The sequence below is a fragment of the Hyperolius riggenbachi genome, chromosome 5 (assembly GCF_040937935.1).
Source record: "Hyperolius riggenbachi isolate aHypRig1 chromosome 5, aHypRig1.pri, whole genome shotgun sequence".
NCBI classification, from domain to species: domain Eukaryota; kingdom Metazoa; phylum Chordata; class Amphibia; order Anura; family Hyperoliidae; genus Hyperolius; species Hyperolius riggenbachi.
This window is the reverse complement of record NC_090650.1, coordinates 90017436-90305793: the sequence shown is the minus strand read 5'-3', so window position 1 is coordinate 90305793 and position 288358 is coordinate 90017436. Positions and strand designations below refer to the sequence as shown.

The window sequence follows — 288358 nt, the reverse complement described above, 5'->3', positions numbered from 1 at the left end:
GCAAGCGTTTGCGTTATTTGTCTGTCATCATTTTCTGTGTTCATTCGTTAGTTAGGGTTGGTACGTTTTGCCACTGTTGCGCTTAACGTGTGGTGGCCGTAGCGTAAACGCGCTTGTCTCTGTTGCACATATCGTGCGGGGACCGCGTTAAGCGAGTTCTTTGTTATTTTTCTTAGCGTTCAGATTGTGGTTATTTGCTGTGTCTTCTTTATTCCGTTCACGCTCTGTCTTTGCTCAGTCTTGTGTCGCTGATGGCAATCGCCTCTCTTGCGATTAGCTTTCACATTCTGGCCTGTTATGATGTGATATGTCTACCGTCGCGGGGTGGCGACTAGATTGGTAGACATTCATATTGTCTGTCTGTGTTTTTTCTTTCTTCTGATTTGTTGCTTTTGTGACTGTGGCGACTTCCATCTGCTTCAGCGCACATTACACACAGATCATTACATTAGTCGGGCAATTCCAATCTGGCATCTGTGAAAGTACAGGGGACTTGTTCCTCTGTACTCCGCAGTTCCATCTGCTGGTTGGAATTCTCCTTTGCTGTTCTATCTTGCTAATCATGCAATTCCTATCTGGCATCTGTGGCTGTGCAGAGGGTTTATTCCTCTGCACTCCACAGCTCCATCTGCCGGTTGGAATTTTCCTCTGCAAAGTTATACTGGGTGCTCTGTTTCTGTGACTGTGGCGATTTCCTGCTGGAAATCGCCCGCGAATTATTACATTTCCTTCTGCTTCAGTGCACATGGTGTGCGCTGGCTGAAAATCGCCCGCAGATCATTACACATAACTAATGCAGCCTGATTGGCTGAAGTTTATTTCACTCCTGGTTTCCCCTCCCACACTTCTGTTCCTCTCTGATTGGCCAATATTTTTTGTGCTGAGAAGCTGAGAAAGTGACTCAGCTGAAATCCGATCCATACAAATAAACCAGGTCTGCAAAGTCACACAATGATTTGTGAGGATGCACGCAGCTGCAAAGCTGTGTGGGAGTGCCTGAAGATGAGAGGGGGCATACATACATACATACACAATGTAACGATCGGTGTAACAGAGAGGATCTGATTATTGGCGATCTGCAGTATCACCAAAAATACAGATATACCCGATTATTGATGATCTGCAGTATCACCGATAATCAGATATATCACTAACCTCTGGACACCTGAGGTACGAGTGTTTGGGTGCAACAGTAATACTTTGAGGACAATACCTGAAGTACAGGTGCAAAAGCAGTAAGGAATACTGCACAAGAGAACAAGTTCCTTCCAGTGGCCAGAGACTCTCCCGAAGGGAGGAGTCAGGCTGGGGGTAGGAAGGGCCAGAGCGTGAGTGACACCAAGGAAGGTGTCACTAACTGATCTGTGAACTATCTCCTAACTGGGAGATAGTTCTCGAGGTCGGACAAGCCAGGTCGGCAACACACAGACAGATAAAGTACACAGACAGAAGGCTGGTTCGGTAATCCAAAGGAACGCAGGGTTTGGCAACAGAGTATCAGATATAGCGAAGTACCGAATCAGTGATCAGAAGAGTAGTCAGGAAAGCAGAAAGTCATAACAGATAATAAACAATGCCTAATCTTGGGTGTGAGCTCCGTGATCATCAACACCCTGGAACTAGTCTGGTATATAACAGAATGGTAACTCAGATTCCTAATCTTGGGTGTGAGGTCCTTGATTATCAACACCCTGGAACTAGTCTGAAGTATAACAGAATGGTAACACAGATTCCTAATCTTGGGTGTGAGGTCCTTGATCATCAACACCCTGGAACTAGTCTGAAGTATAACAGAATGGTAACAGATTCCTAATCTTGGGTGTGAGGTCCTTGATCATCAACACCCTGGAACTAGTCTCAAGTATAACAGAATGGTAACACAGTATCTTACAAAAAGGTCTGAGTGCTTCCACGTAGTGATCGCAACGGCAGACAACCAGAGAATGACCAGCACCCAGTATATATAGTAAAAGCGCTCTCCAGCGCCTACCCTAAGTGCTGAACCAATGGGAACTGGTTGAATCGTCAGCTGACCGGCTTGGTCAGCTGACTCCCTTCTGGCTGTCATAAAAGTTCTGCCTCTCAGCGCGCGCGCGTCCTCCTGAACCTGTGTGGACTATCAGTCCCAGCCACACCAGACATGTGTTGTAAAGCACCCGCCGCGCTGGACGCGGAACCGTCCGCACCGCTATCAGAGCATGCGGCGGTTTCTCCGCGTTCAGCCATACTAGTGGATGTAGGCCTACGCGTGCAAACCGCCGCGTTGGGACGCGGAATACACGCAGCGGCTTTTCCGCGTTTTCTCATACACAATCAGGCAGATGAGAGGAAACAGAGCAAGGGAGGAAATGACTTCAGGATTGGCTTCAGACACAGGGATTCTAACATGGAAACTCACAGAAACAGGATTCTCTTTATTAACTATATAAAACTCACTGAAATCAAAATGTGGACAGTGCAATACATATGTTATGTAAGTAGTAGAGCAAGTATTTATCTACTTATATATGTCTTTTTTCTGAGATAGTATGGCTGACAGCTCCTCTTTAAAGCTAAAAGTCTGTGCTACAACTGCATCTGAGTTGTTTCACATAAAAATCATTGTGGTAATGTACAGAACCAAAATTAGAAAAAATTGTCTCTGTCCAAATATTTATGGACCTAATTGTATTTACATAGCTTTATGTTCTTCAGTGAGAAACAGATCAATTTTTTTACTGTTTGCAAACCAGAGGAGACTGGCACAATAATTGACAGAGAGAATAGCTTAGTAATGTCAAGGCTTTTGTGACAGAGCTAGTATGCATCCTGGTCATATGGAAATAACGTTAATGAGATTACAAAGCCAACTGAAAAGTAAAGACAAGCCCCTCCTTTCTTGTAGCAGAATGTTCTAGTACGCTGACTCATTATTTGGGTCTATCACTGTTGTGCATATCTTGCTCTTTTGATTACTGTATTATAAAGCAAACAGAAAGATAGAACATACAGAATTTTTAAAGAAGAAATGCTCTTAGTACAATTCACACATATTCTACTAGCCACACAGCAGTTACAGAAAACAAATGATAGCATTACACCTTTAAAGGGACCTTGTAGTGACCACAGAATTAGTTAGCTACAGGTTGCCCCAGGCGAGGGTATGCAGTGGGGGGTACATGCAGTCTGGGAGATTCCACCCTCATTGTATTGCAGTGGTATCCCCGTGAAACCTTGAATATGAGGGCAGACTTTATAGACAAATCCTCCACACTGCAGACATTGAGAGTGCCCTATTGACCATGACAAGCAAAGGGGGCATTTGATGCCAGGATGTCTCGCAGAAGGGAAGTCCTTGACAAGCCAAACAGAAAAAAACTGGTGTAGCCAGAACAAGAAAAATGCCACAAAAAGAGAGCCTTTGTTCAAACTACTAATCAGGTTTCAGGAACGATTCTGATTGCTTGCCCCTAAGCACAGCTCATGCCCCTCCCCCCCAGCAAACCTTTGATAGGCCCCCCACCAAATGTTTACAACCCTTCCCTTGCCTCTCCTTGGTGTTCTTCACGGCCTGAGGGCCCATCTTACAAGGGTCATAAAACAAGCGTGGTCATCATGATCTTCACAGCCATAACAAGTGTAGCCACAAAAACACCTGATCTGGGGGATGGACCCCTGTATTGGAGGAAGGGATAGTTAGTAGTTGGGGTCCCCAACAGCTGTGGTGTCGCAAGGGCTGCCCCCCATAGTTATGCCCTTCAAGCAATTTCTCCATAATCCTACAGGAACTAGAGCTTGGGCACAGAAGAGAGGGAGCTAGAAGCATCTTTGCTCAGGCTCCAATCAGATGATTGAGCTTGGGAGACAGCCTACACGGCACATTGGCAAGCTCATGTTCAGTCTGGGAAAGCAGAAGGCCTCATAGTTTCTCTAAAATGTTGTAAAAGAGATCTGTTTTGCTGGTGTTTCTTACGCTTAGGCTTGGGCTCGGTGATCCTCTTTCTCATCACATCAGCACTTTATTTTACTTGTTTTCTCCTTTTTATGCACTGCACTGTGCTTAAAGGACAGCTGAAGTGAGAAGAATATTTAGAAGGACATATTCATTTCCTTTTAAACAATACCAGTTGCCTGATCTGCTGCATGCTTGTTCAGGGTCTTAGGCCAAAAGTATTGGCGGCAAAGTATCAGCAGGATAGCCAGGCAACTGGTATTGCTTACAAGGAAATACATGTGGCAGCCATATCCCTCTTGCTTTAGTTGTCCTTCAACCCATGAGTGCCTGGCACAGCAAATTTTATTCACAATACAACTTTAATTCCTTCCCATTGGTCTATTTATCACTATTGTTGCTGCCCAGCATTGCTCCTCATGCACTTTAAAGATGGGCATGCATTTGAATGTATGTGCTTAGCACTATGCACTTTATTTCGTACTACAGAAGCCAATGAGCTTGATTCACTAAGACAAATAGCACGCCTTATCAAAGTTAGCACGCCTTATCAAAATTAACATGCCTTATCAGAGTAGCATAGCAAGCGCTACGAACCCACAGGGGCTCAGGACAGGACAAGTGGAGCTCTCGTCATTGCCAAGTAGCAGGCATAAGTTCGCTATGCTACTCTGATAAGGTGTGTTAACTTTGATAAGGCATGCTAATTTTGATAAGGCATGCTATTTGTCTTAGTGAATCAAGCCCAATCTGTTCTGTATTTAGGGTTTTGACCAATGGCACAGCTGTTATTGTTTTGTTGCTTATGATGGAGTGAGGGATGTAGATTAATTTATATAGACTTTATTGATAGGTTTTATAGATGTGCATTTTTTCAATAAAGATTGATTATTCTTAAACCAGTCTGGTGCTCTATTTGGGCTAGTTTTTTAAAAAATAATTTGGAATTCTCAAGCAGGCACCAGTGCAAACCCATAAGAGGTTCTATCCCCCTTCCCCACTATAAAAATCTGGAATATACTTATTTCTCACTGGAATTTCCCTCGTATCCAGCTTAAAGAGAATCTGTATTGTTAAAATCGCTCAAAAGTAAACATACCAGTGCGTTAGGGGACATCTCCTATTACCCTCTGTCACAATTTCGCCGCTCCTCGCCGCATTAAAAGTGGTTAAAAACAGTTTTAAAAAGTTTGTTTGTAAACAAACAAAATGGCCACCAAAACAGGAAGTAGGTTGATGTACAGTTTGTCCACACATAGAAAAATACATCCATACACAAGCAGGCTGTATACAGCATTCCTTTTGAATCTCAAGAGATCATTTGTGTGTTTCTTTCCCCCATGCACTGAAGTTTCAGGCTGCTCGTTTCTTCCTGCAAACAGCTTTGCCCTTGTCTGTAATTCTTCAGTGTGTGAAAGCCCAGCCAGCTCAGAGGATGATTTATCCAGCTTGTAAAAGATAAGAGAGAAGCTGCTCTAATCTAAATAACACACAGGCAGTGTGCAGAGAGGGGCCTGGAATTGTGAGTTCATAGCAGAACCACAACACTGAAGAACTTGGCAGCCTTCCAGACACAGGCCGACAAGTCTGACAGGGGAAAGATACATTGATTTATTACAGAGACAGTGATAGTATAAAGTGCTGCAGTTAGCCAGAACACATTAGAATAGCTTTTGGAACTTGTAGGATGATAAAAAACAGGATGCAATTTTTGTTACGGAGTCTCTTTAAGGTACATACACACGTCAGATTTTTCAAAACGACCGGTCATTTGGACGTTTGAACATCCGGTCGTCTGGACGTCAAATCGGGCGTGTGTACAGTCGGCCGTTCACCTGATAAGACTGTTTTTGACGGATCCACTTGGTGGATCGTTCAAAACCAGTCTTATCAGGTGAACGACCGACCATACACACGCCCGATTTGAAGTCCAAACGACCGGATGTTCAAACGTCCAAACGACCGGTCGTTTGGAAAAATCCGACGTGTGTATGAGCCTTTATGATACTAGCAGATTAGCTCGTTATTTGACAGAATCGCTTGCTATTCACACCCATAAGCCAAAAATGTTCACATGTTGAAAATGTGAGGAATGAGCCGTTACAGAACTTTCCTCTTTAGTCACAAGTGAGGCTAAAGCTGAGAAAACTAATTAGGCTGTGTTCAGAATCCTTCCTTCCCTCCCCAATAAAGGCTGTGTTGTGATCCAGATGGAACTCACAGCTCTCAAGGCTCTTTTGTGTTCTATGAGAATGTCAAGGACTTCCCCAGCTGTAATTGCACTGCTCTTCAACAACAACAATGAAACATGCATAAAGCGCTTTTCTCCCGTAGGACCCAAAGCGCATAAGCTTGTCTCAGGTCAGTACATAGTGATGTGTACAAGGGGAAAAGTTATGTCATCATAAATACCAGGCTAAACAGGTGGCTTCTCAGTTTTGATTTAAATATGTCCAGGGTTGGAGCTGTCTTGATTAAGTGTGGCAAGGGATTCCACAGGGTAGGGGCAGCATGACAGAAAGCTCTGGCTCCAAAGGTTTTTAGTTGAATTTTGGGGGTGGTCAGGTTATTGAGTTCAAATTCTTCTTTCAGTAGTTTGACTCTTAGTAGCTTTTATCTGGTTCGGGACCATTGAAGGTTAAAACTTGTGGCTGCCTAAACCTAATGTTTTCACAGTTTTAATGCCGACGGATCCTGTGCATGAGACTCGTGTGTCCCCGCTGGCACAGAACTCAGGTGTCTTTTCATACATGGGACAGGGGGCGTTTTCATTGGCTTTTTTACTGGCTTCTGACCCCCTGATCACTGTGAGCCAATCTCAGTGCTCATGAAAAAGTGAATTGAAAAAAGGCTCTGGTCTTTAAAGTGCATCCGAGATAAACTTTTACTCATTGCATAATTGTGTTCCTTTCATATAGTTTATTGGGCATTCCTCAAGCCAAATACTTTTTTTTGCTTTTTTTTAACCCTCCTGGCGGTATAAAAAAATCCGCCAGGAGGGAGCGCAGCCGGTTTTTTTTTTTTTTTTTTTTCTATATCATGTAGCGAGCCCAGGGCTCGCTACATGATAGCCGCTGCTCAGCGGCATCCCCCCGCCCTCTTCGATCGCCTTCGGCGATCTCCGATCAGGAAATCCCTTTCAAAGAACGGGATTTCCTGGAGGGCTTCCCCCTCCGGGGGGGGGGGGCGCACCGCACCGGATAGCGGCGATCGGGCGCGCGGCGGCGGCGATCGGGGTGCTGGCGCAGCTAGCAAAGTGCTAGCTGCGTCCAGCAAAAAAAAAAATTAAACAAATCGGCCCAGCAGGGCCTGAGCGGCACCCTCCGGCGGCTTACCGCCAAGGAGGTTAATACTCCAAGGCCTCGTTCACATCATATGCGCTTCTGTGCGTATTTGGAAGTGCGTATGATGTGCTGAAACGCAGGAACGGCAGAAGGGCATAGACACCCCTTCTACAGTTCACATCTACTGCGCTGCGCAGCAGTACGATGCGCTAGGAAGCACTTGCGTACTGCTGCCTGCATTTTGCCCAGAAGCGCAGAGCTGATCTCATCACTGTCAATGGATGGGATCAGCAGCGCAGCGTGCAGGGGTGCAGATGGCGTGCGATGGTATGCGTTGCATTCGGATCGCACGGCCATCTGCGCTAGGTAGATGTGAACGAGGCCTAATTCCCTATAAACTAAACAAGCCTGGCCCACAGCTTCTCCAGAGTGCTTTGGCACTCTTGCTCTGTAGCAAGGGCTTATGGGAGCTCAGTCTGGGCAGGTGGAGGAGGAGGCTACTAGTCAGAGATTTCAGAGGCAGAGGGAGGTGGAGAGGGGAGTGAAGTTTTCACAGGCTGAGGGCTAGAGATACAGATCAGCTTGCCTGTGTGTAATGTGACAAGAACAGGAATAAATAATCATAAACTGTTCAAGCTGTTTGCAGCTAGATTTGCTGTGTAAACTATCTAAACTTTATATACGATATATAGACAAGATACTTGTTATGTTAGTTTTTCGTCTCGGATCCGCTTAAAGAGCAGGGGTAGGGAACCTATGGCTCGGGAGTCAGATGTGGCTCTTTTGATGGCTACATCTGGCTCACAGTTAGGGGTTGATTAACTAAGCTACACTGCTCAAGCAGCACAGCTTAGCGTGGCAGCGCAAGTAAAATTTTCAAAGTAGGCACGCTACTGCTGTAGCATGCACTACTAATTTACTCCCGCTCCCCCCAAAACTAACGGCCGCTTCAATTGTCCCACTCTGGACCCTGTCAGGTCCAATTACGTTGTAGGACAAGATCACTGCACTTTGATTAGCCCAATAGGCTGCCTGTCGCTTGACAGACAGCCTATTGGGCCAAAGTGCAGGGATCTCGTCCTACAAAGTGAATCAACCCCCAAGTCAGCTAGCTAATTGTACAAGCTGTTAGTCGGTATTTCTCCTGGCTGGCTCTCGGGGAAATTGCTGATGTTGCTGAAACCCAAGAGAAGCTGAAGACGTGTCTGACACTTCCGCTACCTGGAGGATCAACTGTATACACATCACAGCAACAGGGACATGAGCCCTTAGCTGCACATGCGCACTGTCCCAGTTTGAAACATACTGAATGGCTCTCACGGAAATACATTTTATAATATGCTGTGTTTATGGTTCTCTCAGTCAAAAAGGTTCCTGACATGTGGGCTAGAGCCTGCAGTCCCAAATGAGTGTTAGTATACTTTATACTTTGGGTGTGTCACCATTCACCTTCAGTTCACACTGTAGACAGGGGTGTATCTGGGTAATATGGAGCCTATGGCAAACACTGAAAATTGCCCCCCCCCCTCAAAACTGAAGGAACAGATGCAGTTGCGTAACTACAAATTCAATTTGTGTCGTCGCCCCCCCCCCCCCCCCCCAGCAAAACTTTGATGGCCCCCAATGTTCACAACCCTTCCTTTTTTTTTGCTCTTCACAGCCTGGGGGCCCATCTCACAAGAGTTATAAAACAAGTGTTGCCATCGTGATCTTTGCACCCATAACAATTGTAGACACAAAAACACCAGATCTGAAGGATAGTCCCCTGTATCTGAGGAAGGGAAGGCTGGTAGTTGGGGGGCCCCACAGCTCTGGGCTCTCCGGAAATCGCAGGAGCGGCCCCCCTCTAGTTTTGCACCTGAACAGAAATGTTCGCCGTGGACATGTGTGAGTGGATCCTATACCTAGCCTTCCAATTTCAGAAACGAACTGCTTTTAGTGACAGTGTGACCCAGCCTTAAAGAGGAACTTCAGCCTAAACAAACATACTGTCAATAAGTTACATTAGTTATGTTAATTAACCACTTAAGGACCGAGGTGATAGAGATCTACGCCCTGTTTTGATGGGCTACTGGCTGGCAGGGCGTAGATCTCTATCACCGGCGCCGCCGCTCCCCGCCGCGATCGCGCGCACCGAACCGGCTGCACTTAGCTGTCTTATGACAGCTAAGGCTTCCGGGTATCGGCAGGAGCCGTCACTGATTGGCTCCCTGCCGTGTGATCGCTGTGAGCCAATCACAGCGATCACCCTCCGAAAGGCAACATAGTTGCCGTTCCGCCTCCCTCTCCGCCTCCCTCTCCCTGTCACTGTGGATCTTGTGTGACAGGGAGAGACGCACAGCCTGCAGCCGTGACAGGCTGTGCGATTTTAGTGTAAAAATAAACTTTTTTTTATCCAGCACTCCCCCCCCCCATGTATCCCTTGATCCCCTCCCAACCACCTATATATAGATATATCTATATATATATATATATATATATATATATATATATATAGATCTATCTATATATATATAGATCTATCTATATATATATATATATATATATATAGATCTATATATATATATATATATATATATATATATATATATATATATATATATATATATAGATCTATCTATATACATATATATATATATATATATATATATATATATATATATATATATATATATATATATATATATATATATATATATATATATAGATCTATCTATATATATATATATATAGATCTATCTATATATATATATATATAGATCTATCTATATATATAGATCTATCTATCTATATATATATATATATATATATATATATATATAAATCTATCTATATATATATATAGATCTATCTATCTATAGATCTATCTAGCTATAGATCTATCTATCTATAGATCTATCTATCTATCTATCTATCTATCTATCTATCTATCTATCTATATATATATATATATATATATATATATCGATATATCTATATATATCGATATATCTATATCTATATATATATATATGTATATATATATATATATATATATATATATCTATATATATATATATCTATCTATATATATATATATATATCGATATATCTATATATATATAGATCTATATATTTTACTGCATTGTGATTTTAACCACTTGCCGACCGCCCCTACCTAGGGGCGGCGGCAAAGTGGAGCCCGCAACGACCGCAATACGCCGATCGGCGGCGGCTCGTTGCGGACTAGCTGGCCGGGGATTGCACGCTGGATGTGCCCACCCGCGACGTCAACCCGCCAGCCAATTAGCAGTGGCGGCGGGTTGTTAACCCCCGATCTGCCGCATGTAAAGCGGATAATACGCTTTGTAATGTATACAAAGCGTATTATACAGGCTGCCTCCTGCCCTGGTGGTCCCAGTGATTGAGGGACCACCAGGGCAGGTTGCAGCCCTCCTAGTAAGTACCCAAGCACACTGATCCTGCCCCCTGATCGCCCACTGCACCCATCGGACCCCCCTGCCCACCCCTCAGACACCTGTTTGCACCCAATCACCCCCCTAATCACCCATTAATCACTCCCTGTCACTATCTCAACGCTATTTTTTAGATTAGGTCCTAAACTGCCCCCTGGGGGCTCCTGAACACTCCCCCCCACACCCTCATATCCTCCCTAGAACCTGTCACTGCTACCCATCAGATCAGGCCCTAATATGCCCCCTGCGGGCTTCTGATCACCCGGCCAAACCCTCACCCGCCCCACCGCAGTGACAGAATTTTTTTGTCTGATCACTGCTGGTACGACTTAATTGCCATGTCCAGGTCACGATTTGAGAACATTCCTGCACTTCAGTGCCAATACAACCTGTCATCTAAGAAGCCACCCTGCTTATGACCGGTTCCACAAAATTCGGCCCCTCATAGACCACCTGTCATCAAAATTTGCAGATGCATATACCCCTGAACAGTCATTTTGAGGCATTTGGTTTCCAGACTACTCCTCGTGGTTTTGGGCCCCTAAAATGCCAGGGCAGTATAGGAACACCACAAGTGACCCCATTTTAGAAAGAAGACACCCCAAGGTATTCCGTTAGGTGTATGACGAGTTCATAGAAGATTTTATTTTTTGTCAAAAGTTAGCGGAAATTGATTTGTATTGTTTTTTTTCACAAAGTGTCACTTTCCACTAACTTGTGACAAAAAATAAAATCTTCTATGAACTCACCATACACCTAACGGAATACCTTGGGGTGTCTTCTTTCTAAAATGAGGTCACTTGTGGGGTTTCTATACTGCCCTGGCATTTTAGGGGCCCTAAACCGTGAGGAGTAGCCTAGAAACCAAATGCCTCAAAATGACCTGTGAATAGGACGTTGGGCCCCATAGCGCACCTAGGCTGCAAAAAAGTGTCACACATGTGATATCGCCGTACTCAGGAGAAGTAGTATAATGTGTTTTGGGGTGTATTTTTACACATACCCATGCTGGGTGGGAGAAATCTCTCTGTAAAGGGACAATTGTGTGTAAAAAAAATCAAAACATTTTAATTTACAGAGATATTTCTCCCACCCAGCATGGGTATGTGTAAAAATACACCCCAAAACACATTATACTACTTCTCCTGAGTACGGCGATACCACATGTGTGACACTTTTTTGCAACCTAGGTGCGCTAAGAGGCCCAACGTCCTATGAGTACCTTTAGAATTTCACAGGTCATTTTGAGGCATTTGGTTTCTAGACTACTCCTCACGGTTTAGGGCCCCTAAAATGCCAGGGCATTATAGGAACCCCACAAGTGACCCCATTTTAGAAAGAAGACACCCCAAGGTATTCAATTAGGTGTATGGGGAATTCATAGACGATTTTATTTTTTGTCACAAGTTAGTGGAAAATGACACTTTGTGAAAAAAACAATAAAAATCAATTTCCGCTAACTTGTGAAAAAAAAAATGAAATCTTCTATGAACTCCCCATACTACTAACGGAATACCTTGGGGTGTCTTCTTTCTAAAATGGGGTCACTTGTAGGGTTCCTATACTGTCCTGGCATTTTAGGGGCCCTAAACCGTGAGGAGTAGTCTAGAAAATAAATGCCTCAAAATGACCTGTGAAATCCTAAAGGTACTCATAGGACTTTGGGCCCCTTAGCGCAGTTAGGGTGCAAAAAAGTGTCACACATGTGGTATCGCCGTACTCAGGAGAAGTAGTATAATGTGTTTTGGGGTGTATTTTTACACATACCCATGCTGGGTGGGAGAAATATCGCTGTAAATGGACAATTGTGTGTAAAAAAAATCAAAAGAAATCTCATTTACAGAGATATTTCTCCCACCCATCATGGGTATGTGTAAAAATACACCCCAAAACACATTATACTATTTCTCCTGAGTAAGGCGATACCACATGTGTGACATTTCTTTTGCAGCCTAGGTGCGCTAAGGGGCCCAAAGTCCTATGAGCACCTTTAGGCTTTACAGGGGTGCTTACAATTTAGCACCCCCCAAAATGCCAGGACAGTAAACACACCCCACAAATGACCCCATTTTGGAAACTAGACACTTCAAGGTATTCAGAGAGGGGCATGGTGAGTCTGTGGCAGATTTCATTTTTTTTTTTTGTCACCAGTTAGCAGAAATGGAAACTTTTTTTTATTTATTTTTTTTGTCACAAAGTGTCATTTTCCGCTAACTTTTGACAAAAGATAAAATCTTCTATGAACTCACCATGCCTCTTAGTGAATACTTTGGGGTGTCTTCTTTCCAAAATGGGGTCATTTGGGGGGTATTTATACTATCCTGGAATTCTAGCACCTCATGAAACCTGACAGGTGCTCAGAAATGAGAGAGATGCTTCAAAGTGGGAAAATTCAATTTTCGCACCATAGTTTGTAAACGCTATAACTTTTACCCAAACCAATAAATATACACTGAATGTGTTTTTTTTTAATCAAAAACATGTTTGTCCACATTTTTCCAGCTGCATGTATACAGAAATTTTACTTTATTTGAAAAATGTCAGCACAGAAAGTTAAAAAAATCATTTTTTTGCCAAAATTCATGTCTTTTTTGATGAATATAATAAAAAGTAAAAATCGCAGCAGCAATCAAATAGCACCAAAAGAAAGCTGTATTAGTGACAAGAAAAGGAGGTAAAATTCATTTAGATGGTAGCTTGTATGACTGAGCAATAAACCATTAAAGCTGCAGTGGTCTGAATGGAAAATAGGCTCTGGTCCTTAAGGGGTGAAAAGACTGCGGTCCTTAAGTGGTTAAAATAGATAGGTAATATAATCTCTTATCCACCCTATTTTAAAAGGACAGGCAAATATTTGATTTCATTAAGGGCAGCCATCTTTTTGGTTGAAAGGAGGTGACAGGGAGCATGAGACACAGTTCCAACTGTCCTGTGTGCTGATCACCCCTCCCAGTTGCTAGGCAACGTGAACAACAACACAGGAAATCCCATCATGCTTTGCACAGCATCAGGGGAAAAATGCAGTTTTCCTTGATGGGGCGGATCTTCGCTTTTGTTCTGATGCTGTGAAATTATTAAAGAAACACCAAGCCTTTTCAGTGCATAGATTTTTAGTCTGGAGATTCACTTTAACACAGAGCCGAGATCAATAAAGCGAGTACATTACATTGTGAACACATTTTTAAGTTCAGTAGTGCTTTAAACATAGGGTCTTTGAAATGGAAATCAAAATTGTATTTAGTTCTGGATAGAATTCAGAAAGGTTGTAATATCTGCCAGGCTTTAATTCTGATTGTGTAACTGCCATTTAGTTTTCCCTCCCTTGCTTTCCCTGACTGAATGTACAGGCAGTCCTCGACTTACGAATGCCCGACTTACGAACGACCCGCCGATATGAATGGCATGGAATCTGTGTTTCCATGGGAAAAAGTCTAAAAAAATGTTTTAAATTGGACTTGTACTTTTTGAGAAAATCGATTTTAAAAAATTAAAAAAAAAAAATGTCTTTTAAACTTTTATAAGCAGGTACAGATTTCAGAGGTGACACAAAGAGGGACAATGGGGGCACAGAGGAGGTTCAGGGGACAAGGATGGCACAGTGTCCCGACTTAAGAACAGATTCAGCATAAACAATTACCTAATCATATTGATCACGTTTCTCCTTGAGTCCCAATAGCAACGATATACATTTTAAAACCACAATGCAGTAATAAGTTTTATTATTTCATTTATACTGTATACAAATATTCCAGGCCCAATCCCCGAATATTTTGCAGTGGTGCCATGAATCCTTCTACTGGACAAAATAGTCCCATAACCAGAGCAGTAATAAAGTAATCACCTGCATGCTAAGGCTCTCTATACAGTTATGTCTTCAGTGGTGTGGAATGATATATGTGCTACAGTCCCATCTTCAGGGACTTTATTATAGTCTGGCCCAGCAGTACTTTGGGGATTAGCTGGCGGTGCTGCTGAAGACTATCAGGCTGCAACATGCATTTAAGATACAAGTATGTAATATTTAGTTTCTATTTATAGGTCTCCTCTGACACCAGATATTTATGGAGCACTCTGCTTGATTGTGATCTGGGGGATGGGGATGGGGGACTCTGCCTAATGATTTAGTGGAGAACTCAGCTTAATTATGATTTCAAGGGAGACACTGTCTAATTATGAATTAAGGGAGCACTACCTATTTGCGATTTAGGGGGGGAGGGGGTGGGGCTTTGCATGATTTGGAGGAACTCTAAATGATATAGATAAGGGAGTACTGCCCAGTTATGATTTAGTAGGGGAGACTCTGCCTAATAATGATTTGGAGAAATGCTACCTAAGTATGACTTGGCAGGGTTTTAGAGTGGATCCCTATTTGGGGCGGGGCGACACTGCTAATTGTGTTTTTTTGATGCACATGCAGTTGAATTGTGAGTTTTAGTGGGAACAAATTGATTAATTGTTGTATGGTGAATGTGCCTGCTTTAAGTATAACTAAAGCAAGAGAAAAAATGTCTGGCTGCAGATAGGTAGGGAAAGCATTAGATAGGCCTGTGTTCTTGTTCCTCACTTGCTGTGACAGCACCCCAAACAGGCCTTTTGAGGGCTAGCACATCAGTTTCCTGTGTTTTTTTGTGTTTGAAACTACACAGCCCACTGACTCCCAGAGCTGTGTGCATACTACTACTGATGCCTCATTAAAGAGAATCTGTATTGTTAAAATCGCACAAAAGTAAACATACCAGTGTGTTAGGGGACATCTTCTATTACCCTCTGTCACAATTTCGCTGCTCCCCTCCGCATTAAAAGTGGTTAAAAACAGTTTTTAAAAGTTTGTTTATAAACAAACAAAATGGCCACCAAAACAGGAAGTAGGTTGATGTACAGTATGTCCACACATAGAAAATACATCCATACACAAGCAAGCTGTATACAGCCTTCCTTTTGAATCTCAAGAGATCATTTGTGTGTTTCTTTCCCCCTGCATCTATCTTCCACTGAAGTGTCAGGCTGTTTCTTCCTGCAGAGTGCAGACAGCTCTGCCTGTATGTAATTCCTTAGTATGTGAAAGCCCAGCCAGCTCAGAGGAGGATTTATCCAGCTTGTAAAAGATAATAGAGCAGAGAGAATCTGCACTAATCTAAATAACACACAGGCAGTGTGCAGAGAGGGGCCTGGAGGGGGTAGTGCATCACAGAACCACAACACTGAAGAACTTGGCAGCCTTCCAGACACAGGCTGACAAGTCTGACAAGAGAGAGATAAGTTGATTTATTACAGAGATGGTGATAGTAGAACGTGCTGCAGTAAGCCAGAACACATTAAAATAGATCTTGGAACTAGTAGGATGGAAGAAAACCGGATGAAATTTTTGTTACGGAGTCTCTTTAAGTTGCAGGCACAGAACCACTCCAGTGTATTAATATTTCACTGTACTCTGATAGCACTGTTGCATTTCTCTGTGTGAGACACTCCACAGCCCACTGACTCCCAGAGCTGTGTGCACATTACTGCTGTTGCCTCATTAAGTTGCAGACACAAAACCACTCCAGTGCATTATTATTTCACTGTATTCTGATAGCACTGTTGCATTTCTCTAGAGATGGCCTGAACGGTTCGCTGGCGAACGGGAACCAGCAAACTTCCGGGGTTCGCGATCGCGGAGATCCGCAAACTTTTCCGGAAGTTCGATTCGCCCCCATAGTGCATCATTAGGGTCAACTTTGACCCTCTACATCACAGTCAGCAGGCACAATGCAGCCAATCAGGCTACACTCCCTCCTGGAGCCCCACCCCCCCTTATAAAAGGCAGGCAGCGTCAGGCATCCGACTCACTCGTTTGCCCGCAGTAATTAGAGAAGGGAGAGCTGCTGCTGCTGCTGCAGAGAGAGCTATAGGGAAAGCTTAGTTAGGCTCTTGTAGGCTTGTTAGCTTGCTCCTTGCTGATTCTTATTGCTTAAAAAGCACCCCTCAACAGCTCTTCTGAGAGCTAATCTTGTTCTTGTGATCTATTTTTTTTTTTAGTGTGTGTGTGTCCCACAGACACTCGTGTTGCATAGACAGCCTTGGTAATTCCTACTGTGCCACTGCCAGGCCCAGCACATTCAGTGACTACCTGTGTGTGTGACAGGCAGCTGCACATTTGTTATCCCAATCACTGCACCTGTTCACTGTTTAGTGCACCTACCTACCTATACCTACGTGAGCACACACATTGTTAATACCGCCAGTCATTGTACCTGTTCATGGTACCTGTGTGTGTGTGTGTGTGTGACAGGCAGCTGCACATATGTAATCCCAATCACTGCACCTGTTCACTGTTCAGTGCACCTACCTACCTACGTGAGCGCACACAGTTTTATACACCACCACCAGTTGCTGCACCTGTTCACGGTACCTGTGTGTGTGACAGCTGCACATTTGTAATACCAGTCACTGCATACCTGTTATCTGCACCTGTGTAACCGCACATTGTTGTACCAGCAGTCACTGCATACTGTTCACTGCACCTCTGTGTGACTGCACGCTGTTTTATATACCAGTCCGTGCATACCTGTTAACTGCACCTGTGTAACCACACATTGTTGTACCAGCAGTCACTGCAACCTGTTCACCTGTTGGGAGCTATGCATGTCAATTCCCCTTCGTGATCGTTACCTTGCCACGGTGAAGGGGCTTGCGTATCACAATGAAGCAATGACCGACCGCTATATGAGTGTCTCGGGAGGGGGGGGGAGGGGGTGGCACACCCAAGATAATAAGGTTGTTGCTTCATTGTGGACAGACCAAATTCGATCAGCTGGACAGTCACTGTTCTGTCATTGAGCTACCTCAGCACGGCTACCATATGGGCTTGAAATCCGCCATGGCCTGCACTCTGGCCATGGTGCGCACCAGTCCAGCACGGCCGTCACTACACAAACAGCTGTTTGTGGTGCGTTACACAGTGAGTTTGGTCTGTCAGTGTGAAGCAGTACACTAATTACACTACCTGATTGATGTATGCAAGATGTTTTAAAGCACTTTAGGCCTCCAATTTTGCATGCAATGATATTTCTGCCCTTAAAACGCTGCTGTGCATCAAATCTTATATTTCCCGGGGACTTTTGCCGTGTATCCCACTCCGCTATGCCCCCTTTAGGTGTTAGAACCCTTGAAACTTCTTTTCCATCACTTTTGTGGCCAGCATAAATGTTTCTAGTTTTCAACGTTCGCCTCCCCATTGAAGTCTATTGCGGTTTACCAAAGTTCGCATGTTCGCGAACGTTTGCGGAAGTTCGCGAACGCGGTTTGCGAAACGAAAATCGGAGGTTCGGACCATCTCTACATTTCTCTGTGTGAGACACTCCACAGCCCACTGACACCCAGAGCTGCGCATAATGTGATTTCTGCCATTTAGGGATTAAAACCCAACTTTGCGTCAACTCCCAATTTTTGGTGGGACTTTTTGCATGGATCCCCCTCCGGCATGCCACAGTCCGGGTGTTAGACCCCTTGAAACAACTTTTCCATCACTTTTGTGGCCAAAGACAGTCTTTGTAGGATTTAAAATTTGCCTGCCCAGTAAGGTCTATGGCAGTTCACCAGAGTCACCTGTTTGCGAACATTTGCAGAAAATTCTATGTTCGCGACATCTCTAATGTCCTGTTTCTTAGGATATCTAGAGAAAGCTTTCTAATTGAATCTGGTAAAAAAAAAATAATACATCACAAAGTTAGAATAATAACAGGGTTTTTTTAAACAAGTACAGCACTTTATTTAAAATCGTTTAATTTTTTTATATAAATGAACTTCTCCTTTAAGATAAGCCTTATAGACTTCAAAGTTATACACTTCAGAACTATACATCTGTACAATGTCTCCTTCCTGTAGCCACATTTGGCACATGATCTAAATGCAACTTTCCTCTGAGATAAATCTCTCAACATATTTGCAGTAATATAGTCCAGAATGTCAAATACACTGAGTGTCACTATAATCATAATTAGATCTCTCCAAGATTTCATTATAGCCTGAAAGTTGTAACAGAAAAACAAGATGATGACACAAAAAGAAAATATTCAGCAAAGTTTAAAGTGGAACTTAAACCCAGGATTGAATTTCCCAATCAGATGACAATACCTTCTTTGTTTCCATCATAATCTTTACCTTTTCTTGAATAGATCATCAGTGACATCTTTATGGCTGATATGGCTTATTTCATTGTTGGAAATAACATCTATTTCCATCTGCCAGGCAAGCAGTATCTCCCTCTGTGCACTGAACTCTCAGCAAATGAACATTCCATAGAGATCATCTGGCAGGACCAAAGATGTCCATTTTCGGCCCCCGTATTTGTGTTAATAAGACATACTCTGCAGAAATAACCAAGAGGTGGCTTTTTTTTTAGTTCTAGTGTGCTCAGTAGAATTGGTACTTGTACTGACAAAGATTCACAGCAGCATTTCTAATACCCAATGTAAGCCACTACAAGACACCACTACCATCCTAGAGAGAAGGTACTCATTCAAGAAAAGGATTGACAAGAGATATTTGTGGCAGTCAGTAGAGAAAAATGACTTATTACCAATGGAGAGTAGTGTTGATGGCTCAAATTCAGCATATGGAATTCAGAACACCCGAATACTGCTGATCAGCAAACTTCAGAACAATTTCAGTACCGAACAAGCGGACAGGAGCAGGAGCAGGACCGAATTTATTCTTTCTAGTGTCCAAAGCCTGTTGTCACCAACCGCCTCCCCCCCACCCCCATACTGTCCAGCACCCTGAGCAGCGATCAATGGTTTGACGGGCTCCCTTCCGTTGTGCTGCTCTGTCCTCCGTTCAACAAAAAGCTCTGTCCACTCATGCTCCCTACAATTTTGTACTCCTGTCCAGATGTGCACAGCAGCCCACAGTATTCTGGGAATGCATACTTGAAAAATGACACGTGTGTATGAGCAGCACTTGTCAAGTATGCATACGCATAACACTCCCAGCCTCAGCTGCTGTGGGCACATCTGGAGGGACAGCAGTGAAAAATTACAAGCAGCACTAGTGGACAGAGCATAAACTGCTTCTTTGTCCTCTGTGCAATTGGCTGCAGTTGAAGCCACAAACATGGGGGCAGGGAAGCACCTTTAAGCGAAGCCCATCCAAAACATAGCGAAGCCCATCCAAAACATCCAAATCCACCTTTAAGCGAAGCCCATAAAAAAAATAGAACAGGTAAGTAGAAGGCGAATCAAGCATAGCCAGGCTCTGTGATAGGCTGTAATGTGAACTATAGCGTCACTCAGAAGGCAATTTGGGTGCCAGCAAAAGACGCAGCCCAAATTATGAAAAATACAGTGCAATTCAGCTGCCAGCAATAGCCGCCAGCTGAACTGCATCCATGGCGACCAGGAGGGGAAATAGTAATTAACACCCTGGGAAATTTGCAATAGCATGGTGAGCAGTTCTTTGGCTTCACCCTGCGCCCAAATTGACCTGCAATTTGCATGTATGCGGTAGAAGGATTCCATACTACACATGCTGGCATAGATATAGTGTCAGCTCAGGTGTCCTTTAAATAGTGACAATTTAGCACATAGGAGGTAATTTAAGACACGGCAGAAGGGGCAGATCTTACAGTGAGTCAGCAGGAAGTTTTGACACAGGAGATGATACCATTTATTGGCTAACTTAAAAGAAAAAGAGTTAGTAAGCATTTGGCTAATAAGCCTTCTTCAGACTTCCTGTATACTGATAAGATGTTAGAGCACACACAGGGCCGGTTCTAGTAACAATGGGGCCCCAGGGCAAAATGAACCCAGGGACACCCACCTTTCCCCAACCATAAAGCAGCATTAGGGGCCCTTTGTTGCAGCTATATTTCCCCACAGGACCCCTGAGCCAGCTGCACCCTTCCCCACTCACCCCCAACTTAGCTGTGCTCCCCAGGGCCCCTGCAATGTCTTTAACAGGAGTAGCAACTCGCCTGTCCCAGCAAGCATACTCCTCTGTGGTGCCCACTGGGACAGGTGAGATCCTACTCTTTCAAATATGTGGCAGGGGAGCACAGTTATGTTGGTGGGTGGACACCTTGGGGGCCCCTATTGGCTCTGGGGCCCTGAGGCAATTGCCCTCTTTGCCTCTATGGTAGCGTCGGCCCTGAGCACACAGCTTTATATACTATACATTAAACATCTGGAAGACATACATAGATTATTTTACAAATATAATTAAATGACATTCAAATGCCATCCTGTTTCAAAACGTCCTGCTTTCACTGACTGCTAACAGTACAATGATGTACTGCTACTAAAATTAGTCAGGAAAGAATTAAACTGTAGCACAGAGACTGCCATTAATGTAAGAGGTCTCAAGGCCTTTATCAGCACTGACCAGTATTAAACCGTCTGACAGCAGTGAGCTGATAATTCCTGTCAGTGAATGGGTGTGCATGAAAACTCACCAAACTCAATTCTATCTACTGTTAACCCTTGGCACTTCTCACAGCAGCTTGTATGTTCATCAGGTGACAGCAGATGCTGTGGGTCATCACACACCAGGCAGTGAGAGAGATGCAGGGATCTCTGGAATTCAGGCACCAGAGCAAAGCAGGGTGGCTGTGCTGCAGACCAGGAGAGATGATTTACTTTGACATATGACCTCTTATCTCTCCAAGTCCTGCCGTCCTTCTGCTTTTACCGCCCAAGGCCATGGCCTCTGTGGTCCTCCCAGAAATCCATCCCTGGGCATGGGGAGTTTTTTTTATTTGTACTTCACTGAGCATTTCATGTGATGCTTCCTCCTTCCAGTGCCAGTGTTCTAAATATGATATGCTGAATCCAGCACTAACACTAATAGAAAGGGGTACTGGAACAAAATATCTGCTTAGGATTTGTTTTGGATCACTGAAGCTGTGAGTTCATACTGGCCTCCGAAGATAACTCTGTAGCCTAATAATGGTATGGTAGAAATGTTGGGAAGACTGGATCTGTATCTACAGAATTTGAGTGCAAAACCAAATTAGCAAACTGCAACTAAAGAAGACGAATATCACAAAAAACATCCATTTCTTATCGTTTGTTTTCTGGAGTGTATTTATCACTTTTACATTTTTATCTTGTGTAGAATAAGCCTTTTGATGGCTGTAATATTTCCAAGCCAATAAAACTTCAAGAAATGTGCCAAAAAGGGAGCTGAAAGAGAGAAAAACATCTGGCATTGGTCAGGCTCCTGCATCTTGCCATATTTCTTTTGTTTGCTGCTAAGACAGAAGTGTAGATTTATGACTTTGATTCTTCTAGCCTGTGAAACCTCATCTTTAGAATTCTTTTGGCCTTCCTGTTTTTCTGCAGGCCATCTGTGAGTTCATTGGCTGTACAACACACAAGTCTACAGCCAAAGCTGCAGCAGGCAGGCAGCCAAGCATGTGTTTGGAACTTAGTGAAGAATTTTGCAGATACCTGGATAACCTACTTCACGACAATGCAGGGGCAGGGCGGTCATTCTGCCCCACTTTCTTTACGTGACCTCACAACTAGCCTTATACATTACGTTGTGGAGAAATTGGCTGTATGCATTACCCCATAGGCACAGACTCAAACTGTCTTATTACCACATAGGCACAGACTCAAACTGTCTTGTAATGTTGACTCCCTTTGGAGGCTAATTTGAGGCACATAGTAAGAAGTGTTTCATTTCTGGTTTCTTGCAGCCATTGCCACACTTGTAAAACTAACAGAAGTGTGATTTGTTCTTGACAAGTTTTCTTGAGTTTTTTTTTTAATCAATTTTTAATTGTTATACTGCATCCTCCAGCTAAAGATCCTTGGCTAATTTTAGGTACAACGGTTTGGACTTTGGGCTGTGTAGAATCATAATAGATTGCAAGCTGCAGTAGTCAACAAGCAGCTCCTGGGCCTCCTATAGTGGGCAAGTAGGAATTGGAACATAGGGGGAGCAGTATGTGCTGAGCTCGATCATATTCAGCAGGAACCACAAGTACTGGGGTACCTCTGCGCGGTGTAGGTGACTATGCAAGAGAATGTATTCTTTTGTACTAAATCCCAGCTTTTCACTTAGCTTTAGGGATGGCAGTGGTTCTTGGATGATTGATTTCTGTGAATGCATTTGTATGAACATTAGCATGTGAGCTGGCAAAGGGTTATTGACTATGCCATTCTTCTGGCCACGTCCACTTTAGCACTTCCCTAATAACTTATTTTAATGTCCTAACTTGAGGTGATGTGCCTGTATTTATATGTTTTAGCCTGTAATGTAAGGCTCTCTGTTAATGCTGCTAGGATCGGGTGTCAGTGGCAATAACTTACCTGCTCACACATAAATCTTGAAAGGTCTTCTGAAGCTGTGGCCCCACTCACCTGTGTTACCTCAGCCCATCCCCCCCAGCTTGGCAGCCACGGCTTAATAGATGACTGTCAAGCTGGGGGAGGGACGTGGCAGTGCTGGTGGGGTGGCCACAACTTTGGAGGACTTCGTATAAAAATGGCAGCAGTGGTCTTGCTGGTGGAGGTGGGCAGAGTTTTATCCATCTAATGATTTACAGGCGAGCGGGTGAGTTATTGCCACTGACACTCACCAATCTTCTTCCTCTGTGAGAACTAGTATAATTTGTGGAATGCATTTTTTTGCCCAGAGAACTACTGCCAATTATTTACAGTTGGTTATGCAATATAGCAATGTTATTGTAAAAAAAAAAGAAAAGAAGAGGAAATATATAGAGAGAGGGGTTATAGGTCAAAATGATCACTATTGACTTCCTCTGTATCGCTACTCCATATAGTGAAATAGGCCACCCTAATCTCATTTATGTGACCCCTGTGTCTTCCACTCACTGGGGATTGTACTCATACAGCACTGTAAGATAAAGTACTGTTAAGTCACAGCAGCTGAACCAGTGTGAAATAATTGGCAATTGCAAGTTCCTAAGCAATATCAGCAAAACTAGGTTACCGAGAAAATGTGGTACCTGGTGTAAATAGCAGAATGTATATAGCTTAAAGAGGAACTGCAATGAAAATAATGTAATAAAAAAAGTGCTTCATTTTTACAATAATTATGTATAAATGATTTAGTCAGTGTTTGCTCATTGTAAAATCTTTCCTCTCCCAGATTCACATTCTGACATGTATTACATGGTGACATTGTTACTGTGGGCAGGTTATGTAGCTGTTTCTAGCTGTTCTGGCTGTTACAGACAGCTGTAAACAGCCATTTCCTGTCTGTGAACATTGTTACATTGTGGCAGTTTGCCCAGAGTACCGCGGTACCCAGAGCTTCTTGTGGGAGGGTTTTCACCACAATATCAGTCATACAGCGCCCCTGATGGTCTGTTTGTGAAATGCAATAGATTTGTCATGTAAAAGGGGGTATCAGCTACTGATTGGGATAAAGTTAAATTCTTGGTCGGAGTTTCTCTTTAAGTGATTATATATTGTGAGATATATGGAGGCTGATATATATATATTTCCCTTTAAAATGATACTTATTGTGGGTTTTCTTGCTGATGTTTTTGGCTTCGGTGGGGCCTGAAGCACGCACCTGAAATAAGGATGGAATAAGTACAGTCAGACTTTGGTCAGAGTTGAATCTTGAGCAAAACTGAGAGAGGGAGAAAGAACCTCTTAAGCGAAATACTCACTACCCGACGGAGGAAGATGGATCCAGCGACATTTCCCTGACAATGAGCGTTCCACGTTCCATCAGCGAATGGAAAGTCAAGTGATCGCAGTCATTTGCGCTGAGTCATCAGGGACCTTAAAGATCCGTTGTGATGGTCGTTGTCGCCTGTACCCATGGCGCTAGATCACAGAAACAATCACTCGTTGCTCAAAAAAATCACTGGTCATCGGAAAAATCGCCTGGAAAATTGCGTAGTGGAGGGTGCAGGCCTTAAACATGCAGTATGTTAACCACTTTAGGACCACAAGCTTACACCCCTCTAGTGACCAGGCCATTTTTCACAATAGAGGGCAGTGCAGCTTTGTCAGCCTGCTGCACAGCCCTACAACGAAGCACACAAAAGAATTTAACCTCCTTTTCTTGTACTTAATAGGACACTCTTTAGAAGGTCTCTGATCGCTGCTGCTTTTTTTTTTTATATTAAAAAAAGGGAGGCTTTTCCCTCCCTCCTTCCTCCCTCTCCCTCCCTCCCCCCTGTGCCATCCTAAATCGCCATAGGACAGCGATCGGCACTGCTCCCCGCCTCTCATAGGCATCAGCCTATGAGAGGCCATACATCATGAGCCGCTCTGAAGGACAGCCGCGTGCAGGAGATCGCAGTGCTGTACAAATGTAAACAAAGGGAATTTCTTTCCCCTTTTGGCTCTGAACAGTCTGCTAGCCGTGATCACAGCTAGCAGGCTGATCATGGAGCGGATCTCCGTGAACCGGCAGGGAAGATCACGCATGCACGCGTTCCCTGGTAAACTGCAGCTCCAGGACTTGGCACCAATTGGCGTTCGTTAGGCGGTCCTGGGGCTGCCGCCGCGGTCACACCCATCGGCGTGATGTGGTCGTTAGTTAGTTAATATATGATATCAGTTTAGATCTGCAGCACTGATAAACTCTCATCCAAAACACTGAGTCAAAAACCAGTTGATTGACTTATAGATCGCTAACCTCAGTTGGAGCCTGTGTTCCCTTCCACTCCTGCAACACACTTCAGAGAAGAGTGAAATAAAGTAATACAAAAGGAGACATCATTGTCAATATCCACTTGATTTATTAGGAGTAACCTCTACACATAAAAACACTAACGTTACTCATGTGCAGAGTTCTAATTCACTTAGGACCAGGCAGAAACAATCACCTTCCACCCATGGTGGTACAATAATTGTTCTCACAGGTATGCCCACTCTCAACTGGTTTTGCCCTCTTGATATCATTAGGGAAATTGACTATATCGGGATTACAGCTCTCAACCAGTCGGTTGAGAGCTGTAATACCTGTCAGTACAATCATTGTACCCCCATGCAGGTGCGTAACTAGACGTCACTGGGCCCGCCTGCGAAACTTTGGATGGGGCCCCCCACCCCCCTCGCTTTCTGCACAGGAAAACTGAGGACCAATGTATTTTCCCCATGCAGATAAAAACACTTAGACTTAAAGGAAATGTCAGGCATTCTATGCTACCCCCAAGATCTATTTACCTGTGGCTTCCACCAGCCCCTTGCAGCTGACAAGGACTTGTCACAGCTCTGCTCCCAGTACATACATACACACACAGCTGTATTATTTTACTACATGAGAGCACATGCTATATGGAGCAACAACAATGACATGCTGAACATAAGATATAGTATTTACTGTAACTTTGGCAAAACATTCAGAATGTCACTGATTGATACTGTTATTACAGGATCTTGGACTCGGTATGAGACAACAAGCTCTCAATGAGGCAGCAGACAGTCAGCCATCAATCTTTCCCATTCCACTGTGTCCAGTAATCAGACATCATAAGGTCACAAGCCTGTGTGTGATAAGAATCTAGGAATCTCTTCTGAGGGAAGGTCTACAACTTTTTTTCAAACTGCGACTCCTTTGTTGGTAACATTGTACATGAAGTCATCAGAACTGCTGTAGTGTGAGACAGATGTTGTTTACAAACCCTAGGGAGCAGGGACAGTGTACAAATTCCAAAGTGTGCATCATTCCTTATCTGTGTGGTAGACACATGCAGTCAACTTAACAGTGCTTTGAGAGTAGAAAACCTTTTCTCTCCATGCCCTTAGTTGTCAGTCTCTCAAACTTTTACCCCCACAGGGCCCCCTGTGGCTTCTGGACCCCCCTGCGACGGCATCCCTTGCAGGGTCTATTGTTACGGCCCTGCCCCCATGGGTGGAAGGTGTTTATTTCTGCCGGGTCCTAAGTGGATTATGATCCTAGATGTGTGTAACACTGGTGTCTTTACTACATGTCGTCAAGTTATGGGGAACACGCACATCAGCGGGAATAGAGACATGATGACAAGACAAAGGAGGAAGCGTGCACTATTTTAGATGGCCAGAATCTGGGGGGGCCGTCTGTTGATCGGTCATAAATCTACCACCACTACCCCCACTGAACTTCCGCTGCACACCCAACCTTTAGAGCAAGATCTTTTTATCTGGAGTAATCTATAGTTTTAATCATGTTTTGCTAGAGATTGATTGAAAATACAATTGTGTGGCCATGTTGGGGCAGTGATCGAATCTGCCGGTGAAAATCTAAAAGTGTATGAGCACATTAAAGGACAACTGAAGTGACAAAAATATGGAGGCTGCCATATTTATTTCCTTTTAAGCAATACCAGTTGCCTAGCATCCTGCTGGTCTATTTGGCTGCCGTAGTGTTTGAATAACACCAGAAAAAAGCATGCAGCTAAACTTGTCAACTGGTATTGCTTCACAGGAAATAAATATGGCAGCCTCCATATCCCTCTCGCTTCAGTTGTCCTTTAAATCGGATAAAATAACAAGTAAGGCACATTTATAAAGCAAAGCCAGCACTAGCAAATATGGCTGCCCGCATGTGCATATATAATTGCAAATCACACATGAAAAACAATGTTTGTAAAACATTAACACACACTGATAAGATTATAGACATTAGGCTGATATCTTTCACATGCATATCTGAATACACTGGAATCACTAAAGTTCCACTTTAAAACGTTCAGATTATTGTTCACAAAGGAAACACATTCATAAATGTATGCTTGTCTAGTATACCCAAGGCTAACCCACTACTTAAAAACATACCGCAAAATAACCACATCCTTACATCCAGCATTTTGCATTGTTGATCGAGGTTAGTTCAGTAATAGCTACAATATTTTCCCAAAATCTCCAAAGGCTCAATATCCTCTGGCACATCTCTTCAGAATTAGTGAAGGCAGATGTGGGGAATTATGCAAGGAATTATGGGTCTCAGAGTTTAAATTTTGCTATTAAATGCGTAGGAACCAGTTGTGTAACTTCTAGGAAATTTCCTTATTTCAAAGCTGTAATATCAGCTGCTTTCCCACATGACCCGCAATAATATTTGAGTTCACTAACCTTCATCGCCCCGGTGTTCCCAGGAAAGGTGCAAATGGGGATCTTTAATCACAGGTGGCTGGATGGGCTGATGGTGGCTAAGTGGTTAGTGGTAAGCGGTCAGCATTCTCACCTTGCAGGGCTAAAATCCCAGATTCATTTTCCAGCCAGAATGCGATTTTAATAAATAGGATTCTGTCTGGTGTAAAATAGCTCATAATTCATCCAGTTATAAAGGAGTCTGTTTTGTTTACTGTTACACTTCCAAATTACTAATGTTCCAATTTTTTTTAACCCTTAGACTAACATCTATTGGTGTTCTGTGGTTTTATATCCATATGCCACAGATGTGTAAAGGCATTTTAGTATAAAACTATTTCTGCCTGCAGTGGACAGCTATAGGCATGTTTGTGTCCCCATAACTCTGTGCCACGGATGTCTAAGGGCTCGTTTCCACTTGTGCGGCGTGCGGCTCGCAGACGCACGCCGGCACTGAGCGGGTGGGAGGGATCGCAGGCGAATCCCATCTGCCGTGCCATGCACGGCTATGGGAATCGCAGCCTCCGCTGCGAATTCTGCGTGGGGTTCCGGCCAAATCGCTACCGCAAGCGATTCGGCCGGCGGCGCCGTTATACCCTATGGCAGAGTTTCCCCGCGCGATTTGCCTGCGGGGAAACTCTGCGGATTCGCGGCGGAAACCACGATGGTGGAAACCGCGATGGTGGAAACGGGCCCTAAAAGGCATTTAGTACAAAGTTTTGGCTTAGTGACAGCTTTCTACTTCACTTGAAATATGCAAATAATTCTACGTTTATTCAAAATTATGCAAACGTTACTGCAAATCTATGCAGCATTAAAATTGAACCAATCAAATGCTTTCACTGCAAGATCTAAACAGTTCATTTTGCAATAGATTTTCATAATAGTTAGTGTAATTCTGTATTATAATAATTTTTGTAATTCTCAATCATCTTAAATGTATTTGAACCTAAATAACAATTCTACTCATTAATGTGGACTTTTGTAGATGTAGATTTGGGCAAGACATTTAATAAGCACAATACAAACACTGATGGTACTTGAATGTAGCTTTAAAAAAAATAGCTGTCATTCTAAGGCCTGGAACCCACTAGAAAGCGCAAAACGCTCATTATTTCTCAGTTTCCAGCCATTATAGTTTTAAAATAAAACGTGCTACTGTGAATAAAACCTACATATTTTATTAGCCCATTTGTCCCAGTTATTACAACTTTTAAATTATGTCCCTAGTGCAATGTATAGCAACAATAGTTTATTTGGAAATAAAGATGCATTTTTTCAATTTTGCATCCGTCGTTATTACAATCCCATATATATAAATATAACAGTAATATACCCTATCATGCCATACATGTAGAAAAGCGGAGTCCCTAACGTAACAATTTTATGTATTTTTGTTTTAATGTTGTCATTTTTTTTTACAAGTGTTTTTATTTTCGTAACTTAACTTGGTTTTTGTTCAGGGAGGAGGGAAGGAGGTATTAATTTATTTTTATTTAATTTAATAAATGTAAAATGTAGTGTGAAATGTGTTTTTTAATTTTAGCATGTATTTTTTTTTGTACCACTAGATGTCCTCACACTCTCTGTCTCAGTGAGACAGAGAGGATGTTGTAAGATCAAAGCTCATTGGCTTCTTGTTGAAGCCATGGTCTTTGCTTACGTTCACTCTGATTGGTTCAGGTAAGGCTTCTTCCCTCTCCCCAATCACGGCTCTGCGGGTCCAGGCAGGGCCACGTTCGAGAATGGTAATGGCGGTGAGGGTGGACATTTTAAGACAACTGTTGGTCCGTTAACAGGGACCAACAGGATGTTTAAAACAGCGGGTGGACAGGTAATGGTTAAAGGTATAGAAGGTGAAATTGGAGAAATAGTGTATTTTTTCAAATTTTTTTCCTTGTTTTCCCTTTAAAATAAAGTAATCACTGAAAACAAGTATCAACCCCAAAAAGTCCAATTTATGTAAAAAATAAAAGATACAGATAATGTAGCAGTGTTAAAGTTATTGGCAAATGAGTGGGAGGAGCCCTGAAATGTGAAAATTGCTTGCATCTTTAAGGTGCAAACAACCCGTCGGCTTAAGTGGTTATTCTGGCCCATGGATGACTACTACCTGAGAACGAGTAGGTGTGTTTGAGTCTTCAACCACTCCAACAGTTTTCTGCCTCCACTGTAAGGCCTGAGCAATTTTGTATTTACTTCTAAGATAACAGTCTTTTACTTAAAGCAAACCTGTAACAAAAAAGAGTGAAGCCTCTGGATAATCCAAAGGATTTCCATATCCTCCACATTCAGCACTGGGACCCTCTGAACGTATCCAACAAGAGCATGTCGAAGTACAAGCCCAGCCCTAGTACACATTTTGTACATGGAGGAGAGCTCAGCCACAAAAAAGAAGAGGGTTGGGGTCGAGAAGGACGTGGAAAGCCACCAGACCATTCAGAAGCTTCCCTCTACTTAGGAAACAGTGATGGTCATGTCTAGGAGAACTCATTGGAGAAGCATGTGATCAATGTGGTCAATTACTAAATATGTAAGTCTTTGATTTGTTAGCCATGATCATGTGCTAAAGTAGGATATGATTTCAGCAAATCAGCTCATCAAACAAATCACATGCTTCTCCCTGAGTTCTCCTAGACACGATGATCACTATAGATCTTTTTTTCTCTTTTTCTATATAGATGTGCTTTAAGCTCCATAGCCTAATTAGAATCCAGCAAGAATACTTGTAAATACACTGGCCCTATAAGTACCATATATACTCCAATATGACCAGATAATTTTAAGACCTCTAAATAACATTTCATATAAAATGTACTTTTATATTTGGGTAATTTATAAAAACTGACATTTGATATAAAATGTCAGTTCAGGACATAATATACTATGGTATGCATTACTTGCCAGGGTTAGCCTTCAGCTCTAGTGTGACTCTGCCTGACTTCATTACAATAACTTAAAGAGGACCTTCATGCAAAAAATAAAAATCCGTCAGTGCTGCTGTTATGAAAAGTTATATTTACCTCTGGAGTCTTGTCACACGAAGCCGCCCCGAAGATCCCGCATCACTACACTTCTGCCGCTTGGCCCCGCCTCCCCTCTCTCCTCCAAGAAACAACGCCCGGCAATTTAATGCAGTAAATAGCTTAGCGTTTTTCGAGGAGAGAGTGAAGGCGGGGCCAAGGGACAGAAGTGTAATGATGCGGAGTCTTCGGAGTTACTTCGTGGGACAAGACTCTGGAGATAAATATAACTTTTCATAACAGCAGCACTGACGGATTTTTATTTTTTGTATGAAGGTCCTCTTTAACTACTTAGCGCTTTTTGTTTTAATAATAATCCTTGTGTTAATTATAAGCACAATTTTTTTATTATAGTCCTGGCAATCTGCATATAGTACAAAAAAGGGTATTTCTGGACAAATCAGGTAAAAAGGGCACCACGTGGCTGCCATATGCCGTAATGTGAATTACAGCTATAGCGGCACTCAGAGAGTAATTTGGGCGCCGGCAAAAGATGGAACCCAAATTGCATCTTACCCCTACTCAGGGCCAGATTTACCGTAAAGCTCTGTAGGCATGTATCTGCCGGCGCCTCATAATGGAAAGGCAGCTCACTCCACTCCCCATGTGCCTCCCTCCAGATTTACCTATGCAGTCCTGAGCGGAGTGTAAATAAGAGGTTACTCACCTGGGTCTCGACATTCCACTGACCAGATATCCCTTCAGTCGGAGGCACCTCTAGCTACCTAATACTAAGGGGCACCTGTAGCTACCTATTACGGGCAAGTGAAATAAGGGAGAAGTGACAGCTGGGCCAGCCAAGCAGCCAGCACACTTGTAGGTTCATGGAGGGCAAAGTCTAGGGTTCCAGGACATCTGTGCCTTGAGGCTCCTGCAATGTAAATCTGGGCTTGCACTGTATGGTGCCTTGGAGGGGGAATAGTAATTAATGCCACCAGTAAATCTGCCACAGCAAGGTGTGACATTTTTCGGCTTCTCCCTTAGCCCAAATTTCCTGGCGCCCTTTCTACATGTATGTATTTCTGGATACATTAGCTCATAGACAATGCCTGGTCTCATCCAAGCTAGTAAGCCAGTATTCCTTCCAAGGTAAAAGCCCTGATCTGAATGAATTATAACGGGGTATAGTGATAGTGCAGCGTACACTGTTGATAAGGAGTGGAATGTCAGTATTCAATGAAAACTCTGAGCATTAAAGCTATCCCTGGAGGAAGAAGACGGATTTCAAAAGAAAAATAGCAACACCACTTGATATTAATTTCCTGTCCTCTCGCTGTATTTGCCTTGCAATTTTCAAGGGAAATGTTTGCATTAATGTTGAGTCCAATTTTTTTTTTCCTTGAAATTCCCTTTGGCATTTTGCCTTTTTATAGGTTTATATTAAGGTTAGAAATAGTTCTTCATAAGCCAACATTATTTTCACATGAAAAATATTTTCCAGAACTTGAAGGAATAGGTCATCCAAAGCCGATGCTTCAGTTTCTATTCTGGACAGAATTTACGAAACCAGCGTCTCTGTTCAGGACTTTGATGATAAGCTCGGTTGCCTAGCTCTGCTCCCGCTGTTGTAAATTCTCAGCACTTATACGAAATGCACCATAATATAACATTAATAAAAGAAGTCAGTAGGGAGTAAGAGATCCCATTATGAGGATCGAGGTAGCTGAGTGAAGTTAAAGAGATGAGTTCAAATAACACACATCTACCGTAAGTCCCCAAAAGAATAAAGTCCCACAGATTGAAATCAAAGATTGTCATCATTGTGTACATTTAATATGTTTTATCCTCTTTGGACATACAAACATTTCATAAATATTGGACTATTAGCAGCAGATTGGTACACCCCCACTGTGTCTTTATACTTTAAACTTAAGCTTTACTTGTAGTTATTGGTGTGCTATCAAGATAGCTGGTGAGTGAGGTGACACAGGAATGGTGAACAGCAGATGTGACTGGTTGGGGCCTGGGAGGGGTCAGATCATAAGCAGGCAGGACAGTAGAGTAAGCAAGGGCAGCTGCACCAACCATTCTTGAAAGTGTCCCTGGATAATGAGACTCCAGTGGCCTGGGTGATACATAGTAAAGCAGGGCCTTGACATGGATTGTTATAGTCCTTGTTATAGTCCTTGGGATCTCATGTTGTCTCATGTTGTCTTTTGCCTCAAGGCTTCCACCGTCCTCATCCCAAACACCGTCCTAGTCATCCTCCAGGAGAGTGGACAGTGCTGTTGAATGACGCCATTAGGTAGGCTTCCTGTAAGAACACCAATTAGAAATGACAGTCCAGAAATGACAGTCCAGTCCATTTAACACCACACTGACAGTCCATTTTGCAGTCTGTTACCTCTGACCCTACCCTGCTAACCTGTCAGTTCAGTTTGCAGCCTGTTCCTCTTGATCAGGTCCCACAAGCCTGCCAGTCTAGTATGTGTCTGTTGCCTTTGACCCAATATTGCTAGCCTGTCAGTCCAGTCTCATCTTTAGCCTGTCACCTCCAGCCCTGTCCTGCCCACTGTCAGCCCTACCTCTTTTTTGCACTTTGACCTAGACCTGTAAGTTACGCATTTTCTTATTCAGATCCCAGTCTTGCCCTCTCCACACTGCATGATCTGCCATTCTATTCTCCTTATCGATATGGGGGACCATTGGTCACTTACCATAATATTCTGCTGCCCACTAGGAATAACAGCCCACAGCCCCTTGTAGGACACTCTAGTTAAAACCAGTGGCCACTTAGATTCCAGACCTCTGCAAAGTTCCACATCTTCCACCGATGCCAAGAATGTGAGGGGCAAAGATGGATATAAAGGTCCTAACTTTAGTGGATCCAGTCCCACTGTTGGAGCTCGCTCTTTGCTCATTATTTGTTACAACTTAAAGAGGTACTGCAGTGAAAGTAATGTAATGAAAAAAGTACTTAAATGTTACTATATTTATGTATAAATGATTTAGTCAGTGATTGCCCATTGTAAAATCTTTCCTCTCCCTAATTTACATTCTGAAATTTATAACATGGGTACATTTTTACTGCTGGCAAGGGATCTCTGTGGAAGGAGATGCTGCTTTTTTGGCAGTTGGAAACAGCTGTTATTTCCCAAAATGCAACAAAGCTCCCACAGTGTGATGTCAGTACCTACCGGTAGGTACTGAAATCACAGTGTGGGAGGGGTTTCCCCACAATATCAGCAATACAAAGCCCCCTGATGAGCTGTCTGAGAAAAGGTAAAGATTTCTCATGGGAAACGGGGTATCAGCTACTAATTGGGATTAAAGGGACTCCGAGCTCTAGTTAAAATCAAAATCTGAACGAACCTGGGGCTTTCTCCAGCCCACCGTAGGTCGGGAGATCCCTTGACGTCCATCTGGCTCTTCTCCCAGGGTCTGGTCAGAAGTGGCTCCCCGGCAGCTCCCAGCGACACTGGGCCCGAGTGTCAGGCTCCTCTTCCTGAAAGGTGATGCCAGTCGTCACCACGCCAGCCACCTCGCGTCATCACGGCAGGCCAGCGTGACAGTACTGCGCATACGCGGTTTAATCGTGCATGCGCCGTACTGTCACGTCGGCCGCCGTGATGATGCGAGGTGGCCGGCGTGGTGACGACTGACATCACCTTTCAGGAAGAGGAGCCCGACACTCGGGCTCATTGTCGCCGAGAGCTGCCGGGGAGCCATTTCTGACCAGGCCCTGGGAGAAGAGCCAGATGGACGTCGAGGGACCTCCCGACCTACAGTGGGCTGGAGAAAGCCCCATGTAAGTTCAAATTTTGATTTTAATTAGAGCTCGGAGTCCCTTTAAGTTCAATTTTTGGTTTCAGTTCCTCTTTGAAGTTTTATGCACAGATTGGACAACCAAATGTACTGTTGAATTGATCTAATAAAAGTAGGAAAACTTTATTATCCAATATATTCATTTAGGCTTTCATAGGCTTTCATCTTCTCTTTATAATACTTTTGTAGCTCATTGCAATTGAAAAAGTATTAAAAAGGTGAAAAAGTACTATCATAATGATTTTTAGTACTTTACTCCTTGCTGTTAGTTTAAAAGGCATTTTATTGTCAAGGTGTGTAAATACTGTATCACCTAGGAGAAATTTCAGGAGAAAAGGTTAATTGCACATGAGCTTATTTTTTATTACATTTTCCTAAAGAATTATTTATGAATTCATAAGTCTAGGCGCATAAAGCATAAGACACATGTTCTTTGCTTAACCACTTCAGCCCTCAGTCGTTTTCACTTTATGCATCCGAGCAATGTTCACCTCCCATTCATTAGCCTATAACTTTATCACTATGTGAGAAAACGTGGAAAAGCCGCCGCGTGTACTGACAGCAAGGCGTCTGGCTCCGCGTCCAGCGCGGCGGTTTGTATGCAACAGCATGCGTCTGATAATATGATAGATCGCGGAAAAGCTGCCGCATGTACTGGCAGCAAAGCGGCTGTTTCCGCGTCCAACACAGCGGTTTACACGCAGCAGTGTGTGTCTGGTGTGGCTGGCTCTGTTAGTGCACCTGGATGGAGAGCTACGCGCGCGGCCGCCAGAAGTCAGGACCTTTGTGCCAGCTGGAGATAAATCAGCTGATCAGGACGATCAGCTGATTCCTGCTGGACTCCTGGTTGGCTGAGTGGCTCGGGCGGGGCGGCAGAGTCCTACAACTATATATACAGCTTGCTTGCCAGTTGCTGGTTGTCTGCCATTGCGAACACTCACGTGGAAGCATTCAGACCATAGTCAGATCCTACAGTGTGTTAGAACCAGGAGGACCTGGGAATTCACACTGAGCCAGATTACTTTTGTTTATCATTGTATTATTATTCAGACTAGTTCCAGGGTGCTGAGACCACGGACCTTGCATCCAAGACTAGGGAACTGTATTATCATTTGTGTTATACTCCAGACTAGTTCCAGGGTGCTGAGACCACGGACCTCGCATCCAAGACTAGGGAACTGTATTATCATTTGTGTTATTCTCCAGACCCTGCTTGTGACGCCCATCTTCCAGGGGTCACTTGCCACCGGGTCTTCTTGCTATTCAGCCTGGGACTCCGCCCCCTTGGATGTCTCAGGCTGCTGCAAGATCTCTGCACTTCCAAAGGGAGGTATTTCTCATACTGCCAAGGACCACCTGCTCCTCGGGTGGTCCTCACTCAAAGTTATCACTGTTGCACCAAACACTCACACTATATAGGTGTCCAGAGGTTAGCAATATATCTGTATTATCGGTGATTCTGCAGATCGTCAATAATCAGGTATATATCTGCATTCTTGGTGATACTGCAGATCACCAATAATCAGATTCTCTCTGCGTGCTGACACCAATCGTTACACACTACTTATCACAATGAACTGATCCACATATTGTTTTTTCTGCCACCAATTAGGCTTTCTTTGGGTGGTACATTTTGCTAAGAGATACCTTACTGTAAATGCATTTTAACAGAAAGAATAAGAAAAAAACTGAACAATTCATTATTTCTCCGTTTTCGTCCATTATAGTTTTAAAATAATACATGCCTCCATAATTAAAACCTACGTATTGTATTTGCCCATTTGTCCCAGTTATTACACTGTTTAAATTATGTCCCTATCACAATGTATGGCGACAATATTTTATTGGAAATAAAAGTGAATTTTTGGGAGGGTGGGATGTAAATAGTAATTTTTTAATGTAAATATATGTTTTTTTAATGTAGATGTAGTTTTACTTTTTGGCCACAAGATGGCAACCTTAGGTTTGTTTACATGATGTCACTCTAAGCATAACATGTATGCTTAGAGGGACGTAGCGGGACGTAGGAGGCAGAAAAAGCAAGGCTTCCGAGAGAAGCTGTCGATTTTTAAGCGGGGGAGAGGCACCATGGCCCGATTCATTGATTCCTGGGCTAACAATCCGCAGCCGGGAGCGCATGTGCACGGGCGCGCTGCGGGAGCGCCCGGGAGCACACATGGCCTTTTGGACGTAGCTCTACATCCAGGAGTAGAAAGTGGTTAAATAGCTTTGCTCTCTGTTCCAAAAGATTAGCCACAGCATGGTGACCTTTATAGGCACACATTTTCCTCATTACAATTTATGGAAATCCTAAAAAACCTGAAGTTTAGAACTTGGTTTCACTGCAGGGAGCACTGAAGGGGTTAAGCCTCAGTGTTTACTGTATAGGGAGAGAATGCATTGCCTGCAGTTTAGTAATTCGATACTTTGATCTGGGTAAATAGAAGACAGAAACACAGAGCAGTGGAATAAAGAATAATGAATAAAGTCATTGTGTGCTGTGCTAGAGTTAGGTTCCGTTGCTCTAAGGACACTTGTAAACACCTTTGCCCAAGGTGGAAAGGAATGGCCACCTCAGCTGAGTTTAGTGTAGGGTAGTGTAAGGGTCAATGTTGAGATCCAACTGACGCCAGTGGTGTATATATGTGTATGCAGCCGGTGAGCTGGGCGCATGGTAAACCGAATGACGGCACACCATGCAGCCTCTCAAATCCCCGGCAACATAAAATACTATTCCCCTTTCGTGTGTGTCGTCACAATTCAGAGGGAGGTGTAATTCAGGGTCTGGTGTTCGCCAAAACACTGAATTATGCTTATGCATCCCACGCAGTATAACATTGCTGCTATGGCGGCACCTAGCTTTGGCGCCCGGCACAGAGCGCTGTATGCCGAAACCACCTGCTTCGCACCAGAAAGCATTGTGAGGGAGAGACCATGATTGAAAGGGGGGAGGTAGTATCAAAATAACTGCTATGGCGCCTAATTTATGGAGACTCCCTGTTCCCATCACTTCACTATGCCCTATATAAGTGATGACTAAGGCTGCTGGAATTTAATTAACCAGACATGATGAATAATATGAGAGTTCACTGTTTTTGTTATTACAACAGTATACTTATTTTTTACAGCTTTGGATATGCCGTCTTCTCTTGTAAGCAGCTATCAATTATTTTAGGCATAACTGGAATGACTGAATGCTAAATGGAAAATATCAAAAATTACCCAGCTTTATTTATAGCAATATACAGACTGCATTCTGAAAGCAGTGTGTCCGCTAGCCTTGGGGGGAAAAAGAACAACAGTTTCCCTCCTTCTGAGAACTAAAATTACTGTGTGCTTGGTGTGCCAAAGCCAAGCAAGCAGTCTAATACATCAGCTAACGTACAGTTTAAGGCTTATACTGTGCAACGGGGAACAGAGGCCATTATGCGACTTGACATTTTCAAGGTGCAGTTCTGAGAAATACACAAAGCTTTTTGTCACTAATACAATAAAACAGTATGTGAGAGCGATCGGAATGTTACTAGCGCATTAAGTCATATATTATCACTTCTCCCGGACAAATGAACTTTTCTTGCAGAAGTTTGAAAAACATGGACTTGTCATAACGATGGCTTCCTGATGAGAAAAAGGATCTTTTGAGGTTTTCGTCAAACATTATTTTTACCAGCAGGAATACATCTTCAAGGGATGCTGGAAATGAGGTTTGAGAACCACAGAAGTCTCCAGCGTGCGCTAGATGTATACATAGCACAGTTTCTCGTGTGTGCGCCTCGTACCGCCGCTGCCTTTACTTAACTTCTTTAGAAATATTTTTCGGTCTCGGAGATCTGGAAGTCATTGATATCTTTTCCTGTTGATAATCTGCAGCAGAGGTGTAACTGATCTTCTGGAATCTCTGGAGCCTGATGCAAGAAATAACTTATCTATGTTGTACTGTACCCACAGGCAATTCACCTCCACTGATCTCACCGATGGCCATGCTACACCATAATGCCTGTCACAGACAATTAACCAACAAATGCTACATACACACACAAAACACACCCATAACCCTAGAACAGGTAACAAGTGTGCGATTTATGAGAGGAAATAGCAGCTGACAGGGGCGTAACAATAGACCTTGCAAGGGATGCAGCTGCAGGGGGGCACAGATGCCGCAGGGGCCCCCTTGGGGGGAGAAGTTTATTTACCCTGTCCTGAGAGAATGAAAAAAAGGCACAAGGGCACAGAGAGAAAAAGCTTTCTGCACAATTATTCTAATGACTGCATCTGCTCAGCCACTGTTAAGGGATCATGCAAGTTTTGTAGACAAAGATTTGTAGACAGTCCCTATTCAGTGTGCAGCCCCCAACCTCTCTACTCCTCCCCAAGTGTTCTGTACTGATTTGATGCTGGAGGAGTCTGCAGAGCCAGTTGTGCTCCATCGGAGGAGGACAGAGTGAGTGAAATAAGCTGAGGCTGGGAGCACACTCATTTAACAATTTTCTGTATACATTTTCTGCCCACCATGTGGTTCTGCATGTGTGAAAACATGCACGTTTTATCACAGAAGCATATGTAATTAATAGAGAAAATGTGTGCAGAGGGGAGAGGAATTCCCTGTTTAAAATGCCAGCCAGGGGCGTTCCTAAAGGGTTTCCTGAGCTGCCATTGGGCAGCTCTCTCCCCCTGGCCGCGCCTCCTGCCGTTCCCCTGCCTCTCTGCTTGCTATAAGAGACAACAGTCTCTCAGTGCAGCGTCATGAACCAGGGGTCACACAAGTGAAAGTGGGCCATTGCGGCCCACAGGAGCAGAAGGGGGCGGCGGTTTTTGCGACTACCTTAACCGCTCAGCCCTGCAGATCAGGTAGCCTACTTTTTTTTTTAGCCCATTTCGGGCTCTCTTTAATGCGCCCTTAGCCCAAAAAATGGAATGGAGGATAAAAATGATCAGGTCCAATGTAAGGGCTGGGGCACACCGAGTGGCTTTTTGAGCGTTTTTGGATACGCTAGGGTAATGTATTTCAATGGGGTTGTGCACACCACAGCGGGAGGCGTTTTGCAGAAACGAATCCTCCTGGGGTGAGGCATTTTTTGGATTGCGGAGGCGTTTCTGCCTCAATGTTAAGTATAGGGAAAACGCAAACCGTTCTGAAAATGGCAGATCAGAGCGGTTTGCAAGGCGGATTTGTTACAGAAGCTGTTCAGTAACAGCTGTACTGTAACAATATATGAAATATGCTACACTGAAATCAGCAACAGCAATCCGCAAAACGCTAGCAAAACTCCTCATAAAAATAAAAAAAAACGTTTAAAAATCTGCTAGCATTTTGCGGATCTGCTAGCGGGTTTTGGTGTGCTCGGGCCTCAGAGAAGATATTTGTGGTGTTTTATTTTAATTTTTTTTTCTCGTAAAAACACGGTTACAGTTTTTGCTAAAGGTAGTATAAAGCAAAAACTGATCTATTACCTCTTATCTTTGACTGTTTTGGCTGAGTTTGTCGGCACCTGAACTTATGTTGCAGTAATAATAAAATGATTCTGGACAAGGCTGTATTGGATGATTCTTGGCAGTGACCACCCTATGTAGTTGCAGCTGAATGTGATTGTGTTTGAAATACGATGACAGTCACCTAGTGCTGCCAATTTTGCCACTCTTGTGTTTGCAAGAGCCCACAGACACTGCCTGGTGGCAGCCGAGCTGACTTCTTTCACAAAGTATGTCTGGTCAGAAAGGTCAGAGAATTTGTTCTGATCTTTACCAGTTGAAAAAACAAATGGCCCTTGATAGATGTAAGGTCCGTAGAACCTCAAACAACTGACAGAAGACATTGACAACCTTTCTAAAGTAATACGTTATCAAACTGAACCAAATACATAAGAAAATATAAGGTACAAGCTTGTGTTGGCCAATATACCCCCGTGCTTCACTGCTGAGGATCATGTCCCCATCTTCACTCAGGTAAAGAAGTCAATCTAGTAAGATCTGGTTGTTCTTAAGAGATGAGATCATGAAACATCTACAGCAGAGGTGTATTGCTGCATCTAAAGTTCAAGACTGGCTATCTGGGTATGTAAAACAATTAAATTAGATTGAAAGGTAAGGTAAGTGTTTGTGTACCTTCCAAATTATGTTACCAGTGACAACAATGATTTGTGACTATTGACAAAGGGATCCTAAACTTTAAATCAATGCTCGAGCTATCTTGAAAACTATAAATTAAAAATTTCATAACTAATTATTTACCTTTATTTTACAAAGGCTTTGCAAGGTTTTGTAGTGTCTTTTGTGTCTACATGGAAACGTTCAAAAAGATGTGTGACTTCTGAACCAACACAATCTTTTTAAGATTACCTTTAATCCCCAGAACATCTTTTGTTCTCTCTTGGTGGAATTGCAGGACCGCTCAAGATTCTATAGCACATTTTCAAAGATGACTACCAGTCCTGCTCCTCCCAATAGGTGGTTCACTAGTAAGTAAAGGGGATATCTTTGATTGGACAGTTATTCATTTTTCAATGCCATGATTGTCAGTCGTGGGAGCATGGAGACACTTCACTGTTGCTCTGAGTGAAAAGGAACCCGCAAGTAGTGATCATCGAAATGCTCTCCTGTCATACAACGTTCAACTGATCCATGAAGGGTATTAAACACTGCCAGATTCTCTAACTATTGGGTAATTAACTAGCTGCTAACTAAGTAATTAGCATTCAGCAGCTGCTGGCTTTGATAGGCTCAGTTTCTTTCCTGGATCAGTAGACATTTGAAAATGACTGGGAAGTAAGATGAGGAAGACCTGAGACCACAGGGAACGATGCAGGCTTCCTGTCAGTTTTGAAATTTCTTAGCTTGAAAGCCCATTTTTAAGAAAAAGGGACAGATTAACCCTTTAGCATCCAATTTGTTTAGAGATTTGCAAGTGCACCAGGCCAATTTATTTTAGCACATTTTTTATTTCTTATTTGTTACATTTCCTTTCTAATAATTAGTACTGCTGTAATGTATATTTATGGTCATTTGTCACTAAGGGGCAGTGTAAGACAATAAAAAAGGAATTCTGCTTTCGGCTTCTGTATTTTCTGCTAGTAAAGAGCAAAGCATTCCAAGAATTTACATCACAACGAGCTCTGCTGACTGAGCTCAAATGACATAGTTCTATTGAAGCTGCTAATAAGTTAATAACATTAATAACATTTATTTTAATATATTTTGTTAAATAAAAGTGGAATTTCCATTTAAAGAGTAACTGTCAGGCTGCAAAAGCTAATTTAAACCTCTATTCTCCTGTGTTAAACAGTTTAGAAGGAAGCTAAAAAGGCAATACTGACGTTAAAAATCTCTCTTACTGTGATGTGTGCTGAACAGCAAGACTCTATATTCCCACGCTCCTAAGGAGGCCGGCAGGACGCATAACAGATATTGCAAAGCATTCTGGGGCTGCTTCTTCTCCCCAGTGCACTCCCTTGGTCCTCCCCTTCATTTCCTTATCCCGCCCTAAGGCTGCTTTCACAGTGGGAAGTTTCAGGCTCATGTTACTGCAGCTTGTAACAGCAGCCTAACTCACAGCACATGTTCCGTTAGAGTATACTGCTTGAGTCCTGAGTCCGCTATTGTTCCTAGCCACATGGCTAATTAATATTCACTGCACAGTAGTGTTGTCCAGATCATGAACCATTAGGATCTTTGATCCTGATCTTTTTTGTGAGTCGAATCATCAGGAAGCAAGGTAAGTTGGGTGAGGCAGGGGGCACTATACTAGCTATACCGAGCACTATACTAGCTATATTTGGGCACTAAACTAGCTATACCGAGCACTATACTAGCTATACTTGGGCACTAAACTAGCTATAACGAGCACTATACTAGCTATACTTGGGCACTAAACTAGCTATACCGAGCACTATACTAGCTATACTGAGCACTATGCTAGCTATACTGAGCACTATACTAGCTATACTGGGCACTATACTAGCTATACCTGGCACTATACTACCTATACTGAGCACTATACTAGCTATACTGAGCACTATACTAGCTATACTGGGCACTATACTAGCTATACCTGGCACTATACTACCTATACTGAGCACTATACTAGCTATACTGAGCACTATACTAGCTATACTGAGCACTATACTAGCTGAGCACTATACTAGCTATACTGAGCACTGTACTAGCTATACTGAGCACTATTCTAGCTATACTGAGCACTATACTAGCTATACTTCGGCACTATACTAGCTATACCGAGCACTATACTACCTATACTAGGCACTATACTAGCTATACTGGGCACTATACTAGCTATACTTGGGCAGTATACCAGCTATACTTGGGCACTATACTAGCTATACTGGGCACTATACTAGCTATACTTGGGCACTATACTAGCTATACCGAGCACTATACTAGCTATACTGGGGCACTATACTAGCTATACCAAGCACTATACGACCTATACTGTGCACTATACTAGCTATACTGGTTACTTTACTAGCTGTACTGGGCACTATACTGGGCACTATACTAGCTGTACTGGGCACTTCACTAGCTATACTGGGCACTTCACTAGCTATACTGGGCACTACCTACCCATACTGGCCACTATACTAACTATACTGGGACACACTGGGGGGGGATCACACGGCCAGCATTTCCTACCCCCGGCTTATATAAGGGTCAATCATTTTTTCCTGTTTTTCAGGGAAACGTTGGGGGGTCGGCTTATATGCGGGTCGGCTTGCTTGCGAGTATATACGGTATAATAAAAAGGTTTCAGGGCAAGATAAACTACACTTTGGAAACTTGTAATTTGTAGACAGACAATATTACGTGTGCACAAAAGCAAATATGATAACTGTATGAGTAATAAAAAGTAGGAAAACACATTTTTATTGAATGTTATGTCAGAGTTTCAGACTACTTTAAGTTGAGTTAAACTTTAAATACATACTATATTTCACATGCGTTTGGACTGAAGACTAGACAATTGTGACTTGTTGTACAGAACTGTATAGAGGCACATTTTAATGCTGAGCAATACATCATAGAAAGAGCTGCAGCATAATGGCCCATAAAAGAGATGAATCATAAATCATCTGCCTGACCCACAGCTAAGACTGCTGAGGTGTTTATCTACTGAGCTGCCATACTGTGGTCACAGTAAGCTGATCACACTAAGGAAATAATACTCATTTATATGCAATCTCCACATGGGTAAACCTTTACTTTCATCATATGAAGACTTGGAAGGGTATGTAATATATTTTGTAACAGTGGATCTGCCATATAATAATAATAATATATCTCATAGCATTACAACACATTAATTTAGGGTACATGATGGCGGGATATCTCTGACACTGTTTTGTCCTTAGCAGGTTTGGTTGTCCATATTATTTGTTATGTATAAAATACCTGCGGTGGCCTAGTGTAAAGTCCTGCACTGGGGGCCTCAGTCGGCTCCTTAATTATTCTGCTGGAAGGGAATTTGGTGTTGGGTTGTTGGGAAGAGAGGGTTCTATAGTGGCCATTAGGTCACACATGTGAAAGGGGGATATATGTGCTGGCTACATTTGTTGTGGGAGGACATTATGTTATCTACACATGCTGTTGATGGGTGGAACGGGGGGGGGGGGGGGGGGAGGGTAGTGGTGATGGGCTTGGGAAGTGAAAAAAAGAGTTATTATGGTGCTAGGGGTAGACTGTTCTTGTGTTATTTTACTGGGCAGGTATATATATAATACTGGGCACTAAGAACATGAGATGGGGAACACAAGCCCGTCTCCACTCATGGGTTCTGGTTGTACCTGGGTTGTTGCACTTCAAAAAGGTGAACAAAAAGGAGGAAAGGAGGCTACCCAAACCTATCGCCAAGGTGTCAGGGCACTTACCTGAGCATTTTCATTCTTTTTGACTTGTGATTGACCTAATGAAGAGATGTGTACTCCACAACACGCTTAGTGGTGAATAAATAAGTATAATTTTACTTTACTTACTTTGAGGGGGATGAGAAAGTTAAGATGGTCGCACCTGTTATTAGAGTTTGCAAATCTTGGTAGGTGGCAAAGGACTAGGTTAGGGTGAGAACAGTTGTTGTGTATAATATATTGCTAGGGGTCACTATGAGAAAAATGGAGAGTGGTGGAACCTAGGAAGAGGGGCCCCATTACATTTTCTATGGAGGGCTTCCTGGTTTGTGGCTTCACTTCCGCATATAACCCTAGAAGTCCTTCGTTGGAACACTTTGTTGGTTGCATTCAACAGCAATCAAGTAGCAGTCCCTATTCATGTGAGCTTTTCCTAGCTAGTCACAGGCAGCATTACAAAACTACTAATAGCGACCAGCTGCTGCAACAGTGTCACATATGTAACATAGACGTTCTGATCCTTCAAGTTGTGTTCATGCGCATGCAGCTTAATATCAGTTTTAGTTGGGAGGTCTTAAGCAATGGAAATACACATCATTTCACAGTCTTATCATCTTATCTATCCAATCAAGCATCTTTGAGGAGGGGTAGAGAAGTGAACGTTTTTGGCCATTCTCATCTGAGAGGTCTCCTATTCCAGAGCTCCTGAGAACCACTGACAATCATCCAGCAGATCATCTAGCGCAGGCATGGGCAAACTTGGCCCTCCAGCTGTTGAGGAACTACAAGTCCCACAATGCATTGCAGGAGTCTGACAGCCACAGCCATGACTCATAAAGGCAAATGCTTTGTGGGATTTGTAGTTCCTTAGCAGCTGGAGGGCCAAGTTTGCCCATGCCTGATCTAGCGTCTAGTAACTAAAATGAAGATACAGTGTACAACCAGTATTTAAATCTAGTTTATTTTATCTTCATAAAATGCATTCCTTTCTAAATATTGCTTTATTAACAAAATGAAACAAATTAGATACATAAGGTGTGTCATTAAAGCTTATAAAATATACAATGCCTCATTCATAAATTGCAGCTATATACATTATTTGTCATTTATACACCACTTTTTTAAAATATTTTTTAAATGTATTTTGGTTTAATCATGAAATATTTATGCCATGTGATATTATCATGTAAGGAATGGTAACATTGTGGTTTATTAGTGTAAGTGTGTACTGAATTGTAGGAATGTGTATGCATGTGATGTGAGTATACGACTGAAGTGAATTATCAAATACCTAGAATGTTTCCACTTAGGTTAGAGAGGAACTAAACTAAAAATATAGTGGGGAGGGGGGAAATAAATGAATACATTGCAACGTGAGGTATTAAAAATTTAAGATAGATCAAGAAATTATTGATACCTGCTGTGTAATTTGTTCATGTTCTTTATCTACAGTCTGCCTTCAAATCATCATCTTTACTACTGGTAGACATGAAAAAAACAGACAGAACCAACTGCAACTATCTATAAACACCCCCCCCCCTCCTAAAATGTGATAGGCTAACAATATGGGATGGATTTCACCCCAATATCAGCCACACGACACCCCCCCCCCCCCCCCCCCCCCCGTTGATCTGTTTGAGAAAAGGTAAAGATTTGTAGTGGGAAAGGGGTATCGGCAACTGATTGGAAAGGGGTTCCTCTTTAAGATATCAGCCATGGCATTTTCCATCCTCTATAGTAGGGTAAATATAATTTTTATTTTTTTTAAATAGTAGATATTTGCAATAATTCAGCTTTGAGCGAGCAAGTGTGGTTTCCCATGGTGCATCACTGTCAAATATGCAAACATTCTCATTATGCCCCTGAAAGAATTTATCTAATGCAGTCTTACTGATTTTTAGTGCTAACACAAAAAAAAGACTGTGAACATGATATAAATAGTAGTGAGCTGATCTCGATAATGTTATAATTATGAGTTAAAGAGCACCTTACTTCAAGTTTTCAAGTAAGAGAGTAGATTGAATACAGAGAAGTTCAGATTAACATTAGTCAAAGTTCTGTGAAGAAGTGAATGTATGGCCACTACCAGTTTTTTTTTGTGTTACTGATAGGAGATTTAGATTATAGGCTGAGGATTCTAGGATTTAGTAAAGTATAGTGAATTCTCCCTGTTCTCTGCTTAGTGCTGACATCAACTATAAGACAACAGAAGCTATTTCTGTAAATCTCCTCTAAATTTCCTCTAGAGGTCAGTAAATCTGTTTGCAGTGCACTAGATTAACACACCATTGACCTGTTTCAACAGGTAAAATTACAGAACAATGACGAAGCCATGAGTATATAAAAGTTATACAAGTAGGTTTGCATCCTCTCAGATCAGATGATGGTTTAGATGCCTCAGTTCCATTGAAAAATACATTTCAGTTGCATTTTGCTGTGCGTACGTACCCGTATCACATTCAGGGCCAGATTTACCATAAGGCCCTGTAGGCATGTGCCTACAGGCGCCTCATGATGGAAAGGTGGCTCACTCCCCTCCCCTTCCCTATTGCCTCACTTCTTTCTTCCATGTGCAGAGTCCTGAGCAGAGTATACATGAAAGGTTACTCTCCCAGCTCTGGGAATTCCACTGACGAGATCTCCCTCCAGTCGGAGACACCACTAGCTACTTAATACTGAGGGTACCTTTGGATACCTAATGCTAAGGGACACCTGTAGTTATGCCAGGCAGGGAAAGTAGGGGAGAGATGTCAGCTGGGCTAACCAGCAAACTTGTGGTGTTGTACAGCTGGGGTTTGTAGGTTCATGGAGGGGGGAAATCTAAGGTACCAGGAAGTCTGAGCCTATAGGCTCCTGCGATGTAAATCCAGGCCTGATCACATTGTACCCAACTTTGTAAATCCCCCACTGACTATGACTGTCAATCATTGTAAATGACTGGGCCTTGTGATAGATGTTCCCTCTAGTGGCCGAAAGTCTATGAATGATGTGTTATCAAGATTCTGTGACACCCCATCCTCAAGCATATCAAATATGAGATCAAAACAGAAGGTTTTCAGAAAAATATTCCTTGCAAACTACTATATTGTAAAGTATTATTTTGATTCCTAAGTTATTAAGCTTCCGCCTAGTTAGAAAAAACATAAGTGATTTTGCAATCCTAGCCTGATTTGTAAAATAGATGAGTTTGCAAACTCTGTAGGGGTCGTATTTTATACAGATAATAGAGTGGGGACTGTTGAAAGGTTAGTGAATTAATAGTTGTACACAGTGATGCAACTACAAATCATGCCCCCCCCCCCCCCGCAAACCTTTGATGGAGCCCCCCAAGTGTGGACATCATAACCTTCACACCCATAACCAGTGTAGCCACAAAAACACCCGACCCTTTTATTGCAGGGAGTGAAGTAGTAGTCGGGTTCCCTTACAGCTATAAGCCCCTCTGTGGGCAGGGCCGGTTCTAGACTCTTTGCTGCCTGTAAGGATGCGCCCCCCTACCTCCCCTATTTGGAATGGTTGCACGGCACCCGACTATTTACTTTGCTCCATTTAATGTTCTCAGTCAGCAAGGGAGCATATGCAACAATTTGAGACATAATAACACACTGGCTGGCTGGCTGGCTGCGAGTCTGTGACAAACAAACTGCTCATCCTCAGCCGTTTTTTATTCCTCCTCAGTCAGGACAGCAGAGCCCCCCCTTTGCTGTTCAAGTCCAATGAAACACTGCTGCTCTCTTGCCTCACCCCTCCTCACTCATTGTCTGTCTTCTCACACACCACAGCAAGCTGCTTTTCCCTAATGATGACCTCTTCACCTCTTACACTTCTCCTCCTACTCTGACTGCATGCTGTAAGTGTAAACACAGTACAAACATGCTGCCCCTGTAATCTCTTCGCCTGATGCAAATGTTTCACTTTGCTTCATGAGAGAACCGGCCCTGCCTGTGGGCGCAAAGGCTGCTCCTCTCTAGTTACGCCCCTGGTTGTACAGTACACTATGACTGCAGTCAAACACTCAGATTCACAGCAACAACTTTTTCTTCATTAAATGCAGGATAAACTAAATTCAAACTATTTATTTCAATTTTAGGCCAATTACAACGCACAAAATTTGGAAATGCCAATCAGAATATGCAGCAGTTTAACGTGAAAATTGGAATACCACGGGCATTTTAGACCAATCACAAGTCTCAGACACTATTGAGTCTTGTGATTGGTCTTCAAATTTCCATGGAAAAATTCTGCAGTCTGTGATTGGTGCAATGCTTATGAGCTCTGTGAGTTGCAGTAATGTCGATTTCCGAGACTGATTTTTAAGCACACAATTGTAAACAGACCATGGTAACATTTCAGTAACTCCCACTGCTTGATGATATGACCCAGAATACAGTTGCAAACTTTTGTAAGTTAACAGTAGACAATTTCCACTAATACCAGTTCAGATTTGCTTAATCAAGTGCTCACCACCAGCTTAGGGGAACCTTAGTGAATCTGTCCCTTTGTAAAATAATGCTGAGAATGAGAACTATTTGGTCTATTATTTTGATGTTACGATAAGCCTACATAAAATATGCATAGTTCCCTTCACTTTACTATATAGCATGTCTATTGACAATTGCCTTGTGCATAACTTTCTACATCTTCTATTTCCGAAAGAATGCATATTTTAAAGTGAACCTAAACTCTTGCACAAAACAGAAGGAAAACATAGAGAGATGCACCCTGTATGTATTTAGAGAGTTTAGCCTGTCTAATTCCCCCTCATCTGTGACTTATCACCCGTGTCATTTGATCTCTTAGCTGTGTCAGTTCAGGAATGTCCTCTGCCATGGCAAAGCAGCTAATTTGTAAACACAGGACTTTAACAATACATCTGCTTCCATGAAAGGAGAAAGTAGACGCACTGCATGATTTGTATCAGCTGTAACAAAGAAATGTTTTTCTTTAAAGGTTATTATGCTGTTGTGTATCTTTTAGAGCAGAGAGGAAGTTCTGAGTTCAGGTCCCCTTTAACCTTGTGGGTAAACCTTCCATCTTGATTATGCCTCTTGGGAGATGCAGTAAGTGGATGACAAGGTGAAATATGGATACGCCGCAGAAGAATTCCGCCAGGTTGTGCTATTCTTCCTCATTCTCGTCACATAATGTCATCCGTGCAAAAGCATCGGACAGTTCTTTCTTTATACTCGTCCATTAAAAACAAGCTGTGTTCCTCCATTGCTGATGTTTTCAATGGTTTCCTGTCAAAAGAGAAGCAGAAAATGTTCACATTAATGACTCCAGAGATTGCACAGTTCTGTTAGGAATAAACAACTTTTGTCCTGATGTGGATTATTGCTGTTCCAACACTTTCTACTAGGTCAGATGTCTGGTCTGGCTGCTTGAAATCTTTCCCAGGGCAAACAAATGAAGTCAGATCTTGGCCTTCTGAAGTCCTGTAAACTTACTTAAAGCATTATTAACCACTTGGGGACCCTGGGCTTAAACCCCCCTAGTGACCAGGCCATTTTTTACAAAATAGGCCACTGCAGCTTTAAGGCCAAGCTGTAGAGCTGCACAACTCAGCACACAAGTGATCCCCCCTCCCCCTTTTCTGCCCACCAACAGAGCTCTCTGTTGGTGGGCTGTGGTCTCTAGTATGTTTATTTATTTTTTCCTATTTATTTATTAATTTTTTTAAATAATTTTTTTTAATTTTACATTTTATTTTGTAAAACAACCTACCTCCCTCCCACAGCTAACCAATTACAGCGATCACTCCTGTCTCCCCCAGGGGGAGAGCCGAGTCACACGGCTGACCCCAGTACAGCTCTGCCTTAGATCACAGTGCTGTACACTGTTATTAGATGGCGGTTTCGCCGTCTAACAGTCTCCTAGCCGCTGGGAGATTGATGGCGGAGCGGAGATCTTCTGCAAAACACGCCCCCAGGACTGCACCTCGATCAGCGTTAGGCGGTCCTAGGGCTGCTGCTGAATCCACACCAATTGGTGTGGAGCGGTTGTCTAATGGTTAATAATAGTATACCTTCACAGTGCTAGATTTCTGGAAAGGCCACAAAGGCCCGAGCCTTGGGCGGCAGCAGCTCATGGGGTCATCTGAACATAAAAGAGGAGTTTCTACATAAGAAAGATGAGGCTGAAATTGGGGAGCAACACGTGGAAATAGGAAAACTGATGCCCAATGGAGCAGGTCATGAAAGAGGGGGGAGGTACACTAACTACATGATATGGAAGACGGGCTGCACATGGAATGATAGGGTGGCTGTACCTTCATCTCTAAGGTGCAATATTTATGTTATTAATTTTATTAAAAATAATGAATCTAGAGCACAGACTTACATATAAACTAAAGTTGGTCATACATCACTTGATGTATGGCCAGATCGGCCATCAGATTTGATGAGAGCGGGATCTATTGCCTGACCACACACTGCATGGCGATTTCCAATAGATCTCACCCACCTGCAGAGAACCCCCCCTCTGACTCTTGGCCTCCTCTGGTGTCCACTGTCACTAAGTGCTTTTACAGGCTTTCGTGATGATGGCGGACACCGGAGGAGACCAAGAGTCATGCTGGCAGAGATGTAAGACTTTAAAACACAGAGCAGGGGGAGATACCAGTCAGGGGATGGTCTGGTCCAACGGTCCTTGTGATATCGAACATCGTTACCGCAGTGCATCTGATTGAGCGGTTGCGACTGACATTCCAAATCGATCCAATTGAATGATTGTGACCAGCCAAGTGGCAATGATTATCTTTCCGATTCAATAAAATTATCAAATCGGAAAGTAAATTGGTGCACAATATTGAGTTATGTATGAGCACCCTTAGTCCTTATTTACCAATGCCTTGCGCACAGCATGTGAGTTAAAGAGAGACTGAAGCGAAAAAAAATTATGATATAATGAATTGGTTGTGTAGTTCGGATAATTACTGGAACATTAGCAGCAAAGAAAATATTCTCATATTTTTATTTTCAGTTATATAGTTTTTGCAGTTTACACACTACTCAGCATTCTAAATGATTTTACAGAGCAGGCTAGTGAACTTTTGAACTGTCCTCTGCAGAGAAAAAGAAAATACATTGACAGAAACTTGTAATAATAAGCTTCAGAAGATAGAGCTCTCTGTGACATTGAAAGTCGTGGAGCTCAGTGACTCTTTTGCAGAAATAACAACTGGAGTTTCTTAACGCGTAGACTCACGTCTCTGCTCCTAATGTTTTATTTATTAGGTGTACTACACATAGGGCTTGATTCACAAAGCTGGGCGTGCTAAACAGTTACCACGTGAAGTGCCTGCCCGTGGACTTTTGCGCGTGCAAAGTGCAGCGATTGCGCAAATTGCGCAAAAAGTGCCGCAAATAACGGCCTCTGATCGCAGTCAGCGTGATCGTGTCAGCGAGCGGCACTTCACGTGCTAACTGTGTAGCAAGCCCGTGCTAAACAGTTACCACGGCTTTGTGAATCAAGCCGATACAAATCATTATATCATAAAAAAAAATTCTGATTAAGTGTCTTTTTAATATGTTTCATCAGACAAAATCTAAAATCCAATTACAATATTTATATATCTAAAAAAACAATAGAGATGGGGCCTGATTTCTTGAGGGAAACCTGCACATACTTTAAAATGGTGATCAGAACTATCTTGAATGATTGTGTCAGGTGACCATGACTGGCCTTTACTCTAAGCAGCCTCTCGGGGGATCACAATATTCTTCCTTGAAGCGGTGCTGGCAGGATGTATGAACATGTAGGTAAAAAGTCACATCAAACTTATCTGAGTATTTCTTTGCTTGCAGGGGGCTTAAAAAGTTATTTTAGGCTTTGTTCACACCTGTGTTTTCAAAAACTGGCCTTTTGCAGGAGTGATTTTTCCGCAATTTCACAAGGAAAAATCACTGAAGACTGCGGAGATTTTGCTGCGATCGCGTTTAGAGCTTCTGTAGCAGTGAAACGCGATCGCCTGAAAATCGCCTGAAAATGTTGCAGGCTACGCGTTTGTGTTTGCCGTTTTTGGCCGTTTCTGGGCGATTTGCGGGGTTTCCCGCAAATCGCTCAAATAAGAACAGGCGCATAGACTTTAATTACACTAGCGCTTTGAAAAAGCGCTAGCGTTTGAGCGTTTGCCAAAATCGCGGCAAAACGCTCTAGTGTGAATGGGGCCTTAGAGAAGATGGAAAATGATCTCCTAGGAAACAAGTTAATTGAATAGGGGCCAAAAAGAGATAAATCATCAGTGATGATTGTAATCAGCTACCGTAATTAAAACCTATGTATTTTATTTGCCCATTTGTCTCGGTTATGACACCATTTAAATTTTGTCCCTATCACAATGTATGGCGCCAATATTTTATTTGGAAATAAAGGTGCATTGTTTCCGTTTTGCGTTCATCACTATTACAAGCTTATAATTTAAAAAAAATGTTCGTAGTATACCCCCTTCAAATGCATATTTAAAAAGTTCAGACCCTTAGGTAACTATTTATGTCATTTTTTTTTTTTATTGTATTTTTTTTTTCCATTAAAAATTTTATTTGGGTAATATTTTGGTGTGGGGAATAAACAGTTCATTTTTAATGTTGTTACATGTGTAAATTGTAATGTAAAAAATATGTAGATGTAGTTTTACTATTTGGCCACAAGATGGCCATCTTAATTTTTTTTCCCTCCTTGTGCTTCTCGCTAAGCGGAAGTACAAGGGGGATGCAGAAATGTTTCCGGGCAGAAAAACTGAAGTCTCTTGTAAGTGCGCTTCGGTTTTTCTGCGGGGGACACGGACCATGTTCCCGTTCACTGATCCCAGGGCTACCGGGGAACACCACAGGGGCACGCCCGTGATCGCGCGCCGAAGCGTGGCACCGCAGCAGAGCAGCCGTCAGGACGTGAGCTTCACGTCCGTACGGCAGAAATAGTTAAATATCATTTTTCTTTGATGTTTTTTTTTTTTTCAAATCGATTTCCTCAAAAACTGCAAGGTCTTAATTCTGAACAATTCTTTTTTTTTTTTGTACATGTACCCACTATTCTCCTTAACATGTGTAGCAATTTTGGTAGCAATAGCATGTATGGGGGCTTTGCTATTCATCGCCAAAGTCGGCACAAAATTATGCATAATTTACACGTAAATTAATGCGCAATTATGAATGCTTACAATTACATCTGGAATGAATTATGTTTTTGCCCAAAATTTCACATTACGATTACCATGCGTAATTACGCATAGGTGTAATTTCAGCTTATCACTACAAATCATGAGTTAATAAGTAAGATGAGATAATTCATAAGATCCCCGTTGTGGCTGTATACCTTCTGCTATATACTCTGCAATGTGAACAGCAGGCAACAACAACAAATATTGCCCAAAAAGTTGGGTGGCCAACAAATGTAGGCCCAAAGTCTTTGCTTGCCTAAAGCACCATTTCACTTCAATTAATCTCTGGATGCACAGCGGGGCAGAGGTAGCACAGCAAGACTGAAGGTGACACAAATAACATACAGAGGGTACTGCAGCACACAACAGGAAAACAGTAAAAGGGGCTCTTGGTTACGCTTTAATGCGCTTAAGCTCACCAACTACGCCAAAGTATCCCCGATCTGGTGAGTCCTACTCTAACCATGCAATGCCAGTTTTTATCAGCAGTCTAGTGGGAACTAATCCAAAAACCCAAGAGTCAACTAAATGGGAGAAAAGGAAATTAAAAACACCTCACCTTCCACTAGCTACCAAATGAACTCTCTGAACATGTGCAATGCACTTATTTATATGCTTAACTGTGCTAGAGGTGGGCGTGGTTATGCAGGCTCACAGGGGGAAAAATTATAATCAAATACCAAGGGGTGAGCAGCACAAACCAACTTTAATGCAATTTTTTTGCAAAGCATGCACGCATGCAACCATGCAATGCCAGTTTTTATCAGTTCATTTGGTAGCTAGTGGAAGGTGAGGTGTTTTTAATTTCCTTTTCTCCCATTTAGTTGACTCTTGGGTTTTTGGATTAGTTCCCACTAGACTGCTGATAAAAACTGGCATTGCATGGTTAGAGTAAGACTCACCAGATCGGGGACACTTTGGCGCAGTTGGTGAGCTTAAGCGCGTTAAAGCGTAACCAAGAGCCCCTGTCACTTTTTTCCTGTTGTGTGCTGCAGCCCCTCTGTATGTTATATATATTTCTTGTGGGGATTGGGGTCTCCACTGCTGCGTGCATGCTTTGCAAAAAAATTGCATTAAAGTTGGTTTGTGCTGCTCACCCCTTGATATTTGAAGGTGACACAAAGAGACAGAAGGAGGCACAAGGGGAGAGAAGGCTTAGTTCGTGATTCATAGCTTAGTTGGGGGTGGGGCTTAGTTCATGGGGCAGGGCTTAATCAAGGGCATGGCAGCCCCCAGGACCAATGGCACTCATGGCAGTAGCCTGTAAAGCCTTTGCCTAAAAACTCCCCTAAATGTGAACCTCAGAGAGGTGAGATCTTTTGCTACTGGAAGGACAGAGCAAGAGCAGTGGGCATGTTATTATTTGGACTGTGGACAAGCAGGACTAAGGATGCTGAGGATAAACTCTGCAAGTGTGCAGGTGGAAAGCAGCCCTTGTGTGCACATCTTTTTCCCCTACCGGGGCACCAAGCTCCAAAGTAATCACTATGGGCCTGATGCATGCACAGGCAGTGCATGGCAATACTATCCATATTAATGCCAGCAGACTACCGCACGTTGCGCAATTAGCGAGACCCGCTGTACATGGGTAATGCAAGCGCTGCTATGATAAAGCACATTACGTTACTTTGCTTAATGCACATTACCATAGCAATGCACAGTTTACCCATGTTCCGCAGGTCATGCTAATTGCGAAACACTGGGTACTCTACAGGCCTGATGCACAATATTGCACAATGTGTTTTAGGTCACATTGATAAAAAAATGTAAAAAAAGAAATATGTAAAGGGTTCATAAACTTTCAAACTTCACTATATATTATCTTGTTATTGTGTATTCATTTATTTTGTGAAGGGAAAAGACCACACATCAAAAGAATCTAAGAAAGAGGAGGGGAATTGTGGGAAGGTACCAAGAGCCAGTATAGTGTAGTAGTTAATTACTACAGGAGGGAGATAGATGTAAACAAAAGTGTGCCACAGCAGTGGCCGCACAGTGAGCAGGTAGGGAGAAAAAAAACGACCTCACTCATGTGAATATAAAAAAAAATGCTATCTTTAGGATAGGACAAAATCAAGGGAAAAAAACTCCAATCTGGATGGTTAAAGAGACACTTAAGCCAAGAATAAAAAATCAGTTTTATTTGCCTGGGGCTTCTACCAGCCCCCTGCAGCCATCCCGTGCCCTCGCTGTCACTCACGGAGTCTCCGGTCCCTCACCGCCAGTTAGTTTTGTTTTCGCTGACAGGCTCTGACAGGGAGTCAACAGGCTTTCTGTGCCTGTGCAGGCCTGGCCACACATACTGTACCCTTCTTCATGTTTCCATCCTCAATAGCAACCCGCACAGGCGCAGTGCGCTATTGCGTATGGGAACATGAAGTAAAATACGCATGGCCAGGCCTGTCGGGCCTGTCAGTAAAAACAAAACTAGCTGACGGTGGGGGACCGGAGGCTCCGTGAGTGACTGCGAGGGCACGGGACAGCTGCAGGGGGCTGGTAGAAGCCCTAGGATAGTAAAACTGATTTTTTTATTCCTGGTTTAAGTGTCTCTTTAAGTTTTTTAGCTTCAAAAATGAAATAAAACTGTTTAAAAAGAGGAGGTAAATTTGCATTTATCTCCTCAGTGAAAACACTCAAGAGTAAAATACCATATATACGCATGTATAAGCCAAGCTGTGTATAAGCAGAAGTACTTACTCTGTGCTTAGAAACCAAGAAAAAAGTGGTTGACTCGTGTATAAGCCTCTCCCCAGATTATCCCCCTCCACTGTATAAATAGTTAGATGTGCCCCCAGTATGAGGCATACCCTTCACCAGTTCAAATAGCCAGTTGTGCCCCCAGTACTAGGCCACCTGGTCCCTGAAGACAGATGCCCACTCAGTATTAGGCAGCCCACCTCCCCATAGTCATTTGTGCCCCCAGTACTAGGCAGCCCCCTCCCTGAAGCCAGAAGCGTGATTAGTACTAGAAAGCTTCCCTCCCCATAGCCACTTGTGCCCCCAGTACTAGGCAGCCCCCTCCGTGAAGCCTGATGTGCCCTCGGTACTAGACAGACCCCTCCTCATAGCCAGTTAAGCCCCCAGTATTAGGTGGCCCCCACCCTCAGTACTAGGCAGCTCCCTCCTTGAAGCCTAATGTGCCCCCAGTACTAGGAAGCCCCTCCCTGACGTCATATGTGCCCCCAGTATATGGCAGCCTTCCTCCGCGTAGCCAGATGTACCCCCAGTACTAGGCATCCCACTCTATGAAGCCTGATGCGCCCCCAGTATAAGGCAGCCCCTCTCCTCATAGCCAGCTGTACCCCCAGTACTAAGCATTCCCCTCTCTGAAGCCTGATGCGGCCCAGTATAAGGCAGCCCCTCTCCCCATAGCCAGATGTACCCCGAGTACTAGGCATCCCCCATCTCTGAAGCCTGATGCGCCCCCAGTACAAGGCAGCCCCCCTCCCCATATCCAGATGTAACCCCAGTACTAGGCATCCCCCATCTTTGAAGCCTAATGTGCCCCCAGTACTAGGAAGCCCCTCCCTGACGTCATATATGCCCCCAGTATATGGCAGCCTTCCTCCGCGTAGCCAGATGTACCCCCAGTACTAAGCATTCCCCTCTCTGAAGCCTGATGCAGCCCAGTATAAGGCAGCCCCTCTCCCCATAGCCAGTTGTACCCCCAGTACTAGGCATTCCCCTCTCTGAAGCCTGATGCGGCCCAGTATAAGGCAGCCCCTCTCCCCATAGCCAGATGTACCCCCAGTACTAGGCATCCCCCATCTTTGAAGCCTGATGCGCCCGCAGTATAAGGCAGCCCCCCTCTCCATAGCCAGATGTAACCCCAGTACTAGGCAGCCTCTCTCCCCACATTGTGTTCATTAGCTGGGAAGTCATCACATAACATCAAGATCAGTGCACGAGTCATACTGCTCCGATCAACATAGTCTGGGGAGGGGCACAGAGACCACTAGACACTCTACTAATGTACAGTCTGCTCACAATGTGGGGGTGACGGGCATATAAGCCGAGGGGGTGACTTTTCAGCATATTTTTTGTTTAGGCCCCTGCATGATGAAGTGGGAGGCTATTCCCGAGAAACACGTCACATTCTATGGAGTTGTTTTTTGGAATATTAAAGCTTTAATTATTTTAATCTCACTCTTGAGTGTTTTCCCTAAGAGGAGGTAAGTCCATATCTACCTCCTTTTTTAAGCTGTTTTTAACTATTTTATTTCATTTTGGCACCTTTGAAACCTAAAGAGAACCTAAACTGGGAGAAAAAAAAACAGCAGCTTACCTTGCCTGGAGCTTCTTCCAACCACCCAGTGGCTTAGCTACAAGCCTCGGGGCCCTGATGCGGAATTTGGACTCGGGCCCCCATCCTGATGTGGAATTTGGACCTAGGTCCCCCCCACCCTACATTAAATAGCCAGGTATAGGTGGGCGCCTCAAGTATAGGTAGACAGGAATAGGTGCCCTCATTATTGGTAGGCAGGAATAGGGGTCCCCAGTTTCAGTAGCCAGGTATGGGTGCTCGAGTATAGATAAGCCAGAAATAGGTGCTCCCAGTATAGGTAGCCAAGAATACATGCCTCAGTATAGTTAGCCAGGCATAGGTGCGTCCAGTATAGCCTGGAGTAGGTGCCTCAGTATAGACAGCCAGGAATAGGCTACCGACTCCAGGTACCTAAAACATTGCTCCGACTCCTCAGCTCCATAGCCCTACCTCTGGGGACAGTCAATGACTATGTACTTTATAAAGTGACACAGAAAATGTCTGTGCTATAACATAAATAGTATGGTAGGATCAGGTAAAGACTATGTTAGGAATTAAACTGTATAGCTTCCATGAGGTACAGTTGCTGACATAATTGTGTACTCTGTAAAGTACAGGGGGGAGGGAGGTAATCAATTCTATATACAGTAAATTAAGATGGGAGAGTGGAGAGTGAGATGAGGAAATAGAGAGTGATGCTGCAGAAAACATAAGAAAGGACAAGTCAAGGAAAGAGAGGGGGGACGTATAGGAAAGTAGGAGAATGTGGGAAAGGGGAAAATAAAGAGGTATAGAAAAAGGGGACACAGATTGGGGGGATGTGGAGAAAGATTTAGCTGAGAAAACCTGCCGCCAACACCCTGCACTGTGGAGGAGAGCACATGCAGAGCCTGACACAGAGTAGACCACATGTTGACAGGGGGAGAGAGGGTAGACCAGAAGACCAGAAAGTATACAGCCAGCAGGTTATCTTTTAATCTTAATTGCACAAACTAGTTCACAGTTTCTTTCTCTGCTCCCGTAATTACAGACATCAGCATGTCATAACGTCAGTGTGATAGCCTGTGAGACTTGTGTGATGCCGGGTGAGTAGTGAAGCACAGTGCAGCGGCAGCGGGCTGCGCAGGACTTACTTGTCCACAGCTGTGTGCTCATTCTCTGAGCATCTCTGATAGCCGGAGGCTGGAGCAGGAAGGAGGGGGGCAGAAGTGAAGAACTGCAGACAGCGCTTCAAGCTCTGTGGTCACTTGCTGCCTGCTGGAAACCGAGAGAGGAGCGGCCATCCCTCGTTTCCGTTTTCTGGGCACAGCAGTCTGCATATGTGGAGTTGAGAGTGCGGCAGAAATCTGGCTCTGATGTGAGGAGGACGAGCCGGCCCCTCAGGGCCCTTAGGGGCCCCGGGCCCAGTCGCAGAGGCGACTGCTGCGACCGTAGCCCCTACGCCCCTGCAACCACCTACAGTCCTTCTATGCCCAGGCTGTGATTCTGCGATGCTCCAGTCACCCGCAACGCCCCTCTGCCCGCTGGATGTGCAACCCCAGTCTTCACACCTCCTGATTGCACTTCCGTGGGAGCATTCTGCAGTGCGTAAAAATGTCATGCACAGTTGCCAGTTGCCTGGTTAACAGAGGACCACTGCAGGTGACTGGAGCAGGCACAGAAGGGCTGCAGGGGGCTGGGAGAAGCCCCAGGGAAGTTAAACTGCAGGTTTTTTTATTCAGTTTCGGTAACCTTTAAGTGACAACAACATCAAAAGACAGCTGCATTAAAGCAGTAGGATTAACCATACTATGCCAGGGAAAAAAACACATATATAAGTAGATAAATACTTGATCTACTTACATAACACATGTATTGTACTGTCCACATTTTGATTTCAGTGAAATTCATATAGTAAATGAAGAGAATTCTGTTCTTGGTGTTGGCCATGTCTTTTGCCCACAGTTTAGGCTAAATCCCGATGTCATTTCTGCCCTTTACTTTTTTCTTTTCTCCTCCAATAGATAAGTCAACTCAGCCTTGCTTGTAAACACAAGTGAGCAGGGGATCATGTTTCAGCTAGGCAGCTAGGCAGGGAAATAAAGGGAAGAGGAGGAATATATTATAGATAAAAAGAACCCCCAGCATGCAACTGTTTGGCACTGACTACTAAAGGGCCAGTGCTCCTAAAGTATGTGATAACTCCAAATCATAACAGCAGAAAAAGTTTTGAAAGTTTTGAATGCAGGATTAGCATCTTTATCACTTAATACACTCAGACCAGTTGCTGTTGAAATTTGATTTTTATGGTGACAATCCCGCTTTAAGAAGTGTTTGCATATGAAATGCTTCCATTACTTTTTTTAAAGCCGCTTCAAAGCTTTACTTGGACAAAACAAGTATTTTCAACTTCTTTAGTTTGATTTATCTTATGAAATGATTTGCAAGACGTTTGATTATTGGAAGTCATCTCCCTAGGAAAAGATACAGCACTTTGTCCACATCAGCTGGAGTCTTTTACTTTGAGATACACAGCATGTAATTTCACTTCTATTCAGCTGAAAATAATTTTCTTGCATTTTTGATGGACAACAATTTAACTATACAGCAAAGCAAAGTATTAGTCATGTAATTTCCATTTCTGTTCCGGTGCAGTTAATTGATATGCCAAACAGTGACATGCACAGTTCATTGCTGCTGGCAATGGTAATGCTGATCCTGTGATATTTATATTCAGAGCAGGAAATCTCTGCTATTAAAGAATATCTTTCAATAATTCATGCCCATTGTTAGGGACGTTAACAAATATGGCCTTACTTAACGTGAAGCTCTAGGCAATTTATTTAAAGACCTAGTTCTGAATCACTTTTTTATTGCATATGATAGCACATTTGCATTACTTGGCAATATGCAAAATGTTTTCTGCATTGCACTTCTGTACTGTACTTTTTGCAATAAGTATATTGAAAGTACCTGGGTGGCTGGGTTCCGTTATTCCTTGCTGCCAGGAGAGTGGGGGTTGCTTCCCCAATCACAAAGCCAATCTCCTGAACCCACCTACTTCCTCCCTCTTCTTAAAAAGATGAATTCTTTGTGGCAAATACTGCTGCCAGAGAAGCAACTAGAGTTTGGTGGGTCCAGGGCAGATTCTAGGCTAAATGGCTCCCAGGGAGAGGGTGTAAAAATTGTGTATAGTATAGGTTACCCAGGTATAGGTGCTCCAGTATAGATTAGCCAGCCATAGGTGCCCCAGTATAGTTTAGCCACCCATACGTGCCTCAGCATAGGTTAGCCAACTACAGATGCCCCATTATAGGTTAGACAGTCATAGGTGCCCCATTATAGGTTAGCCAGCCATAGGTGCCCCAGTATAGGTTAGCCAGCCATAGGTGCCCCAGTATAGTTTGGCCAGCTATAGGTGCCCCAGTATAAGTCAGCCAGATAGATGTCCCTGTATAGGTTAGACAGCCACAGTTGCCACCGTATACGTTAGCTAGCAATAGGTGCCCCAGTATAGGTTAGCCAGGTACAGGTTTCCACAGTATAGGTTAAATCCCATTGTGCCACTGCTCCCTCCACCTTCACTGCACCCCGGGTGGGCACCAGCAATGCCCTCCCACCCCTAGAATCAGGGCTAGATGGATCCACCAGCAAAACCCTCCAGATCGCAGTACATTAGGTAGCCTATGTGCAGATACCTTACTATCCCTACTTCCCTATATAGCAGAGCAGTGGCAGCAGCATGTGATACTTAACCTTCTTCCAGTGGCAGGACAGATCCTCCATCTGTCCCTTCTCTGCATGTCATGTGGCAACAGAAGCCACAAGGGGATAGACTGTACAGAGCGTGACTACACTAAAGAGAGGAGTGGGAGCCTGTCCTGCTACTGGATGTAGGAAAGAAGGGAAAGGTTCACACTCTGCTGCTGCTACTTTGCTCCTTAATGCGTTCGCAACTTCTGCAGCCCCTATTGCTACGCCCCTGATTTTATTAATAAAGTGTTGAAACCTTTATCATTACCTAATAGAAATTTTTGAAGAAAAAGTGAATTGCATATGGGCCATTGTTTCTCTACTGTTGTCCAGTCATGGACGTTTTCGTGGTAGAACAGGATAACACAGATAGGCACAGAGATAGACCTGACTGACATTCCCTTATGTTGGCTGGTCTGTGCAGTGCTAATAAGTCTAAGACTAACATTTGTATAGCGCTTTTAGGGCACGCTCAAGGGGTCACTCTGCAGTGTTAGGAAGTCTTGCCCAATGGCTTCTTACTGAATAGGTACTGACCCTAGCCATATTTCAAAACCTTGTCTCCCATTTCAAAGGCAGAGCCCTTAACCAGTACACTATCCAACCACTAATCACTTTTAAAGGGACCCTGAGCAGAGGCATAAATTGAAAATGTGGACTTACCCTACAAATGGCAGCATGATGCCACTGAGGTTGATGGGGTGAGGATCAAAGGCTCCAATTGTTGTGATGTTGCTGGCGTATTAATATGTTCCTTGCCGCTCATCACCCAGGTCTTCTTCAGTGAGTCCAGCAAGGAGTGTGGTAGGGTCAGTGTTCTGGCAGCAAAGGGGAGGGGGGAGCCATGCTGCAGAGAGGGTAAGTAGGGTTCCTATTTGCAGTAACCAGTTCAATTTTGCTAGATCGGCCCCCAAGAATTCTTAAGAATTGTGATATGGCGCTTCTTCTAAAATCCCTGCTTTAGAGGCTTCCCAAGGCATCCTCTTGTCTGCCAATCACAGACTCACTGAAGATTTCCATCAAGGGCTTCTCTTCAAGCACAAGTGCAGCCCTACTGCTCCTGTGTGAGTACTGTTACTTCTGCGCAGTAATCCAGACCTGCTTGGCGGGTCCATGCTACTGCGTAAGTGCAGCCATTCTCAAACGGGTGCAGAATGGCTGTGCTCGTGCTTGAAGAGGTGTGCGGCCCGGATCTTCTGGTGGATCCCATCAAGTGGTACCAGGAGTGTAGAGGACCCAGGAAGCCTCCATAGGAGACAGAGGCTGCCTTCTTCTTAGGTAAGTATTTCATTTTTACCAGAGCTTCGGCTCAGGTTCCCTTTCAGTTGAGGTGGGCTTTAAGATGCTCTCATTCTTGATTAACTGAATACTACAAATACAGTAAACTAATGTTTTCTGTGCAGAAAATTCTTCAGTGCTTTTAGGAGATAAGTGTAAGTCCTGTAACTGCAAAAACAAAGCCTATCTAGTTCTTTTTTAGCTTCTATAGAGACCTCAGCCAGACAACTGTAAAGAAGAGTTTAGAAACAGGAACTGGACCTGGGGCCATTTCTAGGCACAGGCTGTCCAGCCAAAGGTCTGAAGCAGCCTCTAGTATTACTAGTACTGTATCTGTGAATATTGTACTTTTTGTATTAACCACTGAGGGCCTGATCTAATTCACTTTTTTCTCCTACGTTTACTCGTAGGAGATAATATTTCATCTTCTGTTTAAAATAACTTTTGCGCTCCGCAAATGAAAAAGTATTAAAAAAAAGTAGGTGAAAAAGTACTGTCAAAATTATTCTAAGTATTTACTTTCTTGCCTGTGGCTTAAAAGGTATTTTATTTATTATGTCACCTAGGAGAAAACGTAGGAGAAAAAGAGCCCTTTCGGATCAGGCCCTGTATTCCATAAGCTAAAAGGTTACAATGTGCATTCCAAGGGAATATCACATCACTAGGAAAATTATGACAACTGAAGACAACAACAAATGTTTACATATGTTTTATTCCACTCTAGCAGGAGAGATATTCCATTTACCCACTGCTCTGTGTTCATTGTTCAGCGTGGAACCTCACCCTGCATTGCAAGCACTCCAATCTAATCAGAAATGTTTCTGTGGTAATAAACCTTATCTGTCAGCCTGTCTCTATTTGGTACGTTGCCGTAGAGAAGGAAGCTTGTCATCTCTCCTCCCACATACCTGCTCCTCACTGATTGGCTAAGGGCAGTTCAGTGTGAAGCTAGTGCTAAAACCTGATCTTTCTGTGCTCACATGTTTACAAAGCAAGCAGATATGACAGAGCAGATTCTATGAGAAAAAAATAAATAAAAAAAGAGCAAGGGAGGAAATTACATCAGTATTAGCTTCAATCAGGGAATCAAAATGGAAAATGCCTACAACAGAATTCTCGTTATTTTCTACATAAAATTTACTGAAATCAAAACGTGGACAGTACAATACATCTGTTATGTAAGTAGAACAAGTAGTTATCTACTTATATGTGTATTTTTTTCCTGGCATAGTGTGGCTGACTCTGCTGCTTTAAGGACTGTATTTCAAAAGACTGAGCAGATGCCATCTAAAATCCAAGTATTTTCCTTTTTTATTCCCATTTTATTTCAAACTTCTGTCTAAATCATGTTTTATTTGTTAGTAATGACATTTTTCTATAATAATCTGGTATTGCACTTTTTTTTTACTTTAATAAATAAATTATATATCATCCTTCCTGTTCCAGAGTATATACAGAACGGAAGCTTGCTTCATTAGAGATCTTGTAATTGTTGCATAGTAATTAAGTTATTTTGTATGACTTTTACCTGTGCAAGATGTAGTATAGTCGTCAGCAGTTCATCTCACTGACTTAAAGTGAACCTCCGGACTAAAAATCTACTCAACAGAACTGAAAAGGCTTGGTGTTTCTTTAACAGTTTCATGGCATCAGAACTTTGTTTTTCTTACCAAAGCATCATTTTTAGCTGCATTTTTAGCTAAGCTCCGCCCCATCAAAGAAATCTGCCCAGGCGATTTTTCCCTGATCCTGTGCAAAGCATGATGGGATTTCCTATGTTGTTGTTCACGTTGCCTAGCAACTGGGGGGTGATCAGCACACAGGACAGTTGGAACTGTGTCTCATGCTCCCTGTCACCTCCTTTCAACCAAAAAGGTGGCTGCCATCATGAAATCAAACATTTGCCTGTTCATTTAAAACAGGGTGGGTAAGAGATCATATTACCTACCTATTTTAATTAACATAACTAAAGTAACTTAATGACAGTATGTTTGTTTAGGCTGGAGTTCCTCTTTAAGGTGTGGTGGCAGTTTACCGTTTTGAAGTTTCACATGACATCCTGATTCCTCTTGCTTAATCTAATCTCAGAAGGCTGGTCTGCAGATTCGGTCCTGTGTTGTGAAAGAGTCTGCGCGCGGTCTGTGAGAGGTTACGCGCATAATGTGAGTGCTCTGCCTTTGACACAGGAGACCTGGGTTTAAATTTTTGGCTCTTCCTATTCAGTAAGCAACCTATTCAGTAAGGAGTCAATGGGTAAGACTCCCTAACACTGCCTACTGCACTCTACTGGCTGCCTCTCAAGGGCTTTGAGTCCAACAGGAGAGAAGCCCTATGCAAGTATTGCAATTGTTATAATAATAACCTTTCATGTGTTAGTCTGTTAAATCCATACATTTTGATTCCTCAAAGGTCATTAGAATTCCTATTAATGTTTAAGGTTTACATGTACATACATTATTGGGGAACTTGATATCTCTAGTGGGGATCATTTTTTGCAACTCAGCAGGGAGTTAACCACATCTCCCAGCAAAACTATGATGAAGCCCCACCCCCTGCTTGTACCCCGCCCCATAACACCTCAACCAAAGAGAAAACTTTCCGGTGTCCTTGGTACTAATGGTCTCGAGTCACCAGCAATAACCTGCTCCTGCTGCTTTTGTTCTACCCATCATTGCAATGGTAAGGGTAGCCTCTCTAGGCCCCTTATAACAGAGTGTGGCAGATAGCATACAGATACCTCGCCATATCCAGTGGCACCTGCAGAACTCTGCACTTACCTATGCTGGAGAGGATGATATAATGTAACTGTAAGCCTCTTTCATATTGTGGTATCTGGAGAGCTGAGATTTGTCACTGATAAGGTGAGGAAGGCAGTAGAAGTGAACAGCAACATATGAGAGGGTGACTAGGGCACCAAGGATTTTGCTCTGAGAAAAGGCTCATGGGAGCTGGCCCTTGCTGGCACTTATTTTAGTACCTGCACACTCCCTGGTCACAGCTGAAAAGGCTATGGCTGGGGATACATGCATGTGCATATTTCTGCATGAAATACTGACCATTAAGTCATGAGTATTGTAACCTTTATTAGGGTTATATACAGTATATTTTATTATACAGTATATTTTAAGAGACACAAAAGTATACATTTATACATTCAAACTTTGGATCATATTTTTTAAATTCATACAATACATTCAAGGGTACATAGACACCTATAATACTAGGCCTGCAAAATTGTCTGAAGACCCTTCCTATTTTCCTGTATGGTAAGAGTAAAAAAAATAGCTCTGTTATTTATTCACATAAAGCCGTCAAACAGAAAGTAAAATTTAGTGTCCCAGTAAAACACTGGGAATGGAAATTTTTTTTTATTTGGCTGAGGAAACAATGCTGACAACCTTTCAGAGCTGAAACGTTCACAGGGTCATTGCTTATTTTTGTTTTGCAGCAAAAGGAAGCTAATTTTACATCAGACTGCTGTTAAACTTAAACTGAAAATAAAAATTTGAGACTCTATTCTATGCTACTAATGTTCTGTTATGTTCTGTACCATTAGTACTACACATACAAAATATAAAATATTTGCTTAAGGATTGCTTCAAAAAATATCTTTTATGGTTTATTTATATTCGCTGCTAGGGAGGAAGTCATATATATCCTTACTATTGTTTATTGTTACATCACTATTTTGTGTAACATTGTTTAATACTGTAACGCACCCGTGTAACATTGTTGGATGCTGTAATGTCACTCCTAACTATAGTACAGCACTGCGTAATATGTGAGCACTTAAAAATAAAGGTGAATAATAAGAGGTTTAATAATCTATAAATAGAAATAAAGGATTAATAATAATAAATGGTTGAAAAGCATTATTCAGCATTATGATGTAACTTGAAGTATCTTAACAAATAAATATATATATATATATATATATATATATATATATATATATATATATATATATATATATATATATATATATATATATATATTGTATATACACAGTATATATACTGGTGTCCTTGCATTCTTCTTTTCTACCACAAGATGTCACTGCCCATAATTCCATAATTCTCCTTCGATGTACAGTATGTCAATGGATGTATTGGTGGATTATTTAGGAATAGAATTATATTACTACTCTACTTTTTAAAACTATCCTGATCCAAAAGTAAAAATAAGGTTGGTTCAACTGGACACATTTAATCAGAGGCGTAGCTGTGGGTGGGCAAGGGGGAACATATGTCCACAGGGGCAGCACTGTGAGGGCGCTTAGCACAGTTGCTGCACCCCCACGTGCGGGAGAGGCAGTTCCCTGAAGTGTCCCTGCGTCTCTCCTTCCCTCTGCAAAGGAGTGCAGAAGCATTAACAGCAGCAGAAATAGCGGGCACATCTGGCTATCTAAAGGGGTGCACATCGGCCTATCTAAAGTAGGGCACATCTGCCTATCTGAACAGGAAAAGGGGGGCACATCTGGCTATCTACAGTGGGGCACATCTGCCTATCTGAATAGGGAAAGGGGGGCACATCTGGCTATCTATACGGGGCACATCTGGCTATCTACAGTGGGGCACATCTGCCTATCTACAGTGGGGCACATCTGCCTATCTAAACGGGGAAAGGGGGGCACACCTGGCTATATATAGGGGGGCACATGTGGCTATCAAAAGGGGGACACAATTGGCTATTTAAAGGGGGGCATAACAGGCTATCTGAATGGGGAAGGGGGGCACATATGGCTATACATATACAGCATTAGTACATTTGATTCCACCCATGACCACAACCACATTCTGACTTGTGGCCAAGCCCATTTTGTCTGGGGTGGAGGGGCACAAAAACTGTCTATGTCCCCGGGTGCTGAAAACCCTAGCCACAGCGCAACGTTTCATTCTTAAATACATGATATCCAGTTGACACTACCTTATTTTTTCTTTTGTATTCATTATGACTAAAGATGAACAATACAATGCACATAAGTCCATCTTGCATGCACCAATCAAATGCATTATCTTTCGGTTTGGATTAGGCATTTCAGGATACATACAACTTGCATGAAATTTGTATGCCAATTGGATACTTGACCGGCATCACAGAAATAACACTATAATTATGCAACTGTCCCACTTAAAGTAAAATTCCACTCTTGAAATAAGTAACACAAGTAAATGTATCTCTACTTTCTGATAGGGTTAATGTCAATCAGTATTTGACTTTGATTACAATAGTATGGAGGTTCCCAAGGAGTGATACAAATTGTAAGTGGTGGCTAAGCACGGAAATTGGTGCCCCCCCACTCCAACAAAACCCTAATAACCAGGGCTCCCAGCAAAACCATCCCCCTCCCCGACAAGATTGCAGTACACCTGTGTGTGCAAACCAATGCTCCTCCCCTAGCTGCACTTCTTGCACATCATGTGACAGGCATCACAAGCTGCAACAAGCATGGCTACACTGAAGAAAGGAGTGAGGATCTGCCCTGCCGCTGCAAGTAGGTAAAGTATCACTCTCTGCTGCCACTACTCCGCCCTAGCCCTGCGACGACAGAGTCCCGGCAGCTTTTGTTAGGCCCTTGGCTAAGCATTCAATTGAGCCACAATCCAGTAACACAGTCAAAAACTTCATTACAGCAAAAGGCAACACATCCTCGAGGCTATTCATTCCAGCTTCCTCAGGTTACTAAGTGCAAAGAAGTATGGCAATAACAAGATAAAATGTCCTTAGCTTATTACGGCCATCCTGTTGGCATTTAGTGACCTGAGGAAATGGGACAAAAATCCAGAAAGTGGATTGTCTGAATGTGCTATCATAAAGATTTTGGTGGTAATAATAGATTGTTGCTTGGGGTGGGGGGTGAGCCAACAGTTATTGTTTTTATTTATTTTAGAACTCTGCACTGTTGGTGGTACTTGAGAACATGGTTGGGAAGCCCTTCCTTATACAACAGCAGAGAAGAAAGTTGCTTGTTTGAAACACTTTAAGAAGTAACTGTTCATGGCCGCAATGCAAATCGATAGTCTGCATACCGTTAGGTTTTCTGATGGGAAGCGACGGCTGTGGCTGAAGATTTTCTCCTACAGGTGAATGAACCTGAGGTGGCCACTTTAGGTTAAACACTATATGGATCACATCCATAATATATCATATCACCTTTAACAGTGTCTTATTTCTGAGAAAGCCATACAGGCGTAGGCCTGTAGATATACTTTAAAGTAGCATGAAACTTACAATATAATTGTTGCTCTAAACCATTTAACACAGCAAAAATAAAAATAATAATAATATAAAACAGTAAAAGACTGATCTAACGTCACTTGAAGGCATATTTACACTTCACTCATGCTAACTGATAACAATGCTAATTGCATAATATAAGATTGTCTTGTAATTAAGCAATTTCTGTGCAAACAAAGCCCCCTGAATATAGCAGTTTTTTTGCATTGTTTACTAACTTAGTATAGGGCCAAACAATGTAATAATTTTGAATGGCAAGGACAATCTTATTAATAGGGATGGCCCTGCCTAGGAGAACAAGTCCATTAGCTGATTAAACTGATCACATACTTCTCTGTGAGTTCTACTAGGCAGGGCCACCCCAACTTATCAAATGAAGTGAAGGTTTAATTTTAACCCTTCCACTAACTTGGAAACACATAATATGTTTTGTTTCCTCTTGTGAGAGGCATGGGGACACTATACAAACTCGCACCATCAGTGTACTCAAGGAAGTCTTTATATTTACAGTAACATGTTTTCTTATTTAACCTGTTGCCGACTGCTCCACGCCAATTGGCGTGAGCAGTGCGGCAGCCCCAGGACCGCTCCACGCCCATTGGCGTGAACGGTCTTCTATGGGGCTAGCAAGAGATTGTGCGCAGGATGCGTGCGCATCTCCTGCTCGGGGGGTGGAGCTCCGCCCTGCCTTCAGTCTCCGACGGTTTCGCCATTTACTTACTTTGTACAGCGATGCGATCGGCAGCAGCGCTGTACTGGGGACAGCCGTGTGACATGGCTGTCCCCCTGGGACACTGGAGAGCGATTGGCTCTCATAGCCTGAAGCCTATGAGAGCCGATCGCGTGATTGGTCGGCTGGGGGGAGGGAGGGAGGGGAAAAGGAGGGGGGAATCACTTGTGTGCTGTGTTTTGCGGCCCTGCAGCTTTGCCTTAAAGCTGCAGTGGGCTAATTAAGTAAAAATGGCCTGGTCACTCGGGGGGTTAACACCACAGTCCTTAAGTGGTTAAAGCACCTGAATAAAACTGCAGTTTCTTTTTGACTGGTGTTGAAATTTATTAAAGGTGAACTCATTGTGCAATGAAAATATTGCCATTGGATTTTTTTTTGCACAAATCTCACCTATTTAGATTAATCTTGGTCATAAATATATATTTTTTTCTACTTCTCCCAGTTGCAAAGCATTTTCCTTACAGTCAAACCCCTACCTGCCAATCATGCAGAGCTTGTTCACACTGCAACAGTTGCATTGCAGAATAATTCTGCATGTCAACTCACTGCCCAAACGATTGAAGGGGCCTGTTCACTGTACAGCATTGTAATGGATCACCCTATTCTAACTAGCTGCATGGAGGCTTTGCATTTAAGTCTTTGTCCAGTTTCCACTGCAGTTCACACTCAAGGCGTGCATTATACAGCAAACCACTATAACGTAATGCACGTAAGTTATACAACTTTCACACTGGTGCGTTTGGGGTGCTGTGCTAAGCTTTACTGGCCAACATGCATGGTCACGGTTGCAGTGCAAGCATACGTCTATGGATTGTATACTTCACTGTATGCAGCACATCAAATTGGCAAAGTGCGATGTAACTTTTGATTATGTTGCGTTGTGATTCTACTTTTCAGGATTCGCAACGCAAAGGGTATAGTGTGAAAGTGCTCATAATTTACTCATCGTTAGTAAACTTCATCTTTCTTTTAGAAGAAACAGTTGCTACATCAAAAGTCCCTTACATGTTGTGTACTTTGAGGGCTGCCAGATAAATTGTGTATCATGCGGACGTACATCCAGCGAGTTATTTTCTGGTTGAACTCGATGGACGTATGTCTTTTTTCAACCCAAATAACTATGTGACTATGTACTATAGAGCATAGATCTCTCTTATGTTATTAGTGACTATAATATGATGGGTAATACACATGTTTAATATAATTATTATTGAATTATATAGCATTATTACCTTCCATCAGGCTTTATAAAGTAAAAAAACAAACACAGACAATGATACATAATACAAAGATGACAGACAAAAGAGACTAGTGCATTGTGTCTAAAAAAGCACATAGGAAATTACAATAAATAAAAGGGTGAGAACCCTGTCCACACAAGCTTTCAATGTAATGCAAAAGGGTGAAAAAACAAGGTGGGCAATGTGTAAGCTGTATATCCAAAGGTGGAGTTTTTCAATAATATTCTGCAAGAAGCAAAGCTTTGCCAGATGCTGAAAGGAAAGGCCAAGGTTTGATTGCTTATCTAAAAAGATGGGTTTTAAGGACTCAGTTATAGCTTTCAAGGGTTGGAGAATAACAGATGTGCCATTGAAAGAAATTTCAGATGTTGAGAGAGGCTCCTGAGAAGTCTTGTACACAAAAGTGAAGAGGTACTTTGTTTTATTTTATCTATTGGTACGCAGTCTGTGGGCATTTGTCAAAATCTCCTGGAGGCCTCCATACAGGTTTCCACAGTAACCCTTGGCCCTCCTAAACCTATGCACACAATGATCTTGCACAGACAGCAGTAAAAGTGCTGCAAGTATTGATTCAATATGTCCAGTCTTACCAAGGCTCTTCTTTTTTAGTCAGTTGTAAAATAAGCCCACGCCATACATACAGGTCAATGTCTTACCTTCTCTGTCATTTCATGAGAGTGATGAAGTGAATGTTCTCTTTCTAGAAACATCCTTCTTTGCTCATAACTGGCCAGTCGGCATGTGAGCCATGTGGAAATGGTGCAGCCGCTGATGCCTATACATGCTAGTGACATAGATGCGAGGTGCAGAGGGGAGCGCTTGGAGAGGGCTCTCAGGAACTGGATGTTTAGGATGCCTCCGATGAGTCCACAGATGCAGCAGGCAGAGAACAGAATCATCTACAGCGGGAGAGAAAGACATAGAAAATACCTCAGCACAGTGCAGTAGGTAGAACAGACTATAGGCCCCTTTCATACATGATACGTTCCATTGTGGTGTGATTGTTCTACAATGTAAGGTAATTTTTTTATTTAATACTTAACAGATCTTGTGGAGCTCTAAACAATCTAGATTCTTGGCCAAAGTACCCCAAAAACATACCAGCCAAAGATTATCTATGGTATGTATGAGGGTTTAGGAACAGAGACTAAAAGCTGTGCAGTCTAAAAATAGCTTTGTGGAGCTTACAAATAAAACTGGACATTACATTTTTATGCAAGATGGTAGGTTCCAGAACTCAATGAATGTGACGTGCAGGACCGGATTTGTAATCTTTACCACCCAAGGCCACTGTTACCAGCTGCCCCCCTTCAGTATGGATAGCCAGATGACCCCCCCCCCCCTCCAGTATAGGTATCCAGATAACCCCCCTCCAGTATAGGTAGCCAGATGGCCCTCCCACCATCCTCAAGTTTAGATAGCCTGATGACCCCCCCCCCCTTCACTCTAGTATAAGTTTTCTGATAATCTCCCCCTCCCCCCATCTCTCTAGTATAAGAAGCCAGATGACCCTCCCCCCTTCAGTATAGATAGCATGTATAGGTAGCAAGATGACCCTTCACTTCCCCCTAGCATACCCTGCTCCCCACCCGCTCTTGATCCTGTGGTGCCCTAGGTCATGGCCTATGTGGCCTTGGCTTAAATACAGTCCTGGTGACAGGAGAATATTGATTTTCACACTGATAACGTTACTGTGGGTCAAAGGAAAGCTGGATAACTATATAAACAGTGAGAGTTGGGAGATGGGGTTTTATTTGTATGTCTTGGCAGACTTAAAGAGACTCCGTAACAAAAATTGCATCCTGTTTTTTATCATCCTACAAGTTCCAAAAGCTGTTCTAATGTGTTCTGGCTCACTGCAGCACTTTCTGCTATCACAGTCTCTGTAATAAATCAATGTATCTTTCCCCTGTCAGACTTGTCGGCCTGTGTCTGGAAGGCTGCCAAGTTCTTCAGTGTTGTGGTTCTGCTATGAACTCCCCCTTCCAGGCCCCTCTATGCACACTGCCTGTGTGTTATTTAGATTAGAGCAGCTTCTCTCTTCTCTCTTATCTTTTACAAGCTGGATAAATCGTCCTCTGAGCTGGCTGGGCTTTCACATACTGAGGAAATTCAGACAAGGGCAAAGCTGTTTGCAGGAAGAAAAGAGCAGCCTGAAACTTCAGTGCATGAGAGCTGCAGGGGGAAAGAAACACACAAATGATCTCTTGAGATTCAAAAGGAAGGCTGTATACAGCCTGCTTGTGTATGGATGTATTTTCTATGTGTGGACATACTGTACATCAACCTACTTCCTGTTTTGGTGGCGATTTTGTTTGTTTATAAACAAACTTTTTAAAACAGTTTTTAACCTGTTTTGGTGGCCATTTTGTTTGTTTATAAACAAACTTTTTAAAACAGTTTTTAACCACTTTTAATGCGACGGGGAGCGGCGAAATTGTGACAGAGGGTAATAGGAGATGTCCCTTAACGCACTGGTATGTTTACTTTTGTGCGATTTTAACAATACAGATTCTCTTTAAGCTAAACCTCAAATAAACAAGGACAAGCCAGAAATCACATCTGATTATGTACTGGTACTTTATCATGGCATTTTCTGGCTACATGGGTTTGCTTGAAAGCTAAAGTTCAGGTTTGCAACTTTAAAAGAATACAGTATACAACATCAACTAACATAACATGAAGATGTTGGCAATATATAAAAAAAATAATAATGATAATGTGTCTGTTCTCTCAGCCTCAATTGGGGCGCTACGCCACTCCTCTAAGCACTATACTCTGTCTCACCTATCAGGTCCGATAACTCCCTTGCTCTCTAACTCCCTTTTTCCTCCTGGCCTGTCTAAAAGCTTCCTAAGGGGATGGATCAAAAGTCAGGCTCCTAGATTGGGGGATTTTACAATGAATGGTTCTGTAAACTCCACTGATGCTTGCAAAAATGTAACGGCCCCGACCCCATTAAAATTATGGGAATACATTCAAATTAGACATTTTCTATGCTCATCTCCCCTCAAAGAACATCTCAATCATAAATATACGGCTTTTGAACAGAAATGCAATTCTAAAGAATCACATAAGCATATAATATCCAGGATCTACGACCGTTTTAATGACTATGATGACACAGAGTTACTGCATTTTCAAGAGGAGTGGCGTAGTTACTACATTTTCTCCTCTTCAGTGGTAAAAGATGTTTCTCTTGGCACACAAAACATCGCTGAATGTTTCGATGCAAAAACAAAACTACAAATTCTTGACGTCCTGGTACAGGACCCCGTTCAAATTGCGTAAGATCTCCTCAGTTGATTCAAAATGTTGGAGATGTTTGGGTGCCTCGGGAGACATTCTTCATATTATGTAGGATTGCCCTGGTGTCCAATCCTAATGTAAACCGGTTCATAGTCATGTAGCTAAAATTTGGGGTGAGCCACTCCCTTTTAAAGCTGAAATCTATTTACTACATGGATCTATCCATTCTCTAAAAAGCTACAAAAAATCCATTATTCCCCATTTACTAAATGCAGCACATGCTGTTATCCCAGCTTTATAGAAAAACACATCTTCTCCAACCATCAAACAGTGGTTCCTTAGACTTGAGAAAATCAAAGTGGTCGAAGAACTGATCTATATTGCCAATGATAGAGTTGAAATGATCTCCCGTGTTTGGGCTGTGTGGTATGAGTTTCAGGATTCTCCTGAATATAAATCAGTGATGGGTCTCTCTGTATGATGTAACTTGCATTCCTCTTGTTAATATGTCTTCCTTGAGGATGATCTAGCTGTGGATAAGCCCTAGGCTTGTCTTTGATTAAATATTCGGTATGTTAGATATGGCTCGGGTGGCGGATGGGTACTCGGTCGTTTGTTCAGATCTTTCGAATTTATTTGCATGTTCCACATTTTCCTTTAAAGATTTATCTACAATGGTGTAACTCAATGTTGATATTATGTAGTTCTCTAATTTATCGCATCAAGGGAGTCTAACCAGTGGCGTTCCTACTGTAGTGCGCAGGGGGGCGGGGCGCACCGGGTGACAGACACCCAGGGGGGTGTCGCCACGACCCCCCACAGCACAGAGCAGGAGGGGGAAGCAGCGCTAGAAGGAGGGGCAGTGGGGGCAGCGGTGGGGAGGGGGGAAATATCCCCCCCCCCTCCCTCACCTGGGACCCCTCCTTCTGCCTCTCTCCCCCTCCATTCAGCGTGGCAAGTGCGGGCTTGACGGCGGGGAGATGTGCGGAGAATTACTCACCACTTCCGCGTTCCAAGCGCCGGCAGCGTCATGTCGTCACAGATCTCCGCCTTCATTGAAGGCGGAGATCTGTGACGACATGACGCTGCCGGGGCTTGGAACGTGGACGTGGTGAGTAATTCTGCGCATGTGCCCCCGCCGCCGAGCCCGCGCGCACTTGCCACGCTGAATGGAGGGGGAGAGAGGCAGAAGGAGGGGTCCCAGGTGAGAGAGGGGGGGGATATTTCCCCCCTCCCCACCGCTGCCCCCACTGCCCCTCCTTCTAGCGCTGCTTTCCCCCTCCAGGGACATCTATACTGGGGGCAACTATACCAGCTATACTGGGGGCAGCTATACTGGGGGCAACTATTCTAGCTATACTGGGGGCATCTATACTGGGGGGCAACTAAACTAGCTATACTGGGGGCAACTATACTAGCTATACTGGGGGCAACTATACTAGCTATACTGGGGGGCAACTATACCAGCTATACTGGGGGCAACTATACCAGCTATACTGGGAGCAGCTATACTGGGGGCAGCTATACTAGCTATACTGGGGGCAACTATACCAGGTATACTGGGGGCAACTATACCAGCTATACTGGGGGCAACTATACCAGCTATACTGGGGGCAACTATACCAGCTATACTGGGGGCAGCTATACTAGCTATACTGGGGGCAGCTATACTAGCTATACTGGGGGCAGCTATACTAGCTATACTGGGGGCAGCTATACTAGCTATACTGGGGGCAGCTATACTGGGGGCAACTAAACTAGCTATACTGGGGGGCAGCTATACTGGGGGCAGCTCTACTAGCTATACTGGGGGCAGCTCTACTAGCTATACTGGGGGCAACTATACCAGCTATACTGGGGGCAACTATACCAGCTATACTGGGGGCAGCTATACTGGGGGCAGCTATACTAGCTATACTGGGGGCAGCTATACTAGGGGCAACTATACCAGCTATACTGGGGGCAACTATACTAGCTATACTGGGGCAACTATACTAGCTATATACTGGGGGCAACTAAACTAGCTATACTGGGGGTAACTATACTAACTTCATTGGGGGCAACTATACTAGCTACACTGGGGGCAGCTATTCTGGGGGAAACTACTAGCTATACTGGGGCAACTATACTAGCTAATATTTTAAATTACAGTTAGCTCCGCCCTCATCCGGTCATGACCACGCCAATTTTTTCCACGAAGCACGCCGCAGGTTGTGGTCACTCCCATTTTTTTTAGGGGGGGGGGGTGTCTTTCAATACCCAGCACCGGGTGCCAAATGCCCTAGGTACGCCACTGAGTCTAACATATATTTATAGGAAACTGTGAACACTTTCAAGCTTTTTCCTGTTATGAGCTCCAATATGTCATATATAGGTACCTCTACTACTGATGTTACCCAGTGCCGGATTTACCATAAGGCACTGTAGGCACGTGCCTACAGGTGCCTCGTGATGGAAAGGCAGCCCACTCCCCTCCCCGAGTGCCCCCTCCCTACGCAGAGTCCCTGATGAGATAGTAAATAAGAGATTGCTCAACCTGCTCTCAGCATTCAACTGACGAGATCTCCCTTCAGTCAGGTTAATCAGAGACAAAATAAAGAGTCACCTGATCAATCAATCATGCGCCTCCATGAATTCTCCCAGAGGAGAATTTCTGTAGAATAACTTGATAATCTCAACCCAAAGCTGGCATGCTGAATTATGGCCATGTAGGTATTATTCATCCATTCATCTCATTCTTTCAGACATTATTATTTAACCTTTTCGGGACCACGTGCATTAGATTCTACGCCGCACTTGTGGCTGTTCTAGCCTGATGCGACGTAGGATCTACGCCGGCCCGCAATTTCCGCTCCCGACGCGATCGTGCGCACCCGGAGGGGGAGATTAAGCTGTCATGTGACAGCCGACATCTCCCCCGAGTGATCAGCAGCCATCGCGTATGGCTACTGATCACGTGATCACTACGATCGCCGTCGGATCGCAGTGATCAGTTTGACAGCTGCAGCGGCAGGGGGGAAAAGAAGAGGATCCATTCACCTCCCTGCCGTCCCCGCGACGATCGGCACCCCCCTCCGCTCTAGCCGGCATCTCCGCTCCGTCTGACGTCAGCGCCGGGTCCCGGCCGCGACCCGGAACTGATCGTCAGACAGAACGGAGATGCCGGCCGGAGAAGAGGGTCCCATGCGGCTCATCGCTGGAGCCTGGAAGGTAAGTAAGGGCTGCTGGCAGAAGGGGGGGGCACAGGCCACCATGGGGGGACACAAAATCCAGGCAGCTTCAGACGGGATCCGGCCACCTGACCCCCCCAAACGCGTGCACCCCCTTCCCGCGCAAAATGCCTGGTCCTCAAGGGGGGGGTAGGTGGCCGGTCCCGAAAAGGTTAAAAAATGAGCTATAATTTTGTTGTACACCTTAAAAAAGATAGATTTTGGACCCTGTCTTTCAGACCTCCGTATGAAGGAATACTTACTATAAGTCCAGATTTCTTCTTTGCACAGAAGATGCCGCACACCCCACAGATCAGGAACTGCAAGGAAAAGACAAATGTGAGCTGTGAAGCCACTTAATCATCTCATATCTACTGAACTATCGAATAGAATGGGCACTGCACGAATGGAGCACAGGTTAGAAGAAAGGATTAGGAATCTTTATTATCACATGAGGATGTTTACTGCAAGTTAACTCACATAATTTAAGATGTTCACAAAAAAAAATGATAATAAATTTGAGGATGATGTTGTAGGTTAATCTGGTGAATGTCGATGAGAAAAATTAAAGAGCAACCCAACCAGACATTTCTCCATGATGAGTGGAGCCATTTAGTATTTGACCCACTATCAAGTCCACTACATGTAATAGTGTTGAAAAGACCGTAGGCTGCCTCTGTGACAGTCTATTTGCTGTCCTCTATCTGACCTGTACTTATGGGTCAGGGACCACCAGCAGCCAGTGTCACCTCCAGCTCCAGCTTCAGTTTTTTTTGGGGGGGAGCACAAAGGGGGCAAGATGGCTGGCTGGTGGGGCTCATTTGGGTGATTTGATGTTTGTATGGCGAGCTTTAGGTATTTTTTGCCTAACCCAGGTGATAAACTTAAAGAGACTCTGAAAACTCGCTTTTTACCTTATATTTAACATGGGCATGTTTGCCCCTGCTAAAACGCCGTTATCCCGCAGCAGAAGGAGGGGTCTTTACCCCCCAAATCCCCCCTGGAAAATCCATGACCAACTTGGTCTTAGATTTTGCTGCTCATGGAGGCAGAGCTTTCGGCTATAGCCCTGCCTCCATGCGCGTCTATCAGCGGCGGACCTCTCAGCGCATCTATCAGCGCTGATCGCCACCTCTCCCCGCCCCTCTCAGTCTTCCTTCACTGAGAGGGGCGGAGGAGAGTCGCTCCTCCGCCCCTCTCAGTGAAGGAAGACTGAGAGGGGCGGGGGAGAGGCGGCGATCAGCGCTGATAGACGCGATGAGAGGCAGGGCTGCGGCCATTAGCCCTGCCTCAACAGGAAGCGATCCCCGGACACCACGGAGGGGATTTGGGGGGTAAAGACCCCCTATTCTGCTGCTGGATAGCAGCGTTTTAGCTGTGGCAAACATGCCTCTGTTGAATATAAGGTGAAAAGCACATTTTTATCTCGCTTCAGATTCTCTTTAAGGCTAACTGGTTCATCAATGATAGGAACCACATTTACAGATCACAAATAGAACTTAGAGGCTTTTGAGCAGAGCTTATTGTCCAAATGATGGTGCTATTATGGAAGAAAATTTACCTATAGATGTACTTGGATAGTTGGCTGGCATGCTTTAATACTTACTTGCTAGCAAGCGGCTCCTGAGTGGACAGGTCACAGACAAACCATTCCAGCCCCAGCCTGTGTCTGTGACTCTACAAGCAAGGGGAGCGGGAAGAGGCCGGGGGGAGAGAAACACTGTGTGTGTTGCTGCAGACTAGAGCTTGTATTTTACAGACAGGAAGTTTTGAATCGCGATAATACAATTTTATTGGCAATTTTAAAAGAAAAACAGTAAGCTTTCAGCTTGTAAGCCTTCTTCTGACTCCTGTTGAGTGACAATGCTAGAACATACAACCAGAAGGAGGTAGGGAGGTTTTTTGTTTTTTTTTGCAAATATGAGTGTCATTCACATACATTAATTACAAGAGATCTTGCAAGGATTGTGAGGTAGTTATGGCAAATATATAAGACCCTTATTTTTTTTTTAATGCCTACAACTCAGGCTGATATGGAGAGTTTTTTACAGACCCCATCCTGTTCAGTGTATGCTGCTGGGACCTGGAAACAGTTAACTGTATGTTACTGAGCAGGAGGGGAGCTCAGGGGGGACATAGTGATTCCCGCGGGGGGCAGTGACCCAGCGTGCCCAGTGTAGTGTTGCCCATGCCAGCAGCATAATGTCAATTGTTACCTGTACGCCATACGAGAAGAAGGTGCCAGCAGAGAGTTAAAGGGAACCTTAACCACTTCACATTCAGTCGTTTTCACTTTATGCATCCGAGCAATGTTCACCTCCCATTCATAAGCCTATAACTTTATTACTACTTATCACAATGAACTGATCTATATCTTGTTTTTTCCACCACCAATTAGGCTTTCTTTGGGGGGTACATTTTGCTAAGAGCCACTTTACTGTAAATGCATTTTAACAGGAAGAATAAGAAAAAAACGGAAAAAATTCATTATTTCTCAGTTTTCGGCCATTATAGTTCTAAAATAATACATGTCTCCATAATTAAAACCCATATTTTGTATTTGCCTATTTGTCCCGGTTATTACACAATTTAAATTATGTCCCTATCACAATGTATGGCGACAATATTTTATTTGGAAATAAAAGTGTATTTTTTTCCGTTTTGCATCTATCACTATTTACAAGCTTATAATTTAAAAAAAAAATAGAAATATTTCATCTTTACTTTGATATTTAAAAAGTTTAGACCCTTAGGTAAATATTTACATGTTGTTGTTTTTTTTATTGTAATGTTTTTTGTTTTTTTATTAAACATTTTATGCGGGTATTTTTTGGAGGGTGGGATGTAAATTGTCATTTTTAAGTGTAAATAATGTGTATTTTTATATTTAGGTGTAGTTTTACTTTTTGGCCACAAGATGGCAGCCATGAGTTTGTTTAGTGATGTCACTCTAAGCGTAACATGTACGCTTAGAGGGACGCTAGAGCCAGAAAACTCGAAGCTTCCGAGAGAAGCTGTCGCTTTTTCTGCGGGGGAGAGGAATCAGTGATCGGGCACCATAGCCCGATTCACTGATTGCCTGGCTAACGAACCGTGGGACGGGAGCACGCGTGCATGTGTGCGATCGGCCGCGGGGGCGAGCGGGAGCGCACATGGCCTCCTGGACGTAACTTTTACGTCCAGGAAGGTTAATTGGTTAAAGACCACCTCCAGCCCAAAAAAAAGGTCTGAATGGCAATACATATATGTAGTCTATGCACTCTGTACAGTTCGATGAACATACAAAGTTTACATCTGGTACATTATAGTGGACAGAAGAGACTCATATTTATATCTGTAAGTAGCACTTTCTTATTTATCCTAATGGTGAAGCTTTGTGTCCTCCCCTCCAGACTGGTTAACTCCCCTGCCCCTCCCTCTTTTCACAGCGTGTAGGAGAGAGAAGAGACAGGAAAACTGCTGCAGCCTTATTATTCAGATTCTATTCTTATTTCAGATGTCTGTCTGTCTGCCTAGATTAGATCACATGGTCATGAGGGGTGGAGTTATGACATCAATCCCCCAGCATCCTTTGCACATATGGTTTGGAAAAGAAAGAAAATAAAAGGCCAGGGCCCAATTTCACACTGGGGAGGGGATTTCAAGACCATATGTGGAATACTGACCCTGGGGGTGAGAAAATCACACTTTATCATATATGATTCTATATATTTTGGCAACGTATTAGGTTTAAAGCAAACTGTAATTTATAATTTTGGTAATCTTTTAATGAGAGGGATATGGATGTTTCCTTTTAAACAATACCAGCTGCTTGTCAGTCCTGCTGATCTCTTTGGCTGCAGTAGTGGCTGAATCACATGCCTAAAACAAGCATGCAGCTAATCCAGTCAGAGCACCTGATCTGTATGCTTGTTGAGAGGCTGTGGCTAAAAGTATTAGAGACACGGGATCAGCAGGATAGTCAGGCAACTGGTATTATTTTAAAAGGAAAAATCCATATCATTCTCAGTTTAGGTTCCCTTTAACCAGAGAGACGTAGCTACAGATTATGGGGCCCCATAGCAGAATTTAGATGGGGCCGTCAAATCTAGGCACTCAAGACCAATTCAACCTGCCCCTATCCTATGGGATATCTGTTGTCTGGCCAATGTACATTCCTATGTAATGCACACTGCAAACACTCTATAGGCACTAAGATAAAGCCAGAGCATGGAGAAAAACAGGAAAATAAATAGTGAACACATTAACGCTTGGGCCCCCTTTGCTCCAGGGCCCCATAACAGTTGCTATGGCTACTTTGGCTATTGCTACTTCCCTGCCATTAAAGCGAAATGAAACCCAGCATTTCTTCTTTGCTCTACAAAATTATTTACAGCATATTATATACTACCACCGTTTTTTTTAAAAGAACAGCATTCAATTAGTTAAACACAGGGCTTGAAAGTTCAGTGCAGAGAAAGCTGGACGCATCCGAAATGGAGATAATGTTATCTTGTGTTTACTTAATTGTATCAAGTGAGGAATGTGACACATTCTCTGACTGTGCAGAAGCTCCTGGACACAGACAGACATTCAAAGCATTTCTGCCTTCAATACAAGATGAATAAAACCAGTTATGAATAAAATGCAATGGCAGCTCTCAAAGCAAAAATCTGTACTTTTGGGAACTTGTAATTTCTAAATGAATAATAATACGTATGCACAAATGCAAATATAATAACCGTATGGCATAAGTAGAAAACATGTTTTTATTGAATATTATGTCAGGGTTTTATACCGCTTTAACAGAGCCAGCCAGTGTCTGGATTAGAGATGGCTAATGATGAGATGCAAATAACTCAGGTCTATACAAATGTATAGCAAATTATATGCAGCTTGGGAATGGCCCAATTAAATACACCACCTCCTGTCAAATTTGCTTGGCCCAGTTCAAAGCTGTATAAAATGTGCACTAGATTTGTATGTAAATTGGAATGAGTTGCACCCTCAGCCTGCACAATACATTTCCATGCCACTATGCACCCATCACCCTTTCCACAGCTCTGCAGCTGGACTTTAAATATGTGGGAAGTGCAAAGAGGCAAGGGAAAAATCAGTTATAACAAAGAACAATAAAGAACAGTAGTGATGCTCAAATACCCCTTTTTAAAATTCGAGTTTGGTCGAATTCGAATAGTAAATTATTCGAGGTCAGTCGAATATTCGAGTCGAATAATTTTTACTATTCGATTCGACCTCGGACTTCGAGCTCACTATTCGAGTCGGTATTCGAGCTCACTATTCGAGCTGACTATTCGAATTGGCCTTAAATAGCTTCCAACACTTGTTTTGAGGGTGAATGATGCAAGAAACATCTTTTTTTCCAAGTAACAACAGCAAGTGATTATGTGGGGATGTTCCTTTAAAAAAAAATGTGGAAAGAGAAGTTGTGTCCTTAATTTTGTTCAGTAGTGTTACTGTATATACTTGTTCTTCTTCTTCTTTATCTTTCTTCTTCTTCTTCTAGATCTTCTTCTTCTATATCTTCTTCTTCTTCTTCTATATTGTCTTCTTCTTCTTCTTCTTCTTCTTCTTCATCATCTTCTTCTTCTTCTTCATCATCTTCTTCTTCTTCTTCATCTTCTTCATCTTCTTCATCTTCTTCTTCTTTTTCATCTTCTTCTTCATCATCTTCTTCATCTTCATCTTCTTCTTCATCTTCATCTTCTCCTTCTCCTTCTTTTTCAATATCGTCTTCTTCTTCTTCACGTATTTCTCTTTTCAATTTTTTTTTTAAAGAAATGCAGCTATTTTTGAGCGTAACAAATAGCTGGTGGGCGCACGCATGTTGGAAGCGCCATTGTATGTGCTCCCTGGCAGTGGAAACACAAAGACAGCAGGAGGTAAATTCAGCAGCAGGAGGAGGAGGATGAGTGTGTGGCAGCAGGCAGTCAATGAGGCAGGCAGCTCGCCGTGACATAATAGCCCTGGTACCTAGCGGTGATACCAGGGCTGTAAATAAACACAACAGGAGGTCCCAGACAGCGGTCGTGCAGCCCACATTGTGTCCAATACACAACTGGGACAACACAGTTTTCAACCCGGGCACCTCAGAAAAATTAAACCTTTTTTTTTTTTTTTAATGGTTTGTTTGGTTTTGGTTTTGCAACCAATATAGCTATTGTTTGACGTAATAGCTGGTGGCAGAGTGGCAGCAGAAGGTAATTCTGTGTACCCTGGCAGTGGGAAACACAGACAGACAGCAACAGCAGCAGGAGGAATGGAGGAGTAATGTGAGCAGCTATTGTTTGACGTAATAGCTGGTGGCAGAGTGGCAGCAGAAGGTAAATCATCTGTGTACCCTGGCAGTGGGAAACACAGACAGACAGCAGCAGCAGCAGCAGGAGGAGGTATGGAGGAGCAGTGTGAGTGTGGCAGCAGGTAGGCAGCGTGACATAATAGCCCTGGTACCTAGCGGTGATACCAGGGCTGTAAATAAACACAACAGGAGGTCCCAGACAGCGGTCGTGCAGCCCACATTGTGTCCAATACACAACTGGGACAACACAGTTTTCAACCCGGGCACCTCAGAAAAATTAAACCTTTTTTTTTTTTTTTATGGTTTTTTGGTTTTTGGTTTTACAACCAATATAGCTATTGTTTGACGTAATAGCTGGTGGCAGAGTGGCAGCAGAAGAAGGTAATTCTGTGTACCCTGGCAGTGGGAAACACAGACAGACAGCAGAAGGGCAGTACACAGCAGCCCACTGTAGGTGTAAATTGTGTGGCTGCAGGCGACGTAATAGTCAAAGTGAACCAGGCTGGCTTAGTGAGCAGGAGCCAGGAGGTGGTAAAGGGTGGTAAGGCACATTAACGATGGTTCCGGCAGCCAGTTCATGTCCCCCTCTCGCCGACAACAGGGGCCAGGAACTCGCCTTCCACCCACGCCTGGTTCATCTTGAGAAACGTCAGTCTGTCCACAGACTTGTGAGACAGACGTGAGCGTTTCTCGGTGACCACGCCACCAGCTGCACTGAAGCAGCGCTCGGACAGCACGCTGGAAGGGGGGCAGGACAGCACTTCCAGGGCGTACTGCGCCAGCTCGCTCCAGATCTCCATGCGCTTGACCCAATACTCCATGGGATCAACAGGGGCATCGCTGTCAAGCCCGCTGTACGACCCCATGTAGTCAGCCACCATGCGGGTCAGGCGCTGGCTGTGACCGGAGGAGGATGCTGCTGCATGCATCTCCTCTCTAGTCACTGCTGCCGGAGCCTCTACAGTCCTGTAGAGCTCGTGGCTGAGAGACAGCAGGTCTGTGGGGCGCTTGCTGCTGCTGGATGCAGGCACCTGCTGCTGCCTCTGTGCTGGCTGCTGGACAGTGGGGGTGGAAGGCTGGGGGAAGGCTTCCTCCAAGCGCTCAACAAGGGCCTGCTGCAAGCTCCTTATTTGTTGCGCTGGGTCTCCTCCTGCAGGCGGCAGGAACTGGCTCAACTTCCCCTTGAGGCGTGGGTCCAACATCATGCTGATCCAGATGTCCTCCCTCTGCTTCATCTGGATCACCCTGGGGTCCCTGCGCAGGCACGTCAGCATGTGCGCTGCCATTGGGAAGAGGCGGGCCACGTCTGCTGGCACATCGACGTCAGTGCTGTCCTCATCCTCCTCCTCTGCCGCCTCATCCTCTCTCCACCCCCGCACCAACTCAGCTGCGCTGTGCTGATCCCCCTCATCAGCAGCCAGGTCAGGGACCTCCACCAAGTCCTCCTCCTCCTCCCCCTCAGAGGTGGACTGCGCAGCTGGTTGCCGCTCCTGCTGGTCCAAGGCTGCCGCTCCCTGTTCCAGCAAAGCATCGAGGGCCCTGTTCAGCAGAGAAACCAGGGGCACCCACTCGCAGACCATAGCATGGTCCCTGCTCACCATGTTTGTGGCCTGCAGGAAGGGAGCCAGCACTAAGCACACCTGCTGCATGTGCCTCCAGTCATCATCGGGGACGATGGACGGGATGTTGCTGGTCTTGTCCCTTCTCTGAGCTGCGGAAACAGTGGCCAGGGCAAGGTACTGTTTGACAGCGTGCCTCTGTTCAACCAGACGCTCCAACATCGCCAGGGTGGAGTTCCAGCGAGTCGGAACGTCAAGGATCAGCCGATGGCGTGGCAGATCCAGCTCCTTTTGCACGTCTTCCAGGCTCGCACAGGCTGCAGCCGAGCGCCGGAAGTGACGCACAACATTCCTTGCCGTTTCCAGCAGTTCGCCCATCCCCTGGTAGGTGCGCAGGAACTTCTGCACCACCAGGTTCAGCACGTGGGCAAGACAGGGGATGTGGGTCAGGTTTCCCCTGTCTATTGCGGCAACCAGATTGGCCCCATTGTCGGCCACCACCTCTCCGACTCTGAGGCCTCTGGGGGTCAGCCAAATCCTTTCCTGCTCCTGGAGTTTGGCCAACACATGGGTTGCCGTCAGCTTGGTCTTCCCAAGGCTGACCAAGTGCAGCAGCGCTTGGCAGTGGCGGGCCTTCACGCTGCTGCTGAGGCGGGGGGTTTGGCCAGGTGTGCCGGAGGATGGCAGAGGATCGGAGGAACCTGCTGCAGTTCCCCTGACCCTGCGGGGTGGCACCACCCACTGTGTTGCTGCTGCTGCTGTGCCCGCTGCTGCTCTCCCATCCTCACCCCCTTCCACCAAGCTGACCCAGTGGACAGTGAAGGACAGGTAGCGGCCTGTCCCGAAGCGGCTGCTCCAGGAGTCCATGGTGACGTGGACCCTTTCACCAACCGCGTGCTCCAGCCCTCGCTCCACATTGGCCATCACAAAGCGGTGCAGTGCAGGAATGGCCTTGCGGGCAAAGAAGTGTCTGCTGGGGAGCTGCCAGTCTGGGGCTGCGCAAGCAAGCAGCGCACGAATGTCGCTCCCCTCCTGCACGAGCGTGTACGGCAGGAGTTGGGAGCACATGGCCCGTGCCAGCAAGCCGTTCAGCTGCCGCACGCGACGGCTGCTGGGAGGCAGAGCCCTAACCACCCCCTGGAAGGACTCGCTCAAAAGGCTCTGGCGTGGCCTTTTGCTGACACGGGAATCAGCAGACACAGCAGAGGAGGCCACTGAGGACTGGCTGCCAGAACAGGCCTCAGTGTCGGCGGCAGGAGTTGCAGAGGGGGGAGGAGCAGTGCGTTTCCGCACTCCTGCTGGTGCTGCTGGAGGAGCAGGAGGGCGGGTGGCTGCTGTTGCTGCTGCTGCTGCTGAAGGCTGTGCAGTGATGGGTGTGGTGCCACTGCCAGTAGCAGATGCCTTCAGCCTCTGGAACTCCTCATGCTGGTGGAAATGTTTAGCCGCAAGGTGGTTGATGAGCGAGCTGGTGCTGAACTTTAAGGGGTCTGCACCTCTGCTCAACTTCCGCTGACAGTGGTTGCAAGTGGCGTACTTGCTGTACACAGTGGGCATGGTGAAAAACCGCCAGATTGGTGACAGAAACTTCCCCCTACGGCATGGAAGCGCTGCTGCCTGTCTCCCTGTGGTGGTTGGGGGGGGGGCTTGGGTGCGGCTGGTGGTGGTACTGGCTGATGCTGCTGCTGAGCCTGAGACACCAGCAGGCTGTGGGACGCTGCCAATGCTTGCAATGATGCGCCTCCTTGCAAGGCCCACAAGCGCATCCTCCTCCTCCTCCTCAGAGCTGCTGAGGACGACATCCCCTGGAGGTGGTGGCACCCAGTCTCTGTCTGTCACCGGGTCATCATCATCATGCCCCTCCTGAAACATGTCCTGCTGGGATGATGACCCCCCAAACTCCTCTCCTGATGCATGGATGGGACGCTTGACTGTCGCCACAGTCTTGCTGTCCAATCCCTCCTCCCCCAAAGTGCCCATCAGCATCTCCTCCTCAAAATCGCCAACAACAGCAGACAATACCCTGATGGTGCCTGGGGTAAAAAGACTGCTGAGTGACAGGTCGGCGACTGATGGTGAACTGGCCTCCTCCCCAGGCCCTGCTGGGCGGCTGCTGCGAACAGGGGTGGTGGTGGTGGTGGTGGTGGTGGTGAGGGTGGAGGCCTCGGATGCAGAGCTGATGGCGGGCTGCTCATCCTCCGTCATGAGTTGCACCACAGTGTCTGCATCCTTTTCCTCAATGGGACGTTTCCGACCCGGCTGGAGGAAAATGGGAGCAGGTGCTACACGCTGCTGCTGCTGTGTCTCTGCAGCGTGAGTTGCAGATGCTCCTGCTGGGCGGCGCCCAAGGCGTCCACGGCCAGTGGCTATGGGAGGAATGTTAGCCACTGACGCTGCTGCTGCTGCTGCGGAACTGTGCATGGTGGCGCGCCCGCGGCCGCGGCTTGCCATAATGCTGCTCCCTCTCCTCCTGATTCCCTTGCTGCCCTTCCCCTTGCCCAAACCGCGCTGGCTGCCACTTCCAGACATCTTCAATGTTTTGGGCGTATAGACAAAAGTTTTTTAAAAGGGCGGGTGAAAAGTGGGGTACTTTAATGGAGTGGGTTGGTTGGTGAGGTGACTGAGTGAGTGTCCCCTAGTACAGTAAGTAAGTAGTAACAGTCAGGAAGTACAACTAGCAGTTACAATAATCAGTAGTAATCACAAGTAAATTTAGTGTGTGTACACTCAGACAGTGAGTGCACGCACGCAGGAGCTAGTAGCCTATGAACACAGTGACTGAGTGTCCTAGACTCCTAGTACAGTAAGAGTAAGTAGTAACAGTAAGTAGAACTAACTAATTACAATAATCAATCAGCGATCAGAAGGAAATGGAGTGTGGGTGTGTGTACACTCAGACAGTGAGTGCACGCACGCAGGAGCTAGTAGCCTATGAACACAGTGACTGAGTGTCCTAGACTCCTAGTACAGTAAGAGTAAGTAGTAACAGTAAGTAGAACTAACTAATTACAATAATCAATCAGCGATCAGAAGGAAATGGAGTGTGGGTGTGTGTACACTCAGACAGTGAGTGCACGCACGCAGGAGCTAGTAGCCTATGAACACAGTGACTGAGTGTCCTAGACTCCTGGTACAGTAAGAGTAAGTAGTAACAGTAAGTAGAACTAACTAATTACAATAATCAATCAGCGATCAGAAGGAAATGGAGTGTGGGTGTGTGTACACTCAGACAGTGAGTGCACGCACGCAGGAGCTAGTAGCCTATGAACACAGTGACTGAGTGTCCTAGACTCCTAGTACAGTAAGAGTAAGTAGTAACAGTAAGTAGAACTAACTAATTACAATAATCAATCAGCGATCAGAAGGAAATGGAGTGTGGGTGTGTGTACACTCAGACAGTGAGTGCACGCACGCAGGAGCTAGTAGCCTATGAACACAGTGACTGAGTGTCCTAGACTCCTAGTACAGTAAGAGTAAGTAGTAACAGTAAGTAGAACTAACTAATTACAATAATCAATCAGCGATCAGAAGGAAATGGAGTGTGGGTGTGTGTACACTCAGACAGTGAGTGCACGCACGCAGGAGCTAGTAGCCTATGAACACAGTGACTGAGTGTCCTAGACTCCTAGTACAGTAAGAGTAAGTAGTAACAGTAAGTAGAACTAACTAATTACAATAATCAATCAGCGATCAGAAGGAAATGGAGTGTGGGTGGTGTGTGTACACTCAGACAGTGAGTGCACGCACGCAGGAGCTAGTAGCCTATGAACACAGTGACTGAGTGTCCTAGACTCCTAGTACAGTAAGAGTAAGTAGTAACAGTAAGTAGAACTAACTAATTACAATAATCAATCAGCGATCAGAAGGAAATGGAGTGTGGGTGGTGTGTGTACACTCAGACAGTGAGTGCACGCACGCAGGAGCTAGTAGCCTATGGACAGTGACTGAGTGTCCTAGACTCCTAGTACAGTAAGAGTAAGTAGTAACAGTAAGTACAACTAACTAATTACGATAATCAATCAGCGATCAGAAGGAAATGGAGTGTGGGTGTGTGTACACTCAGACAGTGAGTGCACGCACGCAGGAGCTAGTAGCCTATGAACACAGTGACTGAGTGTCCTAGACTCCTAGTACAGTAAGAGTAAGTAGTAACAGTAAGTAGAACTAACTAATTACAATAATCAATCAGCGATCAGAAGGAAATGGAGTGTGGGTGTGTGTACACTCAGACAGTGAGTGCACGCACGCAGGAGCTAGTAGCCTATGAACACAGTGACTGAGTGTCCTAGACTCCTAGTACAGTAAGAGTAAGTAGTAACAGTAAGTAGAACTAACTAATTACAATAATCAATCAGCGATCAGAAGGAAATGGAGTGTGGGTGGTGTGTGTACACTCAGACAGTGAGTGCACGCACGCAGGAGCTAGTAGCCTATGGACAGTGACTGAGTGTCCTAGACTCCTAGTACAGTAAGAGTAAGTAGTAACAGTAAGTACAACTAACTAATTACGATAATCAATCAGCGATCAGAAGGAAATGGAGTGTGGGTGTGTGTACACTCAGACAGTGAGTGCACGCACGCAGGAGCTAGTAGCCTATGAACACAGTGACTGAGTGTCCTAGACTCCTAGTACAGTAAGAGTAAGTAGTAACAGTAAGTACAACTAACTAATTACGATAATCAATCAGCGATCAGAAGGAAATAGAGTGTGTGTTGTGTGTGTACACTCAGACAGTGAGTGCAGTGCGCACACGCAGGAGCTAGTAGCCTATATGAACAGTGACAGTGAGTGTCCCTACGGGTACAGTAAGAGTAAGTAGTAAGTAAGTACAACTAACTAACAATAATCTATCAGTAATCAGAAGGAAATAGAGTGTGTGTACACACAGACAGTGAGTGAGTGCACACACGCAGGAGCTAGCTAGTAGCCTATAAACAGTGACAGTCAGTGAGTGTCCTACTCCTAGTACAGTATAACTACAATACTATTAGTAAAGGACAGCAGAAATACTGGTATAGATGAGAGAAATAAACAGAGGACAGCTGCCCACAGAGGCAAGGCCCCCCTGAGGCCTAAACCTGTAAGCTTGCAGCAGCTGCCTGTCTCTAATGTAACACACAAGCTACTAACTAAAATACAATGTCTAAATAACTAACAACAATATAGGTGTGTATAGGAGGTGTATGTGAGCAAAAACGCTAGGTAAATGACCACAATAGAGCTCTTGCTAAGCCAAAGCACAAAGGAGCAACTCTCTCTCTGTACAAGTCTCAGGCAAGCACGGAGAAACGGAACATGGCGGCCGCTATTTATAGGGTAGGGGCTGGCCAGGGTCCCCCTCTGTGATTGGCTGCCGTCAGAGGGCCTGGGAGCCCTCTGATTGGCTCTAAGGACATCAATCTGGGCTATGACGCTATTCGAGCTCGGTACCGAGCTCGAATAGCGCCGGGTTGCTCGAATAGCTTGAATAGTGAATGGGCTATTCGAGTGTACTCGGATAGCCCATTCGAATAGCTCCAGCTATTCGGAGCTCGAATACCGAGCTCGAATAGCTGAAAAAGAGCTCGAATATTCGAGCTACTCGAATATTCGAGCTCTGCTGAGCACCACTGAAGAACAGTAATGCATGTTTATTGCCATCTCCCCAATGTGCCACACATGACAATCCACCTCAAATGCCTAATGGTGAAGATGGCCCTACAAATAGCGCAACATAATCTTTTTAATTTATTACTGATGAGAAGCCACTCAACAGATTTTTAATTTTTAGGCTCTGTACCTTCCATTAGACTTTCCAGTGGAACAAATGGAGAATTCACCTAAGCTACTTATCTGAGAAGCTGAATTCAGTCTTTGACCCATTAGCAGCTTCGATAGAGTTATCTCATTTGAGACAGATGAACTGCTTTTGACCTCAGTCAGCAGAACTGGTTGTGCTGTAAATTTTTGGAATGCTTTGATCTCTCTCTACTAGCAGAACATCTTGAAACTTAAAGCAAAAGTCCTCTGTTATTGTCTCACACCGCCCCCTACTGACAAGTGGCCATAAATACACACTACAGCAGTACTAATTAGAAGCAAGGAAATGTAACAAGTAGGAAATTCAAAATGTGCTAAAATAAATTGGCCTGAAGCACTTACAAGCCTTTAAATAATTTGGCTATCATAAAAAAAATTTAAAATTTAAAATGCATGTGTATTATTTGTACATTTTTTTATTGTGTAACTGTTACTTAAGGTGCCCATTAACGGTTCAAAACCATGAACGATTGACTGTACAATCAATCGGATTGGGTACTGTTAATTGTTCCATTAATCCAAATTTTTTAACAATTCTTTTAATCTGACTGGATCGGTTATCATTTTTGGGTCTACATGAAAAGGGCGCCGGTAAAAAAGGGCGCCTGGTGGAGCCCATATATATACCAACTTCGGCTACAAAAAAGGCGCCTGGTGTAGCCCATATAAACTTCGGCTACAAAAAAGACGCTTGGTGTAGCCCATATAAAAACTTTCGGCTACAAAAAAAACAAGGCGCCTGGTGTAGCCCATATAAGAACTTCGGCTACAAAAAAACTCCGGGATGTGTTAATTACTATTCCCCCTCCAGGCCGCCATGGATAGTGGGGGAATGAAATAATTCGGCTTCCAGCGCTTGTAGCCCATATACAAATTTCGGCTAGAAAAAAACTCCGGGATGTGTTAATTACTATTCCCCCTCCAGGCCGCCATGGATAGTGGGGGAATGAAATAATTCGGCTTACAGTGCTTGTAGCCCATATAAAAACTTCGGCTACAAAAAAAAGTCAATAATATGGGCTACAGAGGGGCACCTTACTGTAGCCGAAAAAAATATGGGCTACAAAGGGGAGCCCGCTTGTAGCCGAAAACCTTGTAGCCGAAAAAATATGGGCTACAAAGGGGAGCCCACTTGTAGCCTATATCAAAACTCGGGCGCCCTTTTCTACACCTTGTAGCCCATATTTCCAGAAATAACATTGATGTCTATGGCGGCGCCCTTTTCATACAGGCAGCTCGGGCGCCCTTTTCAACCGATCCCATCATTTTCACCTCAAACGATTGTTTCCAATTGATCATTCTAAAAAAAAAGGATCATTAATGGGTATCTTCACAGTAGCTAGTAAAAATCTGACAGATCTGATGGGTTTTGGATTAGTCCATCTCTTAATGGGGATTCTCAATATTTTGTTTATTCTTTTCCAAAGGACTCCCTGGAAAGGACCTTTACAATGGTGCTAGAAAGCCAGTGTCATCCTGTGCATACTATTCTGGCAGTTGGAGTGTGCCACTGCCATCCATGGACTGCTTTTGAAAATAAAGGAATTCCTGAGAATCCCTTGTGATAAGATAGCTTAGTTCAAAATCTGTCCGATCTGTCGCATTTCTACTATCTACTGTAAGTGCCAGAAACATAGGAAAAAATAATTTCTAGTGCATTTTAATATGGCACAAATGTACAAGGAATACACAAGTATTTTAAATTTTGCTAATTTTCATAAAAGTGGCCCTTTAAAGGGAACCTAAACTGAGAGGGATATGGATGTTTCCTTTTAAACAATACCATTTGCCTGGAAGTCCTGCTGATCTCTTTGGCTGCAGTAGTGGCTGAAACACACACCTGAAATCAGCATGCAGCTAATCCAGTCTGACTTCAGTCAGAGCACCTGATCTGCATGCTTGTTGAGGGACTGTGGCTAAAAGTATTAGAGACACAGGATCAGCAGAAGAGTCAGGCAACTGGTATTATTTCAAAAGGAAAAATCCATATCCTTCTCAGTTTAGATTCCATTTAATGGCAATCGGGAATGATTTCCGACTGGGATAGAAAAGCAGTAGAGATAGAAGCCCATCCTGTTATATTCCATCCAGAATAGAGAAATCCAGTATGAAAGGAGGTGATCTGCAGCTACAATGGTTGAAGCCCAGAGCCTTAGGTAAGTGAACTGCCACGCTGACACATTGCGTTGCAAGCGACATTGTTTTGCGCACAGTAATGTGATTCAAATCTACGAACAGTTCATATCTCGTCAGCGGAGATGCGATGCAGTTCTGTTACAACACAGAACATGCAGTGTGGTGCTAGCATTGCGCAATGTGCAGTGGTGGGCCGAAATTTCGCATCGTAATCGTAATGCGAAATTTCGGAGAAAATCGTAATTAATTTTGTATGTAGTAGTATTTCATAATTTCGCATAAAGTTTCACATAATTTTCGTGAAATTTTGCATAATTGTGTGCCGACTTTAGCGGTTAATAGCAAAGCAACCATACATGCTATTGTTACCAAAATTGCTATATATGTTAAAGGAATTATCAGGGAAAATGAATAAAATAAGTGCTACTTACTGGGGGCTTCCTCCAGCCCCAATCTCCCAGCATGTCCCTCGCCGCAGCTCTCCCCGCAGCCATTCGCCGCAGCTCACTCCCGGTTCCCGGCGATGACGTCAGGCCGACCTCCAGGTGTCAATCACCGCCACGTGGGCCAGAGCGGACTGTGAAGGTGCAGAACTAGTGCGCCTTCGCAGTCCACTCCGGCCCACGTGGCGGTGATTGAGAGCGCCGCTCGCACAGGCGCAGTATTGGCTGACCTATATGTCGGCCTGACGTTATCGGCGAGCGGCTGCGGGGAGAGCTGCAGCGAGGGACATGCTGGGAGCTTGGGGCTGGAGGAAGCCCCCGGTAAGTAGCACTTATTTTATTCATTTTTCCCTGATAACTCCTTTAAGCAGAATACTGGGTACAAAAAAAAAAAAAGACTTTGTAGTTTTTGAGAAAATCGATTTTAAAAATGCAAACAAAAATGATTTTTAAACTGTCATTATTCTGAGTTAAAAAAAAACATTTTTTCTTTGCATTTTTACAATTAGTTTTCTCAAAAACTACAAGATCTTTTTGGAAAAATATTTTTCTGACTTGTACCCAATATTCTCCTGAACATATGTAGCAATTTTGCTGTAAACAGCATGCATGGGGGCTTTGCTTTACTTATTTACTTATTCACTGCCAAAGTCGGCATGAAATTACGCAAAATTTTATGCGAAATTCCGAATGACTACAAAATCAGTCGAATTTACAAATTGTAATTACGTACAGGCGTAATTGCGAAAATGTATGCAAAATTTAGCGTAATCGTAATTAGCTGATTCCAATCATCACTAGCACTGTGGTGTTTATGCATCTGGCCTGTAGATGACACTGGGATACTGCGTAAAGGTGGCCATTAATGATACAATTATTTGGACAATTGATTCTTTAATTTGATTATAATATCGATTAGTTGGTCCCACTAACAGAAGTAAAGCTGCTATCCAATTCAATCAGATTAATGGAATCGATCCGAAAACCAAATCGATTTGATTGATATTACAATCAAATCAGAGAATCGATTGCCTGAAGAATTGCATCGTTAACCCATTCGCGTTCCGTTGTTTTCACTTGAGAAATGTTCACCTCCCATTCATTAGCCTATAACTTTATCACAATGAACTGATCTATATCTTGTTTTTTCCGCCACCAATTAGGCTTTCTTTGGGGGGTACATTTTGCTAAGAGCCACTTTACTGTAAATGCATTTTAACAGTAAGAATAAGAAAAAACGTAAAAAAATTATTATTTCTCAGTTTTCAGCCATTATAGTTTTAAAATAATACATGCCTCCATAATTAAAACTCACGTATTGTATTTGCCCATATGTCCCGGTTATTACACCGTTAAAATTATGTCCCTATCACAATGTATGGCGACAATATTTTATTTGGAAATAAAGTTGCCTTTTTTTTACGTTTTGCATCTATCACTATTTACAAGTTTAAAAATAAAAAAAATATAGAAACATGTTGTTGTTTTTTTTTATTGTAATTTTTTTTTATATTAAACATTTTATATGGGTATTTTTTGGAGGGTGGGATGTAAACTATAGTTTTATAATGTAATTGTGTGTTGATTTTAATTTTTTTTACTTTTAGTTGTAGTTTTACTTTTTGGCCACAAGATGGCGGCCATGAGTTTGTTTACATGACGTCACTCTAAGCGTAACATACGCTTAGAGTGACGCATGGGGGAGGCAACAGCCAGAAAAAGCGCAGCTTCCGAGAGAAGCTGTCGCTTTTTCAGCGGGGGAGAGGAATCAGTGATCGGGCACCATAGCCCGATTCACTGATTGCCTGGCTAACGAACCGCGGGCCGATTGCGCGCGTGCACGCGCTCGATCGGCCGTGGGAGCATGCGGTAGCTCGCATGGAACCAAAATAGGTTAATGGCCACCTTAAGATTATCTAGACTGTTGTGGATAATTTTTCCTGATTTTTTCTGCAGGCTAGAATTATAGAGTGAAGATGCTGCTTATGTAGAGAGTTGGTAAATCCCGTAAATAAACCTAGTTTCACTTATTTTGCCTCCATGACTACTGAACACAGCACAGCCATTGATGTGCACAATGTTTGGCAATTCACACGTAGATTGGTTATTTGCTTCTTTGCCTGCATTACATTGTATGCTACTGCAAAAGTTAGTTTTGCTTGTGTTATGTATATGCTATAGTTAAATCCAATGCAATGCAACATCCCAGAGTGAAAATAGCCTTAATTTCCCAAGAGCCATGTGCAAAATGTCAGCAGAGGATTCTAACAAGTTTTGATTGACTTTCCAGTGGATTCCTTTAATACAATTTGGTACAATGATACTGCTTTGAAGACAAATAATTGATGGTAAAAGGAATAAGGTACTTACAGTTAAACAGTGGACAATCATTTTAAAATTCTTTGCACACTATCTGTGGTATTTGAATAGATTTGAAAACTAGCACACATTTTGGATCACAAATGGGTGGATAACAGATATAAGGGTTAGTGAAACGCATCAAATTTGTCATGCTAATTAGCTTTGCTTTGTATAATGCTGGGAATGTACGATTCGTTTTTTGGGCAGATTTACTTTATGACCGTTTTTTTCTGATGAATTTCCATTCACTTCTATGAGAAAATCAATCAGAAAACAAAAATCAAAAAATCAGATCGGACCTTTTGGAAATTGTCTATTGAGCCATCTATCTGCCGAAAAAACTCGTGGTGTATTCCCAGCATTAAGCCTAAAGCTACGTACACAGATACGACAACGATCGTTCGTTGAACAAACTTTTAATTGAAGAAAGAATGACCAAATGCGCTTGCGCATAAAAATGAAACGTTCCATGAAGAAATAGCGAAATGCGCATGTCAAGCCTAGTACTAATGACCGTTTTCCAACGATGTACTGCTTTTGCAAACGATTGTCGTTGGAAAAAATCCGCCAAGCTAGATCGTTCGCTTTTAACGATCTAGGTCGTCCGTCGTTAGACTTAATGGTCGTTGGCTGCTTTTTTTAAAACGATCGTCGTTTGAAATGATCGGGGAACAATCGTTTCAAACGTCTATAGTCGCATGTGTGTACACACCTTAATTTACATGGTACAATTTTCCATCAGATCGACCTGTGATCTGATAAGAAATTGCATCATGTGTAGATGTCCAATTTTTTTCCGATCGATTTGGTGTTGATAAGATCTGACGGAAAATTGTACCATGTGGACTCAGCTTAAGGGATGTCGGAGTTAGCAAATCACTGAGTAATTAGCATAACTGGTTGTTATTGGTTAAATAAATCAGCTGCCAGATAACTGCCATTCCTTATCCATTTAAGTACATTCAATCTACTCAAAATTTCCTTCCCCTCCAAACTAATTAATTTAAGAGCAGAGATTTGATCTCTTCAGCTATGTCAGCTCAGGAATCTCCTCTGCAATGGCAGAGCTGCTAATTTGTAAACACAGGATGTTAACCCTATGTCTGCTTCCAATGAAAGCGGGAAGCAGACACACTGCAGATTTATTGCAGGATTTGTATCAGCTGTAACAAAGAAATGTTTTTTCTTTAAATGTTATTATGCTGTTGCTTATCTTTTAGAGCAGGGACGACGTTCTGAGTTCAGGTGCCCTTTAAGTTGAATGTGCCCGCTAGTAAAGACTCAAATAACTCCTTTACGTCAGCCAGATATGACAAGCAGCACAGCAGTTCATTTTTATTTTACCACAAATTGCAAATCAAGTAAATACAAGGCAACATCCTTTAATCATTTTTTCCCGGTTATATTTGTTACTGTATGTAGGTTACACTTCAGTTGGTCACTTCCTTTAAGGCTTGAAATTTGCCCCAAGAGAGTAAATATTGATCCACTTTATCTCTGGAAAAATCAATATATGTTATCTATCTACCTACGTGTATTTCCTGCAGGGGAAAGAGACACAATACAGCCACAAATGTAAAAATGAGGAAAGGATCGGCTCATGTAACATTCTGCATTCTTCATTCTAATTTGCTGTTTTCCAGGTAACTGGCCCACATCAACATACTGGCTGCTTTTCTAAGTACACCACGGTCTGATCCTCATTCACAAAGTGGATAGGTACCTATCTCTATGGACAAATTGCAGCTTGCAGTCTCTGTGATTGGAGACCAATCATGGGACCATCAAATTAAAGGGAAAGTTGGTACTGTATTCCCTAGTCATTCATGAACAAACAACCTGCAGAAGGGGTTAAAGGAGAAGTTTAATTCGATGTGACATCGATTTAGAGCAACATTTATAAGTTATAGTTCATTTTTAGGCACTGATTTAGAGCAACTTTTGCACGTTAAATATTTTAAAATTTTTGTCTTTCAAAAGCTGTTTCCTAAGGTAAATAATTGGCCTGCTCTCCAACAAAGAAAAAGGTAATAGCATGGCTGTTACACTGATGATATAGTAGATGGATAGTGTACTGGTTAAGGGCTCTGCCTCTAACACAGGAGACCAGGGTTTAAATCTCGGTTCTGCCTGTTCAGTAAGCCAGCACCTATTCAATAAGGAGACCTTGGGCAAGGCGCCCAAACACAGTTATTGCCTCTAGAGTGCACCCTAGTGGCTGTGGCTTTGAGCCTGCCAGGAGAAAAGCACAATATAAATGTTCCTTGACTTAAGCCATTCCAATTGATTTTTTTACCCCTAGGACTAACTTATTATCTGCTCTATAGGGGGACATGGGTGATCGGTGGATGCTGCTGCTGGGGGAACTGGTAGAGTGTCTATAGCTCGCTCAATGTAGCACCTCCCCATCACACGTCATTGTTATTGCATTATTACATGGCACAGTGTGGTTCTAAAGGGGATTAAAGTGTTGGATTTTGTCCAACACCTTTCACCACATAGCCTGACACCACGCTGGACTAGATCTGGCATCGGCATCCCTAGCCATATGTGCCCACGTAATTACTTGGTGCAGAGGATGGTGCCAGTGATGAGCAAAGCGTTGGACTTAGTCCGATACTTTGATCTAAAGGGGTAGATGCCGTGCCTAGATCCGGCAACTGTGCCCCTAGCAGCAGCTATGTTTTTCTGTGTCAGACTATATCCTACATTGGTGCTGAACTGGAAAGAGCCAATGTTGGACAAAGTCCAACACAGGATTGGAAAGGGTTAAAACTATCAGCTTCATAGGAAACATACGCTGTGATAGAAACAATTGAATAGATGGGTTCTAACTGGGAGAAACTGCTTATTACTGCTAACACAGCCATGACGAACAGGAAAATACTTTTCCAAACCTACATCATATTCATGAAACATTGGACCAACATTACAACATACAAAAGCTGGTTTAGTGATCTTTCAAAGCAAGCAAGGAAATGATTGGTTAAATGAATAGCAATAACGCATAACATTTGTGAAATATCTTATTTAATGCTTCACAGAGTTCTTCTTTAAATGAGCTATTTTTAGGTTCATTATTTATTGCATTATTGGACATTTAAGCTCACTTGTTAAAACAAATGCGGTGGACAAGGATCAAATCAATTTCTGTTATAGTCAGCATGACCTCTAACCTGACTTGCCTGGTGCTTTGACTTCAGAAATGGTTCATTACATTAATAACTCCCTGTACGCAACTGGATGCCATTGACAGCTGTCTGATTTCAAAAAAGGTTTACATTATTCTGTGTCATGGTTCACCTTTTACTGATTAGGTTGTTCTACTTCAGAGTATCTTGACTGTCATTTTATATCTGAAGTGAAACTGCCAACGATTTTGGTTACAAATACATTGGTTTCTCTTCTTAATAGCTTTATATTATCTTTACATTTAGCTAGCTAGTTATTAGCGTCATACTATGGCTGTGATGCATTTTCTTGCCTATTTATTCCTTATGCCAAAAAAAGCCATTATGTTCTAGAAGATAAGTAGTATGTTCAACAACAGAAAGCAGTCTAGAGTCTGTATTGTTCCTTCTACTCTGTGCAACCAACTAACAGCATTACTTGCAAATTTTTTGCCAAATTTAGCATCGAAAATGCTATTTTTGTGTTCCAGAATATACCCACAAAAATACATTGTATTTTAGCTGTATGGTCAAAGGAAAATATTTTTTTAACGATGTGAAAATCCTTAAAAAATAACTCCTTTAACAAGGAGAAAATATGGCAAAAATGCGATAATCACACTTTTTAACTACCGATGGGCGTGACCACGGCAGCAGCCCCAGGACCACCTAACTCCAATTGGCGTCAAGTCTTGCAGCTGCAATTTAGCAGGGATCGCGTGCGCATGTGCTCCACTCCGTGATCAGCCTGCTAGCTGTGATTGCGGCTAGTGGACTGTTTAGAGCCGAAAGGGGAGAGAATCACCCTTTGTTTACATTTGTTCAGCGCTGCTATCTCCTGCAGCGCTATATGAGGGACACTCGGCTGTCCCTCAGAGCGGCTTGTCATGAGTGGCCAAAGGCATTTTCGCTCGAAAGTCAAATATTACATTGTTTTTGCAAAAATCAATGGGAAAAGATTATCCGCAGTTTTGCTCATCACTGCTTACTGACGGTTCCACTACAGCAGTATTTATTAACATTATTATCATCATCCCTTTAATGAAGGGTTTAGAGGGAAAAATATAAATCCCAGAAAGACTGTAACCAAAAAAAGCTCTTAGTAAAAATATATATATCACTTTAATTAATTATGCTAAAAAATATACAATGGAAAAAAAACCCTTAAAAATAGGAAGCATGAAGCCGTCAAACATCCAACCCAGAGCATACCTATATTTACCCCATTACTACAACAATGAATCTCAATGTGACTGGCCAGTCTCACCTACCAAGCATGGTTATGTTTATATAGATAGGGCTTGTAACAAACTTATCTGGTGTTGTCTCTGGAGGCTGCTCTGACAATGTTGAGCACCTGCAAGAAGCTTCCTCTTCCTCTTTGTTCAGACGCATCCCCGGCTCCCCTGTAGATGTGAGTCAGCGTGTTGTTTTTGGCAGTCTTCCTAGGAGGACGCGCGCAGCTCAGAGCTGCCTTTATAGGTAAAGGAGGCGTGTCTGAGGTGTGTCAACTGATTCCTGCAGTCAGCTGTCACTTGCTGCAGGGATGTTGCTGATTGGTCCGACTTTTGTTGGGGGCTTGGTCTTTGATCTATTCCTTCTATATAAGCCCTGGGCATTCAGTTACTCGCTGTCTGTTATAGCTATCCGTTCACTGAGCGCTGGACATTGCCTTGCTATTGTGCTTAAGTCAGCTAGTTTTCAGAGCAATATATATATATATATGCAGACACTGCCGATATATATGTACTCTAGTTAGATCAGTCTTGTTTATTCTTCTTATAATTCCTTGTAAATGACTGCATTAGCCAAGTAACTCCTACTAAGGCTAACATCATCTCAAGTGTCCCTTGACACCTACATATGTGTTAGGAATACTCCATAATTCACTAGTCAACCATCACTGCCGGTTTCTTTAATGAAGAACTGGGCCATCACTGCTGAACATTTGCCTTCCTCTGCCCCCTCTCCCCCCCTCCTTCGATGTCTACCTAACCGCTTAACCACTTGAGGACTGCAGTGTTAAACCCCCCTAAAGACCAGGCTCATTATTGCTAAATTGGCCACTGTAGCTTTAAGGCCAAGCTGCTGGGCCGCACAACAAAGCACATGAGTGGGGGGTCTGATCGCTCCACAGTTGTTTATTTTTTTTTTTTTATAAATATTTTTTTTATTTTTTAAATAAATTTTGATATTTTTTTATTTACCCTCCCCTGCTCCCTCCCTCCCTACCCCCGCCAGCCAGTGGGGGCGGTCTTTAGGTAGTTTAGGACTGTAGTCTTAAACCCCCCTAGTGACCAGGCTATTTTTTACAAAATGGTGCTCTGCAGCTTTAATGGCTTGCTGCAGAGCACTACAGTAACTCCCACAAGTAACCCTCCCCCCCCCCCCCCCCCCGGCCTTTCAGCCCACCAACAGAGCTGCACAGTGTATTTTTTTTATTAATTAATTTTTATTTAATAATATTGTGCATTTTTTTTTACTTTAATTTCCCTCCCCCCTCCCTCCCCCCGGCAGCCAATCACAGCGATTGGCTCTCATACACATCAGCCTATGAGAGCCAATCACTCTCTGAGTCTCGGCTGTCCCCAGTACAGCACTGCTGTAGATCGCAGCCCTGTACAATGTAAAAAGACAGGGTTTTCGCCGCATAACAGTCTGTTAGCATCGATCGCTGCTGTCAGACTGATAACGGAAACAGGAATGCGCGCACATCAGCGCGTGCGATCCCCTGCAAGCTCCACCCCTGGACTTGACTCCAAATTGGCGTTAGCCGGTCCTGGGGGAGCCAGTCATTAGGTGGTTAAAGATAACAGAAGATTTCCAAGTTCAACTAGTGGCATGGTGGCACCGTTCCCCCCCACCACCACCATCCACCTTTCCTCCTTCCCAAAACCTATACGAGTCAAATCCAATTCCAGGTACAATTCCTTTACGCTTGGTGTAATAAATTATTCTGATAATTGTGTATTAATGCTTTACAACATTCCTTGATGCTTTTAACAAACTATAAATATATATTTTTTTAGTCTCAAAAGTTACTATTATGTACTGACAATGACATGTTCAATTACCCCCTGAGCGCATGGGCTGCATGTACCATGTGTTGAGATCTTGAACATTAGGGGGGATAGCGTGGATTTCAGCATTAAATTGATCAGGAATCAGCCTATGGTGTATGGGCAGATCAGATTTGATTAGAGAGAGATTAGTCTCTTGGTTGAAGACCTAAAATGCAAGTTTGTATAGTCCTTATGCTGCTGAGTTAATGTAAATATGGGCCTTCTGGGTCAATATAAAGGTGACTTTATCAGGAAATTACCTGTTATAATGACAAATGTATATACTGCTACATACATTGAATTTACCGTTTCGGGATGTGTGGGTGTAAAGATAATATTTTTTTTGTTTGGGATGTAGTATTGTGGATATACATTGTGCTGTCATCATCCAGCAGCTGTTTTAAGCCATTCTAGGCGTACAATTGTACCACCTGCTAAGTCAGGCATCATGTCTACTTACTAACTCATAATTTCTCTCTCCTTCGCTGTGGAAAAGGTCAATTTGAATAAGGCAGCGTGGAAGGATGCAGGTTAAATGGATGCAACGTTTAAAGAGCAATACACAAGAATGAGAAAATAATGTTATTATGCGAAGCGGAGAAATGGCCTTTAAGTAAAGAAAAAAACTTATTGAATGTTCATCAGGATATATTGTAATTGAATTAGAGGTAGGAACAACTTTATGCATGGTGGCTTGCAGAGTGCATTGCTCATTAAATTACATAGTATAGCTCTGTCTCTTTTCAAACCCCAAAGCTCAGAGGCAAATTTCAGCATTCATTTTTTTTTTTTAATGCATAGGTTTAATATTCACATGGCCAGCGAAATCTAGAAGCCATGCATGTAGGTGTGTAAAGCCTGTAGACAAAAACATATCATTATAAAGCAACCTGTACACTCACTGCGCTTGTTCTGGAAAACTGACAGGTCTGCTCTCATGGAAACTATTTCATACAAGACATATTTATTTCAGTAAAAAATGTAAGTTTACTATTGAAACAGTCTTAGCAGAACGCATTAGAAGCAGCCACTGATCATAAGTTTGAATGCCCACTGTTGCGGAAATTATAAAATTTAAAATACATGTAAACATATACAACTCATAAGTACATTTCTCCCAGAGTAAAATGAGCCATAAATTACTTTTCTCCTATGCTGCGGTCACTTACAGTAGGTAGTAGAAATCTGACATTACCGACAGGTTTTGGACTAGCCTCTCCTCATGGGGGATTCTCAGGGCTTTCTTTATTTCAAAAGCACTTAGTAAATAGTAGTTGCTCGGTTAAACTGGCAAAATAGGTGTGGGGTAAGGGGGGTGGGCAGCCAGCATCTTTGCATCCCTTTGAGGTATTGTTTTTATAAAAAATAATCAAAATGCTAAAATTCCCCCATAAGGAACTTGTCAGTTTTGTCACATTTGTAATACCTACTGTAATAGACAGCAACATAGAAGAAAAGGAATTTATGACTCTTTTTACTCTGGAAGATATGTACTTCTAATTTGTATGTGTTTAATTTTTTGTGATATGTAAATGTATAATTTTCATATGTAAACATAATCAGGAACCAAAATGTTCACGTAATTTCATGCCGACTTTAGCGGTTAATAGCAAAGCCTCCATATATACTGTTGTCACCAAAATTGCTACATACGTTAAGTGGAAGAGTGGGAACAAGTCAAAAAAATAATTTTTTGACTTGTTCCCACTCTTTCCCTTAACATATGTACCAATTTTGCTGACAACAGCATGTATAAGGGATTTGCTATTGACCGCTAAAGACATCCCAAAATGATGTGATATTTCATATAATTACATAAAATTACGAATAGAAAATCTATTGAATGCCCAAATCTTAGAAGCCTGGGTGATTAAGGTTAGCCTTGGATGGTTAACATTAGCCATGGGGGTGGGGTTTAACCACCTGGGCGTTATGGACGAGCTCAGCTCGTCCAGTAACGCCGCAGTGGATTGCTCAGGCCCTGGTGGACCGATTTGCATTTTTTTTTTTATACACGCAGCTAGCACTTTGCGATGACATCATTCCGTTTGTCGCCATGGCGACGGGGGAAGCCCTGCAGGAAATCCTGTTCAGAACGGGATTTCCAGATAGGTATTCACGCCGGCGGCGATCGGAAGGGTGGGAGGGAGAGAGCAGGGAGGGGGGAATCATGTAGCTAGCGATAGGCTAGCTACATGAAAAAAAAATTAGGTCAAATAAACCTTCCCGCGGCCACACGGAACGAAACACCAGGGAGGTTAAGGTAAACCATGAGGGTAGGTGGTTAAGGCATTGCGCAGAGGGAAGGTTCAGTGTGAGAATAGGGTTGTGTTTAGCTATTAATGTCGAAAAAACTCATTTTGGCTTCACCAGATGCCCTTTTTTCGAGTGCACGAGAGAAGGCACTTGTGCATGAGCAGTATGGAGCAGCCTGTCTTCGGGAGCCCGAGTGCTTCTGAAGACTCCCAAAGCCAGTCCAGCCCAGAGAACAGTTTACGACCTGTGGGTCGTAGACTGCTAATGGGGGAGCCTGCAGGAGAATGCAGGCACCGTGAGGAGACTAGGAAATCTCTAATAGGACCCAAAGCCTTCCTTCTCTTTAGGTAACTGTTTTTTTCCCCTTCAGACTCCCTTTAAAATAATACCTTAATATGTGTTAAGTTTCCTTTAAAGTCTCATCTCAGGTCTGCAAAACAATATTTAGCAATGTCTATTCTAGAGATGTAGAGTACTATAATAATTATTGTTGAAGATTATTATAATTCATATTTATGCACTCTTAGTCCAAAATTAGTATTGAAAAACGATTGTGCACAAAAGGCAAACATAATTGCAGCTGCTAGTCCCTTTCTTCCCCTTCCCGCCACTGCTGTGATATAATGTCAGAGTCCCACAGAGAGGGAGTCTACAGCTAAAGTCCAAGCACTGAGCCGCAACCCACATATCAAGAAAGCTAAAAGCAAATAAACGAAATTATCATTAGCAAAATAAATAATCATCTGGGAACATGTGGCTATGTCTTCCCGAGAAAAACTCTTCTGCATTCTGCTTAAAGGGACTGTGTAACAAAATTTTCAGCCTTATTTCTTCAATCCTATAGGTTCCTATACCTGTTCTAATGTGGTCTGGATTACTGCAGCCTATTCTAGTTGCACTGTCTCTGTAATATATCTAATCTTCTGTTCTTTGTCAAGCATTGTCAACCCAGGGAGGAATGTGCTGTCTCTGCTGTGATAGGGAGAAGTTATACACGCCCCCTCCACACACCTCTCCTGTGTGCTGTGTGTATAAGTCACAGGCAAGGTCTCTGCTCACAGCCAGCTTCTCTGCGAGGCTGTGACCTTGTGAACAACTGTGAGTGCAGAAAGATCAGTTCAAAGCCCAGACAAGCAGCTAAGGCAACACATGGGAGTAACATTCCAGCAGTCAAGTCAGGCTTGAGAGGAGCCTCTGCAAACAGGCACCTGCTCTTCTCAGATGATGCATTTCCGGGATCGGTTGAAAAGGGCGCCCGAGCTACCTGTATGAAAAGGGCGCCGCCATAGACATCAATGTTATTTCTGGAAATATGGGCTACAAGGTGTAGAAAAGGGCGCCCGAGTTTTGATATAGGCTACAAGCGGGCTCCCCTTTGTAGCCCATATTTTTTCGGCTATAAGGTTTTCGGCTACAGTAAGGTGCCCCTTTGTAGCCCATATTATTGCATTTTTTTGTAGCCTATGTTTTTATATGGGCTACAAGTGCTGGAAGCCGAATTATTTCATTCCCCCACTATCCATGGCGGCCTGGAGGGGGAATAGTAATTAACACATCCCGGAGTTTTTTTGTAGCCGAAGTTTTTATATGGGCTACACCAGGCGCCTTTTTTGTAGCCGAAGTTTATATGGGCTACACCAGGCGCCTTTTTTGTAGTCGAAGTTTATATGGGCTACACCAGGCGCCTTTTTTGTAGCCGAAGTTGGTATATATGGGCTCCACCAGGCGCCCTTTTTTAACGGCGCCCTTTTCATGTAGACCCGCATTTCCTTTTTGGCGGCCATCTTCATTGTTTACAAAAGCAATGAATAAAACAGTGATTTTATCACCAAGAAAACAGCGCGGCGCGGCGAAAATGTCACAGAAGGGGCTAGGAGAACACAACAAACAGGCTGGTATGTTTATTTATGTAAGATTTTCACAGCACAGATTCTCTTTAAGAAGAACTCCAAACTTTTCTATATATTTAAATGACAAAGAAAAATAGATCTCTAATAATAACATCTTAAAGTGTAGCCCTGGATTCCATAGTTATTGGTAATGTACAATTTAATGATCACCTAAAATTGAAAACCAGAGTACAGCAAAGTCCCCGTTACCCAGAACTCAAGCAACCAGAAGTCTCAACTAACCGGCATGCCTGAGGGATAATGAGGACTTTGTTTTTAGAGTGTTAACAGACTTTTTGAAGACTTACTGAGCCTCCAAAGATGTCCTGCAGCCTTCCTATTTCTCCTAGAGGCTCCCAGAGTCCATGCATGGCTCTTAACGTTTTATGTCTCCTGATGTGGGTCACATGGCATGCCGGATTCCGTGGACAGGGGAAGCCAGGAAGCCACTAGGAGACAGAGGAAGGCTGTAAGACGTCGCTGGAGGATTGGTATTTTGGGGGGAGGTGTTTGCTTTTTAGGCTGGTTACTCAAGCAACCAGCAAGCACATGTATCCGGCATCAGGCATTGCCCGTTGCTGCTGGATACTGGGGACTCTGCTGTAATTTATCTGTGCCTTAGCTCTTTTAAAGGACACCTGAAGTGAGAGGGATATGGAGGCTGCCATATTTATTTCCTTTTAAACAATGCCGGTATCCTGGCATCCTGCTGATCTCTCATGCATCTGTAAAGTCTAAATCCCCCATCAGTAGTTCTGGATGTGTGCTGGCTTTCAGGGGCATAAAGAAATGATTGCATTTGCAGGGACTCACAACAGGAAGTATGGAGGCCACAAGGAATGGATTCTCTATAGGGGCAGAGGAAAGCGGCAGCAGGCGGTTGCAGTGTACATCAGGAGCTACAGAAGAGGATCACCTGTACAGTAGCTGGAGGGAGGGGGAGAGGAGTGTGATGGCAGGATCAGGTGAGAAGTGTCAGTGCAGTGTATTGTAGTCTAGTGTGTAGTGTAGCTTAGCTGGTTTGGCAATAGGGATTAGTGTAGTGTAGCACACTGCAGTGTAGCTTAGCTGGAAGGGCAGCAGGGATTAGTGTAGTGCAGTGAAGAAGTGTAGCTCGGATGGTAGGGCAGCAGGGGTTTGTGTAGTGTAGTGCACTGCAGTGTAGTTTAGCAGGAAGGGGAGCAGGGATTAGTGTAGTGCAGTGAAGTGTAGCTCTGATGGTAGGGCAGCAGGGGTTAGTGTAGTCGTGTAGTGCACTGTAGTGTAGCTTAGCTGGAAGGGCAGCAGGGATTAGTGTAGTGCAGTGAAGTGTAGCTCTGATGGTAGGGCAGCAGGGGTTAATGTAGTCGTGTAGTGCACTGTAGTGTAGCTTAGCTGGAAGGGCAGCAGGAATTAGTGTAGTGCAGTGAAGTGTAGCTCTGATGGTAGCGCAGCAGGGGTTAGTGTAGTCGTGTAGTGCACTGTAGTGTAGCTTAGCTGGAAGGGCAGCAGGGATTAGTGTAGTGCAGTTAAATGTAGCTCTGATGGTAGGGCAGCAGGGGTTAGTGTAGTCATGTAGTGCACTGTAGTGTAGCTTAGCTGGAAGAGCAGCAGGGATTAGTGTAGTGCAGTGAAGTGTAGCTCTGATGGTGGGGCAGCAGGGGTTAGTGTGTTGTAACTGGGCAGTGTAGCTAAGAGACAGTTTTTTTGGGGGGGAGGGGGTTTGGGGGGAGGGGGTCCATAAGATGCCCCTGCACTGTAGACACACCAGGTTCAGTAATTTTTTTTATTCCCAGGGGGTCCATAAGACGCCCCTGCACTATATACACACCAGGTTCAGTATTTTTTTTCTCCCTGATGTTTTTCCCTGTCTAAACCTTATAGTCCGGAGCGTCTTAAAGTACAGTGAATACGGTACCACTATTCAGAGCACATACAGAGGTGATCATTATTTACCACTACAGCCCCAACCAAAGAGCTGATTCAGCAACCGGTAGAGGGCCCCATTTGGACCTGGTGCAGTCACTACCTCTGAATCCCCTATTGCAATGTTACTGACAACACGGTATGTACATCCCTTCAAATTAATGGTTTGAACATTCACCTTGATTTCTAGTTTCATTTATAAATGTCAGGTCTTAGCGATTGGGCTCAGATTGTGTGTGTGCATGAAAAGTCTATTTTTGGACACCTGTCTAACTGAAGCGTTATATTTATATGCATTTCAAATGAGCACAAACGAGAACAGAAATATAACAAGCACAAAATGACCTTCTGAGCTGACAAATTTTCCTGGTATTATTTTTCTACTCAAGAAACAAGAACATTACTTTTGACTTACAGGCAAATTATAGCCATATTTTTTCACATCAACTAAATTATAAAAAGTACAGAAACAAAACTTGGGCAGTGAGCGAGAGGTTAGTGGTTGTATCAGTGAAAGTGGACCTGAACTTTTGCACAGGACACAAGAAAAACAGAGAGAAATGCACCCTGTGTGTTTTTAGAGAGAAGAGCCTGTCTAATCTCCATCTTCAAGTGATCACAAGTGTAATTTGTGTCAGCTGTGTCAGCAGAGAAATATTTCAGTCCTCAGTAGACACAGCTAATATGTAAACACAGAATGTTAACCCTTTGTCTGCTGCCATGAAAGCAGAAGTAGACACACTGCATATTTATTGCAGGATTTCTGGAAGCTGTAACAAAAAAACTTTTTCTTTAAAAGTTATTATTCTGTTGTTTATTTTTTAGAGCAAAGAGGAAGTTCTGAGTCCAGGTCTGCTTTTTCTCTTAAAACTGACGACGGGAGGAATGAATGGCATATGTACCATACCCCTTCCTAGAGGTGGCAGCAGGGAGCAGCAGGGAGACTGCTGCACTGAGACAGTGGACACAGGCCTAGCCAGATGTGTTTTTTGTGTTAAATAGTTTTGAATTGCCAAAATTATCCTTTGATCAAGTGGTTAGGGGTTTGGTTTCCAGATGTTTATCAATAATTCAGAAGCAGACAGGGTAGGTTGCTTGGCTCTCTCTACTTCTGGCAGAGGTAAGTGTCACCTAGCAACCACCAGAAGGAAAGCAACGAACAGGAGCACTGCCTTGTTGGGAATGTAGTGTTAGAAAGTTGATAGATCAGATTAATCTTCTTATTGCCAGTCATACTGCACAAATTGACGAGGGAGAAGACTCTGCTTTAAATATGAAGATACAAAGAACATTCTGGGGGTGCCACGTCCTTAATATTTCATCAATGAACCTCAACTGAGTTCAAGTAAAAACTCAGCCAGATAACAAACTCCACTTTGGGTCCACCAGCAGAACATTGGACATTGCTGTACCCTAGAATGAAAAAACAAATGCAAATAGGATCCACGGGCCTCAGATGTGAAGCAATTCATGTGGGGAATCACAGACAATGGCGGAGGTCCATCAAACCTCCAAACGAATTTGCAACATATAACAGATCCAGTCTGGATTCTTGTAGTGGGAACAATTCTCCAAACATACTGATACAGAACACCCTATCGCCGAATTGTGAATAAAAGATAAAGTTTGGAGAATTGTCCCCACTACAAGGGTCGAGTCCAGACTGGATATGGTATATGTTGGACCCTGGATTGTCCATGCAATAAGAGGTAATAACTTTGTACTTTAGGAGGGAACACGTGGGGATCATGCTATTTACATTTATGCTGATTGTATATTATTTGTGCTAAGTATCGATTCATATTTATTACTCTTATTTTTTATTAATTCTTCAGTAAAAATCCTTTACAGCATTTTACTCTACGGAACACAAAGAGGTTGATTCTATTGGGCACAATACATGCATCCCAGGACTCTTCATGAACTCTTCAAAAGAATGTAAAAAAGAACATTCATTAAGCTAACTCCACGATACACAGAAATTCTGCTTACAGCTGTTTTTAAAGTCTATTTGGTTGATCCTCTACACAACTTTAGTGCCTTACCGTCTGTTTCATCTCATGTTTTAAACTTTTCATTAATTTCAATTTCTCTCATGATAAAATGAATTCAGCCTCTGGGCATGAATTTCTTGCTTCTATTTTTGTTACCTTGCCAAATTATCACACAGAGCCTACAAATATCAGTTGGGGCCCCCAAGCTTGCAGGGGATGGACTCTATACTAAGCATTTCTTCAAGCAAAGGTGAGACTACATCAAGCAACACAGCAGCCACCAGCTGCAAGCAAGATGACAAGATTTGCAATCAAAATAGAAGTAGACTTCTAGAAAGTATAGAAAACTTTACTGCAACATGCAGGGAGGTCAAGTGCTGGGAAAAGAGTCTTCTATCAACCTATAGAAGAATTAAAATAGCAATCTTTGTGATTTATATACTCAGTTGGACATTTTGGTTGGGACAGGGTTGTTTCAGCTCATTAAAGGATACCCGAACTGACATGTGACATGATGAGATAGACATGTGTATGTGCAGTGCCTAGCACACAAATAACTATGCTGTGTTCCTTTTTCTTCTTTCTCTGTCTGAAAGAGTTAAATATCAGGTATGTAAGTGGCTGACTCAGTCCTGACTCAGACAGGAAGTGACTTTGGTGTGACCCTCACTGATAAGAAATTCCAACTATAAAACACGGAAAGTGTAGCAGATGGCTTCTGAGAGCAGGAAAGAGATAAAAAAGGGTGAGTGTCACAAAGTAGTCACTTCCTGTCTGAGTCAGGACTGAGTCAGCCACTTACATTCCTGATATTTAACTTTTTCAGGCAGAGAAAGAAAAAAAGGAACACAGCATAGTTATTTGTGTACTAGGCACTGTACATATACATGTCTATCTCATCATGTCACTTCAGGTAACCTTTAAGTAGGTTAACTTAATAACATCAGCAAAATGTGAAGTTCAAGTATTTAATTGCCAACCTTTGTAGTTTCAAGAGCAGATCGACATCCCATGTCACTGAGAACTATAAGATGCAAGAACTTTATGAAACTTAAATTAAATCTGTGGTGAAATAAAAGTATTAATATATACTTACCTCGATTTTCTATAGGCTCTTCGGACCCCACTAGGGTACTTTTGTTTGGCCATCCATTTGTATGCCCCATTTGGAACTCCGGTGAGATCTTCAGGGTGAATGTGCTGTCCTTTTCTGTACTCCCTCACGGCTCTGTGTGGCAGCCGTTGCCGGGAGCCTCCTTGGCATGCGCTCTTCCGATTCTTTCTGAACTACGCATGCCCAGGATGCTCTTGTCCATGGCTGGCGTGCAAGAGCATGATACAGAGGGCCACATAAAATGTACGGCACATGTGCCGGACTCTGATTGGTCCCAGCCACAGACAGCAATGGAGCATATATCGGCAAGACGGACAAGAGGCCAGGCAAAAGAAATAGACTAGAGAGGTCTGAATAGCCTCTAAAACTTGGAATTGTATCTATTCGTTGTCTGATGTACCAAGGAGTCAGTTAATATGTTAGAATTTCAGGACAAGGATTGGTAACATAAATCGTGGAAACTTGCAAAGAAGGTTCAATGTCATTCCCAATGGTAACTTCTGGTGTCTATAAGTAAATAGGGCTTAAAGATAACAGCAACACTGTAAAAAGTTATCAAGTACCCAATCTATCTGACTGAATCTTATGGGAAAACCTAGGCGAAAAAGGGTGAAATGTTTACAAGACTTGATAGCCTATCCATGGAAAGGACATTGCACTCATCCTCCAAGCTCCTCTCATCCACATCCGCTAAACAAATGTTCTCATTCTGGCTTACGCGTGAAGAAGTCTCTATGCCTCATTCTGAAAGTATGGATTATTTTGTCAAGCAGATGAACTCTCAAAGAGACTATTGACAGGGATAAGGTCTGATAAGATAATGCATCCGCCAACTCATTAATTTGACTGGGATGTACTGAGCTGATAAATAGCTTTGTCTGTTCGATCTCAAATCTCTAGAGCTCTCAGACACACAAGTTTGGACTTTATGCCTCCCATTCTGTTCAGTAGCTATACTGCAGTGAAATTTTTAACTGTAGCACTACAACTCTAAGGGCCCGTTCACACTAGGGGCGTTTTCGCCTTTTTTCAAGCGCAGGCGATTTTCAAAATCGCCCACAAAACGCTTGTGCAATGATTCCCTATGAGAGAGTTCACAGCTGAGTGGTTCGTTTCCAATCCGCTCAGCAAAGCGGTGCCTGTACCATTTTTGAGCTGTTTTTGCTATAATGGAAGGTATAAGAAAAACGCAAAACGCTCACAAAATCGCTTTGTGCAGCAATTGTGTTCGCGTTTTTAAGAATAAATACATACAGAGAAATGCCGACCTGAGCACGTTGCACTTGGATGGTTAGGTGCTGCCTAATACTTAGTTGTCTGGCACATTTTGCACTCGCGTTCTTACATTGGGCTTCCTCCAGCCCCTGGCAGCCATCCTGTGCCCTCGCCGCAGCTCCGGTGGCTCCCGGTGTCCTTTGCTGTAGAAGCCGAACTTGCCAGGTGGGCTTCCGAGTCGGCTTCTTGTGTGCTCCGCAGCACGGGTTACGTGGTCTAGCCAACGTCATCATTTATGTACTGTGCAGGCGCACAGGAGGATAAATATAATTGTTTATCTTCATCTAGGGTTCACTTTAAAGCTATCAGGGATCCAAATGTGATTTCTTCAAACCAAATCATCCTTTTTATCCAAAGACATTCTAAAGACTAATTGGAAAAAAAATCTTTTTTTTTTAGATATGGCCTCATGGAATAGCATTGGACACCTTCACCTACATCAGAATCAGTGAGAAACACTTCATCCATAAAAAAGGAAATTATGCCTTTTGGCACAATTTCTATGGCTTCTATGACTTTGTTTGAAAGGTAAATAATGTTTGGAGGCATTGTTAGCCCGGGGCAATCATCTTTTATTTTACCACCAGAAAAAACAAAACAAAACAAATGGAGGCTCACATTGTCACTTTCAGGGGTGATCCAGAAGACTGGACATTTAACCCATTAGCTGTTGGTAGAAATTGGCCTCCCTCAGTGCAAAGCTTGGATTATCATAAAGACCATACAGAAGAGAGTCACGGTCAGAATGAAATCCTGGCAGGGGTAAAAAAAAAAGGTCTTTAGTATCCACGTATTACCTACTGACCACTCTAACCGCAAAGCCTGTGATGCATGTACAAGGTGCCACTAGAATATATGTGTGCGTAAACTATTATATTCTCCCTGTTAACACATTTTATTGGTATTTTGTAAACATATTCAGTTGAGCCTTCCTGTTAACATATTTTCCTGGTATTTCAGTAAACATATTTATCTGAAATTGATTTGTCTTGGTTGTACTAGTTCTTTGTATGATCTGTACTTTTGTATTGTTCCTCTTTTTTCTTATGCTGGGTACACACGGTATGATTTTCCGTGCGATAGATGGATCCAATTGTTAAAATCCCTCATTTCCGATATTACTCCGGATTGATTCTGTGGTCGATTTCTCATAGAAGTGAATGGAAAAAGAGAAGAAAAACGAGTAAAGATAAGAGAATCGAGCGCAGAATCGAGTGAAGAATCGAGCAGAAAAAACAATCTGGTCGGAAAATCGCACGATGTTCCGCCCAGATTGTATCCAGCATTAAAAAAAATGATTGGAAAAAAGGGCTTCACTGACTGTACCACCCGAAGCACACACATATCCGAATCCCTATAGCTGTGCATGGCATGGCTATATCAATTCAGCTTTGCAGCAGCATGGGTGCCACGTTCAATTTGCAAACATACGCAGCACCCAGAGGAAATAGGGCAATTAGTAGCAAGATGCCAATCTGAAGGAAAATAATCATGAAGTGTGCAGCGTTCACCAGATAATAATTGTTATGTGCACAGCATTCACCAGAAAATAACCGTTATGTGCGCAGCATTCACCAGAAAATAATCGCAATGTGCGCAGCATTCACCAGAAAATAATCGCTATGTGCTCAGCATTCACCACCTCCCTCGTGCAGCTCCTCCAGCGACGATCCTCCTGCAGCCAGTTTCTCCCGTGCTAACAGGTAGAGTGCAGGGCTACGGGAAGATGGCGCCCGAATCCCTGTACTGGAGACACAAATAGTCTCCAGTGCAGGGCTTCGGCAGCCATCTTCCCGTAGCCCTGCTCTGCCTCCGGGAGCCAGTCCCCACGGTGCACTGCTGGGATTTCAGCACCTGGGGGGTCCAGGCCCCCCGGGCCCCTCCCCCGCCTCTTCAGGAAGCGGGCCCGGTCACCACGATGACTGTTGCGACCACGGGCCCTACGCCCGTGTGTATGTACTGTATACCAATTTCTGTATTTTCATGTACCCTTATTTGTTTATTACACTATTACAGATGAAATAAAATTAAAATAATAATACTGTGCAAAAGTCCATTTATTTCAGTACTTCAACTTAAAGGGTGAAACTAATATATGAAATAGGGACCCTTTGCAGGTGTTTTGGATGAATTAGCTGATTAGAGTCTGACACTTTGAGCCTAGAATATTGTACATATTCACAATATTCTAATGGATTGAGATTTTGATTTTGGGGTTCTCATAAGCTGTATCCATAATCAATAAAATTATAACAAATAAAGGCTTGAAATATCTCGCTTTGCATGCAATGAGTTTATTTCATGTATTAGTTTCCCCTTTTAAGTTGAATTACTGAAATAAATGGACTTCTGCACCATATTCTAATTTTTCGAGTTTCACCTGTAAGTGCCATGGAAGATAATAACATTAAATATATTGTCATCAGTAATAATAATAGTAATAATAATAGCACCCTTTAAGTCTGCTTTAAAATGGAAATAGTACACTGGTGGTATATATAAAGGTGAAAAGTGATACCTCACAAGAACAACCTCACCAACTAATGTTACCTTGACAACAGTGATATTGTTAAAGGACCACTGTCGCGAAAATCTTAAAATACATGTAAACACATACAACTAAGTAGTATGTTTATTCCTGAGTAAAATGAGCAATAGATTACGTCTCTCTTATGCAGGGCCGGGACAAGGTCCAACATCAACAGAGGCTGAGCTGCCCAGGTGCGCCTCCCTCCTTCCCCCACAAAAAAAAAAACTTGTGGTGTTTGACTTGAGACACCCCCCCCCCCCCCTCCATTCTTCCTTGCCAGAGCCACAGCCGGATAATGCATGACCATAACAGTGCATTCAGAATACCTGCAAAGGCAGAGAGAGTGTGTAGATGGCGGGGCCTCTCATAGCCCTGACTCCTGGCTGAAGCACACAGCAGACGCTGAGAGGGACGTTAAGGAGAAGGAGGCGGGACTCACCCAGACAGCTACCAGCCAGCATAAGGAGGATCGGCGTGACTCACCCAGGCATCCACCATCAGGAGACGGGGCGGGACTAACGCAGGGAGCCACCAGCCAGCGTCAGCCACAGTAAGCATAGGCTTACATGAGACGCACACTGATTCTCTGCCGGCCTGCCTGAAGTGGAGAGAGTAGCGCTGCCTGGTGGTGGCGTCATCATCCCCATGGCAATAGGCACAGCACGCACAGTGACAGTCCGCTCCGCAACTCACCGGCAGCTTGATTATAACATGCCTGGCGGCAGCTGGATAGAGCAAATGCAAGCAGAATTAGTAGCGGTGCGGGTGCGGGTGCCGGGCAGACACAGCTGGCAAAGAATGCACCCATCAATCAGCTCACTGGCCAGCACCCCGTGGCTGTAGCCTTGCCAGCCTATGTGTCGGCCCAGCTCTGCTCCTATGTTGCTGTCATTTACAGTAGGTAGTAGAAATCTGACATTACCGACAGGTTTTGGGCTAGTCCATCTCTCCACAGGGGATTCTCAGCATGGCCTTTTTTTGTATAAAGATACTCCTTGAAAAACATTTATAAAAAGATGCTGGTCAGCCTCCATGTTTGCAGCACACTTTTTTTGCCGGAGCAACTGCCATTCACTAAGCGCTTTTGAAAATGAAGAAAACCTTGAGAATCTCCCATGAGGAGATGGGCTGGTCCAAAAGTTGTCGGTTCTTTTAGATTTCTACTACTTATTGTAAGTGATAGCAACGTAGGAAAAAGGTAATTTAGGGCTCATTTTACTCGGGAAGAAATGTACTTCTTATTTGTATATGTTTACATATATTTTAAATTGTAAGATTTTTGCAACAGTGGTCCTTTAACTGAATAAAATGAATAATGTTTCGTTTTTACAGTGTTTTGCAACACAGATTCGGAGCACATGTTAGCAGTTGACAATGCAGCATCTTTAGAGGAGCCTGTTTTAGGTAATGGGCTCAGGGTTTCCTCCTTATGGGCTGACCTCTGGTCACCGGCACATCTTCCTCTAGCTTATGATAATAGGGCAGGAAATCCCCAGAATAAAGATTAACTGCAAGCATGATGTAAGGATACACACAGTAAAGTAATGGTGCTATCCAAGATATATTACAATTATGCTAAACTTAGAAAGTCATTTCAGGTTACATCTGTCTCGGAAAAAAGCAAGCTGCCTACAAGGGGGGGGGGGGGGGGGGGGGGAGGGGAGAGAAGCTCAGCAGTTGGTGCTCTCACAGCAACAGATTACTGGCAACATGATTTCCATCAGCGAGCGGCCTGACTCACTACTGCTATGTCTGAATGAATTAAAGAGAAGTTCTGGCTACAGGAAGCTTAAAGTTGTATTTTAGTGTTGAGCGAATTGTGCTTTTCACGCCTCAAAAATGACTGCAGTCATAGCTTAACTGCTTCCAGAGTGCCTAATGCTGCTAGGAGACTGCCAGACAGCAAAACCGCCATCTATTTACGTTATACAGCGTTGCGATCTGCTGCAGCACTGTACTGGGGACAGCCGTGTCACTTGGCTGTCCCCTGGGGAGGCACAAGAGCGATCAGCTCTTATAGGCTGATGCCTATGACAGCCGATCGCAGGGAGGGAGGGGGGAGTGTAAAAAAAAAAAGGGAATTTTACTATGAAAATAATAACACTAAAATTAATAATAAAAATAAAGCCTCCAGCAGCGATCGGAGCCCACCAACAGAAAGCTCTGTTGGTGAGCAGAAAAGGGGACAAGATTCATTTGTGTGCACAGTTGTATGGCTCTTCAGCAAGCCATGAAAGCTGCAGAGCACCATTTTGTAAAAAGTAGCCTGGTCACTAGGGGGGTGTAAGCTTATGGTCCTGAAGTGGTTAAACAATAACACATACACGGTGGCATAGTGGTTAGCGCTCTCGCCTTGCAAAGCTGGGTCCCTGGTTCAAATCCCAGCCAGGTCAACATCTGCAAGGAGTTTGTATGTTCTTCCTGTGTCTGCGTGGGTTTCCTCCCACATCCCAAAAACATACAGATAAGTTAATTGGCTTCCCTCTAAATTGTCCCTAGATGATTATATTTACACTAGTAGACCTAAGCCCGTTTAAAAACAGGCTCTAGGTCTGTGTTTAATCCCCTCCCCTCTGACTTCCCACCCATCATCCCGTGACCGCCGCACATGCGCCCTCTGCGCGCCCGGCCCCCTGTCTGTCCTTCTCCCGTCCAATGGCTGTCCCTGCGGCACATGTGCAGTAGCATGCAGGGACACACACACGGACATGGGATGCAGAGACAAGGGGTTTTATTATAGAGAATGACTACACGATACATACATAGACATATGACTATGGTAGGGATTAGATTGTGAGCCCCTCTGAGGGACAGTTAGTGAATAGTGACAAGGCAATATACTCTGTACAGCGCTGCGTAATATGTCGGCGCTATATAAATACTTAAATAAATAAATAAATATTTATAACTGGCATCTGAACTCTTGGAAGAAAGTTTCATACACAGCTAAACTACTATTTAAATGAGATGACTACTGGCCAACAAATGTACTTATCCACAGTGGCGTAGCAACAGGGGTTGCAAAAGTAGCGACCGCACCAGGGCACCTGAACCAGAGGGGCCTCCTTCAACAACTTGATTAGCTCTTTATTGGTGCTGTGCTGGTAATGATGAGCTCTAGATGTGCATTGATTAGTTGTAACCATGAATAGACTGTTCTCCTCCCCAGCCTACACCTCTCTGACACTGCAGCTGTCCTTGGCAGGCTTTGGTGCTCCACATCAATTGTTATGTATAGAGCAATTGAGGGGGCCCAGAGCTCCTAAGCTATGCTACTGGGCATAGTGATAGTCATAACAACCATAGCAACTGCTATGGGGCCCTAGAGATGAGGGGGCCCAGGTGGTACTTGATGTGTTCACTATAAACTTTCCTTTGTTTGTCCACTGTCTGACTTTGTCTCAGTACCCATGGACTATACACAGTGTAAATTGCATAGAAATGCAAATTGCCCAGTCAAGTCATATCCATAAGGTAGGGGCAGGTGGCATTACTCAAGAGTGCCTAGATCTAAAGGCCCCATGAAATATTTACCCAACAGTCTCTAGTTACGACACTCTGTACTATAACTGGAGAGGAGGAGGGAAGGGATGCTTCAGCCACGTAGATTGAGTAGTTAGGGCAGCCTTTCTCAACCTTTTTACCCTGGAGGACCTCTGCCTGCAAACATTTTCTGGATCCCAAGGAACCCCTGTAAATTATTTTTAGATCTCAAGGAACCCCTACATTTATTTTGCAGGTGGCATGGTCTTTAACCACTTCAGCCTACAGTGTTGTTCACCTTATGCATCTGAGCAACTTTCACCTTCCATTCATTCGCCAATAACTTTATCAATACTTATCACAATTAATTGATCTATATCTTGTTTTTTTCCGTCACTAATTAGGCTTTCTTTGGGGGGTACATTTTGCTAAGAATTATTTTTTCTAAATCCGTTTTAACTGAAAGATTAAAGGGAAGGTCCAAGCAAAAAAAAAAAATGAGTTTCACTTACCTGGGGCTTCTACCAGCCCCATGCAGCCATCCTGTGCCCTCGTAGTCACTCACTGCTGCTCCAGTCCCCCGCTGGCAGCTTTCTGACCTCGGAGGTCAGGGCCGAATTGCGTACATTTTTACACATTCCCGCTAGTGCAGGAACATTAACACATACATTTTTACGCGTTAGTGGTGCAACGCATACATTTTTGTTCCTGCACTAGCTGGAATGCGTAAAAATGTATGCAATGTGGCCCTGACCTCCGAGGTCAGAAAGCTGCCAGCGGGGGACTGGAGCAGCAGTGAGTGACTACGAGGGCACAGGATGGCTACATGGGGCTGGTAGAAGCCCCAGGTAAGTGAAACTCATTTTTTTTTTTTGCTTGGACCTTCCCTTTAAGAAAGAAATTGAAAAAAATCATTATTTCTCATTTTTTGGCCATTGTAGTTTGACATCAATACAGTAATTAGAACTCATGTATTTTATTTGCCCATTTGTCCCAGTTATTTCGCCGTTTAAATGATGTCCCTATCACAATTTATGGCGCTGATATTTTATTTAGAAAAAAAGGTGCATTTTTTCAATTTGCATCCATCACTATTTACAAGCTTATAATTTAAAAAATATATAATAATATACTCTCTTGACATGCATATTTAAAAAGTTCAGACCCTTGGGTAACTATTTATGTTGGGGTTTTTTTTTTATTGTAATTTTTTTTTATTTTATTTAATTAAAAAATGTATTTAGGTAATTTTTAGTGTGGGAGGTAAACAGCTAATTTTAAATGTAATATAATGTAATTATTTAATACAAAATACATGTGGGTGTAGTTTACTATTTCAAAACAGTCCAAAACAGTCAAAACAGTCCTGGAAGCGTACAATCACGCTTCCATGAACTAGAAAGAAGACGGGAAACTTTTGTCTTGGCAGAAAGACCACGGTCTCTGATAAGAGACCGTCGTTTTTTTCTGCGGGGGACTTAGATCGGTGAATGGGAACTATATTCCCATTCTCTGACTGGGGGGCTAACGGCAGGCGGCGGGAGCTCTTGCGATCACGCGCCTCAGGCAGCAGGAGCTGCACAGTCTATCTGGACGGATATATCCGCCCAGATAGACTTAAAGAGACTCTGTAACAACAAAAACCTCCCCTGGGGGGTACTCACCTCGGGTGGGGGAAGCCTCCGGATCCTAATGAGGCTTCCCACGCCGTCCTCTGTCCCACGGGGGTCTCGCCGCAGCCCTCCAAACAGCCGGCGACAGTGCCGACTGTCAGTTCAATATTTACCTTTGCTGGCTCCAGCGGGGGCGCTGTGGTGACTTTCGGCACGGAAATAGACGGAAATACTCCGTCGGGTCCGCTCTACTGCGCAGGCGCCGGAAACTTGCACCTGCGCAGTAGAGCAGACCCGACGGCGATCGGGTATTTCCGCCTACTTCGGCGCCGAGAGGCATCAGAGCACCTGCGCAGGAGCCAGGAAGGTAAATATTGCGTCACGGCTGTACGGAGGGCTACAGCGAGACCCCCGAGGGACGCAGGACGGCGTGGGAAGCCTCATTAGGATCCTGAGGCTTCCCCCACCCGAGGTGAGTACCCCCCAGGGGCCGTTTTGTCGTTACAGTTCCTCTTTAAGTGGTTAAAATTTGGTGTGGCTGTTTATGCCACTACTCCCTATTACAGTGCCTTTCATTATAATGTCTCAATATTGTAGTGCTTTTTTTATGTGCTCATTATTATTCTGACCCCCAATGCAGTGCTTCTTTTTACAGTACCCCCTATTATAGTGTGCTCTCTACCATACTTCATCAACCCCCAAGATGGGGCAAAATGCCAAGGAACCACTGCAGAGTAATCACAGAACCCTGGGTTTCCAGGGAACCCTGGTTGAGAAAGCCTGAGTTAGGGCGTTCTATAACTGTTATCATATTCCAACAAAATAGCATGCTATAAACATGTTACTATATATATTTCTGAATAATATCTTCAAAACAGCAAGATTACCGTACCACTGTTTCTGCAGTGAGTCTGCCATACACGGGGATTATATCCAACAGACATATCCATTGGGTTTCTATTTTAGAGATGTCTCATTCTTTTTATAACCTCTTCAATAAATTCCTACTTGATCAGTTCCACAGAAGATTAAGCCTGCAGGGTTACTATCATACTTCCTAGAAAATGAAAAGAAACATCGTATTTTTAAATCCCTTTTTAATGTTGTTCACACGTTCATTTATCCTTGTTCTGGGCATTGCAGTGGCCCTGCCAACATACTGCTGGTCACACAGGCATTGTAAAAGACAAGTTATAAATCTACTGCTACATGTTACATAACGCTTTACTACATATTACGACTGTTTTCGATTGTTTTCATATTAGACAGAATGTGTGATCAGTGCTGTACATTTTCTTTATAATTCCCACAAGCCTTGCAATTCTAGCTTGTAAAAAAAAAACACTCTTCAAATCACTGATTACTCCTCACCCCCTATTTTTCTCAGAGCTGTCAGTAAGGCCGCGTTCACTCTGCAAACCACATTTGGGAACGCATTTTGCTGTTAGTTGTTTTTCACTAGGGATAAGCGAGTGAGAATACAAAGTTTGAGCCTGCGGCAAATTGGGCCTTTCTCACTTACCAAACTTTTCCATGAGAAAGGCTCAGTGATTTGCCATGTGGTCACTAGTAGGGATGCTCAAATATCGACTTCAAGTGAAATCCGAATAGGTGTTATTCAGATTTCATCCTGCTAATTACATCACCTGTGCGGGTGGGCGAGGGAGGGTTAATCTTACCCATGCGACGTCTTCTTCGCTCCGTCCCTCTGCGCCTCCCACGATGCGGTCCAAGCGGCGGTCAAGTGACTATACACTTCCTCCTTCAACCCGGAAGGAGGAAGTGTTTGTAATCACGTGACCGTCGCTTGGAAGGCATCGTGGGAGGCGCTGAGGGACCGAACGAAGAAGACGTCTCATGGGTAAGATTAACCTAAGTATAACCATAAGTAATTTTCACATAATTTCGTGCTGACATTAGCGGTTAATAGCAGAGCCCCCATACATGCTGTCATCACCTAAAGTGCCATGTATGTTAAGGGAAATAGTGGGAACAAAACAAGAAAAAAGTATTTGAGAAAAATGCAAAGGAAAATGGTTTTTAAACTGACATTTTTGGTTTGAAAACCATTTTTCCTTTGCATTTTTTAAATCAATTTTCTCAAAAACTACGAGGTCTTTTGAAAAAAAAAATGTCTGTCTTGTTCATACCCTTCTCCTTAACATACAATAGCATGTGTGGGGGCTTTGCTATAAACCACTAAAGTCAGCACAAAATTACATGAAAATCAGATGAAAATGAAATTAAAAAATAAGATTGAAATTATGAATGGATTACACAAAATCATTTGAATGTCATAATCGTTGAATCACAATTAAGTATGTCCGTGATTACAAAAAATATACACGTATTTACGTAATCGTAATCGCTATGACCTGCAGTAGTACGCCTGCGCTGGCCCAGCATTGCGCGTCCTAGATCGCGCTCCTGTTGCCGGGCACTTTCTGCGCATGTGCGTGTCGTCATGAGTGACGTCACGCTCATGCGCAGAGTGCCCGGCAACAGGAGTGCAATATAGGACGCGCACTGCCGGGCCAACGCAGGCGTACGACCCGGAAGTAGTACAGGGCACAGAGAGATTCGCCCGACGAACGGTTCGGGCCATCTCTAGAGGTGATTCGGCACCAAAATTTTGCCCAGAAGCACAGAACTACTGCAAGCTCCAAAACAGAAAAAATATATATCATTACAAAAATGTATTTGATCCACAAAGAAGGGTTTCCGGCCATATCTGCTGCCAGTCTACAGCTCCCATTTACACCAGATACTGACTGGTTTTCTGCTGCCACCCACTCCAGGTGTAAGGCAAAACTATGCACATTTCAGAGTGGCCTTTTATTGTGGCTAGTCAAAGGCACACCTGCGCATCTTGATATGCCACACCCGTGAGGTGGGATGAATTATAAGTGTTTACTAACAAAGATTTAGACAGATTTGTGAACAGTATTTCAGAGTATTTGAAAGTAATGGGTCTTTTGTGTATGTAGAGAATGTTTCAGATCTTTGAGTTCAGCTCATGCAAAAAATTGCAGAATAATATCGTACACCATGTATAATATCGTGCAGAGTGATTCCCATAGCCGAATATAAGCTGTCTTATTAGTGAAAAATTGTCCATGAAAAATCCTCTCTTCAGGCAGTACATCTGGATAACCTTCTCTTATCTTCTTGTTTAGAATCACATATACTGTACAGTGCTGCCCATAACTATTCATATAATTTTGGACTGGACACTTTTTGCTCAAATGTAAATAAAAGTTGAGAATTTTTTTTTTGCCACAATAATGCCTCTTGTACATCGTTTTATTATCTTTTGGGAGACACCTATGTCGTTTTCCATCAAAAATGTACTTGCTGGTTGAATAAAAGTAACTTTAAGTCAAAATTTGCCAGGGGTATGAATAACTATTTACAGCACTGTAGGTAGGGTAAAATTATTTCCATGGCAACTTGCAGATTTCTGAAACTACTCTTTGGACATTCGACTTCCCCTTCCAAAATTCATACTGTATGTAGGAATAGGTATGTCCACTTGCCAGAAATATGTATAGAGTAAAAAAAATTTATTAAAGGACATCCGAGGTGAAAATAAACTGATAAGAAAAACAATTGTATCTATCCTCCTTCTCCTAAAAATGACTTTAGATATCCCACCATTTTATTTTATATGTAAATCTATTTTTTTTTAAGTTTTTACTGTTTCTTTGTCTCCACTTAATGACACCTTCATTGAAGTATGCTAGAGCTCAAAACTATGAATTATTGACCCTTTTTATCTCTTTCCTGCTCTCAGAAGCCATTTACTGAAAGTAAAGTATTTTATGGCTGTAGTTACTTATCATTGAGGGTTTTGCTATAGTTTGACCCGGTTCCGACCCAGGCAGAAACTGTCACTTGCATACCTGATTTTTAACTCTTCCATGCAGAGAAAGAAAAAAAAGGAACACAGTCTAGTTATTTGTGTGCTAGGCACTATACATACACATGTCTATCTCATCATGTCACATGTCACCTCGGTTGTCCTTTAACCACTTGAGGACCACAGTGCTAAACCTCCCTAAAACCAAGCCATTTTTTGAGAAATTGGCCACTGCAGCCACACAAGTGACCCCTCCCCCCCCCCCCCTTTTTCTCCCAACAAACAAAGTTTACTGTTGGTGGGGTCTGATCGTTCCCACTATGTTTATCTTTTTTTTTTTAATAAATATTTTTATTATTTATTTTTAAATAAAAATGCTTATTTATTTATTCCCCCCCCTTACTTTCCTCACTCCCCGCAGCCAGCCAATCATGGCGATCGGCTCTCATAGGCTTCAGCCTATGAGAGCCGATCGCTCTCTAGTGTCTCTAGCGCTCTCTAGTGTCCTAGGCTGTCCCCAGTACAGCGCTGCTGCAGATCACAGCACTGTACAGCCCTAGTAGACGGTGGTTTCGCCGTCTAACAGTCTCCCGAGCGGCGATCGCCACTAGGAGACTGAGGGCGGGGCGGAGCTCCGCCACCCAAACAGGAGATGCACGAGCAGCCTGCACGCGATCTCCTGCAGCAGGACTTGACACCAATTGGCGTTAGGCGGATCTGGGGCTGCCACCGTGGTCACACCCATTGGCGTAACACGGTCTTCATGTAGTTAAACTGTACTTTTTTATTTGTGTTTTCACAGCTGAGACAGTAAGAACAAAAGAGAGGTCAGTGCATGGTAATGTTTAAAAAGAATTATGGATAAAGAGAGAAAGTTGGAGTGGATCCAGAACATCAAATAGAAAGCCCTAAACGTGCACTCATTTACCGGCTGCTCTTTTCAGATTGTAAAGATCTTTTTAATCAATTTGTTTTAGCATATTTGTTTTGTAATATGTATCCTTTATTCCATGGTCACAACTTACTTCACATTTATTTGAGATCTGAAGATAATATCCCTTATGAGCAGGAGGAAAGTTAAAGGAAATATATCAGGCAAATAAAAAACAAACAGATTTACTTACCTAGAAGCTTATGTGTCCTTTGCCGCAGCTCTTCAGCAGGTCGGGAGCTCCTCTCTGTGGGTTGCCCGAGGTCCCCTCTGTAGCAGCCCGCTGACTACTACTGCACAGGCACAGAACTACTGCAGGGGTGCAGCACTAATGCACAGGCGCAGAACGCTCCTGGCAATGGGAGTGCAATGAGGAATGCTCGGGTGGCCAGGCTGCGCAAGTGCAGTAAGCCTCGACTTCCGAAGTTACTGGGAGGAATTGTGCAGGATCCAGGAGGCGGAGGACAGCACCAAGGGAGCAATCAGGCCAAAGGGGGGTGGAGAAAGCCTCAGGTACAGTATGTATACGTTTTTGCTTTGCTACCACCTCAGGTTTACTTTAACACGGTAAAAATTGGATTCAGAAACAATAATTTTTCAGCAAACACAGCGTTAACACAATGGCAAGGAAAGTGAAAATTGTCTCCTGAATTTCGTCAAACAATCACACCAACAAGATGGCCGCCAGGGAATCCCCAGTACGCGGAGGCCATATTAGAGTGGCAGAACTAGCAGTTTTGCACATGGATTGGGGGTCCAGGGAACTAGGACATCCCCTGCCATGGTCCCCTGAATCCCCAATTCATATGGAGAACCACTCATTCTGCCACTCTAACGTGGACTTTGGGGACTGGGGATTCCTCGGCAGCCATCTTGTTGGTATCACGGTATGCCGAAAATGTTGTTTTAGAAGCCAATTTTCACTTTCCTAGACATTGTGTTAACACCGTGTTTGCTGAAAATTCTTGTTTCCAAATCCAATTTTCAAAATGTTAACTCCGTATTTGCTGAAAATTCTTGTTTCCAAAGCCAATTTTCACATCAGCAGAACTACTGACCACATTGACTTCAATAGAAAATGCCTTCGGAATATGAAAATTGGAACACAAAATTTGGTATTTGCCTACAGATTGCTAAATTTTGATGAAATCAGAATTTGGCTGTTCTGATCAACCCTAAAAGTGACCCATCCTAAGATAAAAATGGATAGTAGTAGTGGTTAGCTCTCTTGCCTTGCAGCGCTGGGTCCCTGATTCGAATCCCAGCCAGGGCACTATCTGCAAAGAGTTTGTATGTTCTCTCCGTGTCTGCGTGGGTTTCCTCTGGGCACTCCGGTTTCCTCCCACATTCCAAAAATATACGGCAAAGTTAATTGGCTCCCCCTAAATTGGCCCTAGACTACTGTACTTACACTAAATAATATAGACATATGGCAATGGTATGGATTAGATTGTGAGCTCCTTTGAGGGACAGTTAGTGACAAGATATATATATATATACTGTACAGCGCTGCGTAATATGTCGGTGCTATATAAATACTAAATAATAATAATAAACAATAATAATAATGATGATGAATTTATGAGAAACCTACACTCAGTAGTTCAGGTTATGCTTTTAAATACAGGGACAAGGGCACTGTTCAACTCAACTCCTGGCCAAAAACTTTATCCCTCGTAAAAGCTTCCCAACTGCTGTTTTTTTTCCCCCTTAAAGCAATCCCGAGCAGAAGCTCGGGATCAAAATCAGATACTCACCTAAAAAGAGGGAAGCCTTAGGATCCTATTGAGGCTGCCCTTGCTACTCAGATTTCCCCCATCGCAGAGTGCGGCTCCCCTCCAGATTGAGGCTGTGCTCCGTCCCGCCTTGCAGCATGGCAGCACAGTAGACACGCGAGCACGGTTGCGTGATCACGATCACGATACAAGGAGAAGAGCTGGGGCAGCCCTGATGTGGTTAGCCACAATGTATTGTCACTCATTTTTGGGTGGGCCACACTCAGCGACGGGGGACATTAGAATACAGAGGGAAGCCTCAAAAGGATCCTGAGGCTTCCCTCTTTTTAGGCAAGTATCTAATTATTCACCAATAACTTTATTGTTATTTATCACTAGAGTTGGGCCGAACGGTTCGCCTGCGAACGGTTCCACGCGAACTTCGGTGGTTCGCGTTCGCGTCCCGCAGGCGAACCTTTGCGGAAGTTCGGTTCGCCCCATAATGCACATGGAGGGTCAACTTTGACCCTCTACATCACAGTCAGCAGGCCCAGTGTAGCCAATTAGGCTACACTAGCCCCTGGAGCCCCACCCCCCCTTATATAAGGCAGGCAGCGGCGGCCATTACGGTCACTCGTGTGCTGCCTGCGTTAGTGAGAGTAGGGAGAGCTGCTGCAGACTGTCTCTCAGGGAAAGATTAGTTAGGCTTAACTTGTTCCTGTCTGGCTGCATACCTGTTCTGTGAACCCACCACTGGATACCTGTGCTGTGAACCCACCACTGCATACCTGTGCTGTGAACCCACCACTGCATACCTGTGCTGTGAACCCACCACTGCATACCTGTGCTGTGAACCCACCACTGCATACATGTTCAGTGAACCCACCACTGCATACCTGTGCTGTGAACCCACCACTGCATACCTGTTCAGTGAACCTGCCACTGCATACCTGTTCTGTTCAGTGGACCCACCACTGTATACCTGTTCATTGAACCCACCACTGCATACCTGTGCTGTGAACCCACCACTGCATACCTGTTCTGTAAACCCACCACTGCATACCTGTGCTGTGAACCCACCACTGCATACCTGTTCAGTGAACCTGCCACTGCATACCTGTTCTGTTCAGTGGACCCACCACTGTATACCTGTTCATTGAACCCACCACTGCATACCTGTGCTGTGAACCCACCACTGCATACCTGTTCTGTGAACCCACCACTGCATACCTGTGCTGTGAACCCACCACTGCATACCTGTTCAGTGAACCTGCCACTGCATACCTGTTCTGTTCAGTGGACCCGCCACTGTATACCTGTTCATTGAACCCACCACTGCATACCTGTGCTGTGAACCCACCACTGCATACCTGTTCTGTGAACCCACCACTGCATACCTGTTCAGTGAACCTGCCACTGCATACCTGTTCTGTTCAGTGGACCCGCCACTGTATACCTGTTCAGTGAACCCGCCACTGCATACCTGTTCTGTTCAGTGGACCCGCCACTGTATACCTGTTCAGTGAACCCGCCACTGCATACCTGTTGTGTTCAGTGAACCTGCCACTGCATACCTGTTCTGTGAACCCGCCACTGTATACCTGTTCTGTTTAGTGAACCCGCCACTGCATAACTGTTCTGTTCAGTGGACCCGCCACTGTATACCTGTTCAGTGAACCCGCCACTGCATACCTGTTGTGTTCAGTGAACCTGCCACTGCATACCTATTCTGTGAACCCGCCACTGTATACCTGTTCTGTTTAATGAACCCGCCACTGTATACCTGTTCTGTTTAGTGAACCCGCCACTGCATACCTGTTCTGTTCAGTGGACCCGCCACTGTATACCTGTTCAGTGAACCCGCCACTGCATACCTGTTCTGTTCAGTGGACCCGCCACTGTATACCTGTTCAGTGAACCCGCCACTGCATACCTGTTGTGTTCAGTGAACCTGCCACTGCATACCTGTTCTGTGAACCCGCCACTGTATACTTGTTCTGTTTAGTGAACCCGCCACTGCATACCTGTTCTGTTCAGTGGACCTGCCACTGTATACCTGTTCAGTGAACCCGCCACTGCATACCTGTTGTGTTCAGTGAACCTGCCACTGCATACCTGTTCTGTGAACCCGCCACTGTATACCTGTTCTGTTTAGTGAACCCGCCACTGTATACCTGTTCTGTTTAGTGAACCCGCCACTGCATACCTGTTTTGTTCAGTGGACCCGCCACTGTATACCTGTTCAGTGAACCCGCCACTGCATACCTGTTGTGTTCAGTGAACCTGCCACTGCATACCTGTTCTGTGAACCCGCCACTGTATACCTGTTCTGTTTAGTGAACCCGCCACTGCATACCTGTTCTGTTCAGTGGACCCGCCACTGTATACCTGTTCAGTGAACCCGCCACTGCATATCTGTTGTGTTCAGTGAACCTGCCACTGCATACCTGTTCTGTGAACCCGCCACTGTATACCTGTTCTGTTTAGTGAACCCGCCACTGTATACCTGTTGTGTTCAGTGCGTTACACGGTGAGTTTGGTGTGTCAGTGTGAAGCAGTACCTTAATTACACTACCTGATTGATGTATACACATGCAAGATGTTTGAAAGCACTTTAGGCCTGTCATTTAGCATTCAATGTGATTTCTGCCCTTAAAACGCTGCTTTGCGTCAAATCCAGATTTTTCCCCGGGACTTTTGGCATGTATCCCACTCCGCCATGCTCCCCTCCAGGTGTTAGACCCCTTGAAACATCTTTTCCATCACTTTTGTGGCCAGCATAATTATTTTTTTTTTTCAAAGTTCGCATCCCCATTGAAGTCTATTGCGGTCGCGAACTTTAACGCGAACCGAACCTTCCGCGGAAGTTCGCGAACCAGGTTCGCGAACCTAAAATCGGAGGTTCGGCCCAACTCTATTTATCACACTGAAATGATCTATATATTGTTTTTTGCCACAAATTAGGCTTTCTTTGCGTGGTTCTTTTTTGTCAAGAATTATTTTATTCTAAATGCATTTTAGTGGGAATAATAAGAAAAGAAGGGGAAAAAAAATCATTATTTCTCAGATTTCAGCCATTAAAGTTTTAAAACAAAATGTGCTTCGATAGACAAAACCAACACCCTTTCTTTGCGCGTTTGTCCCGGTTATTACATTTAAATTGTGCCCCTAGTACAATGTATGGCGATAATATTTTATCTGGAAATAAAGATGTACTTTTTTTTAGTTTTTGTGCTTTTTAATACTATATCAATAATGACAAGTATTTATTTGCAAAAAATAACAGTAATATACCCTCATGACATACATATTAAAAAGTCCCTAAGGTAACTATTTTTGTAATTTTCTTTTAAAATGGTATCATATTTTTTTTTTTACAAGTGTTTTATTTTGGGTGGGGATGTAAGGTGTTACAAATTAATAAACATATATGTAGTTCTATATTAAAAAAAAAGTGTATGTGGGTGCATTTTTACTTTTTTGCCACAAGATAACTGTTTACTTTTGTTTTGTTAATGAATTGCCGCTGTCTCGCTGATGCTGGCTTTTATTCATTTCAGGCACTGTGATCAGGTTTAGGAACCTCACTGGTCACTGAATGGTGGAATTCCAACCAAAACGAATGGCAGCGGCGCGGCGGTTGGGAACAGCGAGTTAAACAAACAGGAACATATATCCTCGTCTATGGTTGTTAAAGAGAATCTGTACTCTAATTTTCTTACACTAAAAAGCATACCATTCTATTCCTTATTTTCTCCTGTGCCCCTCTGTGCTGTTTCTGCCACTCTCTGCGGCCATCCTGGCTTGTAATTAACAGTTTTAGGCAGTGTTTACAAACAAACTAACCAGCTTGTGATAGGCTCACATAAACAGAGTGTGTGAGTCATACAGAGTGTGCAGGGGGCCTGCAGAGGGTGTGTATCGCTTCTATCCAATCACAAGCAGCCCTGCACATTCCACACATTCAAGCCTTAGCCCGAAAGACACGACAGAGGAAAGGAGATAAGATTTATTACAGAGACAGTGCAATTAGGAAAGGCTGCAGTAAGCCAGAGCACATTAGAACAGGCATAAGAACTTATGAACTTATAGGATAGAAGAACTAAGGCTGAAAAATTTGTTACAGAATCTCTTTAAGTGAAGTTTCCAAGGCCATAGATATACGTACCAGCAATGGGGAACTGGTTGAAGAGGAACTGTCGTGAAAATACAATAATAAATACAATTACTTTTTTTTTCTTCCAAAATTCATTTATAAATGATTTAGTCATTGTTTGCTCGTTGTAAAATCTTTCCTCAACACAATTCTGAAATTCATCATAGGGGGTGACAGCTTTAGTCCTGTCAGGTGATTTCTGCGGAATGTTTGTTAACAAAGAGTGCCAAAGCCAGTAAAACATATACCTGGTCTCTCAGAATACTCTCAGAGAAGAATTCTGCATAGCTAATCAGCCAAGGCTAAACAACATCACTGGGGGGTGGAGGGTTACATACCAATACACAGCAATATATAGATATAGTAATTGACTCTAATGCTGAAATCAGGAATTTACCATAAAAGTGGGTATGGATATACAATACACCTTGTTATGAGGGATATATACCTTAAAGTTTGTTGTTTATCCTTCCATCTTGGCATAAGAAGACATTCAGAAATATATATGTACATGGAATACCGCAGGTGATGGCTAGTGACAGGAAGTAGGTGATAGCAGCAAGTTATGGCTAGTAATGGGTAGCAGGAGATGGGAGTAGATAACAGCTAGTAAAAGCTAGTGGGTAACAAGCAGTGTGTGTCAGATGTACTTACACTTCCCAGGCAGTAGAAAGTGGATGGATCTGCAGCAGAGTGTTCACTCTGCTGGAGTGCCGATTGTTTGTCACATGGTGCATCATGAAGCATGCTCCATATTTCTGCCTCCAGCACTGCTTTCCTGCAAAATGTGCTGTGGCTGGGCCAGGCCTCTTCCTCCAGTCTGCCCATTACATCCTCCCCCTGCTGGGCCAGCCACGTTGTTTAGCCATGTGACATGGGGAAAAATAGTGACAGCAGCCAGTAACAGATCCAGCTAAGCTCCTGCAGCTTAAAGGGGCATGAGAGGTAGGGAAATCATGTCCTTTGGACCCGCAGTACTCCCTGGCACAGGCCTGGAATACATGTGCCTGTAAATGGCCTTTCTTCAGAGCTTGTATTTACAGTGGGTTGCAAAAGTATTCGGCACCCTTTAAGTTTTCCACATTTTGTCATATTACTGCGACAAACATGAATCCATTTTATTGGAATTCCACATGAAAGACCAACACAAAGTGGTGTACACATGAGAAGTGGAACGAAAATCATACATGATTCCAAACATTTTTTACAAATAAATAACTGCAAAGTGGTGTGTGCATAATTATTCGGCCCCCTTTGATCTGAGTGCAGTCAGTTGCCTATAGACATTGCCTGATGAGTGCTAATGACTAAATAGAGTGCACCTGTGTGTAATCTAATGTCAGTACAAATACAGCTACTCTGTGAGGGCCTCAGAGGTTGTCTAAGAGAATATTGGGAGCAACAACACCGTGAAGTCCAAAGAACACACAAGACAGGTCAGGGATCAAGTTATTGAGAAATTTAAAGCAGGCTTAGGCTACAAAAAGATTTCCAAAGCCTTGAACATCCCACGGAGCACTGTTCAAGTGATCATTCAGAAATGGAAGGAGTATGGCACAACTGTACACCTACCAAGACAAGACCATCCACCTAAACTCACAGGCCGAACAAGGAGAGCGCTGATCAGAAATGCAGTCAAGAGGCCCATGGTGATTCTGGACAAGCTGCAGAGATCTACAACTATTAGTCATGCACTGTACAAAGTTGGCCTTTATGGAATAGTGGCAAGAAGAAAGGCATTGTTAAGAGAAAGCATAAGAAGTCCCGTTTGCAGTTCGCCACAAGCCATGTGGGGGACACAGCAACCATGTGGAAGAAGGTGCTCTGGTCAGATGAGACCAAAATGGAACTTTTTGGCCAAAATGCAAAACGCTATGTGTGGCAGAAAACTAACACTGCACATTACTCTGAACTCACCATCCCCACTGTCAAATATGGTGGTGGCAGCATCATGCTCGGGGGGTGCATCTCTTCAGCAGGGACAGGGAAGCTGGTCAGAGTTGATGGGAAGATGGATGGAGCCAAATACAGGGCAAACTTGGAAGAAAATCTCTTGGAGACTGCAAAACACTTGAGACTGGGGCGGAGGTTCACCTTCCAGCAGGACAATGACCCTAAACATAAAGCCAGGGCAACAATAGAATGGTTTAAAACAAAACATATCTATGTGTTAGAATTGCCCAGTCAAAGTCCAGATCTAAATCCAATCGATAATCTGTGGCAAGATCTGAAAACTGCTGTTCACAAACGCTGTCCATCTAATCTGACTGAGCTGGAGCTGTTTTGCAAAGAAGAATGGGCAAGCATTTCAGTCTGTAGATGTGCAAAGCTGGTAGAGACATACCCTAAAAGACTGGCAGCTGTAATTGCAGCAATAGGTGGTTCTACAAAGTATTGACTCAGGGGGCCGAATAATTACGCACACCCCACTTTGCAGTTATTTATTTGTAAAAAATGATTGGAATGATGTATGATTTTCGATCCACTTCTCACATGTACACCACTTTGTATTGGTCTTTCACGTGGAATTCCAATAAAATTGATGCATATTTGTGGCAGTAATGTGACAAAATGTGGAAAACTTCAAGGGGGCCGAATACTTTTGCAACCCACTGTAGCTCCCCTCTTTTAACCTTTTCCTAGCTCAGGGCCAGGTTTCTGCAATGGCCTAAGTGAGCTGCAAATGGACTATTAAGGTTGAAAAAGAGGGTCTGCACATGGGAGAGGGAGCTGTTGCACAGAGAGGATTGGGGCTGCTCCATACAGGCAAGGCCAGCTTTATACTTTGTGAGCCCCTAAGCCAAGTACGCTGTAGTTCCTCTTCCATGCGCAGCAGCTCCCCTACTATTCCATGTGCAGCCCATTCTTCCACACGTATCATCCATGTATGCAGCTCCCCTCTTTCATCAACAGCTCCCTTGGGCATCATTTTCCCTTTTTCAAGTGTTGCTCCTCATTTTCAGCCTCCTCTTTCATATGTACCAACCCCTCTTTCATGTCCCGGTGTCCCTTGAGCTACAGCCGCCCAAGATCTGGGCCTTTGTGCCCTTCCCAGAAACCCAGCGCTGCATACAGGGGAAGATTGGGGCAGCTCCTATACATATAAGGGGTGACCATACGAGAAAAGGTGAATCTTTCCCTATCCTAAGTCACCTCTGACTTGTCTCCATTCTCCTAATCCTTCATTTTATTATTTCTTCTGGCTATGGCTTTGCTTATCGGTGTTTCTGGTCACTTTTAGTAATGACTTGGCTATTCTTTTGGTTCTAACATCCAAATTGCTCCCATTAATGACTTGGCTCACTTTTTGGTTCGCAGTCTTCCTGCTGCCAGCTTTGAACTTGTCTGTCTGTTTATATCTCCTGCACTATGCCTGCTATCCTGTCAATTATTTCCTTTTTTCTGTTGTTTCTATATCCCCAACATGCCTGTGTGCTGACTTCAAAGTGGCAACTTAAAGAGGAACCCCAGTGAAAATAATGTAATGAACAAAAGTGCTTACGTTTTACAGTAATTATGTATAAATGATTTAGTCAGTGTTTGCCCATTGAAAAATCTTTAATCTCCCTGATTTACATTCTGACATTTACCACATGGTGACATTTTTACTGCTGGCAGGTGATGTCAGTGGAAGTAGCTGCTGCTTGTTTTTTTTTGGCAGTTGGTAACAGCTGTTATTTCCCACAATGCAACAAGGCTCCCACAGTGTGATGTCAGAACCATGGTCCTGACATCACACTGTGGGAGAGGTTCCACCACAATATCAGCTATACAGAGCCCCCTGATGATCAGTTTGAGAAAAGGAAAAGATGTGTCATGTGAAAGGTGGTATCAGATACTGATTGGGATGAAGTTCAATCCTTGGTTACGGTATCTCTTTAAAAAGGACCTCCATGCATAAACTAAAAAACTGTCAGCGCTGCTTTAATGCAAAGTTATATTTACCTCCGGAGTCTTGTCCCACAAAGCCGAAGCCCCTGCATCACTACACTTTTGCCGCTTGGCCCCACCTCCTCTCTCTCCTCCGAGAAAAAAATTCCCGGCAATTTAATGTAGTAAATAGCTCTGCGTTTTTCCCAGAGGAGAGAGAGGAGGCGGGGCCTATTATTTTTGTTATTTAATATGTTTAATTAAAATAATTGTTTTTTACAGATATTTAAACCAAAGTTGGTTATAATTTATAAAAATGGCAGATCTCTCAGACTTTCAAAGAGGCCAAAATGTTGGTGCTCGAATAGCAGGCGCTACTGTAACAGAAACTGCCCGAATACTTGGCATTTCAAGAGGAACTGTCTCAAAAGTAATGACTGCCTTTGAAAGAGAAGGAAAAACGTCCTCAGCAAAGCACAGTTGTGGCCGAAATTTGAAGTTTCCTAAGAGAGACCGTCAGACTCTAAATCAAATTGTTAGAAAAGCTCCATGGCTCCTAAAATCACTGCACAGCTGAATGAACACCTACAGAACCCAGTTTCCACAAAAACTGTTCGTCGGGAGCTGCACAGATCTGGATTCCACAGAAGAACTGCAATTAGAAAACCTCTGCTCTCAAAGACAAATGTTTCAAAGCGTTTAGAGTGGTCTAGAAACCACCAGAATTGGTCCCTTAAGCAGTGGAAAAATTTAATTTTCTCTGACGACGAATCATCATTTACCTTATTTCCGACCTCCGGCCGAGTGTACGTTTGGAGACAGCCGAAAGAAACATTTCATCCAGACTGCCTTCTCCCAACCGTAAAACATGGTGGGTGTTTTGTGAAGATCTGGGGTGCTATTTCTTAGAAATCCACCGGGCCAATGATTTCCCTTCATGGAAGAATTAACAGCTGAGACTATTTAGGAATTTTGGGCGACCAAGTTCATCCTATGGTTCAAGAACTGTTTCCGGAGGGGAATGCCATCTGTCAAGATGATAATGCCCCAATCTATACAGCTAGAATTGGTAAAGAATGACACGAGAAACTTTCTAACAAAGTTGGGCATCTCATCCAGTGCTGGGCCGAAATTACGCATTAGCGTAATTACGCATCGTAATTCACTACAAATGCACCGTAAGCGTTACGTGTAAGGTTACGTTATTACGCGTAACAAATTACGCGTAAGACAGTAAACTCCCATTGAAATTACACAGTCTGCCGTAATCGCGTAATATTACGCTCCCGTATAATATAAAAAAGCCGCAGACTTTAAGGGTTAATAGCAAAGCCCCCTTAAGTGCTAAGAGCCTCAAATTTGGAGAATATATTAAGGAGCTCAGAAAATCATTTTTTTTCAAAAAGACCTTATAGTTTTTGAGAAAATCGATGTTAAAGTTTCAAAGGAAAAATATATTTAAAAACCCGCCGACTTTAACGGTTAAGAGCAAAGCCTGCTTAAAATTTAGGAACACCAAATTCCCAGGGTATATTAAGGGGATCAGTGGGAATAAGAGGAAACATTTTTTTTTCAAAAAGACCTTATAGTTTTTGAGAAAATCGATTTTTAAGTTTCAAGGGCAAAAATGTCTTTTAAATGCGGAAAATGTCAGGGTTTTTTTTGCACAGGTAACAATAGTGTTTTATTTTCATAGATTCCCCCAAGTGGGAAGAGTTTTACTTACTTCGTTCTGAGTGTGGGAAATTTAAAAAAAAACGACGTGGGGTCCCCCCTCCCAGACCTCTTTAACCCCTTGTCCCCCATGCAGGCTGGGATAGCCAGAATGCGGAGCACCGGCCGCGTGGGACTCCGCACCCTGACTATACCAGCCCGCATGGTCCATGGATTGGGGGGTCTCGGAAGGGGAGGGGCAGCCAAGCTTTCCCCTCCCCCTCAGAGCCCTTGTCCAATCCAAGGACAAGGGGCTCTTCTCCACCTCCGATGGGCGGTGGAGGTGGAGGCCGCGATTTCCTGGGGGGGGGGGGGGTTCATGGTGGCATCTGGGAGACCCCTTTAAAAAGGGGTCCCCCAGATGCCCACCCCCCCTCCCAGGAGAAATGAGTATAGGGGTACCCCTTACCCATTTCCTTTAAGAGTTAAAAGTAAATAAACACACAAACACTTAAAAAAAAGTATTTTAATTGGACAAAAAACATAACCACGAAAAAAGTCCTTTAATATTCTTAATTAACCATTAATACTTACCTGTCCCTTTAAAAGCCAGTTCTCACGCAATATCCTCGGAAATATACTAATCAGTTACAATGTAACAAAGTTGTTACAATGTAACAGCTTTGTTACTTTGTAACTCCACCGCACCCGACGTCACTCGCCGCTCACCCGCCGGCCGCCGCATACACTTACGCTAAGTCCCCGCCGGCTCCCGCTGTCCACTCCGCCCACACCTGTCACCCATATACATGCTGGCACCCATGGGTGCCAGCATGTATATAGGTGACATGTGGGAGAGGCGGGGAGGGCAGCTAGAGCCGGCGGGACTTAGCGTCCTGCACCCGACAGAGCTCTGAGCTATATAGCTCAGAGCTCTCTAAAGCATCTTTGTATTTGGGCTCCAAGGAGCCCCATTGGTCCTTAGCAGACTAATGGGGTTCCTTCAATTTAGTCTCCTGGGAGGGGGGGTGGGCATCTGGAGGACCCCTTTTTAAAGGGGACTCCCAGATGCCACCATGAACCCCCCCCCCCCCCCCAGGAAATCGCGGCCTCCACCTCCACCGCCCATCGGAGGTGAAGAAGAGCCCCTTGTCCTTGGATTGGACAAGGGCTCGGAGGGGGAGGGGAAAGCTTGGCTGCCCCTCCCCTTCCGAGACCCCCCAATCCATGGACCATGCGGGCTGGTATAGTCAGGGTGCGGAGCCCCACGCGGCCGGTGCTCCGCATTCTGGCTATCCCAGCCTGCATGGGGGACAAGGGGTTAAAGAGGTCTGGGAGGGGGGACCCCACGTCGTTTTTTTTTTATATTTCCCACACTCAGAACGAAGTAAGTAAAACTCTTCCCACTGCTATTAACCGTTAAAGTCGGCGGGTTTTTAAATGTATATATTTTTCCTTTGAAACTTTAACATCGATTTTCTCAAAAACTATAAGGTCTTTTTGAAAACGTTTTTTTCCTCTTATTCCTTCTGATCTCCTTAATATATTCTCCAAATTTGAGGCTCTTAGCACTTAAGGGGGCTTTGCTATTAACCCTTAAAGTCGGCGGCTACCTAACATTGATCCATGCGTCAACTTTTCCGCTTGGAAGCATGGCCTTACGCATTAATTGCTAGTAGGAAATTACGCGTAAGGCAGTAACGTAACAACCTGCATTACGGTATTCTTACGCGTAATTGCGTAAGGGCTATGCGTAATTACAGACATGAACGTAAATACATGTCTACGCCGTAAGCGTAATTCCGTAATGCGTAATAGCGTAAAATTACGCGTAATGATCCGTAAGCGTAGTTTTTTGCATTACGCCCAGCACTGATCTCATCTGGCCACCCCATTCCCAGACCTCACCATTATTAATCATTTATGGTCGTTATTAGAGATTCAAGTAAGAAGTCGATTTCCGCCGCCATCGTCTCTAAAAGAAGTGGAGGGTGTTTTAACTGAAGAATGGGCTAAAATTCCTTTGGAAACAATGCACACAATTTGTATGAATCAATACCTCGGAGAATTGAATCTGTAATTGCCGCAAAAGGTGGACCTACACCATATTAAAATATGTTTTGTTGATTTTGCAGGTGTTTCCATTGTTTTGTCCAACTCCGGTATATTGCTGTATATTGATGTGTAACTCCACAATCCCAGTGATGCTCAGCCTAGGCTATGATGTTAGGCAGCCTTCTGCCCCAGAGCATTCTGGGAGATCAATTGACTTTACTGCTCACTACACAGATACTAAACTTCCCTTTCTCTGATACTACAGACCAGGTGTTTTTGTAGCTATACATGTTATGGATCCTGAAGGCCACACTTGTTTTATGAACCTTGTAAGATGGGCCCCCAGGCTGTGAGGGTCACCAAGGGGAGGCAAGGGAAGGGTTGTGAATGTTAATGGGCCCCATCAAAATTTAGCTGGGAAGCCCCATGATTTGTAGTTACGCCCCCATATGTGTAAGCAGTTTATCGTCACCAGTGGTGGTCCGAAATTTCGCATTGAAATTCGCAATTACGCATCGTAATCATAATGCAGAATTTTAGAGAAAATCATAATTAATTTCATATGTAATAGTAATATTATATCATTTTATGTAAATTTTCACTTAATTTTGTGCCGACTTTAGTGGGTAATAGCAAAGACCCCACACATGCTATTGCTACCAAAATTGCTACATATGTTAAGCAGAATAGTGGGTACAAGTCAAAAAAAGAATTTTTCAAAAAGACTGTAGTTTTTGAGAAAATCAATTTTAAAAATGCAAAAAAAATGGTTTTTAAACAAATTTTTCTGAGTTTAAAAACCATTTTTTCTTTGCATATTTAAACTCGATTTTCTCAAAAACTGCAAGATCTTTTGGAAAAATTCTTTTTTCGACTTGTACTCACTATTCTCCTTAACATGTGTAGCAATGTTGGTGTAAATAGCGTGTATGGGGGCTTTGCTATTCACTGCCAAAGTCAGCATGAAAGTACGTGAAAATTACCTGAAACTTTAGGCGAAATTTCAAAAGACAACAAAATCAATTGAATTTACTTACGTAATTACGTATAGGTGTAAAGGCGTAAATTTAGCATAATTGTATTTAGCTGATTACAATCATCACTGATAGTCACATATCTCAGTAGAATGTCTGTATATCTACACAGAAAGCTCCCCAGATAAGTTTATAAAATGACAAGGTCTAATTAGCTTAATGTGTTGTATGCCATTACTTGACAATATTTGTATAACGGTGATGCCATATTGCATGACATAAGCAGACAGAGCAGTAAACATATGGCATCCTACATATAAACAGCACAGACTGCTTTTTCAGCGTGTCAAGTGTCTGATGCCTATCAGGCCTGTCAACGAATTCAGAGCAGCAAAAACATAAATGGAAACTGGGCAGCCTAAAAATACTGTATCTGGCAGCATTTAGAGGCAATGAAAACTCTGTGCTTTATAATATTGCAACTTTTTTTTTGTAAGGTGGGTGTCCCACATACTGCTCCCAGGTTCCAGCAAGGACCTCGGATCCACCTGCGGATCAAGCACCTAGTGCTGTTGCATCTTTAACAGCTGCGGCGTCCATGCTGTTCCTGCCAGTCCTGTTACGCCAGTCTTGTCAGTCAAGTCTTGTCACGCCAGTCCTGTCACGCCAGTCCTGTCATGCCAGTCCTGTCAGTCATATCCTGTTACGCCAGTCCTGTCATGCCAGTCCTGTCAGTCATATCCTGTCACGCCAGTCCTGTCAGTCATATCCTGTCACGCCAGTCCTGTCAGTCATATCCTGTCACGACAGTCTTGTCAGTCAGGTCCTGTCATGCCAGTCCTGTCAGTCATATCCTGTCATTCCAGTCCTGTCAGTCAAGTCCTGTCACGCCAATCCTGTTAGTCAAGTCCTGTCACGCCAATCCTGTTAGTCAAGTCCTGTCATGCCATTCCTGTGACACCAGTCCTGTCTGTCAAATCCTGTCACGCCAGTCCTGTGAGTCAAGTTCTGTCACGCCAGTCTTGTCAGTCAGTCCTGTCACATCAGTCTTGTCACACCAGTCCTGTCATGTCAGTTCTGTCACACCAGTTCTCCGGCGGCTGGCAGAGAGATACATAGAGGGCACACTTCTCTTGCACAGACTGGCCGCGATTGGCCAAAGTTACGGGACCCGGTACCGGTGATACAGAAGACTGAGGCTGGAGGAAGCACCAGGTATGTATAAAACTTTTATTTTAAATCATCTCTGGTTTCCTTTAAAGTGATTTCTTACTAAAGTTGATATAAAATTACTCTCAGTTTAGATCTATATATGGCAAGGGATTGCTTGACTGTTATTCAAATGTTTTCCCTTGGATGTATATGCAGATCCAGCCAAACCCTTCCTGCCAGTAAAGTTCATACTAGGTGTGTCTTTTTTCTGATCAGAACAGCTAATACTTGGACACCATGCACTGATTCTCGCTCCTTATTTTGCACTGACGAGGAAGAGGTTTAGGATAAGCCAAAAAATGAAGACTATGGTAGCTCAATGTCTGTGGTCAGCCTCTGACAGGCCATGTGAAGAGGTAAAGGGAGATGCCACCTCCCAGTGCTTACAATGAGGTTGAGTCCATTCAACAGAAGGTGGTAGTTGTTTAGGTGCCATTTCCAACATAAGGCGATGGCTTGGGCTAGCAGAGCAATGGATATGAGGAGTATGAGGAGGACGATGCTCAACAGCAACATCCTGGGTGAAGCAGCAGGGTACCCCCCACAAAACAGGGTCCCAATGCAGTGGCAATCAGTTAACAGCTGTATCAGTCTAGCCCAGGCATGGGCAAACTCGGCCCTCCAGCTGTTACGGAACTACATGTCCCACAATGTGGCTGTCAGACCCCTGCAATGCATTGTGGGATTTGTAGTTCCTTAACAGCTGGAGGGCCAAGTTTGCCCATGCCTGGTCTAGCCGTATCTGTCAGCAAGGTATTCAGAGACAACTTAAAGGTCAGTTGAAGTGAGAGGGATGTGGAGGCTACCATATTTATATCCTTTTAATCAATACCAGTTACCTGGCAGTCTCTGCTCGTCTATTTGGCTGAAGTAGTGTCTGAATAACACCAGAAACAAGCATGAAGCTAATCTTGTCAGATCTGCCAAAATGTCAGAAACACATGATCTGCTGCATGCTTGTTCAGGGTCTATGGCTAAAAGAATTATAGGCAGAGGATCAGCAGGGTAGCCAGGCAACCGGGATTGCTTAAAAAGAAATACTGTATGGCATCCTTCATATCCCTCTCGCTTCAGTTGTCCTTTGAGCCCACTGCTAGTTACAGTGGTGTGAAAAACTATTTTCCCCCTTCCTGATTTCTTATTATTTTGCATGTTTGTCACACTTAAATGTTTCTGCTCATCAAAAACCGTTAACTATTAGTCAAAGATAACATAATTGAACACAAAATGCAGTTTTAAATGATAGTTTTTATTATTTAGTGAGAAAAATAACTCAAAACCTACATGGCCCTGTGTGAAAAAGAAATTTCCCCCTGAACCTAATAACTGGTTGGGCCACCCTTAGCAGCAATAACTGCAATCAAGCGTTTGCGATAACTTGCAACAAGTCTTTTACAGCGCTCTGGAGGAATTTTGGCCCACTCATCTTTGCAGAATTGTTGTAATTCAGCTTTATTTAAGGGTTTTCTAGCATGAACTGCCTTTTTAAGGTCATGCCACAACATCTCAATAGGATTCAGGTCAGGACTTTGACTAGGCCACTCCAAAGTCTTCATTTTGTTTTTCTTCAGCCATTCAGAGGTGGATTTGCTGGTGTGTTTTGGGTCATTGTCCTGCTGCAGCACCCAAGATCGCTTCAGCTTGAGTTGACAAACAGATGGCCGGACATTCTCCTTCAGGATTTTTTGGTAGACAGTAGAATTCATGGTTCCATCTATCACAGCAAGCCTTCCAGGTCCTGAAGCAGCAAAACAACCCCAGACCATCACACTACCACCACCATAATTTACTGTTGGTATGATGTTCTTTTGCTGAAATGCTGTGTTACTTCTACGCCAGATGTAACGGGGCGCGCACCTTCCAAAAAGTTCAACTTTTGTCTCGTCGGTCCACAAGGTATTTTCCCAAAAGTCTTGCCAATCATTGAGATGTTTTTTTAGCAAAATTGAGACGAGCCTTAATGTTCTTTTTGCTTAAAAGTGGTTTGCGCCTTGAATATCTGCCATGCAGACCGTTTTTGCCCAGTCTCTTTCTTATGGTGGAGTCATGAACAATGACCTTAATTGAGGCAAGTGAGGCCTGCAGTTCTTTAGATGTTGTCCTGGGGTCTTTTGTGGCCTCTTGGATGAGTTTTATCTGCGCTCTTGGGGTAATTTTGGTCGGCCAGCCACTCCTGGGAAGGTTCATCACTGTTCCATGTGTTTGCCATTTGTGGATAATGGCTCTCACTGTGGTTTGCTGGAGTCCCAAAGCTTTAGAAATGGCTTTATAACCTTTACCAGACTGATAGATCTCAATTACAATACTTTGTTCTCATTTGTTCCTGAATTTCTTTGGATCTTGGCATGATGTCTAGCTTTTGAGGTGCTTTTGGTCTACTTCTCTGTGTCAGATAGCTCCTATTTAAGTGATTTCTTGATTGAAACAGGTGTGGCAGTAATCAGGCCTGGGGGTGACTACAGAAACTGAACTCAGATGTGATAAACCACAGTTAAGTTATTTTTTAACACGGGGGGCAATCACTTTTTCACACAGGGCCATGTAGATTTGGAGTTTTTTTTCTCACTAAATAATAAAAACCATCATTTTTAAAACTGCATTTCGTGTTTAATTATGTTATCTTTGACTAATAGTTAACGGTTTTTGATGAGCAGAAACATTTAAGTGTGACAAACATGCAAAAGAATAAGAAATCAGGAAGGGGGCAAATAGTTTTTCACACCACTGTATGTTCACAGGACCTCTGCTATCCTATACCTTGGATTTTATGAAAACCATAGTCTTCTGCAACATTTGTGATTAACCCTTGAAACAGGGCTAGGACATTAACAATCTGAGGACTGAAACCTTATGTAGGTTTACCACTCAGCTGGAGGGCCCATTTAGCTCAGAAGAAGAGGCAAGAGCTCCCTCTCTTGCTAATGTAGCTTAACCTTCCCATCCTCCTCCCTGTTCATGCCACATAAGTAACCTCTGCTGGCTCTCCACAGGGGGAGGCAACGTTTCTATGGTGTTTAGCAGGACCTTAGCCTTTTCTACTTTATGCAGCAGTGCTGAGGGGAAGAGCTAGGAGCAAAAAGCAGATGCAATAGAAGTCATCACTATAATGGGCCCACACACCATACGATTTTGTTATTTTTTGTTTTTCTATTTTATTATTATAATACATTTTCCAATGAATTGTAACTTTTGAAATCTTTGACCAATGTATCACAGTTGTGTGTTCAAGTATGGTAAACATGATGGAAAACCCTGAAAAATGTTTTTGGTCTACAGATCAAGAAGCTGACAATCTACCCTACACCATTCAATTTCCTGAAAAAAATGATCTGAATTTTCTGCCACTGCCCGATCGTCTTATATCGAAAAAAATAAATTGATAATTCTTACTGAAAAAAAAACACCTTTTCAATTTCTTCTTCAGCATTGTTTTTATTCTAAAATGGACAATCATTTTATTGTGTTATCACCTTTACATCAACCTCAAAATAAGGTTAGGCACCACCTTGGAAGACTTAGATTAGGTTCTGGGGGGGGGGGGGTTTAAGGGTTAGGCACCATGCCAGGGGGGTGTTCAGGGTTAGTCACCAACATGGGGGGGCTAAGGTTAGGCGGGGGAGGGGGAAGTAAGTTTTAGGCACCACCTGTGGTGGATAAGGTTAGGCACCAGGGGAGATTAAGGTCAGGGTTAAGATTGGGGTTAGATTTATATTCTAAAAGCCACAACATCCGGTGCCTTTTGTAAAGGGAGTCACACTCATTGGCTACATAAAGGCGCCCTTTATCGTCTACAAATGGCTTCCTTTTAAAAATGAAATCACCTTAATCGGCTACATCCGGTTTTACTTTATAAACAAAAACATGTTCAACGGCTATATCCGGAGACCTTTTATAAATGAAATCACATTTATCGGCTATATCCAGCACCCTTTTATAACCAAAATCACGTTCACCGGCTTCACCTGGAGCCCTTTTTCCAGGCGCCCTTTTTACATGTATGCCTCTAACAACTCTTGTGTCTGCAGACTGAATCATAGTTTTGCATGTCTTCTAGTGTTGAGAAACAAAACCAATTGCTCCAAGGAAATGAGGTTTGATGATACAAGCACCACTATACTCATCACTTCTTCTGCCACTAATCTCCACAAAACATCCTTTGTTTTGCACAACCACAAGACCAAGTATGCGCAGCACAGAGTCGTTGACCAATGACCACAAATACATGTTCTAACAAGCAGGACCTGGGGTGGTAGGTATCTTTTACAGCAGCGGTTCCAAGCTTTTTTTTATCCCAAGGATCGCGTTCCTATATGAAAATGTTTCCAGAGATTGGTATATTGGGAGTATAAGACCAAGAAGGGGTGGAGGGATTTGAGTGAGGTTGGATGATAGCAGCTAGCAAAAATTGTATGAGGGAGGTATTCCTGACCACACATAAGCACATTTTAAGCAAACAACTTTCACGGCAGCTTTCACGTTCTCTTTCACGGCAGCCCCCACCTGCCCTCATAGAAACCAGTGGCCTGATTGGAACCCAACAACTTTTCCTAACATGGTATAGGTGATCAGTTTTACCCTCTAGTTGTTAGCCAGAAGTCCACCCTGTATTATGTAGCCAGATGTAATCCCCAGTATAGATAGTCAGAGGTGCCCCCAGTATTAGGTAGCCCCCAGGATTGGTAGCCAGAGAGGGCACCCTCAGTATAGTATAGGTAACCATAGAGTTTGTTTAAGTATAAGTAGCCATCTGCCCCCCACCCCAGTAAAGGTAGCCAGGTGACCCCCATATAAGAAGCTAAATGACTCCCCCCCTATAGATAGCAAGAAGACCCCCCCCCCCACACACACACACACACACTATAGGTAGCCAAAGAGTGTGCTCCCAAGTGTAGGTAGGCAGGTGATCCTCCAGTATAGGTAGCCAGACCCCCCTCCCCCAGTATGTTCCCACAGTATAGGCAGCAGGATGTCCCCACAGTATAGGAAGCAGGATGTGGATGTGATCCCCCCACTCTGATTGACCCAATAAGCTGCCTGTCAAGTGCCAGGCAGCCTACTGGGCCAATCACAGTGCAGGAATAACGTCCAGTAAAGCCACTGGACCCGTTGGGGTTAGTGGAGTGGCTGTTAATTAGAAGGGGTGGGAGTAAGTTAGCAGTGCACGCTACGCTGCACTACCACTCGCAGCTTGTGCATAACTCATGCTCCTGTCATTAAGCTTAATGAATCAACCCCAGGGATTTATAAGACAGCACTGGAAAGCTGGTCTCTGGTCTCTAGTTTGGAAGCACCTTAGCCATTGGCAGATATTCGACTTCTTTAACTATGAAAATGTTATTGCAATCGTGGCAGAAGGTGAAATGTGCAGATTAGCTGCGTACAGAGTTCATCTTTAAGCAGCTTGATAAAAGTAAAATAAATAATCTAAAGCAAAGCGTTCTAACCTACCAAGCTCAATAGCTAACAAATATAAGACAGATCATTCTCATGACCATGATGAGCATCACATATATATCACCCATCCTCTTACCTCCACACAATTGTGTTATTTGCAGCTTGGGTGGGAGTCAGGGAGGCTCTCCTTGCACCTGAAAACCGGGCTCAATTTTAGAGAGGCCCTCTTCAGCTTCCGTTCACACAGGAAGTGAGGGAATTTCTTCCAGGCTGAGACCAAGGAGACCAATAACTACCTTATAGAAGCTCTTAAAGAGGAGCTGTTAGGTATAGGGTCTCAGAGAAAATAAACACATATATCAGTAGCTAAAGATTGGCTGTACTTACATTACATATGCATTTCACTGTCCACGTTTGGATTTCACAGAATTTGTATATAGTATATGCAGAGAATGATGCTCCTGACAGCTCATGGCAGGCTCCATGTTTGTGAAGCCAAATGTGTCGTCATGTCCTGCCTGCTTCTGATCACAGAACAGCTCATACTGAATAACACTAGTTTGCAGTGAATATTAATGAGCCATGTGGCTAGGAACAATAGCGGACTCCTGCAGTGTACGCTGCCCCGAGATTTATCTGTGCTGTGGCTGGACTGAGTTTTAGAAGCTGCTGAAACTTGATCCCGTCTTCTCCTTAGCAGCCGAGGGGAGGGCCCCAGAATGCTTTGCAGTATGTTATGCGGCTTGCGTCCTGCTTAGGTCTAAGCATTGCTGATAAGCATACATCAAAGGTAAGAGAGATCTTTATCTTCAGTAATGTCTTTTTGGCTTCCTTCTAAACTGTTTAACACAGGAGACTAGAGGTTTAAATTAGCTTCTGCAGCCTGACAGTTACTCTTTAAGGTGGCCAATCAACCATCCGATTCGATTATTATTATCGAATGAAACCAAGACCATTCCCGATGGAGGATGCGACCAATTTCAGACCGAAATTGGTCGCATGTATCAGACATGCTGCAAGATGTATGGGCTGACTTGCTCGATGGGGTGCACGGCGATAATGGTGTGTGATAACAGGGCACATGACAAAACCCCCGGCACTGTCCCCACAATGTAAAATGGTCCTCCCTGGTGCCCAGTGTAGTATACTTTACTTATCTGTGTACACTGCTGGCTCCGTCTTTATACACATGCCCAACGTGGTTTCCGGCATAACGCACACATGTATTCACCGGCAACTACATGGGGCGTGTGTGTGTATGAAGACGGAGCCAGCGGCAGAGACGGGCAGGTAAAGTATCCTGCACCAGGAACCGTAGAAAACATTTTACATTAGGAAGTGTGGGGGAAGCTGGGATAGCAGCACAATTGCGCCGATTCAACCTGTGGTGTATTGGCAGATCAGATTCCATCAGAGAGAGATCTGTCTCATGGTCAATCTGCCCATACATCGTCTGATGTATAGGCACTATCAGCCTTTCCACATGCCATCCAACTTTAAAATAAAGCTTTGCCTATTTACCAGACTGACTCAGCTATTCAAATGCAGCCCAATGTGGAAGCATCGTTCAACCACCCATGGACAAAAAGACTTCCAATAGGTCAATATCAGCTGATTTGAACACTGGAAATCACTACAGATTACAATACTTTTCACTTCATCGTGGCACTCTGCAATGCTGTCTAGAAAAAAAATATTCATATTTTAAAAATGCATGAGTTTTCAGTCTGTTACTGGCATTGACACACATCTTTCAGTGGGAAAAAATAAATAAATATGGGTTCAAGGAAGGATTCTGGTGGATCCTGTGTGTGTGTGTGTATGTATATATATATATATATATATATATATATATATATATATATATATATATATATATATATATATATATATATATATATATATATATATATATATATATATATATATATATATATATATATATATATATATATATATATATATATATATATATATATATATACTAGCTGATTGCCCGGCGTTGCCCGGGAATGTATTTGGCTGGTGTTGGCTCCACCTACTTTTTCTAACCCTAACACACAATTACTCACTGACCAAGTTTGTGAGCTTTGCATTGTTTGGCACCAATAATTTGCATTGAAATGAAACAAATCTAATTGGCTGTGTGTGGCTCCACCCCCTTTTCTGAATTTGAACCCCAGTCACCCAATAACCAACTGTACCAGGTTTGAGGCCTGTGCCATTAACCTCCTTGCCGGTTATCCCGAGCTCAGCTCGGGGTAACCTGCGCAGGAGGATATCTCAGGCCCCGCTGGGCCGATTTGCATAATTTTTTTTTTGTTACAAGCAGCTAGCACTTTGCTAGCTGCTTGTAACTTCCGATCGCCGCCGCTCGCCGCCGATCCGCCGCAATCCGCCGCGCCGAGTCGCTCCCCCCCCGCCTCAGAGCCCTGCGCTGCCTGGCCAATCAGTGCCAGGCAGCGTTGAGGGGCGGATCGGGATTCCCTATGACGTCCCACGTCATCCCGCCCCGTCGCCATGGCGACCGGGGAAGCCCTGCAGGAAATTCCGTTCTCAACGGGATTCCCTGCATACTCTGATCGCCGAAGGCGATCGGAGTGGGTGGGGGGATGCCGCCGCTTAGCGGCTATCATGTAGCGAGCCCTTGGCTCGCTACATGATTTCAAAAAAAAATGTGCGGCGCTGCCTCCTTGCCGGATTTTTTAGACCGGCAAGGAGGTTAAGAGTGCAAGAATCGTAGCAATAAATATTCCCCTTGAAAAGCAATAGGTGAAGTTTGATTCACTTTTGTAGGCTCCACCCACTTTTCTGAATATTAATCCCAGTCACCCAGTGACCAACTGTGCAACGTTTAAAAACCCTGCCATTAACAGAATTGCTGCAGTTTACATTTTCCCAGTGAAATTTGTATTTGTCTCCAGCCACTGATGACCCGGCGTTGCCTGTGTATGTATTTGACTGGTGTTGGCTCCGCCCACTTTCTAACCCTAACACACAAACACTCAATGACCAAGTTTGTGAGCTTTGGGGTCCTTGGCATCAATAATTTGTATATTCCCATAGAAATTAAACAAATCAGATAGGCTGTTTGTGGCTCCACCCCTCTCCAGCATTTGAACCCCAGTCACCCAATGACCAACTGTAGCAGGTTTGAGGCATCTGCTATTAACAGTGTAAAAATGGCAGCAATTTAAATATTCCACTTGAAAATCAACAGGTGAATTTTGATTGGCTATTATAGGCTCCACCCACTTCCCTGAATATTAATCTCAGTCACTCAGTGACCATCAGGGCAAAGATTGGGAACCCTGAAATAAACAGTGTAAGAATGGCTACAGTTTACACTTTCCCAGTGAAATTTGTTTTTGGCTCCGCCCACTTTTTGTAACCTGGACACAAAGTCACTACTCAATGCCCAAGTTTGTGAGTTTTGGGATCCTTGGCATCAATAATTTGTATTTTCCCATGAAATGAAACAAATCTGATTAACTGTTTGTGGTTCTGTCCCTTTTCTGAATTTGAACCTCAGTGACCCAATGACCAACTGTACCAGGTTTGAGGCTTGTGCCATTAACAGTGCAAGAATGGCAGCAATTTTAATATTCTCCTTGAAAAGTGACATGTGATTTTTGATTGGCATTTTTAGGCTCCACCCACTTTTCTGAATATTAATCCCAGTCACCCAGTAACCAGCTATGCTAAGTTTGAGAACCCTGCCATTAACAGTGAAGAAGGGCTGCAGTTTACAATTTCCCAGAAAAATCTGTTTTTAACTCCACCCACTTTTTGTAACCTTGACACACAGTCACTACTCAATGACCAAGTTTGTGAGCTTTTGGGTTCCTGGCATCAAAATTGTGCTAATGGAAGCAGTTTATCCAGCAAAGAAATCTGGCTGTTTTTGGCTCCGCCCCTTTACTGAATTTGAACCCCAAACACTTAACGCCCGACTGTAGCAGGTTTGAGGCCTCTGCCATTAACAGTGTGAGAATGGCTGCAGTTTCAATATTCCCCTTGAAAATAAAAAGGTGAATTTTGATTGGCTCTTGTAGGCTCCACCTACTTTTCCAAATATTAATCCTAGTCACCCAGTGACCAACTGTGTGAAGTTTGAGAACCTTGCCATTAACAGTGTAAGAAAAGCTGCAGTTTACATTTCCCCATGTAAAAAGTTAGTTGTTTTTGGCTCCGTCCACTATTTCTAATCTTGACATACAGTCACTTAATGACCAAGTTTATGAGCTTTGGGGTGTTTGGCATCAATAAGTTGCATTTTACCATTGAAATTAAACAAATCTGATTGGCTGTTTTTGGCCCGCTACCTTCAGAATTTAAACCACAGTCTCCTAGTGACTGACTGTAGCAGATGTTAGGCCTCTGCCATTAAGAGTGCATGAATGGCAGCAATGTAAATATTCCCCTTGAAAATCAAAAGGTGAATTTTGATTGGCTGCTGTAGGCTCCACCCACTTTTCTGAATATTAGTCCCAGTCACCCAGTGGCCAACTGTGTCACGTTTGAGAACCCTGCCAATAACAGAATGGCTGAAATCAATCTAACAAATCTGATTGGCTGTTTGTGGCTCCACCCCTTTAGTGAATTTGGACCCCAGTCACCCAATGACTGACTGTATCAGGTTTGAGGCCTCTGCCACTAACAGTGTAAGAATGGTAGCAATGTGAATATTCCCCTTGAAAATCAATAGGTACATTTTGATTGGCTGTTGTAGGCTCCACCTACATTTCTGAATATTCATCCCAGTCACCCAGTGGCCAATTGTGTAAAGTTTGGGAACCCTGCAATGTAAAAAATGAATTTGTTGGCACCGCCCACTTTTTCTAACCTTGACATACAGTCACTCAATCATCAAGTTTATCAGCTTTGGGGTCCTTAGTATCAATACTTTGTATATTCCCATTGAAAAATAAACAAATCTGGCTGTTTGTGGCTCTGCCCCCTTCCTGAATTTGGACCCTAGTCACCCAGTGACCAACTGTACCAGGTTTGAGGCATCTGCTATTACCAGTATAAGAGAATGGTAGCAGATGAAACATTCCCTTTGAAAATCAAAAGGTGAATTTTTATTGGCTGTTGTAGGCTCCACCCACCTTCCAAACTCCTAATCTGTCACCCAATGACCAACTGTGCAAAGTTTGAGAACCCTGTTATTAACGGTGTAAGAATGATTGCAGTTTATAATTTCCAGTGAAATTTGTTTTTAGCTCCGCCCACTTTTTGTAACCTTGACACACAGTCACCCAGTGACCAAGTGTGTGAGTTTTCAGGTTCCTGGCATCAAAAATGTGTGATTTTAAGCAGTTTATCCACCAAGGAAATCTGATTGGCTGTATGTGGCCCCGCCCCTTTAGTGAATTTGGACCCCAGTCACCCACTGACTGACTGTAGCAAGTTTGAAGTCTCTGCCATTAAAAGTGTAAGAATAGCAGCAGTTTAAATATTCCCCTTGAAAATCAATAGGTGAATTTTGATTGGCTGTTGTAGGCTCCACCCATTTTCTTGAATCTTAATCGCATTCACCCAGTGACCAAGTGTGCCAAGTTTGAGAACCCTGTGATTAACAGTCTAAGAATGGCTGCAGTTTACATTTTCCCATGTAAAATGAACGGCTGAAATTTGATTTGCTGTTTTATGCTCCGCCCACTTTTGTAACCTCGGTCACCAAGTGACCAACTGTGCCAAGTGTGGGGACTCTGGCTTGATTGCTGTGAGAATGGCAGCCTTTTACATTTTTTCCATTGACTTAAATAGGTGGAATCTGATTAGCTGTTTGTAGCTACGCCCACATGTGCAGGGGGGCCGCGAGACCCCCAGAACATATCATCCCTGGTAGTAAGGGATCTGTGTACCAAGTTTCGTTCAAATCGGTCAAGCCGTTTTTGCGTGATTGCGGCACACACACACACACACACACACACACACACACACACACACACACACACACACACACACACACACACACACACACACACACACACACACATACGATTTTATATATATAGATATATACAGTATACAGGATCTTCTCAAAAAAATTAGCATATTGTGATAAAGTTCATTATTTTCTGTAATGTACTGATAAACATTAGACTTTCATATATTTTAGATTCAAATACATACAACTGAAGTAGTTCAAGCCTTTTATTGTTTTTAATATTGATGATTTTGGCATACAGCTCATGAAAACCCAAATTTCATATCTCAAAAAATTAGCATATTTCATCCGACCAATAAAAGAAAAGTGTTTTTAAAACAAAAAAAGTCAACCTTCAAATAATTATGTTCCGTTATGCACTCAATACTTGGTCGGGAATCCTTTTGCAGAAATGACTGCTTCAATGCGGCATGGCATGGAGGCAATCAGCCTGTGGCACTGCTTAGGTGTTATGGAGGCCCAAGATGCTTCGATAGCAGCCTTAAGCTCATCCAGAGTGTTGGGTCTGGCGTCTCTCAACTTTCTCTTCACAATATCCCACAGATTCTCTATGGGGTTCAGGTCAGGAGAGTTGGCACGCCAATTGAGCACAGTAATACCATGGTCAGTAAATCATTTACCAGTGGTTTTGGCACTGTGGTCATGCTGAAAAATGAAATCTTCATCTCCATAAAACTTTTCAGCAGAAGGAAGCATGAACCCACTTTTGAACCAGAAACAGAGGCAGAAGCGCCTGACCTGGGCTACAGAGAAGCAGCACTGGACTGTTGCTCAGTGGTCCAAAGTACTTTTTTCGGATGAAAGCAACTTTTACATGTCAATTAGAAATCAAGGTGCCAGAGTCTGGAGGAAGACTGGGGAGAAGGAAATGCCAAAATTCCTGAAGTCCAGTGTCAAGTACCCACAGTCAGTGATGGTCTGGGGTGCCATGTCAGCTGCTGGTGTTGGTCCACTGTGTTTTATCAAGGGCAGGGTCAATGCAGCTAGCTATCAGGAGATTTTTGAGCACTTCATGCTTCCATCTGCTGAAAAGCTTTATGGAGATGAAGATTTCATTTTTCAGCACGACCTGGCACCTGCTCACAGTGCCAAAACCACTGGTAAATGGTTTACTGACCATGGTACTACTGTGCTCAATTGGCCTGCCAACTCTCCTGGCCTGAACCCCATAGAGAATCTGTGGGATAGTGTGAAGAGAAAGTTGAGAGACGCAAGACCCAACACTCTGGATGAGCTTAAGGCCGCTATCGAAGCATCCTGGGCCTCCATAACACCTGAGCAGTGCCACAGGCTGATTGCCTCCATGCCACGCCGCATTGAAGCAGTTATTTCTGCAAAAGGATTCCCGACCAAGTATTGAGTGCATAACTGAACATAATTATTTGAAGGTTGACTTTTTTTGTTTTAAAAACACTTTTCTCTTATTGGTCGGATGAAATATGCTAATTTTTTGAGATAGGAAATTTGGGTTTTCATGAGCTGTATGCCAAAATCATCGATATTAAAACAATAAAAGGCTTAAACTACTTCAGTTGTGTGTAATGAATCTAAAATATATGAAAGTCTAATGTTTATCAGTACATTACAGAAAATAATGAACTTTATCACAATATGCTAATTTTTTGAGAAGATCCCGTATATATATATATATATATATATATATATATATATATATATATATATATATATATATATATATATATATATCCATCCTATGTAATAAAACCCTCCTGTCCTGTGTGTTTTGGCTACTGCGCATGGGTAGCTATTGGGACAGAAGGAGAACAGGGCCAGGGGGTGCGGGCAGACAGGTGCGCGCACGCTGACATGTGGCGGCGGTGAGAGAGACCTAGAGCCCGTTTTTAAACGGGCTTAGGTCTACTAGTATAGTATATATTTTTTTCCCTTAATATTGAATTGTAGTCATTGAGGTTGATTCAGTAAATTTATCCTGGAGACAGGGGCGTTGCTAGGATCAGAAGAGACCCGGGGCACTTTTGGGCACCCCAGCCAGAAAATGGGTGTGGCCACACACCAGAATGTGGGTGTAGTCATGGACAGGGCTAAAGTTACCTTTACTTAACAGCGGTCTAAGTACGCCTCAGTATATATAAGGTGACGAGTACAGGCGCCCCTTCTCAGAAACTTGTACACCAGCTGCAGCCAAAAAGTTCCTCAGTTTCCAAAGATCTAACACACAGAAAACTGCTGTGCTGAAGTTCCAATAAAACTGACTTTGGGCCGTCTCTCCTCTCCTCTCAGTGGAACTCTGCAGACACTCACACCAGGGAGATATAAAGCAAATATACAGAGGACTCCCTCAGTTTCAAAAAGTAGATCCAACTTTAATCATAAACAAAGTACAGATGTACAGGCAAAAGACACTCTCTTTTGTGGGTCCTATTTCCCATAGGACCCACCGGCAATGTTCGCTTCCCACTTTAGTGGTACTAAAGCACCTCACCATTGGCACGCTGTGCTAGTATTTTCCCTCTCTCAACCCGACAGATTTCGGCCTTCTGCCGTCCTCAGGGGACGGCAGAAGTCCAAAACCGGTCGGGGGGATATAAAGCAGATATACGGAGGTCAAACTTTTGGGCATTCCCACCAGATATGGAACATTGACCCAGAAAGAAAACAACCCCTGAAACAGATCTCAGGATAGGTAGGGTATATCTTAGATAGTTTTTAAGGGACTAGGTATGTTCTGTGCAATAACCGGAGGGATACTTCCATATTGGAATATTGTAAGCTCCCTTTTGATAGGGTTACTAAAGAAGAGCGCCAATCTTCATTATCAAAGGGGCTGCCTAAATCAGATTCCCAGTCAGCTCGGAATGCAAACTGGGCGTCCTCCGGTGGAGTATTCATAATAGAGTAAAGGAAAGAGAGCATTCCTTTAGCTAGTGGATCAGATTGACATAAATGTTCAAATGAGGAAATAATGATTTCTGTATTAGGATTGGTAAGAGTAGTAAGGTAATGGTATAAAGTTGGATCTACTTTTTGAAACTGAGGGAGTCCTCCGTATATCTGCTTTATATCTTCCCGGTGTGAGTGTCTGCAGAGTTCCCCTTAGAGGAGAGGAGAGACGGCCCAAAGTCAGTTTTATTGGAACTTTGGTGCAGCAGTTTTCTGTGTGTTGGGTCTAAGTACGCCTGCCTAGCAAAATGTTGGATGAAGCCCCTCTCTCTATTCATTAAAAAAATCCTCCCCGTCCCCCCCAAAAAAAAACAAATGCAGCAGATCACATAAATAGGCAGTGTCACTTAAACATAACTAGGCAGAGTTACCTGGCTTCTGTGCTGGCTAGTCTGGCTTTCTGCTGGCGGGCTGACCTGCCGCCAGGATATCTGGCAGTTCCCCCATAGCGTTCCCTGACATTCTAATGGACCCCCTCCCATGCTCCCATGGGCCTCCCGTTCCGGCACCACAATTCCCAGCACGCCTCCATAGAAGAACCACAGCTCCCTGCATGCCCACATAGAGGCACCACAGCACCCAGCATATCTCAGATTAATGCACCACAGTTCCCAGCATGCCTGCCATTGAGTCAACACAGCTGACTCTGCCTGGGGGACATCCGGGGCACCCCAGAATAGATCTGGGGCATGTGCCACTGATGTTTGGGGCTAACAACGCCCCTGCCTGGAGAACACAGTCTGATCTATTACTGTAGATGATAACAGGTTTGTAACTTCCTCTGTGTCTCATCAGGTTGCTGGTTAGAATGTTAGCAGTTGTGTGATTGCAATTACATCCATGCACACAGGTGGAAATGTCTTTTTTTGGTCTACTAACCTAAACTCCTCACCAAGGGGTCGGTGCACTAAACTGCGGTAAAATTGCTGTGTGCAGACAGCACACAGGAATAATACTGTTACGGGGATAAAGTGTACTAATGCAAGTCAATGGCATCACACTTGTGCGATTTAACACAAATTTTCGGTTCCAAATTTTCTGCAGAAAAGAAAGGGCCTACATGCATGCTTCTTTTCGGAATGGGCATGGACAATGGACGAATCGTGTACAATGCAAATGAAATGCAAATGTTTGCATTCCGCATACGAGTTAATAAGTTAATTACATACAAATTCCTGTAAATTAGCTTTCTGAACATGGCTGAAAAAAAAATGCGTAAAAAAAAAAAAAAGAATTTGATGCGAAAAATGCAAAACCACAAATACGGAAAAACACAGGGATAAGCGTGAAGGCACATTTACACTATTAGCAAGACCTGTGGTACTCAAGTAGCACGAGCATTGCTACAGTAAGGGTGTTACCGCTAGTAAGACGTTGTACCTTAGCAACCTTCACACTATGCAACCTTATAGCGTGACTTGCAGTACACACTGACGGTAGTAGCAGTAATATTGCCATGTGCTGTCTGCGCACAGCAATATTACCACAGTTTAGTGCATCAACCCCTATGATTTAATATACCTCAAGTAAGGATTGCAAAATAGTCCCACCTAATAGTGCAATCATCTAGCCCAGATTGCCTTGATCATCCATATATTCTGCTGTGTTTTCCAGTATTTTGCAACTAAGGAGAACCTCATTAGATCAAATCCAAGAGGTACATATCAGTTTGCTTGACCTGTGGAAGAGATTCCACATTAACACTCAAACATTACAACAGCAGGCTCGGATTTACATCGCAAGACCCTACAAGCACAGATGTCTTGGCACCCTAGACTTTGCCCTTTCTTGAAATAATATGATTCATCTACTTCCATATTAATTAATAGGCAACATGTTATCATCTCCTAAATGTATCTACAGACAAAAAATGACACCTGGCTGAACCAGATATTATGAGTTGAACCAACTCATTTGCATACTGCGTGCACAAGGTAAACAATGGACTGCACACTATGGCCACATTCAAAACAAGTACAAGTCGCTCAAATGACTTGTACAACCGTGATCAACTGCACAATATCAGCCAAAGAGTCGTATAAGTTGATCCGCCGGTTGGATCGGTCAAACCGCCTGTTATCAGTCTCTCGTCTAGTCATTTGCCACATGTACACATTCCCAACTATCATCCAAAAGTTCAAGTTTGGATGATAGTTGGGGGGAATAATTGCACATGTGTACATGGCTTTAGTGAGAAGGGTAGCATAGCCCCATCAGCAGGCAGGTGTCCTGGGGAAGCAGTACTACATATGCCTGGAATTCTGATCATCTTGGAATGTTTGTATTTACCGCAAGCTTGCAAATCTACATTGAACAGCAACTGGGAATTACAAGAGCTACCTCTTAAAGAGAGTCTGAAGCCAAATAAATTACCTCTTTTTATTGCCCAGTTATGTTAAGCATTAAAATCAAAGCTGATTTGCCTCATCCACGCATCAGAATGAGGTATTTATCCCCCAAAATCCCGGGGAAAATTTCCACGACTTTCCAGGTTGTGGATTTTGCTGTCCAGGGGAGGCAAAGCTTTGTGCTGTAGCTCTGCCTCCAGTCCAGTTAATCGCCGCCGATCTCGGCCTCTCCCCGCCCCTCTCAGTGAAAGAAGACTGAGGGGAGTGGGGAGAAACTGAGATTAACTGGAGCAGAGGCAGAGCTGCTGCACAAACCTCTGCCTCAACCAGGAAGCGAAGGCAGAATTTTGCCCCAGGGATTTTGCAGGGATAAATACCTCGTTCTGCTGCGGGAATGTGGCGAATCAGCTTTGATCTTAATGCATAACATAACTGGGCAATAAAAAGAGGTAATTTATTTGGCTTCAGACTCTCTTTAATGCCTCCTAATACTTGTTATGAAGTAAAATGTACTTTGCGTCTTATGGTCTAAGTCAGGCATGGGCAAACTCGGCCCTCCAGCTGTTACGGAACTACAAGTCCCACAATGCATTTGCCTTTATGAGTCCTGACTGTGGCTGTCAGACTCCTGCAATGCATTGTGGGACTTGCAGTTCCTTAACAGCTGGAGGGCCAAGTTTGCTCATGCCTGGTCTAAGTCGTAGTCTGAATACATTGTCTGACAGCTTACCAGGGAGAACAAGTTCCCTTATGTTATCTTATTTTTGTCAGATGAGGCTTCTAGAACTAAAACGGCTGTTTTTTATATTCACGTATGACCTGAAGGAGCCAACAGCAGGTTGCGTGGCATTGGCTATAGCTGCATTATTCAGCCTTGTTGTATTTTGCAGATGGATAGGGAAGCATACATAGACTAACAGCTAGGGGAGTCTATAATACACACAGATGGAACTTCTGATGTACGGTATGTGACATCATCATAAACTGTGTACAAAGATAAAAACACACTCGGCCAATCAATGCTTAAAGCGGACCTGAACTCAAAACTTCCTCTCAGCTGTAAAAGATAAGCAAAACATAATAACGTTTAAAGAAAAATACTTCTGTGTTACAGCTGATACAAATCCTGCAATACATCTGCAGTGTGTCTACTTCCTGCTTTCATGGAAGCAGACATAATGTTAACATCCTGTGTTCACACATTAGCTGCTCTGCCATGGCAGAGAAGATTCCTGAGCTGACACAGCTCAAATTACAGTGGTGATTAGTCACAGATGCGGGGGAATTAGACAGGCTAAACTATAAATACATACAGGGTGCATTTCTATATGTTTTCCTTCTATCTAGCAGTGGCTGGATGGTGTACTGGTTAAGGGCTCTGCCTCTGACACAGGAGACCTGGGTTCGAATCTCGGCTCTGCCTGTTCAGTAAGTCAGTAATTCAGTAAGGAGTTCATTGGGCAAGACTCCCTAACACTGCTACTGCCTACTGAGTGCGCTCTAGTGGCTGCCTCGCAAGCGCTTTGAGTCCGACAGGAGAAAGGCGCTATACAAATACTGCCATTATCCTGTGGGAGAGTTCAGGTCCACTTTTTAAAGAAGACTTTGTACTTGGCAATGAGATTTTACATGTCGCTCTGGATGCAGAAGAGTTAACAGGTGGAGCAGGAATTTTCTGACATCCAGGTCGCCTAGAGAATGAACGTTACTAACTTGGGGATGACACCCACACATGGAGTACCTGATAATATTAAAGCAAGTTATCTGTTGCCACGACATCGCTTAGAAGCATTCCGATGACACAGGCTAGGTTCAAGAATGATCATTTGAAAACATGAGTCATGACTAACCTAAATCACAAATGTATAGAAATAAAGGTAGTGAAATGGCTAACGTACACACGCCCCGCTCCATACCGGAGAAGAGTCTCCCAGCTGTGGTGGTGGCTCCGTCCTGCTCCTGACTTTGACGAATGTGACAGTCCCCACAACCACGCTGGACAAGCCCAGTCCTATCTCCAGCACAGAGAGCACCAGGAGGCTTCCAATGATCTGGCTGCTGGTACACATACTTCTCCGGTCATCATTCCTTCCAGATCCAGGAGGAAAACCAAAGCCTCAACCCTCTTGCTCCTCAGACCTTCTTCTTGCGTTTCCCTGCTCTGCTACTTTCCAAACTTTTCTTGTCTCTCATATTTGAATCATGACTTGTAGCAAAAATATCCTCATCAGGGCTGGATATTCGAAGAGAGAGATGTCAAGAAAGATAGAAGAGGGGAAGCATAGGTGAGACAACGTCAGCGCAGCCAGAGGGTCCTTCTGCTGGCGAGCTGTGTAGGCGCTGTCCAAAGTGCTGAAAGATTCCAATCCACTGTGCTGGTTCTTAGGCAAGCGTCCATTCAATTGACTTCGTTAAAGAGCCTGGCGGCTACACTTTATCTCCCATAAATGAAAGCATAGGCTGGGGACTGAGGCTCATTCCTATTTGCTCTTCTGTGTCAGAGTTGCAGGCAGTTTATATGTGCCAGGCAGGGAGGGCTATTCCATTAGGCAAGATTAGGCATTGCCTAGAGCCTGTATAAAGAGGTGGGCGGCTCCACAGTAGCTCACTAATATGAAGAGCTACGGCCAATTTAAAGAGCTGTTCGTTGCTTAGCTCTTGCAATTGTAAAGGCTCTGTCTTCCTAACAGCAGGGGAGGCAGGAGATTTATCACCTCTGCCGTTATCTGACAGGCACGCTGTGCAGGAAGGATACTGTGCGCTGTCTGAGCATCTACAAAGTGCCGGGTCCTCCATGCAGACCTAACAGCCTGATTAATGCATACTCCAGGCAGCTGAGAGACGGGGGACGCACACGATGTATTTAATGTGTTCCCTGAGTATTGATCACCGAAGCACATGGGCTGCAACTGATGACACAGCACATGCATTGAGGAAACGAGGGGTGTATAGGGGCTTTGTAATGCAGATCATACAGATCAAGAGTTTTATTATACATGCTTAAAACTCCTCTGATTTTTCCAAAGACGGAATATTTTAGGAGAGGTAAAACCGTAAAAGTCAGGTGTTTTGCATGAATGGCGAAGAAAGAAGGAAACCAATATTTTCAATGTGTAATTGAGAAGATTGAAAACAAAATTGATGCAAGGGGTCAGAGATGGAATGAGAGTAAGAGCTGTCCACTTATCTTCAACTACATAAACACTTATATTTGGTTCACCCCGAGTTACAGCTGCATGAGACAATGTTGCTGTTTAGGTTTAGCTAATGTTGGGTGATTGGATTCAGTGTTGAGGGTAAGTAAGTATAAATTAGGATTATTAATTTTGGACATGTGAATATATTTAGATGATAGGGTAACAGGGAGGTATCAAAAGCATAACTCCTGAGTCCTGGTGGAGTATTGGCTGCAGCAGGGGGGACCAGGGCTGGGGGGGGGGGGGGGGGAGTTTTGGTTGCACTTTTTATGGGTGGAGGAAGACGTGGCTACATTTTTATGTTAAAGGATCACGGCAGCCACATCTGTTTTATGTCAGATGGGCACCTGGAGGTCAGCATTAGGTGTTAGGGGTCAAGGTTGGGCATCAGGAAGAAGTGATTTTTTTTTGAGAAGGAGTTTTGGATTAGGCAGTAGGAAGGGGATAAAGTTTAAAGTGGACCGGAACTCTTGCACAGGATAGAAGGGAAACAGAGAAATGCACCCTGCCCTGTATGAGAGTTTAGCCTGTCTAATTCCCCCTCATTTGTGTCTGATCACTAGTTGTAATTTAATATATCCCCTGTGTCACCTGACTGCCATGGCAGATAAGCTCATTTGAATGCACAGGGCGGGCCGGGGCTCCAGCCTCAGGGTGCAGTGTAGATGGGGGTGCACAACTCACTCAGCTATCATTCCTCTATTGTGTTTGAAGCAAAGAGAAATAAGAAAACGGGATACATGGAAGTGACTGCAAAAGAGATAACTAGAGATTATGGTGTTGGGGCCCTGGGATGCCTCTTAGTCTAATAGCAATCAGTGTGTGATTGCTGGGGTGGGAGCGATGGAGCGGCGCACTTTGGTGTCTCAGCCTTGGGTGCTGGAGGACCTTGTCTTGACTCTGTGCACAGGATTTTAACAATATGTCTGCTTCCATGAAAGCAGGAAGTAGAAACAGTGCAGATTAATTTTAGGATTTGTATCAGCTGTAACAAAGAAATGTTTTTCTTTAAAGGTTATTATGCTGTTGCGTATTTCTTAGAGCAGAGAGGAAGTTCTGAGTTCAGGTCCGGTTTAATGGAAGGTTAGAATTAGATATCAGAAAGGGGTTAACAAGAAGGTGGTAGCTCAGGATAAGGCATTCAGAAGAGGTTAATGATAGGTGGATACGGTTAGTTCATTATGAGTTCCTGTGTTTGCTTAGAAATACAATAACTAAAGATTTACTCAAATTGAAGATCTCCCGTCTGCCTTTCCAGGGGTTGCTTTTGCTGCAATCTAGGTTTGTGGGTACCCTCAATTCTTGACACCTTATTTTTCCATTATTTTTATACAGAATACACTGTGTTTTCTTGCTTGTGACAGTTTTTTCTTTTTCCACATGTAGTAGTAGTAGGTTCCTACAAGTACAAACCTCTCAGGAGGACACCTAGCCCTAACTTCCCTAACAGCTAATCAAACATATCAACACTGTTAAAACTAGTTTCCTTATTCAAGCTAGAAAATTACAGAAGGAGAACAAGAAACATACATGGAGAAAAAAGATGAAAATCAAATGTAAATTATGATGCAGTAATTTAATAAAATTAGACATATGTGTTTCATACAATCAAAATATTTTGCTTAAAGCAGAACTGAATATTTCTGAAAAACAAACGGTTCACTTACCTGGAGCTTCTCCAAGCCCCCTGCCGCTGTCCTGTCCCGTGTGGATCCTGCACAATCCTCCGTTTTGCCGCGGCTAGCAAGTTTAGTTATCGTTGACTTGTAAGTTGACGGCAACTGCGCCTGCGTGCCCCGGGCTGCGCGTAGCTTCCTTCACATTCCAACCCGCTATAGCGTCCTTCGCATGGGCCAGGGTGCGCAGGCGCAGTTGCTGTCGACTTGCTAGTCGACGGTATTAAAACTTTCTGATGGCTGGAGAAAGGAGAATCGTGCAGGACCAGCGTGGGACAATATTTAGCAATATTCAGTTCCGCTTTAAAAAGGAGAAGAAGTCTTAACTGAGTAAGGCTACATTCACAGTAGGGCATTGCACTGCATATCCTACAACGGTAAACAATTATACTGGGCTTGTCCAATTCACTTTTTCTCTGAAGGTGCATACACACGCAATACTGTACCAAACGACAGGTCCATCAGACCCTCCCGCTGGGCGGGCGTTCTGCCGACAGTATGACGCGTGTATCAACTTATACAATTGAGCTAAAAGGGGCTATAATCATTATGGCTCAAACCCTATTCCTGATGGAATACAAGTAAATGGGGAGGTAGAGGTCATTAGACCTGCTTTATAAATTCCACACAAACAATCAAAAGAGGCAAGGCAACCTCCACTTAGCTTATGGTAAAGATAATGAAGTTCATAACGCTGAATACATTTGTAACAAAATCTTTATTTTACCAACAACCACTGGCTAAAAACAATTAAAACCACAATAGGGCGTGTCTCCCCCAGGTTCCAATGATCCCAAATATATAAGTATTGGTGGTGGTAAGTGCCGTGAAAATATATATGTACGTCTGTCCACTATTTGACCAATGTAATGTGGTGTCACCCCATAGATTCTGTAGGCATGCAGACCAATGTGCATGCAAACAGGCTTGTAAGCAAGTGGTGTGGCACTGGTCAAATAGTGTACATGTATCTATCAATATATCAACTCAGCCTAAACCTAAACCTGGCAGTTCACAGTGACTCAATATAAATTGAATACTGCACCACAAGTCTCGCAGACACGCATATCAATATGCCCGTATGCTACATAGGTAGGTGGTGTAGTATTGAGTCAGTGGAACAACCATACATTTTTAGGTAGCTTGCAATTGATTCATTTAGTATCCAGTGTTACACCCAGATCCAGCAGACATGCATAAACATATGCATTAACGCATATTTTAGTCATTGGTGTAGCACTTAACCTCCTTAGCGGCAACCCCGTGCTGGACACGGGGTAAGCCGCCGGAGGGTGCCGCTCAGGCCCTGCTGGGCCGATTTTCATAATTTTTTTTTTGCTGGAAGCAGCTAGCACTTTGCTAGCTGCGCCAGCACTCTGATCGCCACCGGCCCCCGCCCAATCGCCGCTATCTGATGCGGCGCGCGACCCCCCCCCCCCAGACCCCATGCGCTGCCTGGCCAATCAGTGCCAGGCAGCGCCGAGGGGTGGTTCGGGACTCCCAATGACGTCGCTGACGTCAGTGACGTCATCCCACCCGTCGCCATGGCCGCAGGCGGAGGCTCGCTACATGATTTAAAAAATAAAAAAAAAAAATGCTGCGCTGCCCCCTGGTGGAATTTTTCATACCGCCAGGGGGGTTAATCAATCAAGCACCCACAAACAGGTCAGAAAGTAATTCTTAAAATTGGTAAATACTGTACATACAATTGGCAAAAATAGCAAGCCCATTAAAGTGCATTAACATCAAAGTGACCGTGCAAAACATATGCAAAAGGCATACAATCAAGTGCATATTCGAATAGAACCATACATTTTACATTCTTATGAACCTCTCTCTTGGGAAACCAAAGATGGCAATACAACCATTTTAATTAGTCTTTATACATACAATACAGTGAGCTGTAACACAATGAAACAAAATAAATGACATGCAACACAATGACTAATTTGGTGTTGTCATTCCAAACCTTGAAAACAACTCATCATTGGTACTGCATGTGATTTTTGCTGTTCAGCAGCCATGAAATCCAATTCTGACCAATATATTGATTGCTTACTGGTCTGTAAGAGTTCACATGAAATGTACAATAATTGTTCATGTGTTACTGCAGCTATGTGGCTGGGGAAAGTTATTGCCATTATCCGAGTGGCTTCATATGACAGACTACTGCCAGTGTCATTGCCCAATGCACAAGGGAAGGGAGGAGTCACAGTGGAGAACATTCTGAAGTCACATTTGACATCTAAAATCATATTTTTCCCTGGGATTTTACTGTATGCCTTTTATTAGCACAGTTGTAATTAGAGAATTATAAATACAATGGGTTCAATTCACAAAAGAATGATACTCTTAACATACTGTATGTACACAGCATATATTAAGATTACCAGGATTTATGCAATTTACATAGTAAGTTTTGCTTAATTGGCTTGAAACATGAAACACCTGTTGCTTGAGTAATGGGCAATGTAAGTAGTAGGGATGAACTCTCAGAATCAGAACAGTTCCGATTTTTGTATTGGAATTCTGTCATACCGTGTAAAATCCCAAAAATCAGAAATTACACTGTTTTGAGTACTGCGTTCCGTTCTCCCGATGAGAAAACTGGCTTGGGAGACAAGGATTTTCAGCAAACATGGTGTTAACGCAATGGCTAGGAAAGTGAAAAGTGGCTAAAGCTCAACACACACCATACAATCTTGGTTGTACAGATTTACCAAATCTATGTAGTATAAGGGCCAACAGATTGAAAATACCTTGATTGATTGATTGAATAAGCTCTTATACTACATGAAAGTGGTAAGATTGAACAACCAAGATTGTATGGTGTGTGTTGAGCCTAACGGTGATGTCAACAGAATTGCCACAGAAAATTCCCTGAACCCTTGAGGCCACACTAAAGTGGCAGAATTAGCATTTTTCCACATCCCCTGCCTTGGCCCCTTGGGCCCCCGATCAATGTGGATTACCATTTTTTCTGCCACTCTAATGTGGCCTAGGGGGACTGGGGATTCCGTTGCAGCCATCTTGTTTCAGAAGCCAATTTTCACTTTCCTAAGCATTGTGTTAAACCTGTGTTTGCTGAAAATTCTAGATTTTGAAGTCAGTTTTCACATTGGCAGAACTATTACCCGCATTGACTTCAATAGAAAATGCCTTCGGAACATGAAAATCGTAACACAAAAGTTTGGTATTTGGCTGCAGAATGCCGAATTTCAATGAAATCGGATTTCGACTGTTCCAATCAACCCTAGTAAGTAGATGTATATACTGAGTTACGAAATTTGCATAGCTACTTCAGTTGTGTAACTGACAAATCTGACTGGTTTTAGACTGTTCCATTCCCTCATGGGGGATTTTCAGTACTTACAAAATGAAAATACTTGAAAAGAATTTACTGTATACCATGATCCCTATTTGCTTGCGCACTATTTGTCAACTGAACTGAGCAACTGCCATTCAGTAAGTGCTTTTGAAAATAAGCAAAACCCTGAGAATCCCCCATGGTTCAAAACCAATCAGATTTTCCAGATTTTTACTAACTATTGTAAGTGACCATGGCATAGGAATAAAGTACTTTATAGTGCATTTTACTCTGGAACAAATGTACTGCACACCTTATATATATATATTTAAGTTTTTTTTTTTTTTCTTTAAACTGTGGAAGTAGCCCTATAAGTGATCCCTGCACTTGCACTGTAAATGGGGAAACAATGATCTCGTTATTAGTGATGAACTTAACTAAGGGCCTGTTTCCACTAGCATGGAAAGCGGGCCGAATCCGCAGAGTTTCCCCGTAGGCAAATCGCGCGAGGAAACTCTGCCATAGGACACAATGGCACCGCCGGCGAAATCGCTTACCTTAGCGATTTGGCCGACATTGCCATCAGTTTCCATACAGGAGGCTGCGAATCCCATAGCCGTGAATTGCACGGCTTATGGGATGCGTCAGCGTTCCCGCAGACCAGGACGTGCCGCCACGTGTCTCGCAGCCGCGCACGGCACTAGTGGAAACGGGCCCTTAATGTAGACCAAGGGTTACTCCTCTGGGACACCCGATTGTTTTGGCAGTGGTGATCTTGAGGTGAAGGATGGATAAATATGTATCTTTTTAGTTATTTGATTGAAAGTGATACATTTAAGAACATAAGAATTGACCTGAATTTATTTCAATATGTGTGTGCTATTAAAGATAAACCGTGACCAAGAATTGAACTTCATCCCAATCAGTAGCTGATACCCACTTTCTCATGAGAAATCTTTTCCTTTTCTCAAACGGATCATCAGGGGGTTCTGTATGGCTGATGTTGTAGTGAAACCCCTCCCACAGCGTGATGTCAGGACCATGGTCCTGACAGTTTCCTGTCTGTTAACCTTGTTGCATTGTGGGAAATAACAGCTATGTACAGCTGGGTCCAAAAGCAAGCAGCATCTCCTTCCACTGACATCACCTGCCAGCAGTAAAAAATGTCACCATGTGATAAATGTCAGAATGTAAATCAGGGAGAGGAAAGATTTTACAATGGGCAAACACTGATTAAATCATTTATACATAATTATTGTATTAAATAACATTATTTTTACTGGAGTTCCTCTTTAAGTGTTAAAGGTGTGAAACCCTTGCCTGGGTCATACCTGAATACAACAAGAATTTCTAAGGCCCTTTGCACAGTAGCATTGAAAATCTGCGTTGCGAGGCCACAAAAACAATGCGAGTCAACGGAGCCTTGCACAGTTAATGGGGTGTGATGTGGTGCGGCAGAAGCTTCCGATCCGGTGCAAGGGCTGCAGTGTGTTACCGCATGCACCACGGAGCATGCTGTAATGCAAGTCAATGGGCGATGCAGGTAGCGTACACGATGGAGTGCCGTGAGGCAAGCTTGCTCAGACCGATGAAAATCCCAGTGATGTATTTCCTGTCCAGCAGGAAGTACGTCACTGAGCAGGGGACATGCCTATGCATATGACCCTGTTGCCGCACCCTGCCGCAGGGTCAAATGAGTGATGTGTTTTGTGATGCGGCAGGAGCACCCAGTGGCGTAGCTGTGGGCCCCAATGCAAGTTTTGCATTGGGGCTCCCCAAGCACTCCATGCATAACAATTGATTTGGCGCACCAAAACCAAACAAGGACAACCATAATGTCAGTGGTGCAAGAACAGTGTGTTAACGATCACTACTATTCAAAACACCTATAGAAGTGATTATTATCAGCACAGGACCAATAAAGAGCTAATACTGTGATTGAGGTCTGGCCCAAGGGCCCCAATGCGGTCGCAACCTCTGCAGTCCCTGGGAGCACCGCAGCACAAATGCACACGTTGGTGTACACCGGCCTTAAAGAGAATCTGTATTGTTAAAATCGCTCAAAAGTAAACATACCAGTGCGTTAGGGGACATCTCCTATTACCCTCTGTCACAATTTCGCCGCTCCTCGCCGCATTAAAAGTGGTTAAAAACAGTTTTAAAAAGTTTGTTTGTAAACAAACAAAATGGCCACCAAAACAGGAAGTCGGTCGATGTACAGTATGTCCACACATAGAAAATACATCCATACATAAGCAGGCTGTATACAGCATTCCTTTTGAATCTCAAGAGATCATTTGTGTGTTTCTTTCCCCCATGCACTGAAGTTTCAGGCTGCTCTTTTCTTCTTGCAAACAGCTTTGCCCTTGTTTGTAATTCCTCAGTATGTGAAAGCCCAGCCAGCTCAGAGGACGATTTATCCAGCTGATTAGAGCAGCTTCTCTCTTCTCTCTTATCTAAATAACACACAGGCAGTGTGCATAGAGGGGCCAGGAAGGGGGAGTTCATAGCAGAACCACAACACTGAAGAACTTGGCAGCCTTCCAGACACAGGCCGACAAGTCTGACAGGGGAAAGATACATTGATTTATTACAGAGACTGTGATAGTGCAAAGTGCTGCAGTAAGCCAGAACACATTAGAATAGCTTTTGGAACATGTAGGATGATAAAAAACAGGATGCAATTTTTGTTACGGAGTCTCTTTAAAGGTTAGAAAATTCATTTTAAATAGATTCAGTCCAGATTTGCTGGATCATGCATGTTGTCCAGTTCTGCAATGTTCTCCAGCTGATGTACGCTAAATCATTCCTATTGCTTCCCAAATAATGTATGTAACATGTAGACATGAATGAACAGAATTAACAGAGTACCCAGACAGCTCATGGTGACCCAGATCCACTAGGAGCATATAAGGAGCTAAAAGAGAACAAAAAAGCCTGAAACACCTATTCCCGGTATAGCTGTGACGATCGTCTCGGCACCAGCGCTATTTGGCTGATTTGGGCGCCCAGAGTTTCAGCATGGCGCCGCACAAATCAGTGTGAAACAAAGTTAATTCTTTTGTAATAGCTGGTGCCCAAATTACATGTGTGCCTCCCCCCCCCCCCCCTCTTCATTTCTAAAATTCAGGGGGGAGCAGGGGGAGCCATCTTTCGGCTTCACCCTGCGTTGAAAACACGCACACCAATAATGAATGCACATGAAAAGCCAACTTACTAAAAAAGCAATGCTAAATATAATTTTGCATTAATTATTTTTAGCTAGAAATGAATTAAGTTACTCAATTTCACTCTGTAATATATTTTGTGAAAACTAGAAAATTATATGAAAAAACAGTGCTGGAGATAGGCCGGTTTAATTAGCTATTCAAACTCAAGTGTCTGCTTACATGTAACTATCCAATCAGAAATTTGTTATAATTCAGAATAGTTTAGAAACAGTTCAGAAAAATCTAATTCCACCAAGGTTCAACTCCACCAAGGCATCCAAATGAACAGGTGTATGATACCAATGTACACCTTTAGGCAGAGCTGGATCATCCACAAGGCAATCGTAAGCAGCTGCCTAGGGCCTGGAGAGAGTCTAGGGGCCTGGTGGATGCTAGTCCCGGCCCCCACCAAATCTTACTAAGAAAAAGCCAGGTGACCATCAGTGGTGGGCAAATACTGCTGTCTTGCTTAGTGCCCCATCTCATCTTAATCCATTTCTGCCTTCAGCACAAGTCTAGGAAGCATTACTCTAATAAAATTACAGTGGCCCTGCATCAAAAGAAGCCACTAGTTATGAAATATTAAATATTGCCTTTGTGGAGTTTTCTTTGAAGTTAATACTTTCCCTGTTGGGCCGTGCTTGTCCCATGGCTCTATTGCTTACTGAGCCAGTAGAATAGAAAAAATATAAGGCTAGTGTGGTCACATGTCCTACTTTCCATGCTTCGCTTCTACATCATGAGACAATAGAGACAGCATAATAACCAGAGAAAAATCAGCAATGACAACAAGCTACTGTTAAAGGGGAACTATTGCGAAAATCGTAGAATTTTACATAATTGTAAACACTTACAAATACAATGTACATTTCTCCCCGAGTAAAATGAGTCATAAATGACTTACTGTCACTTACAGTAGGTAATGGAAATCTGACAGGAGGGACAGGTTTTGGACTAGCCCATCTCCTCATGGGGGGTTCTCGGGGTTTTCGTTATTTTCAAAAGCAATTAGTGTATGGCAGTTGCTCTGTCCAACTGCCAAAAAAGTGTACAGCGAGCAGGGAGGCTGGCCAGCATCTTTGTATAAATCCTTTTCAGGAATGTCTTTATAAAGATTAAAGGCCATGCTAAGAATCCCCAATGAAGAGATGGAGTAGCCCAAAACCTGTCGGTTCTGTCAGATTTCTACTACCTACTGGTAAGTGACAGCAACATAGGAGAAAAGTAATTTATTGCTCATTTTACTCTGAGTGAAATGTACTTCTTCTCATTTGTATGTGTTTACACTTGTTTTAAATTTTAAATTTTTTTGCGATAGTGGTCCTTTAAGTCCATCATGAAAAATATATTATTTATTAGATAGCCAATCAGATGCATTTTGTTGACTGTTAATTTTCAGGCTTCTGAAAACTCATAAACTCTCTTCCCGGATCATCACATGGAAACTTCACACCACCACTGCGATCATAATTCTTTCTTCCACTAGAAGCATGTAATGGGATTTGTGGGTGGCAAGGTATTGTGCTTACAGCTGCAGTCAGTTTGACACTGTTATATACTGTATATATATGTATGTCTTTCAAGTAGCCTGGGGAACAGATGCTGAAAGTCTGAAAGTCATTTAACCAACCGTGTTATCTTTTATCTGCTCTAACAGTGATAAAAATCTTCCTCTACAGATGCATAAAAGAAAATATTAATCTTCAGACCTGCGGTTCTTCTAGACAACAATCACCCAGTCTCATAATGTTCAGCATGGAATGTGAAGGCTATCCTGTTGCAAATCATACTTAAAGGACATCCGAGGTGAAAACAAACTGATAAGAAAAACAATTGTATCTATCCTCCTTCTCCTAAAAATGACCTTTTTTTTTAGATATCCCACCATTTTATTTTATATTTAAATCTATTTTTTAAGTTTTTACTGTTTCTTTGTCTCTACTTAATGACACCTTCATTGAAGTATGCTAGAGCACAAATCTATGAATTATTGACCCTTTTTACCTTTTTCCTGCTCTCAGAAGCCATTTACTGACAGGAAAGTATTTTATGACTGTAGTTACTTATCATTGAGGGTTTTGCTGTAGTCTGACCCAGTCCGACCCGGTTCCGACCCAGGCAGAAACTGTCACTTGCATACCTGATTTTTAAATCTTTCAGACAGAGAAAGAAAAAAAAGGAACACAGCCTGGTTATTTGTGTGCTTGGCACTATACATACACATGTCTACCTCATCATGTCACATGTCACCTCGGTTGTCCTTTAAGTGCACCTGTTGTATTTAAGTTTCATATGCAGCCCTGGGTTGTGATCATGGATTTTGGAAAAATAGACTTTATACAAAAAACTTAATATTTGTGTGCGCAGCCGCAGAGACACGCAAAACTACAAATCATGCCCTCCAAATAAAACTGATATTTTACTATTGGAATTAAATGGTAGAATATCTGTAATTTTGGTCCCGGGCCCTTTTTTACAGGCACCTTTTTTACATAAATGCAATGTCGACAGCTATGGACACCATTTCCCAGGGTTCATAGAACACGTGTAGCCACCATGAATTCTCTTTGCTTCATAACATGTGTAGCCACCAACCTTTTGCATTTCTATTACAGATGTGGTCACCACAACACCCCAGCATGGCCACCAGGAGACCCTTCCCTCCCCCTCCCCCCAGCTCTTATGTGTTTTTCCCTATCATCTTGCATATAACTTTTTTTTGGGGGGGGTTTTATTTGCAGAAAAATAGATAAAAATAACACGTTTGACAAAGAATAATACACCCTGCAGCAGCAAGATTAAATAAAAACAACAAAAAAACTGAAAAATATAAAGACATTACATGCATATAAAAGCAGCTGGAGTCCACCAAGTATGATACAGTTACGGGAAAGATAGGTTTGGCAGAACCCAACCTGAGCCAAGCCATACCATAAACCTAAAGGTGCCCACTAATGATCCAATTTCTAGCGAAAAATCGATTGAGCGACCAGAAATTCTGATCGGATTGGTTGTAAATAATCTCCATTGATGGGCACAATTAATTACGAACGATTATAAAAACAGTTGTCCGATTTGATTTTCATCGAACCAAAATTTGTATTTCCTTGTTGGTTGTGATAGATAAGAAGCAAAGATTGGTTCATTGATGGTGTAGTGAACAATTTCACTTCCAACCATTATTATCTGATCGCTCAACGATTTTTCGCTAGAAATTGGATCATTAGTGGCCACCTTTAATCTGAGGAGCTCCAATCTTTCCATGGGGCCCAAATACTAACAAATTGGCTCCACAGTTTGTTTAATGTGGAGGTGATCTTCTCTACCCAGTTATATTCTCTTATGTTATTCATAACAGTAGAAAAAGGAATAGAAGAGGATCTCCACTCTTTTGCTAGGATGGCGTTAGTAGTATTACAAAAATGAACTAGCAGGGTTTTTTATGCCTTGACAAAGAAGAGATCTTCTGCCAAAAAGAACCATTCATGGACTGTGTGGAATGTCCTTTTGCAGAACCCCAGAGGCCAGATGACCACACTCCATGAACTATAGTGCAAAACCACCAGCAGTGTTCCTGATTTGCCATGACTCCACAGCCCCAAAGCAATTGTTAGAAGGCATGAGACCCCTAGGATTCAAAAGTGATATACCAGTCTTACAGGATTTTATGTCTCCTCTCCTTCATTAGACTCTTGATAGAGGCTTGAGCACTATCCAAAAAGATACATTCCCAATCCCACTGCAATCTATCCTGCCATTTTAACATTGTTGGGGTCACTTCCTCCAGTTTCTGACAACATAGTTCCCAATAGAAAAGGGAAATTATCTTTTTTTCGAAAGGGGGGGGGGGGGGGGGGTTTGACAATTTTTGGTCTGCTCCAGTGAGGTTTTTCAGTTCCCATTCTAGTCTCGGTGCAAGTTTCTGGGTCCACATTTGGAGAGGATGAGCACTGATGCCCACAGAGAGGTTATAGGGTGTTATTGTGGGTGGAATAGTGAACTTTTGCGCTATACCAGTGATGCTCATCCGAGCTCGGATAGCCGAGATACTCGGATATCCTAGCTCTTTTTTCACTATTCGAGCTCGAATACCGAGCTCGAATAGTATTAGCTATCCGGGCTGTGCTATCCGAGCCCACTCGGATAGCAATCAGCTACCCGGAGATATCCGGGCTATCCGAGCTCGAATATGGAGCTCGGATAACGTCATCAGCGGGTGACGTCACCTCGAGTCCTCACAAGCGAATCAGAGGGCTCCCAGCCCTCTGACTGCAGCCAATCACAGAGGGGGAGTCTGGCCAAGCCCCCCTCTATAAATAGCGGGCGCCATCTTGCCTCACTCGTCCTTGCTTGTGACTTACTGTACTGAGAGACTGCTCCAGTGCTTTTTGTCTGTGCAAGTGCATTTATTGTTCAAAACACCAAGCGTTTATACACTCCAACACTTGATATTCACCTGTATTGCTTTGTATTGTAGATAGATTGTATTTTAGGCAGTTTAGTTCGTGTGATTAGGGACTAGGGAGGGAGACTGTCACTGGTGCTGCTGCAGCTGCAGCAGCTAGGCCCTGTGCCTAGGCAAGGCAGCCTGCCCTGCTCTGTGCTCTAGTCTCTAGTTACCTGTGCTCTCACCTGTCCTACTCTACTGTACTACTTTTGTGTTAGATAGATTATTGTACTATTTTGTAGTTAGCAAGGCCTAGCTTTACTGCTATACCTGTCCTGTATCTGCTCTCTGTAATCTAGTCACACCTGTTCTATTGTTTAGCTAGATTCTTCTATTGTTTAGTTAGTACTGTAGTGTACTCTAGTCTGTGTATAGGGACCGTCCGTCACCGTGTTACCTAGGGTCTTTGTGTGCGCAGTGCACGTCTGCGCTGTCTGCACCCTCTCGTTAGTGCTACACCCGTGTCCTATTGTTCTTCTATTGTGTATTCGCTGAATTGTACTGTACTCTAGTCTGTGTATAGGGACACCGTCAGTCAGCGCCAGCTAGGGTCTTTGTGTGCGCACTCTCTCGTTAGCGCTACACCGATCTCTGCTGTAGAGTACACCTGTCTGTCACCTCACACACCCAGCACCACCAGTCCCACCCCATTAAAGTACCCCACTTGTCCCACCCGCCTTTACATACATAACTTTTTTTTTATTTCATTTGTATAATATTAAAAATATACGATGTCTGGCACTGGCAGCCGCGGTTTGGGCAGGGGCAGCAAGGGCAGCAAGGGCATCGGCAAGAGAGGAGGTCGCGGCAGCCGCGCCACCACCACCATGCGCAGTTCTGCGTCTGCACCAGTGGCTATTTCGCCATTAGCCACTGGCCGTGGACACCTTGGCCGCCCAACAGCTGGGAGTCACGCTTCAGAGACACAGCAGCAGCGTGTGGCGCAGATGTTCCTCCCACCGCCAGGTCGTAGCCGTCCTATTGGGGAGAAGGACGCAGACTCTGTGGTGGAACTGATGGTGGATGAGCAGGCCACCATTAGCTCTGGAACCGAGTCCTCCACCCCCGCCACTCCTGTTCGCAAGAGCAGCAGCAGCTGCCCAGCACTGCCTGGGGAGGAGGAGGAGTGCAGTTCTCCAGCCCCAGCGGGCAACACCAGCACCCTGTCACTCAGCACCTTCTTTACCCCAAACACAGCAAGGGTATTGAGTGCTGTTGCGACAGAATTTGAGGAGGAAGAAATCCTGATGGGCACTTTGGGGGATGATGCTTTGGACAGTCAGACAGTGGTGACTGTCCATCAGCCTATGCATGCAGTAGGGAAGTTTGTGGGGTCATCCCAGCAGGACATGTTTGCGGAGGGGGAGGATGATGATGATGACAGGGTGAAGGACAGAGACTGGGAGGCAGATCCTGGGGATGTCATCAGCTCGGAGGAGGAGGAGGATGCGGCTGTGGGCCTTGCTAGAAGGATCAGCATTGCAGACATGGGCAGGATCAGAAGTGGGCGTGGTATGCAGGCCACACAGCGTGCTGATCCGGAGAGTTCTGCCAGTGCCACCAGCCGCACCAAGAAACCCCCCCCCCCCAACCACCACAGGGAGACCAGCGGCAGCAGCACCTTCGAGCCGAACGGGAAACTTCACCTCCCCAATTTGGAATTTTTTCACCCTGCCATATGTGGATTGCAAGTATGCCACCTGCAACCAGTGCCGCCACCAGCTCAGCAGAGGGAAGGACCCCTCTGCGTACGGCACCACCTCTCTGGTGACCCATCTGGCAGGGAAACACTTTCATGAGCATGAGGAGTTCATGAAGTTGAAGGAAGCTGGCAGTGGCAGTGGCAGACCCGCCACCACTGCGAAGCCATCGGCAGCAGCCACCCGCCCTCCTCCACCTCCTCCAGCAGCACCAGCAGGAGTACATCAGAAACGCACTGCTCCTCCTCCCTCTGAAACTCCTGCCACCGACACTAAGGCCTGTTCTGGCAGCCAGTCCTCAGTGGCCTCCTCTGCTCCCTCCAGTGATTCCCGTGCCAGCAAAAGGCAGGGTTCTGCCTCCCAGCAGCCGTCACGTGCGTCAGCTGAACGGCTTGCTGGCACGGGCCATGTGCTCCCAACTCCTGCCTTATTCCCTTGTGCAGGAGGGGAACGACATGCATGCGCTCCTGATGTGTGCAGCCCCCGATTGGCCAATCCCCAGCCGACATTTTTTTGCACGCACGGCCATCCCTGCACTTCACCGCTCTGTGATGGACAATATCGGGAGAGGGCTGGATCACGCGGTGGGTCAACGGGTGCATGTCACCATGGACTCGTGGAGCAGCCGGTTTGGGACAGGCCGCTAACTGTCCTTCACCGCGTATTGGGTCAGCTTGGTGGAAGGTAATGAGGAGGGGGGAGCAGCATCAGGCACTGTCAGAGCAGCAGCAGCAGCAACAACGCAGTGGGGAAGGTGCCACCATGCAGGGTCAGCGGAATTGCAGCAGGTTCCTCTGATCCGCTTCCATCCTCCGGCACACCAGCCCAAACCCCCCACCACAGCCAAGCGCTGCTGGAATTGGTCAGCCTGGGGAAGACCAAACTGACGGCGAACCATGTCCTGGCCTAACTCCGAGAGCAGGAGAGGAATTGGCTGACCCCCAGAGGCCTCAGAGTCGGAGAGGTGTAGTGTTGGGCGAACAGTGTTCGCCACTGTTCGGGTTCTGCAGACCATACCCTGTTCGGGTGATGTTCGAGTTCGACCGAACACCTAATGGTGTTCGGCCAAACTGTTCGGCCATATGGCCGAACTAAGAGCGCATGGCCGAACGTTCCCCGAACGTTCAGCTAGCGCTGTGATTGGCCGAACGGGTCACGTGGTTCGGACCCGAACGCGCTCTGATTGGCCGAATGGGTCACGTGGTTCGGGTAAATAAATACCCGATCCACGTCATTTCTCCGCCATTTGTCTGTGGGTTTAGCTTTGGGTAGGCAGGCAGGGTAGTTCTCTCTCCAGCCACGCTAGCCAGGGTCCCCCGGTCATTGTGTCGCTGCTGGGAATAGTAGTACACCGCTCAGCCACACTATATAGCATTGTGTTTACTGCCACTCTGTGTCTCTGCTGGGAACAGTAGTACATCGCTCACCCTGTATAGCATTGTGCTCTGTGTCGCTGCTGGGAATAGTAGTACACCGCTCAGCCACACTATATAGCATTGTGTTTACTGCCACTCTGTGTGTCTGCTGGGAACAGTAGTACACCGCTCACCCTGTGTAGCATTGTGCTCTGTGTCGCTGCTGGGAATAGTAGTACACCGCTCAGCCACACTATATAGCATTGTGTTTACTGCCACTCTGTGTGTCTGCTGGGAACAGTAGTACACCGCTCACCCTGTATAGCATTGTGCTCTGTGTCGCTGCTGGGAATAGTAGTACACCGCTCACCCTGTATAGCATTGTGCTCTGTGTCGCTGCTGGGAATAGTAGTACACCGCTCAGCCACACTATATAGCATTGTGTTTACTGCCACTCTGTGTCGCTGCTGGGAACAGTAGTACATCGCTCACCCACCACTGTATAGCATTGTGTTTACTGCCACTCTGTGTCGCTGCTGGGAACAGTAGTACATCGCTCACCCACCACTGTATAGCATTGTGTTTACTGCCACTCTGTGTCTCTGCTGGGAACAGTAGTACACCGCTCACCCACCACTGTATAGCATTGTGCTCTGTGTCGCTGCTGTGAACAGTAGTACACCGCTCAGCCACACTATATAGCATTGTGTTTACTGCCACTCTGTGTCTCTGCTGGGAACAGTAGTACATCACTCACCCTGTATAGCATTGTGCTCTGTGTCGCTGCTGGGAATAGTAGTACACCGCTCACCCACACTATATAGCATTGTGTTTACTGCCACTCTGTGTCTCTGCTGGGAACAGTAGTACACTGCTCACCCTGTATAGCATTGTGCTCTGTGTCGCTGCTGGGAATAGTAGTACACCACTCACCCACACTATATAGCATTGTGTTTACTGCCACTCTGTGTGTCTGCTGGGAACAGTAGTACACCGCTCACCCTGTATAGCACTGTGCTCTGTGTCGCTGCTGGGAATAGTAGTACACCGCTCAGCCACACTATATGGCATTGTGTTTACTGCCACTCTGTGTCTCTGCTGGGAACAGTAGTACACCGCTCACCCTGTATAGCATTGTGCTCTGTGTCGCTGCTGGGAATAGTAGTACACCACTCACCCACACTATATAGCATTGTGTTTACTGCCACTCTGTGTCTCTGCTGGGAACAGTAGTACACCGCTCACCCTGTATAGCATTGTGCTCTGTGTCGCTGCTGGGAATAGTAGTACACCGCTCAGCCACACTATATAGCATTGTGTTTACTGCCACTCTGTGTGTCTGCTGGGAACAGTAGTACATCGCTCACCCACCACTGTATAGCATTGTGTTTACTGCCACTCTGTGTCTCTGCTGGGAACAGTAGTACACCGCTCACCCACCACTGTATAGCATTGTGCTCTGTGTCGCTGCTGGGAATAGTAGTACACCGCTCACCCGCCACTGTATAGCATTTCTGTACTGCCACTGTACTGCTGCCAGTCAGCGTGTACTTTTACGGATAAGTGAAATGAAGAAGAAATCCTGTGAAAGAGGGAGGGGCAAGGGAAGAGGTGTTCCCCCTGACGGTTCACGTACAGGCCACAGTGGAGCACCGAAGAAAACCCACTCAATACCGCCCATGTTGTCCAGAAAATCAACCCTCACAAATCCAAAAGAACAGGACCAGATAATTAATTGGATGACCTCTCAAGCGTCCAGCAGTGGGTTAAGCAGCACCAGCACATCACGCACGAGGTCCGAGTCCTCAGCCAGTTACAAGGAGCCAGTGGGCACAAAGCAGACACACCTGGCAGCGACACCATGCACACAACTGCCAAATAACCAGCCTGAAGAATTTCCTCAGGACACAATGGGGTATTCGCAGGAGCTATTCCCAGCCCAACAAACTTCCACTTTTCAAAGGTCAATGGAACTGCCAGAAATTCACAACCATTGACTGTGGGAAATGCACCGCGCACTGAAATGCAAGGCGAGTCCGAGGAGGACTCGGAAACCCAAATCCCAGAGCAAGTTGGGCAGGAGGGGTTTCAATTGCAGGAGGTCGGCCGAGAAGATCTTGAAGACGACGTTGGAGTGTGCTGCGCAGAGGTTGTTGTGGGGAGCTCTACTCCACGGCGGCGGCCCACAATCACATATGACCAGTTTGAGGAGATGGAAGAGGAGGAGGAGGGTATGGACAATGTTGACAGAGACCCAGATTTTGTATGTGAAGGAGAACATCGCCGTCCCAGCAGCAGCACAAATGAGTCTGTTGAAGAACCCACTGCTGCACGAGTTCGACTTGTGCCACAAGGTAGGCGGCGCGAAATTTCAGGCACCACAAGCGTGGAAGTTCAAGTGAGACAAAAAAGAGGCGCAAACAGAAATCGCCAGCAAGGCAGGTGCTCCAAAGTCTGGCCTTTCTTTGAAGACTGCAGTGAGGATGGTACCATGGTGATTTGCAAGGTGTGCAAGACCCGCCTGAGCAGGGGGAAACATATTAACAACCTCTCCACCACCAGCATGACCCGCCACATGGTATCCAAACATCCCACTCTGTGGCCGCCAGGACAGGGTACAAGCAGCAACACTGCCTCCCTTGGGGTCACCAGACTCACCACCAGACCCTCCTCAGCAGCAGCAGTAGCCCAGCCATTGCGTGGTTCACAACAACATTCACAAACATCAGACGACGCTGACACTGTCACTTTCCGGAATAGTGCTCTTGAGGTCTCCCAGTCATCAAACACAACAACCAACAGCCGTTCAGTGTGCAGCCCTACGGTTCAGTTGTCTGTCTCGGAGATGCTTGAGCGCAAGAGGAAATTGCCAGCAAATGACCCCCGGGCCGTGGCAGTAACAGCCAGCATAGCCAAGCTTCTGGCCTGCGAAATGCTGCCATATCGAGTGGTGGAGACAAACAGCTTCAAGGGCATGATGTCAGTGGCCATCCCACGTTACGTGGTTCCCAGCCGCTACCACTTTGCGCGCTCTGCAGTGCCTGAGTTGCATGAGCACGTGGTCAGAAAAATAACCCGAAGCTTGAAGAATGCCGTTGCCTGCAAGGTTCACCTCACCACTGACACCTGGACGAGTGCGTTCGGCCAGGGTCGATACATCTCCCTTACCGCGCACTGGGTGAACCTTGTGGAGCCTGGCAGCGATTCCTCACCTGCTACGGAGCGGGTGTTGCCCACGCCGCAAACAGCTGCACCGCCGTCCCTCCCACTGGATAACAACAGCAGCACCTACCTCTCTGACTCCTTCTCCTCCAACGCATCTCAAAGCTGTACCTCATCCGGAAACGCTAACCCAGCAGCAGTAGGATCGTGGAAGCAGTGCAGCACAGCTGTTGGCATGCGTCAGCAAGCGTTACTGAAGCTGATCTGCCTTTGGGATAAGCAGCACACAGGGGAGGAAATTTGGAGGGGAATAAAGGAACAGACGGATTTGTGGCTGGCACCGCTGGACCTGAAACTGGGCATGGTTGTGTGTGATAATGGGAGTAATCTCATTCGCGCTTTAAGGTTGGCTAAGCTGACACAGATCCCTTGCCTGGCGCACGTGATGAACCTAGTAGTTCAGCGGTTCCTGAGGACATACCCAGGCGTGGCCGATCCTCTGTTGAAGGTGCGACGAGTGGCCAAACATTGTAGAAATTCCAGTACTGCTTCAGGGCCACTCGCCAAGATGCAGGAGCGCTTCAATCTCCCCCACTATCGCTTGCTGTGTGATGTCCCTACGCGCTGGAATTCTACGCTGCACATGCTAGCCCGCTTTTGCGAGCAGAAGAGTGCATTGGTCCAGTACATGACGGCGCAGTACCGAAGCGTATCCGGACAGCTGCCAAGCTTCTGTGGATCCGATTGGGCCAAGTCCTCCAAAATTTTGAGCAATCCACGTTGCTTGTGAGCAGTGACAACTCTTCAGTCAGCATTACCATACCACTGCTGTGTTTACTGAAGAAGTCAATGTTGAAAATCAAGGAAACAGCTGTCATGATGCAACTGGGGGAATCGGAAGGAGAAAACGATCAGCGTGATGGTACCAACATCAGGCCATCCGCCTCAGGAAACGCTGGCCCCAGCAGCTATGAAGAAGAAGAGGAGGAGAAACAGCTGGAGTTGGAGCAGGAATTTCATGCCACCACTGACGAGGGCCAGAGCGATGCACGTTGGACTTCCACAATTCAGCGCGAATGGTCAGCAGAAGCAGACCAGGAAGAAGGTGACGACTATGATGCATTGCAACAACTATCACAACGCTCACAAGAGGATGATGAGGATTCTGGCAGGACTCTGGCACACATGGCTCAATTCATGCTAGACTGCATTGAACGCGACCCACGCATTGTGCGCATTCTGGACAACACCAATTACTGGGTTTATACCCTTCTGGATCCACGGTACAAACACAATGTTCCAAAACTGCTTGAAGAAAGAGTCAGACAGGTCAAAATGGAAGAATACCAGCAGGCCCTTGTGGAGACTTTAGAGAGGAGATTGACATCCTCCCCCTCCTCTAGCCAGTTGTACGCCGACAGACTGACTTCCGATAACCCAGGACGACCAGGAGGGCAGCAAACACAAGCCGCAGCTAGTGCCCAAAAGGGAATGGTATCGGCAGTGTCCTTGGAGTAGGAAAATTTTCTGACACCCATGCAGCATCCCACAGAACAGCAAGCGTGCAGATCCACCTCCAACACCGATCGCCTGGAGAAGATGGTCAAAGACTACATGTCAGATGGCGTAGCTGTGTTGAACAATCCATCTGCACTCTTCAACTATTGGGTATCGAAGCTAGACACCTGGCACGAACTGGCAATGTACGCAATAGAGGTGCTGGCTTGCCTGGCATATGTCGGAACGCTGTTTCAGTGCTGCCGGAGGCATTGTCACAGATCGGCGTATCTGCCTCTCCACAGAAAATGCAGACCATCTGACTCAAATTAAAATGAATCAATCCTGGATTGGAAACGACTATGCAACACTCCTGGACCCCAACCAAGTAACATGAACAATGACCATCTGTGATGGGTTAGCGTTTCCGGTCCCTGTTTATGGAACCTCTTATCTTTATTACATTTATGACTGCATGGCGGCAAAATGCATGCTATCCGCACGCTTCTTGTCCTCATGCAAGGCCTGGGTTGTTGTGTCTGAAAGCGTGGCCTTCTCCTCCTGCACCTCCTCCTGTTCCATCACGTGTGCTGCTGCTGGGTTAGCGTTGCCGGTCCCTGTTTATGGAACCTCTTATCTTTATTACATTTATGACTGCATGGCGGCAAAATGCATGCTATCCGCACGCTTCTTGTCCTCATGCAAGGTCTGGGTTGTTGTGTCTGAAAGCGTGGCCTTCTCCTCCTGCGCCTCCTCCTGTTCCATCACGTGTGCTGCTGCTGGGTTAGCGTTGCCGGTCCCTGTTTATGGAACCTCTTATCTTAATTACATTTATGACTGCATGGCGGCAAAATGCATGCTATCCACACGCTTCTTGTCCTCATGCAAGGCCTGGGTTGTTGTGTCTGAAAGCGTGGCCTTCTCCTCCTGCGCCTCCTCCTGTTCCATCACATGTGCTGCTGCTGGGTTAGCGTTGCCGGTCCCTGTTTATGGAACCTCTTATCTTTATTACATTTATGACTGCATGGCGGCAAAATGCATGCTATCCGCACGCTTCTTGTCCTCATGCAAGGCCTGGGTTGTTGTGTCTGAAAGCGTGGCCTTCTCCTCCTGCGCCTCCTCCTGTTCCATCACGTGTGCTGCTGCTGGGTTAGCGTTGCCGGTCCCTGTTTATGGAACCTCTTATCTTTATTACATTTATGACTGCATGGCGGCAAAATGCATACTATCCGCACGCTTCTTGTCCTCATGCAAGGCCTGGGTTGTTGTGTCTGAAAGCGTGGCCTTCTCCTCCTGCGCCTCCTCCTGTTCCATCACGTGTGCTGCTGCTGGGTTAGCGTTTCCGGTCCCTGTTTATGGAACCTCTTATCTTTATTATATTTATGACTGCATGGCGGCAAAATGCATGCTACCTGTGCAAAGAAAACAGACATTTCCCGCATTTTAAAGACAGTTTTCCCTTTGAAACTTTAAAATCGATTTTCTCAAAAACTATAAGCTCTTTTTGCTAATTTTTTTTTCCTCTTGTACCCACTCCCAAGGTGCACATACCCTGTATATTTGGGGTATGTAGCATGTAAGGAGGCTTTACAAAGCTCGAAAGTTCGGGTCCCCATTGACTTCCATTATGTTCGGAGTTCGGCGCGAACACCCGAACATCGCGGCCATGTTCGGCGAACGTTCGTGAACCCGAACATACAGGTGTTCGCCCAACACTAGAGAGGTGGTGTCCGACAATGGGGCAAACCTGGTTGCTGCAATCAGCAGGGGAGACCTGACCCACATCCCCTGCCTGGCGCACGTCCTGAACCTGGTAGTCCAAAAGTTCCTGCAGACCTACCAGGGGATGGACCGACTCCTTCAGACGGCAAGGAAGGTTGTGCGTCATTTCCGGCACTCAGCTGCAGCCGTAGCGAGCCTGGAAGAGGTGCAGAAGGAGCTGCACCTGCCACAGCACTGGCTCATGATCTATGTTCCTACTCGCTGGAACTCCACCCTGGCGATGTTGGAGCATCTGGTTGAACAGAGGCAGGCTGTCAGCCAGTACGTTGCATGAGCAACAGTTGCCGCCATCACTGCAACTGGGCATGCCGCCACCAACCTCCCATCCATCATCTCCACGGAGGACTGGGGGCACATGCAGCAGGTGTGCTCAGTGCTGGCACCCTTCCTGCAGGCCACCAACATGGTAAGCAGGGACCATGCAATGGTGTGCGAGTGGGTCCCCATGGTGTGTGTGCTGGACAGGGCCCTGTATGCACTGCTGGAAGAGGGAGCGGCAGCCTTGGACCAGCAGGAGCTGCAGGCAGCTTCACAGGCCACCTCTGAGGAGGAGAGCTTGGAGTTGGTAGAGGTCCCTGACCTTGCTGCTGATGAGGGGGAGCAGCAGAGCGCAGCTGGAGTGGTGCGGGGGTGGAGAGAGGATGAGGTGGAGAAGACAGAGGATGAGGAGGACAGCACTGTCGGCTCTGGGGCTGCCGATGATGTGCCAGCAGATGTGGCCAGACTCTTCCCAATGGCAGCGCACATGCTGAGGTGCCTGCGCAGGGACCCAAGGGTCATCCAGATGAAGCAGAGGCAGGACATCTGGATCTGCATTATGCTGGACCCACGTCTGAAGGGGAAACTCAGCCAATTTCTGCCTGCAGGAGGAGACCGTGCGCAACAAATGAAGCATTTGCAGCTGTCCCTTGTTGAGCGCTTGGAAGAAGCCTTCCCTCAGCCATTCACCCCCACTGTCCAGCTAGTACAGAGGCAGCAGCAGGTGCCTGCATCCACCAGCAGCAAGCGCACACGCACCACAGACCTGCTGTCTCTGACCAATGAGCTCTACATGAGTGTAGAGCTGCCAGGGACTAGAGAGGCGGTGCCTGCAGCAGCATCCTTCTCCAGTCACAGACAGCACTTGACCCGCATGGTGGCAGACTACATGGGGTCCTTCAGCGGGCTTGACAGCGTTGCCCCTGTTGATCCCATGGAGTATTGGGTCAAGCACCTGCCGATCTGGAGCGAGCTTGCGCAGTATGCCCTGGACGTGCTCTCCTGCCCCCCTTCCAGCGTACTGTCAGAGCGTTGCTTCAGTGCAGCCGGTGGAGTCGTCACTGAAAAGCGATCTCATCTGTCTCACAAGTTTGTGGACCAGGCTTGAGTGGAAGGCGAATTCCTGGCCCCTGTTGTCTGCGAGAGGGGGACATGAAGTGGCACACACACATTACACCTGCTGCTGCTGCTGCTGTATTTCTTCCTGCTGTCTGTGTCTCCACTGCCAGGGAACACATTAAAAGGTGCTGCTGCCCATGCGCCACCAGCTATTTACGCTCAAAAATAGCTGCATTTCTGAAAAAAAAATGTAATAATTTTGTGTTATTATTTTAGAGGTGTCCGGGTTGAAAAGTGTGCTGTCCCAATTGTGTATTGGACACAATGTGGGCTTCGCAACCGCTGTCTGGAACCTCATGGTGTTTATTTACGGCCCTGGTACCACCGCTGGGACCCAGGGCCTATTATGTCTCGCTGCCTGCCCTCCTGCCTGCTGCCTGCTGCCAGTCTGCCACACACTCATCCTCCTCACGCTGCCTGCTGCTGTATTTTCTCCTGCTATCTGTATGTTTCCACTGCCAGGGAACATATTACAAGGTGCTGCTGCCTATGCGACACCAGCTATTTACGCTCAAAAATAGCTGCATTATTTTGAAAAAAAATGTAATTATTTTAGAGGTGTCCGGGTTGAAAACTGTGCTGTCCCAATTGTGTATTGGACACAATGTGGGCTTCACGACCGCTGTCTGGAACCTCATGGTGTTTATTTACGGCCCTGGTACCACCGCTAGGAACCAGGGCCTATTATGTCAGTCACATCACACTGCCTGACACACACTACTCCTCCTCCTGTAGCTGCATTGAGCTTTTGCTGTCTGTGTGCTGCTACCACTGCCAGGGAGAACAGAAGAAGAACTATTTTCTGCTGCCACCTACTCTCCTACCAGCTATTACCACACTACAATAGCTTCAACTACTTCCTCCTCCTGCTGATGTCTGTGTTTTACCACCACCAGGGTACACAGAAAAAGGCGCTGTGGCTTGCAATGTGCCACTACCTATTATGCCATCAACACAAATATAACTATGGTGTTATTAAAATAAAATATTTCCACAAATGAAGTAAAAAAAATATTACAAAAGAAAGGAAAACCAAGACACATAATATAATGATAGAGAAGAAGAGGAAGAAGAAGATATAGAAGAAGAAGATATAGAAGAAGAAGATATAGAAGAAGAAGAAGAAGAAGATATAGAAGAAGAAGAAGATATAGAAGAAGAAGAAAAAGATATAGAAGAAGAAGAAGATATAGAAGAAGAAGAAGATGTAGAAGAAGAAAAAGATATAGAAGAAGAAAAAGATAATTGAAGAAGATACAAGAAGTAGAAGATGAAGAAGATTCGAGTAGAAGAAGATATAGAAGAAGAAGAAGAAGAAGATATAGAAGAAGAAGAAGAAGAAGATATAGAAGAAGAAGATGAAGACGACGTAAATGAAGACTTCCAACTTACAACCATTTTGGACACACCTTCTCAAGCAAACACTTTTCATGAAGTTAATTTACTATTTTTGATACCTTTTTTATAACTACTACATCACCACATAATCACTTGATGTTTTTCTTCATAAAAAAGGTGGTTTCATGCATCATTGACATCCAATACAAGTTTTAAAAGCTATTTAAGGCCAGCTCGAATATTTTACTCGAATACAGACTTGGATAGTTGATATCCGAGTTCGAATCGGGTATTCGATTAACTCGAATATCGAACTTCGAGTGAATTCGGATAGTTTACTATCCGAATTCGACCAAACTCGAATAGGATATTGAGGTATCCGATCAACACTGCTCTATACATTTTTCAATATATTTATATATATATTTCAACTCCCATGATCTTCCTCCAGTCTTTACATTGAAATATTCAGCTACACTGCTTGATACATGGCTGTACTTCTATACAATGTAGCTAGAAGTTTATAATTATATTCATACATTTATACTCTTGAGCATTAATTGACGACAGATGTAACAACTGAAGTACCTTCTGCTTTTACAAGACAGAACACTTAACCTATCACTGTGCACGAGATTCATAAGTAGAGTGATGTTTTGGCTATGCATCCACATTGCGATTGTCAATAGACATACTGTATTAGCATTTAAACTGCAGTTTGTAAGGGGGCAATTCATTTAATGTAAATTTGTAATTAATTTAAAGTGTAACTACAGTCACAGAGAAAATGTCTATATGGCTTCTAATGAGGCAAGTGAAGATCAATAGCCTGCTGTAAAATGTAATTTTTTTTATTACAACAACCTGTATTTTTTTCTAAAAACTTCTGTTCAACAGTCTTATGTTATGGCCTATGACCTGAGCTACTGCCTTTATATTTAAAGAAAACCTGTACCGAGTAAAACCTCTCCTGGGGGGTACTCACCTGGGGCGGGGGAAGCTTCCGGATCCTATTGAGGCTTCCCCCGTCCTCGGTCCCACGGCGGCAGAGATCAAGCTCCCCGAACAGCGGGGATGTAAATATTTACCTTCCTCGCTCTAGCGCAGGCGCAGTATCGGCTCTCCGCCTCGGAGATAGGCAGAAATAGCCGATCGCTGTCGGGCCGCTCTACTGCGCAGGCGCAAGTCTCCTGCATCTGCACAGTAGAGCAGACCTGACAGAGATCGGCTATTTTCGCCTTTCTCCGTGCAGAAAGCCGCAACAGCGCCCCCGTTGGAGCCAGGAAAGTAAATAAATCAGCGCTTATCAGCGCTTCTCAGGCTTGTCGAGGGAGAATTCCGGGACACTTCGGGGGAGCCAGCGCTAGACTGCCTGCAGCTACAGGGGAAGGGGAAGCCTCATTGGGACCCTGAGGCTTCCCCCTCCCGAGGTGAGTACCCCCCAGGGGAACTTTTTTTTGTCACATGGTCTCTTTAAAGTGAAACTTAAGTGAAAACAAAATGATGAGATAAACAATTGTATCCTACTTCTAAAAATGACTTTTAGATATCCCACAATTTTATGCTATGTTTAAAACTTAAAAAAGTTAATTTATTGTTTTGTCTGAGCTCATTGAAACAGTCTGTCTCTGCGCCTCAGAGTGCTCGAGTATATGAACTATTGACCTTTTTTATCTATCCTTTTCTGGCAGAGAACTGGACTTCTAAAGGCAAAGTATTTTATGGCTGAAATTCCTTATCAGTGAGTGACTGCTATAGTCCCACTGGGTCCAGCTGAAACAAAAACAATTGCATATCACAGCATATTTAAATGAGTGCTTGGCACTATACACATGTCTAGTTCATCCTCTCACTTAAAGAGAAACTCTGACCAAGAATTAAACTTTATCCCAATCAGTAGCTGATACCCCCTTTTACATGAGAAATCTATTCCTTTTCACAAACAGACCATCAGGGGGCGCTGTATGACTGATATTGTGGCGAAACCCCTCCCACAAGAAACTCTGAGGACCGTGGTACTCCTGGCAGTTTCCTGTCTGTGAACCTTGTTGCATTGTGGGAAATAGCTGTTTACAGCTGTTTCCAACTGCCAAAACAGCAAGCAGCAGCTACATCACTTGCCAGCAGTAAAAATGTCACCATGTGATAAATGTCAGAATATAAATCAGGGATTTAAAATATTTTACAATGGGCAAACACTGACTTAATCATTTATACATAATTATTGTAAAAATGAAGCACTTTTTTTTATTACATTATTTTACTGGAGTTCCTCTTTAAGCTCCCCTTTAAGGTCATGTTTATGTGGACTGGTTTAAAGGAACACTATCGATTAACATTTTTTTTTTCAATTAATATAGGAATAGGTTGGGGAAGTGCTGTTAATTACTGGTGCATACATTTCAATGCTTATCTCTTTGTTTACTGTTATCAAATTCCTTTCACCTTCCCTGATGCCAAAATTTGACGAATTCAGTCCTATTTTCTGAATAGCTTAACCACTTGCCGACCGCCCAATGCACAGAGGTGGCCGGCAAGTGGATCCCGCAAGGACCGCCGCATGCACAGAGGCGGCGGCCCTTGTACGGGCATGGGCGGAGCGATCGCGTCATTCGTGACGCGATCCTCCGCCGGGGACTAGCTCCGCCCACCTCGCACTGTAACCCGCCGGCCGTTCGGAAGCGCCGGCGGGTTACTAGCACCCGGATCGCCGCATACAAAGTGTATAATACACTTTGTAATTTATACAAAGTGTATTATACAGGCTGCCTCCTGCCCTGGTGGTCCCAGTGTCCGAGGGACCACCAGGGCAGGCTGAAGCCACCCTAGTCTGCACCCAAGCACACTGATTTCCCCCCTCCTGCCCCCTGATCACCCACAGCACCCCTCAGACCCCCCCCCTCCCTGCCCACCCCCCAGACCACTGTTTGCACCCAATCACCCCCCTAATCACCCATCAATCACTCCCTGTCAAAATCTGTAAACACTATTTTTTTATGCCCTAAACTACCCCCTGGGGACTCCTGATCACCCCCCACCCCTCAGATTCTCCCCAGACTCCCCCCCCCAGAGCCCCCATGTACTGTATGCATCTATCCCCCTGATCACCTGTCAATCACCCATCAATCACCCCCTGTCACTGCCACCCATCAATCAGCCCCTAACCTGCCCCTTGCGGGCAATCTGATCACCCACCCACACCAATAGATCGCCCGCAGATCCGACGTCAGATCACCTCCCAAGTGCAGTGTTTACATCTGTTCTCTACCCTAAACACCCACTAATTACCCATCAATCACCTATCAATCACCCCCTATCACCACCTGTCACTGTTACCCATCAGATCAGACCCTAATCTGCCCCTTGCGAGCACCCAATCACCTGCCTACACGCTCAGATTGCCCTCAGACCCCCCCTTATCAATTCGCCAGTGCAATATTTACATCTGTTCTTCCCTGTAATAACCCACTGATCACCTGTCAATCACCCATCAATCACCCCCTGTCCCTGACACCCATCAATCACCCCCTGTCACTGCCACCCATCAATCAGCCCCTAACCTGCCCCTTGCGGGCAATCTGATCACCCACCCACACCAATAGATCGCCCGCAGATCCGACGTCAGATCACCTACCAAGTGCAGTGTTTACATCTGTTCTCTACCCTAAACACCCACTAATTACACATCAATCATCCATCAATCACCCCCTATCACCACCTGTCACTGTTACCCATCAGATCAGACCCTAATCTGCCCCTTGCGGGCACCCAATCACCTGCCTACATGCTCAGATTGCCCTCAGACCCCCCCTTATCAATTCGCCAGTGCAATATTTACATCTGTTCTTCCCTGTAATAACCCACTGATCACCTGTCAATCACCTGTCAATCACCCATCAATCACCCCCTGTCACTGCCACCCATCAATCACCCCCTGTCACTGCCACCCATCAATCAGCACCTAACCTGCCCCTTGGGGGCAATCTGATCTACTCCTCACGGTTTAGGGCCCCTAAAATGCCAGGGCAGTATAGGAACCCCACAAATGACCCCATTCTAGAAAGAAGACACCCAAAGGTATTCCGTTAGGAGTATGGTGAGTTCATAGAAGATTTTATTTTTTGTCGCAAGAAAATGACACTTTGTGAGAAAAAAAACAATTAAAATCAATTTCCGCTAACTTGTGACAAAAAATAAAATCTTCTATGAACTCACCATACTCCTAACGGAATACCTTGGGGTGTCTTCTTTCTAAAATGGGGTCATTAGTGGGGTTCCTATACTGCCCTGGCATTTTAGGGGCCCTAAACCGTGAGGAGTAGTCTTGAAACAAAAATGACCTGTGAAATCCTAAAGGTACTCATTGGACTTTGGGCCCCTTAGCACAGTTAGGGTGCAAAAAAGTGCCCCACATGTGGTATCGCCGTACTCAGGAGAAGTATTATAATGTGTTTTGGGGTGTATTTTTACACATACCCATGCTGAGTCGGAGAAATCTCTCTGTAAATGGACAATTGTGTGTAAAAAAAATCAAACAATTGTCATTTACAGAGATATTTCTCCCACCCAGCATAGGTATGTGTAAAAATACACCCCAAAACACATTATACTACTTCTCTTGAGTACGGCGGTACCACATGTGTGGCACTTTTTTACACCCTAAGTGCACTAAGGGGCCCAAAGTCCAATGAGTACCTTTAGGATTTCACAGGTCATTTTGCGACATTTGGTTTCAAGACTACTCCTCACGGTTTAGGGCCCCTAAAATGCCAGGGCAGTATAGGAACCCCACAAATGACCCCATTCTAGAAAGAAGATACCCAAAGGTATTCCGTTAGGAGTATGGTGAGTTCATAGAAGATTTAATTTTTTGTCACAAGTTAGCGGAAAATGACACTTTGTGAATAAAAACAATTAAAATCAATTTCCGCTAACTTGTGACAAAAAATAAAATCTTCTATGAACTCACCATACTCCTAACGGAATACCTTGGGGTGTCTTCTTTCTAAAATGGGGTCATTAGTGGGGTTCCTATACTGCCCTGGCATTTTAGGGGCCCTAAACCGTGAGGAGTAGTCTTGAAACAAAAATGACTTGTGAAATCCTAAAGGTACTCATTGGACTTTGGGCCCCTTAGCGCAGTTAGGGTGCAAAAAAGTGCCACACATGTTATATCGCCGTACTCGGGAGAAGTAGTAGAATGTGTTTTGGGGTGTAATTTTACACATACCCATGCTGAGTGGGAGAAATATCTCTGTAAATGGACAATTGTGTGTAAAAAAAATCAAACAATTGTCATTTACAGAGATATTTCTCCCACCCAGCATGGGTATGTGTAAAAATACACCCCAAAACACATTACACTACTTCTCCTGAGTACGGCAATACCACATGTGTGGCACTTTTTTGCAGCCTAACTGCGCTAAGGGGCCCAAAGTCCAATGAGCACCTTTAGGCTTTACAGGGGTGCTTACAATTAGTGTCATTTTCCGCTAACTTGTGACAAAAAACAAAATCTTCTATGAACTCACCATGCCTCTCAGTGAATACTTTGGGATGTCTTCTTTCCAAAATGGGGTCATTTGGGGGGTATTTATACTATCCTGGAATTCTAGCCCCTCATGAAACATGACAGGTGGTCAGAAAAGTCATAGATGCTTCAAAATGGGAAAAATCTTTTTGCACCATAGTTTGTAAACGCTATAACTTTTACCCAAACCAATCAATATAGGCTGAATGGGTTTTTTTTAATTAAAAACATGTTTGTCCACATTTTCCGTGCTGCATGTATACAGAAATTTTACTTTATTTGAAAAATGTCAGCACAGAAAGTTAAAAAATCATTTTTTTGACAAAATTCATGTCTTTTTTTATGAATATAATAAAAAGTAAAAATCGCAGCAGCAATCAAATAGCACCAAAAGAAAGCTTTATTAGTGACAAGAAAAGGAGCTAAAATTCATTTAGGTGGTAGGTTGTATGAGCAAGCAATAAACCGTGAAAGCTGCAGTGGTCTGAATGGAAAAAAAGGGTCTGGTCCTTAAGGGGGGTAAAGCCCACGGTCCTCAAGTGGTTAAAGCGCCCCATACCAAACATTTTTTTTAATAAAAATTTTTTAGTTACACCCCTCTGACACATACAAAGATAAATACACACTCCTTCAAGCCTATGAGCATTTCAGTGCATGCTTTTTACCATTCTCTTTTCATAACTAGGGTTATACAGGAGGCAGCCATTAGCAATTCCTCCTTTGCCGGACACCTCCTACTCCACCAGTTTGCCGGATTTTGTCCAGCAATTTGAAAGGAAGGGAGGGGTTCCTCTAATAAATGTAAAATATTTTATATTTGTCATCGTGCAGCTGAAAAAAGGCTGCTATTTCTCATTATAATTTAGAAAATAGATTTTATTTCTGAAATCTTGTATTTTTAATTTGGGTCCACTTTAAACAGCCAAGAAACAGCATGATATAAGGTTTTACTGCAGGAAAGTTCAAAGGGTCATTAGCTCTGCTCTATCTTGCAGCTTAAAATACAGTGGTTTCTATGCTGCAAATATGACAGAATAATGCAATGTTATAAATAAAGCTATATAACTGAAAATAAAAATATAACTATTTTATTTGCTACTGATGTTCTATTATCCCTACTACACATACAATTCGCTATCTCATAAGTTTATTTTTGCTTCAGTATCACTTTAAAGTTTACCTTAATGAAGTTTGCTTTTCTGGTGTAATTTGTCAGTCTCCGGAGATCTTGGTAGGCATTTAGTCTAGGTATTGGCAACACACAAAAAAATGACTTTTGCTCATGAATTCTTCATAATGCAAAGAGCCAGTGGTGTGCTGGAGACATATTCTTTGCCTAAATATTTTTTGCGTTAAAAGGTTCCTCTTCTTCCTAACTCAGAGGGAGGTATGAGTTATAATTATTGAAGAGGGGAAGGAGGGGTGTTATAAAGGTGGGTAGAATTAACAGTGTATGCTCTCTGTCAAGAGTTTGGGAACAGCTTGTCACATTATAGTGCTCAATACTCTGACCAATACATACAGAGAGATCCCCGCATTCCACTGTAGATAGGTTTGTTTATTCCCATATAGTGCTAGATTTCTATTCAATAACCAACAAACGTTTCGGGGCCACGGCAGGTCCCCTTAGCTAATAAGCTATTGTTTATGGTGGTTTATTTGATTAGGGGTGTGCTTATGTGATGTACAGTATTTATAAACCATAGGGTGTCACTTTGTGCATTGTTACCATTCTGAGTATGCCATGACAAAGGGAAACCTATCTACAGTGGAGTGTATAGATCTCTTGGTTTATGCTAAGGACCATCATCGAGAAAAAAAGTAGGCAGTAAAAATCTGACAGAACCGATAGGTTTTGGGCCAGTCCATCTCCTCATGGGGGATTCTCAGGGTTTTCTTTGTTTTCAGCAGCATTTCCTGATCAGCCTGATCAGCAGTTTGACTGGTAAAATAGTAAGATACCAGCCAGCTTCCCTACTCACTTGCACACTATTTTGTCAGTTAGACTTTGCAACTGCTGTTCAGGAAATGCCATTGAAAACAAAGAAAACCCTGAGAATGCCCCATGAAGAGATAGCCTGGCCCAAAACATGTCGGTTCTGTCAGATTTTAACTGCCTACTTTTTCGTGATAGTGGTCCTTTAACTGTGAGGTGTCCAGCACCTCAACAGCCTGTATGGTGCGCAATTCTCAGTACCCATTTAACTGTTAATACAGAGAATGGCTGCTAAGCTACGAGCATGGTAATAAGGGCTCTTGGTATGCTCCATGCTTGTTAGGCAGTTCAGCCTCCCGGTCATGGGCGGCACCAGGGGGGTGAAGCACCCCCTAAAATTGTCCAGGCACCCCTAAAGCACCCCCCAGCGTGAGCTGACTTTCTGCAGCAGCCCGCAATGGCAGAACAGGGCTACGGTAAAATGACATCCGAAGCCCTGCTCTGGATACTTCGAGTCTGCAGTGCAGGGCTTCGGGCGCCATTTTCCCGTAGCCCTGCTCTCAGTGCGGGAGTTTCAGTTGCTGGCTGGTGACTGCAGAGGATCGTGGGAGCTGCGTGACGGACGGATTTATTAACAGGTGTATTTTCTGGGCAAATCTGCTGCCAACATTGTATATTTTCTGGGCAAATCTGCCACATGATTGTTTTTGGTCAAATCTGCCACATGATTGAATGTATTTTCTGGGCAAATCTGCCACATGATTGAACTTGTTTTCTGGGCAAATCTGCCAACACGATTAAACATATTTTCTGTTCAAATCTGCCACATGATTGAACGTATTTTCTAGGCAAATCTGCCACATGATTGAACGTATTTTCTGGTCAAATCTGCTCACATTACATGTATTTTCTTGAGAAAACCTGCACAATTATGTGAATTTTCTGGAAAAAGGGTCACCAAAACTCGGGCCCACTGTCTTTGCGTTGCACTTTTAAATTCCAGAAGTTGGTCCAGCACCTGCATAGCACCCCCCCCCCCCCCAAAAAAAAATCCTGGAGCTGCCACTGCTCCTGGTAGCTGGCCACAAGCGGCATCATTTGACTGCTACTGCATACAGCCATATGGCAGTGTTTGGTAACACCGCATATATCACGTGGCAGTGTTACCCAGCAGCCACAAACCATCTCATGTCCCATCTGAGGAAGGCAACTGTTGTGCTTAGATGCAACATCATGCAATGGGGGCAGCTCTCCACCGCCTGTGCTGAGTGGTAGCAAGCACCCAGCAGCTGAATGGGAGCTGCTGATAGGCTGTAAATTCACCAACTTTAGCTGCTCATAGAAAAGAGGCTTAAGATTCACAAACAGGAAATATAGTAATTGTACATTATGTCTGAGAATGTTTTTTTTTTTTTATCTAGGTCACTAAACCCAAAGGAAACAGTAAAGTAGCTTAATCTCTCTCTGTTCTGGAAGATGTTTTGTCAATAGTAGAAAAAAACTTCTTAAAGTAGATCCAAGATGAAAAACTAACTATAACAAGTAACTTGTCTATATATATCTTATCTAAAGTTTAGATGGTTTACACAGCAAATAGCTGCAAGCAGCTTTAATAGAATATGATTATTTCTTCCTGTGATACAATGACAGCAGCCATGTTGTTTGTAAACATTACCCAGAGGCAGGCTTATCTGTATCTTCAGCACTCAGCCTGTGAAAAAAACCTAATCCCCCTCCTCCCTCCTTCCCTCTGCCTCTGAAATCAATGGCTAGTAACACCTCCTCCTCCCCCTGCCCAGACTGAGCTCCCATGAGCCCTTGCTACTGCCTAGGCTCTCTGAAAACCTGTGGGCGTGGTTTATTTAGTTTACAGGGAATTAGGGTTTTAAAACAAAAACAAAAAAGTATTTGGCTTGAAGAATGCCCTATAAAGAATAGGAAAGGAACACAATTATGCAATGGGTAAAAGTTCACCTCGGAACCACTTTAAGCAGGTCTTGTTATGGTTGTAACGATTATGATGTCCACACTTGTTTTATGACCCTTGCAAGATGGGCTGTGAGGGTTACCAGGGATTGGAAAGGGAAAGTGGGGGACCCCATTACAGTTTTGCTGGTGAGCCACATGATTTGTAGTTAAGCCCCTGTTCTTAAGTTCAAGTGAGCTGGAAGAAACAACCAGATATTTATGTGTGCTGATTATTTTCTTACTTCAGACAACAAAGAGTCTAGTCTAATTGAAATTCATGATGAAGATGTTAATTCAGCTTCATAGTGAGTTTCTGTCAGGCTAGACTGGGGTTTATTGATAAACAAAGCAAAAGAAGGGCTCCGCCGGAAACATGTCGTGTACCTTGTTGGCGTACGTTAAAAAAAAAGGGCGCCGGGAAAAAAGGACGCAGGGTTTTAAACGATAAGCATGAATAACGTTTAAAAAAAATTGTGCTATATTTCGTTTAAAAATAATGTTTTATAAAGTTATAAATCATTAAATAATGTGTATGAAATCGGCAATTGTAAAAACGTTAATCTTCCCTGTTTAAAAATTGAAATGTATAATAACGTTTTATAAAAGATTAATAAGAATGTTACTAAAACTATACTTAACCCTACTCTCACACAGAACCCTCCCTGTACCTACCCCGCCCTAACCCCTAGACCCCCCTGGTGGTGCCTAAACCTAAGACCCCCCCTGGTGGTGCCTAAACCTAAGACCCCCCCTGGTGGTGCCTAAACCTAAGACCCCCCTGTGATAAGCATTAATAACGTTTTAAAAAAAATTTGTGCTGTTTTTCGTTTAAAAATAATGTTTTAAAAAATATTGTACTGTTTTTTCGTTTAAAAATAATGTTTAAAAATTATAAATCATTAAATAATGTGTAATCATGCGAAGCAGTTATAAAACATTAAAAGTCTCCGGGCGCTGCTTGTAAAATGTTATTTTTCTCCGGCGCCCTTTTTTCCTTTTGGGCTCTCATTAAACGATATTTATTATGGGAGTGAATGGCGGTGCCCTTTTTGTCCATCTGCCTCATGCGCCCAAATTTCCTGCCTCCAACTTGTGCTCTGTCTGCTGTAAATACATTGTTTAAGAAGCCTTCTGAGTGTGGTCTCCATTTGTTCTATGTCTACTGTTAGGTAGCAGGAGTGGTGTACCTGCTGGAGTCCGGCACCGGCGTACAGGTCAAAGACTGCTGACCTGTGGAGTGGTGGTGATAGTGTGAATTCATACAAAAGCAAAAGAACAGAGGGGTGCTGGCCATACAAGGTATTAAGTAGAAATAAGCCTTTATTGTATACCAAAAATCTTGATTGCTCTACATGTACAATAAAATCATCCAAAATCAAAAGAATGGGCATATCAGGGGTTGACCTGCTGTACCAGCATGCAAGCCAGACTGCTCACTCCATAAACAAGCATACATGGCCATATCTGTCCAAAATCGTGTGCACTAATTGCCAAGTGGACAAGCGATGGCTCCAACCGCAATACTATAAACAGAGAAAGGCTCATTGTTGATATTTGCAGAATGAACCTAAGAAAGGCAGAAGCCTTCTATATTATTCAGTCCCAGCAGCCTAGAAGATCATGCATCATCATGCAGACAGCATGCATTAATGGCAGGCAGGGGATGCACTCAATATGAGGCGGAATACAAATTCAACACAAATAGTTTACAATTTCTGGAATTGACAGCAGCAGGTGTGCTTAGTAGCTATTGTCTCACCACAGCCCTGCTGACGCTCTGGGTGTCCCATAGTCATTTGCTTCCCTTGGGGGTTCTTGTCCAAGTGGAAGTAAGACGCCATGTGCTTCTGAAAAGCCGCTGATTTGCTTAAGCTTGAACACCCAACGCAGCAGAGTTGCGGAGGTCTAACACGCCATTCCTTCCTAGCTTTGCTCACCTATGCGTTTCGCCCAATCAGGGCTTCCGCAGGGTGGGATTGGGTTTATCTCTCATCTCATTTGAACTAAAGAAGTTAAAATGTTTGGAAACAACTTGTCACTTTTAATTAAAATGCTCAATTCTTCTGACTGAAAAAGAAATACTGCAGTTTTGTTAATACAGACATATGAAGAAAGGCTGCTGAAGTGTAACTCCTCTTTTCTACAGAAGGTTGAACTACACGCTTGTCGGGCAGTTCAGCTTCTTAGCTGCTGGGCACAAGCGCCATTTGGCTGCAATTACATGCAGCTGAAAAGCAGTGTTTGGTAACACCGCACGTGTCATTTTTGAAATGCGATGGTGATATCTGGCAGCCAAAATAAATCTCTTTTTGCATCTGAGAACGGCAACTGAGGAAGCACCAGGTAAGTATAAATGCAGCACTTTCATTATTCACTAAATTTCCTGTAAAGGACCACATTGGGAAATTTATGAAAAAAAAAAAAACTGATACTGAAGTGAAAGCAAGTAGTAGGAAGAGTACAGGGTTATTAGTTAAAAAAATAAATCACAGCAGTTGTTTATAATAACATGACAGTCTGCCTTTGGATGCTCTTACCTACACCTTTTGGAATGCTTCATTGCAGGCCATGGAGGAGCAATCAATCATTCCTATGATGCAAGAGGAGATTCCCCTCTCTTGAGCTGATACATTGATAACATATTAGGCTCCCTCCAGCTCTGTAGTGAAACTGAATACTGTTTCTTGAAGAAACACAGAGATATTGTAGCAACTTAAGAACCCCCTCCATTTCCAGTCAGGCACAGCAGAGGACAGACTTTGCAATCTCTGCATTCAGTACAGTTGATGAGGTACTTTTAAAATGATGTGGGGTTCCTCCTTAGCATTCCAACCAAGCACAGGAATGTTCAGTTCATATTTGCCTTAAGACTGCGCTAATGTTTTGCAAAGGTTTGTTGGATCCACGGGAATAGCTCACTTTCCATGCTCAGAGCTCACAAAGGCGTAAATTAGTAAGTATGTAATGGTAAGACTCCTCTCAGCTAAATTAAGCAATTATTTTTTGCACATCCATTATGCAGGACCATTACTCATTAAAAATATATATTGTTTTGTAGTCAATGTCTTCAGTCAAGGCGCTGCCATTACCGACAGATGTTTTCTTCTAAACTTAGGTTTTCAACCTTGTTCTTTAATACAGCCACTTGGCATACGCCCCACTTAATGTCAATGACGGGACATAGGAACTGCAAATAGATCTTCTCGTAAAAGGGGGAATATTACATATGTTACATTTTAACTTAGTGCTAAATTACTATCTTAAGTATAATGGCTTCAATTGTCCCTTTGGGGAAGTGATAAGATGCTCAGTGTTTGCTAAATAATTCACATAGTTAGAAGGGGAGGCTGTCCCCAGGCACTGTGTAAGACAGATTCATGGTTTAGGGAACATAATGTACTGATTTCATGAACATCTGCAGTAGAATTGAACATTTAGGGTATGAGAATACTAGTCAATGGGTTGTCCTTACCCGGGAAAGACATTCTGCTGCCTGATGCAGCCCCCTAAATGCTTGCTGATATATATTTATATATATATATATATATATATATATATATATATATACAGTGGGATGCGAAAGTTTGGTTAACCTTGTTAATAATTATTTTCCAGTATAAATTGTTGGTTGTTACGATAAAAAACTGTTAAATATATCATATAGGAGACAAACACAGTGATATTTTTTAAGTGAAATGAAGTTTATTGGATTTACAGAAAGTGCACAATAATTGTTTTTTTTGTTTTGTTTTGTTTTGTAATGTAATTTTTATTTGACAAGAGAGAATGCAAATGACATTTTGTTACACTTCATGACTTTCATAGACAACATATTAGAACATATTGGGTACAGATTTTCTCCAAGAATGCGAATCTTGCCGGTATGTTTGAGTAAAGTCAGTCTTATGTAGGTAAGATTTGTCTCTCCATGAGAATAGGTTCGTATGTTGAAATATTATAGCTGAAAAAGAAATCATTATGAGAATATCCATATATAGTTAGGGATCTGGTGGTTTCCCTTCTTAAATCAACACGTACCCCAGTCCCATGAAAGAACATTAGTGTATAACCTATAGAGTAGTCTGCAATATGTACATATTCCCATATATAACCATTTATAAACTACATGGATAATGTGGTATATTGCGATGGCCCGAACCTCCGATTTCAGGTTTGCGAATGGGGTTCGCGAACTTCTGCAAAAGGTTCAGTTCGTGCGAACTTCCCAGAACCGCAATAGACGTCAATGGGGATGCGAACTTTGAAAACTAGAAACATTTATGCTGGCCACAAAAGTGATGGAAAAGATGTTTCAAGGGGTCTAACACCTGGAGGGGGGCATGGTGGAGTGGGATAGATGCCAAAAGTCCCGGGGAAAAATCTGGATTTGACTCAAAGCAGCGTTTTAAGGGCAGAAATCACATTGCATGCTAAATTGCAGGACTAAAGTGCTTTCAAACATCTTGCATGTGTATACATCAATCAGGGAGTGTAATTAGAGTACTGCTTCACACTGACACACCAAACTCACCGTGTAACGCACCGCAAATAGCTGTTTGTGTAGTGACGGCCGTGCTGGACTGGTGCACACCATGGCGAGAGTGCAGGCCGTGGCGGTGTTCCAGCCCATATGGTCGCCGGGCTGTGGTAGCTCAATGATAGAACAACAGTGACTGTCCAGCTGATCAAATTTGGGCTGTCCACAATGAAGCAATGACCTTATTATGTTGGGTGTGCCCCCCTCCCCCCGAGACACTCATATAGCCGTCGGCCATTGCTTCATTGTGATACGCAAGCCCCTTCACCGCGGCAAGGTAATGATCACGAAAGGGAATGGGAACATGTGCCTTTTGTTTTGTTGTTGCAGCTGCATTGCAGCCAGAAAAATTAGGCAGGCATGTACACGCTAGAGTTGGGCCGAACCTCCGATTTTAGGTTCGCGAACCGGGTTCGCGAACTTTCGCGGAACGTTCGGTTCGCGTTAAAGTTCGCGAACCGCAACAGACTTCAATGGGGATGCGAACTTTGAAAAAAAAAAAAAATTATGCTGGCCACAAAAGTGATGGAAAAGATGTTTCAAGGGGTCTAACACCTGGAGGGGGGCATGGCGGAGTGGGATACACGCCAAAAGTCCCTGGGAAAAATCTGGATTTGACGCAAAGCAGCGTTTTAAGGGCAGAAATCACATTGAATGCTAAATGACAGGCCTAAAGTGCTTTAAAACATCTTGCATGTGTATACATCAATCAGGTAGTGTAATTAAGGTACTGCTTCACACTGACACACCAAACTCACCGTGTAACGCACCGCAAACAGCTGTTTGTACTAGTGACGGCCGTGCTGGACTGGTGCGCACCATGGCGAGAGTTCACAGAACAGGTATGCAGTGGCAGGATCACTGAACAGGTATGCAGTGGCAGGATCACTGAACAGGTATGGAGTGGCAGGATCACAGTACAGGTATGCAGTGGGCTGAGGGCTCACTGAACAGAACAGGTATGCAGTGGCAGGATCACTGAACAGGTATGGAGTGGCAGGATCACAGTACAGGTATGCAGTGGGCTGAGGGCTCACTGAACAGAACAGGTATGCAGTGGCAGGATCACTGAACAGGTATGCAGTGGCAGGATCACTGAACAGGTATGCAGTGGCAGGATCACAGTACAGGTATGCAGTGGGCTGAGGGCTCACTGAACAGAACAGGTATGCAGTGGCAGGATCACTGAACAGGTATGGAGTGGCAGGATCACAGTACAGGTATGCAGTGGGCTGAGGGCTCACTGAACAGAACAGGTATGCAGTGGCAGGATCACTGAACAGGTATGCAGTGGCAGGATCACTGAACAGGTATGCAGTGGCAGGATCACAGTACAGGTATGCAGTGGGCTGAGGGCTCACTGAACAGAACAGGTATGCAGCCAGGAAGAAGTTAAGCCTAACTAATCTTTCCCTATATGAGAGACTGCAGCAGCTCGCCCTACTCTCACTAATGCAGGCACACGAGTGGCCGTAATGGCCGCCGCTGCCTGCCTTATATAAGGGGTGGTGGGGCTCCAGGGGCTAGTGTAGCCTAATTGGCTACACTGGGCCTGCTGACTGTGATGTAGAGGGTCAAAGTTGACCCTCAGTGCATTATGGGGCGAACCGAACTTCTTCCGCAAAAGGTTCGCGTGCGGTACCCGCACGCGAACCACCTACGTTCGCGCGAACCACGTTCGCCGGCGAACCGTTCGGCCCAACTCTACTACACGCACCAGAAAAATAAGTATAGTGGCCGCTGCTAGCAGCGGCCTTAAAAATTCAGTAATCCGTCTGGAGTCCTGGACCCTGTTGGTGGTGGCGGAGAAGGCAAGCGGCCTGCAGGCAGAGTGATGCTGTGTGTGGGGACTGACTTAGTCTTCGGTCGTGCAGTAGCCCTCTGGGATCCATGCCTCATTCATTTTGATAAAGGTGAGGTACTGAACACTTTTGTGACTTAGGCGACTTCTCTTCTCAGTGACAATGCCTCCAGCTGCACTGAAGGTCCTTTCTGACAGGACGCTTGAGGCAGGGCAAGACACAAGTTGGATGGCAAATTGGGACAGCTCTGGCCACAGGTCAAGCCTGCACACCCAGTAGTCCAAGGGTTCATCGCTGCTCACAGTGTCTACATCCACACTTAAGGCCAGGTAGTCGGCTACCTGCCGGTCCAGGCGTTGGTGGAGGGTGTATTCGGAAGCGCTAAGGCTGGACAAAAGAATGTCCGCATGTCCGACATCACCATGAGATCGCTGGAGCGCCCTGTCCTTGCCTGCGTGGACATGGGAGAAGGATTACTGGCAGTGGCACCTTTATGGTGTTGTGCTGTGACATCACCTTTATATACACATTGTAAAGCATACTTGCCAGCTTGTTCTGCATGTGCTGCACTGTTTCTTCCTTCAGGTGACTTGGTAAGATTTCCACCACTTTGTGCCTATACCGAGGGTCTAGTAGCGTGGCCACCCAGTACAGCTCATTCCCCTTGAGTTTTTTTATATGGGGGTCCCTCAACAGGCTGGACAGCATGAAAGACACCATCTGCACAAAGTGGGATCCAGACATACTCTCCATCTCCTTTTTCTCTTCCTCAGTAACATCAGGTAAGTCCTCCTTCTCCTCCTCCCCCAGCCACGAACAATACCACGGGGACGTTGAGCAGCACAAGCCCCCTGCGACGCCTGCTGTGGTTGTTCTTCTGCCGCTGCCTTCTCCTCCTCCATGGAAACACATTCCTTATCATCCGAGTCTGACTCCTCTTCCCCTCACGACTCTTCCTCGTCCTCCTCCCCCCTCTGTGCTGCCGCAGGTGTTGAGGATGTAAATTGCTCCCACAACTGTTCCTGCCGTAACTGTTAATCTTCACACTCCTACACAGCTTCATCCACCACTCTACGCACGGCACGCTCCAGGAAGTAAGCGTAGGGGATCAAGTCGCTGATGGTGCCTTCACTGCGACTCACCAGGTTGGTCACTTTCTCAAATGGCCGCATGAGCCTGCATGCATTTCGCATCAGTGTCCAGTTGTTGGGCCACAACATCCCCATCTCCCCAGATTGTGTCCTTCTACTGAAATTGTAGAGGTACTGGGTGACGGCTTTCTCCTGTTCTAGCAGGCGAGAGAACATGAGCAGGGTCGAATTCCAGCGAGTCGGGCTATCACATATCAAGCGTCTCACCGGCAAGTTGTTTCTCCACTGAATGTCCGCAAAGCGTGCCATGGTCGTGTAAGACCACCTGAAATGCCCACAAAACTTCCTGACCTGCTTCAGGACGTCCTCTAAGCCAGGGTACTTTGACACAAATCTTTGAATGACTAGATTCAGCACATGTGCCATGCAGGGTACATGTGTCAGCTTTCCCAAATTCAAAGCGGAAAGGAGATTGCTGTCATTGTCACACACCACGTTGCCGATCTCCAGCTGGTGTGGGGTCAGCCACTGATCCACCTGTTTGTTAAGAACAGCCAGGAGAGCTGCTCCAGTGTGACTCTCCGCTTTGAGGCTAGACATGTCTAAGATGGCGTGACACCGTCATACTTGGCATGCAGCATAGGCCCTGGGGAGATGGGGCTCTGTAGCTGGAGAGGAGATCGCGGCACCAGCCAAGGAGGAGGAGAATGACGACAGCGAAGAGGATGTAGCAGGTGGAGAGGAGGTGGCAGGAGGCCTGCCTGCAAGCCGTGGAGGTGTCACATGTTGGTCCGCTGCACAGCCACGTACTCCCTGCTTGCCAACAGTCACCAGGTTGACCCAATGGGCTGTGTAAGTAATGTAGCGGCCCTGACCGTGCTTTGCAGACCACGCATCCGTGGTCAGGTGGACCCTTGACCCAACGCTGTGTGCCAGAGATGACACCACTTGCCTCTTCACTTCACGGTGCAGTTTGGGTATCGCCTTTTTAGAGAAATAATTGCGGCCTCGCATCTTCCACTGCGGTGTCCCAATGGCCACAAATTTACGGAAGGCCTCAGAGTCCACCTGCTTGTATAGTAACAGCTGGCGAGCTAACAGTTCCACCACGCCAGCTGTCAGACGCCGGTCAAGGGGTTGACTGGCAGAAATTGTCTTCTTCCGCTCAAAAATTTCCTTCACGGACACCTGGCTGCTGTGGGCAGAGGAGCAGGAACCGCTCAAGGTCAGAGGCGGAGTGGAGGAGGGTGGCTGTGAAGGTGCAAGGGAGAAATTGGCTGAAGACACTGCACCTGAAGGAGGAAGAGGAGAAGGAGGGTGGCTTTTCTTTTGTGTGCTGCTTTTCCTCAGGTGCTCTTCCCATTGCAGTTTGTGCCTTTTCTCCAGGTGCCTTCGTAAGGCACTTGTCCCTACGTGAGTGTTGGCCTTCCCACAGCTCAATTTTTGGAGGCAGAGAGAACAGATGGCTTTGCTCCGATCTGAGGCAGACACACTAAAAAATGTCCAAACCGCTGAGCCCCCCTGGGGTAATGGCACTATGGTGGGCTGAGCAGCTGACGTTGAAGGGCATGTTGGCTGGCTGTTCATAAGTGGCGATACACCAGCTGTTTCTGACAACGAACTCCCCCTGCTTCTTTCAGCAACTCGTCTCCTCCTACTCCTCTCTGACTCCCCCTCTGAACTGTCCCCTTGTTCATCTCCTCTATTGGGAACATACGTGGGATTCGTTTCATCGTCATCATCATAATCCTCCTGCCCAGCTTCGCTTGCCTCAGACACCTCCAAAACTGCACCAACAGCAGGTACTTCATAATCTTCCTCCTCAAACGTTACGTCCATAGTGTTGCCTAACTCACACATATGAGGTGGTGTAACTTGCTTAGCGCCTCCATCTTGTTGTTGCAGTAGTGGCTGGGAATCAGTGATTTCACCACCAAATAACTCCTGCGAAGTGTCAAATGCAGCGGATGTGGTGCTTGTAGTAGCTCTGGTGGCTGCGGGAGATGAGGTGTTCTGTGTTAAATAGTCAACCACGTCCTGACAATCTTGGGAGTTGATGGCATGTGCCTTATTCTGAGCACTGTACTCTGGGCCAGGGCCGCACAAAATCACATCAACATGACCTCGCACACACCTGCCGGTGGCCTTCTTCTGGGTCTGCCTCTACCTCTTCCTCTACCTGTTTTGTCCGTTTTGTTAATATCGAAAGGGGGGGGGGGAATGAAGTGAAAGGTATGCACTGACTTGACTAATACAATGTGCAGTCATACAGGTGCAGTTAACAGGTATTCACTGAGTGGGATATCGCACTCTGTGCACTCACGTAGGTAGGTGGGTGCACTGAACACAACAGCTAGGTATATGCAGTGATGAGGTGGGTTCACTGAACACAACAGCTAGGTATATGCTGTGATGAGGTGGGTTCACTCAACACGTGCACAGTAGAAAGCCACCAGTCTTCTGAAGCCCAAGTGTTTCCGAAGCAGGAGATTCGAACAGAGCAGCCTGTAGGGGAACGAAGACACCGAGAGGAAATCGGGAAGGCTGTATAGCACATGTGTTAAACTCCAGGCCTGGAGGGCCAGATCCATGCCAGTATTTAGGATGGACTGAGAAAGAGAGGAATGTGTTCTACCTGATGGACCACACATTTCCTGATTCAGACCCATCAATTCATTTGAGCTGTGTCAAAAATGTGTGAAGAGTCAGACCTCGGCCCTCACAGGATCGGTTTGACATACCTGCTCTATAAGATCCTGAGCCTTCCCTCTCCTTAGGTATCTGTTTTTTTTTTTTTTTTTTACAATCAGTTTCAGATTCACTATAATTACCAAATGACTTGTGTCACAGTAATATCTGAATGAGGAGATGGAATTACACTTTACAGAGGGCTTATTTCAACTAGAAAAAAATAGTTATTTTTGTCAGCACAGTTACATATATTACTTTTTTCTCTCTACACAAGTTGAATTCACGTCAAGCTTTGATGCCTTCTCCCCATAAAGCTGTTGTGAGACGGATGCAGCGCTATTCTTTTATGTCCACATCAATATCTATTGCCACAAGTAAGAACTGATGAAAGGGAACAAGTGGGAAAGTTGAAAGATCAGGATTGCATTTTGATTAAATGCCACAGTGTGATTTGAAAGATATTATCACAGAGCTTCATAATGTTTTTCGATTTTTTTGGTTTGTTTATTTAACATGATGCATTATTATATGTTCTAGGTTTTGCAGGTTTCTGTTGACCGTTACCAATACATTTAATGGGCAAGTATACCAACAAGATACTTATGCTAAATTGTCCCCAGATTGTTCCTGAATTACCATTATTATCAATTATTAATTTGTAGAAAGTCCCCCTCCTAATTGCTAATGAATTGAACATTTCTATTACATGCATTGAAATACCCACTAAAAATAAGAAGGCTGAACATGGTCTTTAAAGGGTATCTAACGTGACACTAATCATCTTTCCACTGTCTTTGTCCACCTCTCTGCCTGATATAACAATTAGGGCCCTTTTCCACTAGCAATCACTAGCGTACGAGCTAAACGCTAGCGATTGCGATTCAGCAAAAGTTAAAATTTCCCAGCGATTTCCCGGCGTTTGCGATCGCGATTTTGCTAGGCTATGCACTGCATAGCAAAATCGCGGCAATAATCGCTCCGCGGCGTGATCGCGATTAAGTAAAAAACTAATTGCGGTAGTGGAAATGACCTACCACGATTCCTATGTTAAAAAGCAAACCGTAGTGATTTGAAAATCACTAGCGGTTTGTGATTCAGCAATCGCAAATGCTCTAGTAGAAAAGGGCCCTTAAAATTTCCTGGCGATTTCCCGACGTTTGCGATCGCGATTTTGCTATGCTATGCACTGCAAAAGACAAAAATCGCTCTGCGGCGCGATCACGATTAAGTAAGGAACAAATCGCGGTAGTGGAAATGACCTACCGTGATTCCTATGTTAAAAAGCAAACCGTAGCGATTTGAAAATCCCTAGCGGTTTGCAATTTTGCGATTCAGCGATCGCAAACGCTGTAGTGGAAAAGGGCTCTAAATGTTAATAACACTCCTATAACTTCAGTTCCCCTAGTACATTGCTTAGGGGTAATATTTGACTCCTCTCTCTCATTTATTCCTCACATTCATTCCCTAACCCAGAGCCGGACCATCAACCAGGCACATCAAGCACCTGATTGGGGCCCCTTCTGAGCCCCTCAGCATGTAATATGTCTGCCCTGTGTGTGTGTAGCTAAGTATGCATAATGTGCATGATAAATGTGAACGGGTTTTGTGTCCATTGGAAATGTGCCCGTAGCTAATGCATTTCAGGCTTAACAGAGTCTCTCTCCTTGTGCAGATAATTATCCCTGCAGCATGTAGTAGTTTCTGGATAGCAACTGTACTACTAATAGAGTTCAGAGAATACTGTTGCTATTGATCAGGGGTAGGGAACCTATGGCTTGGGAGCCATATGTGGCTCTTTTGATGGCTACATCTGGCTCACATACAAACCAGTAGGGTTGATTCACTAAGCTACACTGCTCAAGCAGCACAGCTTAGTGTGGCAGCTCAAGTAAAAATGTTAAGTGAGTGCACGCTACTGCTGTAGCATGCACTACTAACTTACTCATGCTATCCCGAAACAAATGGCATCTCCAATTGTCCCACTCTGGACCCTGTCAGGTCTAGTGACTTTGTAGGACGAGATCCCCGCACTTTAGCTGAATAGGCTGCCTATCAAGTGACAGGCAGCCTATTGGGCCAAAGTGCAGGGATCTCATCCTACAAAGTGAATCAATCCCCAAGTCAGCTAGCTAATTGTACAAGCTGTTAGTCTGTATTTCTCCTGTGTGGCTCTCGGGGAAATTGCTGATGTTGCTGAAACCCAAGAGAAGCTGAACGTGTCTGACATTTCTGCTGCCCGGTAGATCAACTGTATACGCATCACCATGGCAACAGGGATGTGATCGCCCTACTGTCCCAGTTTGAAACATATTGTATCTCTCTCACGGAATTACATTTTAAAATATGTGGCATTTATGACTCTCTCCGACAAAAAGATTCCTGATCCCCTGCTATAGATCATTATTAATTATAAGAAAGTGCTTTAAAAAAGATCTATTTTTATGTTTTGGTTTTTTTTACAAAACAGAAACTTGATGGGATTGATTAATATATTTTTTTTCAGATACAAACCCCTTGAATTCTGGTTATGGAATTTATGTGAACTTAAAGAATACCTGAAGTGGTAATTAAAAAAAGTTGCCATTGGTGGTGCTGGCTTTCACAGTGACACTACTGGTGGCCACTAATGATCCAATCTTTTTCATCCAATCTTACCATTTCTATGTAATATAAGGGAACTGCCCAAATTATCCATTCAATATACTCACTCAATTTACCCTTCTACTACATAGATTTGGTAAAATTGGATGAAAAAGATTGTTTCATTAGTGGCCACCTTAAAGAGACACTGAAGCGGAAAAAAAAATGATATAATGAATTGGCTGTGTACTATGAATAATTACTAGAAGTTTAGCAGCAAAGAAAATATTCTCATATTTTTATGTTCAGGTATATAGTGTTTTTTCTAACATTGCATTATTCTATAATATGTGCAGATTACACAACACTCAGCATTCAAAATGATTCTTTCAGAGCAGTCTGTGAACTACTGACCTCTCCTCTGGCAGAGTAAAAGACATTTGTTCACTTACAGTTGAGATAATAAAAGTCAGAAGACAGCCCTCTCCACGACTTTGAAAGTCGTAGAGATTAATGGCTTTTTTGCATAGAGATAACAACTGGAGTTTCTTAACTCTTCCTGTACTGGAAACAATTAGACTGATGTATCTGATCTTAATGTTTTATTTCTTAGCTGTGCTACACATACAAATCATTATGTAAACGTAGTATGGATAGCACCCCTGTTGATTTAAAGTGAATGATGTGCCAAGGTCACTGGGTTCCGCAGCATTCAGAGCCCCAACTTGATCCAGAAGAATTGAGGACCGGCACCATCAGGTAAGTATTTTGCTCTTTAATGCAGACACATGACCAGATTGCAAACAAGCATAGCAGCGACGTTTCGGAGGACAATCCCTCCTTTCTCAAGCTCTGTCAGTGTCTAAATGATAACACACAATCTATCACATCCTTTTAAATATGAAGCTAACCAATCAGAGTGTTGCCACCTTTTTGGCGACCAATCCCCATCAGTCCTGCAACGCGGACCTGAAAGAGGACTGCTACTCTATATGCACACACTCTGTAGCCAATGTGGACCTCAGAAACACGGTCACGTGCGGGGCTGCCTTTCGTGACACAAGCGGCAGTCTGACACTCCCCCTGGGACGCCATGCAATGAGGAGAGGTGTGCTGGAAAACGTCATCAGGTCTACGCCCCTCGATGCTGCGGACCTGATGGGAAACCTCTACCTCCGTGAGGGGCGCGTGCACGCCCCTCTCTATGACGCACCACACCGCCCAACGTGCGGTGGAATGTAAACAAACCGCCCACGTGGCCATGCGGAGCGCCACCCAATGAGGAGAGAAGATGGACACTCTGAGGTAGAGGCTATTCCATCGGGTCCGCTCCTGGCTAGGGGCGGATAACCGATGATGTTGTCCATCTTCTCTCCTCATTGGGTGGCGCTCCGCATGGCCACGTGGGCGGTTTGTTTACATTCCGCCGTACGTTGGGCGGTGTGGTGCGTCATAGAGAGGGGCATGCACGCGCCCCTCACGGAGGTAGAGGTTTCCCATCAGGTCCGCTCCATCGAGGGGCGTAGACCTGATGACGTTTTCCAGCACACCTCTCCTCATTGCATGGCGTCCCAGGGGGAGTGTCAGACTGCCGCTTGTGTCACGAAAGGCAGCCCCGCACGTGACCGTGTTTCTGAGGTCCACATTGGCTACAGAGTGTGTGCATATAGAGTAGCAGTCCTCTTTCAGGTCCGCGTTGCAGGACTGATGGGGATTGGTCGCCAAAAAGGTGGCAACACTCTGATTGGTTAGCTTCATATTTAAAAGGATGTGATAGATTGTGTGTTATCATTTAGACACTGACAGAGCTTGAGAAAGGAGGGATTGTCCTCCGAAACGTCGCTGCTATGCTTGTTTGCAATCTGGTCATGTGTCAGCAATAAAAAGCAAAATACTTACCTGATGGTGCCGGTCCTCAATTCTTCTGGATCAAGTTGGGGCTCTGAATGCTGCGGAACCCAGTGACCTTGGCACATCATTCACTTTAAATCAACAGGGGTGCTATCCATACTACGTTTACATATTGATACAGTATTGGACTTGCACCCTGTTCCAATATGGAGAATTCAACCATTGAGGACCTCATTTTCTCCTATACACCGGAGGACACGGCGAGGATTGTTGCCAAGGTGACTACAGAAGTGGCCTTCCTCAATACAATTGATGATAAGATGATTCGGAAACAATTGGAAAAAATATCCAAGTTGAAAGTATCCCTGGAACTACATGCCACTACTCTAGCTGAATACTTGAGAGTGGGCAGGATCCCAAGAGGATTACGTTCCAATGTGAGTCCTTTGATGTTTCCGACAGATACCAAGTTCTGCCATACGTGGATGCTTATATGGAATAAAGCATCCTTTGACTCCATGACCTTGACCGTTGATAGAATGATGGAAGAAATACCCAAACTTGATGCTCAAATTAGTAACCTCAAACAAAAGCTATGTGACAATATGCCAACAGACGAATATGCTAAATATGTGGTCGAATTATCTAACAATATGAAAGATCATAAGGCCAACCTACAGGCCATCAAGAGGGAGAAATATCAAAGAGATGCATCAGATTACACTACGGGTTATATATATGCTTGGCAGAAACCCAACAACAACTTCAGCGATTTTTTAGATTGATTCGGTTGAAATATTTTTTTGGTAGACCACGGGGAGATTTCTTTGCGCCTAGGGAATCTGTGGATACGGATAGTCTGTCACTAAAAGATACCCCCTTGCGAGTTAAGAGTACATTTTATCCAACATCATGTCAAGTCATCGATAAATTCATGACTAGGGTTACCAATGAAATTGATATTCTTTTTAGAGATAGTGGAAGACGAGATGATATGCATATCTCCCATAATCTTACCCCAGAGGAGAGAATAGCAATCGGTGAATTGAATAACAACAAATTAATTACAATTAAACAGGCCGATAAGGGAGGTGCAGTGGTTGTAATGGACACTGAATATTATAAAAATGAAATCTATCGTCTACTATCTGATGGAACAACCTATACCCTATTAGAACAGGACCCTACTAGAGACTTTATGGCAAGAATCAAAAAGTTACTTGCTAGAGCAAGGGAGATGGATGTCATAGATGAACGACTGTCTGAATATCTTATACAGGAAAATCCGATAATATCAGTTTTTTACATCTGCCCCAAGATTCATAAGGACAGACAAAGACCACCAGGGCGTCCAATAGTTGCTGGCATTGACTCGATTTTTTCTCCAATAGCTAAATATTTAGATGTAATCTTGAGACCATTTGTCATTGCAGGCAAATCATATCTGAGGGACACTTCCATGTTCCTGGATGAAATTAAGAGACTGCCAAATATTCCAGAAGGGGCTATCCTGGTTACATTAGATGTGGAAAGCCTCTACACCTCCATCCCGCATGATGGAGGTGTGGAGGCTGTTGAGCAAATATTACGATGTGCTTCCGATTTTGACCTGGCGCAGGTTGGGTTTCTCTGTGGTCTATTGAGATTGGTGTTATCTTGCAATTATTTTATGGTCGAGGACCAGTTTTACTTGCAGTTGAAGGGAACAGCTATGGGCTCGAATGTGGCCCCGTCCTACGCAAACATCTTTATGAATGCCTATGAGGAAGCGTTTGTATATACCAATCAAATATTTACTACTCATGCCCTTTGTTGGTTCCGTTATATAGATGATGTATTTTGCGTGTGGGCGGGGTCACATTCGAGCCTTGTTCAGTTTGTGGATGAATTGCATGCAGGCTGTGGAGATATACGATTAACATTACATACTGACAGTCGGGAGGTGAGCTACCTTGATACAATGGTGCGTGTGTCAGATGGTAGGCTGAGCACAGACATATATTAAGCCTACTGACACAAATTCCACGTTGTGCTTTGATAGCTTCCACCCGCCTGCCACGAAATTATCTATACCTATCAGTCAGTTTCAAAGAGTGCAGAGAATAGTGGAAAATGATAATGAGAGAGAGGTTAGATTTGATGAATTAGAAAAGAGGTTTATCCAGAGAGGCTACCCCCGACAGGTGCTGGGTAGGGCAAGGTCAAAATTACAGAGGGATAGAACAGATAGGATTAACCGTAGGAGGGGACACAACAAGCGTATTCCATTTGTTAGTCAGTACAGTGTGTTTAGCGGGAGAATAGCAGGTATTATACGTAAGCATTGGGCGATACTCCGAGAGAGTTTAGTGGATATTGAAGAGTTTCAAAATTATCCTTTAATGTCATATAGGCGAGCTCCATCTTTGAGGGACAGATTAGTTTGAGCAGACTTGGGCACTAAAACTAGTGGGAGAGTGATCTCCAGAAGAGCAAATGGTACTTACCCATGTCTAAATTGTGTACACTGTAGCAGTGTCATTAAAGGTACCGACATCTGTCATCCTCATACAGGTATAAAATATAAAATTAATGGACAATATGACTGTAATTCTAGGTTTGTTATATATGCATTGAAGTGTCCTTGTGGTCTGTTATATGTAGGACAGACCACACAGCCTATGAAGGTCAGGTTGTCCGCACACAAGAGCACCATCAGAAACAACGTCAAAGAACTGTCAGTACCCTGTCACTTCATGCAGGCGCGTCACTCGGTGAGCCAGCTGCGATTCCAGATACTCGAACAGATACCACCCCTTAGACGAGGTGGTGATCGGGTGAAACGATTGCTTTATAGAGAGGCTGTCTGGATTCGCAGGCTGGACACCTTAGAGCCGTGCGGCATGAATAGGGATTACGATATGACGCCATTTTTGTAGATTCACCTTTATTTTTAAGTGACGTGGATCTGGTGGTGCTGTTGTGTGTAGTTGCTGTTATGTTTAGTGCTAGGTTTCCTGATGCTGCCCTTGATTTGGATGCTGTCCTGCTGTGCCTCCTCCTATAGATCTGTAATGTTTATTGTGATGGGTGTTTATCAATGTCTATATTAGAACTTTTGGCCTTCCTTCTGGTTTATGTGGGGCGCCAGCATGGGCACTGGCGGCAATCGGCACTCCACATGGCCACGTGGGCGGCGTGTTTACATGTCGCCACACGGGGGCAAAGATGGGACGTCATGGAGGGGCGTGTATTGCGCTTCACTCTGAGGTAGAGGCTATTCCATCGGGTCCGCTCCTGGCTAGGGGCGGATACCCGATGATGTTGTCCATCTTCTCTCCTCATTGGGTGGCGCTCCGCATGGCCACGTGGGCGGTTTGTTTACATTCCGCCGCACGTTGGGCGGTGTGGTGCGTCATAGAGAGGGGCGTGCACGCGCCCCTCACGGAGGTAGAGGTTTCCCATCAGGTCCGCTCCATCGAGGGGCGTAGACCTGATGACGTTTTCCAGCACACCTCTCCTCATTGCATGGCGTCCCAGGGGGAGTGTCAGACTGCCGCTTGTGTCACGAAAGGCAGCCCCGCACGTGACCGTGTTTCTGAGGTCCACATTGGCTACAGAGTGTGTGCATATAGAGTAGCAGTCCTCTTTCAGGTCCGCGTTGCAGGACTGATGGGGATTGGTCGCCAAAAAGGTGGCAACACTCTGATTGGTTAGCTTCATATTTAAAAGGATGTGATAGATTGTGTGTTATCATTTAGACACTGACAGAGCTTGAGAAAGGAGGGATTGTCCTCCGAAACGTCGCTGCTATGCTTGTTTGCAATCTGGTCATGTGTCTGCAATAAAGAGCAAAATACTTACCTGATGGTGCCGGTCCTCAATTCTTCTGGAACACATACAAATCATAATATCATAATTTTTTTTTCGCTTCAGTGTCTCTTTAAGGTTATCACTTCTGCCACCTTCAACAGCAGCACTTCTTTGATATGGGTGTGTTACATAGTCAATGCTGGCACCCAGTACATTTATGGGCCATAATATAGCTGGGTTTTTTGGTGAGGTATGACAATGTAGTTCATCTGGGCTCCAGTGTGCAGTCATAGTGTAGCCAATAAAAAATCTAATTAGTTAATGCACATAGAATTCATGAGTGCAGGGTCGGACTGGGCCACAGTAGTACAGTTTTTTCCCTCGGTGGGCCCCGCCTCCAGGTCTCTGGTGGGCCCCCCCTTTCCTTGTCTGACAGAGCTCCAATTGCTGCCTGCAGCACAAAAATTCTCTTCTCAGTGCTGTAATCACTCATGCTGAGAGCAGTGGCATAGCTAAGGAGCTGTAGGCTTCGATGCAAATTTTACAATGAGGCCCCCCAAGCACTCTATACATAACAATTGATATGACGCACCAAAACCTGCCAATGGCAACTACAGTGTCAGAGGTGCAAGAAGGGGATGGGAAATAGCTTGTTAATGATTACCACTGTTCAAAGTGTATATAGCAGTGATTATTATGAGAACATAACCAATAGAGAGGTAATACTGTAGTTGAAGGAGGGCCCTTCGGGGCCCCTTTGGCCCAAGGGCCCCGATGCGGTCGCAACCTCTGCAAAGAAGGACATTACTTTACATTGAAGGAGGGGACTCTATGCAAAGTTTTTTTGGGCAGCAGTGTCTCTGAATTACAATGCTGCTAAGATCATGTACATTTGGCCCTGTCCATAATACATCGTGACCACGTCCACCTTCCGGTGCATGGTCACGCCCTTTTTTCCCCGCAATCATGGGATGTGTGGGCCCCAGGTTGAAATTTCTTTGGTGGGCCCCCAGTGTCCCAGTCCGACCCTGCATGAGTCCCATTATCATTTCAAACAAGATCGGTGGACTCCGATGCAACCTCTACATGGACTACATTTGTCAGCTGGGATTTGCTTTATGACGTCACTATAATACCACCACCTCACCCAAAGAAAGGGGCAATAACCCTCTTTCAGGCCCCTCTATTAGATGGGTCACCAGCACACGGGGATCATCTAGGCCACACCCACCATATCCAGATCTAACCGTCTGTGTGTTCTCACTAGTTCTCATGAGCACATTCCACCTCAAATAAAAGACATTCCTCTCTCCATAGTGTAAAACTGCTTTTACATTTTAATGATATTAAAAATACAAGCTCTCATTTCCACAGCAGTGCACATCATTTTTGATTTCCACCCAGCTGGCTTAGAGGTGCACTGAACCTCTGTCCGCCTCTCATCTCCTGCACCAATTACAGACCGTGTCCTCAGTCACCCTTGTTTGGTTTATTTGACATTAATTGATACTTTTCCAGCACTTTATTGACTGTTGTTTGAATGATTTATGCACAGGCACAGTATAGTCTTCTGACCCAGATCCATTACCTTTTGCACATTATTGAAGCTGGGGTCACTCGCTTGTGGGTTCATTATGAACTCCAGAAGATTTGTTATTGCCCTATACAGATTTCCGGCTGCATGAATTGATTAGTGGTTATTAGGGTCCTGGCAATGAGTTTTAACATGGGTTTTTTTAACAGTTTTTTTTTATTTTGTATTAATTGATCAGACATGGATTTATTGATTATTGTCTAATGTAATAAAATAAAGATTGTATATATTTTTGCATTACCTTAAAATTGAGCGGTGCTTTTTCTTCATGGGCATCTTCCCTTTAATTACGCTAAGCTTAGACACCAGAACAGGGCTAGCAATAGTGAAGGAGGTTAGAGATAGACATCACTTGAAAAGATCAGGATTATACAATCCAAGCAGCAGCTCCACCCACAGGACCTCACACTATCTCCTCCTACTGAATTGCTTGTGATCATGTGATATACATTGTATATTATAAGCTGCAGAAGGCTCACTTTACTCACACAATGAGACATTAAGCTCTGATTACTAAGCTATTAAATGGTAGTTTTAGATCTGTACCAGAGAGGAGATGAGTTGTAACCCATTAGCATCTTCAGTGGAGTTATCATATTTGAGATTTTGAGATAAATGAACTGTTTTTGACTTCAGTCGGCAGAACTGTAAATTCTTGGAATGCTTTGATCTGTCTCTCTAGCAGCAAATATAGAAACTGAAAGCAGAAGTGCTCTGTTATTGTCTCACTCTGCCCCCTAATGGCAAGTGCCCATACATACACATTACAGCAGTACTAATTAGAAGCAAGGAAATGTAACAAGTAAAGAAAAAAAATGTGCTAAAATAATTTGGCCTGGAGTAAAGGCCTGGAGGAGCACTTGCAAGCCTCTAAATTGCCTGCTAAAGGGTTAAGAAAGCAGGGAAGGAATCACGTTTTGCATCCTTCTTCAGATATCCGGAAAAAAAAGGACGCAATTATGATCTGTATTCAAAAGATCCATAGGCCTTGATTCACTAACCAACACTAAGCCGGTTAGTGTGCCTTATCACTTAGTGGGCACAAACTACAGTGCTAACCTTATCTGAGTTAGTGTGCCTTATCTGAGGTTAGTGTGCCTTATCTGAACTTAGTGCCCCTTAAGTAGCTTTGTGCACACTAAAAGAGGCACAAAGCTACATCGCGCACTGCACCGCGCACAGTGCGCACAGCGTAATGAGTCAATCTTTGCGCCCGGTGCGATGATAATGTCACACCCGTTATACTGTATGTGATGCGATCATAAGGTCGCATAGGAAGCAACGATAATAGTCGCATCATGTACAGTATAGCGGGTGCGATGTTATCGTGCAGTGCGCGGTGTAGCTTTGTGCATCTTTAAGTGTGCACAAAGCTACTTAAGGGGCACTAAGTTCAGATAAGGCACACTAACCTCAGATAAGGCACACTAACCTCAGATAAGGCACACTAACTCAGATAAGGCACACTAACCTCAGATAAGGCACTCTAACCTCAGATAAGGCACACTAACCTCAGATAAGGCACACTAACCTCAGATAAGGCACACTAGAATCAGATAAGGCACACTAACTCAGATAAGGCACACTAACCTCAGATAAGGCACACTAACTCAGTTAAGGCACACTAACCTCAGATAAGGCACACTAACCTCAGATAAGGCACACTAACATCAGATAAGGCACACTAACTCAGATAAGGCACACTAACCTCAGATAAGGCACACTAACTCAGATAAGGCACACTAACCTCAGATAAGGCACACTAACCTCAGATAAGGCACACTAACCGGCTTAGCACCGGTTAGTGAATCAAGCCCATACTGTATACTGAGACCCTATTAAAAACCATTTGGTAATACTGACAGCTAACCTCCAAAGGATTCTTAACCTACATCATGTGCAGGAATGTATGGGCAGGTAAGAGAGAAGCACTGAAGAAAACTGATGCAAATAGGATGTCAACCTGTATGATTCTCAGCAGCAGATAATTCCTAATTACTGCTGAATATAATGCCAGATTTGTTACTCTGTCAAAGTGCTTTCAGTTTTGGGGGGAATCTTACACTGACATTGTCAGAGTTTAATGAATAAATCCCTCAGCGTGCTACAGAGGAGAATGTTCATCTGGGATTTTGTTTGTTGTATAACCAGTCTCCAACCTCCGTCTACATTCTGGAGCAGCTGTCAGATCAACTGATCTCCAGCAGGGAAAGCACTTCTACAGCAGTTTCTTCCCCTTACTCTCTGACAGCTTATTATGACTGGAGTGGAAATGGTATAAAAAGCAAAGGGAATCTGCTTATGGAATGGTGTTGCTATCACAGTTTTACTATCCTGACATGATATTTGTGTGTGTGTTTGGGGAGGAGATGCATAGTGAAAAACACCATGCCAGCCTGCACTCTTTTCCCTTAAAGGGACACTTAAGTCAAACAAAAAAAAATGAGTTTTACTCACCTAGGGCTTCCAATAGCCCCCGGCAGCTGTCCGGTGCCCTTGCCATCTCCCTCTGATCCTCCTGGCCCCGCCGGCAGCCACTTCCTGTTTCGGTGACAGGAGCTGACAGGCTGGGGACGCGAGTGATTCTTCGCGTTCCCAGACACATTAGCACCCTCTATGCTGCTATATGGTATATGATATATGCTATAGCAGCATAGATGGCTCTATTGTGGCCAGGAACGCAAAGAATCACTCGCGTCCCCAGCCTGTCAGCTCTTGTCACCAAAACAGGAAGTGGATGCCGGCGGGGCCAGGAGGATCGGAGGGAGACGGCGAGGGCACCGGACACCTGCAGGGGGCTATTGGAAGCCCCAGGTGAGTAAAACTCATTTTTTTTGTTTGACTTAAGTGTCCCTTTAAAAATTGATGTGTATCCATTAAGCGGTTGTTACTCTGTTATGAATCAATATGCGCAGCCCATTACACAGTGAGTAAGACAGCTCAGGAGGAGACAGGTATTGTTAATTCTGGAGCAGGGAAGGTCTCAGGCTCCCACAGCCCAGCTCTCCTTTTAAATCAATTTCGAACTATTTCTATATTTCAATGACATTTAGGTCTTGCCAGACTCCTGGCTCCAGCTTAAAAGCTAAGTTAAAGTCAGTGTTTCTGAAACACAACAAACCTGTGTTAACGGCCTTGTGTTGTTGACATGGGGGATTAAATGAAAAGCCTGTTATTTATTTTTTGGTCTTTAGTTTATTAAAAAGGGCAAACATATGGACTATTGTAGACCACAGTAACCATTCCGTAGTGCTGAATGGAGAACTTGCTTCATATGGGGCAGCATGGTTAGCATGCTTGCCTTGCAGCGCTGGGTCCCTGGTTCAAATCCCAGCCAGGGCACTATCTGCATGGAGTGTGTATGTTCTCCCTGTGTCTGCCCGGGTTTCCTCCCACATCCCAAAAACATGCAGATAAGTTAGTTGGCGTCACCTGATAAAATTGGCCCTAGACTATGATATGTACACTACACATGATACATACATAGGCATGTGACTATGCTAGGCATTCGATTGTGAGCCGCTTTGAGGGACAGTTAAGTGGCAAGACAGTATACTTTGTATAGCGCTGCGTAATTTGTCGCTGCTATATAAATACTAAACAATAGTAATAGTATGCAAATCTCTATTTACTGCAGGGACACATTAACCACTTGCCGACCGCACACTCATACCGTACGGCGGCAAAGTGGTAGCTGGAGGACCAGCGACGCAGATCTGCGTTGCCAGGTGCCTCCCTAATTAATCAGGAAAGGCCGCTCGCGCGAGCGGCCGTTTCCTGTTAGATCACGGAGCGGGTCTCCGTGAATAGCCTGCGAGCCGCTGATCGCGGCTCGCAGACTAAATGTAAACGCAGGAGACATTTGTCTCCTTTGTTTACATTGCACAGCGCCGTAAGGCAGATCGGCGATCCCCGGCCAATCAGCGGCCGGGGATCGCCGCCATGTGACAGGGGACGTCCTGTCACAGGCTGCACAGGACGGATAGCATCGTGTGCAGCCCCGATCACCAGGGGGGCCAGGTAGGAGAGGGAGGGGGGGAATTTCGCTGCGGAGGGGGGCTTTGAGGTGCCCCCCCGCAAACCTCAGGCAGGCAGGAGCGATCAGACTCCCCCCTGCACATCATCCCCATAGGGGGAAAAAAGAGGGGCGATCTGATCGCTCTTCATGCCACCTGATCTGTGCTGGGGGCTGTAGAGCCCACCCAGCACAGATCACAAATAACAGCGCTGGTCCTTAACCCTCCTGGCGGTATAAAAAAATCCGCCAGGAGGGAGCACAGCAGTTTTTTTTTTAGTTTTTTTTTCTATATCATGTAGCGAGCCCAGGGCTCGCTACATGATAGCCGCTGCTCAGCGGCATCCCCCCGCCCTCTTTGATCGCCTTCGGCGATCTCCGATCAGGAAATCCCGTTCAAAGAACGAGATTTCCTGGAGGGCTTCCCCCGTCGCCATGGCGACGGGCGGGATGACGTCACCGACGTCACTGACGTCGGGACGTCATTGGGAGTCCCGGGCCACCCCTCGGCGCTGCCTGGCACTGATTGGCCAGGCAGCGCACGGGGTCTGGGGGGGGGGCGCGCGCCGCACCGGATAGCGGCGATCGGGCGCGCGGCGGCGGCGATCGGGGTGCTGGCGCAGCTAGCAAAGTGCTAGCTGCGTCCAGCAAAAAAAAAAATTTGACAAATCGGCCCAGCAGGGCCTGAGCGGCACCCTCCGGCGGCTTACCCCGAACTACGTTCGGGGTTACCGCCAAGGAGGTTAAGGGGGGGTAAAGGCTGGGTCCTCAAGTGGTTAAGGACACCTGAACTGAGAGGGATATGAAAGCGGCCATGTGTATTTCCTTTTAACCAATACAAGTGGCCAGGCATCAGTGGCATAACTACGATTCTTCATGGGGCCCCCCAGTAAAACATTGATGGGGCCTCCCAATGATCACACCCCTTACCTTGCCTCCCCTTAGGGGATCAGCTGAAAAGGGCGCCTAAGCCATCTGTGTAAAAAGGGCGCCTCCTTAACCACTTGAGGACCGCAGTGTTAAACACCCCTAAAGACCAGGCCATATTTCATTAAATTGGCCACTGCAGCTTTAAGGCCAAGCAGCAGGGCCACACGACACAGCACACAAGTAATTCCCCCCACCCTTTTCTACCCACCAATAGAGCTCACTGTTGGTGGGGTCTGATCGCTCCCCAGATGTTTGTTTGTGTGTTTTGTTTCTGTGTGTGTTTTTTAAATAATAAATGTGTTTTCTATTTTAACTATTATACACTGCCCTCCCTCCCACCCCCGCTAGCCAATCCCCGTGATCAGCTGTCATAGGCTTCAGCCTATGACAGCCGATCATCTCTGTGCCTCTGGAGGGGACAGCCGTGTCACAGATCGCAGCACTGTATGGGTAATTAGACGGCGAACCGTCGTCTAACAGTCTCCCGAGCGCTGCTTGCACTTGGAGACTGAAGGCAGAGCTCCGCCCACCAAGCAGTAGATGCGCGCAGCCTGCGTGCAATCTCCTGTAAAACAAAGCCCCAGGACTTTACGCTGATCAGCGTTAGGCGGTCCTGGGGCTGCCTCCGCCGCCACGCCCATCGGCATGACGCGGTCAGCTAGAGGTTAAACTTCAATGTTATTTTCTGCAAATCTCGGGTACAAGATGGTGAAAAGGGTGCCCGAGTTTTTTATTCGGCTACAAGGTTTTTGATTTGGCTACAAAAGGGCACCCTTTTATAGCCAAGATTTTTGATTCAACTATAAGGTTTGTATAAAAGGTTTTTGTTTCTGCTACAAAAGGGTGCCCTTTTATACCCGAGATTTTTTCAGCCATAAAAGGGTGCTGGATATAGCTGAAATGTTTTTAGGCTATATAAATGCGACTACAACATCGATTATATCAGCAGTTGACTACATTTATTTATAACAGTTAATTTGGTTATATCAGTTAATTCCATTATATCAGTTAATTCCGTTATATCAGTTCAAAATAACATATATGCTTGACATAATGTGCGGTAAAGACTGGGCACCAACATGGGAGATTAAGGTTAGGCACCACCAGGGGGTTAGGATTAGGCATCACAAGTGGGAGGTCTTAGGGTTAGACACCACTAGATGGGGTCTTAGGTTTAGGCATCACTGGGAGGGTGGCTTAGGGTTAGGCACCACAAGGGGAGCGTTCTGTGTGAGAGTAGGGAGAAGTTAGGTCATAGTAATCAACAGGGGATCTTAGAGTTAGGCATCAACAAGGGGGGGTGTCTTAGGGTTAGGTACCAACAGGGGGGGTCTTAGAGTTAGGCACCATCAGGGTTGGTCTTAGGGTTAGGCACCACCAGGGGGTCTTAGGCTTAGGCACCACCAGGGGAGGGTTCTGTGTGAGAGTAGGGAGGAGTTAGGTCATATTAATCACCAGGGAGGTCTTGAGCTAGGCACCACTGGGGAATGAGTCTTAGGGTTAGGCACAACTGGGGGGTGAGTCTTAAGGTTAGGCATCACCAGAGAGGTCTTAGAGTTAGGTATCTCCGGGGGGAGGGGTCTTAGTGTTAGGTACCACCGGGGGGGGGGGGGGGTCTTAGGGTTAGGCGCCACCGGGAAGGGTCTTAGGGTTAGGCACCAAAAGGGGGGGTCTTAGGGTTAGGCACCACCGCAGGGTCTTAGCTTTAGACACCACCGGGGAAGTCTTAGGGTTAGGCACCTCCAAGAGGGGTCTTAGGGTTCGACACACCAGGGGAGGGTTCTGCATGAGACAAAGGAAAAGTTAGGTCATAGTAATCACTTTTCTCGGCTATATCACTTTTCTCGGCTATATCACTTTTCTTGGCTATATCACTTTTCTTGGCTATATCACTTTTCTCAGCTATATCTAGTGCCCTTTTATAGCCCAACAAATTTTGTCTATAACAGCACCCTTTTATAGCCCGACAAATTTCAACTATAATAGCATACTTTTTTATAAACTAAAACTATCTTTTTGGCTACATCAGGCACCTTTTGTAGCCGATTTTGGCATCTCGGCTAGTGTTGGGCGAACATCTAGATGTTCGGGTTCGGGCCGAACAGGCCGAACATGGCCGCGATGTTCGGGTGTTCGACCCGAACTCCGAACATAATGGAAGTCAATGGGGACCCGAACTTTTGTGGTTTGTAAAGCCTCCTTACATGCTACATACCCCAAATTTACAGGGTATGTGCACCTTGGGAGTGGGTACAAGAGGAAAAAAAAATTTAGCAAAAAGAGCTTATAGTTTTTGAGAAAATCGATTTTAAAGTTTCAAAGGGAAAACTGTCTTTTAAATGCGGGAAATGTCTGTTTTCTTTGCACAGGTAACATGCTTTTTGTCGGCATGCAGTCATAAATGTAATACATATAAGAGGTTCCAGGAAAAGGGACCGGTAATGCTAACCCAGCAGCAGCACACGTGATGGAACAGGAGGAGGGTGGCGCAGGAGGAGAAGGCCACGCTTTGAGACACAACAACCCAGGCCTTGCATGAGGACAAGAAGCGTGCGGATAGCATGCTTTGTACCACCATGCAGTCATAAATGTAATAAAGATAAGTGGTTCAATAAACAGGGACCACGCGGCAACGCTAACCCAGCAGCAGCACACGTGATGGAACAGGAGGAGGCGCAGGAGGAAAAGGCCACGCTTTGTGAGACACAACAACCCAGGCCTTGCATGAGGACAAAAAGCGTGCGGATAGCATGCTTTGTACCGCCATGTAGTCATAAATGTAATAAAGATAAGAGGTTCAATAAACAGGGACCACGCGGCAACGCTAACCCAGCAGCAGCAGCAGCACACGTGATGGAACAGGAGGAGGCGCAGGAGGAGAAGGCCACGCTTTGTGAGACACAACAACCCAGGCCTTGCATGAGGACAAAAAGCGTGCGGATAGCATGCTTTGTACCGCCATGTAGTCATAAATGTAATAAAGATAAGAGGTTCCATAAACAGGGACCGGCAACGGTAACCCAGCAGCAGCAGCAGCAGCAGCAGCACACGTGATGGAACAGGAGGAGGCGCAGGAGGAGAAGGCCACGCTTTGTGAGACACAACAACCCAGGCCTTGCATGAGGACAAAAAGCGTGCGGATATAGCAGCAATGCTTTTTGCCGCCATGCAGTCATAAATGTAATACAGATGAGAGGTTCAATAAACAGGGACCGGAAACGCTAAACCATCCCAGATGTTCATCGGTCATGTTACTTGGTTGGGGTCCAGGAGTGTTGCGTAGTCGTTTCCAATCCAGGATTGATTCATTTTAATTTGAGTCAGACGGTCTGCATTTTCTGTGGAGAGGCGGATACGCCGATCTGTGATGATGCCTCCGGCAGCACTGAAACAGCGTTCCGACATAACGCTGGCTGCCGGGCAAGCCAGCACCTCTATTGCGTACATTGCCAGTTCGTGCCAGGTGTCTAGCTTCATGCCCGGTTTCAGGTCCAGCGGTGCCAGCCACAAATCCGTCTGTTCCTTTATTCCCCTCCAAATTTCCTCCCCTGTGTGCTGCTTATCCCCAAGGCAGATCAGCTTCAGCAACGCTTGCTGACGCATGCCAACAGCTGTGCTGCACTGCTTCCACGATCCTACTGCTGCTGGTGCTGGGTTAGCGTTTCCGGATGAGGTACAGCTTTGAGATGCGTTGGAGGAGAAGGAGTCAGAGAGGTAGGTGCTGCTGTTGTTATCCAGTGGGAGGGACGGCGGTGCAGCTGTTTGCGGCGTGGGCAACACCCGCGCCGTAGCAGGTGAGGAATCGCTGCCAGGCTCCACAAGGTTCACCCAGTGCGCGGTAAGGGAGATGTATCGACCCTGGCCGAACGCACTCGTCCAGGTGTCAGTGGTGAGGTGAACCTTGCAGGCAACGGCATTCTTCAAGCTTCGGGTTATTTAGCTGACCACGTGCTCATGCAACTCAGGCACTGCAGAGCGCGCAAAGTGGTAGCGGCTGGGAACCACGTAACGTGGGATGGCCACTGACATCATGCCCTTGAAGCTGTTTGTCTCCACCACTCGATATGGCAGCATTTCGCAGGCCAGAAGCTTGGCTATGCTGGCTGGCTGTTACTGCCACGGCCCGGGGGTCATTTGCTGGCAATTTCCTCTTGTGCTCAAACATCTCAGAGACAGACAACTCAACCGTAGCGCTGCACACCGAAGGGCTGTTGGTTGTTGTGTTTGATGAACACTGGGAGACCTCAAGAGCACTAGTCCGGAAAGTGACAGTGTCAGCATCGTCTGATGTTTGTGAATGTTGTGAACCACGCAATGGCTGGGCTACTGCTGCTGCTGAGGCGGGTCTGGTGGTGAGTCTGGTGAACCCAAGGGAGGCAGTGTTGCTGGTGGTACCCTGTCCTGCCGCGTTTGCCCACAGAGTGGGATGTTTGGATAGAATGTGGCGGCTCATGCTGGTGGTGGAGAGGTTGTTAATACTTTTCCCCCTGCTCAGGCGGGTCTTGCACACCTTGCAAATCGCCATGGTAACATCCTCAGTGCAGTCTTCAAAGAAAGCCCAGACTTTAACTGGCTGAGGACTCGGACCTCGTGCGTGATGTGCTGGTGCTGCTTAACCCACTGCTGGACGCTTGAGAGGTCATCCAAGTAATTATCTGGTCCTGTTCTTTTGGATCTGTGAGGGTTGTTGTCCTGGACAACATGGGCAGTATTGAGTGGGTTTTCTTGGGTGCTCCCCTGTGGCCTGTACGTGAACCGTCAGGGGAAACACCTCTTCCCTTGCCCCTCCCTCTTTCACCGGATTTCTTCCTCATTTCACTTATCCTTAAAGTACACGCTGACTGGCAGCAGTACAGTGGCAGTACAGAAATGCTATACAGTGGTGGGTGAGCGGTGTACCACTATTGTCAGCAGTGACACAGAGCACAATGCTATACAGTGGCGGGTGAGCGGTGTACTACTGTTCCCAGCAGACACAGAGTGGAAGTAAACACAATGCTATATAGTGTGGCTGAGCCGTGTACACAGAGTGGCATTAAACACAATGCTATATAGTCTGCTATATAGTCACCCCGAACAGGGTGATGTTCTGCAGAACCCGAACAGTGGCAAACACTGTTCGCCCAACACTACTGGGAGGGAACGCAGATTTTAGTACCTAAACACACGATACAACATGTTTTCCGGGGTCGGACTCTGAGGCACATACAGATGGTCCCGATCATCATCCTCATCATACAACTCTTCTCCTGAGTCTGACCCACCCACCACCTCTGCCACCCCAACATCCACAGACACAGACCCCTCATCGTCCTCAACATTAACTTGGGATGCTGGCCTGAGCCAGACCTCCTCCTCCACATCAGGCCCCATCATCTCCTCAATGGCAGCCCTCATTAATCGCTCTGGCGACGGACTGATGGACACAACGTTCTCCTCCGGGGAGGGCTGCTGCTGACCACTGGCTGCTGGGGTGGATGTTATAGCTTGCGTGGGGCGTTGGCTGTTGCTGTTGTTGGGAGTGCTGCTCACAGCGGAGGTCTCTGGGGAACTCATGTTGAGCTCATATAGTGGTTGACGGTGAGTGGAGTATTACTGATCCCAGCAATATACACACTGACTGGCAGAGTACGCAATGCTATATAGTGTGGCTGAGCGGTGTACACAGAGTGGCAGTAAACACAATGCTATATAGTCTGGCTGAGCGAGCGGTGTACTACTGTTCCCAGCAGAATCAGAGTGGCAGTAAACAATGGTATATAGTCTGGCTGAGCGGTGTACACAGAGTGTCAGTAAACAATGGTATATAGTCTGGCTGAGCGAGCGGTGTACTACTGTTCCCAGCAGAATCAGAGTGGCAGTAAACAATGGTATATAGTCTGGCTGAGCGGTGTACACAGAGTGTCAGTAAACAATGGTATATAGTCTGGCTGAGCGGTGTACACACAATGCTATATAGTCTGCTATATAGTGTCAGTAAACAATGGTATATAGTCTGGCTGAGCGAGCGGTGTACTACTGTTCCCAGCAGAATCAGAGTGGCAGTAAACAATGGTATATAGTCTGGCTGAGCGGTGTACACACAATGCTATATAGTCTGCTATATAGTGTCAGTAAACAATGCTATATAGTGTGGCTGAACGAGCGGTGTACTACTGTTCCCAGCAGACACAGAACAGTACACAGAATGCTATATAGTGTGGCTGAACGAGCGGTGTACTACTGTTCCCAGCAGACACAGAACAGTACACAGAATGCTATATAGTGTGGCTGAACGAGCGGTGTACCACTGTTCCCAGCAGACACAGAACAGTACACAGAATGCTATATAGTGTGGCTGAACGAGCGGTGTACTACTGTTCCCAGCAGACACAGAACAGTACACAGAATGCTATATAGTGTGGCTGAACGAGCGGTGTACTACTGTTCCCAGCAGACACAGAACAGTACACAGAATGCTATATAGTGTGGCTGAACGAGCGGTGTACTACTGTTCCCAGCAGACACAAAACAGTACACAGAATGCTATATAGTGTGGCTGAACGAGCGGTGTACCACTGTTCCCAGCAGACACAGAACAGTACACAGAATGCTATATAGTGTGGCTGAACGAGCGGTGTACTACTGTTCCCAGCAGACACAGAACAGTACACAGAATGCTATATAGTGTGGCTGAACGAGCGGTGTACTACTGTTCCCAGCAGACACAGAACAGTACACAGAATGCTATATAGTGTGGCTGAACGAGCGGTGTACTACTGTTCCCAGCAGACACAGAACAGTACACAGAATGCTATATAGTGTGGCTGAACGAGCGGTGTACCACTGTTCCCAGCAGACACAGAACAGTACACAGAATGCTATATAGTGTGGCTGAACGAGCGGTGTATTACTGTTCCCAGCAGTGACACACAATGACTGGGGGGGACCCTGGCTAGCGTGGCTGGAGCGCGAACTACCCTGCCTGCCTACCCAAAGCTAAACCCACAGACAAATGGCGGAGATATGACGTGGTTCGGGTATTTATTTACCCGAACCACGTGACAGTTCGGCCAATCAGAGCGCGTTCGGGTCCGAACCACGTGACCCGTTCGGCCAATCACAGCGCTAGCCGAACGTTCGGGGAACGTTCGGCCATGCGCTCTTAGTTCGGCCATATGGCCGAACGGTTTGGCCGAGCACCGTCAGGTGTTCGGCCGAACTCGAACATCACCCGAACAGGGTGATGTTCTGCAGAACCCGAACAGTGGCGAACACTGTTCGCCCAACACTAATCTCGGCTACACCAGGCACCATTTATAGGCAAATTTGGCATCTTGCCTACACCAGGCGCCTTTTGTAGCCAATTTTTGCATCTCGGCTATACCAGGTGCCTTTTGTAGCTGAATTTGGCATCTCGGCTACACCAGGAACCTTTTGTAGCTGAATTTGGCATCTCGGCTACACCAGGCAACTTTTGTAGCTGAATTTGGCATTTCGGCTACACCGGCCGTCTCTTATAGCCAATTCTGGCTTTTTTTCATCTATATCAGGCGCCCTTTTTTCCAGGCGCCCTTTTCAAATGTATGCCCTCTTGGTGCCCTTCACAGCCTGGGGCCCATCTCACAAGGGTCATAAAACAAGTGGAGGCTAGGATAGCTAGGTAGATACCTCCAGTATAGGTAGCCAGTATAATCATATTATATAATATATCACAGGGGATGCTGTTACCAACACGAGGGAGGTCTGGGAGAGAAAGTACAAAGAGGCTGCAGGGGATCCCAGAAGGTGAGTCACTGTGCTATGCCCGCTCTCCCCCACCGCTGCGTCCCCACCCCCTGCCACTCTGTCTGGGTCTGAGGTAATGCCACCGTGTTGGGAGGAGGGATGGCCCCAGGCCCCTCACTGCAGTGATAGCTGCCCCCCCCCCCCCCGACAGCTGCCCTGGATGCTGGTATTTAGAGATGAGCGTAATGACGTAATTACGATTTAGCGAAATTTCGCGTAATTAGTGTAATTACGATTATGGCCGTAAGTACATAATCATAATGAAGAAGGATTTCGCGAAATTTCGTGTAACTGTAATTTTCGCGTAATTTTCGCATTACAGTGGGTATTACGAACTTAATGCGTATGGCCATGCTCCCAAGCGGAAAAGTTGACGCATGGATCAATGTTAGGTAGCCGCTGACTTTAAGGGTTAATAGCAAAGCCCCCTTAAATGCTAAGAGCCTCAAATTTGGAGAATATATTAAGGAGATCAGGAGGAATAAGAGGAAATTTTTTTTTTTCAAAAAGACCTTATAGTTTTTGAGAAAATCGATGTTAAAGTTTCAAAGTAAAAATGTATACATTTAAAAACCCGCCGACTTTAACGGTTAATAGCAAAGCCTGCTTAAAGTTTAGGAACACCAAATTCCTAGGGTATATTCAGGGGATCAGTGGGAATAAGAGGAAAATTTTTTTTTTCAAAAAGACCTTATAGTTTTTGAGAAAATCGATTTTTAAGTTTCAAGGGAAAAAATGTCTTTTAAATGCGGAAAATGTCAGTTTTTTTTGCACAGGTAACAATAGTGTATTATTTTCATAGATTCCCCCAAGTGGGAAGAGTTTTACTTACTTCGTTCTGAGTGTGGGAAATATAAAAAAAAAACGACGTGGGGCCCCCCCTTCCAGACCTCTTTAACCCCTTGTCCCCCATGCAGGCTGGGATAGCCAGAATGCGGAGCACCGGCCGCGTGGGGCTCCGCACCCTGACTATACCAGCCCGCATGGTCCATGGATTGGGGGGTCTCGGAAGGGGAGGGGCAGCCAAGCTTTCCCCTCCCCCTCCGAGCCCTTGTCCAATCCAAGGACAAGGGGCTCTTCTCCACCTCCGATGGGCGGTGGAGGTGGAGGCCGCGATTTCCTGGGGGGGGGGGGGGGGTTCATGGTGGAATCTGGGTGTCCCCTTTAAAAAGGGGTCCCCCAGATGCCCACCCCCCCTCCCAGGAGAAATGAGTATAGAGGTACTTGTACCCCTTACCCATTTCCTTTAAGAGTTAAAAGTAAATAAACACACAAACACTTAGAAAAAGTATTTTAATTGAACAAAAAACATAACCACGAAAAAAGTCCTTTAATATTCTTAATTAACCAATAATACTTACCTGTCCCTTTAAATAAATGATCCCACACAATATCCTCGGAAATGTTCTATCAGTTACAATGTAACAAAGTCATTACAATGTAACAACTTTGTTACATTGTAACTACGCCGCACCCGACGCCACTCGCCGCTCAGCCGCCGCATACGCGTCCGTGCAGGACGCTAAGTCCCCGCAGCTCCCGCTGTCCACCCCGCCCACATCTGTCACCCACATGTCACCCACATGTGGATGACATGTGGGTGACATGTGAGAGAGGCGGGGAGGGCAGCGGAGCCGGCGGGGACTTAGCGCCCTGCACTGACCCGACAGAGCTCTGAGCTATATAGCTCAGAGCTCTCTAAGCATCTTTGTATTTGGGCTCCAAGGAGCCCCATTGGTCCTTAGCAGACCAATGGGGTTCCTTCAAATCAGAAGGAACCCCATTGGTCTGCTAAGGACCAATGGGGCTCATTGGAGCCCAAATACAAAGATGCTTAGAGAGCTCTGAGCTATATAGCTCAGAGCTCTGTCGGGTCTGTGCAGCGGCTGAGCGGCGAGTGACGTCGGGTGCGGCGTAGTTACAAAGTAACAAAGTTGTTACATTGTAATAACTTTGTTACATTGTAACTGATAAAACATTTCCGAGGATATTGCGTGTGATCATTTATTTAAAGGGACAGGTAAGTATTATTGATTAATTAAGGATATTAAAGGACTTTTTTCGTGGTTATGTTTTTTGTTCAATTAAAATACTTTTTCTAAGTGTTTGTGTGTTTATTTACTTTTAACTCTTAAAGGAAATGGGTAAGGGGTACAAGTACCTCTATACTCATTTCTCCTGGGAGGGGGGGTGGGCATCTGGGGGACCCCTTTTTAAAGGGGACTCCCAGATTCCACCATGAACCCCCCCCCAGGAAATCGCGGCCTCCACCTCCACCGCCCATCGGAGGTGGAGAAGAGCCCCTTGTCCTTGGATTGGACAAGGGCTCGGAGGGGGAGGGGAAAGCTTGGCTGCCCTCCCCTTCCGAGACCCCCCAATCCATGGACCATGTGGGCTGGTATAGTCAGGGTGCGGAGCCCCACGCGGCCGGTGCTCCGCATTCTGGCTATCCCAGCCTGCATGGGGGAGAAGGGGTTAAAGAGGTCTAGGAGGGGGGACCCCACGTCGTGTTTTTTTTATATTTCCCACACTCAGAACAAAGTAAGTAAAACTCTTCCCACTTGGGGGAATCTATGAAAATAATACACTATTGTTACCTGTGCAAAAAAAACTGACATTTTCCGCATTTAAAAGACATTTTTGCCCTTGAAAATTAAAAATCGATTTTCTCAAAAACTATAAGGTCTTTTTGAAATTTTTTTTCCTCTTATTCCCACTGATCCCCTTAATATACCCTAGGAATTTGGTGTTCCTAAACTTTAAGCAGGCTTTGCTATTAACCGTTAAAGTCGGCGGGTTTTTAAATGTATACATTTTTACTTTGAAACTTTAACATCGATTTTCTCAAAAACTATAAGGTCTTTTTGAAAAAATGTTTTTCCTCTTATTCCTCCTGATCTCCTTAATATATTCTCCAAATTTGAGGCTCTTAGCATTTAAGGGGGCTTTGCTATTAACCCTTAAAGTCGGCGGCTTTTTTATATTATACGGAGCGTTACGGTTTAATGCGAAATTACGGTAGCGTTTAATGCGAAATTACGGCATGAACGAAACGCGAAATTACGCGTTGAAAATTACGCTTACGGTATTTTCAATTACGATTTTAATGGCAATTACGCTACCGTAATTTCGCATCGTAATCGCAAATTTCGCATGCGTAATTATAGTAATGCGAAATTACGAAAATTTCGGCTCAACTCTACTGGTATTGTGCAAGGGCCCTGTGGAGCACATAGGAATTAAGTAGGGAGATGAGGGGGTGGGGGGGGGGCAGGGCGGAAGCCGGTTTGTGGGCCCTGGGAGCTGAGTTTGCATGGGGGACCCCAGGTTACCTTTGCCCCAGGGGCCCTATTGGACCATGAACCGGCCCTGAAAGTGGGGGGAGGAGGGTTGATAAGTCTCCATGATCCTCTCATTCTTTTAGCAGTTACATAAATTATAAACACCTCAGCAAAAGAAACAGTACAGTAAATTAACTTGGATATAACAATGGATGGTGAATGTTAACCCAGAATTTTGTATTACCCTTGATTGATTCTCCTGAATTCTTTTTACTCTTCACACCAGTAATACACTCTCAGGGTATTCATTAAGTTCCATTTATTCTTTCCTTTAATATGATTCAATGTGAATAATGAGAGAGCCATTTTCTTCAATGATCATGATGAGAATTACTTTTTTCAGCGTGCCCAGTGTTTCCATGACATAGGAGCAGTCTGCAGATTATGACATAAAGGACCTTTGTGTCCTTTGTTACTGAGATAGACTGCTTTATGCTGAGCTGCTGATGATAGAAGCACTGGTGAAAATGAGATGCTGACAGCATGTAACAAGCCAGTATCTTTTAGTTGGTCCTCTGTGCTGCCTCAGTGTCTGACACCCAACTTGCTTTTTTTATTTGTCTTCCAAGCAAGCAACTGCTCTTCAATTTGAAGTGTGTGTGTGTGTGTGTGGGTGCGTGTGTGTGGGTGGGTGCGTGTGTGTGGGTGGCTGCGTGTGCGTGTGTGTGTGTGTGTGTATGATGAATTAAGCCCATGAGGGTTAGATTACCTGCTGCTGACCATCCTTTGACTGTTCGTTGTCTTTGAGGTTCCTCCTGCTCCCCATTCCCTTTAATATATGACTGACCTCTTCAATCAAAGCCTCAAGAGGAATTCCCCTGTTGCCATGCATAAAGGATTCTGAACTGGGCATGTGTGAGTTGTGAACCAAACATGCCCACTAGAATGAAAAGCTTATGTTCGAAAGGTAGAAGATGCCAGCACTTTCTTTCGATGGATATGTGTGTTGACCGCTAGAGTAAACATCAATTGCTTAAAGTAGGCTGCCTACAGCATGTAGTGTTGGTTGTGGTATAGCGGTTAAGAGAGCTATCTACCAAGCACTCAGACCTGGGTTCAATTCCTGGACAAGGTATAAAAGCTGGCTTTTGAAATTCTACAATTCCCTGGAAGTTGATACCCTCGGAGAAGGGAATATAAGGAACAACAATTAGCTAGGAACAAGCCTAACTAAACTCTCCCTAGCAGAGTCTGTCAGCAGCTGTCCCTTAACTAATTAGTGTAGGCAGACTAGTAAAATGGCACAAGGACCTTGCCTTTTATAAGGGGGGTGGGGCTCTAGGAGTGAGTGCAGTCTGATTGGCAATAATGTGCCTGCTGACTGTGATGTAGAGGGTCAAAGTTCTGCTCAAGAGCATTATGGGGCGAATCGAACTTCCGGGAAAGTTCACCTTCGCAGGCGAACGCAAACCACCCGAAGTTCGCCGGGAACCGTTCGCCGGCAAACCGTTCGGCCCATCTCTAGTCAACACGTCCTCCATGTAAACAATGCAGCCATCATGTCAGCCAATATTCCAAGTGCAGCATCCTATCCCCCCACATTAAAGAGACTCCGTAACAAAAATTGCATCCTGTTTTTTATCATCCTACAAGTTCCAAAAGCTATTCTCATGTGTTCTGGCTTACTGCAGCACTTTGTGCTATCACAGTCTCTGTAATAAATCAATGTATCTTTCCCCTGTCAGACTTGTCGGCCTGTGTCTGGAAGGCTGCCAAGTTCTTCAGTGTTGTGGTTCTGCTATGAACTCCCCCTTCCAGGCCCCTCTATGCACACTGCCTGTGTATTATTTAGATTAGGGCAGCTTCTCTCTTCTCTCTTATCTTTTACAAGCTGGATAAATCGTCCTCTGAGCTGGCTGGGCTTTCACATACTGAGGAAATTCAGACAAGGGCAAAGCTGTTTGCAGGAAGAAAAGAGCAGCCTGAAACTTCAGTGCATGAGAGATGCAGAGGGAAAGAAATGCACAAATGATCTCTTGAGATTCAAAAGGAAGGGTGTATACAGCCTGCTTGTGTATGGATGTATTTTCTATGTGTGGACATACTGTACATCAACCTACTTCCTGTTTTGGTGGCCATTTTGTTTGTTTATTAACAAACTTTTTAAAACTGTTTTTAACCACTTTTAATGCGGCGGGGAGCGGCGAAATTGTGACAGAGGGTAATAGGAGATGTCCCCTAACACACTGGTATGTTTACTTTTGTGCGATTTTAAAAATACAGATTCTCTTTAAGTAGTAAGGCATCTCATGTCCCCATGTAATAGATGCAGCTACTGTGTCATAACATAATAAGTGCAGCTATCCTATTCCCATGCAACTAGTGCCCTGCTCCCCATATAAGAAATTAAGTAATTATATACTCTGTATAACAAATGTGGTGACAAGAACCTCACATGACATATTCAGTCCTTATGCTCCCCATATAACATGTGCAGCCATCACATAATTTTAACCAGACCAGTGGTTGACAGTGTAACTGCAGTAAGCGACTTCTAGGGGCTGGAGAAAGCCCTAGGTAAATCAATCTGCAGTAATTTATTTAACCTCATGTATCCTTTAAGGACCTAGGATCAGGGGCGTAACTAGGCCCCACCGGGCCCCCCTGCAGAATTTCATTGCGGGGGCCCCCTCCCCCTCCCTGGGGCCGTTTTGTGGGGGCTGGAGGGGTGGCAGCATGAGGGGAAAGCCTTGGCCACAGTCGGCGGGGAGAGGGGAAGTTCCCCCCCTCTCTCCCCCTCTCCCTCACCTCCCCTCTGCGCTCCCCTCCAGCTAGTTACAGTTTGGGCAGCGGGCAGCAGTGGCAAGATACATACCTTCTTCCTTGCGTTCCACCACATACTCCTCGCTCTAGCGGCTGACGTCACTTCCGGAAGTATGCGGTGGAACACAAAGAAGAAGGTATGTATCTTGCCGCCGCTGCCGGCTGCCCGCTGCCGGCTGCCCGCTGCCCAAACTGTAACTAGCTGGAGGCGAGCGCAGAGGGGAGAGCCCCGAGGTGAGGGAGAGGGGGAAACTTATCCTCTCCCCGCCGACTGTGGCCAAGGCTTTCCCCTCATGCTGCCACCCCTCCAGCCCCCACAAAACGGCTCAGAGTGGGCCCCAGGGGGGGGCCTAGCCCCCCCCCCCCCGAGGGAGCAGGGGCTGCAGGGCCTATTGTTACACCCATGCAGGGGTCGAGTCCCGCGTGGACGCAGGTGAACGGCGTCCACCCGAAGACCAGACTAGCCTCACACAGAGCGGAGCGTCCCTTGCGGCTGGAACGAGGTAAGTCTCCGCCCACTTTCGCCGCTGGGCCCGACACTTAACAACGCTGGAGGGGAGAGGCAGGAAGGGGAGCACAAAGGTGAGGGATGGGGGGGGGGGGAGATGTCCGCCCATCCCCACTGTCCCCATAGCTCGCCTTCTCTGCTCTGCTCCCTCCGGTTGGGAGCACACCTGGGTAACCTGGGCACATATACCCCTGCCTACATATACTGGGGACATATACACCTGCCTACATATACTGGGGACATATACCCCTGCCTACATATACTGGGGACATATACACCTGCCTACATATACTGGGGACATATACCCCTGCCTACATATACTGGGGACATATACCCCTAGGTGTTACGTGTATTTTGGGTGATCCGCTGCCAGGTTTCGCGTATTTTGGGGAACTGCTTCCAAATTATGTGTATGTTGGTGGAACTGCTGCTGCCACCACATTGTGTATTTTGGGGGAACCACTTCCATATTATCTGTATTTTGGAGGAACTTCTACCAGATTATGTGTCTTTTTGGTGAAATGCTGTCAGATTACATCTATTTTTGGGGGATACACTACGGCAGAGCTCAAACTTCCTCGGCAGACCTTTTACATCACTGCTAAGGTCATGTATATTTGGCCCCACCCATGACCACGCCCACGGTGTGCTTGACCACGCCCGCGCATTCTCTGAGTGAGTCCACTCACTTCTTTTCCCAGGACTAGACCCCTGCACCCATGCCTAGGATTCATGAAGGACCTTTCCAGTCAAGCATTGCAATACTGTCCTCCTGAGCACCTTTTTTTAACTTGACTTCAGTCAATATCAGAGGTACACATGGAGCTCTGTGTATGCACCCACCCCCATTCTTCATTTACAGTTATTGAGGATACATGTCTGGATCTGGCTAAAAATCCGGGGTGTTGCTAGCCCCAAAGATCAGTGGCACGTGCCCCAGATCAATTCTGTGGTGCCCCAGATGTCCCCCAGGCAGAGTCAGCTGTGTTAACTTAATGGCGGGCATGCTGGGAGCTGTGGTGCATTAATCAGAGATTTGCTGGGTGCTATGGTGCCTCTATGCAGGCATGCTGGGAGTTGTGGTGCCTGAATGGGAGGCTTGTGGGAGCATCGGAGGGGGTCCATTTAAAGGTCAGGGAATGCTATGGGGGAACTGCCAGATAACCTGATGGCAGGCAAGCCCACACATCAGAAAGCAAGTACTGCCAGCACAGAAGCCAGGTAACTCTGCCTAGTTATGTTTAAGTGACACTGCCTATTAATGTGATATGCTGCATTTTTTTTAATTAATGGAGAGGGGGCTTCATCCAACATTTTGCTGAGCAGGCCTACTTAGACTGCTGTTAAGTTCATGTAAATTTAGCCCCACCCATGACCACACCCACACTCTGGTGCATGACCACACCCATTTTACAGTTGGAGTGCCCAAAAGTGCCCCAGATCTCTTCGGATCCTAGCAACGCCCCTGCTAAAAATATTAGGACAAATCAGATGAAAGAACACTTCAGTGAGATGTGGAATGGCACATCACACACCAAGACCACACTTTGACAGAATAAAACATTCTTTAAAGGAAAGGTTCAGGGTAACGTGGAAAAAAATAAAAATCCATATCCACTTACCCGGGGCTTCCTCCAGCCCGTGGCAGGCAGGAGGTGCCCTCGCCGCCGCTCCAGAGGCTTCCGGTCGTCTTCGGTGGCCGACCCGACCTGGCCAGGCCGGCTACCAGGTCGGGCTCTTCTGCGCTCCACGGACGGGCTCTTCTGCGTCCCACGCGGGCGCGCTGACGTCATCAGATGTCCTCCGGGCTGTACTGCGCAGGCGCAGGACTACTGCGCCTGCTCAGTACAGCCCGGAGGACGTCCGATGACGTCAGCGCGCCCGCGTGGGACGCAGAAGAGCCCGTCCGTGGAGCGCAGAAGAGCCCGACCTGGCAGCCGGCCTGGCCAGGTCGGGTCGGCCACCGAAGACGACCGGAAGCCTCTGGAGCGGCGGCGAGGGCACCTCCTGCCTGCCACGGGCTGGAGGAAGCCCCGGGTAAGTGGATGTGGATTTTTATTTTTTTCAACGTTTCCCTGAACCTTCCCTTTAAAAGGGTGTTAGAATTTTTCTTCACTTAATTTGTACCATGGTGAACACCATCATCGGGATGAGGTAAGCAACACATAAGCATGTGCATTTGCTTATCTCCTACAAGTCTTTGAGAGTCTGTGGCCTATAAATCTCTGTTTTGTTTTTTGATAAATGTTTTTGTTTCGTGATGAACTGAACTCTTAAAGGGAACCTGTACTGAGTAAAATTATTTAAAATAAACACATGAGGTAACTTCAAATAAACATTACATAGTTACCTTGCCATCATTTTCTCTCAGAAGCTCACCATTTTCTTCTGACAATGATCCCTTCCAGTTCTGACAACATTTTGTCATAACTAAATACATCATTTGCTGTCAGTTATAGCTTAGAGGACAACTGTTGTGCCAAGTAATGTCTATGTTTCCCTATGGCTCAAGTTGGCGATGTTACAGTTTAACAGTGTACTGACTGGAAAGCTGTTATGGGGTAATGGCCCTTTTCAAAATGGAGGACAGATAATTCCCTACATCACAGAGGACAAACAGGACGCAGGAAAGGAGAAAGAGATTGAGGAGTAGACTACACGGGAGGTAAATATGACTTGAGTATGTTTATTTAGACTTTTAATTTTCAGTTCAGGTTTTCTTTAAGGAACCTTTGAAAAGTAGACCTGGTTCTAATGTAACAGGAAGACAGGAGATTATTATTCTAAAATATGTAGCATTGAAACATTTTCTAAAGTGCTTTGAAGCATCCTTTCGTGGAATGAAGAACAAGATTTTTTTCCTCACAAAAAGAAGCGATGGCGCACTAGCAACTAGGAGTCCTACTAAAAGGATCTCAGTGGTGGATCAGTAGTGGAGTCCATCCCCATCATCAGCTTTTCCAGAAATTTGAGAAAAAAATGTGATGTTAAGACGAGTTCTTAAAACTAATTAACAATTCTCTAGATAATGTCATTTCTTCACGGAACATTCTAGCCATAAATATTTTAGCTCCAAAGTGGAAATTAAGGGCTAAGATTCATGAAAAATGTAACAATCATCTACGTAATTGCATTCACATCTACGCATAGTACAAAGAATTTTTTTTTTGTGTAGAAGTCATGTTTACTACTGACTAATCATTTTCAATTTACATAACAAGTATAAAATGAATATGATCAAAATACTGCTTTAAAATTCAATATACAGCCCATACAATCACTCATTTTTTTTAAGTATCTTTAACTTAACTGGTTCGGGACCATGTGTAGTTAAAACTATGCCACACTTGAGGCTGCCCAAGAATGATGTGGGGTAGTTTTAACGCCGCCGATCCCGAGCACGGAACACAATAACGTGCCCCTGCCAGCTTGGAACTCAGCTGTCTAAAGACAGCTGAGCTTTGTAACTCCATCAGGAGCTGTTTTCATTGGTTACTGACCTCCTGATCACTGTGAGCCAATCACAGTGATCGGGAAGTGTAAAAATAGAAAAAAGCCTCTGGTCCTTAAAGGGATCAGAGGCACTGGTCCTAAACGAGCTAAGAGTAGGAATATTGCATGTCTATTGATCAATGATCAAGGGGTACAGGCAAATGCAACGTGTGTGCCCTCTCTATATTTACACATGTATATATACTGTATATATCCAATGAAGAGCACATATTATGCATGTCCATATATTCGTGATTAGAAGGAGTTAATGCATATTTTTAATGCATTTAATGCATTGGAACAATTAACCGTCAAACATATCAGTATATATACTGTATAGTGTACACTATATATGCATTGTAAATATGCTTTCCAGCAAAGAACACGCCTAGAGAGAGACATATATATATATATATATATATATATAGAGAGAGAGAGAGAGAGAGAGAGAGAGAGAGACACATAAATCAATATGATGAATATATTGTTGTTCAAAAATATACCAAAAAGTAGACAAATAGGTTACATCACTGGTATAAATTATGTAAGAAGCAGTTTTATTTTCACTTTTATACTTAAACCTTTGTATTATGCAATTTGTGGAAGTGTTACTTAGAATATTCAAGTGATTATCACACTACAAACGCAAAATGGGCACTTTTTGTTCATTTTGCTGGATCAGAGCCAACGTAATATGTCAAGGAATCCTATGTTAAACATAGGATCCATTTGCTTTTATCCTTTAACAGCTGATCCACTGGATCCACTGTGGTGATCAGGACACGGTCAGAATGCAGGGTCCTGACTTGCACAATAATCTCCTGGATTGGATGTTTTCTCTATAGACTATACTTTATATACTATACTCCATAAACATGTCCACTCCATATGGAGTGTGAATGCCACCGGAGCAGCAACATGCATCTGATGCCCTGTCTGCCCTGACCGTCCGCTTTTCACACTTTGTAGTGTGAGCTGAGCCTTACACATTTATTAATAGTTGATAATATACTGTACATTGATTCCCACTTGCAATGGTAATCTTTTATTGTTGAAAATTGAGAGTCTGGTATGGCAGTGTCAAGATGTCCTCAAGTGTTTAATTACTTGTCCGTAACACAATATTCATCGATGTGCATAAATTGTATAAACCATCATCGAGTGCTTGGTGAGGGAGGAACACATTGCCGACAGCCATTTCACCTTCCTTCTTTTAAGGCCAAAGTGCCAACTCATTTCTTTGTTGTCTTCCTTGGAATGCTCAGTATATACACTGTAGACTTCCCTTACTGGCAGGGGTGCTCATCCGGATTCTGGATATTCAGGAAACCTTTTTTACACTATCTGATTCGGATTCGGGATTTTTTTAAAAATCCAGATAGCTATCTGCAGATATTTGGACGCATAACCCGGATATCCGCAGATATTGCAAATATCCAAAGCCGATTAGAAAGATAAAATCTCTCCTCCCTCCTTCTTCCTGTTCATGGATCTTGTCTTCCAGGGATTTGTAGGATGTCAAAAGCAAGCTCACATACATTGGCCAGGAATCGAACCCAGGTCAACTGCTTGGAAGGCAGCTATGCTCACCACTATACCACCAACATAACATGCTGAAGCCAGCCAGTTCACTCATCTCTTCAACTACAAGAAAGGCCCAGGAGTAGTCTTAGCTACCGTAATATCTATGTTACGGCAGGGTCCTTATTACACTTTCTCTTACAGGGCTATGGAAACCGTTTTGCCAATGCGATAAAACAAGGTGCAAAAATGAAATCATGCCTAGCAGAGGATGGTTTAGATCCATCGACCTCTGGGTTATGGGCCCAGCACACTTCCACTGCACCACTTTGCTGCCACACAGTGAATGCTGTGAGTCCTACTCTAACCAGGCAAAAATGCTAGTTTTTATCAGCGTTCTTTTATGCTGCACATACAATGGGAGGGGCACTGCTGCACAAGAAAGGGAAGCCACAACATACTTGGCCTAGGGGCACAAACAAGTATAAATCCAGCCTTGGCTGTACAAATTGGTAAAATTGGCCAATGGAAATTGAATATGTGTATCGGGCTTTACTGTTAGGATTAGGGCACCATTAGGGCACTCGGGCATGGACCCCTCGGTTGATTTATACTGGGGCCTGTGGTCAGTAGGGGGCCTGTCCCTGGTGAAATTGTGAGGCAGGGAGGGTGGGTGCAGAAGCGGGAGGAGCGTGCATAGCTGTTACAATTTACCTTCCACCGCCGATCCTCGCAGCCTCTATCTTCTTCCTCTCTCCCGGTGTCTGTTGCGCTGGTTACAGCACCTCCCTGTGATGACGTGACCGCATGTCATCAAAGGGGGAGCTGTTGCCAATGCGACCGACGGCAGGACAGGAAGAAGATAGAGGCTGCAGGGGATCAGCAGCGGAAGGTGAGTTGTAACAGCTATGCCTGCTCCTGCGGGGAACCTACCTATCTAACCTATACTGTGGGCACCTACCTATCTAACCTATACTGGAGGCACCTACCTATCTAACCTATACTGGAGGCACCTACCCATCTAACCTATACTCAGGACACCTACCTATCTAACCTATACTGCGGGCACCTACCTATCTAACCTATACTGCAGGTACCTACCTATCTAACCTATATTGTGGTCACCTACCTAACTTACCTATACTGGGGGCACCTAACTATCTAAGCTATATTTAGGGCACCTACCTATCTAAACTATACTCAGGGCACCTACCTATCTAACCTATACTGGGGGAAATTTTACTGGCTACCTATATTGTAGGCACCTACGCCTCCACTGCGCAAACGGGTGTGGCTTGCGGGTGTACGGGGCCCCATAATCTCCTATTGCCTGGGAGCCCCATGAGTTGTCAGTCCACCCCTGGTTAGGATGTAATTTTGGGGGTGGTATACAGTATATTGTTTTCTTGAAAAAACTGCTTTTCACATTTTTATTATCAAGATCAACTTCTTCATAATGTGTTCATGGTATATTGCTCCAGTAGTAGTATAAAAGCAGCATTTCCTCTGCGGTGACCTCTCATGACTGCCACTCTTGTTCATTTCATTAATAAACACAGATGTTTCTTCATGTGACAGATGCATGCAGGCCATTAGCTGTCACTCTGCAGTGCTTCGCTAGTTGTTGGGAATAATACAGTGTGCCTTTTTACAATTTATGTAGAACAAAGATGAATGATGGTGTTGAATTACTTCCATTTGTAGACGGTCTACCTTAATGTTGTGATGGAGGCACACACACACACAAACGCACGCACGCACACACACACACACACACACACACACACACAGGACCTGTATAATTGCCTGTGCCTTGTCTAAGCCGCATTGCTCCCACGGCTTCAGGAAACGTCCTATTCACGGTTTCAGGTGTTTAACACCTGAAGAAGAATGTAATATTTGTAACATGTAGTGTGCGCTTGTTCCTGAATACAGCACATTTGTAGCAGCCAGTGGTGTGCCGTCTCTTTTTGTGAATAGAAAGGAGAGAAGAGCTGTTACAGTGCAGCCCGAGTCAGCAGAGGGGAAGGACGGCCGGGGAGGACCTCTGCATATGCTGCCTACAACCTTTTAAGCACACATTTCAAAAAAATAACTGCTTAGTATCTGATGTTCCTTAGAAATAGGTACATGCTACCAGGGTTATCCCAGTACCATCATTTTTGCTATAGTGCCCCTTTAAGTAAGGGGGATTGCTTTTTAGCAAATTTTAAAGGCTGTTATTCCCTGTTTAGACATTCTAACACCTAATAATGGATTTACTATTTTTCAACCTTTATGCAAACTTTCCTGTGACTCCCCTTTCATTTGTAGCAGCCGCTCTCCCATGCCATGCACAGCCCCCTCTTCCATATATAACATCCATGTACAACAGCCCCTCTCTTTCACACACAGCTCTCTGAAGCAGCAACTCCACTCCTCCACGTGTTACTTCCCATTAGCAGTCACCTCTTCCACATGCAGAAACCCCTCTTCCTTGTCCAGCCACCCCCTTAGGCCAGAGCTGCCCTAGTTCGGGGCCTCAGTAGCCTTCCCAGAAGTCTGGCCCTGCTGATACCTAACTTGCACCCCTAACTATACCCCCAAGTATATACACCTAGATATGTCTTAGGCATTGATCAGGAAAATACCTGGAGAGACACCTGCATGAGAGGGAACCACAAAGCTACTCTTAGCAAGAATTATAGGACTCTTATATACAAATGTCAGCTCCATTAAGAAGGCTATGGGTGGTAATTTAACACCTAAGTAGGCACTGCTGATTTACATAAAAAAATGAGGAAGAATAGCATAATAGTGATATAGTTAGTGCTATCACCATACTAATTAAGCTGTAACGGTTTTAGATTTGAGCTCCATTGACTGTTGCAACTCTTCTGGACTTCTAGAAAAATATTGTATCCTGTAAAGACCCAGGCTTTAAATAAACAGTATAATGGCTTCAATTCATCAAGCATTACCGCATTCGGTAATGCTGAAAACAGCTTAGTTAACGGAGCACTTAAGAAAATGTTAATTCATCAAAGCTGTTACCGAATGAGAAGCTGAAATGACAGAGCAATGAGATAAATTACCGACTTGTGCTCAACACATGTCAGCAAATGTCAGTAAATGTTAATTCATCAAGGTTACCACATTCGCTAGCACATTCGGTGTTTATCTCCAGCTCTCCCCTGTCGTTACAGGCTTCGAAAGCCTTCTGTGTGAATGTTTTCATGATTAACAGGAGCAGGCAGCCAATAGAAACAGCCCCTGTTCTCCTGCAAGTGCCGCTGATAGGTGCTGATAGGTCACAGGCTTCTCCACACAAGCTTTCAGACCCACCAGGCAGTGAGCAGAGAGAACGGGACAAAAGATATCCCCAGATTCCCTTCGGTCGTTTAACCCTTTGAGTCTCTGTTTGAATATGCAAAGATGCAAGTGGTGAAATCACCAAGCATGGCATTTGTAATGTCTCCAGGAAGTTTATCTACGTTGTGGCAAATAAGTAAAATGTTAAGAAACACTGATGGACAGATTCAGAGCAGCAGAGGCAGTATAAGTAACAGTAAATATAACACGTTTACATAAAGGGATGTCTGGATGCCTTCTATTGTTATCAGCTTGTAACAACACAGAGACATTCCAAGCTGCTCTGCACCACTCTGCTGTTATCTAACAGCCTTTGATGAACTGAAGCCGTAGTACTTCGGTAACTTAATGAACCTCTACCACACATGGGAAAATATTGATGAATGAGCACAGTGAAGTGTAAAATACCGAATGCGGTATTTTAAGGACTGGGATTTTGTTATCGAACACCCTTTGATGAATTGAAGCCAATGTTTTTTATAAAGTGGCTGCACAATGATAGGAAGGGTTTGTTGATTTATACTGGGAACCAATATCATGACTTTATATACTCCAGGTATCTGTTACTAGTGGCAAAGCTAATTCATTTAGTCTGAGATCTTCCTAATTAAAAGATCGGGGAAGGCAAAAAGTACTTTGCAAGGCAGGTACGTACAGGACCGGATTTGTACTCTTTACCGCCCAAGGCAACTGTCACCAGCTGCATCCCCTTCAGTATAGGTAGCTAGATGACCCCTCCCCTCCAGTATAGGTAGCCAGATGACCCCTCCCCCTTTCATTTTAGTATAGGTAGCCATATGACCCCCTCCCCCTTTCCCTCAATTATACAGTAGGTAGCCAGGTGACTCCCTTAATCCCTCCTTCCCCTTTCCCCCCTTCAGTATAGGTAGCCAGCTTGCCCTCGCACAGCAACAGCCATCAGTGTCACTCATTTCTCCGCTCATCTCCAGTGCAGAAGCTTCCTCTTCCTTTCCATCTCCAATACTGCCCAAGTCAATAGATGCCAGCCACAATGCAAACGTGCACAGAGAACAAGGTGGCTGCTGCACAGGCTGCTGGCAACAGAGTACCTCAGTCAGGCACTAGCCTGATCTCCCAGCATTGCAGCATTTTCAAGCTTGCAAATGCTGCACCAGTTTAGCCTGCTGTTTTGGTGTCCTTGCTCCTGTGGTGCCCTAAGCCATGGCCTAGGTGGCCCTTGCCTAAATCCAGCCCTGGGTACATAACCACAAATCATGTGCCCCCCACCCCCCAATGGGGCCCCCCAGTGACCCTTTCCCTTGCCTACCCCAAGGGACCCACACAGCCTGGGGGCCCATTTAGCAAGGACATAAAAAAAGTGTGGCCATCATAATCTTCACACCAATAACAAGTGTAGCCAGAAAAACACCTGATCTGAAGGATGGCCCCTTTATCAGAGGGTGTGAAGTAGTAGTTGGGGCCTCCTTACAGCTCTGGGCCCCCCTGCAGTCACAGGGCTGCCCCCCTCTAGCTACGCCCCTGTTGCCTGGGGCATCAAAATGGCCAGAAACAGCCATGTATACAACCCCCAAATCGATAGAGATATTTCATGTCTCTCTTTCTTCCCTCCCCCCCCCCTTCTTCTTTCCTCTATCTTTATATATTTAGTATACAGTATTTAGAACAGAAAATGCTGTTTAAAAAAAAAAAAAAAAAATATATATATATATATATATATATATATATATATATATATATATATATATATATATATATAGCAAAGCTTATTTACTGAGGCATTTCCAACAGACTCCAGCTATGACCTGCACAAGAGCACACTCTTTTTAAAATAATCTTTTCCAGCGTGCTCTTAGCTGGTTGGGGTTACAGTAATGCAGCTCGGCAATCATGGTATTTATTACTAGTAGATGCAAGTGAAGGACAAAACATGATCAGGTTTTAAAAGGAGTACTAAAATAAAACTGCTGATGGTGTAAGTGTTGTGCTTCTTTCAGACAGCCTTACAGGAGGTAGAAGCTTTAAAAGCTTTTCACATCATATTGCTAAAACTGGGCTGGGGAATATGACCAATTCCAAACAAAATAATTATTGGGATTGAAATCTCTTCAGGAAATTTAAATTTGTAAGGCATTCATGATTTCCTGAGTGCTGTTATGCTTAAAGAATAAATGCTTCTATAGTAGGGTGACCATATTTTGATTTCCAAAAAAGAGGATGATTACAACAGCATGTGGGCGTGGTCATGGGTGGGGCCAAATATACAAGACCTTAGCAGTGTGCTGTCCAACTTCGTGGGCATGGAGGGCTATGGAGGGCCAGACCACATGGTGGAGGGCCAGCCGTCCACAAAATGCAATCAAATTCACAGAAGATTTCCCCACAAAATGCAATGAGATTGGCAACAGATTTCCCCCACAAATGGAATCAGATTGGCAGCATATTTCTCTACAAATGCAATGAGATTGGCAGCATATTTCCCCACAAATGGATTTAGATTGGCAGCATATTTCCCAACAAATGCAATCAGATTGTCAGCAAATTTACCCACAAATGCAATGAGATTGGCAGCAGATTTCCCCATAAATGCTATGAGATTGGCAGCACATTTCCCCACAAATGCTATGAGATTGGCAGCACATTTCCCCAAAAATGCTATGAGATTGGCAGCACATTTCCCCACAAATGCTATGAGATTGGCAGCACATTTCCCCACAAATGCAATCTTATTGGCAGCACATTTCCTCACAAATGCAATCTTATTGGCAGCACATTTCCCCACAAATGCAATGAGATTGGTAGCACATTTCCCCACAAATGCAATCTTATTTGCAGCAGATTTCCCCACAAATGCTCTTTCCCCCATGCTGCGTGCAGCTGCCTAAAATACCTCCCTCGTTCTCCCCTGCGGTGCAGCTGCCACCGCTAGCACACCTCAGATCGGCGGTGAGCAGGAGATAGGAGTCAGCCACACCAGCCGTGCGCCGGTGAATTCAAATGCAGGAAGTGACATCATTGGTCACGTCGAGCATTTAAAGTCCACCGTGCGGCTGCTATGCGCCGATCTGGCTGGTTCCCATCTCCTGCTCACCGCTGATGATGAAGAGCCGTTTCGGGAGCTGAACGAGACGGCTCTTGGGGAACCGAGCAGCCGAGCCAGAAGAGCCGATGCTCAAAGAGCCGGAATTCCGGCTCTTTAGAAAGCATCGGCTCTTCTGGCTTGGCCACTCTACAGGAGGACACAAGGGGGACATATGAGGACACAGGGAGACACAAGAGGTACAAGGGGTAGGAGGTACAAAGGGGCATAATTCACAAGATGCCTCTTCACCATGGATACACCAGGTTTAGTATATATATATATATATATATATATATACCCCACCTCCGCCCCCAGTTTTTGCCCTCTAAACCTAGGTGTGTTGTATGGTCAGGAGCGTCTTATAGTCCAAACCGTTTTTTTTTCTAACATTGCATCATTCTCTAATGTTTGCAGTTTACACACTATTCAGCATTCTAAATGATTTTACAGAGCAGGCTAGTGAACTTTTGACCTGTCCTCTGCAGAAAAGAAACAATACAGTGCCAGACACTTGAGATAATAAGCTTCAGAAGACAGAACTCTCTGCGACTTTGAAAGGTGTGGAGCTCAGTTGCTCTATTGCATAGATAACTGGAGTTTCTTAACTCTTCCTGTACTGGAAACAATATTAGACTTATGTTTCTGCTCCTAATGTTTTATTTCTTAGCTGTACTGCACATTCAAATCATGATATCATATTTTTTTTTCGCTTCAGTGTCTCTTTAAGCAGTATGGGGACCCGGGGCAAAGGTAATCTTGGGGTCCCCTACCCTGCCCAGTGAAATCAGCCAGCTGCTGACAATAAACCACCCCACAGCACCCTGGTGGTCTCCCCCTGACTGTTCCATGGGGCCCCTGCACGATGTGTGGCGGTATTGTAATAACACACATGTTGCTTCATCCATGCTCCATCTTCAGCCCCGCTGCCTGTCTCTTCTTCATGCAGTGCATGTTTTGCTATATCTAATTAATATCCCCATCATTTTTCTCTTTTATGCAAGAGACCTTGGATTCTTTAACAATTAGTTGCTATTTGCTATTTGTAAGTGAACACATGCACAGAAGACCCCGACTGACGCCACTGAGCCAGTTACCGGGGCTCATTGCAGCTGAATGGCAGACCACGGCAGGACAGTGAGGGACTCAGACGTGCTTATGGGGCTGGAGGAAGCCCCGGGTGAATCTTTGTATTCTAACAACTCTGGTATACTTTACGTAAAAACAAACTGTATCTATCCTACTACTGTTAAAAATGATTTTTTTTTTCAGAAATCCCACAGTTTTATGTTATTTTTAAAACGTAAAAAAGTAGATTTATTGTTTAGTCCCTGCTCAATGTAACAGTCTTGTTCTGTCCCAGAGAGCTAAAATCTATGAACTATTGACCTTTTTATCTATCCCCTGCTCTCAGAAGCCATTTTCTGCCAGGAAAGTTTTTTATGGCTGTAATTCCTTATTGGTGAGAGTTACACTGTAGTCTAACTTGGTCCTGCCTTGAGAGAAAGTGTCAGTTGCAAAGCTGAATGTTAACTCAGAAAAATAAAAAGCAGGGATGTTCATCCGGATTTCGGATATCTGGGTAACTCAGGTATACGACCATTTTTACACTATTCGGCCGAATCCGGATTCCTGATAGTTGGGCAGAAATCCGGATAGCTATCTGCGGATAGTTTGACGGCCGACCCGGATATCCGCCGATTTCTCCCAGATCCGAATCCGGATTACAAGTGCAGCGGCAACCACTCTCTCTCTCTCTCTCTCTCTCTCTTGTCTTCCAGGGATTTGTAGTATGTCAAAAACAACCTCACATACATTGGCCAGGAATCGAACCCAAGTCAACTGCTTGGAGGGCAGCTATGCTCACCACTATACCACCAACCACACACATCCAAGGACAGCACTTTGAAGTCTGGAAGATTCCAGAGCAAGGGAGGGAAGGATGAAAAGCTAGGTGGCCATGCAACCATTCCTGCTAACCTAAAGCTTACTTATAGACAGTCATATGAGACACATGCCGGGTGCAGGGCTGTGTGGTGAGTGATCATATAGACAGTCATACGAGACAGATGCCGGGTGCAGGGCTGTGTGGTGAGTCAACACATTGGCTTAAGACTTTACCAAATCCGATGCTCCAATATGGGGAAGCTTTGCTGTTTGCTGTTTATTTATTTTTTTAAGTGTGGTGTCACAGTTCACTCATCTCTTCAACCACAAGAAAGGCCCAGGAGTAGTCTTAGCTACCGTAATATCTATGTTACGGCAGGGCCCTTATAACACTTTCTCTCACAGGGCTATGGAAACCGTTTTGCCCATGCGATAAAGCGAGGTGCAAAAATGAAATCATGCCTAGCAGAGGATGCCTAGCAAACTTCTTGGAGCAGACTTACTTCCTCCCTCCCTCCAAAAAGACACACATACATCTGCATAAAATCATTTAGCAGAAACAACTAGTCTCTGTGGCACAATTGGTTAGCGCATTCAGCTGTTAACCAAAAGGGTGGTTCAAGCCCACCCAGGCATGGCCTTGCCTTTTGTGTATGTATGCCCCATGTATAACTCGCACTGGGGCCCCTAGCTCCTAAGCTACGCCACTGAAAGCCAGTACTTGTAGATGACCTTCGACCTTACGTTATGAGCTGCTCTGTTGAATTCATCAGGATCACAATGTCAGTTGCCCGGTCTATCACCAGCCTCATCATTTTTCAGACATACGCTGTACTTTTGAACCTGTCCAGTGAAATCAATGGCAATTCAATTAGAAAGAACATATAATTGCTAGGAGTGCAAATTTCACCATCTGCTTCAAACCAGAAAGAGAAGACAAACCCTTACGTGGCTGATTTATACAATTCTCTTATAGAGTAAGAAGCCTGGGGCTGTTGGATGTCAGAACTGCTTACTTCCAAATTTACTCAAGCACAGTCAGCTATGTAAAGCACAACTTATGGTTTTATTTTTAGATACCAATTGCTTCCATGCCGAATGCTGGCATGCTTTGCCGCTCTGTAATTAATAGAGGCAAAGGCCATTCCTATTGATATTCCAGCTTGAGGTGGACACTTGTATAGTGAGATAATTGCCTGCTAAGGAATGTTTGGGCAAGATCTCATTTTTGCTAATACAAGTTGCTTAGTATGCATACATATACAGCCTGAACAAGCATGCAGCAGATCAGGTGTTTCTGACATTATTGTCAGATCTGACACGATTAGCTGCATGCTTGTTTCTGGTGTGATAAGCTAAATACTCATAAGTACTCACCAGAGGAAGATGGATCCAGTGACGTCCCCCTCGCACGAGTGTTCAGCAATAGATCTTCTGGCGGCGAGTATGCGTCATGTTACACATCCAGTGTGAACGGGAAGGCAAGCGATCACGGTACTTTGCCCGGAGTCATCAGGGATCTTAAAGATCTGATCCACTATGACAGTCATTATGTTTACAATGTATGACCAATCCTGATATACAGTAATTAACTCAGTCCTTAGGTCCCAATCATGTACCTGCATGACAATACAATGTATGACCTATCATATTGATCTCAGTCCCTGGGTCCCAAAAATATACAATGTATGCCCAATACAGTAAACTTCTAATATAGTAAACTACTTGGCCCCGTCCCTTGAAATTCACTATAAAGGGATTGTACTGTATATGGAGCCTGCTGTTGTTCAGATGGACAATCACACACTCTATACCTGCATTTAAAGGGGGCTTAGATGCTTTCCTTGCGTTGAAACACATCCATGGCTACAATTACTAGGTTATGCCTAATGATGTTGATCCAGGGATTTTATCTGATTGCCATCTGGAGTCAGGAAGGAATTTTTCCCTTTTGGGGCTAATTGGACCATGCCTTGTGGGTTTTTTTTCGCCTTCCTCTGGATCAACAGGGGTATGTGGGGGACGGGCTGGAGTTGTACTTTGTACTGGTTGAACTCGATGGACGTATGTCTTTTTTCAACCAAAATAACTATGTAACTATGTAATGTACATTTGGCTCCACCCCTGACCATACACCCAATCTGCATGACCATGCCCGCTTCACATGCTGCACAACCACCTGTTTGGGGGGGGGGGGGGGGCGCTAATATGGCCTTTGTCCCCAGGTGCTGAAAACCCTAGCTACGCATCTGCCCGTAACTTTAGCCAGTCGCGGCCAGTCTGCTCAAAAATAAGTGCGCCCTTTATGTATCTCTCCAGTCACACAAAAATCATTAAGTGTCCATATGTCCCCAAAAGCACTGTGACCCCATTATTACCCACCTCCTTTCCCTTACAAATGCAGAGAGTACACACATTGGGGTCTTACCTAATCCAGGCAGGATACAAATTACACTTCCTTTAACCTCCCTGGTGGTAAGCCTGAGCTACGCTTGGGCTAGCCGCCAGGAGCTCTATGCAGTGTATAGCATGCAGCAGGGGTTTTTACTCACCTCCTGGTGGATCCTGACTTCGGTAGCTGTTCTCCTTCCTGTCCTCCAAGGCTCTGAATCACTCTGGTGAGATCGCCATCAGTGATCTCACTATGGAGTTACAACACCACCCGGAGGACGGATGGAAAATTGCAGCACTAGAGCCCAGGGAGGTAAGTGAGTGCACGGTCTGCTGCAGGCATTCTGGCGGCATGATTTTTTCCTGATTTTCAGGTTTGAAATATGCAGCAAAGACCCTAAAATCCAGAACTAATCATAATATAATTATACAAAGAAACTCAACACATATCATGAACCTCGGGACAATATCGCTCACTTCTTCAGGAGCAAGTCCTGGCTAAGGAGTGTTTGCATGTAAACTTGAATCATCATGACCACGTCTATGATGTATGTTGGTATTACAGTGCATTCCCCAGAAAACAGGGGCTACATCAGAGGGCATATAGATACATACAGAGAATCAATTGGAGATGTTTTAAAATTCCTCCATAAGCTCAGGGGGATGGCATCCAGACAGTCTGGAGGAACACACTATTTGCCTTGAGCTCATACCCTCAGAAGTATTCTGATACCAACTACATCATAGATATGGTAAATTTCACCTCTCCAAATTATGGTTTTAAAGAAGGTGTAATACCTATATACAGTATACATCCCCCAGTAGAAGACAGTGCCTTTGTCAGTTTCGCAATATTCTGTGATTAAGGGGATTCATACTAAACATTATAGATGTGTCCATAATAAACAACTTGTATTGGCAAAATGTGTGATTATTCTTCTGTTCTTCATTTATCCTTATGAATCTATGTACTTTGCAATACATACAATTTTTTAACTAAAACAATGACCTACCTTATGAATTCCTAATTGCTGATAATAAATATAATATAATATACTAGCGGACCTGTGGCGTAGCATATGCCGCATAAGAGGGTAGTGGGCAGGAAGAGGGTATTGGGCACAGAGGCAGAGAAGGGGGTCGGACCCCCCCTCCCTCACCTGGGTCCCCCATCTGCGCTCCTCCTCCAGCTTAACTTCAGCAGCAGCCGCCGCTTTTAGTAAGAGGCAGCGGGCGGGGATGACCCACTTCTTCCGCGTTCCAGCGTGCGTTCCACTGTCGTCACTTTCTGCAATGCCGCCCACTGTATTGTAAGTGGACGGCATTGCAGGAAGTGACGACAGTGGAATGCGGAAGCGGTGAGTCATCCCCGCCCACTGCCTCTTACTAATAGCGGAGGCTGCTGCTGAAATTAAGCTAGAGGGGGAGTGCAGATGGGGGACCCAGGTGAGGGAGGGGGTGGGTCTGACCCCCCTCCTGCCGCTGTGCCCAATACCCCCTTCCTGCCCGCTAGCTCTCTCCAGCTCGGTGGCAAGTGTAGGACCGCCCCTGGGGGCAGGGCACTACTTCTTCTTCTTGCTTGGACCGGTCCTGGGGGCAGGGTGCTACTTCTTCTTCTTGGGTTGAGGCACTTAGCCTAATATATATATATATATATATAGATAGATAGATAGATAGATAGATAGATAGATAGATAGATAGAGATGAAAAAATAGTTTTCAACCCCTTAAAAAGTCCAATTAGTCCGTATAGCTTCAGAATAATTACAGGATGTGGGGACACGTTTTAGACACCGGTTAGAGCCGGGTAGCGCGGGGTAGAGCTTGAGTAGGACAGCGCGGGTTAGACATGCTTCGCAGATAGAAGGATGAATGAATAGATGGAATGATGGAGATAAATTTTGCTCCAGGGATGGAAGGATGGATAGATGAAAAAGCTGAGGTATTAATAAATTGCTCTACAGTATAAGTACAATCTGTATCAGTAACCTTTACCAGATAAAGTTCTGGGCAGGAAAGTAAAGTGTTAAGGAAATATAACGGAGAGATTTTACCATAAACACTGCCTTGGGTGAGGTGATGACTAATATAGAACTAATAATGTACACATAAAAATACATACTGCTAAACATATTTACTTGGTAATTCTGAGTCACGGTCATTACTGTACAGTGACACAGTTCAGCTGGTTTAAACACTATTACTCTTTAGAGATTTGAATAACTGCTTATTTTATTCTGTTCCTCAGAGTTCTTTTCAGAAATGTTAACTTTAAAGTCACTTTTTCAGGTTCCGTTATAATTATTATAATACAAACCCCCAACAGCCCCCCCCCCCCATATTTGTCATGGATAAATAGAATAAAAAGGTAATAAATTAATTCAAGTGGGACCATTGACAACTATCACAATATTATTGGGCCTTTCCCTGGGCCTACTTCAAGAGCAAGAATGTCTTCCACTAGAGAAGGAGTCACCAAGCTGCGGCTTCCCACCCCTCCCAATCACGAAGTGTGACAGATGTGTGGATCAATTCATGGCCGGTCCAAGCTACTATGGGACCCTGGGGCAAAAGTAACTTAGGGGGCCCCCCTAGCAATGCCCCCCACCCCTAGCTATCTTTTAGGACCCATCCCACCACACTCCCAAATATTAAAGGGGAACTGAAGAGAGAGGTATATGGAGGCTGTCATGTTTATTTCCTTTTAAGCAATACCAGTTGCCTGTCAGCCCTGCTGATCCTCTGCCTCTAATACTATTAGCCATAGCCCCTGAACAAGCATTCAGCAGATCAGGTGTTTCAGTGGCTCAGACTTTAAAGTCTGATCTGACAAGACTAGCTGCATGCTTGTTTCTGGTTTTATTCAAATACTACTGCAGAGAAATAGACCAGCAGGGCTGCCAGGCAACTGGTATTGCTTAAAAGGAACTAAACATGACAGCCTCCATATACCTCTCTCTTCAGTTCCCCTTTAAGTGTCCTGTATGTCCCCTCAAACATTGTTGGGGACCCAATTATTCCCATCCTCCATTCCTTTACAAATCCAAAGTGTACACACATTGAGGACTTACCTAATCCAGGCAGAACACAAGAGGAAGCACCATGTTCTACACTCCAGACTTCTTACCATGGTGCCTCTTTTCCTCATTCCTTGAAGGCAGGTCACCATAGCTGGAGGGGACACACACCTTTGGGGCCTCTACAGGCTCTGGGACCATGGGGCAATTGCCTACTTTGCCTCTATGGAAGCTCCAGCACTGGATCAATTTAGGATAGGGTTTCAGCGAGTGTGTGTGACACAAAGTTGGAGTTGTTTATTGACTTCAACAGTTAATTCTAATGTTAAAGAGACTCTGAAGCGAGTTAGATAGCCTTTTATTATAGTAAAGGACCTTACATAGAGCTAAACCGCTGCTATCCTGCGGCAAAACGAGTGGTCTTTACCCCCCAAATCCTCTCCGTGGTGCCCGGGAGCACTTCCTGAAGAGGCAGAACTAATGGCTGTAGCTCTCCCTCTCAGCGCGTCAATCCCTGCAGATCGCCGCCTCTCCCACTCTTCCTTCACAGAGAGGGGCGGGGGAGAGGCAGAGATCTGTGCGGCGATTGACGCGCAAGGAGGCAGAGCTGCAGCTCATAGCTCTTCCTCCATGAGCAGCAAAATCGACGACCAAGAAAGTTGTGGATTTTGCAGGGGGGATTTGGGGGGGTTAACCCCTCTTTTTGCCAGAGGACAGCGGCGGTTTAGCTCTATGTAAGGTCCTTTACTATAATAAAACCCTATCTCACTCGCTTCAGAGTCTCTTTAAGGACTACTGGGGTGGAGAGTGGGGGAGGTGGGAGGTATCTGTATAATGGCTGCATATCACTCACACTCTCATTTCACTGTTGATTGGCATGACTGTCCACCAAGTCCACACTGTACCTGTTCTCCTTCTGATATCCACACTGTGCATTTATTTATATATATATTATTTATTGTATTTATAAAGTGCCAACATATAACGCAGCGCATGCTAGCATCCTGAGACTCCTGTCACATTAGCCAGAGTCTCGGGGTGGTAGCATAGAGGGTGTGGCTTATGGGAGGAAGAGGAGACCAGATGCAGCATGGGCTAGGTAAATATAACGGGGTGAGAGGAAGGAGTGGAGCAGTTGACCACTCCAGGGAAGAAGGGATTCATTGGCCATGATGTGGGAGGAAGGGGGGATGCAGCAATAATTTTGCTTGGGGGAGGGAGGTGCCCCTGGCTTACTGCCTTGCCACTTACTGCCATTTGCCCTTCACTATGTGCTCAGCAGACAGCAATCTTTCATTATTGACTTTATTCACCCCCGCTTCTGTTTTTCTGTTTCTTCTAACAAGGCTTCTGAATTATAAAAAAAAATAAAAAAAATAAAAAAAAAGATGGAAAAGCCATGGGAAATTATACAAAACATAATACTGTGCTATTCCAGTTACATCTTTGTAGGGATGTGGGACTCTTCTACAATGTCTGACATTAAACATCATTCCTAAGTGTGCTACCTGCAAACATCCACACTTTTGTATACAGAATATGCTGGAATAATGTTATTTATTGGAATTTACAATTATTGCATTTAACACTTATTAGTAAGGTCTGGTACACTTAAAGGACAAGTGAATCGAGAGGTATATGGAGGTTGCCATATTTTTTTTACTTTTACGCAATACTAGTTGCCTGGCTGCCCCACTGATCCTCTGGGCTTGATTCACAAAAGAGTGCTAACTGTTAGCGCGCAATTGCGATTTTTTGCACGAAACGAGAACGTTTTCGCGCGCAAATGCGAATTTTCCCACAAAATCGATATCGTTTTTGCGCGAAATTTCGCATTTGCGTGCGAAAACGTTATCGTTTAGCGCAAAAATTTTTGAGCGCGCAATGCGAAAATTTGCGCGAAAACAGCCGTGCTAACAGTTAGCACTCTTTTGTGAATCAAGCCCTCTGTCTCTAATATTTTCAGCCATAGATCCTGAACATGCATACCGCAGATCAGGTGTTTCTGACAATATTGTCTGTACTGACAATATTAACTGCATGCTTGTGTCAGTGTGATTCAGACACTACAGTAGCCAAATAGATCGGCAGGGCTGCCAGACAACTGGTATTATTTAACAGGATATAAATATGGCAGCCTCCATATTCTTCTCTCTTCAGTTGACCTGCCAATCCTCTGCCTCTAATATTTTTAGCCATAGGCTCTGAACAACCATACAGCAGATCTGGTGTTTCTATCTCTTGTTTTTATGTGTGTGTTTCAGGCACTACTGATGCCAGGAAGATCAAGAGAACTGCAAGGCAATAGGGATGGCCCTGCCTAGGAGAACTCATGGAGTAGCATGTGATCAGTTTGATCAGCTGATGGATTTGTAAGGTTCTGATTTGCTGGTTATGATCAAGGGTTAAAGCAGGAAGTCATCACAGCAAATCAGAGCCTTACAAATCTATCAGCTGATCAAACTGATCACATGCTTCTTCGTGAGTTTTTCCATGAAGAAATACATATGGCAGCCTCCATATTCCTCTCCTTTCAGGTTGCCTTTAAGCAGGAACCCATGGTTTTGTATCAGTGCAGTTATAGCTACAATAGATACAATTGTATTGTAAGGGAATACGTTAGGCTGCTGAGGAAATGTTAGAAGTCTAAGTTGTAGGTTGGTCAGGTGTAAAGTTCACCATTGCCTGATTAATTCATACAACACACTTGTATCCCAGAGTCAAGAGGTCATGCTGTGACCCGGTGAACTCTTCTCATACGTTACAAATCTGGAAACAAAAGAAAGATGTGTTCCTTCACTAATAGTTGCCCCAGAAAATGCCCCTTATCACACCATCTCTATCTGTTTCAGGAAATGTGAATAATGCATGTGGTTACTGTGGTGTTTTTCCCCTGATCTCTGAAGCTGTCCTTATGGTTTTCTGTAAACGCTGCCTTGCACAGCAGTCAATTGTAACTGAAAAGGGAATAATTACTACCATCTGCTGGATTAGCATCTCAGCATCTCTGTGGATGCTGCGATCCCTATGAAATTAATGAATCACTGTAGTAAAAACTACAATTCTAAAGGGATATGATGAGAGCAAATAGCCCAGCCAGGGCCGGTTCACTTATAAAGCAAGGTGAAACACTTGCATCAGGCGCAGAGATTATAGGGGCAGCATGTTTGTACTGTATGTTTACACTAACAGCATGCAGTCAGAGTAGGATGAGAAGTGAGAGGAGAGTAAGGTGAAGAGCTCATTGTTAGGGAAAAGCAGCTTGTTGTGCTGTGTGAGGAGTCTGACCGTGAGTAAGGAGGGGGGAGGCAGGAGAGCAGCAGAGTTTCATTTGACTTGCACAGCAGAAGGGAGGAGGGAGCACTACTGTCCTGACTGAGGAGGAATGGAGTGGCTGAGGGTGAGCAGTTTGTTTGTCACAGACTCAAAGCCAGCCAGTGTGCTATTGTGTTGACCTGCAGCATGTCATGTGAGAACATTAAATGAAGCAGAGTAAATTGTTGGGTGCTGTGTGATCATTCCAAATTGAAGGGGCGCATCCTCACAAGTTTGCCTCAGGGAGCAAAAAGTCTAGAACCGACCCTGAGCCCAGCCATCCAGTACCTTGTGGTCCAGGCATTCACACTGCCAAGGAAGCATAGAGAGCTGGATGCTGGATGGGTGGGCTGGATGGGACTGCCCATCCAGCACTCCATGGCCTGGGGGAGGGGTGTGTGTGCAGGGCCAAGGCAGAGTCCTGGGAGACACTAGCCTCTGGGCTCAGAGCTCTGAGGGTGTACCTGTGCCTCACGAAAGCCTCCTTTTGCCTGACCATATGCAGAGCAGAGAGTTCTGTAACAGTTACCTGTCTCAGAGCCGCCAAGATCCATCTTCACCCTGTCGCACAGTCCCTCCATCTCATCTCTATGACGCCCTTTAGTGGTGCCTCTCATTATGTGGAGGAGGCTCTGCTTTGCATATGCACGGGGTGGGGGGCAGACTGCTAAATACTGGGCAAACGCCTGGTCATACTTGGGTAGGAGGGCTGCCTAATAATGGGCAGACACCGGGGTATACTTTGAGTGGGAACGGCCTAATACTGGTAAACTGGTGGAACACCTGGCTGTATTTGGGAAGGGGGATGACTAGTACCGCGGGAACACCTGGCTATACTTGGGGAGGGGGTGGGCTTCCTAATCCTGGGGGAACACCTGACCACAATTGGGGAGGGGGTAATGGCTAGTACTGAGGGAACACCTAGCTATACTTGGGGAGGGGGGCTTCCTAATCCTGGGGGAAACACCCGGCTGTATATGGGGAGGGATTGCTAGTACTGGGGGAACACCTGGCTATACTTGGGGAGGGATGGCTAATACTGGGGGAACACCTGGCTATACTTGGGGAGGGGGGCTTCCTAATGCTGGGGGAACACCCGGTTGTATTTGGGGAGGGATGGCTAGTACTGGGGGAACACCCGGCTGTATTTGGGGAGGGATGGCTAATACTGGGGGAACACCTGGCTATACTTGGGGAGGGGGACTTCCTAATGCTGGGGGAACACCCGGCTGTATTTGGGGAAGGATGGCTAGTACTGGGAGAACACCTAGCTATACTTGGGGAAGGATGGCTAGTACTGGGGGAACACCCGGCTGTATTTGGGGAGGGATGGCTAGTACTGGGAGAACACCCGGCTGTATTTGGGGAGGGATGGCTAGTACTGGGAGAACACCCGGCTGTATTTGGGGAGAGATGGCTAGTACTGGGGGAACACCTGGCTATACTTGGGGAGAGGTGGCTAGTACTGGGGGAACACCCGGCTGTATTTGGGGAGGCGTGGCTAGTACTGGGAGAACACCCGGCTGTATTTGGGGAGGGATGGCTAGTACTGGGAGAACACCCGGCTATACTTGGGGAGGGGTGGCTAGTACTGGGGGAACACCCGGCTGTATTTGGGGAGGCGTGGCTAGTACTGGGAGAACACCCGGCTGTATTTGGGGAGGGATGGCTAGTACTGGGAGAACACCCGGCTGTATTTGGGGAGAGATGGCTAGTACTGGGGGAACACCTGGCTATACTTGGGGAGGGATGGCTAGTACTGGGGGAACACCTGGCTATACTTGGGGAGGGGGTAATAGCTAATTATAAGGGCACATCTGACTATCTTTCCTTGGGGAGGGGGGCTGCTACCTAAAATTGGGGTCTCACCTACCTATCTATACCTGTGGAGGGGGACTTCTTACTACCAGAGGCACATCTGACTATACTTTCCACACTACCAAAAACTCTTTTCCTGTAGTTGTTTTTTCCCCTTTACCATGTACAGTATGTATTCATAGTGTGAAGGTGATTTTCAGAAAGCTGTGCTTTTCTATTGAAATTTCATTAAAGGCACATTCAGCAATCAACCTAATTATATTAACAATATTTGATATTTGGCCTTGCTTTGGAAATGCACTTTAATATTGAGGATTAATGTAGCCACAACAACGAGTTAATCATGCTGCGTGCTTTTTTCATTACAAACTGTGAAATAAATGGCTTGTTTTAACTACAGGTGACAGAAAGAAAACAATTCATGAAAATGAAGTCACTGATATGTAATAATTTATTAAAATGATCCATGTTAACATCAATCACAGCAGTGTCACCAAATGGAGCGGAGTAATTGCTTTGCATAGTATTGTTCCAGTTTAACACATATTTCATTATTAAGTATATTTACATATCAAGCAGCGCTCACAACATGAGACAATGCTGAATAATGTATATGTCATGCTTTCACTATTATACGCTTTTATACTACTTACTGTACTTGCTTTTAAAGTGGAAAAATATTACATTTTCTTTTCTTTTGCCTCCTCCATGCTGTACACAGTAGAGGCGGAAGTGTATATATTTTGCACTGAACAAACAAATATGACATTGTATGCATGGGTGTAGTGGTTAGCGCTCCCGCCTTGCAGCGCTGGATCCCCGATAAAAATCCCATCCAGGGCACTAGCACAAAGTTTGTATGTTCTCCCTGTGACTGTGTGGGTTTCCTCCAGGCACTCCGGTTTCCTCTGATATTCCAAAAAAGTTAACTGACTTCTCTCTAAATTGGTCCTATACTACAATACATATATACATAGACATTGTGGGACAGTTAGTAACAAGACAATATACTCTATACAACGCTGCTGAAGATGACAGTGCTATATAAGTACTAACTAATAATTACTAACTAATAATCATAATAAAAAAGTTGGGTAAATTACTCGGTGGGGTTAAGGTAAGGCGTGGCAGGGGGTTAGGGTTAGGCGTAAGGTATAAAGTTTATGCGGGCAGGGTTAGGTGTCATGGGGGGACGATTCCGCGTGAGAGTAGCCTTAGGTTTAGCCATAGTAAAATATCGGTATTCAATACAGATATTTTACACTTTAATAGTAAACTATTGGTAATAAATACTGATATTTCACTATCGAGATTACTGGGCGCCCACATTTCTAAGCGGCTTTTTTCGATGTACGTGGTGTTTCTGAGCATCCTGGAAAACTTGCTACAGTTTCTATGAACTTTTGTGTCTCCCGTGCCTTTTAGCCTCTGCGAGTTATTCCAGACTGGCTGGCTTAAAGGGGAACTTCATTCTAAACAAACATACTGTCATCAAGTTACATTAGTTATGTTAATTAGAATAGATAGGTAATATAATCTCTTACCCACCCTGTTTTAAAAGAACAGGCACATGTTTGTGATTCATGGGGGCTGCCATCTTTGTCATGGGGCAGCCATCTTTTTGGTTGAAAGGAGGTCACAGGGAGCATGAGACACAATTCCAACTGTCCTGTGTCCTGATAACTCCTCCCAGCTGCACACGCTAGGCTTCAAATGTCAAATTCAAAATGTCCCAAAAAAAATTGCACCAAAACAGCAGAAAGAGAACAACAACATCAGAAATCCCATCATGCTTTGCACAGCATCAGGGGAAAAAAGCCCGGGCAGTTTTCTTCTATGCAGCTAAAAATGAGGCTTATATAAATGAAACAAAGTTCTGATGCTGTGAAACTGTTAAAGAAACACCAAGCCTTTTCAGTGCTGCTGAGTCGATTTTTAGTCCAGAGGTTCACTTTAATGATGTCAAGATGAGGACTTTCCAGGGCTATACCATCTCTTGTGTGATTCATTTTTTTTCACCAGTACAGACAGTTCTTTACTATTTTAGCAGTGTTGTAGGAATACAGAGGCGCTTGGCTAAGTTACAGACCTTTTTTGTATTTGCTCTGTCCTTATTGCCTGAAGAAGCGGGGTCAAACCTGCGAAAGGTGTTGTATGATCTTGTGCAGAGCCGGGACAAGGTTCGCTAGCACCCAAGGCTGAGACTAGTGTTGGGCGAACAGTGTTCGCCACTGTTCGGGTTCTGCAGAACATCACCCTGTTCGGGTGATGTTCGAGTTCGGCCGAACACCTGATGGTGTTCGGCCAAACCGTTCGGCCACATGGCCGAACTAAGAGCGCATGGCCGAACGTTCCCCGAACGTTCGGCTAGCGCTGTGATTGGCCAAACGGGTCACGTGGTTCGGACCCGAACGCGCTCTGATTGGCCGAACTGTCACGTGGTTCGGGTAAATAAATACCCGAACCACGTCATATCTCCGCCATTTGTCTGTGGGTTTAGCTTTGGGTAGGCAGGCAGGGTAGTTCGCGCTCCAGCCATGCTAGCCAGGGTCCCCCCAGTCATTGTGTCGCTGCTGGGAATAGTAGTACACCGCTCGCTCAGCCACACTATATAGCTTTGTGTTTACTGCCACTCTGTGTACCTCGCTCAGCCACACTATATAGCATTCTGTTTACTGCCACTCTGTGTCTGCTGGGAATAGTAGTACACCGCTCGCTCAGCCACACTATATAGCATTGTGTTTACTGCCACTCTGTGTACCTCGCTCAGCCACACTATATAGCATTCTGTTTACTGCCACTCTGTGTCTGCTGGGAATAGTAGTACACCGCTCGCTCAGCCACACTATATAGCATTCTGTTTACTGCCACTCTGTGTACCTCGCTCAGCCACACTATATAGCATTGTGTTTACTGCCACTCTGTGTCTGCTGGGAATAGTAGTACACCGCTCGCTCAGCCACACTATATAGCATTGTGTTTACTGCCACTCTGTGTACCTCGCTCAGCCACACTATATAGCATTCTGTTTACTGCCACTCTGTGTCTGCTGGGAACAGTACTACACCGCTCGCTCAGCCACACTATATAGCATTGTGTTGACTGCCACTTTGTGTCTGCTGGGAATAGTAGTACACCGCTCGCTCAGCCACACTATATAGCATTGTGTTTACTGCCACTCTGTGTACCTCGCTCAGCCACACTATATAGCATTCTGTTTACTGCCACTCTGTGTCTGCTAGGAACCGTACTACACCGCTCGCTCAGCAACACTATATAGCATTGTGTTTACTGCCACTTTGTGTCTGCTGGGAATAGTAGTACACCGCTCGCTCAGCCACACTATATAGCATTGTGTTTACTGCCACTCTGTGTACCTCGCTCAGCCACACTATATAGCATTGTGTTTACTGCCACTCTGTGTCTGCTGGGAACAGTAGTACACCGCTCGCTCAGCCACACTATATAGCATTGTGTTTACTGCCACTCTGTGTACCTTGCTCAGCCACACTATATAGCATTGTGTTTACTGCCACTCTGTGTCTGCTGGGAAAAGTAATACACCGCTCGCTCAGCCACACTATATAGCATTGTGTTTACTGCCACTCTGTGTCTGCTGGGAACAGTAGTGCACTGCCGCTCACTCAGTCACCCCATTACTATATAGCATTGCTGGGATCTGTAGTACTCTGCTCACCCACCCATACCATTGTACTGCCAGTCACTGTGTATATTGCTGGGATCTGTAGTACTTCACTCACCGTCAACCACTATATAGCATTGCGTACTCTGCCAGTCAGTGTGTATATTGCTGGGATCAGTAATACTCCACTCAACGTCAACCACTATATGAGCTCACCATGAGTTCCTCAGAGACCTCTGCTGTGAGCAGCACTCCCAACAACAGCAACAGCCAACGCCCCACGCAAGCTATAACATCCACCCCAGCAGCCAGTGGTCAGCAGCAGCCCTCCCCGGAGGAGAACGTTGTGTCCATCGGTCCGGCGCCAGAGCGATTATTGAGGGCTGCCATTGAGGAGATGATGGGGCCTGATGTGGAGGAGGAGGTCGGGCTCAGGCCAGCATCCCAAGTTAATGTTGAGGACGATGAGGGGTCTGTGTCTGGGGATGTTGGGGTGGCAGAGGTGGTGGGTGGGTCAGACTCAGAAGAAGAGTTGTATGATGAGGATGATGATCGGGACCATCTGTATGTGCCTCAGAGTCAGACCCCGGAAAACATGTTGTATCGTGTGTTTAGGTACTAAAATCTGCGTTCCCACTTCCCAGTACTGCCCGGGTCCACGGATCCATATAATTTTTTGGGCAGCACTATCAAACTGTGGTACTATGAGTGAGTTGCCATGGTCCTTCTGTGCTGTCACACTCACCGTCTGTCTGCAGATGGATTGTTCAACACAGCTACGCCATCTGACATGTAGTCCTTGACCATCTTCTCCAGGCGATTGGTGTTGGAGGACGTGGAACTGCCCAATTGCTGTTCTGTGGGCTGCTGCATGGGTGTCAGAAAATGTTCCCACTCCAAGGACACTGCCAATACCATTCCCTTTTGGGCACTAGCAGCAGCTTGTGTTCTTTGCTGCCCTCCTGGTCCTCCTGGGTTTGCTGAAGTCAGTCTGTCGGCGTACAACTGGCTAGAGAAGGAGGAGGATGTCAATCTCCTCTCTAAAGTCTCCATCCTCAAGGGCCTGCTGGAATTGTTCCATTTTTGACCTGTCTGACACTTTCTTCAATCAGTTTTTTAACATTGTGTTTGTATAAACTGGGTATAAACCCAGTAATTGGTGTTGTCCAGAATAATGAATAATAATGAATAGTGAATAATGCGCGGGCCGCGTTCAATGCAGTCTAGCATGAATTGAGCCATGTGTGCCAGAGAATCCTGCCAGACTCCTCTGTCTTCATGTTCTTGTGAGCGTTGTGATTGTTGTGATGCACCATATTCGTCACCAGCATCACTTTCTTCCTCTTCTGCTGTCCATTCCCGCTAAATTGTGGAAGTCCGACGTGCACCGCTCTGTCCCTCGGCAGTGGGGGCATCCAATTCCTGCTCCAACTCCAGCTGTTCCTCGTCCTGTTCTTTGTCATAGCTGGGACCAGCGTTTCCTGAGGCAGGTTGCCTAATGTTGGTATCATCATGCTGATCGTTTTCATCTTCAGATTCCCCCACTTGCATCATGCCAGCGGTTTCCATCTTCAACATTGATTTCTTCAGTAAACACAGCAGTGGTATTGTAATGCTGACTGTAGAGTTGTTACTGCTCAGTCACAAGCAACGTGGATTGCTCAAAATTTTGGAGGACTTGGCAGAGATCCAACATGGTGGCCCAATCAGATCCACAGAAGCTTGGTAGCTAGCTGCTGGAATGCGCCTCGGCACTGCGCAAAACCGTGCTAGCATGTGCAGCGTAGAATTCCAGCGCGTAGGGAGGGACATCACCCAGCGAGCGATCGTGCGCTAGATTGAAGCGCTCCTGCATCTCTTTTTTTTCCTTCAACAGAAGATCTGCCACGTTGGAGTGAGGAGGACGCCGCCGACCCCGACACCAAGCTGAACCCCGGCGAACTCCAAGCAGAGGATCTTCAGGAACCCTCAAGGCTTTGAGCAAGCTGAGGAGGATCAGCAGTCCCGACGAGACCTCTCCTCATATGTGACTGTGTGCAGTGGAGTAGAGCTCCCCAGAACAACCTCTCACTTGTCACTTTGTCACTTGTCACTTTGTCATTTTGTCACTTTGTCATTTTGTCACTTTGTCAGTCACTTTGTCACTTTGTCACTGGTCACTTTGTCACTTTTCACTTTGTCACTTGTCACTTGGTCACTTGTCACTTGGTCACTTGGTCACTTGTCCAGATGATCTCGGTACACCTCCTGCGATTCAAATTCCTGCACACATTGCTCTGGGATTTGGGTGTGATGAATGATGCTTCTAACTGGCCACCGGAGGCAATTAAGGCCTTCAAAACATTGAAAGCAGCTTTCTGTTCCGCCCCCATTTTGCGTCATGTTGAGTTGTTGACGTCATGTTCATCCTCGGCCTCGCCTTGCATTTCAGTGCGAGGTGCATTTTCCACAGAAAAAGGTTGTGAATCCGGGCACAACATTTGTGGCTGTTCCATTGACCTTTCACAGGTAGAAGATTGTGGGGGTGGGAATAGCTCCTCCGAATAGCCCATTGTGTCCTGAAAACTACTCATTGCATTGCTTTGCGCACGCATTTTTTTGTCCTCATGCAAGGCCTGAGTTGCGCCTGAAAGCGTGGCCTTCTCCTCCTGCGCCTCCTCCTGTTCCATCACGTCTGCTGCTGCTGGGTTAGCGTTGCCGCCCGTTCCCTGTTTATTGAACCTCTTATCTTTATTACATTTATGACTGCATGGCGGTAAAAAGCATGCTATCCGCACGCTGCTTGTCCTCATGCAAGGCCTGGGTTGTTGTGTCTCAAAGCGCGGCCTTCTCCTCCTGCGCCTCCTCCTGTTCCATCACGTCTGCTGCTGCTGCTGCTGGGTTAGCGTTGCCGGTCCCTGTTTATGGAACCTCTCATCTTTATTACATTTATGACTGCATGGCGGTAAAAAGCATGCTATCCGCACACTTCTTGTCCTCATGCAAGGCCTGGGTTGTTGTGTCTCAAAGCGTGGCCTTCTCCTCCTGCGCCTCCTCCTGTTCCATCACGTGTGCTGCTGCTGCTGCTGGGTTAGCGTTGCCGGTCCCTGTTTATTGAACCTCTCATCTTTATTACATTTATGACTGCATGGCGGTAAAAAGCATGCTATCCGCACGCTTCTTGTCCTCATGCAAAGCCTGGGTTGTTGTGTCTCAAAGCGTGGCCTTCTCCTCCTGCACCTCCTCCTGTTCCATCACGTGTGCTGCTGCTGCTGGGTTAGCATTGCCGGTCCCTGTTTATGGAACCTCTCATCTTTATTACATTTATGACTGCATGGCGGTAAAAAGCATGCTATCCGCACGCTTCTTGTCCTCATGCAAGGCCTGGGTTGTTGTGTCTCGAAGCGTGGCCTTCTCCTCCTGCGCCTCCTCCTGTTCCATCACGTGTGCTGCTGCTGCTGCTGGGTTAGCGTTGCCGGTCCCTGTTTATGGAACCTCTCATCTTTATTACATTTATGACTGCATGGCGGTAAAAAGCATGCTATCCGCACGCTTCTTGTCCTCATGCAAGGCCTGGGTTGTTGTGTCTCAAAGCGTGGCCTTCTCCTCCTGCGCCTCCTCCTGTTACATCACGTGTGCTGCTGCTGGGTTAGAGTTTCCGGTCCCTGTTTATGGAACCTCTTATCTTTATTACATTTATGACTGCATGGCGGTACAAAGCATGCTATCCGCACGCTTCTTGTCCTCATGCAAGGCCTGGGTTGTTGTGTCTCAAAGCGTGGCCTTCTCCTCCTGCGCCTCCTCCTGTTCCATCACGTGTGCTGCTGCTGCTGCTGGGTTAGCGTTGCCGATCCCTGTTTATTGAACCTCTCATCTTTATTACATTTATGACTGCATGGCGGTAAAAAGCATGCTATCCGCACGCTTCTTGTCCTCATGCAAAGCCTGGGTTGTTGTGTCTCAAAGCGTGGCCTTCTCCTCCTGCACCTCCTCCTGTTCCATCACGTGTGCTGCTGCTGCTGGGTTAGCGTTGCCGGTCCCTGTTTATGGAACCTCTCATCTTTATTACATTTATGACTGCATGGCGGTAAAAAGCATGCTATCCGCACGCTTCTTGTCCTCATGCAAGGCCTGGGTTGTTGTGTCTCGAAGCGTGGCCTTCTCCTCCTGCGCCTCCTCCTGTTCCATCACGTGTGCTGCTGCTGCTGCTTGGTTAGCGTTGCCGGTCCCTGTTTATGGAACCTCTCATCTTTATTACATTTATGACTGCATGGCGGTAAAAAGCATGCTATCCGCACGCTTCTTGTCCTCATGCAAGGCCTGGGTTGTTGTGTCTCAAAGCGTGGCCTTCTCCTCCTGCGCCTCCTCCTGTTACATCACGTGTGCTGCTGCTGGGTTAGAGTTTCCGGTCCCTGTTTATGGAACCTCTTATCTTTATTACATTTATGACTGCATGGCGGTACAAAGCATGCTATCCGCACGCTTCTTGTCCTCATGCAAGGCCTGGGTTGTTGTGTCTCAAAGCGTGGCCTTCTCCTCCTGCGCCTCCTCCTGTTACATCACGTGTGCTGCTGCTGGGTTAGCGTTTCCGGTCCCTGTTTATGGAACCTCTTATCTTTATTACATTTATGACTGCATGGCGGTACAAAGCATGCTATCCGCACGCTTCTTGTCCTCATGCAAGGCCTGGGTTGTTGTGTCTCAAAAAGCGTGGCCTTCTCCTCCTGCGCCTCCTCCTCCTGTTCCATCATGTGTGCTGCTGCTGGTGCTGGGTTAGCGTTACCGGTACCTTTTCCTGGAACCTCTTCTCTGTATTACATTTATGACTGCATGGCGACAAAAAGCATGTTACCTGTGCAAAGAAACATGACATTTTCCACATTTAAAAGACAGTTTTTCCTTTGAAACTTTACAATCAATTTTCTCAAAAACTATAAGCTCTTTTTCAAATATTTTTTTTCCTCTTGTATCCACTCCCAAGGTGCACATACCCTGCAAATGTGGGGTATGTAGCATGTAAGGAAGCTTTACAAAGCACGAAAATTCGGGTCCCCATCGACTTCCATTATGTTCGGAGTTCGGCGCGAACACCCGAACATCGCTGCGATGTTCGGCGAACGTTCGCGAACCGGAACATCTAGGTGTTCGCCCAACACTAGCTGAGACACCAAAGTGCGCCCCTCCCACCCCAGCCATCACACACTCATTGATATTAGACTAAGAGGTTTCCAAGGGCCCCCAACCGGGGGTGCTCGGATAGTACTTTTTAAAATCCGAATTGATCCGGATATCCAGATATCCGGATCCAGTTCAGATATCGGAATCAGACCTTTTAGATATCCGCGTGAACGCGGATATCCGGACGCATTATCTGCGGATATCCGACCTATTCGGATATCTGGATAGAAAAACCAGAAGTGCCCTTTAAAATGCTTCCAAAACATTTTGGAAGGTGAAAAACACCTCCTCCTCCCTCCTCCTCCATGGATCTTGTCTTCCAGGGATTTGTAGGATGTCAAAAGCAAGCTCACATACATTATTTTCTGTAATGTACTGATAAACATTAGACTTTCATATATTTTAGATTCAAATACACACAACTGAAGTAGTTCAAGCCTTTTATTGTTTTAATATTGATGATTTTGGCATACAGCTCATGAAAACCCCAAATTCCTATCTCAAAAAATTAGCATATTTCATCCGACCAATGAAAGAAAAGTGTTTTTAAAACAAAAAAAGTCAACCTTCAAATAATTATGTTCAGTTATGCACTCAATACTTGGTCGGGAATCCTTTTGAAGAAATGACTGCTTCAATGCGGTGTGGCATGGAGGCAATCAGCCTGTGGCACTGTACAAATTCCAAAGTGTGTGTGATTCTTTATCTGTGTGGTGGACACATGCAGTCAATATAACAATGGTGCGAGAGCAGAATATGTTTTTTCTCTCCATGCCCTTAGCTGTCAGTCTCTCAAACTTTTCCTCCCACGGGCCCCCTGTGGCTTCTGGGCCCCCCTGCGGAGGCATACCTTGCAGGGTCTATTGTTACGCCCCTGGGCCAACCTTTTAGCCTATCACATTGTCAGAGGGTGTCTTAGGCTAAAAGATTATATATGTGTGTGAGTGTGTGTGTGTGTGTGTGTGTGTGTGTGTGTGTTTGTGTGTGTGGCCAGAAATCGGCCAGAAAAGCACAACCTTCACCACCCCCTGGGCAGAATAAAGTACTGCCCAGCACCGTCTTCTAACCTTCCTGTAGTGCCTGACGCCTTTCCAGCATCCTTTGTGTATGGCTCCCAACGTGTCACCTGACCCGTGTCAAGTCATGTGACATGCCGGGAGACATGCACAGATGCTAGAAAGCCTCTAGGAGCTACAGGAAAGTTATAAGATGGTGCTGAAGAGTCATCGAAAATTTCTTGCCCTGCAAAATCCCCAAAAAACCCTCCAAAGCATAAGTGCCGTTATTCTTTCAGGCATGCCGTAAGTTGAGACTTCCACCTGCTGGAAGTTCTGGATAATGGAGACTTTGCTGTGTGTATATAAGGTTGACAGGCAGGAAACTGTCATGGCCATGGCCCTGACATCACACTTGGGAGGGGTTTCAACTCAATATTGGCCACACACATGCTCCTGATGATCTATTTGAGAAAAAGTAAAGATTTCTCTTGGGAAAGGGGGTATCGGCTACTGATTGGGATGACATTCAATCCTGGGTTAAAATTCCTCTTTAAAGGGACTCCGAGCTCAAGTAAAAAAAGAAAGTTGTACTCACCCGGGGCATGCGCGATTAAAGCGCGCATGCGCCGTACTGCCACGCCGGCCGCCATGATGACGCGAGGCGGCCGGCGTGTGACGTCAGCCGCGTCATACGCGGAAGGAACAGCCCGACACTCAGCAGAGTGTCGCCCGGGATGCGGCCGGTCAGCCAGTCCGGAGCGGGGACTAGGAGAGGAGCCAGGACGCCGTCGTGGGGCCTCCCGACCAGCACTGGGCTGGAAAAAGCCCCGGGTGAGTACAACTTTCTTTTTTTACTTGAGCTCGGAGTCCCTTTAATGCTAGTAATGGTTGCAATTGAATTGGCTCTGGTAACTTCCTCTACTAGATTTACTATATTCTGTCTTCTATTAAGTCTTGATATCTTGCAAAAAAATGAATGTCCTGCCATTGCTTCTGGCAGCAGAACATGGAACAAGTAAATAACACTGTCAGAAAACTGCTAATGCTGCACTCTTGTTATGGTATATTTATATATTTACCTTTCCTGCTGTTCAACTACAGTATTTCCAAAAATGTATGTGAAATACAGCCCTTTAAATAAAAAATTCATTGTGAGAGAAATAGAATACTTATTTTGAAGCCTGCTGTAAATAGCATTCAACACTAAGGGCCCGTTTCCACTTGTGCATTGCGATTCCAGTGCGGAAAACGCATGTGCGATTTCTAATGCGATTGCGTTTTTCCATGCATTTTTTTATGCAATTTCGTATGCGTTTTGTGGCCAAGCGTTTTTAACCATGTCAATGCTGATGTGTTTTTACATTGTTTTTAACACAAAATCGCATGCAAAAATGCATAGAGAAACACATGGCAAAAATGCATGCATTTTTCCTATTAAATACATTGTATGTGATTCGCATAGTGGTATGCGGTATGCGAATTCTGATGGCTCTGCCGTGCAGATTTTTTCTGCACAGAAAAACGCTCAGAAATCCTGACAAGTGGAAACAGGCCCATTTATTTACATTGGTTATGCGAATCTGCATGCAGAGAACGCATGCAAATTCACTGTAGTGGAAACGGGCCCTAACTTCCCCGTAAGTTTTAATGACGCTTCTAAACTCTTGTAATTGAATGTATGACTTGCTGTCATTCCAGATTCCAGAACAAATCATATTAGTCTCAAGCTCATAACCTCGGCCAATCCTAGAGTAATAAAGTGACAAGCTGAGGATCGGCCAGTATGAGAAGTGAATGAGCAATGTCATTTGTCAGCGATCCACTGTCTGTAAATACAAACGCTGATAATGCAATAAACACAACATAAATGGGTCAGTAAACACTGTTCACATTCGTGACTATTATGTAAATGTAAACACTATAGAACAGAAATAAATTATAGTAAAAAATTAGGCAACACAAAGGAAAAAAAAAGTACCATGCACTGGTTGTTGAACCCATTCCTCCCTCCATAGCAACAGAGGTGTGACTAGCTTGGGGACCAGTGATGTGTCTGTACAGTGTCGACACTGCACTGTTGCCATAGGGATCATGTACCGACTCCTGCCAGGCGACAAGGGTATAAGGGGCTTTACTTATGAAACAAACTCTATAACACATTTTTCTATTGGATATCTAATATTTTCCTGATTAAAATAACAATAGATACGTATTTTAGTACTAAATAATTAATAAGTAAAATAAAAAAAAAAATAGTATAATTATTTTCCTTTAAAGTGGACCTGAACTCAGAACTTCCTCTCTGCTGTAAAATATAAGCAACAGTATAATAACCTTAAAAAAAAAACATTTCTTTGTTACAGCTGATATAAATTCTACAATAAATCTGCAGTGTGTCTACTTCCTGCTTTTCATGGAAGCAGACATAGAGTTAACATCCTGTGTTTTCAAATTAGCTGCTCTGCAGGCAGCTGACACAGCTGAAAGATCAAATTAAAGTTGTGATTAGTCACAGATGTGGGGGAAATAGACAGGCTAAACTCTCTAAATACATCCAGGGTGCATTTCTCTGTGTTTTTCTTCTGTCCTGTGCAAGAGTTCAGGTCTACTTTAAGAAGATAATGCTGCAAATAAGATAAAACTAATTTTCCTTCTTAAAATAGGTTGGATCAAATTGGGTTCAACCGCACTGCAGCTATACAATTCAGGAATCTTATTGCGTTTCACAGCCGGCGTCAAGTGTAGATAACGAGGTATCAAGCTCCACTTAAGTAATTGTAATCTTGTTGTTCATCACTCATGCTACATTATTGTGTTTCCCATGCTGCTGTATAAATAGATCTTCCTGTAAATTAACTTTTGTCAAATGAAGATAGATTTGTTTTGTACCAGGGGGCTAAGTAACATTCCCAAGTATTCATGAAAAATGATATCAATATGTAATATGGCAGAAGTACTTTATTAATCCCTAGGATACTAAATATTCTGACGCATCGTTCTGTTCAGTGAGAGTGGTAGAGAGTCTAACACAAGGAAGAACATCTACAAACCCTCATCAGTCCTCCTTAACCTCTTGACGACCAGCTAACGCCGATTGGCGTAAACTGGTCGTCTGCGAGTTACCATGGAAACGGCCGCTCGATCGAGCGGCCTTTCCATGTCAGTTCACGGAGGGTGTCTCCGTGAACAGCCGGAGAGCCGCCGATAGCGGCTCGCCGGCAAAATGTAAACAGGCGGGGAAGAAATCCCCGCTGTTTACATGATACGGCGCTGCTGCGCAGCAGCGCCGTAAGTCAGATCGGCGATCCCCGGCCTCTGATTGGCCGGGGATCACCGGCATATGATAGGCTGAAGCCTATCCCACAATGCGCAGGACGGATATCCGTCCTGCGCACACCAGGAAGGGAGAGGGAGGTAAGGGGAGGGAGGGAGCGCACAAAACGCTGCGGAGGGGGGCTTTGAGGAGCCCCCCCGCTACCCACTAATGGCCGGCGGCGATCAGACCCCCCCAGCAGGACATCCCCCTAGTGGGGAAAAAAGGGGGGTAGTCTGATCGCCCTGCTGCACTGCTGATCGGTGCTGCGGGCTGTAGAGCCCACGCAGCACCGATCAGTGAAAATTCCCCTGGTCGGCAAGTGGTTAAAGTAAACCAGAGATACAAGCTATTAAAAGAATTATATATACCTAGGGCTTCCTCCAGCCCCATTCGCATGGATTGCTCCCACGCCGCTGTTCTCAGTCTTCTCCATCTTCTGTATCGGGTCCCATAACTTCAGCAAGCGCAGTATGCTCTCTCCGTATTCTGCTTGAATACTGCATCTAATCAAGCAGAATCATAGTTAGATAAATAGAATGAAGCATCAATACATTACCAGATTTTGTAGCATCATTCAAGGGATCGGGGGACTTCACCGACACCACAGGGAAAAACACCTGGAAACAGCACAATAAGCACATTTGCTTAGCCTCTGAATAATCCCGAAGGCTGCGTGTTTTTCAATCGACTTTGAAGTAACTCAGAACCAGAAGTTTATAAGCTTCCACATATCCGGCCAGGGGCGCCTCTAGACATTTTGTCACACCAGGTGAGAAAACCTGTGGTGCCCCCCCAGTGGTGCATTCCTATGAAAATAATTGTAATGCGGCAAAGTTTCACCATAAAATAATCATAATGCAGCAATGTTTCACCATAAATTAATCATAATGCAGCAATGTTTCACCAGAAAACAATCATAATGCAGCAATGTTTTACTAGATAATAATTGTAACGCAGCAATCTTTCACCAGAAAATAATCATAATGCTGCAATCTTTCACCAGACAATAATTGTAATGCAGCAATGTTTCACTAGAAAATAATCATAATGTGGGCAGCGCTTCACCAGAAAATAATGTGCACCTGTTAAAAAGAGCATTTACTCACCAGCAGAAGACTCCTCTCCGGCGTGCAGCTTCCCCGATCATTTTCACAACTCCCGCGCTGACACAGGCAGAGCAGAGCTACGGGAAGATGGCTCCAAAGCCCTGTACTGGAGACACAAATAGTCTCCAGTACAGGGTTTCAGACACCATCTTCCCGTAGCCCTGATCTGCCTGCCGAAAGCCAGGTCACCACCTTGGGAGTCCCACAATCTGGCATGGGGTGGGAATGGCCCTCCCCCCGCAGCAGCCTCCCAGCCCCCCCCCGCACAGCCCCTCAGGCGACTGCCTGGGCAGCCTGGTGGACCAGGGGCCCGTGCCTCTGGCGCGTGGTAGGGTGTTCCAGCCTGCATGATCAGTATTTAGACCAATCATTGCCCACTGAAGCCAAAACATAGAGGAACATATTATGATACACTATAGTCTGCAAAACATGTTTTGATAAAGTTGGTGCCTCACCCTAAGACCCCCCTGGTGGTGCCTAACCCTAGCCACCCCCCTGGTGGTGCCTAACCGTAAGACCCCCTGGTGGTGCCTAATCCTAACCAACCCCTGGTGTTGCCTAACCCTAACCACCCCCCTGGTCGTGCCTAATCCTAAGACCCCCCCAGTGGTGCCTAACCCTAACCTTGACAGTGCTACATTAAATCCACTCACCGTTTTGCAGTTAAATAACGTCTGCAATTTGGCTTATAAAGGGCGCTATTGATAAATAACGTTACTGTGGGCAATAACGTCTGCTGTTTGGCAAATGAACGGCACTATTGATAAATAACGTTAGTGTGTGCCACTATTGATACATAACGTTATTGTGTGCCGTTTTTCTTCTTTTTTTCCCTGTGCGCCATTATTATGCAGTACTAACGATAAATAGCGATAAGCGTATCTTTTTAATGCGGCGCCATTTTTATGCATAGGCGCTGTGCGCCATTATTCACTGATCCGTTCTGCTATATCTTCCATGTTTGTCAGTGCAATGTCTGTCATATATTTTACTACCAATGCCTCGTGAACCACAAATAATTCTTGGAATTACAATCATCATACTTGGAAAATAAATTCTGATTATGATTGTGTCCTTATTTATTTATGTTTAACATTCTTAAAAAGTAAAAAAAAAATGGAAATAACTGCAGGGAACAGGAATTTATGGTCAGGTGCTGTGGGACTGCAGTACATCAGATAAAGGTGTGTGTCTGTGTGTGCGTGTGTTATCTTGAAAAACACTGACTGTGAGCACTAAGAAATAATGCAAAGTATACACGATGCAGAACTGATTATTTAAGACTTGTCCGATCAACTGCCAATCATTAACGGGATTGATTTTGTTAAGTAATGATCTGAGAAACGATCCCATTAGCGATCGGGGGCCGTATGGACATCTACACACGATACAACTTCCCATCAGATTACCCGTCGATTTTACAGGAAGTTGCATCCTGTGTACTTAGCATAAGGATGAGTGAGGAGAGTTTTGAGAGAAGCAAAATTGTACCTACTTGAGTCTGATGAAGGGGCTGCCTCACAGAGGGTTAATCGACCTGGAGGGCTGACTCTTGCTGTAGCCCTCCACACTGCGCTCCATCCTTCTAGGGGCGTCTCTAGCGATCTTGTCACTCCAGTCGAGAAAACCTGTGGCGCCCCCCCCCCTCCCAGTGTGGCACCCCGTGTGGTGCCCTCTGATGAAAATAATTGTATGCAGCAATGTTTCACCGTAAAATAATCGTAACGCAGCAATGTTTCACCATTAGATAAAAGTAATGCGGCAATCTTTCACCAGAAAATAACCATAACGCAGCAATGATTCACCATAAAATAATCATAACGCGGCAATGATTCACCATAAAATAATTATAACGCAGCAATGATTCACCATAAAATAATCGTAATGTGGCCAGCGTTCACCAGAAAATAATCTTAATGTGGCCAGCGTTCACCAGAAAATAATCATAATGGTGCCAGCGTTCACCAGAAAATAATCTTAATGTGACCAGCGTTCACCAGAAAATAATCTTAATGTGGCCAGCGTTCACCAGAAAATAATTATAATGTGGCCAGCGTTCACCAGAAAATAATCTTAATGTGGGCAGCGTTCACCAGAAAATAATCATAATGTGGCCAGCGTTCACCAGAAAATAATCGAAATGTGTCCAGCGTTCACCAGAAAATTATCCTAATGCGGGCAGCGATTCACTAAAAATGTATAATTACATGTAAAAAGAAAAGCATTTACTCACCTGCAAAAGACTCCTCTCCCTGGGGGCAGCTCCTATGACAATCTTCCTGCAGCAGCGCAGCCAGCCTCCGAAAGTCCCGCGCTGACAGGTAGAGCAGGGCTACAGGAAGATGGCACCCGAAGCCATCACAAATACACACAAATAGTCTCCAGTACGGGGCTTCGGATGCCATCTTGCCTTAGCCCTGCTCTGCCTGCCGGAAGCCTGTGCAGGCTGGAGCAGTGGGCTGCGGGGATGAAGTGGCACGGCGTCTATTAAACGCTGCGCCCAGTTCACCACAGGGGTCGCCCAGTCTGGCGGGGGAAGGTGGGCACTTCCCTCCCGTGGTGGCGCCCCTCTCCCACCCGGCGCTTCAGGCCACCGTTTGTCCTTGCCTGGTGGCTGGGACGCCTCTGCCTCTTTCCGACACTTCCCTTATCCCAGCAAAAATTCACAATATGTAAAGATTGCTGACAATCATTGTATTGTATTGTTAGAGTTTTCACATTTGCTCTTGTGGCCTAATACGCCAATTGCAGCATGGCATTTCTTACCACATTTATTGCAGATAAAACGAGAATCGGCCGGTACGGCTGCAGTGATGCAAAGTTTTTCTGCTTTAGATTTTCGAGACAGACTTTGTTATATCTTTTAGTGCTGGCACTTAGGTCTTGATGTAATATAGGTCTAATTTCAGCAAGTTTGTCCCAGCCTCCAGTATTAACGCTAAAGCAATGCATATCACGCTTGCAAGCATCTTTGAACTGTAGCTTAGGTTGTCCCACTGGTCTTTTTGTGTTGCAGTTTGACTCAACAGAACCTGCTGAGGTAATCTTTCTGGGTCCATTCTGTGTACGTGACCCAGCCAGTGGAGTTTTCTCTGTTTGAGGATTGCCATGATACTGGTGCAGTGTGTCTTCGAGAGAACAGCCTCATTGCTCATTTCGTCCTTCCACAATAGATCTTAGACAGTGCATGTGGAAAGCATTCAGTTAGTGTTCTTTTTTGGCTTAAGTTGTCTTTGTCTCCAATGTGTACAAAAGAGTGCTCATGACTCAAGTATGGTACACAATTACTTTGGTGGCAATGTTATGTTTTTCTTTTCTCCAAATGCAAGCATGAAGCTTCCCAAATGCTGTTGAGGCCTTGCCAATGCGAGAGTCTGTTTCTTTGCTATTGGATAGTGCAGATGCTGTTGTGGAGCCAAGGCCTGGCAGCCATCTTCCTGTTTCCTATGCAGCTCTGTACTAGCTAGTAGTCTAGTTTTCGAGCACCCGTCTTCCTGTCTTCCTTCCAGCTCAATACTCACCACTGACCTTTAGTAGCGAGTACAGAGCTGCACAGGAGAGGGGAAGATAGCTGCCAGGAAAAAGTAGAGGTAGCTATAAATACAGTACATGCTTCCAATGTGTGCACTGTATATCGGGTACCGCATACCTGACTCGCATATAAGCTGACCCTTCCCCCCCCCCCCACACACACACACATTTTTGAGAAACTTTTTTGGTCCTTAAAATTCAGCTTATGCAAGTATATACAGTAATGTAGTAAAGAGGAAAGTTCACTGCATCCACCAACAGTAGGGAAGCAAGGTAAACAGGGTGCATGTAATCAATCAGTAGAAGACTATGACTATGGGGCCATTTTCACTCCAATACGCTTGAGCTATCATTTGTTTAATAAAGATTGGACCTTTTTACAAAATGGAAACAGTGAAGAAGAGTATTCTTTTCTACTGATTCATACAGCAATCTCTTGATTAACATACTCAGTTTATTTAAAATAAAGGAGTAATTAATGAAAATCAGCAGCACTTATAATGCCTACCGATTAGCCTTTTTGTTAATCACCAAAACAATAATTTGCCTTCCCCTTCATTTCACTGGAAAATCTACTACGGATGCCCCTGGTACAGCCTGTAATTAAGATTTTCCTTCTGTGTACTTCTACTCAGTCACCATATATCATTTACATCATCTCTACAAGAATTGTTGACTAGGAGAATCCTTACCATTCTTTTCCTGCATTCAGTTTTGCATGTACAGCCCTGTCTGTCTTTTAAAAATAGATCATAGTCCTAATCTCCCCAGTAAATTATCCTGGAATAATATTTGGTTCGGATCCTACATTCAGAGCTTCTGTTGATAAGCCTTAGACTTTATTGTGCACAATAAACTGCTGAGCGTCAGGAATGCTTAAGCGAGTTGATATTCTTCCAGCAGCCTGGCAAACTGGTAACAAAAGGCTATTTTTGCTCTTAGGGAAATAGATTTCTTTGCACTTGAGACTATTATGTACCCAGTTTGTGCTGTACAGAGTCTAGGAAATGGAAAATGCAAGCTGGTTCTTTTAATAGTCTCCATAAAAAATACTTTTTGTCTCTACATAAAACAATGAGTTTAAAGTGCAGTTTTATTCTCAAATAAAAACATATATAGATTTCTGGAAAATAATACTCCTGATGACACACATAAAGCATTTATTATGTTCATAATAAGCTGGGTGCAAAAAGAAAAATTCCTTAAATGTGAAGGACATCATTCCTACTAATAAAATCTTTTTTCATTGACCCTGAGAATATGTAAAAGGTGTACTTCTGCTTTTCATTGCCAAAAAAAGCACTTCTCAGAAAAACACACTCTCATTGGTCGGTTTAGTGGACCAAAAGGAAACCCCAATGGTAAATCCAAAGACGCTTTTCCCAGTGTTACCTGTAGCCTCACTATAAAGGTGCGCAGTGAGTACAACGCCCTGGTATTTAGTATCTTTGACTTTGGATTTGCAACTGTGGCTTCTCATTGGCTAATCGATTTGACCAATGACTGGATTCTCATTGGTCAGATCAATGGATGAAAGACGGGAGATTAAAGGATGCTTTTGCCAGGGCACCTTTTTTCAGTTTTGCGGTGGTAGTGTAGTGGTGAAGATCGGTGCCATTGCATATTCTGTGAAGATTTTAAGAAGATTCCTTTAGATTGTAATCCAAAACATTAAATTGTAAGCTCACAAGGGCAGGGCTCTCTCCCTTTTGTGGCTTATAAATTGCTGTTAACCACCATACAGTTGTCCTTGTAACTTATTTTCTCCCACCTGTATATTATGTGTGTAAGTCTGTGTTGTCATGTACACCAACGTATACCTATGTTTGTTTCTACCATTGTACAGCAAAACAGCACTGCGCAAGATGATGGTGCTATATAAAACATGAATAATAATTACTACATTTCATTAGAAACAGATCGTGGTAACAGACAATAGGCCCAATCCAATAATTTTTTTTTGTTAGTTTTCTACTAGGAAATAATTTTTCATCTTCTGTTTAAAACAAATTTTGCACTTAGCAATTAAAAAGGAATCAAAAAATAGGTGAACACGTACTGTTAAAATTATTCTGTGTATTTTATTGATTGCTGATGGCTTAATATGCATTTTATTTATAATGAGAATAATGTCATTGGAGAAATAGGTGAATTGAATAAGGGCCAGTATGAACTTTTTATTCATGGATAATAAGAATTTTATTTTTAAAGTGTTTTTAAAGGTCAGATGATTTCTGACATTTAACTATTTGCAAGAATGGGTAAGGGGTACTATACTTATTCCAAACTCCTGAGGATGTTGAAAATCTAGAACCTTCCTCTTTTAAAGGAAATTCTAGGTTCTAAGAGCCTATTGCCTGCACTCTGGATGTGTGGCTGACCATCCCTGTTCTTATTACGGGTGATTTGGACACTTGAGGCATCTGATAACATAGAAGGCACTGGAGATGGCCGCTATTCAGACTGCAGCTACATTGTGGGTGCGAAGCTTCATGCCCTCTTTTTGTAACTGCAGTTTGTCACCTGCTATTTTAATTGCCCATAACAGCTGCCAAGGCAATCATGGCTATTCACATAGGTGCTCATTTTATCAGGGCAGCTCTGATACAGTTTTTACCTGTTTTGACTTCTGTTTTGTCTCCTCTCCCGCTCTCTGACTTCTTTCTCTGTGCTTTTCTACTTGCATCATAAATCTAATCTTTTTGTAAGCTATCTGTACTCCAACAAGTCTCTAACAATAATAATAGACTACGGGATTTAGCCTGGCATAGCTCCCAACTGTCCTTCTTTTGGAGGAACAGTCCCTCTTTGGTAACCCAATCCATCTGTCCCTCGTTCTTTCTTATTTGTGCCTCCGTCAGGGATGATTTACAGATCTGTGCAAATACATTTATTTTTCTACAGAAAAAAAATGTTTTATTCTTTTTTTACTATGAACTTATTTCCATCTTTTAAATTGATACATTTTTTATTTTCACATGTTAATATGAAGAAAAATGAACCAGGATATAAAGGACCAGTGTGGTTTAAATTATACAACATCATTTTCTTATGAAATCTTTATGGTATGCGTGACTAGAGGTGTGATTTGGGCATGATGAGGGGTGTGGCAGGGGTGTGATTAGGGGGGATGGCAGGGGTGTGGCTTAAAGAGGAACTCCAGTGAAAATAATGTAATAAAAAAAGTGCTTCATTTTTACAATAATTATGTATAAATGATTTAGTCAGTGTTTGCCCATTGTAAAATATTTTAAATCCCTGATTTACATTCTGAAATTTATTACATGGTGACATTTTTACTGCTGACAGGTGATGTAGCTGCTGCTTGCTGTTTTGGCAGTTGGAAACAGCTGTAAACAGCTATTTCCCACAATGCAACAAGGTTCACAGACAGGAAACTGCCAGGAGTACTACGGTCCTCAGAGTTTCTTGTGGGAGGGGTTTCACCACAATATCAGTCATACAGCGCCCCCTGATGGTCCGGTTGTGCAAAGGAATAGATCAGCGCTGCGTAATATGTTGGCGCTTTATAAATACAATAAATAATAATAATAATAATAAATTTGTCATGTAAAAGGGGGTATCAGCTACTGATTGGGATAAAGTTAAATTCTTGGTCGGAGTTTCTCTTTAAGTATCCCTCTTTCTTATCTCAGAAGGTTGGCAGGCATGGCCTGGTCACTTGGAAAGCAATACTGTCCTATTTCTGTTTGTGGAGAGAAAATGTAGTGTAACAAAAGCGAAAAAACTGTGCAGGCTACAAAAAAATTACTATCCACACTATGCATCATTCTTCTCTGAATAAGTATTGATTTGTTCTTCTATTTTTTTTTTCTTGTACCTTAGTTTATCAGTTAAACTGCCGTTACCTGTTTCAGGAACTCCATGCATACTAGTGGAGAGGAAATGTTGAACACATATGAACCATGTCTTTTATCACTGCAGTTTCACCAGTTTCACTTCCCTTGAGGTCATATTCAAATTCTTTACATTCTTTTGCTTTAGTCATAGCTTCTATTCTGATTCTGCCTTCAGAAAACTGACATTTGTTAAACTTAGAGAAGAATAGGATGTGACGTTAACAGGCTAGTAGTGGTTGTAGAGTAGCACGTTTAGCATGATTTATCATCTATGCATATTTGAATTCCTGAGTAATAGGTAGAGAGCCCATCCTTCTTACAAACAGTATCTGACATAACATGACTAAATGTATCAATCACAGATCAGTACTGGTGAACCTAATGTGCTGCAATGAATGAATCACTCAGCAGTGACTTGTTAACTTTCTAATCACCTTACCTTATCACTTATTCATGATAAAGGACAAGAATATACAGTTATCTGTGAAATATGAACCAGTTATTGAAGGGTAGAAGGCTAAAGACAATAACTAGGGAATTGATTTTATAATAATTTAAAACTCTGATTTTAAAGGAAACCTGAAGTCATAAAAAAAGCAGTTTAAAGAGGAACTTCAGCCTAAACAAACATACTGTCATTAAGTTACATTAGTTATGTTAATTAAAATAGATAGGTAATATAATCTCTTACCCACCCTGTTTTAAAAGAAGAGGCAAATGTTTGATTTCATGAGGGCAGCCATCTTTTTGGTTGAAAGGAGGTGACAGGGAGCATGAGACACTGTTCCAGCTGTCCTGTGTCCTGATCACCCCTCCCAGTTGCTAGGCAACGTGAATAACAACATAGGAAATCCCATCATGCTTTGCACAGCATCAGGGAAGAAAAACCCGGGCAGTTTTCTTTGATGGGTGGAGCTTAGCTAAAATGCAGCTAAAAATGATGCTTTGGTAAGAAAAACAAAGTTCTGATGCTGTGAAACTGTTAAAGAAACACCAAGCCTTTTCAGTTCTGCTGAGTAGATTTTTAGTCTGGAGGTTCACTTTAACTTACCTGGGGCTTCTACCAACCCTCTGCAGCAACCCTGTGTACCTGTGTCTGTGTTTTGTTACATATGAGATCAACTATCCCCACCACTCGGAAAAGAGTTGGTGGTACATACTTTCTATAAAAACAAGACACAGTTTTTTCAAAACATGATATGATATAGCGGCACTGTTAAATTCATGGCCTCGTTGTTGTGCATCCTTAGCAGACACCAAAAATCACTGTACAAGGTGAAGGCATTTACCACTGAAGTGATCATTGACATTTCAGGCCACTTTTACACCTGAGGAATGTGTGGTGCGATGCACCACTCCCCCCCCCCCCCTTGCATTGCACCGTAACACCAAAAACTCGATTGATAAGATCCTGCCACAGAGTGCGCTGGCAGGGTCATATGCATAGCGCTGTACTACCGCAAGACACTCGCACACCCTCGCATGCCCTTTCCCGCTTCTGCTGCTTTCTGCCTAGTGACGTATTCCGTGCTGGACAGGAAGTGCCTCAGATTCCCAGCTTCCCCGTCGTATTTGCATTGTTCTGCGCATGCGCACTGCACCGCCGCCAACAAATTTAAACATTTTGCATCGGCCATTGACTTTCATTCATTCTGTCGCCACGGAACTCACATGGTAATGCGCTGTTGACTCTGCGGCGGCAGGTCGGTGGTGAATTAGAAGCTCCCAGCACAACATGACACGGACACAGTAAGTGTACTGGGCCCCATACACTTCCTTTGCTGTTGCAGTACCCTGTGTGCAGAAAGAGTAACGTAATGCAAAAAAGTGCCCAAGAATAAAAGAGGCCTCAAAGTTTCTGTTAATAGGTTGGGTGACACTGAAATTACACACTACGGGACAAATACTCGGGGGGAAATAGCACATATGTGTTCCCTACAGGGAAAAGGCCCTTAAACGCATTAAAATATTACTTTTATTGAGTCAGATAAAAATAGGGAGCAGCAACATATATACATAGACTAAGACAGTGCGATACAGGATGTGTCTAAATAACGGCACAGATATGACAATGTGAGTGGTAACTCACCAGGTAGGGTACTATGGTGAGCTCTGACAGGGGCTAACATGCTGGTGGTTTTTGATTTGTTGGGTGGGGTTTTTTTGGTTTTCACTAATTATCACTGTATATACAGTATTACTAGAGATGGCACGAACGGTTCCCAGCGAACTTCCGTGGTTCGCGATCGCAGAGAACCGCAAACTTTTCCGGAAGTTCGGTTCGCCCCCATAGTGCATCATGAGGGCAGAGCCGGTTTAAGCAACAAGGGGGCCCCAGGGCACAAATAAACCTCGGATGCCCCCCCAACAGATACCCCGGAACAAAAATCGGCATTAAGGGACCTTTTTTGCAGCTGGTATAGTCAGGGTGTGAAGCCCCAATCGGTCGGAGCTCCACATTCTGGCTACCCCAGCCTGCATGGGGGACAAGGGGTTAAAAAGTTTCAGGAGGGGGGACCCCACATAATTTTTTTACAAAAACATTCCCGCACTCTAAACATAAAAAAAAATTGGGAAAATAGGAAAAAATGCCAGGGATCTTCATACAGCCATATTGCGGCTGTATAGAGATCCCTGGCCAAAGCGCTGCAGCTTCGTATGGACCCCCTGGAAACCCCATCAGGAAATGTATTGCTCTTTCTTTTGATGCATTTAAAATTACACTACCGTTGGGTTTGCTACTAAAAGTGACATTTACCGCATTTAAAAGTATACTTTTTTCCTTCAAAGCTTTAAAATCGATTTTCTCAAAAACTATAAGGTCCTCTTATTCCCAATGATCTCCTTAACATATCCTTTTTTAGGGTTTCTAGCATTTAAGACTTGGATTTGCTATTAATCATTAAAGTCGGCAGGTTTTTAAATGTGTATTTTTTTTCCTTTGAAACTTTAAAATCAGTTTTCTCAAAAACTATAAGGTCGATTTGAAATTTTTTTTCCTCTTGTAGTTACTGGGGGCCCCTACAAGCTCTGGGGTCCTGGGGCAATTGCCCCCTTTGCCTCTATGGTAGCGCCGGTCCTGCATGAGTGTCAACTTTGACCCTCTTCAGTGGGTTGCAAAAGTATTCGGCCCGCTTGAAGTTTTCCACATTTTGTCACATTACTGCCACAAATATGCATACATTTTATTGGAATTCCATGTGAAAGACCAATACAAAGTGGTGTACAAGTGAGAAGTGGATCGAAAATCATACATCATTCCAAAAATTTTTTACAAATAAATAACTGCAAAGTGGGGTGTGCGTAATTATTCGGCCCCCTGAGTCAATATTTTGTAGAACCACCTTTTGTTGCAATTGCAGCTGCAATTTTCTTCCAAGTTTGCCCTGTATTTGGCTCCATCCATCTTCCCATCAACTCTGACCAGCTTCCCTGTGCCTGCTGAAGAGATGCACCCCCCGAGCATGATGCTGCCACCACTATATTTGACAGTGGGGATGGTGTGTTCAGAGTGATGTGCAGTGTTATTTTTCTGCCACACATAGCGTTTTGCATTTTGGCCAAAAAGTTCCATTTTGGTCTTATCTGACCAGAGCACCTTCTTCCACATGGTTGCTGTGTCCCCCACATGGCTTGTGGCAAACTGCAAATGGGACTTCTTATGCTTTCTGTTAACAATGCCTTTGTTCTTGCCACTCTTCCATAAAGGCCAACTTTGTACAGTGCATGACTAATAGTTGTCCTATGGACAGAATCTCCCACCTGAGCTGTAGATCTCTGCAGCTCGTCCAGAGTCACCATGGGCCTCTTGACTGCATTTCTAATCAGCACTCTCCTTGTTCGGCCTGTGAGTTTAGGTGGATGGCCTTGTCTTGGTAGGTTTACAGTTGTGCCATACTCCTTCCATTTCTGAATGATCACTTGAACAGTGCTCCGTGGGATGTTCACGGCTTTGGAAATCTTTTTGTAACCTAAGCCTGCTTTAAATTTCTCAATAACTTGATCCCTGACCTGTCTTGTGTGTTCTTTGGACTTCACAGTGTTGTTGCTCCCAATATTCTCTTAGACAACCTCTGAGGTCCTCACAGAGCAGCTGTATTTGTACTGACATTAGATTACACACAGGTGCACTCTATTTAGTCATTAGCACTCATCAGGCAATGTCTATAGGCAGCTGACTGCATTCAGATCAAAGGGGGCCGAATAATTATGCACACACCACTTTGTAGTTATTTATTTGTAAAAAAAGTTTGGAATCATGTATGATTTTCGATCCACTTCTCATGTGTATACCACTTTGTATTGGTCTTTCATGTGGAATTCCAATAAAATTGATTCATGTTTGTGGCAGTAATATGACAAAATGTGGAAAACTTCAAGGGGGCCGAATACTTTTGCAACCCACTGTATATCACAGTCAGCAGGCACATTGTAACCAATTAGGCTACACTCCCTAATGGAGCCCCCCCCCCCTTATAAAAGGCAGGCAGCATCAGGCATTGGACTCACTTGTTTGCCCGCAGTAATTAGAGAAGGGAGAGCTGCTGCAGACTCTCACAGGGAAAGCTTAGTTAGGCTCTTGTAGGCTTGTTAGCTTGCTCCTGGCTGATTGTTATTGCTAAAAAAGCACCCCTCAACAGCTCTTGTGAGAGCTAATGTTGTTCTTGTAATCTATTTTTGTGTGTGTGTGTGTGTCCAACTGGCACTTGTGGTGCATAGACAGCCTTGGTAATTCCTACTGTGTGTGCCACTGCCAGGCCCAGCACATTCAGTGACTACCTGTATGTGTGACAGGTGCACATTGTAATCCCTATCACTGCATATACCTACTACCTGTTGTTCACTTCAGTGCACCCACCTACCTACGTGAGCGCACGCAGTGTCACTGTGCCTGTCCGGTACCTGTCTGTGTGTGACAGGTGCACATTATAATACCCATCACTGCATATACCTACCTGATAGTCACTGTTGTTCTATCTTTGAGCTACCACAGCCCGGCGACCATATGGGCTTGAAAACCGCCACGGCCTGCACTCTGGCCATGGTGCGCACCAGTCCAGCACGGCCGTCACTACACAAACAGCTGTTTGCGGTGCGTTACACAGTGAGTTTGGTGTGTCAGTGTGAAGCAGTACTCTAATTACACTCCCTGATTGATGTATACACATGCAAGATGTTTTAAAGCACTCTAGACCTGCAATTTAGCATGCAATGTGATTTCTGCCCTTAAAACGCTGCTTTGCGTCAAATCCAGATTTTTCCCCGGGACTTTTGGCGTCTATCTTACTCCGCCATGCCCCCCTCCAGGTGTTAAACCCCTTGAAACATCTGTTCCATCACTTTTCTGGCCAGCATAAGTGTTTCTAGTTTTCAAAGTTCGCCTTCCCATTGAAGTCTATTGCGGTTCGTGAAAGTTCGCGCAAACTGAACTTTTGCGGAAGTTCGCGAACCCAGTGCGCGAACCAAAAATCGGAGGTTCGGGCCATCTCTAAGTATTACTCCTGATGAAGCTGTTTACGGGTGAAACATGTTGAGAAATGTCTGTATGAATGAGTGTTCACCACTTACTGTACCACTAATCATTTGTGAGTGTAAGGTCAGGACTGTTTTGTGGGCTGGTATATTTACACCATTCAGATCAGGACTTACCGATATAGCCCGGCCTGTTAATCAGTACCTCAGTATTTATCTTGAGATATTAAGCCACACCATAGTCCCATACTTGGTGATTTACCACTCACATTGTCATATATGTGCCCTTATTTCGACACATCCTATATAGCACTGTCTGCATATCCACATTTATGCCATGAATGTTAATGCAAAAATCCGAATGTAGCTATCAATCTTTGCATGGGAAATGGATGCGTGCTGCATATTTTTTCTGCATCGCACCGCAATTGTGAATTTGCATTCATTGGAAATGACTCCATTGACATGCATTGGTTTCAGTTTCAAAGTAAATAATATGAATATGTCATGAATTATTAATTTATTGCTATTAAAATAATTAAGACGCTACAACCAAATGTTCTCCTGACCCCTCACTGTGACAAAATGCAGCATAAATGATCACACCAAAGTAAGAAGCCTCGAAAAAGCATTTTAAAGTGGATCCGAGATGAACTTTTACTCATTGCATAATTCTGTTCCTTTCATATTGTTTATAGGGCATTTCTCAAGCCAATTTTTTGTTTTGTTTTTGTTTTAATACTCTAATTCCCTATAAACTAAACAAGCCTCACCCACACATTTTCAGAGAGCCTTGGCATTTTCAGACAGTAGCAAGGGCTCATGGGATCTCAGTCTGGGAAGGAGGAGGGGGATGTATTACTAGCCAGAGATTTCAGAGGCAGAGGGGAGGAGGGGGGATCAGGTTTTTTTTTACAGGCTTAGTGCTGAAGATGCAGATAAGCATGCTGTTTACAAACAACATGGCTGCTGTCATTGTATAACAGGAAGAAATAATCATATTTTATTGAAGCTGTTTGCAGCTAGATTTGCTGTGTAAACTATCTAAACTTTAGAAAAGATATATAGACAAGTTACTTGTTATAGTTAGTTTTTCATCTCGGATCCACTTTAAGTCGTTCTGATTCATGCCCTAATCTTGTCTATTGTGTTGATTAAACTAAACTGCACAAAGGAAGGATTAAACTGGAGACTGGATATATCACAGACAACATGGCTTACTCACCAATCCCCTTAATTACTGACAAGTGCAGGTCATGTAGGTTCTGTAGTTTATTAGGTATAATCAACAGCTAAATTGTGTCTAACTAGCCATGAGAGCTGCACTAAATAATTGATATGTCAATTAAAGAGGTCAATTGGCAATACTGAAGGAATTGAAGCTCCACCTTTATAGGAAGAACATTAAAACTGATGAACAGGGAGCATAAATCATATGACCTCTATTTTCAGCTTGGAATTTAGTTATTTCAAAACCTCTTATTATATGTAGACATGTCTATAGCAAGTGGTATCTTTATTTCTGACCCTGGACTACTACTTAACCACTTGAGGACCCACCCTTTACCCCCCTTAAGGACCAGCGCTGTTTGTTGTGATCTGTGCTGGGTGGGCTCTGCAGCCCCCAGCACAGATCAGGGTGCACGCAGAGCGATCAGATCGCTCCCCTTTTTTCCCCCCTATGGGGATGATGTGCAAGGGGGGTCTGATCGCTCCTGCGTGCAGGCATGTTGCGGGGGGGGGCACCTCAAAGCCCCCCTCCGCGGCGACATTCTCCCCCTCCCTCTCCTACCTTCCCTCCCCCGGTGATCCGGGCTACACAGGACGCTATCCGTCCTGTGCAGCCAGTGACAGGACGTCCCCTGTCACATGGCGGCGATCCCCGGCCACTGATTGGCCGGGGATCGCCGATCTGCCTTATGGCGCTGCTGCGCAGCAGCGCCGTACAATGTAAACAAAGCGGATTATTTCCGTTTGTGTTTACATTTAGCCTCGGCGGCCCGCAGGCTATTCACGGAGCCCCCCGCCGTGAATTGACAGGAAGCAGCCGGTCGCGCGAGCGGCTGCTTCCTGATTAATCAGCCTGCAGCTGGCGACGTAGTACTGTGTCGCTGGTCCTGCAGCTGCCACTTTGCCGACGCACGGTATAAGCGTGCGGTCGGCAAGTGGTTAAAGTCAAATCTCACTGAGTTTCTATTCCTGTTCTACTCAACCTTAGCATTCAAAAAGTATTTGGAGTTCTGTTTAAAGGAAACCAGAGACCAGATAATATAAAAGTTTTATACATACCCGGGGCTTCCTCCAGCCCCATCCACATGGATCGCTCCCACGCCACCATCCTCAAGCTTCTGCAGCTCCAGCACCGGGTCCCGTAACTTCGGCCAGTCGCGGGCAGTCTATGCAAGAGAAGTCCGCCCTCTACGTATGTCTCAGGTGGCTGTCCCTGGGAGCATTTCCTGTGATTGCAGGGAGGTCCAGAGCTGTTTGGGGGCCTCAGCTTCTTATTTTCTCTTCCTCCGATACAGGGGACTATACTTCAGATAAGGTGTTTTTGTGGCTACACTTGTTATGGTTGAGAAGATCATGATGTCCACACTTGCTTTGTACCCTTGTGAGATGAACCACAAGGCTGTGAAAGGCACCAATGGGAGGCAAGGGAAGGATGTGAACATTGGGTGAGCCCCATCAAAGTTTTCGCTGGAGGCCCAATGAAATATAGTTACGTCCAGTCAGGCCCGACCCTCCCATGACGCCACCTGATGCGACTTCCTTAGGCGGCGAAATTCTGGGGGGTGGCACCAGGCCAAAACAGGAAGTGGGAAAAATGCTTCTGGCCTGCCGCCTCCCGCCTTACCACCGCCCACCTAGCCTGTCAAAATTTTGAGGCAGAAACTGTTTCAGAAGAAGAGTGTTTCGCCCTGCGTGCCGCCCACCCGCTCTGCTAGCACCATGCCAGGGATGGAATCCGCAGCCCGCCAGGTAGGCCAACCCACCCTTTCACACATAAGGAGGAGGACGGCAGTAGGTGGAGGCAGAAACTGATCCAGAAGAAGAGCGTTTCCCCCTGCCTGTCGTCTGCCAGCTCTGCTATTAAAACGCAATGCCAAGGATGGAATCGGCAGGCCACCAGGCAGGCACACCCACAATGTTACAGTTGAGGAGGATTTAGCAGCCCGCAGGGAGTAAGAGAAACAGTCCTGACTCCTATCATGCAGCACTGTCTGCAGACAGGAGTATGGGACCTACCAACCCTTTTCCATCCTGGGATTGACACCCACCCACCCTTTCCCCTCCTGGAATTGCCGCCC

The 288358-nt window shown here is 44.5% G+C and overlaps 1 protein-coding gene across 3 annotated transcripts; it reads right to left on the bottom strand.

Annotated features, from left to right (window-relative positions):
* Nucleotides 1–47650: 47650 nt before the first annotated feature.
* Nucleotides 47651–160025, bottom strand: TMEM196 (transmembrane protein 196). Of its 3 annotated transcripts, none has more exons than XM_068235989.1 (4): nt 159292–160025; nt 77709–77765; nt 71644–71886; nt 47651–49588 (listed from the first exon to the last, which is right to left on the bottom strand). In XM_068235989.1, exons 1-4 carry the CDS (start codon nt 159442–159444, stop codon nt 49529–49531), a joined length of 513 nt encoding a protein of 170 aa, XP_068092090.1. In that variant the 5' UTR covers nt 159445–160025; the 3' UTR covers nt 47651–49528. The 3 variants fall into 3 exon arrangements, with proteins under 3 accessions (XP_068092090.1, XP_068092088.1, XP_068092091.1); XM_068235987.1 differs by having other exon boundaries at nt 159274–160024; XM_068235990.1 differs by lacking the exon at nt 159292–160025 and adding an exon at nt 131646–131766.
* Between the last annotated feature and the right edge of the window lie 128333 nt (nt 160026–288358).

Excerpts from the sequence above, each read along its gene's own strand:
- TMEM196 (XM_068235987.1), bottom strand. The coding sequence starts at position 159,444 with ATGTGTACCAGCAGCCAGATCATTGGAAGCCTCCTGGTGCTCTCTGTG. Across the intron at positions 77,766-159,273 it reads CGGTATGGAGCGGGGCGTGT|TTCCTGATCTGTGGGGTGTG; the intron begins GTACGTTAGCCA and ends TTTTCCTTGCAG. Across the intron at positions 71,887-77,708 it reads AGAAGAAATCTGGACTTATA|ATGATTCTGTTCTCTGCCTG; the intron begins GTAAGTATTCCT and ends CTCCCGCTGTAG.